Genomic DNA, 288,358 nt, shown 5'->3' with positions numbered 1-288,358 from the left:
AAACTATAATATTTTTTAGACTTCATTCAAGAAAATCAATCTTCATTTACCTCGTTTATAACTTTCACTAAGAATTTCCATTTTATTTGTTGCACTTGAACATTAGAATCGTATGGATATCTTTCACACTGTGAAAGACAAAGATTTCAAGGCAATTTTAAGAGTATAGAACATTTTTAGTTATTTTCTGTCGTACTGAACAATAATCACAATCTGCTGTATTGATCGATATCAAATGAAACGTCAAAACAATATCTACGATGGATGTGACTTGCATATGTATTCTATGTATGTCAAATGCATAAATCCGACAACAGATAAAAAGCAGTCGACATAAAATGATATGACTAAGAATAGACAAAATAGATAAGAATACGTAGAAGGCGGTCTATCGCAGGACAACGTCTGCCTAGGCCAACCAGAGATGTGCAAAATGGGTACCCAAAACCATTTGAAATGCAAAATGGAAATGGGTCAAAACTTTGCCATTTGAAAATGCAAAATGCAAAATGGATTTTAGAAAAGCATTTCAAATGCAAAATGCAAAATACCTATTTTCAAAATGCATTGAAAATGCAAAATGGTTTCTCAGGTCAAACAATTAAAATAATTATAGAATTTTTAAACAATTTTGTCATTTAATATTGAACATCAATGTAGAACATTACATTACATAATATTACATGATGGTAAATCCAAAAACACCACCACCATAAATATACCACTCTCACCACGACTACAGATTATGAAACCACAAAAAATTTGCGCGGGACTAATGTTGCCAACGTAAAAACATAGAAACTGCTATCTAACATTTAATATTACATCGTCATGGCCCCATGTTCAGTATTTAAATCAGTATTTTTTGTAATGGTATCACTCAATTGACAGGGCTCCTACCGGGGAGCAACTTGACAAATGTAAATTATCTCTCATAGCGAGGTTGAGGACCGACTGATATTTGGGGCTTATGAAAAAAAGATGAGTGGAGATAGTAGGAAGAATATTGCAAAAAAGCATTTAAAATGGAAAATGCATTGAGAAAAGCATTTAAAATGCAAAATGGTTTTTAGAAAAGCATTTAAAATGCAAAATGGAAAATACCCATTTTGCATTTTGCATTTCCATTTGAAATGGATTTATTTGAAATAAAGCACATCTCTGAGGCCAACTAATATATATATATATACACTAGTGAACCATCAACTACAAAACCATCTTTGTGGTTGATGGTTTTGCTATGTTATAAATGCGCAGATGATTGCATGGAGCGAGAAATATATTTTGTCATTGACGCTACTCGAGTGACTGGATGCAAAATATGTATGACTATCGCAGATAAGTGCATCATGTGGTTAATACTTACTACTGAGAATGCGTTCTTAAATTAAAGGATTTTTTTTCGAAAGATTGTCTTTATTTAACACACGAATTACATATTTATTTTATCAAAAGGTTTCGGAAAACGCGAGAGGTCGTAATGTAGGAATTGCTTGTAATTGGGTAATCTATTTTCTTCTTTTTCTTTGCAGCGGGGAGAGCGCGGTAAATGGTACGGCACCCAGCCCTTGCGCCTGCTGCAGTTGCTGCTGCAGGAGTTGGTGCAACTGGTGCAGCTCCGGCTCGGGCTCCATGTCCTCGCCAGGAGGTCCGTGGCACAGGAACACCTCGTACCAGTAGCGGGCTACGGTTAACAGCACTTCCGGGTATACTCCACCACCTACAAAACAGTTATTAGTGACATGTGTAACTGACTTTTTACTTTGGTTCTTCTACACTAAAACTCCCACATACGCACTTCTGTTAAATATGTCATAAATGATGCGTGTATCAAAAAGAGGAGTTACAATACATCACCCAAAAACAGTTAAATTTCAACCAATGGTTTCACCCATCTCTCTTGCATACATCACATACCAGACTTTGACTTATGAAATATTTGCAGCGTGTAGAGTTATTTACTTATTTATTGAAGTGGAGATGGTACGTGGATAGTTCCCGTGAGCAATCAGGCCGTGAGCAATCAAGTTTCCAGGTTTCGTAAGTGTCCCTGTTTCTCGCATATGGAACGTAAAGTAGAATGCAATGGTAGCGGTAAGAATTTTCCCATCGGAAATCCCCCAAGAGGAAGAGTCCTCCGAGGTGGCCCCAGCCCTCCTCTCTACTCCCCCTTGGTTCCCTGAAGGCCCAAAGAGGAAAGAGTCCACCGAGGTGGCCTCAGCTCTCCTCTCCACTCCCCCTTAGTTCTCTGAAGGCCCAATTTTTTTTTTGTTTGAATGGTCCATTTTTGGTCAGAGTCACGAGTATCCAGGAAAATTGAAGGTCAACGTAACTGGATAATCGAGACAGAATCCTAGAAATTGCCGGTGATGAATATTAATAGTTCATACCTTGCAATTTGCTATATCATTATAGGGAACTGGGTGAACCGTCAGAAGGGCGCTCGAATACACTATTAGTCATAACTGATTTTATTCTTTTTTTTCCCTTTTGACCGATTAATTTAATTATTCTTTTGGAATTTGGAGCGGCCTCATTGTTTCAATCAAAAATTGGTTTCATATTTAATATTTTTAATCAAAATTGTCGGGAACATAAGATTATATAATACGTCAACCATATTCAGGTTAACATATTCCCTCATTTTTCCAAAAAAGAAATTTCTTCACTTATTCGAATGAGGATCGGACATTGCTCCGTTCCTTCCCATCTTTTTAAAATTCACGTCCTTGACTTCCCAGATGTACATTCTGTGGTCTAGAAGTGGGAACTTTAGATCATATATTTTTTGGTTGTCCCTCTCTAAACAAATATCCTCTCTTCTATCAAGCCTTATCTAAAATTGCCTCCCCTCCATTCAACATCTCATCTCTTCTAAGTCTGAACTCGACTCCAATTTTCATTATAATTTTGAAATTTGCCTATTTAAATAAAATTAATATTTAAATTCACCTTTCATTTCTCAATAATTTTAAATGATGGCCAAGAACACCCTTGAAGGGTGAAAACCAGAAATAATGGAAAAAAAGCTCTAATATTTCATTACATTTCCCAATAATATAAGTTCTTACATTTCAGATTTTTTCCTTTCGGCACGTTATAAATTTTTACTAGGTTTTATCGATGAATTTCTCAATACTCATATTTAATATTATTAATGTACCTAACATTTAGACGATCTTGCCATCAGAATAATTCATAGAATCCAATCGAGCAACATTTTGCCGCTGTAAACTTTGATAAATTTCAATTAAATTAATCAATTAGGGTTGCGAAAGTTGGGGTAGGTATGTTTTGCTAAATTCATTTATTTACTAGTTGGTGAGGGCCACCGCAAGATGTTGGGCTAAAATATTTCCCGTGTCAGGCCAAGTTAGGGGATGTTTCGTAAATTAAATATTTTTGTCAACTTTGATAAGGGTTTGCGACTTTTGTGGACAGACATTACTGCTTTTTGGAGGGAGTGGGTGAGAGTAGGAAGCTAATTCGGATAGTTAACATCTAACTGGCACATTTATTGTATTTTTATTGAAACAAATGTTAGGGTTTGTTCTAACGGACGACGATTTATGAACGTACTATTTCTGTTTTCAAATTATTTTGTCACACTATTTCTGTGTGTTTCACAGTTAAAATTGAGTTAGTTAAAATTTAGTTTCTGTTAAGCAAAAATTACTAATTAATTTACCACTTAAATTTATCACTTCTACAACATAAAATGAGTAAAAATAAATCACGGGTTGGGAATCTGACCGGACATCAGAAGGTGCAGGTTGGATTCCCGTCTGCAGCATTTATTTTTACTCGGGAGATATTTAAAATTTGAATGGATATTTCAGACGAGTAATTAATGCTTATAACATTAGTTTATCATTATAAAATAATAAAATGGGTGAATGAGTAGTGTACCTAGTGGTACCCAGCAGCTGTAGGCAGACTGATAGAACCTAAACGCAAGCCAAATACTAAGTTTGGTGATCGCGGTTTCGGAGTATATGGGCCAAAGGCTTGGAATAAACTCCCTCTGGAACTAAGATCCATAACAAGTCCAACAGAATTTAAACTAAAAACTTACGTTTTTAAGCTGTCATACCCTTAAATTATACCATTACTTAGAGGAAGTGCAGTTATATCCAATTATGTCCTAAATCCTGTATCTAAATTTCGCTAATAAACAATTAGTTAATGTTAATTGAGTGTTAATCTCAAGTGACCTACCAGGTAAGTATTGTACTGTATATTATCTATATAGTTAGTAATAACATAGATCATTGTAGAAATGTATTATACATTTGTAAAGCGCCCTTGAGGTGATTTTGCACAAAAACGGCGCTATACAAATCATCCAAATATTATTATTATTATTACATAATCTCAATGCAGCCCGGTAAATTAAAACGTTGTAAAAAATACTTAATCAAGTAATAAAGGTTAAAGTATAAAAATATAAGTACAAAAAGTTAAAATAATATTGCGAATAATGACGTATTAATGAATTGAAAGAATTATTTGCCAACGATGCCAATCTGTACAAACCATAAATAACCTAAATGATTATCAAATCATATGTTACTTAAATAGTGTAGCTATCAGATGTTTTTCGTGGTTTAAGAAATGACAATAAAAAATTAAAAAATAATTGTAAGCCGATTATCCCTTTGATGAAACTATAGTAAGTAAAAATATAAATGTCACACTGATCAAATAATAAACAAATCAGCCGAAATGCTTTGATCAATAAAAAGAAATACAAAATAAGTCACGAACATTGTCATGTCAAACAACTATATTTTCTATAAGCATGTAGTCATTTAGCTTCGAGTACGTGAGAACTCAGCGTTAAACTACTCCATTAAATTCATTTCCTCAATCACCCTTAATTATCTGTTATTGTTTTTCTTAGTACTCTGTTTGAGAAATAAAAAATAAATGATTTGTATTAGACCGATTTGTTTAGTAGCGTTACTTGTTATACATATTATTAATAAGGTATGTATCATTGTATCATTTACGACACAGTAAAAAAACGTATTTTTAAGTAATTTATGTTGCCAATTTGTCCGCTGAAATTGTAGGAAGGAGGCAGTCTGATACGTGACTAACTGTACGATGTAAACGGGATAACGAATTAATTATTTACGTCTTCAACAAGTGAGTACAAAATTGTACTAATGTGAATGTCGTGTAGAATTTGTTAAATTTGTTACAGCATCTTTTGTACCGCAAACGTTCAAGTATTTATTTTATTTAACTATAAGAAAACTAGGAGTGACCTTTTTCTGAAGTAGACACGAGATTATCTACTATAAAATTCTGTAAATTTATTTTCTGTTCGTGCTATATTGTGGCTTAAAATTGTGAGTCAGCAAACATCTCAATATGAACATAATAAAATAATGACACATGTTCATAATACAAGATTAATTGCAAACGATGGACTTGTAGTTCCCAGATACCTGAATAAATACGGTCAAAGAACTCGAGAATACCTTGTTCCAATAATTTACAACATGTTACCAAACTCAATAAAAAGCTGTGAAATGATTTACAGAAGGAAATGTATGTTAAAAAATGGTTATTTGTAAGAATTTTTTTGTACTAATGTAATTATTTGTATATTTTATATCGATCGAAAAGGGACATTTTTTTTTTTTTTTTTTTTTTTTTTTTTTTTTTTTATTTTTTTTTTTTTTTTTTTTTTTTTTTTTTTTTTAATAAATTTAATTTAGATTAAATTTGATAATATTATTATTAAGTTCTGCAAGTGTTTTAGTTTTTTATTATTGTGACAGCTGTTTCGGCTTACAAGGCCATTTTCAAACTGTGGTTAGTCCACATTGAGACGACGTTTTATACGTATTCCACATTGAGACGACGTTTTTGACGTATATATATGAAAAGGGACATGTTTACTATACCAGTTTTCTTAACAGATTGGTAATGTAGTTATTCATACAAGAAAACCCGTGTAGTAAACATGTTCCTTTAATGCGTTTGATGCGAGTTTATTACGTAAGCTTGTGCAGAAAGCCATAATATCGATAGAAAAGGGACATGTTTACTATACCAGTTTTCTTAACAGACTGGTAATGTAGTTATTCATACAAGAAAACCCGTGTAGTAAACATGTTCCTTTAATGCGTTTGATGCGAGTTTATTATGTAAGCTTGTGCACAAAGCCATACTATCGATCGAAAAGACCAATGGTAAGTCAGAATAACCTTCCAGATCTTACTGTTAACCCCAATAGTTGTGTCAAAAATTGATTACAGTCCACAATAAAACCGCAAACTGATTCGTATACAATATTTGCGACTCATTATTATTTATAAGTTACTAACACTTACCTGCAAATACGTTGTATTTTTTCGAGTTCTTGAAAAAACACTTTTTTTTAAATATTTTCGAATTCCAAGGATTTCAATTCGTTCATTGAGATAACAGTCCAGTCAGTGGGGGATAAAAAAGGGCTCCACCTTGCAAAAGGTTAGGTAGTAGCGATTTTCACATATGTTGTTAAGATTGGGACTCTAAAGAAAAAAAAAAGTTTTCGACCTTGGGGGGGTTGAGCTCGACCCGCCATCTTGGATTGAAGGTGCCATAATTTGGTTTTTTCAAAATAATTATGAAGTGGTTGATTTTACAACCAAATTGTTGAAAACAAACTTAAAGAAAACTAAATTACCTACATTTTTTGTGAAATATTTTTTTTTATAAGTCTAATGGGTAACGAGTTACAGCGGTTGAAAGAAAAAAAATTTGACAAAAAATTGTAAAATTCCAGTTTTCTTGATAAATTTTGTACGAACATATTACAAAATATCATTTTAACGATTAATTGTCATTTATCCAGAGAAATAGGTACCGAGAGGATGTCGAACATGGTTACCACGTCTGAAAATTTTGAATCTATAAAATTTAAACGTAAGGACAAAGTTATTCCATTAGTAGCAGTCAACAGCAGCATCAAGGTCGGCGAAACAATTATTTCCATCAACCCGCTAATGTTGTTCCAGAGAATGTGTATTGTGAAGAAATCCGACGAAGCATTAAAGGATTTCCTTAAATTCGAACTCGCCTCATTTCCTTTGTCGCTTTTCACTGAAGAAGGAATGCGCAAAGGTACGAAATCATCATTTTATGGTGTTTTCGAACAACTTCCAGAAGACGTGCAACTTGAAGGTAGCAAAATTAATGTTGTGGATGGAGGATATCTTTTACATAAAGTTGTATGGAATCGGAATGATTATTTTGGGTCAATTTGCGAGAAGTACGTTCACTATGGATCACATGCAGTAATTGTTTTAGATGGATATCCGCTTGATGATGGTGAAAAAAATACGAAAACTGTAGAAAGACTTCGCCGATCGAAGAAGCACATGTCTGCAGATGTTCTTTTCGATGAAACAATGCCAGTTCAAGTTTCACAAGAACGATTTTTAGCCAGTAAAAATAACAAAGTACCTCTGATTTCGATGCTTACAAAGCAATTTATACAGGATGATTTTACAGTTAAGCAGGCTGAAGAAGATGCTGATGAGTTGATTGTCAATACTGCGATTTCCTTGTGTTCATCATATGACGCTGTTTTCATTATTGGCGAAGACGTTGATCTCCTAGTTTTGCTGACAGCATTAGCACCACCCAAAAGTAGTATATATCTTCGCAAACCCGGGAGAGGCAAAACTTTTGAAAGACTGTATTCCGCGAATAGTGTGAAATACAAAGAGGCGGCTGAGAATATTCTGTTTTTTCATGCCTTTAGCGGCTGCGATACAACATCGTCCTTCTTCAACCAAGGAAAAACAAAATTTTGTTCGCTTGTGCAAAACGACACAAGACTCAATGCCATGATAGGAATATTCAAACAACATGATGCAACACCAGAAGACATAGCAGATATTTTACTTAATAACCAAATTAATTTGTCCAATCAAAAAAATACACCCTATAGCCCAATCTTTAACTTGTTTACGGCTATTCATCTCAACCCATGATACTATATATTGTTGTTTTGAGATGTTTAATTAATACCCACTATTATTATTGTGTTTAATTTCTATGATAATGTAAAAAAATCCTTTATAATCTCTTACCATTGATTGTTTGTAAATTTACTTGTAATTACATGTATATTGTTGTCTCCCTTCCACTTATTGATTATCCTTTGTATTGCTTTCAAATAATGTTATCTTTGTCTAATTATATTCTTTCTCCCTCTGTCTGTCAACCTATATATAACCAACAACTCTATCTTAGTATTTAGTTATTATTATATCCTGATGAAGCTTGGTCTAAGCGAAACCGGTCGATGTGTAAAATAATAAATATTCGTGGTTAAATACAAAGTGTTTGTTTTATTTTAAAAAATATAACGTCTAACCAAAAAGTAATTGCTTCTTATGAAAAAAAAAATTATTATAATTATGTAATGAATAACCCGAAAAAATTACAAAGTTGGGGATTTCATCATTTTTTAGAAAAATATTCACATTTCCGCCACTGTAACTCGTTACCTATTAGATTTACAAAAAAAAACTTTCTTCAAAAAATGTAGGTAATTTAGTTGTCTTTAAGTTTGCGTTGAACAATTTGGTTGTGAAAACGACCACTTCACAATTATTTTGAAAAAAACAAATTTTGGCACCTTCAATCCAAGATGGCGGGTCGAGCTCGACCCTCCCAAGGTCGAAAACTTTTTTTTTTCCTTAGAGTCCCAATCTTAACAACATATATCAAAATCGCTACTACCTAACCTTTTGCAAGGTAAAACTCCCCACTGACTGGACAGACGTGGGTGCTAAAGTCAATGGGCAGGTGGTTGTTTTAATCTATGTTTTAACTTAAAGCTTGGAATAACCAAAAATCATAAGTTGTCTGGTCATCAAAATTACTAGGTATATGATTTACTGCCTACTATATTTAGTTATCAAACTCATGTAATAATACTTTTAGGAAATTTTACGCAAACAATACATTTATTTTTTTATTTAAAGCATGCATAATACGTAAATTCTAAAGAAGTTATAAAAGAGACGAGACCCGTTTTGCCTTTAGAAATTTAAAAGGGAATGTGCGAATGAAAGGGGACGTGGATTTTTTAAAACCAATTTTCCTCGTATTAAACTTTTTTTTGAAAAACGCATTATAAAAAGAGAGAGAAAATTAATGTAGTCCAACATTAATTTGCTACACTTATAATTTAATCATATTTGCTTTTGAAGCTGTTAAATCGTGAAACTTCATAGTTTTTTTTTTAAATTTGTGTATTACAGACTGTGTGTCCATTTACAATACACATGTAACATTAACTACACAATGTAAAGAATAATAAATAAATGATACGAAACAATGAAAGAAAAAGAATAGAAATAACAAGTTATCAATAGTGATTTTCTGCATTCATATGCCTTTTGAATTCTTCAAGGCTACTATTAAAAATATCGATAGTCTTGGAGGCGTTGTTTAACAGCGCCATACCTCGTGTCATGCTATGCCGAGCCAGTACGTCCGTTCTGCCACGTGGGATACATAGCAGATCATGGTGCCGTCCCTGGCTGTAGTTGTTCGGTACGTATAACTTATAGCATTCCAGAAGGTATGGGCTATCTATTAAATTATTAAGAATTTTGTACGCCGTTACTGCAAGGGCCCCACTCCTCCTCGAGTGGAGACTTTGGTAGCGTGTTTCGGCAAGCAATTTTTCGTGATGCATGAATCGCGGGTACTCTCCGTGCATTCTCAAATACATGTATCTCAAAAACTTTTTTTGAATCTGTTCTAATTTTTCAATGTATTTTTGTTGGTATGGGGCCCATACAGCGGAGGCGTATTCAATTTTAGACCTTATAATGCAGTTGTACAAAGTCATCATTGCCTCGGGATTGGAAAATTGTTTGCAGAGTCTTATGACAAATCCGAGAAGCTTGTAGCATGATGTCGTCAACTGCAATATATGGTCCGAAAACGTTAGTTTGGGATCAAAGACTACCCCAAGGTCCTTGATGGATTTTACTTTTAACAATATATCATTTTTGATGCAATAATCGAATTTGATAGGGTTTCTCGAACGTGTATACGACATAGCGACACATTTTTTTGTATTAAAAAATAATTTATTTTCATCTGCCCATGATGAAATTGAATCTAAATCAGTTTGCAATTTGACACAATCTTGACCATCACAAATTTTCTTAAGTAATTTTAGATCGTCAGCAAAAAGCAGGCAAGTGGAATGTTTGATGCATTCTTGAATGTCATCAATTAAGATTATAAATAGTAGAGGCCCTAAGTTTGACCCCTGTGGCACTCCAGAGAATGCAGAAAATTCTCTAGACCTGTATCCGTCGATGCAAACATATTGTTTCCTATTCCTTAAATACGTGACAAAAAAATTTAGGAGGGGTTTGTCGAAACCAATTCTATGTATTTTTCGTAGCAGTACGAGAGATGTAGTAGTAGATCATGATCTACTTGGTCGAACGCCTTGGCAAAATCCGTGTAGATCACATCAGTTTGATGTTGAGCATCTAATCCTCTTGCTACTCTCTGTGAGAGTTCTAGAAGATTAGAGACGGTGGACTTATTTGATAGAAATCCATGTTGGTTTCCCCAAAGAAACGGTTTAATTTGTTTGTTTAGCTTTTCGCAAATTATTGTTTCAAATATTTTTGGGAGTATTGACAGAACCGCTACTGGTCTATAGTTCTGGACTTCCGTTTTTGTTCCAGATTTATGTATCGGGCTAACCTTGGTAAGTTTCCAGGATTGAGGAAAAGTGGAAGTTGAAATGCTGAGGTTGAAGATAAAGCATATCGGGTTAAACAAATGTTCTTCCAACATGATAATGATATGAGGTGGGATTCCATCTGGCCCCGTGGCCTTGTTGGGCTTTTGTTCCCGAATACACGCTTTGACTTCCTCAGGCTTAATTTGTTCCAGAGATATTGAACCTGTGTTTCTAGGCACCTCAGCCCGGAGACTTTCTACATCTAGGTGAGGGCTCATATGGTTGTATACCGACTGGAAATAGTCCGCGAATCTCTCTGAAACTTGTTGGGGACATTGGATTATTTTATCGACATTCATAAGTCCAATAGGAGTACCCCTACCTGCTTTTTGTGATCTAATATATTGCCAGAAATTTTTGGGGTCTTCTTTGATCCCATTTTCAATATCGGATAAATATTTGTTCTTTTTTAGAGACATCTCTTTTTTGAGATCGGATCTCTTTGCAGAAAATAATAAATAGTCTGATTTATTATTAGTAGCTTTGTACTTCCTGCGAAGAGATTCCTTACATTTGATTTTTTCTATAATATTTTTATCGAACCAAACTGGGTAGCCAACATTTGCTTTCGATATTTTTTTTAAAGGTACACATAATTCAAATATACTAAATAATACAGAGTAAAAATATTCCACAGCTTCGTTGACAGATTTCATGCTGTATAAATATATCCAGTTGAAGTGTGAGAGATGAACATTACATCAATTCATAATAACTATGAAGTTTCACGATGAATTTATGTAATGTTCATAATAACTGTGAAGTTTATTATGAACATTATAATAATAATAATAATAATAAGTGTTTTACTATCTTTTTTTTGTGTAACAAATAGATATAATGATATCCTCACTGGGATCTCCCGTGCTGAGGATTTCATTTACATATTATGAATAATTTAATTATAAGAAAATTAAAATTACATCAAAGTTACAAATAAATTTAATTATGAACAAATATCATGAAATATAATTTTTTTTTTAATAATTTTAAAATAAGTAAGATGTGTTTTGATGTATATATATATGAAGTGTTTTTTGGTATAGTTAGTTTTAGTTATTAATTAACATTAACATCAATTACAATTCTCATCGTTCATAGCTACTGTTTTTTTGTGTGGTCGTTGAGTAATAGTCTGTAAAGAGACGTAATTAAAAAAATTAATTAAATTTAAATGATAATTTTAACCATAACCATATTGTGGTCCATCATCTGCCTAAGAGGAACTGCCCGATGTTTAGTTAGTTAGTCTGCAAGTAGAAAATTACTTTCTTCCTTAGAATTTCACATTGTATTTCATCGCTGTTGACAAACTGCTTTGGCAGTAAAGGCGGTGTTTATGTTGAAGAATAAAAAGGTATTTCTGTCTTTGTTTTTTACCTACATAGATAATAATTAATTATAAAAATTCTCCGACTTGCTTCAAATGTCCCATTTTTCTTCTCATTCAAAGAAATTTTATGCTCGTGAAACAAATTTAGTTTTCACAAGTTTGAGTTTTAACCATAAAATTCTCAGTTCGTCTTAATTACCCTTGCAGCTGAAGTGTGCAGAAGAGACAGTTTCCCGAGAACAGTTTCCTTGAAGAAACAGAACTTGGCACAATTTATCGCAGCCTTCCTTCTTCATTAATTACAGCCATTATCAAATCTTTTAAGGAATGAAATTAATTTTTTAAATGTTATTTTTTTAAAAGAAGTAAATTTCTCTTACAAAATTATTAATTTGAGGTTTTGTTAAACCCTCCAGTTTGTTTCAAATATTTACAATGAAATCCTAAAAATAGCCAAAATGAATCATCCGTATTTCACGCCACTATCGTAATAATAAATTAAACTTTAAATATTATTTTTTTTATTATATGAACGAGATAAAAGTGAAGGTACAGTTTTCTTACGAATTCCCCAAACAAAACAAACATGTTTTCTAAATGTCGAGTTCTCTAATTTTTTCTACTATTGGAGTAAAAATTTAAATAAAAATGTGTTCAGCTTTTTTAACAATATTATCAATTATGATAATATAATATATAATATTTAATATTATATTACCACGTTCAATATTAAAATTTTATTATTCAGAAACAGTCATGTATATTTTTAGTGGTGATCGGATAAATCAAATTCATCGCATCTTTAAAAAGTTAAATAAAGTCATGGAAAGTGATGAAACTTTACTAACTGGGTTAAGTAGATTAGGTTAGGTTAGGTTAGGTTTAAATTATTTTTTTTCATCGTTTTTAATGACTTTATATCACTGTTTAGATGTGTGTTGAATAATCACTGTGTTGAGTTATCATGGAACCATTTTTAGTATGTTCAACACTGAAACTGATTTGTCGAGAATTCAGACCATTCAGTAATTAATCTTTCACGGTGCTACCCTAGAATTATAATGTACCATGCTAAGTCACCAAACTTAGCGAATCACTTGATGTGACCTATGGCAGAGGTGTTGGTTTTGGGATAAATGGTTGCCGGTTCTGCGGTACCCATAACCGCATCCCAAATTAATTACCCTACCATCAGATTATTTCAAGAAATTAAAGTATCTTCACCACATCCATAAAAAATATCTCTTTTACAAATTCACAAAGATTGTTTCATTAATGTAAACATGGCACTTTTTTCGAATAGCAATAGACCAAAAATGTTCTTGGCTCTAAAACAATTCCGTGTTTTAACAAAACTACAGTCCAACAATTTTACAAATATATTGGAATGAAATTGTTTGACAAATTACCGGTTAATATTAGATTAGAAACAAATTATTAAAAATTCTAAAATAAAAATAATAAAAACACTTTTAATAGTTTTTTATTGTTATTAAGTTTAATTTGTAGAACTCCATTTTAATTTTTGTTTATTTATTCAATAATAATGTTATTGGGTTTATAAAAACAGTTTATTTTTAAACAAGTTCTATAATAATCAGTTTGATAATGCCTTCAGAGGGCGAAACAGCTGTCACGCGTAATAATAATTACACAGCAGAACTTGTTTAAAAATAAACTGTTTTTATAAACCCAATAACAATATTATTGAATATATAATAAAAAATAAAAAAAATAAAAAATTAAATAAAAACTTTTAATAGTATTTCTTATTAGTTGTATATTCTGTTCTTAAAATCCATGTAAAACCGGCTGGGCGTAAAACCAAATAATTATCAACAAATAATTATTGCTTAAAATAATGTGTTATCCTTTGTGCCATGCATAAAAACCTTGTATTATAAACATTCGTTTATAATTTAAAAAATATATATTATTTTTGTAATAAATTAGTGAGTAAAACCTCAAGTTGTAATATTTAATTATTGAACACGATATTAGCGATTCCTAAACGAAAATCTGAAACAGAAAAGATACTAGGACTAGGATCTAGGACTCAAACTAAGGACCCTTGCCTTGCCGAGGCACCGTAGAGCGGCGATTTTCGTTTAGGAATCGCTAATATTGTCTTCAATAATTAAATTAAAAAAAATTTCTTCTTGATAATAGTTTTAGATATATTTTTTTCTTTTTTTTAATTTTCTATTATTTTTATATCTCACATTTGTTATATTTTCTCTTTTTTTATTCAAGAGAACAAAAAAAGAGCAATTCTCTTTCTGAAAATTTTCTTGAAAAATGTATGTTAAAACGTTTTTTACTCATGTATCGTTTCGTTTTTCAACGCGAGCGTTTGCTCTAAAAAAAGGTGTACTCACAATTATTATAATATATTTTGATAGTTATTTATTTTATATTTTGTTTGTATCATTAAGAATTATTGAATTATAAATTATTTGTATTATAAAGAAATAAAAAATAAATAAAAACATGCCAAACGATTCTGAGACAGCAATGCTTTCGTCGGGATAGTTTCAGATAAATCCGTGTTTATTTTCAACGCCTCGTTTATACTTGAATTCCTTCGTACCGCCGTTTCTGTTTCTCTTAAGCCTGCTCGAATCCCGTTTTTATTTAATCTTATACTTATATATTGTGAAAAAACCGATGAGAAAATAAAGAAAACCGAAAATAAAGAAGAAGATCAGACAAATTTCCGATAATTTTTTTCATTCAAACCGTGATTCTCTTGTAGGTACTTAATATAGTTTTATTTACAGATTTTCACTTATTTAATTTTGCTTGAATATAAAAACGTGGTAAATTCTACAACATTATACATAAATGTATTCTAAAGGGCAGTTTTTTATGTTGTGCAAAACAACAAAAGGAATAACTAAAATCAAGTTCTACTTGAGGCTTCGCTGTGAGCGTCAAATGAAAGACAAAGGTGGTTTGAAAGGAAGAAATTTAAATACAAAAGGGCGCGCGCTAACATTAAAAAACGATAATAATTAGGCGATAATTGTGAAAAATTTTCGACAAAGAAATATTTAGCAAAAATCTCTCGACAGATTAGGTATTTTTATAAACCTATCAACATAAATAAACACGCAATTTTGTTAATGCCAACATGAAGACAATACCATTCTTAATAATGAACCATTTTGATATTTGTGTTTCAAACTCAGAAGAAGTAATATTCAAGGCAAAATGAATGTAGAAGGTCGATACTGCAATTGCAGCGTATCGTGACATGTGTGGGCACCACAATTATTCTTCAACACTGCAATTGCAGGGCTTCGGCTCGTAGGGGTTAAAGATACGCTGTGATTTTTTTCACACCTATAACATGTTAAATAATAAAATAAAATTGTTTTTTGATAATTTTCGTAGCATCCTTAGCGACTTCTTTCTATCGAGGGAATCTCATATAAATTTCTACAAATTAATGGACATTATCTTCTAAAACAACATATATTTTTGGGGAACTTAAAAACTTAAAGTGTTCAAGAGAAATATGTTACAAATCGTTAGAAATTCGCACTTAGCAAAGTGCCCATTACGTAATATTTCACCAGAATGGCACCATAGATTCATAAGTATGTATGTATGTATTATTATCATTATCTATGATGTATAAGTTATGGAGAAACTCATAATGTATGTTAGGATAAATTTATTATGTTACTGAAAAAGAAATCAGGAACATTTCTGCGCATTTGGTGATTTCCAAAAGGCACGCGCTATCGGTAGACGACTGTTGAAGTGGTTTACCGTGTTCGGAGCGAGCACAAAATGTAACACAGGCAATTACGTATTTGTACGAGGAAAACGATGCATGTGTTGGCGAATTGACGGGGCGGTTTATTTTCACAAAAGGCGTTCCGCAAGGCTTTGTAATGTTACCACAGTTGTTTGACGTGTACACCAATTTAAGAATATTGTGATGGTTAACAAGACGATTTTAGAGTAACTTCCATTCGTTTATGAAAAAAATAGAAGTGATTAGTATATTCATTTTATTTTCACAGTTTATTTAATAATCTCAAATGTATTTGGAGACAGATGGTGCTACCATGACTTTTCTAGAATGTTTACGCTTCGGAAATCTTTCTAATTAATTAGTGACAGCCGAAGCATACGAATGACTGCGAAGTGGAAAATTAACCATTAGCGTAAAGGCAGTCTGAGCAGTTTGTGTAACCGCCCTGGGTCCGTATCCCAAATTAAGCCATGACACGTTGTTTAATAACTGCATTGATAATAATCATCATGATATTTTATAATGAGCTTCGTTCATATCTATTCGTAATTTTACAAAGGCGGGCCTCATGTATTATGACCTCCAGGATCAAGGGGTAAGGCTTTCGACTAGCAATCCGGAGGTCACGGGTTCAAATCCCGACAAATTTTGTTAGATTTGTTTGCATTATTTCAGAATTTAATCATTTAAATTATTTAAGTTATATTTGAGACGGGTTCCAGATTGGAAGATACTTTCAGTATCGCCCTTTTCACCCGTTGTAAGACAACCATTAAAAACTGAAAGGTTGCTTGATATGGCTTTATCCGTGTTTGGTGACCAAATCTGAATAGCCAGGTTCTTCCCCCACCTTCCTCTCCAAAATCATTTACATATGTAGTCTTTTAGGCTTTATAAACCTTCGGAATGTGGTATTTACAAGACAAGCCATAGGTAGTTTGTATATTTGTTTGTCCCTATTTAAGAAGACGTAAATGGATTAATGCCTGGTTTATAAAGTTGCCATGGGACCCGAGATTAGTTGCTACGCCACTGGAATCATCCCTTATTTTCGCATGAAAAAGTCCAACGTTTAACCTCGTTCAGCATGACCGTTCCAACAACCGATTTGTAAATTCTTCAGTTAAGTTACAAAAGATCTTTAATCACGGACTTCTCCAGACTGTCTCCACCATTATGGCCCCCTCTACTGATATTTATTCCGACAAACTTTTTAGCGCACTGTCATCTGTTATCGAGCCGAGCAAACATTGAAATAAAGCTATCATTATTTAATGTTTTATTTTACAATCTAAAAATTTCATCAAAGGATAGGGTAAAGACTGGTAAAGGGTGTTATAATGTTTGGTACGTGTACCATGGAGGACTGAAGGCTAATAAAAAACAACTGTGCAAGAAGCGAAGCTAGCAGTCCACAATGGAGTGGTGGTACATACCCTGATGTATGGGAGTGAGGCATAGAACTGGCAGAGGAAAAATGAAAGTAGTCTGAATGCTGTAGAAATGAGATCCTTGAGACGTATGTGTGGTAAAACCATATGTAAACATGTGAGAGTAAGCGTAATGAGTAAGTTTAAGAAAGGGATGCTCAGATTGTTTGGGCATATAGAGCGACTGAACGAAGAAAGGAAATAAAAGTAAGCGAGAGTGTTTGACGGCCTCCGAGGTCGAGGGTTCAAATCCCGGCGCAGGCAAGTAAATTTTATTTGATTAATTTGTGTTATTTCACAATGTATTCATTTAAAATGATATATACTTTACTTGCGTCACGTTACACGTTACAGCGTGGAAGATACTTTAATATCACAGTGGTTTAAGAACACCATTCAGAATTGCTTTAAAAGCTTCACACAATCCAATCCTGAGATTAATATCCATAGCTTCTACTTCAAGTACATACACCATAATTCGTCTTATACATGGTGTCGGGGAACTCGTAGTACAAATGGAAAACCTGTAAGGAATCAAATAAGGAACCAAAAAATCTTTTCTTAAAGAGCATGCTCACAATTTTTTCCCATATAGTATAATAGCTGATATTAACCCACTAGCGATCAATTTTTTTCAAATTTCACCTATAAATTCCATTTTCGAACCCGATGTACTCAAAATCGACTCCAAAATTGAATTTAAAAAGGCATAATACTTTAATTACTGCAAATGTGATGTAGAACACAAAATATTTGGGCCTGATTGTAGATTCCCAGATATCGTGGGATCTCCACATAAATCATGCGAAGAAGAAAATTACCCAAATAACTGGTATTCTTTATAGGCTTCAAGGATTACCACCCATTCATATACTAACTTCGGTGTATTATTTCATGGTACATTCACACCTATCCTACCTCTGCTATATCCTGGGCTTTGCCTCAAAGAAAATGATAGCTGACCTGCAGGTGGTCCAAAACCGAGCTCTCGGAAATGTTCTTGGTCTTCCGTGGGACACACATGTCATCCTTCCAATCACAGTCCTTCCCAAACATGAAATCATGACCACCATCCTAGACCTTGTCTTATAAAAACTAGTTTATCATTAAAAAAATAATGATAAACTAATGTTTATAAGACTATAACAATAATTTGTTTCTTATCTCTTTTAAAAACTATTTATATAACAGCGTATATAGTTTTATATTTATCACATTGTTATATCTCTGTAGGTTTTACCTCTTATATCTACACATATTTTTATTATTGTTAGATATTGTCAGTGTTGATCTAGCTATTAGTTGGTATTAAAAAAATTATTTAACAGACTAATGTCCGTTCTTCTGTTGCCATTGACGTTTCTGAACTTCGGTATTTACAAATTTCTTGTAGTCATTCAAAATATTTCTCTTCGAGTGTTTGCGTCTGTTTAACACAACTTCTCTTGTAAACAGAATGCTCTCCTTGTTTATTGTTTCGAGGATATTGTTAAAGGTAAAACACTCAAAGGAAAGGTTAAAGACTTGTGACGCCGACGGAAGTGTAGCCAAAATATTGAATTCAATTAAAGGAAATTTTGGTCCCCGATGTAACCCTTTGAAATATTTGCTAGAAGCTCTGTTCAACCCGATTGTTTGCAATTCGTCTGACTTTAAATTTGTTTCTACGTTCCGTTTAACGTTTATTTTTTTTTTAAATATATAATCTTTGTTTATTTGGACTTTTTTAATGCGAATATTTTTTTAAATATTATGGTACCTACCTTCTTAAAGAAAATTTAAAAAATATATTTTCACTGAGATAGTGACGTTTCTTCGAAAACTTGTAAGTACTATTTAAATTAAACAAAAAATGTTATATTTGATATTTGGTTTATAATTCGTTAAGTAGGTGACAGTTGGTGACAATTAAAAATCTTATGAATTCAGAGGAATTTTTTTTGATGTATTAAACAAGAGAAAACTAGAAACATACGTTTTTTTGACGCGAGCTTTATAACAACTGTTCACAGAACTACGAGTTACAAATTAGTAATATTTTATTTGCGGGTGTATTATATTTATTTTTTAATTACATAATGGCTGAAACGCATAGAGTAATTAGCCCAAGAAAAACTGATGTTAATAAGAAAGAGGGTAAAATTTCGATCGCGCTGGCCTCGTTTATTATGAATATTTTTTAGATAAAACCTTTAGATTCACCTTAATTACTGTACGACACAACTTTTTGCATTCGGGGCGGTGGAAAATATTGCAATAAAAATTTCAATTACGTAAAATTAAAATTAGCTTTCGTTTTGTGAAACGAGACCGTCCATTTTCAAACTTTATTTGTTTATTCTCAAATGTCATTTTGTTTTGTTGGTATTTCTGTTACTGTAGGACGAAACGAACGGCTAGAAGTAGATAGAGACAATCGCGCGGGCGTTCTTTTTAATGTTAAAAAATTTCGTCAAATTAGTATTTACCTAATATCCTTTATATTACCTAGTATCACAAACCATGTTACACAAACCTAGCGTAGCCGCTAAACTAATTGAAAACTGGGATGTTTTTCTTGCCTTGACGCGAGCAGGCGGTATAAAGGGGGCATTTTCCTTTTCATCATAAACCATGTTACAAAAACTTAGCGTAGCCGCTCAACATCGCAGAAATAGTTAACTTAAATAAAATTTGAACGTAAAAAAATAAAATCCAGCTAGTAAAATTCAATCACAACGCACACAATGCATCTTTCTTTTGTATCACAAACCATGTTACACAAACCTAGCGTATCCGCTAAACTAATTGAAAACTGGGATGTTTTTCTTGCCTTGACGCGAGCAGGCGGTATAAAGGGGGCATTTTCTTTTTCATCATAAACCATGTTACAAAAACTTAGCGTAGCCGCTAAACTACTTGAAAACTGGGATGTTTTTCTTGCCTTGACGCGAGCAGGCGCTATAAAGGGGACACTTTTTTTTGTATTACAAACTTAGCGTAGCCGCTCAACATCGCAGAAATATTTAACTTAACCCTTAAATGCATGATTTATTTATTTTTCTGGAAAAAAAATATTTTGTAGATATTTACATGCATATGCAAGGAAATATAAAGAATTTTATTTTTTTGTAATTTTTTAATGATATTTGATTAAAAAAAAATTGTTGCAGGTTTACAACACCATGTATTTAATAAAAATTAATATGAACAATTTACGGATGAAAAAAAAATAAAAAACCTGAAAACATTTCTCAAAACTAATAAGTGTACCGGAAAAATATGAGTTATTACATATAAGTATTGTATTATTGTATCTACTTACCTAAGAAAATCAAAATAATAACAGCAAAACAAAACTGTAATTCTAACCTCCAACGAATTTTCGAGAATCTTCACTTTGTTAAGGAAAAAGTGACATTTGACATTCGCGAAAGAAAAAAAAGGTGATGCCACTCGATAAAATATATTACCGTGAACTTGATAATTCTAAAACGGCATGCATTAAGTATACACCAAAGAGTTAAAGGTGGTTTGAACGGTATGTTGCAGTTTTGCAACAGTATGCATTTAAGGGTTAAATAAAATTTGAACGTAAAAAAATAAAATCCAGCTAATAAATTTCAATCACAACGCACATAATGCACGCATATTAGGTAAATACTAATATGGCGAAATTTTTTAACATTAAAAAAAACGCCCACGCGATTGTCTCTATCTACTTCTAGCCGTTCGTTTCGTCCTATAGTAACATAAATACCAACAAAACAAAATGACATTTGAGAATAAACAAATAAAGTTTGAAAATGGACGGTCTCGTTTCACAAAATGAAAGCTAATTTTAATTTTACGTAATTGAAATTTTTATTGCAATATTTTCCACCGCTCCGAATGCAAAAAGTTGTGTCGTACAGTAATTAAGGTGAATCTAAAGGTTTTATCTAAAAAATATTCATAATAAGCGAGGCCAGCGCGATCGAAATTTTACCAGAAAAAAATATTTGTTTTTATAATCGTCTGAGTTCAAAAAATTTCAACACATTTTTTTAAAATGAAGAGTGGCATTTTTAATGGGAAACTTGAAATAATTGACAGCAAGGTCAATTAGCAAGATCGAAGACTTAAAACGGAGCTGTGAAGGAGATTGCTGGAGTTATATACATTGGATGCTAAGCAAACTTGATAAAGAAAGGGAGATGATGAAACGTATGAAAAAGGTTAATATAGGTTAACTTCATACGGTTAAAATAAGGGACTTTGAAAATGCAATGAACTAACAAAATTTAAGTTTTTGTAATGTGGTTGTATAGGAGATCGCAAAGTCAACACACGTCACAAACAAGATGCTTAGGGAATTAATATACCCTGAAGCCATAGACTAAATTAGACTAGACAAGGCATATTCATTTAAAAATAAGCCCAACACAATTTTGGTTTGGTTCACATGCACATTTATAAAAAGTCCCACGCACTGTGTCGCAATGCGAAATGGGCACTGTGCATTGCGTTTTACCTTTTGTTGGTCTAGAGTAAGCTATTTTGCTTCTCAGCTATGCTGGGCAGGTTCATTTTTTCAATCACAAAAATAACCCAGTTCCAAATATTTAAATTTGAATTATGTCCATATTACAATAACTCTGACAACAAATTCTCCGTGGTTTCGCTTACGAGTTTGAACGCTTGTACAAGGAGTTTAAACAGAGTTGGGTTGTTAAGTTCATCTCCATAATTGTGGCGTACGCTACGTGGCGTAATTTTTAAAATGAATTTAACTAGACAGGGCTAATCTAGTATAATACATCAATGCCTGAAGCCGTTTTTTTTTCAAATTTGACATTAAAAATTCTTACTTTGGTTTTGCTTTACTCGAACACGAAAGAACAAATTTAAAAAAGAGTCATTCTACCTAAATTACTACAAATGTGATGTTTAGTTTCCAACTTCTAGTTTCCAACTTGTACTACAACTTTTCAGACACCATGTAAAAAGAAGAGTGTTCTGATATGTATTTGTTTTTTTGTATAAATTTACAGCTTTAATCCGAAATTTTGCACACTTTACTTTTTAAACAAGAGTAAGGTGACTGTTTACATGAGGTTTAAAAAAAACATTCCCACAACATTCTTCCACTAATACAAAATTTGGTACTTCTTGATGAAATTTTGCACACCTCACTTTCAAAAATAAGAAGAATATTACTGTCTGATTTCTAAAAACTTTGCGTTAAGTCCGTGCGGCGCCGGGGGCTTCAGCTAGTTTAGTTTAAAAATGGTGCCCACGAGAACAGAGAAAATAATAAATGGAAAAGACAGATAATATATGTGCTACGGAATAATGATTGCTAAATATCAAAAAGAGGTCAATTGGTGTTTAAAATACCGAAGAGATATTCATGTTGATTTTAAGAAAAAGAAAATATCCTCTTTACTTTCATCAACATGGAAAAGCCTTTCGACTTATTTAAATTCAGCAGCATTTTAATTTATTCCAGTAGAAATACAACTCGGAGAAATAGGCTGAAACAATTTCAGATACTTAATATACTGGGTGTATCGGCACGTACCCGACAAACTTTAACCAGCTATTCCTTAGCATATTTGGAGTAAAAAATCTTATGTGCACTTTGCTGTCCGGTAACGTTTTTTTTTAATAAAAAATTTACTATTCATATTTTCACCATATGTCACCACTGTTTTATCCTTTGTCAAAGTTTGAAAACCCATCTGGCAATATTTTATTCGAATTCCGTTGAATAATGCACGTGTGTACCTATATTGGCGCACTTTTACAATCACAACGAAATGGCACGGCACCATTCGTCTCTTTTTTAACTATTATTATTTAGTGTGTGCGAAAGATCGAAGACGCTTTTCGACATACTTGCTTATAACAGCTGTTGAACACGAAAAGCAATGCCAATGACAGTGATGTAGTGTGGAAATTTTTATTTTTTTTGTTTTTAATTGAAAAAAATGCTACCGGACAGCAAAGTGCCCATAACATTTTTTACTCCAAATGTGCTAAGGAATAGCTGGTTAAAATTTGTCGGGTTAGTGCCGATACACCCTGTATAAAACCAATTATTATTTACAAGATTTTTTTTAAGTCTCTACGGAATAACGAGGGTATTGTGAATGTATAACATCGAATGTGGCCCTTTGCAAAGATACTGGTTTCTTTCGTAAAGTTATATTAATTTCAACGTTTTAAAAGGTAGGCATTTTAATTCGTTATTTGCCCGATATTCCCCCGCCTTCTTTTTACCTCTTCTTCTCCTCCCCACTACCTTCATCCTCACAGCATACCCCAATAGGCGATTCCATAGCCTCACTGGTTCCAGAAGGTTGGGAGTAGTTGGGACTCTTCAGTTCAATGGCAGGCAAGTTCAATGTACTGTAAACGTTAAATGTATCGGTGACAACGTTACAATTACAACGACGACGCCGCGACGCCACGACGATACGCTCGCGCTCCGCAGAGTAAAGCTGTCCAAATAAACGTCTTCAAAAGGGTTCGACGCATTGAGACAAAAACCTACACGTTTCTAGAAACTGCCTTCGGTAAAAAAAGAAAAGAAATATTTTTAAATTTACATGGAGTCAACAGCATTTTTTTATTAAAGCTAGTCTTGAGGACGCCCGGATTATACGAAGGAGGAAAAACAGATGCCGGTAGCTCGTTCCACACACGAGCCGTCTTACACAAAAATTAGTCACTCTTGTGTTGTGTTTATTTGTTTGATTGTATATTTGATTTACTGTATTTTAAGATTTAATCAATACCTTAAAAATATATGAACAGCGTTACTATTCAAACTTACAGACGGAAAATAAACGACCTAAACTTATTTATTAAAAATGTTAATCTCTTAATTCGGTTATTGTAAACTCCTGCATTTAATAAATCTACGTTTATCTTTATGTACAACTAGACCAGAGGCTCTCAAACTTTTTTGCCCCGTAGACGAATATTGTGTCCAACAACCGGGTGGCGGTATAGTTTCTCTGCCTTTAAATTGTGCAGACAGGGGCGCCCTTCTGAGGTATTACACCAAATGAAAATGAAGCAGGATAAGCAAGGGGAATTTCTTTCCATAGATAATTATTTGTTGGTTCTTTTTTCACATGATATCCGATTCTTCAACGTTCCATTTCCATAGTCAAAATGTCCTCAAACTTAGTTTTGTAGTCTCTGTGAAGTACATTTAAGTGTTTAACGTAGAGCGAAACATTAAAAAATTTTCAAAAACAAGTTGGGGAACTAGGAAAATTGAGCGGCTTCCAATATGCAATGTTTTGCGTCAATTTATTAATTCTGACAATAAAATGAACGTACACTCTATTTAAATACCTCAATAAACAATTTAACGAAATATAAATGTACAAATTTTAAGTAATTTCTCAGCCTATTATTAATATTACGTTACCTGTTTTTTGTGTTAGGTGTATTGTGTCATTTACGGAACTCCTAAACGTTGATGACTTGATGTAAGCGAGGGTCCGCTCATATATACCCCCATTTGAATTTCGTATACCCCCAATTTTTTTTCTCGCTGACATGGACCCTCAGCAAGCCCATATCGACCCCTGAGGGTCCATATAGACCACTTTGAGAATATCTAAACTAGACAGACATTAACATTTTATATTTACATACATCTCATTCCTACTATAATAGTTCGCATTCCCCAGTAAAATGTGCGAACTATTTTTAGCTAGTATCAACAAGTTGTTGAAAATAATTTTAAACGTTTTTTTAGGGGAAACTGGCAGATAATCTACTTTTATGTCACTTTCTATGTTTCATGTTACCCATATTTTGTTAACTCTAATTTAAGTAATTTTACAAATAAGATGTACTGTATTGTACTATGTAATAAATAGTACTGTACGCGTGTCATGTTTTAAAATTAATAGTAAATAATTTTAAATTAATATAATAACAATAATAATTAAACAATTTCAAATTAATTAAAAAAAATATGTCAGTTACAAATCTGAAGGGTGGATTATTTAATTAATAACCGTAACCTTTTGGTTGTGACAACGTCTCAGATCGGGGCAACCTGTTTTAAACAGAAGTAAAAAAAGACCTCTCACTCAATCTTGTCTTCATATTTCCTTCCAACAGTTTATAATGTTTTTTTGTATGTTTATATACGCCTTACTGAAATCACTCCATCCACTTTTAGCTTATAGTTTTTAGCCCAACGCGCAATGAGAGAGATCTCATTGAGAATTTATTTACACGGCCTTTCGTCACTCACAGGGCCGCTTTAGAACTTTAATGGCCCTGGGCGCTTTTATTTATAGAAAACTTCCTTCGAAAATTGTGAATTTCGTGTAAAATTTGTCAAACGTATGTGTACGTTTTCTGAATTATCACAAACTTGAACAGAATTTTCTGAGAAACTTGTATTTTTTTTTACTTATCCTTAAATAAATTAGAAAAGTTATGGGTTAGAGCTTTCATTCCCGGGATTCCCATCTGTTTTGGCACCGTAATCTCGGTGCTGGGCTTGTCTTAATCCCGGGATGATGGAATTTGTTTTTGTGGTTCTCATGACCTTGGTTCAATGGTGGAATTTTTTTTTCTTGGCAGCATATCGTTTATTTTACAATATTCTTGAGATCTTAAGATACAGGATAACGGTCATAAAGATTTTGGGTAGATTATGTTTTCGTGATGTTTTATAGAAGTAAGAATACTTTTATTGAAGCCTGAATTTAATCACGTGACAACACTACACATTATTCAGGCGGACGATTTTTTACTTCGCTATTTTAGCTAGTAGCGGAAGAGAATAATGACGACTAAAATAAGATCAACACTAAATGATAAAACCTTTAGACACTTTGATTTCATTGCGGTCGAGTTTTAAATTCCAAAGCATTGAATCAGTTTTATCACTTTATAACGTATTTTTTCCTAATTTCGATATTTGTTCTTTTGTACAGATACGTTTATATTACTGGAATTTAGTTAATATTCAAGATAACCTAATCTTTGTTTAATAACTAAAAAATAAAATATTTGCTATAACTCCTATTTTTTTTTTCAATAATTTAAATATCCCGGGATAGAAAAGTTTTAGCACCGTAATTCCGGTTCTGAAATAAATTCCCGGGATTGAAAGATTGTGGGTAAATCAAAATCATAAAATGGTTAGGTTATATTTATAATAAAGGTAGGTGGGTTGTTTATACCCACTGAATTAGGAAGAACACAAAAAACAGGAATGCAGTTCTATAATCTACAAGTGTACGTGAGACAGAGTGCTGGGATTTTGTATGGAAGGCACTTCTAGTTTTCTTCTGAAATCTATGTCAATACCCCTGCTGTTGCTATGGAGCCTTTTTTATTATTTACAAATGACGACGCATTGATATATTTCAATTCATTATTATTCTATAACTTTCTAGTCTAGATTTAATGACAGGATTGAATCCTTTATTTAACTTATAATTATTATTTTTACAGTTTGTACACTTTTTGTAAAACGGAATGTTTGATGCAAATACTGAATTGCCTTACCTACGCTACAAGCGCGTATATAATATACATAAAAGAAAGTATCTATGCGTTTGTCGTGGCCGCACGCCGGAGTTTTTTTGTTTTTGTTTTTTATGTTAGTTTTATTTCGAGATTGATGAAATTTATCACGCTTGACCTTCAAAACAAGAAGAAGGAGAGTTACGAAAAACTCTGTCTAAGGGCCGGGACTTCAGCTAGTATTTTATTTACGTTGAATTAATATTTTTGTATTAAATAAAGCTCTTCTAACAGATGAAAAGAATGACATCTCTTTAATTATTTTCAAATGAAAATGATGCTGTGACAAATGACATTGACAACAGAATTTCCAAATTTCCTAAAACTTAACGATTAATCATAAAACTGAAAGCGTTTCTTTTGAGTTTGTTTAAATGGGTTGGTATTTCACAATGAGAAACTACAGTCCATTTAAAATGTATATTTATATCAATGCAGATGTTATATTAAAATAATCACGGGCCCTGGGCACAGTACCTACTCGGTCTACAGGCCTGAAGCGGGCCTGTCCACTCGCTGCGAACTGAATTCTGCAGCAGATGTGAAGGTTACCACCCAGAATAGAACTTTCTATTTATAGGCCTTCTTTCACTTTCCGATGAAAGGCCTCTTTTAGTCTTCGTCAGAAAAGAAGCCTCCGTTATTCAAATGACGTGTGAATAACAGAGAAACTGCGACAGTTGCTCTCTGGGCATGAAAACCATTTGTCTTTTGGATTTCGAAAATACAATTTTATGCTGGCCACGCACTTACACACGTTATTGCAAAATGAACATCCTATCAAGTAGCCCAGCATACTGCATTTTTATTTAACTATTTATTAAAGCTGAGACTGTTAACGAATATTTTTTGTGAGCACTCCGACCATGGGCCTGTTGTCATTGTATCTCCCATTTCACCCCTCCTTTCAGATTATTATTGAAGTGAAACTTCTTTACGCGCGTCATGCAATTTCTAGGACCGGAGTAAAACCGACTCATGACCGAAACGAAAATGCGGGTACCCCCACCACCGATTAAAGTTCATTTGATCTAGTCAAAGTTTTGAAGTAACATATAAATGCTTCTTAGCTCATCTCGACAACTGGCGTTGGTGGTGTAATGGTCAGCATAGTTGACTTCCAAACAGTTGATCCGAGTTCGATTCTCGGCCATCGCACATTATTTTTTTGTTTTTAACGCCTTTTTCATTCAATATCTTATTTTTTAGTAGGTCAGAACATTTTTTAAAAGAAAATAATATTGCAAAATAATAAAAACACTTATCTCACTGTGATAAAACATTACTCCGCTAGAGCGCGCTTTGCGTTATTGTGTTGGATTAAAATTATTATCTAATCCGTATATTATGATAATTGTATTACATTTATTTAATTAATTTATTTATTTTGATAATATGTAATAATTTACAGAAAAAAAAATTAAAACTATCTCCCTCTGATAAAATATCCGTTCGCTAGAGCGCACTACGCGATCTTGTGTGGGATTCTATTTCTGTACATTGTACATTATTTTTAAAAATATATTATATTTTGGGTGTGATGTAGGTAACATTATAAAACATAACAAGCTCTCATATTTTCAGAACCTACATAATATAATCAATTTATGCGGCTTTGCTTACAGTTGGTGCTCAGCGTGGTTGGCTTTCAATCAGTTAAGCGAGGTTCGATTCTCGGCTGTGGCATTTTTGAAGTGAAACCTTGTTGAGGTGGGGGAGCCGCTCACGAACGTTCTCTCTCTTCTCTTCTTTCCTCTCTCTCAGACACCAGCGAACTGCGCCACGCCAAGCATCAGCTGAAACTAGAAGTTTCACTTCTGTCTTGCGTAGGCTTGACACACCCACTTTTTTTTTTTTATTAGGTACAATATTTTTTACAATTCAGGTTTTCCAGTAATGTAGGCCTCACTGGGTGGCTTGCCCGTGCTGAGGCCTTCATTTTATAATATGAAATATAAACTACATAATACATTTAATCAGAAAAATTATACATTTAAAATTAAAAATACATAATAATATATTTAAAATTAAAAAATTAGTACATTGAAAATAATCTTGTGTGTTTGTGAGCGATGTGTATTTATATTGGTTTTGTGTGTTACGGGAAGGTTTTATTTGTATTTTATGCTATGAAATTTTGGTAATATTGTCTTTTTTGTTCTTTAATCCATTTTGTAATTTTGTGTGTGAATTTATTTATATTTTCCTCAATTTTAATTTCAAGTTTTAAAATGTTGAAAGCTTTTATTGCATGGTATTGGTAGTGTCTTTGTCCAAAGCTTGAAATTACTGTCGGAGTTTTTATGTTTTCTTTGTACGTTTGTCTAACTGATCTGTTAGTGTTATTTTGTGTATGTTGAAATTTTTTTTGTTGTCAAAAATGTAGTTTAGTAGTGTTTTAACGTATAATTGGCGTATATCTAGTACGTCACAGCTGTTGAATATTTGGTCTGTATCAGTCAGTCTATGTTTTTTTAGTATTACCTTTAAGATCGTTTTCTGTGCGGTTTCTATGTAAATTGATAGCCGAGTTTGTTGCTCCTCCCCAAGCAATAATTCCATATACTATTATTGATTGGCAAAGTGCAAAATATATGGTTTTCAATTGTTTTATTTTATATATGTTTTTTTTTTCCAGGTCCGATGAGGGTCCCCGACTTCTCGGTGAAATCTTTCGTGGTTTAGGTTCACTGAAGGTCCCAGAGGGAAGAGTTCACTTAAAAGGCCGCTGTTCTCCCCCCCCATTAGTTCCCCGATGGCCTCAAAAGAGAAGACTTGTTTCCGACTTAACTTGCTTTTTTAAAATTAATAATGGAATTATAGACAGCCCTGATTTATTGGATCGATTCACCTTCAACACACCAACTAGAACTACTCGATTTGGAACAATAATTTTAGGACAGTCATTTAGATAGTAGTGTGTACCTAGAATGCATGCAGTTCACAATACTTTTGCGGAAATTGTAAATTGCACGGAATATAGTTACAAGAAGGCTATAATAACACATCTCAGTAATTCCATTGAATTATTATGTATATATTATCACATTTTTATAGGAGCCCATCCATATGCATAATATCATCCATGCGTATAATATAAAAATAATTAAATAATACTCGATTGTCGTTGAATTCTCTTTGGTATATATGGGGTTTTCCAATAAGAGGTGTTATGTGTATTTAATTCCGGCCATAAAATGATTTTTTATGGCCCGAATTGTATGTCTTAGTTCTACGTGCCACACAAGCAACGAAACCATTGATCTTTTACGGGAAAAGTTTCCGGACCGTATTATCTCTCGAAAAGATGATCACAATTGGCCACCGAGATCTTGTGATTTAACACCTTGCGACTTCTTATTTTGGGGCCACGTGAAAGAGAAGGTCTACGCTAACAGCTCAGGGTCGATTCAAGACCTCAAAGATGGAATTCGTGAGGCTATCGAGGACATAAGACAGCCACTTTGCGATTTGGTTATGGAAAATTTCATGAAAAGGATACGGTCCTGTAGGCGTGGTCGTGGTGGTCATTTGACTGATGTTATTTTTCACTATTAACGGCATACCTTCTTCTTTATAATAAAATAAACATTCAAAAATTATGTAATCTTCAAATAGATACCAAAATTGTAAGTTTCGCTGATGATCCAATTCTCCTCTTCAAATCAAGCAATTGGAATGATGTATACATAAAAGCTAACAGGGGCATAACTGTGGTTAAAAGATGGTTAAACAATAATACACTAACAATGTATGTGACCAAAACTAAATACATTGAATTTAGTATTAATCCTTCCTTAAGAAACCCAGAAAATCAAATTAAAATATGTGCTTGCAACCTGACAAATACGATAATATGTGATTGCCCTTATTTAGAACAGGTAACTAAAATTAAATACTTAGGTATTATTTTTGACAGCAATTTAAAGTGGAAACAACATATAACCACTACAGCAAACAAACTTAGAAAATTCATTTACTTTTTTAGACAAACTCGCAACTTTCTCAACCTAAGCCAGCTCAAAACAATCTACTATGCACTTTGTCAATCTTTAATAGAATATGGTATCATAGCATGGGGAGGAGCAAACGCTGCCGCCATTGATCCAATATCTAAAGCTCAGAAACTTAAAATAAAGATTATCCTCAAACTACCAATCACATGCAGTTCGGATGAAATCTTTAGGAAAATCTGTGTTATGGACATTAGGCAACTTTATGCTAAAAACATACTAACATACCTCTTCAAACACAAAACTACTTTTGACAATATCCAAACTGCTCGTGATACTAGAACCAAAGGACATAATTTCTTACAAATCCCTTTCGCTAAAACAACTTTTGGCCAGAGAAATTTTAGATATTTTGCAACAAGGCTATATAATGCTCTCCCACTAGCCATTAGACTGAACAAATTTTTTTTGAAATATAAAACAGACATCAAGTCTTGGATCATCAGCCAAGACAGATCCATGATCAAAAATTTTATAAAAATCCCTACATAAGTATGTACTCCAACTAGATGCTGATTAACAAATTTATCATTTATTATTATTATTTATTATTTTGTATCTTTTTCACAATGTCATTTAATGTAATGAAATATGTTATGTATCAAAAAATATGTAAACATTAATTCATGTATCAAATACGTCTGTCTCGACACAGGTTTATCCGAGTGAGACAGACTTCGAAAAAAAAACTGTAAAAAAACTTTATATTGATAATAAAAAAGTGGGTGTGTCAAGCCTACGCAAGACAGAAGTGAAACTTCTAGTTTCAGCTGATGCTTGGCGTGGCGCAGTTCGCTGGTGTCTGAGAGAGAGGAAAGAAGAGAAGAGAGAGAACGTTCGTGAGCGGCTCCCCCACCTCAACAAGGTTTCACTTCAAAAATGCCACAGCCGAGAATCGAACCTCGCTTAACTGATTGAAAGCCAACCACGCTGAGCACCAACTGTAAGCAAAGCCGCATAAATTGATTATATTATGTAGGTTCTGAAAATATGAGAGCTTGTTATGTTTTATAATGTTACCTACATCACACCCAAAATATAATATATTTTTAAAAATAATGTACAATGTACAGAAATAGAATCCCACACAAGATCGCGTAGTGCGCTCTAGCGAACGGATATTTTATCAGAGGGAGATAGTTTTAATTTTTTTTTCTGTAAATTATTACATATTATCAAAATAAATAAATTAATTAAATAAATGTAATACAATTATCATAATATACGGATTAGATAATAATTTTAATCCAACACAATAACGCAAAGCGCGCTCTAGCGGAGTAATGTTTTATCACAGTGAGATAAGTGTTTTTATTATTTTGCAATATTATTTTCTTTTAAAAAATGTTCTGACCTACTAAAAAATAAGATATTGAATGAAAAAGGCGTTAAAAACAAAAAAATAATGTGCGATGGCCGAGAATCGAACTCGGATCAACTGTTTGGAAGTCAACTATGCTGACCATTACACCACCAACGCCAGTTGTCGAGATGAGCTAAGAAGCATTTATATGTTACTTCAAAACTTTGACTAGATCAAATGAACTTTAATCGGTGGTGGGGGTACCCGCATTTTCGTTTCGGTCATGAGTCGGTTTTACTCCGGTCCTAGAAATTGCATGACGCGCGTAAAGAAGTTTCACTTCAAAAATAAAAAAAAATCATTTATATAAAAAAATGGCATTTTTCTTTGAATATCAAAATAACACCTCTTATTGGAAAACCCATATGTATAATAATCTAATATGTATAATAATCTATTGCGTTCAGTAGATACCTAGTTCCGGTCATAATCTTTTGACAAATTGACATTTGACGAATGTTTATGGTACGATAAACCACAGACAACCACGAAATGCGTGGAATACAACAAAGCAATGTCATACCCATCAAAACACGACAGCTTTCAAATAAAATATATGTTTTATTTATGTTTAGGGAAAATTACCGGTTCTGACGGCTACCGTATTATTCTTGAATTTGATAATATTATGTTTTGTGCTAACCTAGAAAGAAATAATAATAGTAATAAAATTATTGTTATGCTGATGCTGAAATATTTATTTCTTTATAATTGCTTTCCAGTGAAATTCTTTTGTGAGTTTTTGATAACAGAGATTAAAAAAAATTCTTTTCAGTTTAGTGATAGGAAGTTTAAACTTTCCAGATACACATAATAAATCTAATTTCCTATTTAAATACTCTCAGTATCGCCCTGGTGAAAAAGCACGATTCATAATGGAATCGTTGCTTTTTTTACGTTCTCCCCACAGTTACTCGTTACGTCCTTACTACGTAACTCCACACAGGATGCCATAGAATAATAATTTCCCTTTGGGTCTTTGTCATCTTTCGAGATGATGTGTGCTGTGTGAAGGGTATTTTTAAGGAGAGAAAGGAGTGAACATGAGTCTTAAAGAGATCCATATTGTAGGAGGGAGGTAACACAATCTTTCCGTAGCCAAACTGTTGAACTCAAGAAAGAGTCACAGAAACGATTCGCTCTCGCGTGGTAAGTGTCAACCGTATATAAAAGTTGAGCGCGCATTTGGCGCATTTACCTAATATTCATTGGTGCAAAAGGGATCAATGACGATAGTTCTTATATTATATCTCATCTTACGTTGAAATACCCGTAAAACAAGGAGACCATTTCCACCTGTCGCATGTGCTCTAAACATTTGAATCTATTTGTTAAGATTCATGGTTTTTATTTGTTAAGGCCATAGGACAAATTCAACAGTGGAACTTGCTATGATATGGCAATAGCCATGTTTGGTGATCAAACCTGAATAGCCAGGTACTTCTCACTCTTCTATTTCCCATCTCCTTCCCTTTAGCTTTATAACATTCCCCAATTGGGGATGCCATAGTTTCACTGGCTTCAAGTAGTTGGGAGTTTCACAAAAATAACACGTAAAAGTTCAAACATTTCACAACAAATAGAATACAGTCCCTTGTAACAGCAAAAAACCCATTTTGACTATAAAACTGGATTTTAAAGGAAATTTTAAGTCCATTAGAATAACATTATAGTTTTACCTAGACACGTGACGATATGACTCCACAATACAAAGGCAAGGTCAAGGGTAACAGGTAATAGGTAAACACACTTGTTTGCAGAACATCTTTTAGCTTTGTTTAACGAGTAGTGCTAACTTTAAACAAGCCAATAAAAATGTTATGTCTTCGCGTCACAGCCTTATTATTCATAAAATATTACACCAGTAACATCAAGTCTCACGTTTACGAGAAAAAAATTGTCCAAATGATCATTTTTTTTACTACGTTAAGTTTATATCATGCTATGCTTGTAGATCAAAGTAAAAATTCATTTAAAGTGATAAAACAGCAGTGAAATATTTAGTTTTTAAGATGTGGAAAACAGTTTTCTTCGTTTTTATTGTTTCGTTTGTAACTGGAAATGATGCAGAAGGTGTTTTAGAAGACTTTCCTTGTAATGGGTCAACGAAGATTTTAGAAACGTTCAACGAAATGGATCCCTCGTTTTATACTCTTGTGATAATTCCTAGTGAGTTTAGTGAGTTTCCTGAAAAGGTTGATATAAGATTGCAGTTTGATTCTTATGCTAATGTCACAATGGTAAGTATTAATAATATTGAAGAAAATATTAAGATCTCTAAAACAAAAAGTCTGAGGTCCTGGATTCGACTCCTAGAGTGAAAACCGAACTTAAACATAGAACCGAAACTTTTTCTGTTTCACATTTTTCGTTTAAGAATTGTTAATATTATCTTCAATGACTAAATATTACACTTTCAGGTTTTACTCAGTAAGTTATTACAATATATAATATATTTTCATTCAAATTATAAAGAAAAGTTACAAATTAATGTATGACACCTAACATTCTTAACTAACTAACTTAATTAGACATTTATTAGAGAAATCGTCTCGGATCTAACTGGGGAGATAGTACATTTACTTCTTAATACTTAAAACTAGTATGTAGCTATGTCAAATTACAAAAAATTTACAGTTATTATTATTTAAAATATTATAAACATTTGAAAGTAAATTTATTAGTGAAAATACAAAGAAAATGGCAAACAGAATAGAAAAATAAATAGCAAACAAAAATCGGCAAAATATCAATGATTTTTAAAAAACAATTTTTAATTAGCTTTTTTTAATTTGGTTTTCATTTAGCTTTTCTCACTTTTTATTATATAGGGTAAATCGTTAAAAAGGTTTGGGTCTGGTTATTCGTAGAGGTTCTGTGCAGTTATCGTGTTGTACATTCCCTGATGTTGTAGGTATGGTATTCCCTGATGTTTTGTGTAAAAACTTTAAAGATTGCTTTTTTTTTCAAAAAATATGACCTTAAATTGATCAAAAAGTTCACTGGTTGAAAATATCTTGCTTTTATAAGGGGACTTAAGACTCTAATAATGAGGGTTTGCATTTTTTTTGCCTAACGCACATGTTTTAATTATTTCTGATGAACATATTATTAAAATTTCAAATGTTTCTAGAGGGATCCCTACGGATGTACGTTATTTATATTTGAGACTATTTAAAACAGGACCTTAAGATTAAAATGCTTTATGTAAAATGGTTTGAAAATTTTATAAAACGTTTTTCAACTATAAAATTGGCTGTAAGCACCAGATATTATTTTTCTAGACTATGAATAAGTAACTTTACGAGAGATTTTTTTATTTTTTATTAGGTAATTTCAAGTTATGATGAAGTTCAAATATAACATTAAATTTACAATTACATGTTATTACATTACATTAAGTTTGTTTTCTTTTTAGTACATCTTGATACACCTTTTTTTAGAGCAAATGCTCGTGTTGAAAAGGCGGAGAAAACGCGTGTAAATAATAATTTAACAAATATATAACATAATTATATCAAATAGAAAAGAGAAAAGGATGTAAAAGAGATAAGAATAAGAAATAAGAAATAAGCATAAGAAATAAGAAAATAAGCATAAGAAATAAGAGAAAATGATTTCAATATAATAATAAAATGAGAGATTATATTGTGTTTAAGTATTAACGATTTTGGTATGCTATTGATATGGTGTTTTTATTGAGTTTTTGAATTTTTTATAATTCGTTTCCAATCTTAAGTTAAGAGGTAATTGGTTAAACCATTTGAGACCAAAATATTTATAAAATTGTTGGGCTGTGGTGGTGTTACAGCGTGGGATAGTTATAGAGCCAAGAATACTATGTCTATTGCTGTTCGAAAAAGTTATTAAGTTGTCATTGTTGAAAAAATCTTTATGTATTTGAAAAAGAGTTATTTTTTATAAATAATATGAAGTGAAGGGACTTTAAATTCTTGAAATAATCTAATTGTGGGGTAATCGTACGGTTTTTTCAAAATTATTTTTATTAATATTCTTTGGATGATTTCTAAAGGTAAGAGAGAAGTTTTGAATGCTCCACCCCAACCAACAATTCCATATTGTAATACAGATTGAATTAGTGAAAAATAGATGGTTCTTAATAATTTAAAATTTAGTATGTTTCGTATTCTAAGAAAAATGTAAAATAATTTTCTTAACCTTTCTACTATTGCATTGATTTGTAATTTCCACTTTATGTTACTATCTATAATTACACCAAGATATTTTACATTAGTTTTAACAGTAAGTACAGAGCAGTCAGGTTTACATAAATTTGAAATTCTATTACAATTATATGAGTGTATACTTATCTTTAAATTATCAGGGAATGAATTTTTATTAATGGTGAAAGGTATTATAAAAGTTTTTTCAGTATTGAGTGTTAACAAATTTTTATCGAACCATTTTTTTAGTATGTTTCATTCCAAGTTAATCCCTCAGTTAAAATTGTTGTGTCGTCAGCGTATGAAATAAGTTTAGACTTAATTGAGAGTTTAAACATATCGTTAACATAAATGATGAAAAGAATTGGACCTAGAACAGTTCCCTGCGGGATGCCAAAGTTTGTGTTCTGCGAATCACTCAGAGAGCCATTTAACTAAACATTTGTGATTTTAGTAATACGTTCATCAGAGATTAATTAAAATAAACCCCACGGAGAGATCGACTTTTTAGGCTTGCTAGAGCAAAGTCGACCGTGGGTCCGTCCATTACGCCGGGCCGCGTGCGGATGATTGTTTTTAAACTTACCACTGTGTCTTTGAGATTTGATAGGGAAAATTCAACCGCAGGTCTGTCCAATAAACCAGGGCCGCGCGTCGCATATTTTTGTGCACGGATGCTTCACTTACGTCATTAAGATTCTGGCTTTATTTTAGGGTATCGTCTCATCTTAGTACCTAATCATTTTATTGTGATATTACTATCGGATACAAGTAAGCCTTGTAAATGCTTCTCCAGGCAATTTCAAACTGACTGTACTAGAGCAAAGAAAAACCTTTTAATGTTTTTTTTTTTATTTATTTTTTTTTTATTAGGAATTTCACGTTTTAGGATTTTTCTTAATTGTATAAATAAATAAGTTAGTTTTCTAACTCTTTTAACACATGTATTTATATCATTATTAAATTTCATAATATTTTCTATTGTGATAAAGTAGATATATTTATCCATGACACTATTTAGATTGTACTTAAATTCGGGTAGAATTCGAAAGATAGCAGCCCGTTCTTTAGTTCAACAGCTCGGCTGTGGAACGATTTCTATGTGGAGTAAATGTAACAAAAATAATAAAAATTTAAGTCAAAGTTAGGACATTAAATAAGTATAATTATATTACAATCACCACGTATTTGAAAGTTTTTATGAAAATGTTTGCGCACCGACTTTATTGTCTCGTGCTCTGCACTATCGAGCTATCACAATATCATAACGATTGCAAAATGCATTCAAGTCAAGTGTTCTTGTTACATTCAAACTGAAATAGTAAAAATCTTTAATACTAGCAAAACTAGCGATTCCAATAGGAAAATGCCACTTAAATTACACATTTTTAACGTTCAGAGTATTCTATTATCCTGAAGTAGAGTGTATCGTTATTATCGGTGAATAGTGATTTATTTGATTAACATTCTCGCGACTGTTTACAGATTCTGACATTTTTTAAGATTTCAGAAACGATGAAAAAAGCATATTTAAATTTATAAATTTAAATTTTTTATGTTGTTTTGTTTCGTGAAATAATGTATTCCATCCATTCACAATTTATAAGTAAAAACTGTCTTAAAAACCACCCGTAAATGGTTTGTCCAACTGTCAACAATAGATTTTATGTGAAAAATCCATTGAAATTTCAGTAAAATAGACACAGCACGTCATGGTCTGATTACTAAAAAATTCAAAACCTACGTTATTTTTTTTTGAAGTGAAACTTCTTTAGGCGCGTAATGGATTTTCGATGGACGGAGTAAAACCGAGTCAGGATCGACACGAAAATGCGGGTACCCCCACCACCGCTCACCGTTCACTGTCCCTCTCTCACCATATGCGCTTGTTGAGGTGGGGGAGCCGCTCACGAACGTTCTCTCTCTTCTCTTCTTTCCTCTCTCTCAGACACCAGCGAACTGCGCCACGCCAAGCATCAGCTGCTTGGTTAGTATACTGCGTCGTGAGTGTAATACGAGTGAAATACGTAATTGATTGTGGTTCATACGGTTTAACAAAAGAAGTTTCACTTCTGTCTTGCGTAGGCTTGACACACCCACTTTTTTTATTTGGAAAACCAACAGTAATATTGAATGATGTATAGTAAGATATGTGTAATTACTCAAACAAAAAGAGGTTTTTACTGATGTATCTTAAGTAAATATAAAAGAGAAAATAATTACATTCGCTTTTGGGGATAGGATAATGGGAGAGAGGGAAAGAGAATGGATCTAGTCTATGTTAAGTAATATTACACACGTGTTGTGTGAATAATATTTATTGATTTTTGAGAATTTGAGGTGCTAGAATGCAGTGTGAAAAATATTATGAAGGGTAAATGAATTATGATTTTTTTTTGTTTTGGTTTACTGTTGTTCTTCTTGGTTTTTTCGTAACGAGAAAGGTTTTTAAGATAAAATAAATAAAAACATCAATTCAAACGAATTAACCATTGTGTACCATTTTTATTTAGTTCGTGTGAAATCGAGCACCCACCTAAATTATGTCACAAACAGGTTATAAGGTTTCGAAAAATTCACACAAAAAAAACGTACGTAAATATTTCGTATAAAACATTTGTAGATAAAAGCAAAATAAATATTCTGTATCAACCAAAGTAAGAATCAGGCACAAGAGCTCCTATTTTCTAATAAGATATGCATGACCTAAATGTCCCATCAATGTAATATTTTGTAAAGTAAATTATTTTAAAATTTAAAATTTGTATTTAACGATGTAGTTATATAAAGTAATTTTTATGTAACAAAATAGTGTATATACAGTAATTTGTATGTAACAAAGTTGTGTATATAAAGTAATTTGTATGTAATAAAGTAGTGTATATAAAGTAATTTGTATGTAACAAAGTAGTGTATATAAAATAATTTGTATGTAATAAAGTAATTTTTATGTAACAAATTAATGTATATAAAGGAATTTGTATGTAACAAAGTGGTGTATATAAAGTAATTTGTATGTAACAAAGTGGTGTATATAAAGTAATTTGTATGTAACAAAAGTATTTTTTATGTAATAAAGTAGTGTATATGAAGTAATTTGTATGTAACAAAATGGTGTGTATAAAGTAATTTGTATGTAATAAAGTAGTGTATATAAAGTAATTAGTATGTAATAAAATAATTTGTATGTAATAAAGTAGTGTATATAAAGTAATTTGTATGTATCAAAGTGGTGTATATAAAATAATTTGTATGTAATAAAGTAGTGTGTATATAAAGTAAATTGTATGTAACAAAGTAGTGTGTATAAAGTAATTTGCATTTGACAAAGTAATGTATATAAAGTATTTTTTTATGTAACAAAGTAGTGTATATAAAGTAATTTGACTTTAATTCACAATTTATAATGTCTTATGTTTTCTAGAATTTCCAATGGCTCTCACTGTACGATGACTCCCTGACGGTGCAGGCAGTGACTCTGAATGAGAACAAATCCAACATGAGTATGACGGTCCAACCGCGGAGTGGAAAACCTTTCCCTAACCTACTTGGCGCTAAAATCAACATGCAGGACGTCTGCAAACACGGAGTCCACAAGGTAGGCAAACCCACAAGGTGCTAAATTATTGTTCAAAGAAACCCTTCTTAACCATTGAGGTATATATATAGAGCCAGCTTTGGCGTTCAAAGTATTGACCACGTATATCGGTTCATTGTCCACTGTGAGATATCACGGGGATTAGTCGGTTACAAACGCTCGCCGGGCGCAGGTCTCCGGCGATAACTTCTAAATCCCTAAATGGGCACTGAGATATTGTACAAGTCGTACTAGATAATATGAAGAAAGCGATAGTATAACCTTTCATCGGTAATTAGGGTTTTACCATCATCAAAAAATTTGGCCGCCGGTCACCTTCGACTCGTTCGTTGGGTTGGTTCGCGGTCGGTAGGATTCGGGCAACATCGACAGTCGCCACACAAGCCGTTAAAATTTCACCTCAAAAATCCACGCGATTGAAAAATACGGTCAAAGAGCAAACAGATATTGTTGTTGAATCAGCACAAAATACTTCATAAAAAAACAACATAATGAATGTTTGATGCCACGTGACCTCCGGTGTTTGATGAGTGTTACCGGGACTTGGAGAGTCATCACCGCCCTTACCGGCAGTTGAACTTTGCACTACATTTTGTACTTTTTATTTTCTTGTTTTATTTGTAAATCTACTAATATGACCGAATTTAACTGTCTTAAGTCGCTAGTAATGCAATATTGTGTTGCGCTTTCTCTAGTTTGGTTTCGGCTTTCAACAAGAATGCAGTTGCATTTATTGATTTGTCGCAGTTATTATTGTTAGTTATACCTAATATTGTACAGTGACGAAATATAGTGTTGTTTACTTTAAAAAATAATAATAATGCGAGTTCGTGTGAAAAAGGGCTTGAAATTAAAAATGAAGGAACACCGTCAAATTTGTTGAAATAGGTATACAAATATAATATCGTCTGTTGATATTCTGAACTTTAAAAAAAGAGGAAAAAGACCACGAACCGCCACTGATTACAGCGGAAAAACAATATTTTTTATTGATTTTCATACTAAAATCACTTACGTAAGACAACACAAAAATATAGTGCTGTAGGCGTTTCACACGACGCTTTTTTTCATCCAGGTTCCACATGGGTCGTCTTTTCATATGGCTTCAGGATGAAAAAATCGACGTGTTCTATTATGGTACTGATTTTCGTATAGTTATAAATGGCGGACATTATTTGATTTGTCATCTGTCACTATTCTACGTAACTAGGTATATAATGTCGAAACATTGCTCGATTAGTTCGTTTTGTTTTTAATATTGATAAATAGACTGTGTTGTGAACATGTAATAAATAATATAACTGCATTTGGTTGATTTGTGTAGCGCGTTTTTTGTGAAAAATAACCTGAAGGGCGCTGAACAATTATATAATATATTCATAAAATGCCCTATCTCTATGTCTATCTCTATTTAACGAACTATAGACTATAAAAACTACTATTAACTTACGGCTAAGATTGCGACGAACTGGTGTACAATGCATTTGACCAATGAACGCAATGCTGCGTTAAAATGTACATATATAATTTTCTTATGTATATTCTGTATTTTCGCAAGAATTTTCGGTGATTTGTGGACGGCAACGGCAGAGGCAAATGACAGAAGCCTTCATGTAATATATTGTTTATGTTCAAGGTGTTTTGCCACTTTTTTATAATTTAGTACCGTCCCAAATTATTGTTTATTCTCTGTCAACAACTGTACGAAATATGTATTTAATAATTGTGTTTAGCAAAAATTTTTCATATGGGTCCCGATATTCTTTTCAAATGGGGATCGGTATGAAAAAAATAATCGTGTAAAACGCCCGTCAATCCCGAATTTTATTTTAACCACTCGGACTAATTTGTCCGATTTTGGGAACAAACTGCTATTTTCCGTAGACTTAATTTGTTCCCTTTCGAGGACAGCTTATAAAGTATCTTAAAAATCGCTATATCTCAAGTATTACCATGAATAGAAATATGATATAAATGCTGTAAGAAAGAAAAGACAGCGTTTAAAGAAATATATCGGTCAGTATGCCAGAGGCTTGAGGGGTTAATGTAAAACATTTGTTCAAGCATTATACTATTATTTTGGTAGTGTAGACAGCCTTGATTTAATTAACCTCATTGAATTTCATGTACCCATAAAAGCTACTCGTTCTAAAACCCTCTTTAATTGTAACAATTCTAAGACTGAACATTTCAAACACTCGCTTGTACCTAGATTACATGAAATTAGTAATAGGTACGCAGATGTAGCAGATCTGTTTAACTGCACAGAAGCTAGGTACAAAAAGCTGTAATATCATATCTTTTAAATCATGACCAATAAAATGTAAGTCTACTCATACTTACGTAAAAAGTCAAGTAAATATGTGTATAAAATGAACTGCCTGGGCAACTGAGGAAACTTGGGTCAGTAATAATATTCAATTCGGTGAACCAACAACTTGATTGGCACTAACCTACTTTCAACCAAAACCTGAAAATAAATGCATTCTTTTTAGCTATTGTAATATATAATATCATATATCTATACTATTATATATTTCAATCAATACTAATCTACCTATAAGTTTTGCATGTACTTGTATCTCTAGCTTTTTATATCCATCTAGAGTTTCTGTTAATTGTATATTTTCTGATGTCACTGTTTATAATTTACTGTAGGTATATGGTATATTTTATACCGTTGATATTTAAAAAAATAAATTAAGACTTTCTTTGTTGGTCTACATTTACATCTACTAAGCTTGCTTTATTTTATGGTGAAATGTCCCTTCAAGGGTGTTTTACAGCGTTATAAAATAGCTGAAAACGCGAAATAAATATTCGTAAGCCTTAATAGCAAGCGTTTGTGGACTTCTGCATTTCCACTACAATGAGTCTCTCAAAACAAAACTTTCGAGACATTACTAAAAATAGATTGAACGAAACAAAAACATAGCGTAGCTCAAACATCAAAATGTATTTAATCTTGTGGTTGAAACAACATATTATTTTACTCCAATTGGATTATCACAAAACCAAAAATAATTTCTACAAATTAAAATAACTAGTGATCTTCAACCAAACCAATTGAAAAACGTATAAGAATAATTTTGCTGGAACCATGTTCAACTGTTGTATTTGGATTCTTAAAATAATAACTCCTTCTTCAGTATAAAACTCTGTAACTTTATTTATACTAAAAACTCTTAAAATCAGGAATTAGTGTGTAGGGTGGCCAACGTCATCTCTATTACTCTCTCAAAATTTCTAGGTATCCAACATGGAGGTCCCACCCTACATACTACCGACATCTGTCGGATAACTCTATAAACTATACTATCTACATAATACTAGAGCCATCTATGTCTCGTAGCTCGAACTATCACACTACATCCCAAAAAGGAGTTCCTACCCACTTATGACAATTCTGAAAGTTCCGATAGAACACCGAAAGGCGAAATATTAAAAAACTTTCAAGTTTTCACTTGAAAAAACTTCATCCAATAAATATTTTGTTTAAGCTACAAAAAAATAATAATTGAATACTCCACTGCCCAACATAAATATTGAACCAGGGCAATTTGCCAAAATATACAGGTTTTTCCCAATTTACATAAATCTTTCAAACTAAGCAAAATTAAAATAAAAGAAAACACGACATAATGAATATTTCTAGAAAGATTTATTTAGGAATATGTTTTTAGGGAGTCTGGGACAGGTACAGGATCCTAGAGCCGCCAGTTCAACCTAACCTAACCGGCTATAACCCTACAGATCCGGATTCAGGTGGATGTGGGTTACGACAAGTGCGGCATGAGGGTCTGATAGTGTCAGGAGTTGGAGCCAGACCTGGGGACTGGCCTTGGCACGTGGCAGTCTATAGGCTGAGGAGCACTACTGCCGATCTAGTGTACACGTGTGGAGGTTCCCTGATCACCAAGACGAGGGTCCTGACCGGTAAATATTATCCTTATACCTACCAAATCCGGTTTAACCTAATCAAACCTTACTCTAATATTGCTGATCCTAACAAAAATATTTCCAAACCATTTTAATCATTTACCAATCTAAAGGCTAAATTGAGTTCCGTTGATATTTTCATTTATTCCGCGCTAAAATTTAAATCACAAATTTCTAACATTTAGTTTAGTTTTAATTTGTAACTTACTTTTTTATTTAACTATTTACAATATACATTACTTTTTCTTTTAATTTACTCTAGGCAGGTATCAATACATTTTTCTATCTTCTTTCTTATTTTTGTTTGCTGTATTACATTGATTCACTTTGTTCCTTTATCCATTGCTGCTATTGTGACAATATGGATAAATTGAATTGCAAGTCCCATTCGTGCAATTGGATATAAAAGTATTATTAATTTGGTAAGTTTTTAGATTTTCACGGCCAAAAGCATTTCCAAGTAAATAAGCACAAACTCGACAACCAACAATTACACATCTTCGGATCTACCGGATCTGCCCTGATGATGGACACTGCAACGCTGTCCGAAACGTCGGCTAAAGAAGGAGTTAGCGCACACGGCATAACACCCCAAAAACAAACAGCAAAAATGTTATTAATTTGAATACAATTTATTAATACTTGTTTCATGTAAAAACCCTTAGAGTAAATAAATATTTTAATTAATTTATAGTATTCAAGCGCAGTAACTAAGTAATTCGCCATGTTGCAATCATGATTTGCCATTTTCACGGCCAAAAATCGGAGTATCGTGATTTATTTGTGGAATGTTATACCGTGTTGCGTTACCTCCTGTGTATTAAATATCTGCCCTGATGATGGACACTTCCGACAGAGGACAGGTGTGTAATACACTACAATGCAATTTATGGCGATGCACTACGTTGTGTAATACACTACAATGCAATTTATGGCGATGCACTACGTTGTGTAATACACTACAATGCAATTTATGGCGATGCACTACGTTGTGTAATACACTACAATGCAATTTATGGCGATGCACTACGTTGTGTAATACACTACAATGCAATTTATGGCGATGCACTACGTTGTGTAATACACTACAATGCAATTTATGGCGATGCACTACGTTGTGTAATACACTACAATGCAATTTATGGCGATGCACTACGTTGTGTAATACACTACAATGCAATTTATGGCGATGCACTACGTTGTGTAATACACTACAATGCAATTTATGGCGATGCACTACGTTGTGTAATACACTACAATGCAATTTATGGCGATGCACTACGTTGTGTAATACACTACAATGCAATTTATGGCGATGCACTACGTTGTGTAATACACTACAATGCAATTTATGGCGATGCACTACGTTGTGTAATACACTACAATGCAATTTATGGCGATGCACTACGTTGTGTAATACACTACAATGCAATTTATGGCGACGCACTACGTTGTGTAATACACTACAATGCAATTTATGGCGATGCACTACGTTGTGTAATATTTTAAATTGAGCCGCTTTCAATAACAAACCTTACGTAGATGGCGATAAGGTTTAAATTCCTGCTTAACACCATTAGCCTTTTTTGATTTATGCAAGAAAAAAACATGGCCAAAAAGTGCCTTTTATTTTATTTTGTTGATGTTCAGGCATAAATATTTAGTTTTTTTTCGATCATTTTATAAATAACTTAATTTTCCACATTATACAATAAAATCATAACCGAAAATGGGTTCGTAAGTAGGAGATTTTGAACTTTAAAACAGTTTTCTTAAGCCTTTACATTATTTTTTTCTGGGCTTATAAAAAGACTTATCTAAAAAATACTCGATTATTTCAAAGGCCAAGATGTATTCTAATCGCAATATTTAATTAAAGCATCTGAAACATTTCTAGGCGACCAAATTTTCAAACCAAAAACACATGATTCTGCATTACTACGTATGGCATCGCCTTAATAATAATGACACGCTGTCCGAAATGTTGGCTAAAGAAGGAGGTAGCGTAACGCGGCATAATATCCCAAAAATAAATCACGATAATTTTACAAGCAATTCTGTCCATAATTTTGGGTGGAAGAACTTTATGATTCAATCAAGGAAATTAAGGTTTCTGCTTTTCCCGTGAGGCTGTTCAGTAAATATTCTAATTAATTGGAGATAAGTGTCATTTGTCCATATATTGTATCGTTTATCGTTTACAACTTGAGTTCACACCTCACTCGATTCTTCAATTATTATAAATTGATCGATCGATCAATTTATTTGTTGAGTTTTAAAACAGAAAATCCCAAAGCGTGAGACATCGCCCCTCTAAAGACGCTGGAAAGGTTTCGGGGGTGGTTTAAGGGCCAAAAGGGGTTGGTAAGGGAAATAACAGGGCAATAAAAAAACGTAATCGTACTTATAAAGTCATTATAAATCAACATAAAATAAATATACATAGTGAAAACCTATCTATTATAAAGAGTTTAAAGGCTGCATGTACACAATTATTTTTTAATCATTTATGCATGTGTTTCGTTTGTCATCAAACATATAACTATGGTTGTGAGCAGTGTTGCCAATTCAGCTCCTTTAGAGCTAGATCTGGCTCTAAATCGACGTCGTCAGCTCCAAAAAAGTCATTTAGCTTCTTAGCTCGTTTTTCAGATTTTTCAGCTCTTATTCACGTGAAATAATATTTAAAAAAATTATATTTGCAATAATATTCCAAAATAACGAGGACTTCCCAAAAAAAGAGATTCCCCGAACTCCTGCACAAGTAAACAGTTACTAAAAATAGCGCCGTTTACACGCACACTTCGGAGCGACCGAGTCCCGCGACACTTCAGGCCGCCGCGCAACTCTCACAGTGAACTGCGCTGTAAACCTATCGATCTTTACTTTTCTGCGCGGCGGGAAAAAGAATATTGATCCCTACACGTAAGATCAATATCTTTGAAACGGAAAACTTTCACGAATATTTGGATCCTCACCCCTACTTAGGTTACTTGGTAGAAAATAAAGTGAGGGGAATAAAAGAAACAGAAAGGTTCTCTGAAGAAAACGAGAGAGAATTCAGAAGCAGGTGCACTCACTTCATTGTTTCACTGATTAAGTAACTTAAGCAAAGACTACCGGAAAATTATGAAATTTTACGGAAAATAGATCAGTTGTCAGTTTCGAACACTTTAAAACAGCTGAAAGAAAGCATCGCACCTCTGATGAACGGAATGGGCATTTCTGCAGACATCATTGCAAAAGCCGAAGTCCAATGGTTCAAGATCTCTCTAATACCCTGGAGAAGCACATCAAGCACAGTCAAGTTTTGGGCTGAGGTTCTAAAGTATCGTGATGCCGCTGATGAAAATCCTTTCCACGAAATCAGCTCTTTCGCAGTTTCGGTACTTGCTCTGCCGTGGTCAAACGGAGAAGTGGAACGAGTTTTTAGCCAGTTAAATATAGTCAAAAATAAAACTAGAAATAGACTTGGCAATGACATGGTTAATTCGATTTTAACAATTCGATCGGGGCTCAGGCGACACAACAAATGTTGCGAGGATTATGAATTTCCCCCAGAAGTTCAAAAAAAAATTGGAACAATGGCTGTATATGAAAAAAATCCTGATGAAGCCGGTCCTAGCAGTGCGATGGTACAGGAACTGGAACCGGATGACTGCTTAGATTTTTAGAGGACTAGTCGCTGCCTAACAAAAAAAAAAATATAAAAAAAAAACAATAAAAATATCCTGAAGACTTCGATATTATCAAAAATAATTGTGTTTTGAAAATTATAAAAACAAACAAGTGTATTCTGGAGGAGGCCCACCACTTCCCCGCCCTGTTTTAGGTACTGATGGTACCCCTTCAGAGCTCTCGCAAGGACGCTAATTTTTTTTGATATAGCGAGTCTACATTTAAAATTTCAAAACAAGACCTCCAAAATGTCCATGCATACAATGTTATTCGCAGTATGCAAGTGCTGCGTATTAGTAACTTGTTAGTAAGATCTATTCTATTTTGTTAGTTTAAACAAATCATATGTACAAAGTATCAACAAATCAAATAATAATTCACAGCCACCTGCAACATTGGTAAAGTGTGCGCCTATTTGTGTGGTGGGGGGTGTCGTCGCCCGCTCACAGGCAGACCTAGGGAGAGAAAACAGGGCATTGGATAGGTTTCACGGGGACCAGGTTCCGCGCCCTTGAGCCAGGAAACCGGTTGTGCCTCGACGAAAAGTGTGAGTTGGGGTTGGGAAAAATCCCGAAGACCATGAGGAGAAAGCGTCGGAATACCTGGAAGCAGGGCGGAAGGTCACCAATCGACGTTCAGCCCATCCTCAGTCCAGTTCCTGTCCCCAGGGGAGGCGCAGCGAGCAGACGACGACACTAGTCCCTCATCGTGATTTGGTCATCCAAGATGTGTATACACGGACGAGGTCTTATGCCACCCCAGAGTTGGGGTAAACCGGGACAGAACAAAAAGAAAACAGTTCAGTACTGCTACCAGCAAGCACGTCACTCTGTGAAACATAGAAACAGAAAAAGAAAAGAAAGAAAATTGCAAAGAAATTTATAATAATCCGGTTTTGTACATGTCGACCTAGAAGAGAGATGGATCAATAAAGCATAGGAACAATAACTATATACATGAGAAAATTTACAACATCCAATAAAATACTACGCAAATATATACAGGAAGATTAAAACAATAACTATATACATGAAAAAGAAAGAAAAAAAATTACAGCCAGCGACATATAAAATGAGGTAATCTCGTCGTCCGTTAAGACCAGGAGCAACACCTGGCATTATAAAGCTATTGAGTTTAATCTAATTCTCGACTCTAAGATCAGACCATCTCTCAACCCAGATCTTTGTGTACTTCCTCAGACACTCGAAATTCACCTTATTCGAAACGAGATCCGAATTACAAACCGGTCTCGTTGGTACATTTAAACCAGCCAATAATTCATCTCTTGCATCCGTCATTATCTCACAGTGCCACAGAATGTGCTCGGCTGTTTGGTCAGAATTGCCACAAGCGCAGTTTGGATGTGGTGACAAGGAGAGTCTATGTAATCTCCCTCTGAACTCTCCGTGTCCTGAGAGTAGTTGTGTCATATGGTGATCCAAATTGATGTGAGCCCCTTCCATTCTGATCTTAACTGATGGGAAGAAGGAGAAAGTCCATCTTCCCATTTTCGATCTATCCCACCGAGTTTGCCACTCCTTGAGTGACAACTCACGCATTTGTTTAAGTAGACCAGGTAGAGTCCCGGCTCCACCCGGCGTAAGAGTTACACCAAGATGGGTGGCAGGAAGTCCCCTGGTCATCTTCTTTTTAGTTAAAACCTCCCTGATCTCTAGATCGATTGGCAATATGCCGGCCAAAACAGGCAAAGCGTCCGAAGCTACGGTTCAACAAACAAGTGTATTGTTGAGTGTTTGTTATGAGTTGTTCAAAAGCAGCCAACAAAAAGGACAAAAGGTAAGTTTTTTTTTGTCAAAAATTCTGCAGTCCGCCCCCGAATTTTTCTTCTCTGAAATTCTCTAATAACCCCCCCCCCCCCCCCATGCTTTATGTCACTTTCAAAATTTTGGCTCTTTTTTGGGTTTCGCCTAGCTCTACTTTAAAATTCGAGTTGGCAACACTGGTTGTGAGTCTATCTGTGAGTGATTGCAACTCTGATTCGTTGAACTTGGTTTTGTTTTGAATGGGTCATGTTCAAAATTGAAAAAGATTGTGCAAGATTTCAGACAAGCGATAAAGTACCTACCTGATAATATAATATTTTTAAAAAAAATTATTTTATTTGTCATTTTAAAAATTGGATCTATTGAGACAAGAACTCAAACAGGTAATAAAGTACCTACACATAATATAATGTATTTTTATCAGAAATTATGTTAATTCTATATTTGGTAAGTATATTTGTTTTGTTTAAATTTCTCAGTGTTAAATATTTACGAGTAATGACAGATTTCACGATTTTTCGAGGGTCTGTGATTTTTCCATTTTCAAGAAAGCGTTATTGACTAACTAACTAGATTTACTAACATAATATGCCTTGATTTTTCACGGGTCTGCGCTAGTACAATTTATAAATGTTTTTTTAATTCAAAAACGAAAGGACACAAATCTTTCGATAAAAATAAAACATATTGAAGGTATTGAAGAAAGTAAAAGTAAGTCACTTCGTTCCGGGTAATGGAAAAGTTGCTTGTAATTGGTTCAAACTGGTATTTCAAGTTTTCTCTTCCTATCATTCTTGTCCTATTCCTAACCTTCCCCTACACCAACTTTCATCCGCCCCACAACATATCCCAATTGGTGGTACCATAGTCCACCGGTTTCGGAAGTGTCTTGTTTGATGTTACATAAAAAAATTACTTAACCTTATTAGATCTCATTTGGACGATTTTCATATTAGAGACGGGCTAGTAAGTACTCACTTCACGTAACAAAGGCTTCACTTGACCAATTTGAATCCTTAAGATCGTGCCCTTGGAGCAATAAGGTTAAATGTGCCATTTGAATGAAACTAGGATATTGAAATCAAAGTTGGAATCCTAAATAAAACACACGGGTTGTTTCGGAGAATTTGAACAATTGTTCAAATTTCAACGTTTATTTGCGAGCTCTGTGAAAGATATTTTCTAGTTCTGTTATTATTTCAGTTTTGTCAAGAAATTAGCCTATAATTATATAATATCAGAACTTGAATAGGACTTTCACAGAACTCGCAAATTAACGTTGAAATTTGATGAACTGTTCAAATTCTCCGAAACAACCGGTCCTAACAGAGGAAATTTATGAAAAAGGGAATATGATGTTCGTATTGCAATAGAATTTTCAATTTGCATGGAGAAAACGTACTGATATTGCCAATTTATTAAAAATTCTGTTAAAATCGGGACTGCAGACGGTAAACTTTTAGTAAAAAAGGAATTATTAAAGCGATGTCGGAACACGTGTTAATAAAAATCAAACACAGGTGCATGAACACGTGTTCTAATATATATGGAAAGTTCAAACATTTTATTAGAAAACGGCAAGTTGTCCTTTTCGTAACAGGATTTTAATAAATCATTTTCTTCCTTGTGGGAGGCGGGTATAGGTACCGCCGCCCCGGAAACCATTAATTGGATAACCAACACCTCTCCCATAAGTCACCTAAAGTGGTTCGCTATTTTTGGTGTCTTAATGGGATGAGGTTCATGGGATGAGGATTGTCTCGGTATCTCTACCTCTTCAGCAGGACTCCCTCGACCCATCGCCTTGCATCGCAGTGGGAGGGATGAATTCAAACATCCGTCACTCCTGGACACACTGACACCACAGATTCCTACCCACCCCTCTTACCTGTTACATTCCCTGCTTACTTGCATACTTCCTCTCCTTTCTTTCCTTCAAAAGGCACTTAAGGAAATTATTTTTCCCAGTGTTAATGAAAAACAATATTTTTAAATTTTTTTCCTTCATTTTTAGTAAAGAACATCCCATGCAAAAACATGAGATTTAGTCAACAAACTAAATTTAAAAAAAAATAATATACCCATATAAATATATATTAAGAATTACTAATTATTTTCAAAAATTCTTATTATGCATAGAATGTTTTTGAACGATTGTAAGGAATGTTAATGTTATTTTTCATTTCTCTCAAAAAATATTTTATCTATAGCAGATAGAACTAAATTGCCCGTAAAATATTGCAAATTGAACCTTGTTTTTATAAAATAAAATTAAAGATTTCACAACAGAAGTGAGTTACTCTTGAACCTTATTGTTTTAAAAATAAAATTTTAGATTTAAAAATAATAAAATAATATTGGACAATTTTTATAGCGCCGCTTTTGTGAGTTATCACCTCAGGGGCGCTTTAAAACAGAAGTAAGTTACTCTGGAACTCATTAAATCTTATTGTTCTAAAAATAAAAATACATTTTTTTAAGTGAAAGTAAGTTACTCTGGAACCTTATTTTTATGAAAAAAAAATTAAAAAATTTAAATAGAAGTATGTTTTACCAATAAATAAATATAAAGTATAGTCCTTTTAACTGTACGAATGTACCTCAGATGCACAATTATAATTTCCACAAATCATTAACTGGAGTCACACAGTCCATCTTTTATAGCATAGTTCTTTTCTATTTTGTATAAAACTTTCTGAAATATTACTTCCACGGAGCTGAGACACTGTGCTAATGAATCCCCTGAGTTTATAACTGCAGCAGAAAAACTGCAGTCATTTATTTTGCTTGCATTTTTCTGTTTCAGCCGGTCACTGTGCCGTGGATAATGGGGCCGTCCTGATCCCTGAAAGGATGTTCGTCTCCTTGGGGAAGTATAATTACGTGGGGGGTGACCCCAGCTCGCAAGAGAAAGGTGTAAGTAAGAAATATTCATAAGAAAATAAATAATAAAAGTAAAAATAACACCTTAAAATGCGGTGACTTTGATCAATTTTCAACTTTGAAACTAAATAACTTTATTATTAAAAAATATGTTTTTAAAAAAAATTTTGAAAAATTTATATTGGATATTTATTATACAGATTTTCCAATAAGAGGTGTTATTTTGATATTCAATCGTAAAAGATCAATGATTTTGTTGCTTGTGTGGCACGTAGCGCTGTCTTGTTGTAAGTAAACGTTGTCCAAATCAATACCATTCAATTCCGGCCATAAAAAATCATTAATCATCTCTCGATAGCGCAATCCATTCACCGTAACTGTTGCTCCAGTCTCATTTTAGAAAAAGTAAGGTCCAATAACTTCGCCGGACCATAAACCGCACCAAACAGTCACACATTGATTATAAAGAAGTTTTTCAATAATAACTCTTTTTACGAGTGTTTTCCGAGCCCCAGATGCGACAATTTTGGTTGTTGACGAAGCCACCGAGGTGGAAATGGGCCTCATCACTCAAGATGATTTGCATTTGATTCACTAAAGTGAATTTTAATAATTTCAATGCGTTGTTGAAGCGTGTATTGTTCCATTTTTATAAATGGCGTAGTTTTTACTTGTCAAATGTCAAAAATGACAGCTTCAAAAGTAACATCTGCCGAAATAGCGGAATATTATTTTGTCCCATTAAGTATGCACATTGAACACCACATTATCCAAAAATGATTGGTGAAGTCTAAAACACTACTACCTAAGCATGAATTAAGTACGCATTGTTATATTAGAGACTACTGACGATTATAACATAGAAATATATTTTAGTCACCTTTTAAAATTGCTGCAAAATATTTTTTCAAATCATTTTTAGCTCTCTAAAACGCAATAACGTCCGACGCCAACATATCCTTAGCGCTGTAGTCGTGTCAGTCGCTCTGTTAAATGCTTGCGTCTAATGTTCATATCTGTAGGAATTTAAACATCTATTTTCTTGGTAAGCACCACCATGAGAAACGAAATATATTTATAGAATTACCCAATTGATTGATAATCCAAGGGAAGATAGTTGAAAGATGTAGTGAAGTGAGACGCCGCGCGTCGACTAGTACAAATGCCGTTCGGTGGATCAATTGGTTAGAAGGCTTCCACTACTGGAGAAAGCACCAGGAGATTGTGAAGAAGATATTGACATTAAAATTTGGGAGACAGTTATGGGTACCCCCGCCCCGGGAACCATTAACTGGATAACTAACACCCCTGTCGCAGATCACACAAGTAATTCGCTACTTTTGTGTGAGGATTGTTTAGGTCTTTGCGGCGGATGCATTTTCCTAACTACTGCGAGGCGGGTCGGATCGAGAGCGACTGGTTGAGGGAGAAGTTTCAACTTCTCCAGCTGGACTCTCCCTACCTATCGCCTTGCATCGCAGTGGGAGGGATGGATTCGTACGTCCATCAAATTGACCCCAAGATTACTACTCACCCCTCTTGCCTTTTTTTTTCTCAGTACTTCCTCTCAGAGGCGGTTCCTTGGTACGTGCATTTGTGCATTGGTCTGCTTGTCTTCAATCTCCACATAACAAATTACAACGACATCTGTGCCCCAGTGATCGATGTAAGAGATTCGTAATTCCCGTCAGGTCATTATTTGGTCCCGCGCAAGAGCAAGCGGTCGTGCATACCCCGATATGCACAGAACCAACTTTTAACATACTACTAAAACAGCATCGGGCGGTATCGAGACAGTGAAGTAGCCGAAACGGTGACATGAGCGAGACAGATTACACTCTTAACGTCTACGTGTTAGAGCAGTGCAGATACATAACCCATTCCGTGCATTATCGAAGTGCTTTGACGGCGAGTGAATTTTGCATCACTTTGATCATGTGTAATCCAATGCGTTTGGAATGGATTCGCTTAGAAATACTTATGTTCAATGTTAACGCAACAACAACGGTTTCGCTATATTTTCAACGATGAATTGAGTGTCCTTTATTTTCGAGATAATTTTGTATTATTTAATCAGTTATTTTACAAATATAACTTAGAAGATAGAATGAATTGCAGTAGGTGTTCCCATTCATTAATTTGCTCCACCTAAATTACAGACTAGGTACATTTTAAAATTGAAATGCACTGCTGGTAATTACAGTCACGGGTCGCGTCTGCTTCCTCTTCTTCTTTTCCTTAATAAGACCCTAAAAACGGCATCCCCAAAGATGACATAGGCACTGAAGAAACTTTTTTTTTCTCAGGGCTTCCTGTGAGGAGCTAATGTAATAAAAATAAATAAAAAAAATGGTGAAAACCGATTTACATAAGGTCACCGATTCGATTTAAAAGGCAAAGAAATCATTTCCGTTTCCTACTCCGGAAAACGTTTGCCAATACTACCTGTCAAGAAAATTCACAGATACTTCGTTTCCGCCAGCCAAAACTCGTTACGATTTATATTTATGGTTGATATACGTGTCAACTCTTATTTATCAAATACGAAAAATCACGAGACATTATTTTAGTATATCTTGTTACTTAACAAATAACGATTTCTTGAAAATATAAAAAGCACAGACCATTGAAAAATCACGAAATCTGACTTTACTCATTTGGACACCATTAAACTAAAAATTCTAATTTTATACTCATGATCCTTTGATTATATAAATGTCTCATGATCGTATGTGCCAGTCTATTCCTCCAGACCATTACAATATTTGTATTTCTTGAAGACATATTAAATATATAAATTTAGACATTACTAATTTGTGTGACAATAAATAATTATGAATCGCATAAAAATTTTGACATCTAATAATTATGAATATTTAATAAGCAATGACGTTACAATATATCTAGTTTTGTTATTGTCTCAGAAAATTAATATAAAATTTGGCACGTAGGAAATACTCTTTTTTTTTCCATTATTTCTGGCTTTCACCCTTCAAGGGTGTTCTTGGCCATCATTTAAAATTATTGAGAAAGGTGTATTGAAAGTTGAATTTAAATATTAATTTTATTTAAATAGGCAAATTTCAAAATTATAATGAAAATTGGAGTCGAGTTCAGACTTAAAAGAGATGAAATGTTGAATGGAGGGGAGGCAATTTTAGTTAAGGCTTGATAGAAGAGAGGATATTTGTTTAGAGAGGGACAACCAAAAAATATGTGATCTAAAGTTCCCACTTCTAGACCACAGAATGTACAATCTGGGGAGTCAAGGACGTGAATTTTAAAAAGATGGGAAGGAACGGAACAATGACCGATCCTCATTCGAATGAGTGAAGAAATTTCTTTTTTGGAAAAATGAGGGAATTGCTGAAACCACGGTTTTGATGGAATAGTCCTTTGTATTGAGGCATAGCAGGCTCCCTTGGATTGACTAGCAATGTGCCAATACTCTGACCAAACATTGCGGGATCTTTCTTTGATGATGGAAAAAATGTCAGATAAGGGAATGTGGTTTACGAGGGTAACAACAGGGTTGGACGCTCCTTGTTTTGCCAAGGCATCCGCAATATCATTACCCATGATACCAACATGTCCAGGAATCCAAATCAGAGTTACAGATTTACCAGAGCTTTGAATGGATGCTATCATCTCTCGAATAAGGCATACAAAATGATCATCAGGATGAAGAAGAGGACTGGATTTAAGTTTTTGGAGGGAACTGAGAGAGTCAGAGAGAACGAGGGAATGTTCAAAATTATTTTTGATTATATATTTGAGAGATTCTATTATTGCAATGCACTCAGCTGAAAATATTGAAAATTGATTTGAAATTGAATGAAATATTCTATCATTAGAATTATTGTGGTAAACGTTAATACCTATACCACAGTTAGGAGAGTCGGGAGATTTGGATCCATCAGTAAATAAAAGAGAAAAGTTGGGCCATTTAGATAAAATAATGTCATTGAACATATTATTGACAGTTCGGGCCGGGAGATTGGAATGACTTTTAAAGATTCCGATCCCTTCTATTATTGTTGGGGATAGGGTGACGTGACTATATTTTAGTTTGTATAAGGGAAGTAGATCATTTTGGATGATGTGGAGCTCTGAGAGAGACTTAAAATTTTTACAGATGTCAGGAATAGGTTTAGTTGAAGCTCTGATTGTAGATGAATGGGTTGAGTCAATGAACAACGAGACGCTGGGGATAACCTGATGACATTTAGAATTTAAACATTTAAGAACAAATTTGTCAGCAAATAGTTGACGCCTTAAATAAAGAGGAGGATCAGAACATTCTACTTGAAGGGAATTGATGGGTGACGATTGCATCGCTCCAGTTATTATTCGCAAAGATTTAGATTGAATTTTGTCTAATTTATTAAGTACATTTTTTGAGGCGGTACTAAAAAGTGGGCAGGCATAGTCGAGATGGCTTCGAATAAGTGCATTGTAAAGCAACTTAATGCAAGTAGGGTGAGCTCCCCACCAAACGCCAGATAATGATCTGATGATATTTAAATTTTTTTCGCATTTAGTAACTAAATTATTAATATGGGAAGACCATTTAAGTTTCCTATCAAATGTTACTCCCAAAAATTTTACTTCAGAAGCGTTGGAGATTGGAGAATTTTTAAATAAAATTTGAACGGGGGGGTTTTTATGGCGGTTTGAGAAGGTGACACACTGAGTCTTTTGGATTGAAAGTTCAAGACCATGTAACGTGAGCCATGTGCAAAGGGCATTCATGGCTTCGTTAAGATATTTGACGGCGAGAGGGATGATTTTGGATGATAAGAAGAAAGCTATGTCATCTGCGAACTCGATAATTTTTATTTGTGGGGGAATAGTGACATGCATATCATATGTGTATATATTATACAGTAAGGGGGACAATACATCGCCTTGTGGTAAACCCTTCCAAATAGACCTACTTTGAGGAGAAATATCTGGAAGTTCAATGAAAATTTTTCTATCTAGAAATAGATTAATAATTGATTGGACAAACATGGGGGGAAGGCCAAGGCCTAGAAGTTTTTTTTTCAGGATTGGGATGGAAACATTGTCAAAGGCGCCTTCTATATCTATAAAGACGGCAAGACAAACTTCCTGTTTAGAAATTGATAAATTAATATCAGTGCTGATGATGGCAAGGTTATCCTGAGTGGATTTTTTTTCCTAAATCCAAATTGAGATGGAGAGAGAAGCTGTTTACTCTCGACAAAAAATTCTAATCGGTTTTTAATTAATTTTTCATAAAGTTTACTGAGGGTGGATGAAAGAGCGATTGGCCTGTAGTTGGATCCAAAATTTGGAGATTTGTTTGTTTTTAAAATAGGGATGATTATTTGAGAACTCCAGTCATCAGGCATTATACCAGTCTGGAAGATTTTATTTAAGATGCTTAAGAAGTGGTTTAGAACATTATCATTACTATTTTTGATTATGCTGTAAGGTATACCATCTCTGCCTGGAGATGAGTCCATGACTGTTGATAAACAATTTTTTAGCTCAATTAAGGTGAATGGAGAGTCTAGCCAATGATTAGACATGGGAGTATTATAGATGAGCGTTATTTCATCTAAGTTAGGAACAGAAGGGGGGGCAATTTTGTCCAAGAATTCATCTATCCATTTAGAATGGGACGCTCGAGGAGATGGTGAACTGAAGGAGGATCGAAATCTTCGGATCATAGACCAAACTTCCGAAATTGGAGTGTTCGGAGATACTGAACTGCAAAAGTTGTACCACCCGGATCTTTTTTTTGACCTCAATACCCTTTTGGCATTGGATTCAGCGTTTTTGTATATAAGATAGTTCTCCATAGTCATATTGTAACGATAGGAAAGAGATTTAGCTTTCCGAATTCTTACTACTTTGGAACATTCCTCATCCCACCAGGGAGTTGGAGGGAGTTTTTTGAGAGATTTAGTTTTAGGGGGAGGATTTGATTTATTTATTGCAGTTATGAGCATTGATTTGAAGTTATTATAATCATCTTTGACGGAAAATATATCGGTGGCGGGTGAATTTAGTAGGAACTTGTCCATATGAGAGTTAAATTCATCCCATTTGGTGTGTTTCGTTTTAATCTTTGTCGAAATATGAGACTTGTCCGATTGGAAAGAAGTTTGATAAGTAATGATGATCGGGAAATGATCACTGGAGCAAGGGTGGGGGGACACCACCCACGAGGAGAGAGAAGCCAGACTAGTAGAACATATCGAGAGATCCACTGCACTGGGGTTTGTGCTGGGGCGTGAGATCCTAGTAGGAGATCCGTCATTCAAAAGGAAAAGGTTGGATTGATCTAGGAAATCCATCACACTTCGACCATCTCGGTCGGAGAAAGCAGAACCCCAGACGGGGGAATGGGCATTAAAATCGCCTAATATAAAGAAAGGAGGGCTTAGTTGACTTACAATTTGCAACCAAGTTTGTTTATTGAAGTGGGCTGTTGGGGGAAGATAGACTGAAATAAAGGATGTGTCCTTTATTTTAGCTGCAACCATTTGGAAGTCAGCATTGGGGGGTTTGATATTATTTATTGGGGAAAATGATATGGATTTTTTAATAAAAAGGGCAGCACCGCCGCCCGAACCTTCCGGGCGATCGTCGCGGAGACAGGAATACCCTCCCACATTAAAGTGGGTGGATGGAGTAAACCAAGTCTCCGAGATAGCAGCCAAAGAAATAAAGTTGGAATTTAATAGGTTAAGGAGATCAGATTTGTTAGAAATAGCACTTCGGCTATTCCACTGAAGTATTCTGACATCTTGAAGAGCCATTTTGAATAAATGATTTTAATGTGGAAATAATAGTAGCAGCGTTGGACGGTAGATTAGTTTGAGAAGAAATAAGGTCAATTAGAAGCATAATAAGAGTTTGGATAAATGAAGAATTGTCTTGGGAGAGTTTTTCAGAAAGTTTAAGAGAGTTCATTGAGGACGGATTATAATTATTTGCACACCCATTTGTGGCATTTGAAAGAGGTGAACCATTGGGATTTAAGAGCAGTGAGTTGTGTTGTTGCTGATCGTATCCAGGAGCCGGTTTAGAGATAGCGTTTTTGTATGTGAATTTAGTTGAACGAGAAGAAGTTGTTGTAGTGGAGGGAAGAGGGTTGGATGAGGAGTTGCTGGATAAAGCCTCAGCAAATGATTTTTTGACAGGCGGGAATAATTTAGAAGCCTGCAGAAAAGACAAGTTCTGAGAGGCCATTGAAATTTTAATATTTTTTTGGCGAGATTGTTCTGGGCAAGATGTGTTGATAGCTGTATGTGAGCCTGAGCAGTTAAAACATTTAGGTGAGGAGGAAGAAGGACATTGGTCAGCTGCGTGGTTTTCTCCACATTTAAAACATCTGGGTTGAGATCTGCATGCAGCTTTGGTATGACCAAAACGGCAGCAATTGAAACATTGAGTGGTGGGATATGTATACATTTCAACTGGTAATGAGTTGAAGAATAAATATATATGGGAGGGAAGAGATTGACCTTCAAAGGTGATAACAACAGATTGGGAGGGCTTCCAGGTAATTATACCCTCAGAGGAGTCCTTGTAATTTAGCCTCCTGGCTTTTATGGGATTGCCAATATGTTGGGGGGTTGAAAGTGAAGACAGAATTTCTTCGATGGACAGATCGGTCGAGATACCTCTGACCAGGCCCATGCGAGTGACATTCAAAGTAGGGATATATGCCTTGAACTTTGAATTAGATGAAATGAAGATATTTTTGATGAAACTGTTGGCAGCTGGCCCTGAGAGGAATTCGACGGAGATTCGGAAGCGACCCTCGGCTTTTACACCTCCAGGTTTGATTGAAAGATTCTTGCTATTTGATAGGAATTTGCCAAATTCAAGAGGGTGGATGGTTTTTCCTTGCTCAGTTTTTTGGGCGTATGCTATGAATGGGCCACGGGAATGAGGAGAATAAAAGTTTGTTGGAGGAAGTTGAGAAAGTGCTGGTGGGGACAGTGAAGTCGAAGGCAAGTCAAGTTTTATTGGGGAAGAAGGAGTAAATTTCCTTTTTTTGGTAGAAGTCAAGATGACAGAATCACTGTCAGAAATTTCTACATTTTCCCTGTCTGGGGGGTCTGGAGAGGGATCTGGGGGCTTTGTAGGGGCTCCAGGGGGGAAATCTTCCTCCATTATTCACAACAGTAAACAACTACAATAATAGTATGAAAAATGACAGAAGTAAAAAAGTTTATAAATATCTGGAAATCAGCAGCAAAAAGTGACTCCTGGAAGATCAGGAGGGAGAAGAAACCTCAAGGCACAACACACTACACTTTTTTTTTGCCAGAAAACAAAAAAGAATGGTAAAAAATTAATTTTAGATAGAGCAAAACAAAACAACTGATGACAGCCAAATGTTATTGTTGCAATCTGAGGAAATACTCTTATGTTTCAGGTAAATTCTTAATTCAAACGATGCTCATGTATGACATAGATAAATATTTTAAAAAATATTTGTGGATGAATGAAATAAAAGTAGGACCTGGCGGCATTTTCGTATTCAAAAGTTGCGTCGAAGGCTAGAGTAACAAACCCGGGTGCCTGGCGGATTTTGAGGTGTCAAGTGATTAAGTCAGTGCCATGTCATAATAAAGCAACGACAGTTTGCAAATGGTGGCGATTCTTATTGATGCTCTTTGTAACTGCTGATTTTATATTGTTTTACCGCAAGCACAAGCCTTGAATTTTATCTATGACGCATAAAATTTTTGGACTGGAAACAACCATATTATACTGTTAAAAAGTTATTCCTTGGCCTTTACTGGTGTTTGCCAAGTAATCAAAACAATTTCTCATCACACACGAGGCATTTTGGGTCTTTTTAAAGGCTTTTAAGGGTCTTTTAACTTAGAGGTAGCACACGACCTTACGTTATGCATGACAGTTTAGTACTGAAACTACGAAATCGAAATCACTACAATTGACGTACTTTTTTCTTGCCACTTTGAGATTTCTACAGCGCATCTATATATATATTGTAAAGTCATTGGTAAAAAGGTACAAGATAAACTTAATTTTTTTTTAAAGGTTTATGAAATAGTAATCCACCCTGACTTTGAATGGCGCACCCTATCAAACGATATTTCTCTACTGAAGCTTGCAACGGAGGCTGTGTTCACTGAATTTATTCAGCCCATCTGCCTTTGGAGTGACTCTGATACGAAAAGGAGCAGCTTAGTGGGGAAAAATGGATATGTAAGTAAAAATGAAGCCCTCAGGACTAAACAAAATAATATGATATTAAAAAAATATTTCTGGTTGATATTCAATTTCATAAAGATTCACTTCTGTAACGTATCCCAAAATGAGTAAGGTTTTGAAAGAAGACAAACGAATTTTAAAAAAATGTTGATTGATGTAATTAAAAATATAAAATTTTAAACGCAAACATGGCAAAATTTTTTTTTTGTAAACTGTATTTACAAAAACACATTTGAACATACAAAAGTTACTATCACTTAACATTTTTATCGTTTTAAGTAACTTTCCAGTTAACCGTTTGTATGTTTTCTGTTTTAAAGATTTTTTTCAAAATAAACAATAGTGTTTATTGTAAACTTTTGAATACAAAGACAAAGTTTTATGAGGACGTCATTTGGGCATAGGTATTATGGCACTAAGTATGTCTGAGAGGAGATTTTTGATACGTATACAATTCAGGTACATACATAGTAATATAGAATGAAAGAGTAACAAAAAAATCCCACAAAGGCGAAGCCTGAGCGTGGGTATTATAGTGTAAGGATAAAACAGTGGTGTTTAAAATAATAAGTCTAATATAATATAATATAATATAATATAATATAATATAATATAATATAATATAATATAATATAATATAATATAATATAATATAATATAATATAATATAATATAATATAATATAATATAATATAATATAATATAATATAATATAATATAATATAATATAATATAATATAATATAATATAATATAATATAATATAATATAATATAATATAATATAATATAATATAATATAATATAATATAATATAATATAATATAATATAATATAATATAATATAATATAATATAATATAATATAATATAATATAATATAATATAATATAATATAATATAATATAATATAATATAATATAATATAATATAATATAATATAATATAATATAATATAATATAATATAATATAATATAATATAATATAATATAATATAATATAATATAATATAATATAATATAATATAATATAATATAATATAATATAATATAATATAATATAATATAATATAATATAATATAATATAATATAATATAATATAATATAATATAATATAATATAATATAATATAATATAATATAATATAATATAATATATAATATAATATCTCCCTTAGACAATAAAGCTTATGTAAAAGAAAAGGAAACGATAAAAACGATCGCAATCAATAACGGCTATGAGGCAAATAACATTGAAAAAATAATAAAAAATAAGAAATATAAAAATAAAATCAATTTAATATATCCGGTAAATAACAAAAATATAGAAAAATTTGCATGTCTCGAATTCCTCGGCCCAATATCTGAAAAAATTGCAAAAGAAATTAAAAAATGTGGTTTAAATATAGCTTTTCGAACAAACAATAATTTAGGAACAAGCCTTAAAAACTCTAAAAGTAAAATCCCTATACTCAATAAGTATCTATACTCAATATATATCAGTGGCATATATGAATTAAAATGTGACCACGCCGATTGTAACGCCACTTACATCGGACAAACGGGGAGGGCATTCTCAACTAGATTCAAAGAACATATACGATGTTATAATAATAAAAACACATCCTCAAAATTCGCAGAACATCTCTTGGTGAATAATCATACCCCACTTAACAACAAGGGTCCTAAACCATTGCATATAGAAAAAAAGGGCATTAGATTAAATTTACTTGAACAATTAGAAATCAATAAACGAACGAATGACCCAAATTTAACACTAATTAATAAAGTACGGAAAATAATTTACTCACCACTTCTCAGTATTTTCACAAAACCCAAGCAGTATAAGGCACCCAAATAATTCATAGCAATAAAGTCATTAGTAAATAATTAAGAACTCATTACCATTTACTGAGGGGAAAACATAGATTGGTTTAACCAACAATAGATCATGTCATCGGTGTAACCAGTAATAAATCAATGTATGCACCTTTAAAATTTACATTTGAAATAATATAAATACGTCGTCTCAATGTGGACTAACCACAGTTTGAAAATGGCCTTGTAAGCCGAAACAGCTGTCACAATAATAAAAAACTAAAACACTTGCAGAACTTAATAATAATATTATCAAATTTAATCTAAATTAAATTTATAAAAAAAATTTAAATAGTGGTGTAGTTTAACGAATTTGCAGGAAAAAAAACTTTAAAACTTTGAAAACACAAATTTTTTTTTTTTTTTTAATAGCTTTGTACAATGTTTTTTTTTGTTGATTTCAAATAAAGGCAAAATATAACATTGATATAATGTTCTAAATTCATCTAAATCTAATTCTAGTTATAAATCCCAACATTTGTAAGCCCTTGTTAGAGATTTCCGTTATGTGGATGAAGAATTAATAAAATAATAAATGCTTATATGTTTTATTGTTTCAGGTTGTGGGGTGGGGTGCAACTCGTCGCTCAAAGTTCTCCTATCAACTGAAACAGGCCGCGATGCCCGTGAGATCGGACTTGGAATGCATCAAGAATGAACCTTCATTCTTCGCAAGGTATCTCACTGACTTCACCCTCTGTGCAGGATTTACAAATGGTAAATAATCACAGTTTGACGAAATTAATTTTGAACCCCTAAGCATATCTTAATAAAAAGTTAAGTTAAATAATCTATTGGGGCAACTGAAGAAAAATTCTGTTTATAAAAATCCGACATAATCTAATCAAATCAAATGATAATAGTTTGTTTTACTTCCTTATAACAAAACATATTTTTGTTACAAAACTGTCAATTTTTTTAATTAAGTAATACACTAATAATGGAATTATATCTTTTCTATCATCGTCATTGGTTTTTCAAAGTTTGTATGAAAAACTGTATCGGACTATCCACCTCCAGTTCGTGCCGTGTTTGCGGTAATCAATTTCTAATAAGTTTTTGTTAAACAACGCGACTTTTACAACCCTACATGAATTGACATGATTGTCTTACTTGTTCTAACTTGATCACAGGCTATTTATCCTATCCATATAATAATAATTGTTTAAAAAACATATTTGCAATATCTGTTAAGATACCCAACAGATGGTAATGTAAAAAGGTAAGTTAAAAAACATGGGAGCACTAGATTTTTTTATCTCAAATGGGACGGTGATCGAAATAAGTTTGAGAACCTTTGCCCTAAATGAGTAATAATAAGGGTTGAAAAAAATATATCATCGGAAATGACATTACACTACATCTAGACCCATTATGGTGAAATTAAATGTGGCAAGTAATACTTCTTGTAAATTCTTAATTTAAACGTTGTGCTCGTATGACAAAGATAGACATTCAAAGTCTTCTTATTTAAAAGTTGTGGAGAATACTACATTCTACATCACGGGTGTGATCGAGAAGACTAGATACGCTTACTCGCTTACACTAAAAAGAATACGGAAAGCTGTTTGAGACGACCTACTGCCAGTAGATTTTCTTATACCTACTTACGTATGTGTTGCTCCGTTCGCTATCTCGCTTTCTCTAATGGCGCTTAATATTCGAGAAACAATTTAAATAATTATAGTAAATGTTTGCAGTGTAATGAAAACACTTTGTTACCTTTTTACCATTGGCTTTTTAACTCTCAATTACGCAATTTCATTAGAGATAGCACACGACCTCAGCGGCGCGTGAGAGTTTACAACTAAAATCACATAGTACGACAATTGCCGTGTTTTTGGTTGTCACTTTTGAGATTTCTACAACATGTCCATAGTCAGTAATGTCTATGATATTTAACCGTTTGATTGCCAATCGTCGACTTTCGTCGATTCGTGTTTTAACGAAGCTTGCCGATCGTCCATTTCCGTCGATTGCGTCAGTCGTGTTCTGTGTTCTGATTCGCGCGTACGTCGGGTGTGGTGCTGCGGCGTTGGTAAATATTATTCTAATATTATCTTAATAGTTGTAAGATCGTAGTAAACCGTTTAAATTTCAGATTTATTTATTATTTTTTTTTAGTTAATTGAAAAAATATAACGTCGAGGGCGTCCTCTGAAATGTCTGACAGCGGGAGCGACGATTTCCACTCCTCTAATTCAAGTTAGAATAAGAGTAGCTCTGATGAGAGTGATGTCAGTGATGTCATACCTGTGTTTCCCAACCGCAGGATGCGAATTTCTAGTAATTCTTCGGATCGTGACCAAGAAATGGAGAGTAACACCGGAAACTACTCATTTTCAAATGTACCTCCCGGAACCAATTTTTCTACCGAAAATTCTCATTTTTTCGAAACGCCTGAACTTCGGGATCCTCCTCCGCGTGATTCTAAACCAATATCCTTTAATAAAACACCGAAAAAATCATCGAAATCCTTGAAAATTCTAAGAATTTATGGGGTTTTAAAAAATATATAGTTTCATAAAAAATAATGTTTTCTTGGTGGCATTTTACAAGCAACTGTATCAATTGTTTGGCACTCAAACGGATAATAATGTCATAGATCATCAAACAGCAAAATAACATATACATTTTTTACACCAAATATACTCAGGAATCGATGGTTAAAATCCTTCGGGTAAACCCTGTATAGATTGTAGTTTGTGGTTCATTCCTTTTCTTTCCTTCCTCAAAGTCACATTTTTGTCCAGGCACCGGGGCTTGTAATGGAGACAGCGGGGGAGGACTGTTCTTCCCATCCAGGGGCTCCAGGGGCTCCTCGGGGGCTGACGTGTGGCACCTGAGGGGCATTATCTCCCTCGGAGTCTCGCAGAGGGACCAGAGCCGCTGTGACCCGCACTATTTCACCATATTCACGGACATCGCCAAGTATCTGGACTTTATACAGATGAATATTTAATTAATCGCTTTTTTAATGAAAATCTTCGATAATTACCTGACAACTTCGCATAACAAAAGAGAACAGCCACAAAACAGAACATAAAGAAAAATGAATAAAACGAACGAATAACCAAACAACACGCTTAACCTTTAATTTTATTATGTTCAATTTTTACACTTTTCCATTTTATCCGTTTATCAATAATGTTAACCTAATGTGTATATAATTTTACAATAAAATTGAATATAATTTGAACCTTCTTTATTCTGAATAAAATACATGAAAGTCAAAAAGATTTGTTTTTGTATTGGTAGGTACCATGGGTTTTTTGAATTCCTTCAGCCAAAGATTCAGAAAATATACACTTGTTCTATCATATAGGCACATTTCTGGAAAAAAAATCATCTGACCGCTTCTAAGCTAGTGACGTAGCTCGAAGTCCAGTTGAAGTTCGAAGCGATTAGTCCCTTTCGCTTTTATCTAAATAATATTATTTTTTGTAAATCTAAGATAATTTCCTGGCAAACAGAAGTGAATGGTAGAAAAATTCGGGGATGCCTTAGGAAGACTTAAGGCGCTGTCTCTGCACTGGAATGTTGTAAGAAGTCGAATTAAAGTCATACGTAAATGGCCTATATTATCATAAATAAATTAGCACATATCCGTAGTAGATATTTGCTGTACCTTTGATGAAAAAATATTATTCAGACTGGTTGGGTATTTAAAATCAAATCTAATTTTTTTAAAGTAGTTTGATAAAGGCCGCTCAAAAATGAGCTTTAAGCTTCTTGCTTAAAGATATTAGCTTTAAGGGTAAACGGAATGTACGTTATAATTTATGCCTTCATAGATAGCGCTAATTAAATTGATTTAAAATATTAAGATGAATTATCTGTTTGCGCTTGTACATACGGAATATGAATAGTTTTGTCCGTATAAATACTCAATTCTTTCAAGAAAGGCGAACACATACAGTATGGATTGTTCACTGGTAGATACAATAATGAATTTGTTTGCCTCACTTGAAATAATTGAGTTTTTATACTGATAAACTATTTATTCATATTCCGTATGCACGGACGCTAACAAATAATTCATCGTGATATTTTAAAGCACAACTTGCAAACAGTGTGTTTCCCTAAACTTATTAGATTAGCGCCATCTATGAAAGAGCAAATTATGAATTGTTTTCAGTACTCCCCCTAAGCTTTAAGCTTCTTGATTTGTGTAGGGAGCTTTGAGCTTTATGCTTTGAGTTGCGAGAATTTTTATTTTTTTTACATATACGCCCCGCACAGGCGGCCCTGAGGAAAATGATTTACCTCGGGGGATGTTCGATTTCCTTATTTTTGGGGATGTTGTGTGGAGAATTTTAAGGAAAGGAAGGAGAATAAGTTCTGTAAAGGAAAATGTATGAGGGGTGGGTAGGAGTCTAGGATTCTATGTGTCTAGGAGTTCAGTATAAATATTACCCTCCCGCTGGGTCAAGAGACCAGTTGTAGAGGTCAAAGGGTCTCCCCAAACTAGCCTCTCCTGATCTGGCACGCTACGCAGCTGGTGAGCAAGCGGATCCTGGACAAACCTCCCCCGATGAACCCGGGCACCCATGCTAAATCATAACGTAGCTAACCACTTGAGGTGACCTATTGCAGAGGTGTTGATTATTCAATAAATGGTTCGGGGGTGGCGGTATCGAAACCCGCATCCCATATTAAAAATTTGGGCATGTAGCCCACTGCGGTGCAAGACGATAGATCTGATCATGCGAGAGTTCGGATATTACCCTTTATTGTATATCCCTCTGATTTTCTTGACGGAATGACGGAATGCTGGGGATAGAACGTCTAGACCAAGGCTGCCCAACCTTTTTAACAGTTGGGCGAAATTGACGATTTTGAATCACTGGCGGGCCACTGAATACCTAACGGTTCCTATTTCCATGGAGGGGGGGTGGGGTTGTCAGAAAACCGTGTGTATTTTTGTTTAAAAAGTAAGTTCAACAAGTTAGATTTTTTCGTTTGGTGACCGCGCCGCGCAAGCTGCATTGTTTGTTTTACCGCGGGCCCGCGACACTTTTTCAAATTGGCGGATTGGCGGGTTTTTTGAAAATGGTTCACGCGGGCCACTTATAATTCGTTCTGGGGTTGGGCAGCCTTGGTCTAGACGTTAGGAGAAATATTGCAATGGTGTTAGTGGCGCACAAGCTGCTAAATGGGCACATTTGCAATCCAGATATTCTGGAACGAATTTCTTTTTATGTCCCTGATAATTTCATTTTTTATTTTAAAGATTACGTTATTTTTTATTTTAAAGATTTTATTGTTTTTATTTTAATGATGTTATTGTTTTTTTAGTTTGATGATTTTATATTATTTTTATATTGTTTTTGTTGTTTATTAGTTAATGATTTTACTATTTTTTTTTTATTTTAGTGAATTTAGTTTTTTTTATTTTTATTTTAATGATCTTACTGTTTTTTTTTTATTTTAATGATTATATTGTTTTATTTTAATGATTTTATTTTTTTTTAGTTTAATGATTTTACTGTTTTTTTTTTTTTAATTTAATGATCTAATCTTATCATAGTTTTATTTGCAAAATAAATAATTGACTGCTAATATTTCCCTTTTTAATTAATCAGATACACGTCAAGGGCATAAAGTGCACAGAGAAAAATGTATTAAAATCTGGTTAATAACGAGATTGCAAGCCGATGCCTGTTATACATTTAGTACATTCATAATATATCGGAACACGTGTTCATGCACCTGCATATGCCTTTGTAATATATAATGACGAAATGCTAAAATATAATCATTTACTTTACTTTTATTACTAAATATTTAACAGGAAACCTATCACTAAGGGCCTGCAGTCCCGTTTTAACCGGATTACGAATAATTTGAAAGATTCTTAATAAATTTTCGTGATGATATATCAGCATACCGCACCTAAAGGGTTAAAGATACAAAAAAATACTGGGCATCTAAAGAAGTAACTAAATAAAAACAAAGGAATTCGTTTAAAACTTCATATAAATTTAAAAAAGGTTTTTAGAAACAGAGGGAACAGCGATAAATATCACATAAATAAATAGTTAATTAAAATACACTTATGTATGTATAAAAGATTTTTATTTATTTAAGGATTCATAAAAAATATATATTTCAAAATTGTGTAACAACCATAGATAATAGAAACAGGAAATATGGAACACAAAACATTATGGTTTATCAGTATGAAACCAAGCGGACAACAGTGTCGCTAGCATTGTCGCTGGAAATCGAATCTGCGCACAGCGGGGGGCCACGCCTCTTTTCTACCAACACATCAAACACATAGCTTTCATTGGCTCGCTTTGATACTCCGTGCAATTTGGTCGTAGAATGGCCTCCATGCGATATCTTACTATATTTCTCTTATATAATATGAAAACGTTAACCGGATAGAACAGAAGAGTGGCAAAACAGAAACAGATAAAATAATTGATTAGGTTAGGTTGCCAGGTTAGTTTAGATTAGTTGAGGTTAGGTGAATTTTGGTGAGTTTAGTGCGTAAACTTAAAAAGCCCTGAACAGAGTTAATCGATAGCAATTTGAAGGCGCGGGGTGGGGGAAGATGTATAAAAAATGTCAAAACCTACTTCATTTTTGTAATGACAATACATGCTCGTGTCTCATCAAATACCCAAAAAATCACAAGACGTTATAATTGCATTAAAAATACAAAAATAACATTAAAATACATAGTTCACTTTATTCCATTTTGCATACAAATCATTTCAAAAGTTTTTCATATAAGATGGCTGATAAGCGATTTCCTCTCACCCCAGATTTGGCTTCAACGTCAATCGTACAAAATCGCACCAATGCTCTGTCCGGGTCTTTTTAGGTTCATAGTTTAAGTTAGGTTATGTTGATCCTCTCACGATACTTGTCCTCATTTGGTAACATCTTCTCATTTGCGAATTAGAAACTAGCTCCGATAGATGGCAGTACTTTAGCTAAGTTATAGTTCATGTAGTGATGGGCATCTAACACATGGTTTACTTTATCTGATGGTATTATTATCTTAATGACTGTGCAGTTTAGGATTTTTGTAAACGGATGTGGCGCCAGCTGTTATTTTCAAAAAGAACTGTTGAAGTTTTCAAACCGTGCAACGGGTTTTTATCTGCTAGTTTTGTTATTATTAATTTAGTTTAACAATTGAAAAACCTTTTTGTTTTTGCATCCTTCATAATTCTTCTCTGAGAGAGTTAAATTAGGTTTGCGGTTTATGGTTTATTTGTTCTATTTCTTCACCCTCTTCTTCATGTCGCTGTTCTGTACTGTCGCGGAACCGGTGACAACTGATGGTGATTTAACAGTGGGTTTAGAGGTGGTGGTTAATGAAGTCCCTATACTGCGCAGCATCAGTGAAGATGGTGTACTCGGAAGGGTCGCAAAGGTTCTTGTCCTTGCGCGAAGCACTGAGAGAGACGATTCCCCGCACGGCCCAAGACTCCTGGCCGTCTGCGCCGCGCTGCTTGAAGTACATACCGCCGCCGCTGTCACCGTTACACACGCTGGTACCTGGACACAACAGACATCGTCATATGTTAAAAGAAACTGTTGATAGATCTGTGGTGAACTAATACCCCTTAGAAATAGAGGTTCTGAAAGATCTTTCAGTGCCGGAGCTTGCACAGCGGCGATATTTTGACGGCTTCCCGACTAGCAATCCAAAGTTCGCGGGTTCATATCCCGACGTTCGCAAGTAAATTGTATTTAATTAATTTGTAATTTTCACAATCTTGTAATTTAAAATATAATATAATATATTTGCGGCACGTTCCAGAGTGGAAAATAATCGAAGTATCGCCCTGGTGTAAGATCACCATTCAGAATTGAAACGATGCTTGAAATGGTTTTGGCTGTGTTTGGTGACCTGATCTGAATAGCCAGGTAATTACCCACCTTCCTTTTCCTTATCTTCTTCCCATCCCCACTACCTTCAGCCGCACAACATACTCCAATTTGGGATGCCATAATCTCACTGGCTCCAGAAGTTTGGAAGCAGTTGGAACTCTTATACGATTTCGCATTTAATAAAAATTTAAAAGATGAATCTGACGCATTGGCGTAGAAAGGCGGAAACAGCAAAAGGCGCTGAAATCAGTGATAATATAGGTATCTACATTACATTCTTATGAAACTAGACTGTTTCAATATTCTAATTAAGGGGGTGTTTCACAATCTCTGATTATGTTCTGACTAAGCACTAATCCGCGGATTAGTCATTTTTTCGTTTTCACTATATCTGAATAACGCTAACGCTCGGGTTAAAGTTCGATTTGACTAATCAGTGCTCGAACTTCACGTTAGGCGCTATTCCTCGAATCAAAGATGGCGTTAAAACATTCCGAGTTTGACAGCGGAGAAGTGAGTCGAATTTTGTTGCGAATTATTATGGATACCGAGGTTTTTGATTTACAGAAGCAGGTGAAAGGGCGGCGATGCGAAAGCCGCGAGTTTTTAGAGCTCGAATGAATTTGAACGCTTGTATGATCCATCCTGAATTATTTGATTGTGTTCAAAATAAGAAACAATGTATTAATTCGACACGAATCTATCTAAAATGACCTGATAATCAACATAACATAACCAAAAAAATGCACACTTTGCGGTGTGGCGGGAAACTTGTCAATTGGCGTTGACGTTAGCATTCCATAGACATTGCGGCAAAACATGACAGCCGTTGTAGTAGATTGGGTAACTGCAAACATTTTGCGATGTTGCCAGACTATTTCGAGTGTTATCTATCCGGAAGCTCGGCAACAATGGTGAAACGGTCGCCGTTGAATAACGAAGTTATTCTGATCTTTAAAGCCATCCAACGGCTAGCTAGTCAGATATTTAGCCCGACATAGTGAAATACCCCCTAACTCTCTCCGCAAAATTTTCGCCGTTAGCCACCTGATTTCTTTTTTAAATACCGTTTCTATAACCAGCGCAGAAGGTTCCATCGGTGATGAACTTGGAGTAGAAGACCGGGTTAGACTTGATGCAACTGAGGTCGTCTGTAACGGGCATGGTGGCTGAAGTTAGCTGGGTGGCCAGCGTGTCCTGCTCGGTGAATCCCCAGCCCACTACCTGCAAATATCACTCTCATTACTACTCGTACATACACATAAACACCACATATCTACAGTATTTATATACAATTTTTGGGATTTATCAGAGGTGGTAAACAATTGTATTAATCAGTACTGTATCGTAGTTTAATTATTAGCCTGAAACACCTATACAGGGTGTATCGGCACTAACCCGACAAACTTTAACCAGCTATTCCTTAGCACATTTGGAGTAAAAAATGTTATGGGCACTTTGCTGTCCGGTAGTTTTTACATCACTGTCATTGGTTTTGCTTTTCGTGCTCAACAGCTGTTATAAGCAAGTATGTCGAAAAGCGTCTTGGCTCTTTCGCACACACTAAATAATAATAGTTAAAAATGAGACGAATGGTGCCGTGCCATTTCGTTGTGATTGTAAAAGTGCGCCAATATAGGTACACACGTGCATTATTCAACGGAATTGGAATAAAATATTGCCAGATGGGTTTTCAAACTTTGACAAAGGATAAAACAGTGGTGACATGTGGTGAAAATATGAATAATATTTTTTTTATAAAAAAAAACGTTACCGGACAGCAAAGTGCACATAAGATTTTTTACTCCAAATATGTTAAGGAATAGCTGGTTAAAGTTTGTCGGGTACGTGCCGATACACCTTGTATAAATTGAAAAAATCTTCCGAGAATAAATACATCACGCCGACGGAAATTTAACCCGCAGTCTTCTGATTGCCGGTCACTTGTAATTCAATAATTATTTTGAATAATTCAATAAATATAATTAATAATTTAATTCAATAATAGGATTCAATTCCCGTCGGCGCGGCGCCATATTTTTTTTCTAGGAATATTTTTTCAATTTATAGATATATGTCGCGCGAGTAACATTTTCACGCCTGTTATCAAAACCAGTAGACGTGTTGTTAGCTGATCATTGTAATTAATAATATTCGGTTGTTTGTGTAGCGCCGTTTTTGTGATAATCTCAAGGGCGATGTTTTAGGACTGTTAGGAGTTGGGTATTATCAGCGCCTTGACAATTCGGCACCCGGAGCGGACTGCTCCAATTGCGCCAGCATAGGGCCGTCCCTGCAACTACTCCTATCACCTCCTCCACTGCAGATCATCCAAATCTTTTGCAACCCTGTGTGAAATCTTAATATTTTGTGTAACACATGTCATTTAGAGATTTTAGTAGAGTATTGTACTGCCCTGAAGTAACTACAGTTTTATCGAATCTAATCATAGGAAAAATCCCATCATAATCATCAAAGGTTGCCTGTAAGAATCAATAAATACCTATGCTTACACTCAATAACATTATGTTGATTGAAATTACCACTTAATGGAGGCTTATCCCGAAAGTTTAGACAATTAGTTGTTGGACAATTAGAGTCAGTTGGATAAAAATTACAATGCATTTAGCCAGTTATGGAACGGAAATAACATTATCCCATTAGAAATAATGCATTCGTATGGACTTTGCGTCTAATTGCGGACTAATTCAGCGCAAAATTTCAACTAGAATTTCCTGACAAATAATGCATCGAAGCGATCCGGGAAAGGAGTGAGTTGTTCAATGAGCTTTCTCAGTTAAATGCATACGTAATCACTATCACAAATTAGAGAGAATTATCAGGAACAATTAGATTAATTACTGCAATCGTACAGTATATTCACTCAGTTAAAGAACGGAAAGAAATATTACTATATTTGCGAGCGGAATTGTCAAGGAGCTGATAATAACACCAAACACTCTTAACACATCGCCCTTGAGATTAGTTTTCACGAAAAACGGCGCTACACAAACTTACAAATTGATTACAGTGATCACCTACTTAGGCGTCTACTTGTTTTAAAAAGGTGCATCAAAATTTAACTAGCGGCAGGCGCCATTAGGCTCAGGTCCGGCCCGTGTATACTGTATATACGTAATTAAGGACATTCTATTCTAGCTAGGACCCCGCCGCACAGTGGGCTGAAAATCGCCTTTTATAGACATAGAGACTTGAATTTTCAAGGGTATTTTTTTTTTGGCTAGAAATAGATTCTGCTGATCATTACTATGCTATAAAATTTCGTATGAAGCAATTGCGTGAACAAATGAAGGAGTTATCATTTTTTTTAAATTTGCATTGCACTGACATTAAAAATGAGGCTATCTCTAGAATCATAAGGTTGGCCATTCTATCCTTACACACAGATATACTACTATTTATTTGTATTTTTTGACATACTTCGTATTGTGGCGCAACTAGTGATTTTTTTTTAAATCCTCAAAGTTGAATAAAACACTTTTTAATGTTGATGATTCATTTTAATGCTTAAATGCTTTACATATAAGTAGGCTTTGTCTAGTTTACAATATTTTATTTACACTGCATATTTAAAGCATTTAAGAATTAAAATGAATCATTAACATTCAAAAGTTTTTTTTTTTTTTGAGGATTTTAAAAAAAAAATCGCATGTTGCGCCACAATACGAAGTATGTCAAAAAAATACAAATAAATAGTAGTGTATCTGTGTGTAAGGATAGAATGGCCAACCTTATGATTCCAGAGATAGCCTCATTTTTAATGTCAGTGCCATACAAATTTTTCTTAAAAAAATGATAACTTCTTCATTTGTACACGCAATTGCTTCGTACGAAATTTTATAGCATAGTAATGATCAACAAAATCCATTTCTAGCAAAAAAAACACTCTTGAAAATTCAAATCTCTATGTCTATGAAAGGCGATTTTCAGCCCACTGTGCGCCGTTAAGACCAGTGGAGGTTTTCCCGAATTAGCGGTTGAACAGTAAACCCCCAAATAAAAACTACGGCGAACAAACAATTAACATGTTACTATAGTTTGAACTAATTATTTAAGGGTTTACGAGTGGCTTAATAACGGTTTTGAAGGTTAATTCATAAATAAAAAATTATAAATTATTGGAAAAATAACTTAGTTTTTTTGATTCATGAGTATAATTAGTGAAAAAAATTAGTGTTTTAGAAGAACCGAGCAAGATATTAAGATTCTCTGTTATTTGAACATTATCTTCACTGCCTCAATAAGAAGCAATTTAGAATACAATTCCGCAATTTGGTACCCATACTATAAACACATCAATTACAAATTGAGAGAGTTCAACAAAAAATTTGTAAGCTTCGTCAATTTCAAACTATCATTTTTATTAATTTAGTTTATCACTTTATTAACGCATTTTTTAGGGGCTTTTACATATGAATAGTAAAAAATATATATTATTACAGTACGTATTTATTATAAATAACTCATCTGTCTCAGAAACAATATTTTTGTGATAAATTAAAGATGTCCCCTGACTCGGTATAATTTATTTACTTACTGCATTTCACTATACATAAATCACATTTTGAAGTGATTACGCGCGTTATGCATTTTCGAGGACCGGAGTAAAACTGACTCATGACCGTCACGAAAAACCGTGATCATTTCGCTATAGGAGCCTAGCTAATATTATATACCTAGTTTAGGTCACTCTCCAAACTCAGCTTCGCGGTCTAGAGGCATAACGCCCGACTCTCGTCGTGAAGAACCGAGTTTCGATCCCCGCTTTAACTATTTTTTTTTTCTTTTTGTGATTTTTTTAATACGAGGAAAAGTGAAAAAATGCTCTCGTGCTGCGACTTTTAGATATTTTGACTATATGATATTTTGGTCGAAATATAGCTTACAAATCGAGCCGGTAGAGTCGCTCGGTATTTTGATTAATTATTTTTATTTTGAATCATTAAAATTACTAATCAAGGCCGATAACGCGTCTAATTTAATTAAAAAAAAAAAATAATAATTGTACTAACCCTCGCAGACGTGCGTGACAAGTTTTTTTTAGTAAAAAACACAGCCGTAAGTGAGTTTTTCAAAATTTAGAAATGTTTTTCAAATTCAGACTCCATACGGGTATGAGACTGTTAAAACACGATAGATATTTTTCAAAACGGACAAATATACGAAAATATTTTGAAAAACGACAGATATGACTTTACACTGCCGATATATCTTCGATTCGACCCTATATAAAGCGTTAACGAGACGGTATGTGATAGGAGTACACGTTGTATACGCGGTTCTCGTCGCGCGAGATACCTCTCCTCGCGGTCTAGAGGCAGAGCGTTCGACACTCGTTATGCAGGACCCGGGTTCGAATCCCATATTTTTATAACTTTTAATTTTTTTTACCACATGCTACTTATAAATATGTCAATATTAGGAATCTAGTTAAGCGTTCATTTGTTAACAACACGCCTATAAATAAATTTATGCTTTTTAAAACTATAATTTACAGCATTCTGAATAATAATAAGATGAAATGAAAAGAGAGAGAGAAGAATACTAAAAGTTTTACTTCCGTCGTGCGTAGGCTTGCCACACACTTTTTTTTTTTCTCATAAAAATCAACCTCACTAGGACTAAGCCTGTATCGAGGTTATATTACACTCCATAAGTATTCTGAGCAATGAAGAATACATATCAGAATTTCTCTACTAAAACAAACACCGACTTCTATTATTACGTAGTGGAATCCGAAAGCTTATCAATGCAAGTAATTCTGGACTATCTAATGCATCATTTAGAATTTTCTATAGAAATACCAAGTCAGTGAAAATCCTTCTGTCAGACAAATCAAGCATATTAATTTAATTTTAAAAAAGTGTTGTTATTCAAAAAAAAATCTGGAATATTCATTTTGAATGTTAGAAAACATGAATTTATTTTTTATTCTTTCAATAGGTTGTACAAGAATATTGTAATGTGGGTTCCAGGCCGGAGAATTGTATTCAAGTTGATTTCTAACAAAGGCAAAATATGACAGTGTACACTTAGGACGGGTTGTTTCGGAGAATTTGAACAATTCATCAAATTTCAACGTTCATTTTCGGGTTCCGTGAAAGACTTATTCAAGTTCTGTTTTTATATAACTGTAGGCTAGTTGCTTGACAAGACTGAAATAAAAACAGAACTTGAAAAAATCTTTCACAGAACTTGAAAATGAACGTTGAAATTTGATGAATTGTTCAGATTCTCCGAAACAACCCGTCCTTAATATTGTTGAAATTTCTAGTTAACCTAGTTATAAATCTCAAAATTTGTAAGCCCTTGTTAGCGATTTCCGTTGGGTGGTTAAAAGGGAAATATTTTATCGAAAAGTGATGCCTAAGTCTTTAATTTGTGTTAATGTCTGAACAGTATTATTATCAATGTTGTAATTAAAGATCACTGATTTTTTAATCGCAAAGTCTGACTATTTGACATTTTGAGATATTTTAGTCAGTTTTCATTGCACCAAATTAACAATCTGTTGATATTATCTTGAATAACGATAAATATTTCAAACATTTCTAAAAATTTTGAGGTCATCAGCAAAATGTAATAAAAACATTATTATACAAGAAAAATATTGAAAAACAAGATAAATAATTTACTAATAAAATAATTTTAACAGTATACTTTTATTCTGTGGGGTATTTTGAAGCCTGTTTTCCCCACAACAATGTAATCTTAATTGTTTAATAATGACGTAATTGCGATTAACTTATTTGAATGTCTTATACTGTTTAGGTTTAGTGAACACGCTTAGAAGTGGGGAATAAATAATTTTCCTTACTTTATCAATAAATGTTATATGAGGGTCATTGATTAGTTTATTGATTTATCATTGTTGAAGTAAATTTAATCGAACGCCCTTTCTTTATATATTTAATTGGTTTAAGCTCATTGTTGTCAAGCGGGAAGTGATTATTCACTAAGAGATGTTCTGCGAATTTTGAATAAGTGCTTTTATTAGTGTAACATCTTATATGTTCTTTGAATCTAGTTGAGAAGGCCTTTCCCGTCTGTCAGATATAAATAGCGTCACATTTTAATTCATATATGCCACTATTAGGATTTCCACTTTTTGAGTTTTAAGGCTTGTTCCTATGTTACTATTGGTTCTAAAAGCTATATTTAGACTGCATTTTTAAATATATTTTGTGTTTTTAGGCATATGGGACCTATAAATTAAAAATATATTATTTCCCGGATAAATTAAAAAATATATATATATTTCTTTTTTTTTCAAAAAAAGCCAGCACATTGTGATTTTTAATACATTTGTGAAATTTTAATAAATGAAACGAAAATATTTGGTTTTAAGTCACTTTATTGATATATTTTCTAAGTAGTATGTAAGTTTCTAATAATGTTACCCCATTACTTCACTTATCCCCCACCTCTCTCCTGACAAATGAGTATTGCTGATTTATTAAAATTATCTATGAATTATTAGTAAACCGGTTAAAAACGGAACTGCAGGCCGCTTCCTGATAACTTTTAGTAATTCGTAATAATAACGGAACACGTGTTCTTGCACAAGCGTTGTCTTAATAAAATATATTGACAAAATGTTAAAGTGTTGGGCTTTTTATGAATACGTAATCCGACATCATGAAAATTCATTGGTATTTTACTAAAAGTTTATCAGGGAACCTATACATTCATTCGTTAAGAGCCTGCAATACAATGTTTAACCAGATAACGAATAATTTGAAGAGATTCTTAATAAATTATCAATAAGTTTTCTTAAAATTAAAATTGTGCGTAATTATGTGTTTTGGGTCATGCAATAAAAATGATAATTGAAAATCTGGTCAAGTAACACCACTAGGTTACAGGTACACCATTATTTGTAGTATTACCTTATTTAACGTACTTAAATACTCCACATAATTAATTCAATCTAATTAAAGGTTACAAGGAGTTATAAGGAAACGTCACTATGTGTACGTAAATACACAGTGACAATCTGATGCCACGTTCTTATAAATACGTTTGTATAAGAAAGAGATGATATAATGGAGCTCTGAACAGCAGGACCATAAGGATCCGGGTCCTTAGCTTCCTTTGGAATGGCACTACAATCATTCATGGCGTATCTGGCAGTGGTTTTAATGCCAATGCCCTATTTAGGGGGAGGAGATGGAAGGGCTGGGAGTAGGGCTTTTAAAGCGGTTTAAACCGAAACGGGCTAACCGGCTAATCAAAATCGGATAAACCACGGAAGAGAAGGCTGATAAGGATAAAAATTATTTCCAGTGGCTACTAAACAGTAAAGTTGTCAATTGATGGAGACTAGCAGTCCGCCACAGAGTTCTGTAACTATCCCTGATGTATGGAACTGATTGTGGTAGAGCAAGATTAAAATGAAAGCATTAGATTCCTGACAACTGACGCACTGTCCACATTTTAATTACTGCTCAACTATCCTTTTCCTGTGTAACGACCGAGAACAAAATAAATTTAAAATTCTACAAAATAGGGCAATGAGAACAATACTCAGACGAAATAGATATTCAAAAGTAAATAAAATGTTAAAGGAACTAAATTGGCTAACGGTGAAACAAATATTAACCTTGAATATGATGATATTTGTACACTAAATAGTAAACAACCTGCTACCTAAATATTTTTCAAATAGAATTGTATACAACAAGGACATACACAAACATAAAACAAGGACGTGCAATGAAATCAGGCTACCAAAAAAGGACAAGGCGAATACTCAGAATAGTATTCTATATAAAGGGATGAAATACTATAACGCGCTGCCGGAAAACCTTAAGTCTGCCCCAATTGGAAAGTTCAAGATGTTGTGTAGGAGCCACATCAAGCAAGAAAAAATATATTATATTTATATGTAACAAATTAATTAGTCATTTGTAAACTTAAATGTACAAATAACTAAAATAAAATTAATAAATAAAAAAATCCCACTCTAGTATACTGTCCCTTTCTTTATTGATAATATATATATATATATGTGTACCTACTTCTGTATTTGATAGTATTTTTTTATAACATCCTGGTGATGGTACGTAGGTACAGAAACCGATAGACAGTGAAAATATATCAATAAAGTGAATTAAAACAAAAGTATTTTCGTTTAATTTATTTATATTTCTTGTTTTCATAATTTTTCAATTTTATTTGCATAATATCCATTTTTAACCGCGATGGTTTTTATCGTTGTATTTTCTTTCTCATATACTTTATTATCCAAGGGAACGTTAATGAGTTGTACCATTGAGGTATGTTCCATTGAATGGTAAGCTGATAATTTATGAGACCAAGGATGGGTTGAGTATTCATTTTTGTGTCCGTAAAAGTTGGTTTTAGGTGGTGGAGCAGATTTTATTACTAATAGTGTTAGCCCAATTAGTGAAGATATCGAACTCGGTTGATCGGTTATCGGTTGATGCCTTTCCAACATATAAGGATATCATTTACATATCTGACATAGAATATTATATACTTAGCTAAGGCAGACTTAAGAATTATGTTTTCAATATGATCCATAAATATCTCCCCTAGAAGTGGGCTTAATGGTGACCCCATGAGAAGACCGTCTAATTGTTCATAAAAAGAAAATAATTTGTTTCTACGAACATTTTATGAGCTGGAATAACTATTTTCTTATTACCGGGTTGATTTTACACTCTTCCAAGAAATTTTCAATTATCATAAGGCATTATTTAATGGCGATGTTGTTAAATAAGGATTTTTCATCTAAAGAAATGAATTGACAGTAATGCGGAAAATAATTTTTTTAACTAGTTCCATTGAGTATTTGAGGCTGTAAATTATAATAATAATTATTATTATGTTAATAATAAAAATCAGTCATTTTAAATACATGTAGGATTACGAAAGATTTTTTAAATAATTATATTGAGGGATCAGTAGGATTTATAGGTCCAATTAGAAGTTCTACCGAGCCGAACCCTCTGATATGAAAATATCTGGAGTCGGTGAATTATTTTCCCACTTGATCTGATAAAGTCGGAAAATATACAATAAAATGCATTACTTGCGTTTATATTGTTTCTCTTACATATTTTGTACTATTTGTAATTTGAGTGATCTTTCATATAATTTTATAATGTTGTATTTTTATTTGATTTATTGACGTATGAAAATTAATATATCTTGTGTCTGCATTTGTGTATTAACTGTTAACCGTTTTTATAACTAGACGAATGTAAGCGTAATGAGTAAGATCAAAAAAGGGACGCTTAGATGGTTTGGGCATGTAGAGCGAATGAGCGAAGAAAGGAGTGTATGGAGAATATACGATGCAAATGTGAATGGTAGCAGAAGTCGGGGACCCCCGAGGAAAACATGGCACGACCAAGTGAATCAGATACTTGATTCGTGCCATGTCAAGAGTCAGAACAATAGAAGAGTATGTATGAGACGATGTATGAATTTGAATGAGGCAAGGAGTGTGTGCCAAGACCGGGTTGTTTGTCCGTCCTCTCTGTCTACCTCTGCGGGGAAACGGCGTGATGGTCAGTTAGTTTGTTAGACTATTCTCACGTAAGTGAGATCATCGGTATAAACCCAGCAGAAATAAATTAATAATACTTGTTTTATTTAAAAGCCCCGAGGACATAAAAAATAAATGTTTAAATCGCGGTGGTTGAAAAATTGCGAATTTTGGACAGATCCGGGATGTTTTGATGATAACAAATGAGAGTCAATGAAAATAGAACTGTTCATTATAAACAGCCAAGATAACACTCTCCGTGTAAAATGTAAATTCACAATATTATTGTATTCGTATTGTTAGATCGTGCCATGAATAAAGGAATTTTGGTTCAAGCATTTTTGTTAAAGGGAAAACTCGACTTTTATTTTTATCAAGACGATGTAAAATCAAAAAGGTAGAAATAAAAATAATCGACGAATCGCTTTGGAGTACTACATGTTTTAGGGGGGACCGTTATCATTATTATTTCCTTGAAGTTGACTTGATTAAATTTGTGTTTGGTATATAATATTTATGATGAAAGGGGAAATATTCTGTACATTTTCTTTAGAATACTTAAAAATATCTATTTTTGGGAAATTTCGTTTGCTAAAAATAATATTACGGTTCATCATTTAAACATTGACAACATGAAAAACATTTATGTTGGGCATGAAAGATAAATTATTGGGTTGGCTTGGTAATTATCTTAGCAATATGGTGATTAGCGTAAATATTAATTCTAAAAAATCTTGAATATTTGAGTCCACAAGTGGGGTTCCTCAGGGGTCCCACCTCGGCCCAATATTTTTTATTATTATTTATCTATGACATTGTTGACCAATTTAATGATGCAGAAATCCCACTATTTGCTGACGACTTAATATATAAAATAATACGATATATAAACGATTGACAAATTTTAAATAAAATTGAAATATTCGATGAAAACTTGACATTCATTGCACACATTAACTATACAGGGTGTATCGGCACGTACCCGACAAACTTTAACCAGCTATTCCTTAGCACATTTGGAGTAAAAAATGTTATGGGGACTTTGCTGTCCGGTAGCATTTTTTTCAATTAAAAACAAAAAAATTAAAAATTTCCACACTACATCTCTGTCGTTGGCATTGCTTTTCGTGTTCAACAGCTGTTATAAGCAAGTATGTCGAAAAGCGTCTTCGCTCTTTCGCACACACTAAATAATAATAGTTAAAAATGAGACGAATGGTGCCGTGCCATTTCGTTGTGATTGTAAAAGCGCGCCAATATAGGTACACACGTACATTATTCAACGGAATTCGAATAAAATATTGCCAGATGGGTTTTAAAACTTTGACAAAGGATAAAACAGTGGTGACATGTGGTGAAAATAAGAAAAATAATTTTTTTATTAAAAAAAACGTTACCGGACAGCAAAGTGCAAATAAGATTGTTTACTCCAAATATGCTAAGGAATAGCTGGTTAAAGTTTGTCGGGTACGTGCCGATACACCCTGTATAAATAGTAAGGTTCTAAAAATGCTTGGCTTAAAGGACTTAAAATCAGTTAAAGTCCTGCAATCCTTTGCAAGATTGTATGAGAACCCTCCATAAATCATTAATTGGAAGTCACGTGGAATATAATTCACCCATTTGTTCCCCTTTGTATAAAGTTCACTCTAACCAATTTCTTAGGTAAGTAAATGTTAAGCTAATTGACAACCCTGCCATCGTTGCCACTATTAAATTCCATGTGCCGACTAGGAATAAAAGACAAAATATAACAATATTCTGCAAAACATACACAACCAACTATCAGACACAATCACTGACCAATAGGATGCATGATCAGGGCAACAAGTTTGGGGGTACTATTGATATATTTACTGACTCTATTTATAGGACTAAGCGTAATCTATGGCAGCACTTTGTTGAATCCTACAATTTATAGTAGCGTTGGTAATGTAGTTTTAGTGAATTGCCTTATAGGGTAGACCGAGGCTATTCGGATCACTTTTTATGTTTTCTTGAATAAAATTAAAAGTAATGCATTTTCGAAAAAAAAATTTATTTTACATTAAGCATTTGACATTTTTATATGTTTTAATTTTAATGATCATAACATAAAGTAACTTAAAAAAAAACATATGACTATTACTGTAGACCTCTCCACTGATCCGAATAACCACATATATATGTGGTGATTCGGATCAGTGGTGGGGCTACTCGGATCAAACCCGAAAAAATAGTTAAGTATGAAAAAAAAACAAAAACCAAAAATAGGTTTTAGAACCCATAACTTTTATGAAAGTATCATGACACTTATTACACTCTTATTGGCTTACACACCGCACAACTAAAAACTTTATTAAAAACTTTCTTGTCGTAAAATTTTTCGTGGCACCATTCTTCGCAAGAAGAACATTGAATCCAATCTTCCTTTGGAGGATGTACAAAAGCTTCATTGCAATAAATGCAAAACCACTTTCTTGAAGCCCCAGCCGATGAAGAAGCTGAATTTACGGAAGATTTTTTAACTTTAAGTCCCGGGGTACCTTTTCCTTTGAACTGTAATTTTGGGCGGTTTTTGGCAAGAGATCTTTTGATTTCCTTTGCGTTCGAGGCTTTTATTTTTTCTTCAGTATCTTTACGCAATTTGGAAACGTTTACTGGAGATGTAATATGAAAAATTGGCACCTTTGCAACGCGGGAGTTCTTTTTAGATGGCACATCCTTTTCAGGAGGATGTGCCAACTATAATTGTCGTGTATGGGATTCCGTAGCTCACAGCAGCACTGCGTAATCCCATTTCACCGGATTTTACATTCCTAACGGTTTCATCCATTGCAATTTTCGACCATGATTGATTAGTCGTCTTTTTCACATAGTTGCGCACCATCTGTTTCAAATAAAAATATAAAACAATTAACGCATCGAATTTTAAAAGCATTAAAATATGATCCAAATAGCCCCCCCACCGTCGGTCCGTTTAACCTCACATTTATTAATTTGATATTTACTCAAAGTAAAGTACAAAAACATACAAAATGCAATTTATTGCGCTTATTCTGTTTACTGTGCATTTGATTGATAAATATATAACATATGAACATGACTGAATAGCTTACCTTTTCAGAAAAAACACTAAGAACGCCTAGAACAATATTACATCAGGCATTTATTTGAGACGTAACTTGTACGATCTTCACACATATCGATTTTTAGCAGTCAACCCACGCAATCTGTAATATCGGTAATTTTACTATTATGACATACGGTAGATGGGGATGCTATGTCTAAATTCTTTCATTGTCATTTGGTTACAATAGCCAAGATATATCCATATTGCTTAGCTTGATCCGAATAACTCACCCGATCCGAATAGCCTCGGTCTACCCTATGTAGCATTGGTCCAGTTTCTATATTATTTTATTTTCGATAGCTCACTAGGTTTATTCTAAAATCAATGTAAAAGCCCGGTTGGGAGTGAAACCAAAACCAAAAAACTCCAAAAATGTCTTTACTATAGAATCTCACCAGAGTCCAAACTCAAGCATCGCATCATACTGGAGAAAGTTGTTGGTCCCATCAATTTAATGCTTAACGTCTTTTTTTGTTCTCATTAAATATTGTAAAATTATTGTATTATTCTTGTATATATGCTTTATGGGTTGTGTGGAATCGCACAAATCTCCTCATATTCCGGAATAATAACTTTATTATTATTAACCCTAATTGAAGAATTATCACACTAAGCGGAAAATGTTATTTGTGACGTGATGGAGAACTTAGCCAACCTATAAAATGAACTCGAAACGCCTGGGTGACAACTAGGTGCGATGCCAACGGTGACAGGATAAATCATCACAATGATAATTCATCACATCTTTAAAAAGTTATATAATGAAAAGTGATGAAAATTTTATTAACTGGGTTAAGTAGGTTAGGTTAGGTTAGGTTAGGTTAGGTTAGGTTAAAAAAAAATTCATCGTTTCTAATGACTTTATATCACTTTTTAAAAGTGTGTTGAATTGTCACTGTGTTGAGTTATCATGGAACCGATGCCAACTAATCCACCGACAGGTCGTGAAATACGCTATCATCAGTATCATCCCTAATGTTTATATTATACTTACAGTTCCAATGGTGTTGAAGATGGCAGATTTGTCAAAATTGCTGTCGTCCCAAAGGCAGATGGGCTGCACGTAATTAGAATAAGCCACCCTTGCCGACAATTTGAGAATGGCGATATCGTGTGCCAGGGTGGACCTGTCGAAACCTGGGTGCACCAGGATGTCAAAAACCTGCAAATAAATATACAGTTAGAACCGTATGGTTTGCACTTCTATGTGGAATATAAATAATGCTTTCTATTTTTACATATTTTAAAAACACAGTAAATTGACGTTTTGATCGTAATCAAATGATTATACGCAAAAAGATCGTAATTATCATTTCCTCGTAAGCGCATTTGATTGTAAATTATAATTTGATCGTAAATATTTAAAGTTATTCTTCAGTATACTGTGTACTGTACATTATCTCTTAAAATAAATTTTTACAATTAAATCAGATTAAATATTTTTACTTTTACATGACACGCAGATACTATTACCTATTTGCTTACAATTATTTTGCTTACGATCATTTGATTACGATTATTTTACCTATAACCGTTTGAAATTAATCCTAACATTAATACATTTCTCTTTCGTTATCCATATTTTCAATACAAATTTAATTTCGGAAAATAACTTGTAGGTAATGGCAAATCGTTTAATTTCTCGTCGATTAAAATAAGGTATGTATTATTATAAGGTATTTAATAATTTAGCGAATATAGATTAGAAATTAAAACACGGAAATCGATGGACAAGAAATAAATAAGTACGTTTGCTGAGCTGTAATTTAGATGTTTTGCACTTTTATGACTATTCTGTAAAAGAATATGATCGCTATTGTGGTAGAGGTGGGTCCTATGAGTACTTTTCGTTACTGGGTACAATGAGTACAGGTACAGGAAAATACCTGGTAAAAATACCGGTGACAAAATACTCAGAAGTATTTAATCCCGACCTGGGGATTGATTCAGAATGAGTAATTCTAATCGCATAAATTCTGCCCACATATTCCCCACAAACATTCTACTTGAGCTTGATTCCCCCTTTCATTATTCGAAATCCGTGGGAGGGGGGGGGTTGTTAGAGAATTTCTGTAAAACATAATTCCCCACAAAAAAATTTCAGGATGAGTACTCCCCGTGAAATATTTGAAATCCATGGGGGGGGTTGTTACAGAACTTCGCTGGAAAAAAGATTCCGCACAGCCAAAAACATCATACGTGATTCCCCACAATAATTTTTCGAAATCCATCGGGGGGGGGGTAGCTACGGAATTCCATCATTTCGAAAAATTCCTCACATTTTTCCGGTCGCAAATACCCATGAAATATACCAATACCTGCTAAAGATACCCATCAAAATTACCCATCGAAAATGCCTATCAAAAATACCTACTGAAAATAACCGTCAAAAATACCTACTAAAAATACCCATCAAAAATACCCATCAAAAATACCTACTAAAAATACCCATTAAAAATACCTACTAAAAATACCCATCTAAAATACCCATCAAAAATACCTACTAAAAATATCCATCAAAAATACCTATCAAAAATACCTGGTAAAAGTACCTATTAAAAATATTTAGTCCCGGTATAAAATACTCATTAGTATTTTGGAACCTGGCCTGCGATTCTGGAGTTAAACGATCAATCATTTTCGTATGCGCCGTCTTCGAGTGAAAAACTACTAGTCGTCGCAACTAACTTTTTCGAATGTTTCAATTTTACGTATTCTTGAGCGTCGAACGGTCGAAGTTGGTAGAAGAGATTATTATATTGGCACCCCTGTGAATATTGTCTATGTTCCTGATGTTGTTGGGATTTCTATGGTGTGACTGTCAAACAGACAACAGTTATTCGTTATTCAAAACAGAAATGGCTGCGGGACATATTACAAATTGCCAAAAGCAACTCTTAATTGAGCTTGTAAGCTCCGATAAAGACTTAGTAAGTGGGAAATTTTCACCCACTTTTACATTTGCGGAATCCGCGCGGTAAAACGAAAATTGACAGCTAGACTAGATTTTGACAGCCAATTCCATAGAAACGCCAACAACCTACCACTCGCTGCCCTGTTTCTACTGGTTATACCCAGTAGTTGTTGTGTGGAATGACTTTTGACGTTTGGCGTAGAAGTATGTACCTTCGACCAATTTCGGGAATAGCAACGACGACCAACGTACGTACTTTCGACGGCGATTACGAGCGCCCTCGATTCAGGAATAGACCCCCAGGTATTTTGGAGATCTGTCACAAGTACAAAGTATCGCATGGAAATACCTGGTACTTTTACTGGGTACGATAAATACGCCTCACCTCTATATTGTGGTAGCACATAATCAGTAGGTGTGTTTAACCGACCCATTATGGCCATAATGCAATACGAATAACTTTATGGTATTTTTTGTATGTTATATTTATGCGATAACTTCATAAAATACTGGCGATAGTTCCAGATGGAAGGCCATGGTTAGCCGCCCCATTAAAATTGGGGAAAGGTTCTTCAAATGCTTTCTGAGGAGAAGCTGGAGTAACTAGTGACCGACTGAAATTACGATGTCGGTTTCGACCAATAAACAAGTTTCGGCCGCGGTTTCGGTTCCGGCCAAAAATTTGCCGAAACTTCGGCTCAGCCGAAACCACATTCACTTTATCACGTTCGGCTTTTTCCTGGAGCTTGTGTAATATAATATACATTATAAACAAACAACAAAAATGCTTTTGGCCGTGAAAATCTAAAAACTTACCTACATTATATGCCTTTAGAATAACTTATTATTATTTCATTATTAATTTTATTTTATAAACGGAACTTATAATATAAAACTTGTCACAAAGTTCATTTAAAGAGTTTGTAATTTGAAAATATTAAAAATGTTTTCAAAGTTTATCGTTTAAAGCATATTTAGTATAACTATTGTCCTAACTAAAGACATTAAATACTAGACTCATAAAGTGTTCACTATAGTTAAGAGTTCTAAGATATTTTGAATTTTTTACCTTTAGTTAAAGTAGGTACTGTGAAAAACTGTTACATAACAACTAACCAAAAAGCGCTAAATTTAAACCAGCTTATTCATTAAAATGATTTATTTTATTTCGTTGTTCATTATTTTATTTAAGACGACACAAGACTAATTAATTAACTTTGCTCGACGCTCACATTTTAATTATTTCTAATGAACGTGTTACTAAAATTTCAAATGTTTCTAGAGGGATCCCTATGGATGAAAGTTATTTATTTTTATGTAATCATTAAAATATTTTATGTAAAACGATTTGAAAATTTTATAAAGCGTTTTATAACTATAAAATTAGCGTTAAGCACCAGATTTTATTTTTCTATACGATGCATTAGCAACTTCCAGAGGGATCCCTCTAGAAATATTTGAGATTTTAGTAATACGTTCATCAGAAATAATTAAAATAAACCCCACGGAAAGATTGATTTTCTAGGCCTGCTGGGGCAAAGTCGATTGTAGGTCCATCTATTAAGAAGGGCTGTGCGCCGAATATTATTTTTACATGACCTAAACACATGTCACTTATATCGTTAAAATTCCCACTATTATTTTTAAAAATTGATGGGGCAAATTCAACTGCAGGTCTATCCAATGCTCCAAGGCCGCTCGTTGCATATTTTTATGCACGGCTGCTTCACTTACGTCGTTAACATTTTGGCTTTTAGGGTATTGTCTCGTCTTAACACTAAATTTACTGATCTCTCAAGTTCAACAATAAAACACCTAATTTCTGAGTAGGTACTTATAAAGGTTTTTTTAAAACTTATTAATAAGTTTCAGTTTGGGCCGAAACTAGAATAGAAATCGAAATTCGTTTTCGGCTGAAAATCTAGTTTCGGTTGGTCACTAGTAATTTATTAACGTGTGGGTATTACGTACACTTCTTTCCTGGGCATCCATATCTCCCCCAGCCAGGTTGTACTTCCCCAGTGTGACGAACATCCTCTCAGGCAGGATGACAGCATTGTTCTCGTGTACACAGTGGGCGGCTGAAACCAGTCAATCGGGTTCTTTTCCATTACACAATTATTACTGATGCTCCAAGAAATACAATCTTGCCTAACAATCTCCAATTAATAAATTATGTAGCCGTGATTACTGATAATCATTAATGTCAAATTTAAGTGCAGATACATGTCATGGTGTACAAAGGTATCACGATTCTAAACATAATTACACAGGGTGGGAAATAATAATAGATGCTGCAAATTAGGTAGTCAGATGAGGAGATGCATTAATTTATCAGATGTTTAGGTACCTGTTTAAAAATCAGGAATATTTCTAGAAGCCACTGACATCTACTGGTAATATTACATACTAACTATTACCGGTACTTACCCAAAATATAATTACAGAAATATTGGACTAGAAGGCTGATTGTAAAATGTAATCAGACCATTTCATTCATCTTTTAAATTATTTTCCTTTTATTTAATAAAGACAAAAATTCCCGAGTTATGCCACCATGTTATTAGCGGAATATTATGTTGCTATTTCAGTGGTGGAGAACTTAGCTGAGCAGAGGACTAAACCCATGATGCCTGGGTGGAAACCTAATGCTTTAGATGGTTTATTTATGACCAGTGCTCCGCAACCGGTGTGCCGTGGCACACTGGTGTGCCGTGAGCCGGTCACAGGTGTGCCGCGGTCAAATTCAATGTATTTGACATTTTACAATATTTCATTATGTATTTAATACACAATGACAAAATATTTTTCATAATATTGTCTATTTTTCATTGTCTGCAGATACTGTTAAAAGACGTATTCACAATAATATTAGAAACACTGATTAGAAAACTGCTATTGGCTGAAAAATTTGCGCTTCAGATCAACGAAACAACCGATATTAAAAATAAAGCACAGTTGATAGCTATTGTACTTTTCGTTGACGAGGACTTAAAGAACATTATTTATTTTGTAAGGAGGTTCCAGAGCGAACTACCGGTGAAGAATTTTTTCAAGTAACCGATGATTTCTTCAAAATATATAATATTAAATGGAGCAATTGCATTGCTGTTTGCACGGATGGCGCTGCGGCAATGACGGGTGGTAAAAAAGGTTTTGTCTTTTATGTAAAACAAAAAAATCCAACGTTACAATTTACACACTACTGCATACATCGAGAAGCATTGATGGTCAAAAATTTACCGGAGGAACTTTTGAACACGATGAATGAATGCATTAAAACCGTAAACATAATTAAATCAAGAGCCCTAAACTCGTGAATCTTTGGAATACCTACTTTGTGCAGAAATGGGAGCCGAATATGATTTTTTATTGTTTTATACTGAAATTCGTTGGCTATTCCGAGGCAAAGTTTTGGCTAGATTGTTTGAGCTTCGTTACGAGGTGTGTGAGTTTCGATTAAATCAAAATATGCCCAAACTATATCAGTACCGCGATGATAATTACTGGATAGCCAAACTTGCATACATGGCTGATATATTCGAGCATTTGAATAAACTTAATAACGAACTTCGGCAGAAAGTGTTGCAAAAAGGATGTTTGGAAATGTACCAAAGGATCAACCATAGTACAATTAAAAACAAACAATTAACTGTGGATCTGGCCCAACAACATTTAAGTACCTATGCTTCAGCAGAAATTTGGTCGATATTTTTATTCCATTAATACGGAACAATACGATTGGATTCGAAATCCTTTTGCAACCAATGCAATAAATTCTACGGAAGCAATGCTTCTGCAAATTCGAGTGGAATTTACAGATTTAAATAATGACATGACATTAAAACTTCACTTCTCCGAAGATCAATTAGATGTTTTCCGGATTTACGTTAAAAAAGAATATCCTCACATTTCCATCAAAGCATTCTTAACACTACTTCCATTTTCAACGATATATTTATGTAAGCAAAGTTTTTCAACGCTTGTATTGATTAAAAATGATAAGCGGTCATGCTAAAAGGTCTTGACCAAGAATTTCGGGTTGCGCTGTCAAAAATCGAGCCGAATATAAAACTTTTGTATTCATTGAAACAAGCGCAGGTTAATAAACAATCGCAGGTTAATTTAACAATTAATCGCTCATTAATTTATTATTATTTTATAATACTTACTAAGATTGCGTAAAAATAAATATGTCATAGTACCTATGTAATTTGCTAGTTGAAAACTTTTATAGTTATATGTATGTATGTATAGTTTTCAAATAAAAAAGAAATTATTGTAAAATTTGTGTATCAATTTTATATGTATATATTTTAGCTTTTGGTGTGCCGCGGAATTCTACGAAGAAATTTGGTGTGTCGTAGGTGAGAAAAGGTTGCGGAGCACTGCTTTAGACTACTTGACCTAACTAACTAACATTAACAATCACGCCGTTTCTCCGCAGGGATAGGCAAACGTATTGCCACATACTCCTTGCTTCATTCACATTAATACATACCCTTTTTGTTATTCTAATTTTCCATTCACATTTGTGTCATATATTCTCCTTACAAACCATCTAAACGTCCCTGTCTTTCTACAAGGAATCTTTCCACACACCACACATATCCCTCAGGGAAAACATTTCAGTCTACTTTAATCTTTCCTCTGCCAGGAATGGCTATGCCTAACTTCAATTCATCAGGGTAGGTATCAGGTACCAGCAACTGAACTATGTTATGGTAATTATATACACTATATAAAACTCCCAATAGAAGCAATCATTGCAAAGATTATGTTTTGTTCTTAACTATTCGTTATACAGTCTGCAAGAATGAGATTTTCTTACTCTCTATTGTAAACTATGTTTATAATATAAATTATTATATGTTAATAGAGAGGCATTCACTAGGATTGTAAATAACTCGTGCTAGATGAATTTATTCAATAATCTAATCATATGATTACAGTATTATTGATTTTTAATTGGTAGTTACACATTAAAAATTACAAGAAATCGCTGAACACCAATCATTTATTATTGGTGGAATAAAGTGGAAACAATATTACGTGACTTCCTTTAAGGAGAAGATACACCACATTATGTGGATTGCAATAAATTATAATAGTTTGGTATTCATTTGCATTCATTTATGATTACATCATTTTAAAATACATTTGTAATGAGATTACTGTAGTTCTTGTAATACAAGCAAAACAAGGGATAACGATCAATAATTTTTCACAAAACCCAAATTATGTCTATTTTTCAACAACCTATTAATTTAAATCATAATGAAAGAGAAAGGGGCCTTTTTGGCCCGGAGCTCTGTATGCCACTATTTAAAAAAAACAGGGATAACGATAGAATGGCGAAAGTAATAATTGTAACAAAACTCAAAACAGGATCTATGCAACTTTATTCCGAGTCTCATATCTTATACTATGTTGTAATAATAATCCAAACCTCTTTGGAATATATCTTGGTATTTATAACCATATATAAATTTTACTAGCTTTACCCGGCTTTCCTCGGGGACTTATGAATGATTTGGGGTAAAGTTTTGAGGTTGTGAATTCTAGTTTACCTGTCAACTGGGTGCATTTTAAAAGTGGAAATACTATTATTGTATTAAAAGTATTTGTTTCACTTGATCGTTCCATCGACTTATACAACCATTCACTTCCAAGTCATACATGGTCCTCAAATCTTTTCGTTCATCATTTTACCACAAATTTCCAGAGATGTGCTTTATTTCAAATAAATCCATTTCAAATGGAAATGCAAAATGCAAAATGGGTATTTTCCATTTTGCATTTTAAATGCTTTTTTAAAAACCATTTTGCATTTTGCATTTTAAATGCTTTTCTCAATGCATTTTCCATTTTAAATGCTTTTTTGCAACATTCTTCCTACTATCTCCACTCATCTTTTTTCATAAGCCCCGAATATCAGTCGGTCCTCAACCTCGCTATGAGAGATAATTTACATTTGTCAAGTTGCTCCCTGGTAGGAGCCCTGGCAATTGAGTGATACAATTACAAAAAATACTGCTTCAAATACTGAACATGGGGCTTTAGTATTAAATGTTAGATAACAGTTTCTATGTTTTTACGTTGGCAACATTATTCCCGCGCAAATTTTTTGTGGTTTCATAATCTGTAGTCGTGGTGTTTTTGGATTTACCATCATGTAATATGTTTGTTCTACATTGATGTCCATTATTTTTTTTTTTTTTTTTTTTTTTTTTTTTTTTCTTATTATTTCTGGCTTTCACCCTTCAAGGGTGTTCTTGGCCATCATTTAAAATTATTGAGAAATGAAAGGTGAATTTAAATATTAATTTTATTTAAATTGGCAAATTTCAAAATTATAATGAAAATTGGAGTCGAGTTCAGACTTAGAAGAGATGAGATGTTGAATGGAGGGGAGGCAATTTTAGATAAGGCTTGATAGAAGAGAGGATATTTGTTTAGAGAGGGACAACCAAAAAATATGTGATCTAAAGTTCCCACTTCTAGACCACAGAATGTACAATCTGGGGAGTCAACAACGTGAATTTTAAAAAGATGGGAAGGAACGGAACAATGTCCGATCCTCATTCGAATGAGTGAAGAAATTTCTTTTTTGGAAAAATGAGGGAATTGCTGAAACCACGGTTTTGATGGAATAGTCCTTTGTATTGAGGCATAGCAGGCTCCCTTGGATTGACTAGCAATGTGCCAATACTCCGACCAAACATTGCGGGATCTATCTTTGATGATGGAAAAAATGTCAGATAGGGGAATGTGGTTTACGAGGGTAACAACAGGGTTGGACGCTCCTTGTTTTGCCAAGGCATCCGCAATATCATTACCCATGACACCAACATGTCCAGGAATCCAAATCAGAGTTACAGTTTTACCAGAGCTTTGAATGGAGGCTATCATCTCTCGAATAAGGCATACAAAGTGATCATCAGGATGAAGAAGAGGACTGGATTTAAGTTTTTGGAGGGAACTGAGAGAGTCAGAGAGAACGAGGGAATGTTCAAAATTATTTTTGATTATATATTTGAGAGATTCTATTATTGCAATGCACTCGGCTGAAAATATTGAAAATTGATTTGAAATTGAATGAAATATTCTGTCATTAGAATTATTGTGGTAAACGTTAATACCTATACCACAGTTAGGAGAGTCGGGAGATTTGGATCCATCAGTAAATAAAAGAGAAAAGTTGGGCCATTTAGATGAAATAATGTCATTGAACATATTATTGACAGTTCGGGCCGGGAGATTGGAATGGCTTTTAAGGATTCCGATCCCTTCTATTATTGTTGGGGATAGGGTGACGTGACTATATTTTAATTTGTATAAGGGAAGTAGATCATTTTGGATAATGTGAAGCTCTGAGAGAGACTTAAAATTTTTACAGATGTCAGGAAGAGGTTTAGTTGAAGCTCTGATTGTAGATGAATGAGTTGAGTGAATGAACAACGAGACGCTGGGGATAACCTGATGACATTTAGAATTTAAACATTTAAGAACAAATTTGTCAGCAAATAGTTGACGCCTTAAATAAAGAGGAGGATCAGAACATTCTACTTGAAGGGAATTGATGGGTGACGATTGCATCGCTCCAGTTATAATTCGCAAAGATTTAGATTGAATTTTGTCTAATTTATCAAGTACATTTTTTGAGGCAGTACTAAAAAGTGGGCAGGCATAGTCAAGATGGCTTCGAATAAGTGCGTTGTAAAGCAACTTAATGCAAGTAGGGTGAGCACCCCACCAAACGCCAGATAATGATCTGATGATATTTAAATTTTTTTCGCATTTAGTAACTAAATTATTAATATGGGAAGACCATTTAAGTTTCCTATCAAATGTTACTCCCAAAAATTTTACTTCAGAAGCGTTGGGGATTGGAGAATTTTTAAATAAAATTTGAACGGGGGGGTTTTTATGGCGATTTGAAAAGGTGACACACTGAGTCTTTTGGATTGAAAGTTCAAGACCATTTAACGTGAGCCATGTGCAAAGGGCATTCATGGCTTCGTTAAGATATTTGACGGCGAGAGGGATGATTTTGGATGATAAGAAGAAAGCTATGTCATCTGCGAACTCAATAACTTTTACTTGTGGGGGAATAGCGACATGCATATCATATGTGTATATATTATACAGTAAGGGGGACAATACATCGCCCTGTGGTAAACCCTTCCAAATAGACCTACTTTGAGGAAAAATATCTGGAAGTTCAATGAAAATTTTTCTATCTAGAAATAGATTAATAATAGATTGAACAAACATGGGGGGAAGGCCAAGGCCTAGAAGTTTTTTTTTCAAGATTGGGATGGAAACATTGTCAAAGGCGCCTTCTATATCTATAAAGACGGCAAGACAAACTTCCTGTTTAGAAATTGATAAATTAATATCAGTACTGATGATGGCAAGGTTATCTTGAGTGGATTTTTTTTTCCTAAATCCAAATTGAGATGGAGAGAGAAGCTGTTTACTCTCGACAAAAAATTCTAATCGGTTTTTAATTAATTTTTCATAAAGTTTACTGAGGGTGGATGAAAGAGCGATTGGCCTGTAGTTGGATCCAGAATTTGGTGATTTGTTTGTTTTTAAAATAGGGATGATTATTTGACAACTCCAGTCATCAGGCATTATACCAGTCTGGAAGATTTTATTTAAGATGCTTAAGAAGTGGTTTAGAACATTATCATTACTATTTTTGATTATGCTGTAAGGTATACCATCTCTGCCTGGAGATGAGTCCTTGACTGTTGATAAACAATTTTTTAGCTCAATTAAGGTGAACGGAGAGTCTAGCCAATGATTAGACATAGGAGTATTATAGATGGGCGTTATTTCATCTAAGTTAGGTACAGAAGGGGGGGCAATTTTGTCCAAAAATTCATCGATCCATTTAGAATGAGACGCTCGAGGAGATGGTGAACTGAAGGAGGATCTAAATCTTCGGATCATAGACCAAACTTCCGAAATTGGAGTGTTCGGAGATACTGAACTGCAGAAGTTGTACCACCCAGATCTTTTTTTTGACCTCAATACCCTTTTGGCATTGGATTCAGCATTTTTGTATATAAGATAGTTCTCCATAGTCATATTGTAACGATAGGAAAGAGATTTAGCTTTCCGAATTCTTACTACTTTGGAACATTCCTCATCCCACCAGGGAGTTGGAGGGAGTTTTTTGAGAGATTTAGTTTTAGGGGGAGGATTTGATTTATTTATTGCAGTTATGATCATTGATTTGAAGTTATTATAATCATCTTTGACGGAAAATATATCGGTGGCGGGTGAATTTAATAGGAACTTGTCCATATGAGAGTTAAATTCATCCCATTTGGTGTGTTTCGTTTTAATTTTTGTCGAAATATGAGACTTGTCTGATTGGAAAGAAGTTTGATAAGTAATGGTGATTGGGAAATGATCACTGGAGCAAGGGTCGGGGGACACCACCCACGAGGAGAGAGAAGCCAGACTAGTAGAACATATCGATAGATCCAATGCACTGGGGTTTGTGCTGGGGCGTGAGATCCTAGTAGGAGATCCGTCATTCAAAAGGAAAAGGTTGGATTGATCTAGGAAATCCATCACACTTCGACCATCTCGGTCGGAGAAAGCAGAACCCCAGACGGGGGAATGGGCATTAAAATCGCCTAATATAAAGAAAGGAGGGCTTAGTTGACTTACAATTTGCAACCAAGTTTGTTTATTGAAGTGGGCTGTTGGGGGAAGATAGACTGAAATAAAGGATGTGTCCTTTATTTTAGCTGCAACCATTTGAAAGTCAGCATTGGGGGGTTTGATATTATTTATTGGGGAAAATGATATGGATTTTTTAATCAAAAGGGCAGCACCGCCGCCCGAACCTTCCGGGCGGTCGTCGCGGAGACAGGAATACCCTCCCACATTAAAGTGGGTGGATGGAGTAAACCAAGTCTCCGAGATAGCAGCCAAAGAAATAATGTTGGAATTTAATAGGTTAAGGAGATCAGATTTGTTAGAAATAGCACTTCGGCTATTCCACTGAAGTATTCTGACATCCTGAAGAGTCATTTTGAATAAATGATTTTAATGTGGAAATAATAGTAGCAGCGTTGGACGGTAGATTAGTTTGAGAAGAAATAAGGTCAATTAGAAGCATAATAAGAGTTTGGATAAATGAAGAATTGTCTTGGGAGAGTTTTTCAGAAAGTTTAAGAGAGTTCATTGAGGACGGATTATAATTATTTGCACACCCATTTGTGGCATTTGAAAGAGGTGAACCATTGGGATTTAAGAGCAGTGAGTTGTGTTGTGGCTGATCGTATCCAGGAGCCGGTTTAGAGATAGCGTTTTTGTATGTGAATTTAGTTGAACGAGAAGAAGTTGTTGTAGTGGAGGGAAGAGAGTTGGATGAGGAGTTGCTGGATAAAGCCTCAGCAAATGATTTTTTGACAGGCGGGAATAGTTTAGAAGCCTGCAGAAAAGACAAGTTCTGAGAGGCCATAGAAATTTTAATATTTTTTTGGCGAGATTGTTCTGGGCAAGATGTGTTGATAGCTGTATGTGAGCCTGAGCAGTTAAAACATTTAGGTGAGGAGGAAGAAGGACATTGGTCAGCTGCGTGGTTTTCTCCACATTTAAAACATCTGGGTTGAGATCTGCATGCAGCTTTGGTATGACCAAAACGGCAGCAATTGAAACATTGAGTGGTGGGATAAGTATACATTTCAACTGGTAATGAGTTGAAGAATAAATATATATGGGAGGGAAGAGATTGACCTTCAAAGGTGATAACGACAGATTGGGAGGGCTTCCAAGAAATTATACCCTCAGAGGAGTCCTTGTAATTTAGCCTCCTGGCTTTTATGGGATTGCCAATGTGTTGGGGGGTTGAAAGTGAAGACAGAATTTCTTGGATGGACAGATCGGTCGAGATACCTCTGACCAGGCCCATGCGAGTGACATTGAAAGTAGGGATATATGCCTTGAACTTTGAATTAGATGAAATGAAGATATTTTTGATGAAACTGTTGGCAGCTGGCCCTGAGAGGAATTCGACGGAGATTCGGAAGCGACCCTCGGCTTTTACACCTCCAGGTTTGATTGAAAGATTCTTGCTATTTGATAGGAATTTGCCAAATTCAAGAGGGTGGATGGTTTTTCCTTGCTCAGTTTTTTGGGCGTATGCTATGAATGGGCCACGGGAATGAGGAGAATAAAAGTTTATTGGAGGAAGTTGAGAAAGTGCTGGTGGGGACTGTGAAGTCGAAGGCGAGTCAAGTTTTATTGGGGAAGAAGGAGTAAATTTCCTTTTTTTGGTAGAAGTCAAAATGACAGAATCACTGTCAGAAATTTCTACATTTTCCCCGTCTGGGGGGTCCGGAGAGGGATCTGGGGGCTTTGTAGGGGGTCCAGGAGGGAAATCTCCCTCCATTATTCACAACAGTAAACAACTACAATAATAGTATGAAAAATGACAGAAGTAAAAAAGTTTATAAATATCTGGAAATCAGCAGCGAAAAGTGACTCCTGGAAGATCAGAAGGGAGAAGAAACCTCAAGGCACAACACACTACACTTTTTTTTTGGCCAGAAAACAAAATAGAATGGAAAAAAATTAATTTTAGATAGAGCAAAACAAAACAACTGATGACAGCCAAATGTTATTGTTGCAAAAAAGATGTCCATTATTAAATGACAAAATTGTTTAAAAATTCTATAATTATTTTAATTGTTTGACCTGAGAAACCATTTTGCATTTGCAATGCATTTTGAAAATAGGTATTTTGCATTTTGCATTTGAAATGCTTTTCTAGAAACCATTTTGCATTTTGCATTTTCAAATGGAAAAGTTTTGACCCATTTCCATTTTGCGTTTCAAATGGTTTTGGGTACCCATTTTGCACATCTCTGCAAATTTCCATCATTCATTTCATGTAATATGTATATCGACTATAATTCAATTCAATATCTCATTCCAGTGCAGAAATAAGAGGTAAGTCTTCCTCTGGTGTCCCCGACTTTTTTTTACCATTTACTACTGTATAACACACATTGTTACTTTAGAAAATCTACATTATTAATCTAGATTTATTGAATTCATTAATTAATGTAAATGTTCATTTGTTCAAAATCTTAAATCTACAAATTATTTCACCGATTGCTTTGAAACATTGACACAACATTGCATTCGAATACGCATGTGTTATGGAGATGTCACTTGTTACAGGTAAAAACATTTGAAATATTTAAAAACAGCCACATCTGTTGGATGTAGAAGCAACACGCACTATTGTTTCTCTATCTGCATAGACAGACTAAGCCAATGGGGTAGAAGCTAGTTCTAAATAAATTATATCGACTGTAATTCAACTCCGTATATCATCCTGTACAAAGATAATGCGTAAAGTCTTCCTCGGGTGTCCCGGACAACCTTCTACAATTCAACTAAATATAAACACTCCTGGCACTAACAAAAACAAACTTAGTAGTAGTTTGGAGTCTATATCTAAAGGGCACAAACAAAGAAAAATTCATTTTTATATATCGAGCCATAATCGGCAGAACAGCGTAAGCGACAATTTGCAAATTATACAGGAGAAGGTTTTTTTTAATTAACTCTCTTAATTGATTCCAAAAAGGATTTAGGTTAATCAAGATTAATAATCTTTGGTTACTGCCCGTATGAAATGAAAATACTTTTTATTTAAATGCCTCCAGTTGTCGAGATAGTGGCGGTAACGCTGTTTTGCCTGTAACCCTAACAGATTTTTTTCCCTCTGAAATGTCGCTTACGCTATTTGGAGTAGATTTTTAAAAAAAATTTATCATGCAATAGGCCATAAGTAACTACTAATAAAAAACATATATATTTTTTAAGTAATATCTTTTTAATTATCTTGCTTGTACTTTACAGGGAAAATTAAGAAAAAATATTATTTTCTAAAAACTATAAAAATAAAACAAAAATATTTTAACAAATAATAAACATAATAGATACATCGTAGGTATATATTTTTTTAATAATAGCACTTATATCGGCAATTTTTGAAAAAGTTTGTTGGTTTGAGCCACATTTTTCAAAACTATTCACATGTCTTCCTGGTCGGATTCAGGTAAGGTATCTTCCACTGTGGATCCATGTGGCAGTTCCAAAAATTCATGCCTCATCCTCTCAGGAATAATACCTTTCTCGCAGAGACCTTTAAGATCCCTATACTTGATCTCCGTATTTTCGACTATAATACAAATTTACGCTTTCTCCATGGGGAGTGGTTAGCACCTTCTCGAGGTCAAAACTTGCGCACAAAATATCATTATCATTTTTGCTTTTAGCCTGATCATTAATGAAGATCTCTTTGCATTTTTCCTTTTCGCTGAGGTGACTTTTGTAAATATCCATTTCAGTTTGCTGAAGCTTCTCGTCACCGGACAAATTTTTCACTTTCTCACATAAAGAACACTTGTCCTTTTTAGGTAAATGAAAACCCAAGTTGAAATTCGTATTAAATATTTTTCTAAAAATATTCAGACTCACAATGTTACTATGCCCAGATTCATCTAATGAATTAACATTTTCAATGTATATTTTATACACAGTTTTCACATTACGCAAATCGGCAGGAAGATATCTTTTCGAAGATTTATTTCGACAGTAGTGAGATGGAACAGCGGGCAATTGTGTAATAAACTTTATTACCATGTCCTTTTTTTCTTGGTCCGTTTTATTGGATGGTTCGTGCTTTCCTCTCATATCGGTTTTAGAAATATTATTTTCTAAAATATTATTGCATGCATGCCTGATAGTCATTTTCCCGATGTCAAGAGTTGTCAAAATAAATTGCTGACAGACTTGAACTCTTTTCTTGTTCCAATTTATGAAATTTTTATATGATGTGTTTCTTCTGCTATCATTTTTAGCCCTTTTTCTTTTGATTGGCTGTTTGTTTATACACAAAAGAAGCCAGTCCCTCTGCCGCTGGTTGCTGGCCATGCCCCAATAAAATGCATGTATGTTAAGGCGATCTTCTTCACTGAATTGAATGGCACAATTGTTGCCACATTTTTTATTTAGACACGGATTTGATTTAACACTTTTGTGCTGTCCATTACATTTTTCTCCTCTCCTTCGCACTCTCTTTGGGACTAATTTTGATTTCCTTAACCCAGCATATCCAACAGATAAATGTGGATCACTAACACTCCCAATAAGTAAGCTTTCATCGCTCATTTCTGCATCATCTGAATCAGGCTTCCAAGACTCTTCAGATGGTTCGAAATCTAAACATAATTCAGTATCGGAGAAATGAACAATTGGACTTAAATGTGCTGTTGCTGAAGTGTTCCCATCACAAACATCCATTTTCTGATTATGGGGCTCCTCGTCAATACATAAAATTGTTCTTAAATTATTATCGGGGGGTTCCAGAATGTCCATCGAATCACTTTCGCTATCAGTGTAATCTACTAGACGAACAGTAGTCAAAGGTTTCGGTAATGTAGGTGACTTTCTTGAATCACTATCTATCTTTGGCAGAATAATCGGTGAACCTGAAGAGGTATTGGCTATAGACTGTAATGCTATTTCTACCATCTTACGCGTTGGAGTTTGTGGAGCCATCTGCACAAGAAAAGTATTTTGTATTAGTTTACTTCATAACACAATGACATTTTACCCCTTAAACGCACAGTGCGTAGTAGGTAACAGTAATTATATTAATATTATATAACTAATTATGATAATATTTAAATACGTAACGTTAAATTAAACAGATTTACCGGTCATCCGATGGACGCTAACTGACAAAACTGGAACATTCTCTACCGTTCGGCGTAAGAACGTAACCGACCATATTGTCGCTTACGCTATCAAATGACGTCGGTTGCGCTGTTTTGCTCGTCTACAAGATTTGTAAGGAAGTTCATACGCTAAAAGGCACAGGTACCAAAAAAGCGTCAGGCGTAAGATAGAACTGTTATATTTTTGTAGCATACGTATTAGGTAAAATTGAACGGCTTTCGTTAAAAATCGTAATTTGACAAAAAACGTCGCTTACGCTGTTCTGCCGATTATGGCTCGATATGTGGATTTTCCATTTAAACCAAGAAACCATATTGGATAATACAAATGAGTGCAGAAACTAGATATACCCGTTGAAGGCATATATTTGATTGTGAATGACAGACATTATGTCCATTCGCACATACACTTCAGAGCGACGGTACGACCACGGGCCGCTACAGACCGCTGCGCAGAAAAGTCAGCCTGAAGTGGACGTATAATAGCGGTTATTTTTCCGTTTAAGCCCGTCGTCCCCTTTGCACAAAAATGTTCCACACTGAACTATGCTGCAGGACGTTACTATCTATAATGGCTCAGCACCACTATTCGTATTTAGGTGTGAGATGGTACAATATATTATTGTCCAAAAATAAAATTAGTGTAACCGAAACTGTGAATTATGAACAATTCAAAAAGTTAATTAAGTCCCTCAAATTGGATAATGATATATTGTACCCCTAATTTTCTTACACTTACTCAATCTGTAAAAAATATATATGTTAATTTGATTGTCTTTAAAAAAAACTATTTTTCTAAATTTTTCTTGATATATTGTACCCTTAATTTCCTCACGCTTACTTAATCTGTAAAAAGATGTATTATTTTAATTATCTTTAAAAACACAATTTTCTAATTTGTGTACCTATGTTAATATTATGTTTGTATTTATTTCAAAAGTTTTTGATTATTGTTTAAAAAATCATTAGAACTGAATGTAAATACTCCTCCCATAAACACGAGCTCCTGGAGCTCAACTTATGGAGAAATAGAATAATAACGAAAAAATTATATAAATAAGTCTGCATATTGTTATCATTTATAATGTTAAATAATAAAATAAAAATAAAAAAATAAAAATAAAATTTATATAAAGGAGAGTTTGATGAAATTTTGCACACTTGACCTTCCAAAACAAAAGAAAGGTCATTTTCTAAGTCTGATTTTGAAAGACTATGTGTAAAGCCTGTGGACAACGCCGGGCACTTCAGCGAGTTACTAATAAATTTGTAAAATAGCACACTCACTTAGAAAACTTTGTTCGCGTGGTATTAGGAAGAATTTACTGTACAAAGAATTTTCCCACGGGAAAGTAATGGTTTTCCGGGATGAAAAATAGCCTATGTCATTTCCCAGTCCTCACTATCCCTAAGCAAAAAAATATGTCGATTGGTCGCTCCGTTGCGACGTGAAAGAAGGATAAACAAACAAACAAAAAAATAAGATTCTCATTTAAAATATTACTTGGGATTTTTCCTAAAAGAAAACCAAAACATATAAAATTAAATAAACGATAGCTACATATTTGAATACTTTGCAAATGCAATCATTCTTTATCTTCTTTTGCCTTATTTTCCGCTACTATTTTATACACCACGCAATGCTCTTAAATTTAAGTTGCTTTAATAATGACGTTGTTACAACATATTCACAGTAGATTCCAATTCATTAGGAGTACAAACATTATGTCTATGTATAATTGTATCTATGATTATTATTGTAAATCGTGACATTTAAATAAATAAATAAAATACCTGGACGCATCTGAATAAAGCAAAATTATTGGTTTGTTGAGAAAAGATTGATTCCTTCTCAGTAATTATGGAGTACAAATAACATAAGTTGATTTAAATGGTATTTTAATTACCTGTTAGCACCCTCGTTGGAGAAATCAAACTGCCACCGCAAATGTACTGCTGCTGAGATCCTGTATTCTTCAAACGGTACAATGCCGCATGCCACGGCCAGTCTCCCGGCTTAGTAGACAGTCCATTGGTGATCAGCTCGGTATGCTGAACAACCTTCTGTCCGCATTTGGCCACTGCCGGAGTGAAAGTATACCTATTGCTTATCGAAGTCGGTTTACGTGACGTAGTCGAAGGCACCTCGGTGGTTGTCGACGTAGACGTGACAACTACTGGTCTGTTGTTATTTTGCCCCAAAAGATTCAGTAACGGATCCACGTTTACGCTCACATCAAGAAGATTGCCCGACCTCGGGACAGCATTCGTATTAGTATTAGCTGGCTTAGAATTTGAGAAAACATCAAAACTCACGTGTGCGTGAGAAATCGACACGCACAGAAAACTAACAAACACCAAGTCTTTTAAAAACATGTTTATGAGAAACACAATAAACTTAATGTTTTAAGATGTCGTTTCTTTGTACGGTACAGAGCACACTGTTCGACTCAAGGAAATTGTCTGACTGAGTTCATGATCAATATTCATTGCTTATAGCGAATTACTAATGTGTACAAAAGGTCAGGTACTGTTTTTCTCCTGTTTATCTCTGCCAATACGATAACCCCCATGAAAATAAAATAATTGTGTATACGTGAATGTAGTGTCATTAATTGTAATTTAATGATAGGAGTCATTTAATGACTGTGATTTTTGCATACAAAATAATTGAAACCAACTTAATTTGTTCATTTTAAATTATTATCAATACTAAAAATAAGTTTTGATATATTTGAATGTTGGGTTTTTTCAGTTTGATAATAATAATAATAATAAAATAATGTAGAATAGTGGTGTATGCTCTTTTTTTATTATTGTGCAACAGATTATTAATTAATTTACAGTACAATCATCTCATTCTGTCACTCTTTAACATCTGGGAAGATCATTATTTAAAGAGGAATTAAATACATCCACTTTTTCAGAAAGTTCATTTAACAGCATTCCTTATGCCATGCTACATTGTTCTCGAACTGAAAAAATAAGTCAAAAAAAATGGAGGGACTCATTCCGTCATTCATTGTTTTAATAAGGTACCTATTATGAATCTCAACATTATTGTAGTCCCATAGAGGTTGTATGTGCGTGATTTCATCGTTCTAGTATCTTCTGTCTTTACTGTTTTCATACAAGACATGCTAGAAGGAAGAGGACGATCGACGATGATGTTCGTACGACCTCACTCTGGGACTACTTTAATTCTGTTGCTGTATGTATGTCAGGATTTTGATACTTTTAGAGTGAATATTCATACATTTTTAAGTACTTTAGTAGTAAGTAAATCAATGTTTAAAAAATCAGCTTTGGTACTTTTAGAATTGGGCTAGAAAGTACATATTATATTATGGGCAATGTATATCCGAGTGTTGTGACGTTGATTCTATCTATACAGGATGTCAATGAACATTCTTGATTTACTTTATTTAACCAGTTTATTACTGACATTATTCGGAGCAAAAACTCGAAACGTAATTTTGGTCACAGTTGACATTTTGAATGTTTTTTTTTCCAACTAAAAACACAAAAAACAGTAGGTATTGGACAGTTAGTCGAGTTAATCGGTTGAACCGTTTGAAAGGGTTTTTTTTTTTTGAAAAAAACAAAAAATTCAACAACTGGTTAAAGTAAGTCAAGTATGTCCCTTAACACCCTGTATAGCTGCCATAATCATAAAAGAACAGAAAACAAAAATAAATAAATAACATTTAAACATTTTCATCAATTTATTGAGTTTAAAAACCTTAAAAGTTTCAGACAATTTTTTCGACTAAAAATAAACAAAATGCAAAAATCACATTGCAAAATATCACACATTGGTATGCGGCTAGTGGCGACCCTGCTGCCAGTACTAGACGCGCCAGCAGAGTCGGGCATGACCAAAATCCTAAACACTACTTTTACATTTATAATGAAAACACTGGGCGTTCCAAGAAATGTAACGCTACGTACTACATCGACCTATTGGTCATTCCTTAAATTAACCCTAAGTGCCAGTAGTATTAATAAGCAGTTGTGTTAACCATTTCAAGTAGAATAAAATAATTAAAATTAAAAATATAAATATGCACAAATATTTAAATCATTTTCTAAGAGCAATTTTTTCATCGTTTTTAAGTAGCAAATAAATTTATGAATAATAATTTAAAATTTTCAAGTCAAGGCTGCTTTATAAATTCTGTTACCAAATAATGAGAAATGGTCGATCTTTAGTTTGTTATTAAGCTGGGTGCAGTTACATAATGCAATGCACATATATTGCACATTAACAAAAAAACCAAGAGACGGCGTTTATATAAAATAACAAAGATTTGACCCAAGAGGGAATACAGTAAAGTCTGCACACAAGAATTCCACGTCCATACATTTTTTCACAATCAAGTTTTAAATATTTTTCGTTGCTTCATAAACTGAAATTAAAAAATGGCCTAGTTTGGAACATTCAAAATAAAGTTGTCCCTTTAAAAACATTGTAAGAGAGTTACTGCATACACATAAGACATTAAAAATATGTGAATTAATTTATTTAAAAAAAATCTTTTTACGATTTTGATAAATGTTTTTATATATTAATGTGACGCTTCACATGAGTCTGTAAAGTAAAAGGCAGGGGAACTATTTCGCTATCGAGCATCGTTGCGAGGTGGATTAAGGTAGGGGCTGTAGGAAGAGATTTATTAATGAGGGTCTTGAAGAAGCCCAAATTATATGAAGGAGGAAAAGCAAAGGCCGGTAGTCGTTCCAGATATGAGCCGACTTTAGTTAAACGGCCCATTCTCATAAAGCCAATATGAACTGGGAATGGATGTTTCGCTCATATCCGTCGATCAATGCTGCTAGCTCCTTAGAGCAGGCTTTATTAAAATACCTGTAGAACAGACTGCATGCCTACATTGTGTCTGTGCATTAGAGACGCCAATCAGTCCAGCAAATCAGATTGCCTTCCTTTGCACAGAATCAAGTAGGTTCATGTGATTTCGTAATGTACAAAATAACCCATAATAATAATATAAATGTTCATATTTGATTTGCATGCAAATAAATTATTTCAGTATGCAGCCATTTTGATTTTCAACATATTGAATAATTTTTTTTAACACGATAATACCTATGCATCTGCCATCAGCTTTAAAATCCAAAAAGATTGAAATGCTTTTAATTTATAACAATAATTTTATCAATATGTACCTAAAAAGTGTTGTAAAAATTGTACTTTTTCCTCTTCATCAAAATTAACATACTTATAATGTAAAACGCAGAAATATGTCATATTTGTACTATAGTGCAATACAATAGGTTACCCAAATACCATTCAGCGATATTGGGAACACAATAAATTTTGAAAATTTTGAACACATTTTAATAATACATAATTATATCAGAGATTCGTGAAATTTTAATGAAATTTAATGAATTTTAATGGATAACTTGAAATGACATGAATGAACAAGGAATGCGACTTTCTGATGAGGATTACATACATATTAAGAATGAAAAATTTGATGATATTCATGCATTATGTGAATTGCAAAATAATGCATAACTTTTTTGTATTACTAAAAATATATTTGGAAAGTCTATATGGACTGAAAAGGGGATTCACTTTACTTTAAATTCAAAATAAAATAGCTTATCGGAGAAGTTATCAGCCTTGTAAGACGTGAAGCATGTAACGTTTTATCGCAAATGTGAATTGGAAGATAACAAACAATTTCTTTTCCAACACGAATGTAAAAATGATAGCATTTAGTAAACGAGACACAATATTGAAATCCATTTCGGTTTAAAAATTAGAATAGAAGTAAAGTGCAAAAATGACTATTGGAAGTGGGTCAAACTGATAAAACGTTGTGGATTTAAATTTGATGCATAAGATTAGATTCAAAACATTTTTTAGGCATATCATAATGGCGAATCTATCATTTTGTAAGTTTTTTAGTAAAGACAAAAATACGCTTTTTAAATTAATCAAAAAAACATCATTGCAAATTTAAATGTCATTACAATAGAAAACCGGGTGAACACCACCACGATAGACAGCAATTTCATCATAGAATAAAAAAGAACAGGATGCGATGTGGGCGTGATTTGTAATCCAAAAGTCTGACAATTTTCTGCTTAAATTTGGCAATTTGGCAAATGGCAAATACGATGTCAGGCAGTATAAGAGAGACTGTTGATTGGCTGTCTCGATCTAATAGTCATAAGGTACAATGCCAGTAGCGACATTGGTTCCCATTCAAATCTAAATTTGTGTGTACTACATATCTAATAAGTTTCAAGCATTCAGAGCAAATTAGAGATTGTATTATTATTGTTATAAAATATTTCTAGTAGGTTAAAAACCTAAAAAAATTATTGTAGATATTAATAACAATTCAGGATGATAAATGCGTTGATTTGAAGAAATTTGTTGACATGAAAAATGAATTGACGTGACACAATGATGGATTCGCAGCAACGACGACGTGTAACTTAAATCTTAATTCATAAAAGGAGAAATTTTAAAATTCCTGTAACAATTACAACAAATTAATTAATGATTTATTCAGTAAAATAATTTAAGAACTGGGCATTTTCAGTTGAGAATAAAAATATCTATATCAACAGTCAGCACTCAAAAATGCACGCTTTGTAGTCTGCTAACGCAAGAAATACCACTGTATGAAATAATTTATTATAATAATGGGATAATTTGTATAGCGCTGGCGCACACATCTGCCCTGATGATGGACACTGTAACGCTGTCCGAAACGTTGGCTAAAGAAGGAGTTAGCGCAACACGGCATAACACCCCAAAAACAAATAACAAAAATACTTTTGGCCGTGAGAATCTTAAATCATATTTGACTCAAGATAATGTTCACTGACAAATGATTTATAGTATCGCTTCAGTTAGCAGACTAAAGAGTGACACATCAGGGCCATTTTTTAGTGACAAGCATTAAACGGAAAAAAAAAAGGTGATAAAAAAAAAAAGGTGATAAAAAAAGACAAAAATATTGTCTTTTTATAGCATAAAACCGTGAAAAAATACACAGCAATACCAATAAGTCTGGTAATGAATGAATGAATAATGAATTTAAATATCTATGTGCATAACATTATAATGAAGTTTGACGAAGCATGAATTAACATTAACATTATGAATTAATTATTTGTCGACGACGAACATGAGTGTATATTATTATAGTGAATACATCATGTTGTAAGAATTGATAAAAAATAGTTTTTTTTTTTTTTGTAAAATGACTAAATATTAACAAATTATCAATCAAAACTATACCTCTAAAAGTCCAAACAACATGTAGAAATTTTTTTATAATTAATATGTTTATGTATTACATGCCGGGCATCACATACTCAATATGCATATGCCACTTAACATAATTATAGATTTTGACATGCACCTTACGAAGTTGACGTGATCTAATCGTAAAACAATCGTTTTTGGCATGCAAATTATGGAGTTCACATACCTAAATCGAAAATAAGATCATTCTTGACATGTAAAATGCGTAATAACTTCATAATATTCAAATTGAAAATATCTTCACTTGAAACACACAACATTTTGACATATTCACCATACTCAAATCGAAAATACAATTGCTTAGTGTATATCCAAACTGAAAATACAATCACTTTTGACATGCAAATTACGGATTTCACATACTCAATTTGAAAATACGATTGCGACAAACATGCAAATTACAGAGTTCACATATCCAAATCAAAAATTAGATCGTTTTTAAACTTGATCTCTTGGTAGAGACCCTTGTCGGAGTTCTTAGCCGCGTACGGTGGCATCTTGAACTTCTCGCTAGACTTCTTCTTTTCGTGAGGCAGATCCTTCTCCGACTCTCCATCGTCCGAGTCCTCCGCTCGTTCTCGGTTCCTTCTGCTGGCGCTGTTGTCACCTCTATCATTTTCAGAGAATACATTCTGCAAACAAATAATGACCTCGATTAAAAATGGCATTTATAAATTTGAGATAGAATCTTGAAATATGAATCTTTTGATCTAGAGTGATAACAACATGAAGAATAGTACTTTTTTTTTTTTTTATATTAACTCCACACAGGAGGCCCTGAAGAAAATAATTTCCCTCAGGACCTATGTCATCTTTGGGGATGCTGTGTGGAGGGTCTTTTTGTGGAAGGAAGGAGTGAACATGGGTCTTGAAAGAGTCCCATGTTGTGGGAGGGAGGAAACACAGAGGCCGGCAGTTCGTTCCACAGCCGAGCTGTTGAACTTAAGAACGAATCGTAGAAGCGACCCGTTCTCATGTGACAAATGTCAACCGTGTACAAATGTTGGGCGCGCGTTTGGCGTGTATCCCGACTACGCACCGGTGCCAAAGGGATCAATGACGCTAGTTCCTCAGAGCATCTTCCATTGTAATACCGATAGAACAAGGACAGCATACCTACCTGACGCCTGTGCTCTAAAGATTGCAGTCCGTTTGTTAAGATTGGGGAATCTATCAAACGGACCGCCCGTTTTTGCACAGAGTCAAGGGTTTTTTTCAGGTATTTAGGGGCTCCGGACCAGAGATGGCTGCCAAATTCGACAGTAGGGCGCACTTGCGATTTGTACAGGGTCAGCAGTTGGGTACTATTAAAGTATCTGCGGGCCCTGTACAGTACGCCCAGCTTCTGAGGCCAACTTTACTTAGTTTGTATCCACATGTAATTCCATTAGCAAATTTGAAGTATAATAGTATAATGTAGTATAGTAGTCTCAGAAAGATGTTATACGTGACATCATCGTTATATTATCTTTTGTTTTTTTGTTTTCATGCAGGACGTGTGAGAAGAGGACGATCATCAATGACGTACGTACAACCTCTCTTTGGGAATACTATACATACAGTACTCAATTATAATTATCCAACAACTCCAATAATCTACCGTTATTTTTACTACATAGTTTAAAGCATAAAATCAAGCTCAATAAATCGCCGGTATTCATATGACAAATTCAGTAGTTTGCAGAGTGCGATTTTTGATTGTATAAGTTTACAAAAGGGAGTCTTCTCGCAGGTGTAAACATGACACCTTAAACACTTCCGGCGGGAAGGGTAGTTCTACCTTTTACGCTGGTCCTTCTTGAATGGGGGGGAAGGGCATTGCTGTCTGATAATTCCCAACTAGATGTATTTTAAAATGTGAATCAAGTCTTTCCCATCTTCAACTTCTTGTCTTTTGTTTGGAAGAATATTTTATCAAAAGGAAACTATATTTAGACACGTAGAATGGGCTATATATCCTTACACTTATCGCACTGGAGATGTGGAAGTTTTTGTTTTTTTTTAATTAATTGTCTAAAATAAAAATTTTAATGTAATAAAATATGTACATTTTTTGCACATAAAATATCACTACATAAATGGCCCAACACTGACTTTAACTTCAGTTTATGGAGCATCATGTATTATTTTCAAAAATATAGAAGCTGTTTACAATAAAATCCATTTTCTCGAATGGGACCCTTGTTTTCGACCGCATGAAGTGTTTGAATTAAAAACTTTGAATTAAAAAATTGGAAATTTTACGAAAGATCAAAGTTGTGTTTGTTTGTTTGTTTGTTTATATGAAATACCTGTTTAATTTTGAGCATAATTTTGTAGGTATGCACTATAATCCGCCGCTTTCACTGATTGGACACGTGCCCGGTTTTTGGAGTGGCAAATTGGTAAGAGATAACTGTATTCATAATGATAGTGCATGAAAAGGATATAGTGTTCAATTCACCCTAGACAACATGATGATTGTTAGTCGTACTGAACAAATGGGGCATAATTTAAAAAATGTGCAGTTCATGGCCAGTTAGTAGCAGAGTGGACAAGTGCGTTGGGTTCCCACCCAGACGTTGCAGGTTCAATTCTCTCTCTGCTAGCTAAACCTCCATCATTGCACAGTTAACATTTTTCGCGTACAGGAAATAATGATGAAAGGAATCATTTACTGGAGTAGCTTCAAGATACCTTCAGCTTCCACGATTCGCATTGACCAGAAGGATATAATACAATACATACTAAGATGTTTGTTGATGCTATCGGCATATTGGGTTTTGACATGACTACAGTCAAAGAGAGACATAAAAACTTTAAGCATAGTCTGACTTGCAGAACCCAACATGTCGAACAGCCGACTGAATTGTTATTATTCAGACAACCCGACAAAGGAATAATAATAATTCAGTCAGCAGTTTTGCCTACACACAATCCGATCCGACGGATGTCGGATTCTGCCTGTCTGATCGTGTAAAAGCCTTTCACCATCAAATTGACGATCGGGGCCATTTTAAATTTTTGAGATTTAAATGTTCCCTGTTAAATGGCAATTCTTGGCCTATCTCAGCATTTGGTCCGGAGAAAGAACAATAATATTATTTACCCTCACATAATTTTATTCAATTAATACCTTCTGTTTTAAAGCAAAAAAATTTTTTTTTAATTATTTGGGAAGCACGCATTTTACCAAGTTAAATGTTTATTTAATCATTAACAGTATGACGATGCACTCTTTTACTACGGCAAACACGGCGGCGTTGTCGCTAATCATGTCATTTATTTATAAAATTGTTGTGAAAAGACCTGCATAATCTGTACGTATGTACTACAAACCACTTTATCAAAAAGCTGTGACCTTCAGTGGTATAAAACAACACATCCAGCCAATCAAAATAAATAGATTTGACCTAAATACACATTATGTACATACATATTGTATAAGCGTGCTCTTTGCATTAGAGAAGAACAATATTTATATAGTAAAAATACAGAGTTACTAATAGGACTGTAATTCGTACATTCGCACATTGCAATGTTTCAATTATTGCACTTTCAGTAAAGTAGATAATACCACAATTATAACCAGCTTTCCTGTTTTCTTATCTCTGCTGCGTTGGCAACACCGAGATTGTACATTTGAGCCAATTTTTAACTAGCGTTTAGTGGCTTGACTGGAGGAAATGGCGGATAACCTCATAAACCAAGGAATATCGAGAGAAAGAGAGAGAGATTTGTTCATTTAGAAGAGTTTTATGACAGAGATTCTGATGAATTAGACTTGATTTAATAATGCTGGTTTTATGTATCTATATACACTGGACCGATTTTTGTAGTCTAGTCTATAATGGTAGAAATAGTCGAGGATGCCCAATGAAGACTTAACGCATTATCTCTGTACTGGAATGAGATACAGAGTCGAATTAAAGCTGACATAATGTAGTTTTTTAACAGTAGGTGAAGTTAATGGTGGAAAAAGTCGGGGATGCCCGAGAAAGACTTGAGACAATTATTTGTGATATAAAGAGGCGTATGTTATGAATGGAGAAAGAGGTATAAGGAGAATGTATGACTTGGAAGCGAACGTTTGAAGAAGTCGAGGATGCCAGAGGAAGACATGAGACAATCGAGTGAAACAAATACTTACTACTATACAATAACGTTATTTCCACTTTAAAAATGCACCCAGTTGTCAGGTACTCCAGAATTCACACCTTCAAAACATTACTCCAAACAATTTGTAAATCCCCGACCAACGTCGGGTATGCGTCAGCTAGTATTTATTGTAAGAAAATTGCTGCATACAATATGAATATATTCAAATCACAAGCTATATTTAATATTCTTCTGATGAAGGAAGGGTTTTTCCGAAACCGATAGTGTTTAATAAAATTAAAGTGGTCTGAAACAAATTTATGTTTCAGACCACTTTAATAGATATAGCTTGTGCAATATAAAACAAATTTATGTGTTTATATTGCACAAGAATATCTTTGTGCAATATAAGATATAGCTTGTGCAATATAAAAACAAATGTATGTGTTTATATTGCACAAGCTATATCTTTCTGCAATATAAGATATAGCTTGTGCAATATAAATACAAATTTAAGTGTTTATATTGCACAAGCTATATCTTTGAATTATGTTTATAACTTTTAGTGCTCGTTGGGTAATGTTAGTGATAGTGTAAAATGTGATTTCTGAAACGGAGTCCTAATTTATAAAATCAAATCAAATCAAATAAAATCATGTTAGTGATAGTGTAAAATGTGATTTCTGAAACGGAGTCCTAATTTCTAAAATCAAACCTATACAAACGATATAGGTCAAAAGAGCAAGTGTCAATCAACGACACTCTCCACTTTTCAGAACTGTTCCAAGGACCAGAAAAGGCCAGGGATCTGCTGTATTGATATAAGTCAGGGTTTATAAGAGTCAGAGAAAGTGGTAACAACCTCATCGCTAACGGTGTCGCACTCGAGAGAGCCACTGTCCTCTGGATCCCCTTCGCTGGACCTCCGCTCGTGGGCCCTTTTCTTGTTTCTTTTCTTCCTTTGGTTCTTGGACTTCTGCCCCAGGATGCTGCTGTTGGATCTGCAAACAAACAAACAAACACACTCCTTGTTATTCATCTTTCACTCAAGCGGCTAGCCAGGAAGGAAACTAAAATACACTTGGCCCATCCATTGGCAGCATGACAACTTTTTTTTATTATTATTCTAGGTCAGAAAACAAACTAAAGAAAGTGAGGAAAAAAATATTCTCAAAGAACACAATGCAATATTATTTAATAATAAAGAATCACGTTGGAACAAATTCTTACATCTGAATATATAATAGCATTCTTCTTGAATATATTTTGTACATCTCTGCAAGTTCATGAGTCTAATTTAAATTGTCCATAGATTATTGTTGTATGCTTTTGGAATTTTTTTTACTTCACTTATATCTTAATATGCACAAATTATTCAAATAAGCCGCCATATTTGATTTTGTTAATTTGAAGTGACATTTTCCGAATAGTTCCGCTTACATCTAAATATGTTCAAATTATTTAAATAACCCAAACTAAGAATGTAATAACCTAGTTTATGCTGTTTTTTTTTTGTTTTTCATCTCCCACAAAGTAAATAGTAATTTCTTGTACTAATAATGTTGAAACATAGTGTTATTATTTTAAAAAAATGCGTTTTTATGCATGTTCATCATATTGCGTTATGCGCTGAAATATGATTGGATACTTTTTGGTTCCTGAATGACAAGAATTATATTATGTTTTATTATCTGTCAGATTATCGCAGTGTGAGGCAGAAGATAAGAAACTCTAGATATTAACTGGTTATTATGACAAGTAATTACTATAACAATAAGTCATAAAGTATAAACCTGAATGTCTGCTTAGCGATGATATTGCTGAATCTAACAGTCTTCTTGAGACTGGAAGACTCTTCCGGAATGCAATCTTGGGAGCCAATGGAGAATGACGGGGAGCCGCAATAGTCCATGAAGTCTACACTCGACTCGGAGTAACTTCTCCCGATGCGCGACTTCAACTTTAGTATTCCTTTTGAACTTCCGTTGCTGGATGCTATGCCACTGTCGTAATGGTCTTCCACATTCTTAGGAATGGGGATCATCTTCACTTGCTTCTTCTTTTCTAACTCTTCCGCATCATCTAAAGTTAGGGAAATATTTATCTCATTGTTGCCTCTGGCAGAAACTTCCACTGTCGGTTGTATTGATTTTTCAACGCATTCAGGTTCATTACTTGAAATAATCATGCTATCGACTGGAACATCCAACTCATTGTTTTCTAGGGATTCAGAATCTAACCCGATGAAGTAGTTACTCGGTAAATGCGAATCTATAAACTCAACTTGCACAATTATATTGTTATCCCAAGTTTCGATGGTGGGTTTATGACACAAGTTATCAGCGGGGAATTTCAAATACAAAGCGTGGAAAATAGGGAAATATCCCGCACCGATGGAACTAAACTTCATCTGTATGGAATTAGTCTCCGGAATGACTTCGGAGACCACAGAATCGGGATCTACATTTTTAACATGCAGGGTAAAGGCTAACGTATCGTCTAAAGCGTGGCACGTATACGGGGGTGCCAAGTAAACATGTTCAGGGCTGAGGAACTTAATCACTTCATCTTTAGTCCGGTATGATTCACTTTCACTGAAACATTCTGAAGACTGAATTTCCGATATCTCCGTTATGAGACTGTTGGAGTTGTCTTCATCACTAGCGCAGGGGGAATTGCAATCACTGTCCACCCCGCTGTCTTCACGACTACGCCACGACAGTTTCATCTTGTCTGAGAGAACCGGTAAAGTTATGATCAGGAGCCTTTTGCTAAGATCAAACTTAGCTGATCCGGCTTCATCGTCCACTCTGTACGGGAGGGTCACCTCTAACTTGTAACGCGCCGGAGTCTCCGATATGAGAGACAGTTGCTTGTCTTTCACATCCAGTTTGGCTTCCGCCGACGATGACAGGAGCGGCAGTTTGACCTCAATGATGAGCGCTGTTGCGAGAGCCGTGTTTTGTTTGCAATCCTTCTCATATGTAAACTCTGAAATGTCCATATCCCTCTGCTGCTTCAACGTGTACTTGGGCACAGAGTATTCGCCATCTTCGCTGCGTTTGGCTTCCAATGTTTCCATCGTCTTGCTAGTGGCACTGACATTGACGTTGGAGTCTGTAGGGAAGCTCCGTTGCGGATAGAGCTTGTCAATCAGTTCTGCGTCCTCGGGTTTAGATTCGCCGGTAAAATTCGGATCTGATTTCCTGATAACGGAGGCCATAGCGTAACCTTTGTAGGGAAGTTTGGGATACTTTAGGTTTTTAAGATCGAGTTTGACATTGTGATTGGACTCCACCGCTTCGCATGCTGTATCATCTAACATTTTCTTAAATTGTACATTTTTCTCGGCCATGCGTAGAGTGTTCGGATGGAAAACAACATCGTACACAACGCAGCGGATTTTCATCTTATCGAGATCGTCGTGAGGGGGCGCCATTGTGTGTGGGATCTTCCAGTTGATTCCGCGCTTTCCGCCATTTTCTTGTATCGAGTACGAGGGTTTGTCTATATTTTCGTTGGAACACACATTAATAAAGGCCTTTTTATCCCCGCCGACACTTGTCTTAATTACATAACCGGGCGAGGGATTGATAAAAGTCACGTTCACACCACGTTGCTTTTCTAACTCGGTGATTTCTGACTCGTATAGAGCGCGATTAGCCGGGTCTTGAATTTCTTCACAATATTCGGAGAACAACTTCCTGAATTCTTTGTCTTTTAACGCGTCGGAGAACCGATCTATGTCTTCTTTAGTCAATTCAAAGTCTTCGTTGCGTTCCTGCGCTGCCATTTTTATTTCGGGTAGTTTTCCACTGAGAATAATCAGCTGGCATAACAAACTAGAAGTAAACACGTCGCCGGCTAGAACCTTCCATTGGGCGGGCCCCGGCCAATCAGAGTGCAGGCCCAACTCATGTGATCAAACTGATTATTTGGGTCTTGGGAGGGCTGTCAAAATTTATATATTTTGTCAATATTTTTGTTGTTTGTTTTTGGGGTGTTATGCCGTGGTGCACTAACTCCTTCTTTAGCCGACGTTTCGGACAGCTTTGCAGTGTCCATCATCAGGGCAGATCCGGTAGATACGAAGATAAAACAACAAAAATGCTTTTGGCCGTGAGAATCTAAAAACTTACCATTATGTCAATACTTCAAAATAAATAATATTATTGTTTTTGGAAAACGTTTTAAATACGCATAGATTTATTATATTTGTAAAATTTCTTACTTATGTTAAGTAAAACACTTTGAATTATTCACTATATTATTTATTTAATTTTTAAACAATTCAAAAATCCTCTAGTTTCGTCGCTATTATTACCTTATGTTTCATTCTGTTAAAATCTGGAGATTCATATACAATTTTGTTTTAAATATTATTAAGAACTGTATTTCTAGCGCCCTGAAGGCGTTATAACTGTTACGCAAATAAATATATATAAAAGTCAAAATAGATTAACAAATACAAAATGAATAGTCCAAAGAGATTAATTTACAACTCTATCAAAAAGTTGTATAAATTTCGTTTTTTTATATAAAGAATTCAATGTTTCGAATTTAAAAATACAAAAATTTAAATTTATTTTATCAATGCATCCTTACTTTAACTTAAAAGCTCATATTAATTTTTTTTATACAATTTTCAATGCACTGTTGTGTTTCTCGAAATAATCAATAAGAGCGGTGGTTATTATTTCATAAATGGTCAACCCTGCCCGGCCCTTGTATCGATTTTTTGCGGGAAATTTGAGTTCGTGTTCGCTTTTCGAATAAAAGTGATGCTACTTTAGCTCAATAATAATATTATGCAACAAGAAAAAATATTACTCGGTAACCTTGAAAATACTGGTTCGCAAACGGTACCTACTTCAAAGAAGATGCTAAATATTATCAAAGTAAAAACAGAAAATTCGTAGTTGAATGATAATATTATTTTGTATTGCTAAAAATACTTTTAGTGATAAGACAATATTGATTTGTACTCTTCGTGATAAAACCTATCTTCGATAGATTGAGTAATTCAATTTATTGCTCACACCAAAATATTTTCGTATTTTTTGTATGATTCGTTAGTTTCTTTGTTCAGTGTTGAAATTTTATCAGTTTGCAAATTAGTAATTTATTTGTCAATAGATACCAACTTATCACCCTTTTTACTAATAATTAATTGTGAGTGGGTAAGCACTCCCACGTACCTGTACGTTTATTATAATCTAGTCTACTTAATTTTGTATTAAATATTTTTAGTTCACGTAAATTGTGCAATAATAATAATATTGATTCCTGGAAAAATGGCACAAATCTAAGCATATACTTATTTATACATTTACATATATGCTCCATGATAACTCAACACAATTACAATTTAACACACCTTTTAAAAAGTGATATAGGGTCAAATACATTTAAAACATTATTTACGTAAATGTACGTAACCTATTTTTTTAACCACTTTTCATGACTTTATATCACTTTTCATGATAATACAATACAATAAAATGAAGTCAGCCCATCTTAACGACTGTGTATTGGACAGACCTGCACAAAAATAAATCTCTATAATATAGTGGGAATATTAACGACATAAGTTATGAAATCGTGCAAAAAGAATATTATGGTACGTATACATTCGCGAACCGAGCCACGAATTGCGGGAAAGGAACGGCGTATCGCGTCCTTTGTGGTTGCTTTGTTTCTTTCCCATAAGTTGAGGTTCAGTTCGGCTCGCATATGTATACGTAGCATTAGACGGCATACGGTCATAGATCAATTAATAGGGAAGACAGATTACTGAGACAACGCGCGTGGTTGCACTGAACTAGGTCCAGTGGACAAACTGGTGATTTAGTGCGTTTAGTATCGCACATAAGCCCGTCGGTCAGACAACGCAGAAACACATAGGAGTATGAAGGATAACCTAGCGACAGTACATCGCATTCTACTACTCTGCTCGCTTGTTTGTTAGCCAAGAATGAGGGCAAAGCGGCCCACTGACCATAAATCAAATCACTCACCACTCGCCCGTCAGTGGACACTTTGCTTTGAACTCGCAACTGGTGTCGTGAGGAGGTAAGAGGTAACGAGAGGCGTTCATAATAATATAGTCGTTTCTCCCGTACACATATTCTTTGAATGGCTTTCTCTTTCTAATGCGTTCCGTTCATTTGGCTATGTATGATGTTATTTGTAGCCATTTCATTCATTTACACAAATTCTTTCCATTCCGTTCTCGTGCGTATCATGTTTGGATTTAAATCTAGAAATAGGAACGTGCCAAATTTTTATTCGGTTAGTATGAAAATAACTCGTCTTTGTATTTATGTCAGTGCCTACGGTCGACTTTGCCCTAGCAGGCCTAGAAAATCGATCTATTCGTGGGGTTTATTTCAATTATTTCTGATTAACGTATTAATAAAATCTCAAATGTTTCTAGGAAAATTCCTAGGGACGTTACTAATTCATTCTCAAGAAAAATAAAATCTGGTGCTTAGCGCTAATTTTATAGTTGAAAAACGTTTTATAAAATTTTCTAACCGTTTTATACAAAATATTTTTATGGTAAGGTCATGTTTTTATTAATCTTAAATATAAATAACGTAATTCCGTAGGGATCCCTCTAGAAACATTTGAGATTTTAATAATACTTTCATCAGAAATGATTAAAATGTTACAGTCGAGCAAACTCTCGTTATTGGAGTATTATGTCGCCTTAACCCATTCATGACGAACTATTTTTTTTTCGAATTTCGCGCAGAAAATTCACAGAGTGGTTGGTTTTGAAAGTAGAATAAGAACGTTTTTTTCGGAATTTGAAAAAATCGTCTCCTCATCCCCCAGGAGCCTCGAGAAGGATGAGGTCCATATGGATCTTTCGGCAAATAACTAGTCAGAAATTTCATTTTTTCATCTTTATTGTTCAAAAAGTGTAATTTTCAACAACATTATTTAGTGTGATAGCCCTCGAAGCATTTCACGCATAGTCCGACCTTACATGTGATGCAACGGATGCGCTGCTTGCTTTTGCAAGATGCACAAGACAGTTTTCCTCCCTTATTAGTCTCAGTTATCGGTATTGGCCCAGGATAATGGGGGACGGAGGTATCATACTGCATCGCCGCTCGACCTATTTTAGTGAGTTTGTCGGGTGCCTTGAAGTATTTCTTGATAGAATACTTCTCGCAGTAATGCTTTGATATTTCTTCACGGAATTCTAACTGCCCCAATTTAAAATTGCCCATGGCTTTGCGCTTCAGAAGCCAGCAATTCTTAATGGTTACATCAATGACCCAGGTAAAAATGGACCACCACCATTTCTATTGGCGAACAGTAATGCGATAACATGCAACGTTTTGGTCCATTCTGTCAGTTCCGCCCATATTCGTGTTATATTGATGAATTGCATATGGCCTCTGTATACTGATCTTTTTTTGCTCCTTCCGTGAGTAACGGCTTGCTAGATCCAATGGATTCTTTCCGTATTTTGTTGAAGCTACAGAACAAACAGCGTTATCAACCCATTGAGTAACGTAGATGGGGGTCTTGCCAAATGATGTCTGCGCACTTTCAGTATGTCCTCGAGAAAGCACACCTTTGTTGTATTTTGACATTGTTGCCTTCTTCTTGGGGATAGGAGATGAACTGGGAATCCGATTGTCTCGAATTGTATCTGTGCCATTGTATCCATGAAAATGCAAATAGTACAGCAATGGCATACCCGTAAAAAGATTATCAAAGTAGAAGTGATATGGCAATTCGCACTTTTCCACTGGCAATTGATCGACCAACATAAGTAGTGGTGAAGCATTCAAGCCTACAACACCATACTCCTTTGGAATCTGGGGATTGCTGCCTTGGTAGATCTCAAAATTGATCAAGTAACAGGAGGGTGTATTTAGGCTCCACACTTTTTATCCGAATCGAATGGGTTTGCCTTTTATGTATTGCTTACATCCATGGCGGCCATAGTATGGAATCATCAATTCATCATAACTTAAATTTTCTTCTGGGTGGAAGTTTCGCATAAACCGTTCAATAAGCCTATCTGTAAATGGACGTAACTTCCACATCCGGTCTGCACTATTGAACTGATTTGGTGAAGCAAAGTGTATCATTTTGTGTATCTGTTCAAATCTATCACGAGACATGGTGGACGCAATCTGCTTACTGTAGAAAGGGCGAGAGCTGCTCCAGTACAATCGAGTTGATGGAATCGGGCATAATCCCGATGTTATAAGTATACCCATGTACGCTTTGATATCCCCGACAGTTAAAGGTGATACTTTATGACTATTTTCAGGGTCTTGCTTGGTCTGATATTTGTTGGATTCTGTAACGATGAATTCGTACATTTCGTTGTCAAAATTTAGTTCAAATAATTCCACCGGTGATAAAGCAGCTACGTCGGTATAATTTCCTTCGGGAAATATGCTAGAAACAATTGGCGTCACATCGTTAGACTTCCATTGAAACATAGTTTTCGGACCAGGCATACGTTTTGGAATGCGTTAAGGTGGTTCAGCGGGATCATTCACTCTGTCTCCAGTACTAACAAGGCATCGTTTCAAAGGAGGCTCGAAAGAAGTGCTTGCAGACGCTTGACCGTGTGATGCTGAAGCGTCGAATAAATTTATGTCGAAGTCACTGAAAGTTGAATCCAAACGCTCGTCTCCGAAATGCTCTAGATTAGGGTTCTCTTGATCTGAATCATAATCGGGCGTATCTTGTCCCTTTTTGTGTCGACGGCGATTTACGATTTGGCTATTAGAAAACAATTGCGCTCGAGAAATATTGGCAATTATTCCACCGTCATCTTCATCAGCTGAATCTGCTCCGGACAAATCACTCTCATTTGGCAGCTCCACATACACATCCACATCCACTACCTCATCATCCTCCAAATTCGTATCCGATTGTTCTTCAAGCAGTAACATCACTTCTTCAACAGTCTAAAAAACACGAAAAAACAATGAAATCTGCGAAAAATTACAATTTATGTATAGTGAGATCTGCCGAAAGGTCCATATGGAGCCAAAAATCAAAACCTTCAATTCAAAGTACTCTCTTTGATACAATAAGGATTATTTTTGTAACAATATGTCTATAAATAGTTAGTAAATTTCATTCTTTACGGATCATAAACGGTTTTGGAAAAAAAAATCAAATCTACACATAAGTTTATTGGAGTACTTACTTCACTCGCTTTGACATTTTGAAAAATTTGCACTTTTTTTCAAACTCCGTTTATACACGTCTGTCCACGCCGGCACATGCAAACGAACTGAGCGCCTCTAAGACAAACGTGTTTGTACATGCTTGTAGACTACATAAAACTGAATTTCGCATCGCCATTTTAATATATCGGCATGATGTGACTAATTGAGGTCCAATACTTTTTCGAGGTCCATATGGCACCTTCGTCATGAATGGGTTAAAGGTGTGTTGAATTGTCATTTTGACGAGTTATCCGGTCACCATTTTAATGGTAGGCTCAATTAACTTACCTATGAATTGATATTTTTATGATAATACCGCACAAGTTTTAACTGCCCGTACGCAGTGTGATTACCCCATCCCCAATTGGGATAGGTATGTTGTTAGGCTGAAAGAGTGGAAAGGGAAATGAGATGAGGAAGAGGAAGATGGAGACGTAACTAACTATTTAGAGATGGTCACCGAACACGGTTCAAGCCATTTTAAGCGACGGAAAGGTTTCCATTCTGAATGACAGTCTTTAACAAGGGCGATACTGAAATAATCTAAAAACTAACTAATTGACTAACCATCACGTATGTAAAGAGGACTTACCGCTAAGCAATTCGGTCTTGGCACACACTCCTTGCCTCATTCACATTCACACATCGTCTCTTACATACTCTTCTATTATTCTGAATCTTGACATGGGTATCTGGTTCACTTGATCACCCCCTACTTCTTCTACAATTCAAATTTGCGTCATATATTCTCCATACACTCCTTTCTTCGTTCATTCGCTATACATGCCCAAATCATGTGATCGTCCCTTTCTTAATCTTACTCATTACGCTTACGCCAGCCTTGTATTCTTTGCGGATCTCCACATTTCTCACACGGACATACACATAAGCCCCAGGGATTTCAATTCTATAATATTCAGTCTACAACTATCTCTACCACTATCTACTACTCTGGAAAAGTGAACAAGGTGGAAACTTGCTGTATTATGTTGTATGCGAGCAATTCATCTGTGTGAGAACTCTGTTCGGGTCAACTATACCTATCACAATACTTGTACGTACAAAAAACCACCTACTTCATCGACCAAGTAAATTTATATCGATGACCATAATATGTCATTTTAATTATGGTACCTACTTAATGTATTCAATAAAAGTAGGTAGGTGCTTAGTGAGAATAATGCCCATGGTATAATAAAAATTGTCTACAAGAGCAGATATTTGTATGCAAAATCACAATTCATTTGCATTCCATTCACCGTAGAGACATCGATGCAAGAAAAATCGGATTGAAATCCGGCTCTCTTGGTAAATGATTTGCGAAAGAGTGAGTTCACTCAGTTCACAGATGGTTCACAGATGGTTCACAGCCTTCGTCTCACAGAGGGAAGTAGGTAGTCATTTTAATCTAAATGATATTATGACTTCATTGGACGACCGGTGTAGCCGGTGCCGAGTCGTGCCCGCAGTTACTTGTATACATACTTATTTGACCTACTGACATTTTGAAAGTTTCGGATAAAACCTTCCTGGTGGAACGCGGCGTTGTCTTAAAAAATATTACAGCAGCAAACTAAATCCACATATCGTGTGTTTATCTACAAAGAACGAACGTGCGCGGACACACACCGTTGCAATCTATTGGACATAGTTTTAACATCATCCAAGAACGTCCAAGATGCAATTTTGAAAAGTATGCGGGCTTTTTGCCGAGGTCACGTGAAGATCGCCGTGTCGCTTTTGTGTTTTGCCGCGTTTTTGTGCATGTTTTTTCAAGATGAGAACGACGATGTCAAGTTTGCAAGTGTTCTCAAACCTACCGCGTTGCCAAATAAACAAGTTACAAAGAGTCTGTCGGAACTCAGGAGATTGACGGAACTGAATGGCCATGTTTTGATGTTGAACTCTGTTCCCGATGCCGGTAGCGAAATGTTTGTTTTGATTCTGCAGTGGCTACAGGGGGAAAATAACTTTCGACATGTGCGATTAGGCAGCGGAAAAGGCGGAACTCTGGGACTGAACGAACAGGTATAGATTACTTTTAGATTTAGTTTACTACGATCTTTGGCTTGGTGGTAAAAATGCAGTCAGTTTAATCTATTACTGGTGTTTTTTTACCATTTTATGCCGGTTTGCTTACATTTTACTTATTCCATGAGGATAGAAATTTATTTATAGGGTGACAAAACCATACAAATTTAAACCTACCTTCCTAAAAATATACTTCAATCGTGATCCTTTTTTTATTATTTTACTTTAGATAATAAATAAGCAAACTAAATAATCGTTTGAAACCTTTTTAAAGCCGTTTGCAATACTAAAAAATGATCCATGTAATTTAGTTTTGAAAACAAATGGTTACAATTAGAAATCCGAATAATCGATTTAATCGCTCGATACGATACGGCCGAAATATTTTATTAGAAGTCAAGCATTTTAGTCGTAAGACAGAATGATGAAAATTATAACTACGATATCGACTTTCTTTTCATCCCAATCTATGTACATACCTACCCAGGTACCATCGATTACAATAAAATATATTCCTAAACATTATTATCATATGTTTAATAATGCCTAGGAACTCAATGCCATCGATTTTCAAAACTTTAGGAAAGCAAATAATGTATTATTTTAATTTTATATTTCTATCTCAAATTGTAATATTTAATCACCAAAGACAACATTTGCAACTCTCACACGAAAATTTGAAACAGAAAAATTGTAAAAATATATCTTAAATAATTGCAAAATAACTTTGTGGCGCCATCAATTTTAATTTAATTAGAAATAATAACTTTGTAAACACCACTATTTAATCAAAAATGATCGACATGTTTTAAAACCAATGGTTTGTTCGCTAGGATTATTATTATTACCTGTACGTTTATCCCGAATTCTGACGAAGAAACCATTGGTTTTAAAACATGTCGATCAATTTGATTAAATAGTGGTGTTTACAAAGTTATTATTTTTATTTAAAACTCGCTGTACCCCGCCACGCTTGCTGTTGCTTAGTCTGTCTGTGCAGTTTGTGCGTTTTGCTTTTACGTCATGGCGCCTTTTACCTGTCACAGGTGACATCTAAATAATACAGGTATATAAAAATAAACATGTATTCGAATGCAACGTTTTGTCGACATTTCAAAGTGAAAAACTTCCGGAGATTTAAGATTTTGAACAAACGACCACTAACATTTTTATTTATATAGATATATAATAATATTATAGAAGAAAATATTAGCAGAGATATCCCCCTTGCCCAAATTTAGTCATTTGTTAATTCGAAAACATAAACATATTGAGCAACTCTGCTCATATTATTATTTTACAATATCTACAACAACATGATAAGTACCTAATACAAATATAATAATATAAATTCTACTATAATATATAACCTGGCCACGATGTATTGACTTTCTAATATGTAAATTATTGGTGAAAACATTTACAATAAATTAATCCAATGTAGGTCAAATAATTTACACTCCAAAAATATTCAATTATGATCTCATGAGATCAGTTTTTTATCTCTTTTATTTTGTAGTGTAGGTTCCTACCTGTTGATAATTTTATTATAGTAGTTGGTACACTAAGAAAGTAAAAGTAGGTAGGTACCGAAAAATCTGGTTACACCAATTATTTAATGATTGGCTACTTGGGTACTTGTGCTTATATAATTGAAATGCGATGTTTCGTAATTATTTTATTTCTGATGAGATCAAACATTACCTGCATTTTTATAAACACTTAAAATCAGGTACATAATGTAAATATTATTGAATAACTGAATTTATAAAAAATGTTTTTAGTATTTTAAATTAAAAAATGCTGCTAGCTCCTTAGAGCAGGTTCCATTAAAATACCTTTAGAACAGACTCAGAATGCCCAAATTGCGTCTGTGCATTAGAGGTGGCAATCAGTCTGTTAAAAGTGGATTGTCAATCAGACAAACTGCCTTCTTTTGCACATAATCAAGTATTGTGGGGCTCCAGCCTAGAGGTGGCTCCCAAATTCAACTGTTGAGCATACTTGAGATTTGTATAGGGTTAGCAGCTGTTTACTATTTAAGAATCTGCTAGCACTATACAAGATGCCCAGATTTTTGGAAGCCAGATTTACTTTACCCTTTAGTTGTTAAAAAAATAAGAATTTTTCGTTATATATAAACGGAAACGCTCCAGATAAAAAAGGTTTTTTTAGATTATATAATGGAAGTTTGTTAGCAATAAATTCAAAATTCTGCTAAAATGCACGAGTTTTTAAAACTTTACGTTCATTTTATCTTTTCTATCTCTCTCTCTCTGGTTTCAATCCTGGGATTGGTTTGCAGCAATTTCATTTAATCTCCTCTTCCATTCTTCCCTGTCTTGTGCGGCTCTTTTGACTTGTGCATATGATGAGCAGCGCACGTCCACCAGCAGGTCCTCCAGGTACTCTCGGCGTGGGCGTCCCATAGAGTTGGTCCCCTCGGTCATACCCTCCATTATGACATGCAAGAGGCCTTCTTGTCGTATAACATGGCCGATCCATCTTGCACGCCTTTCGGACAAGGTCCTGAGCAGGTGCCTTCCTCCTTCGATTCTTTGGAGAACCTCCTCATTTGTAATATGGTCTCTCCAGGAAATTCCTAACAGTCTTCTATAGGACCACATCTCAAAAGCCTCTAGTCTCCGTTTATCTATTTCGGATAGGCACCATGTTTCGCAGCCGTACATCAAGATACTCCATACATAGGTCTTGATGAGGAGTATTCTCAGTTTTAGGTCTATATTATTGGATTCTATTATTTTCGACCTTTTATTGAATGCAAGCCTAGCCTGATGTATACGGCTGTCGACCTCGCTCTTAGACCGACCGTCCCATGTTATTTTGCTCCCGATTTTCTATCTATCCTCCATATATATGAGGGTGGTGTGAAAAGTTTCCGGCCTCAACGCAAAGATGGCGGTACTCGTCAATAAAAGCTAGTGAATGTAGTTGTGCATCTTTTGACAATTACTCACCAAAGTTTCGGCAATTTTCGACGCACAGTTTTTAGTTGACAGTCGTTTGCGTGTCGTTTGAGTGAGTCGATGTGTATGTTTTTGTGAAAATGGAAAAAATTGAGTATCGAGCTGTTATTAAATTATTGTTTTTGAAAGGCAATACGCCTACGCAAATCAAAGATGAGTTGGACTCTGTGTATGGGGACTCTGCACCATCATTTACCACAGTGAATTTAAACTTGGCCATAAGAGCTTGGGAGACGATGAACGTTCGGGACGTCCTCTTAGTAAATAAATCACAACCATTGAAATTTGTCCATAACTCTGTCACATTTCTTATTTACTTTAGAGAGAGATTACGGAAAAGGTGTCGGCAGTAATACAGGACTTGGCGGTCCCTCTCAGTTTCGACTGTTCAACTTACTTCATCAACTTTACCAAATTCGACTGGAATTCACCAACATACTTCAGCATCATCAGAAATCCAGGAGACAGTTTGGCAGCCAAGTAAGTAGATCATTTATCTTTTTCCAGATGCCCAATCACATACATGACCCCGCTGAAAGACAGCCTAGGTTTTCACAGCTTCGTAAATTCATAATAAGAGTCAGCTCGCTGAGAATGCGACCACCGAACATGTGGTACAAGAATGCCCGCTCAGGTTAATGAGGTTCATAGGTCAACGCCTGAGGCCCGCAGACTTAGATGATGCCCTCTGACTATCCCACCATACGAAAGAAGAAGTACTTAAATATTTATAATAATTTATTTTTTCATTCACCGTTCATACAAAAAATAATGTACAAACTTATCAAATGCATTTGAGTGTCACTTTATACAGGGTGTCTGGGGTCAAAGTGCAGTAACTTCGGGAGGTGATTCTACATGATGGTAGGAGCAAAAAATAAATAACTTTTTCCGAAATTCCAACTTTTTTTCCATACAAAAATACATAACCTACTAAAAATCCTTAGTGGAGGTACACACTTACCCGATAAATTCGCTGTGTTCTTGTCGAGCGCGAGACTGTTAACGTTGTTTATTATTTGCCAGGGACGCGTAAACCGAGAGTTCGAAGTTATAACAATGCGCTTCAAAATCGTCTGTTTTATGATGTTTTAAACCATATTCGAAGAACAAAGAGAACTGAAGATAACAAAATATTAATAACTTATTAAACACAGTAAACAAATCACAGCTGTTCTGTGACCAGCTGTAAAGCACGGGAAGGGGGGGTAGCAGGTTTTAGTTCTAGGATCGGCCGGTCCATTTCAAATGATCCAAAAGCAATACATAATAAAAATGCAGTACGCACACGCCGGTGCAATTTTTCATTTGTAACTGAAAAGTACATCTAAAAGTTGAAATTTCAAAAAAAGTTATTTTTCTTTTTTACTTCTACTATCATGTAGAATCACCTCCCAAAGTTACTGCACTTTCACCCCGGACACCCTAATATATTTTATATTTATTGGTGAGTTCCTCGAGCGTCTTGCAGTAATAAGTATGTAAATCTGTAATATTTATTATGGACAACTTGAATATTTATAGTATTATTCATTAGCAATGGTCTATATTCCTGTCTCGGTAACATGGAATCGGTTCCTTCGCTGTTTCCAGAACCATTGATAACATTTCTTCCAGGAACAGGTTACTTGTGAAATATTTATAAAAAAGCTACAATTTGAATTTTTTGAGGAAAAAGTTCAATTTTTCCAAAAATTTCTCCCCCAATGTTTTTTTTTTCTTTTTGAGGAACTGGTTCCAAAAGTAATTGGATGAAGAACCGGTTTTCACATCGCTCTACAGTGGAACTGCAGTGACAACGCATTTTAGGAATCAATCTGCTGTCCTCTTTACTATTGTTTTTCTTTTCCAGGTTCAGTAGCAAGTTCAAGAATAAACAAAGTTATGATACAAATGAAACAGAATCTCATATGGAACAATTCGTATCAGAGATTTCTGGAGTAGATCTTACAATCCCTTATTTCTGTGGCCACGATCCGGAATGTTCCCAAATAAATAGTTCCTGGGCGCTATCCATGGCAAAGGAAAATGTGGAGAAGTTCTATCCAGTCGTTGGAGTTCTGGAATTCCTTGAGGAAACCTTACAAGTCCTGGAGAATAAGATGAAGTACTTCTTTAAAGGATCGCAGGAGATTTACGCGCAGAGATTTAAAGGTAAGGATTTGGTCTATTCAGGCTTTTGGATTAGTAGGTACTTAATTAGTGCACACCATAAATTGGTGCCGATCCCTGAAAATTGACGGTAGTCTGAATTCTTGACAAGTCAGTTTTGAAAATGGAACTTTATCGCTTGTCTGAATTCATCAGTTCCAATTTTGAAAATGAGATTTAAATTCAAAATTAATCTGAGTTCATTCAAATCAGATCGATACAACCGAAATGAGTATTTTTTAAGATACATCATATATTGTGAAGAATATAACACAACACAATAATTGATTTCAATATCATCACATACCCCTAGGGGGTGAGTCTGTATCGTCTGCGTTAGCTAACGCGGTATTAAGTGAGTTGCGTGGAACGTATATACAAATGAACTCCTCCCTGGAGGGTGTGTGTATATGTACTAGAATGTGACTAACGAATCTGATTCTGAAGACGTTCCACCGAGTTCAGTGAATCCAGCGGATTCGATGAGTCTGACGGAACGACACAGTGAGTTTGTTTCCACTGGATTTGATGAGTCCAGCGGAACGAGTCCATCTGGCTGAACTCGGAATCGGACTTGAGTCCATAAAATAAGTGGATGGCCAAAAGGAAATTGGCCTATCCTACAAATCTGGCATTCTTTCCATACGATCAACCAATCAGTGTTTGTGACCTACAGGATCTTGGAATGGTTTATTTCTATTTTAGATTCTTAAAGATAATGGTTCAATATTGTTTACATAATGCTTCAATGGTTCAGTTAATTCTAAAATATTGATTTATAGTACAATAAACAATGTAAATTTAAAATTGCAGAACGTCACAGCAAATGGAAACAGAGGAATTTATCAAAAACCAATACTGTGAAAAGTTACCTGAAAAATATCCTGATGACAGAATATGAGTTCTACGATTGGATCAAGGACAGACTTCTCTCGCAGGCACAAATTTACAAAACAGAAACACAGACTGATAAAATGGCTAGACACAAAAAATACAATTTTCAAATTGAACAACCGTGATATAATAGGGTTTATATTATTTATACATAAGTAAGTTCTGCAATACCCATGATTTTAAAGCATTTATAATTAAGTTAAAATAGATTGTTAATAAAAACCGTTTTTAATGTATAATATGTAATTGTTAGTTGTAAGTCATTGTAAGTTGTTAGTTATATGCTGCACTCGATTTTTAATTCTACCAGATGATTTGATTTATTGTAAAGCGCCCTTGAGTTGAAGTTTGATAGAAGCGATACTATAAAAATTATCCAGATAATCTTTTAATAGATTCATTATGAACATGTAAATACAATATTTCGAATAGGTACCTTCATATATACTCGCATAGTAATATAAAGCTTAGTTGTAAAGAGATTCTACAATTGCAAGAAAGGTTTGGTGTTAAAAACTTCTTATTGGGTCACATACTTTGTTCTAAATATTTCAGAATAAAAAGTGTTTGTAATGTATGCATTCATGCGACGCGTACAGAAATTAGTATGTATATATTATGCCATAATTTACGATGTTCATGCCTCTGTCTCTAAGATTTGTTGAAAAATTCCCTCAAGGGCGGCATATTTAAAAATATATATTCCTAACACGTAGTTCAATTCAAAGGTCCTGTAATGTTTCAACTTTTGAACCAGGAATGTCTTCCACTTGCCAAACTGTTACTTTTAAAATTACCATTCTCTTCATTGTGACCCTGTAATTTGATACCATCTGACCCTGTAGCAAACATAATGCCAAGGTTGCATCATATTGTTCTCACGTAAAATATGATTTCAATAAGATTCATTTTGGCCATTGTATTAAATAGTATTTAACTCAATATCAGTTACTTATTTATATAGATTATTGAGTCATAATGTAATGAATGATGTAATCAATGTTGCATTGGATTCAACGGATTGTGGAAGCTTGCAGGTATCATTTCAATATGCAATTTTGGCCTTTACAAAAATATTATTCTGCTAATTAATACATTGTTTGCTTTGTACACAGCACTTTATTCCATAGAGTTACTGTATTTTTCTTTAACTCATAAAACGTAGATGCATTGCAATGTTTATCACATATACGTCCAAAGTGGAAATTACCGTGAGACGACAAATTGCAAGCACCAACTTGAATGGTAAAATGAATTGAATTATGTATATATTACTTCGAAACAAACATCAAAATTGTAAGCATATCATGTTTTGTACATGTTGGCTGTTTGATGAACATACTATATTTTGGCTAAAATATTGCAAAGGAAATATGTAGTATTCTATGTAGTTGTTTATTGAGTCAATCTAAATAGATTTAAATCAAGATTACTTTATCATGGGAAAGATCTAAAACAGTTGCTACAAAAGTTGTCGCTCCAATTTACAAATTCTATAAAATCTTCTTCTTTCGTATGGCGGGGGGGGGGTCAGAGGGGGACATCTAGATTTTATAAAATGAGATTGACCAAATAGAGAAAACTGTACCCTTTAATAGAAAGAATGTAACGTAAAAATATGGGTTGAACCTCAATTATTATTCATTCCAAAACACTAAATATGTATGTGGTTTTTATAAGTTTCTCATGTACTAAAATACGGAAAATGAGATGTAGTTTCCATCAGTAAGCAGGCAGCCAACATTACAAAGTAAAAACCTAAGAAATGTTGTATTATCCAGTCATAATTACAGAACATCATAAGGTTGACGAAAGTCGTTCAAACAATCATGTATTCCTTTGATTATCATCAACAGTGGTGGACATTGGTATATCGCTAATAAGAATCAAACTTACCGCATAAAACCAAATTTTTTCATGTTTATCATTTAGCACCTATAAAATAAGTCATTAAAAAAATATTTAAAAAAGAAGAGAAGTAATAAATAAAATAAAAATGCACACTTTTGACATGTTTAATTTACTTACATAAATAAATCATCATTGAACATAAAAAAAAAGATTGTTTCGTGCCTCACAATAATTAAAAACAATTCTACTCGCGCAGCAAGTTGCAAGAACCTTAAATTATGGGGTGATTTTACATAAAATTAAAAAGGCAATACTCAACAAACACTCTGTGACTTGGTGCGCTTAAAAGCAGAATTTTCAAAAGACGAAAAATGAAAGATGTACATAAAACTATAGTATTACACAAGTTGAAGAATTTTCACACAACTATATTCTTCACATTATTATACACAAGCAGACAATTTACATTCAAAAGATATTTTAAATATCAAGCTCATTTTATGTAATATTATTTTCATTTTTTGTGTAATATTATTTTCAATAGAAGAATAAAATTCTATCAATTGAGCATTGCTTCATAATTATAGCAACAGATGGCAGTGTCAGGCTTAGTTTAGTATGAGCATTGAAAGACAGATGGCAGTCAACAAGCACACAAATTGAACAAAACTTTAGATTGTAGAACGCAATATTTTATCATAAATGAATAATAGGACAGGTTATGTTTCAATCATAAAAAAGCTAGGACTATAATATACTAGGGGATATATAATAATATTACAATATTACACACTGTAAGTTTAATAGAAAAATGATAATTATCGTTGGAAGATAATGGTGGAGTATTTAGAAGTAGTGTTTGTTTGTGGTTATGTTTATTTAGGGTATGGCATGCATGTAGAATAGAATCATGTTCAAGTAAAGCAAGTGCACTAGGAGAAGCGTCACTTTGTCACGTCATTTCTTCTTGGGATCCTTGAGCCCAGCTCCGGCGTTGAACTTGAAGAAGATTATGTCTCCATCTTCAACAGTGTAGTTACGCCCTGGAAAACAAACAGAATAATACTCTTAAAACCAAGTCCTGATAATCTGTTCAACCTACAATGTTCATAATTTACAAGAGAAAAATATTAAAGCTTCGTCATAAGAGGTTCAAAATTATAGATTCGCCCTCCAAGCAGTGAGTGAAGATTATTGGGGATGGTTTAACCCTTAAATGCATACTGTTGCAAAACTGCAACATACCGTTCAAACCACCTTTAACTCTTTGGTGTATACTTAATGCATGCCGTTTTAGAATTATCAAGTTCACGGTAATATATTTTATCGAGTGGCATCACCTTTTTTTTCTTTCGCGAATGTCAAATGTCACTTTTTCTTTAACAAAGTGAAGATTCTCGAAAATTGGTTGGAAGTTAGAATTACAGTTTTGTTTTGCTGTTATTATTTTGATTTTCTTAGGTAAGTAGATACAATAATACAATACTTATATGTAATAACTCGTATTTTTCCGGTACACTTATTAGTTATGAGAAATTTTTTTAGGGTTTTTATTTTTTTTTTCATACGTAAATTGTTCATATTAATTTTTATTAAATACAAGGTGTTTTAAACCTGCAATAATTTTTTTTTTCATCAAATATCATTAAAAAATTACAAAAAAATAAAATTCTTTATATTTCCTTGCATATGCATGTAAATACCTACAAAATATTTTTTTTTCCAGTAAAATAAATAAATCATGCATTTAAGGGTTGAGAGGAAAATATGTAAACAAGAATGACAGAGAGAGTGCGCTAATATTAAAAATGATGAATTAATAAGCGTAAACGACAATAACTAACACTTCTGTCATAGGTCACACCAAATAGTTTGCTATGTTTTGTGGCTTAGCAGGGGTGCATGGGGTGAGGTTGGTTTAGGTATTGGCAGAAGATGCTTCTGCCCACCAACTTCGTGGCGGGTTATATCAGGAGAGGCCAGTGGAGGGAAACCATACCTCTCTTGACTCAACAACTTAAACCACAGTAAGAGAGATGGATTCATATGTCTGTCTGTGTCCATTGTCCATGAGGACCTCCTAAATTTCTACCCAGCCTTTTTCTTGCCAGAACTTCCTCTGCTTAAAAATACCCTCCACACAGCATCACGAAAGATGACATACGCCCCGAAGAAAAAATCAAAAGCATTAAGAAATTTTGTAGGCTTAGTCTAAACATGAATCAAATTTTTGAGTTACAGTTGAATTTCTGCTTGTACATAAACTTGGACATGATCAGAATGCAAAACATCTCATTTTTAATTCTGTATAACTTAAGATTTTCTTAAATAATGTCGGCATTTAAACGACTTTAATATTTACTATTAACATAAGATATAAAGATTAAGAGTAAGATTTAAGATATAAGACATAAGATATAATAATGTTAATATTTTATTAATAGATTAATAACAGTGGACTTTAGTAGATGTAAAAATGCAAATAATTTCATGAGTCAACTGGCATTATCATAAAAGCAGTCATAACAACGAAGGTCAGTCATAAAAAGACGTACAAAGCAATAAAGATGATCAGTCCGTTGCATCGGAAAAGTGACGCCCACAGGGTCACCTAGCATTGAAATGTTATGGCGCGTATACTCTTGCGAGTCAAACCACAAACCATGTGAAAGGAACGAATCAACCGCAAATAGCGGTTAGCACCGTTTGTGATTGGTTCGTTCCTTTCACATAATTCTTGGTTCGGCTCGCAAGTTTATATGCGCCTTTACAGATTAAACAGTTAATGGTATTGTTTTACTCAGCGAAACAATGCGGTACTCTGTCGTAAACAAAGGATAAAATAAATAAATAAAATACTTGTGTAAAATAATATACATGGTGTAAGGAAATTACCGGTACAAGCGGGAAACTGGTGAATCTACATCACATTTTTTGAGTCGATTTTGTAGCATAACATTGTCCCAAGTTGAATTTTTTTAGGTCAAATTTGAAAAATATCAGTCACTAGAGGGTTAATTTCAGATAGTTATTGTCTTATAAATGCGTCGAGTGCAGACCTAACTCCTAAAGTAATTTTTAACCCTTCAGTTTGCAGAACAAAACATCTAAATTTCCAAAAACAATATTTTTTGGGGGTGCAGATTCTGCAGTTTCCCACTTGTAGCACTAGTTTACAGACACTGTGTACAGTAGGTAATACAAAAAAGGAAATTTAATATAATCGACGCTGGAAAGGCAAAAGGGTGTAAGCGACAGTTTAGTCAAAAAAGAGTTAATCGTACAATTTTTATTAGAATTTTTGTCTAATTAAAACAGCATATTTAACTCATTTTTGACTAAATTTTCACTTATGCTATTTTGCCTGTCCGGCGTCGATATGTTTACAATAAATTTAGCACTTGTATTATGGTGGCTTAAGAAAAACTCTTTGTATAAGATGAAGGGGCTCGCTGTGCCACTGGGCTACATCCTGGACGAGAGTGAATTAAATATAATGGTGCCTACCTTGCTGGCGGTATTTGCCGGCTGCTTTGGCTGCGGCCTCGCTGCCCTCCTCCTTGAAGTCCTTGAAGTGCATCACCTCCGCCATTATGAAGCCCTTCTCAAAGTCTGTGTGGATGCGACCCGCCGCCTGGGGGGCCTTTGTTCCTTTCTAAAAACAAACAATAAGCATACAGGAATATTACATGTTACCATAGATAATGGAAACAATGGGAGAAAAAGCATAGAAGCATGTGGAGTGACCTACGACCAAACTGCACGGATTGTAATAGCAGCGAAGCCAATGCAAGTTATACCTTTTGATTTACAGTAATAATAAATAGTTCATTGCAAATCTCCCCTTTTTATATTTTCTGTGAAAATAACACATTATAAAAAATAAAAAAATTATTCCACACATGGGGATTCGAACCTGCGACCTCTGGTTTCGTAGTCGAGGATTTTAAATGCTCAACGGCTCAAGCACAGAGGTCGTATTTATGGCTCTTCATAAATGCATTCATTCATTAATTTATGCTAAAATGTGCTAATTTCAAATCCAGTATTTATAATGCTTTTAATGCGAAGGTCACTATGATTGTATAACTATTCAGAGGGATTAAAGGGTAATACCATAATGTCTGATTAGGAGAGTTTGGTCATAAAAATGGTATGAAATAAATGTGTTAGTTTAAGTCACTATTTAAAGTCTAAGGCCATTCGTACATGGAGACACTTACCACAGGGCTAAACAAAACGGTGTTAGCAGTACCACATGCACCGAACCAAAAATACCAATATTTTCGGCTCACAAGCAACAGACTGTAGAAAGATCCGTGATTATAGCTAAGATTATCTGTGACAGTTTTATGATTCATAATATATAATATGATTCATAATATAGCCTATACCTCTCGTTTTAAAACTCCCTTATACCAAACACGTCAAATAAAATTTTACACGCAAAACACAAGTGACTAGAGTTTTGTGGAAGGCGTCGACTAAGGGTTTGATATCAGTTGCAACCCGAGTTGCATTCGCATCTATTACTCATTTGACGGAAATGAAGTCTGAACATATTTGTACGTTAAATTTGTTCTGGAGGTGGGAAAATATCCATGTTTATATGACTATAATTTACTGGAATAAGTTAGAAAGGATTTAGCGGAGAAGGCGTGGATAGGGTTGAAAAGAAAAGTCAATTTGATACCATTCTTATGTACAGGGTTTTCCAATAAGAGGTGTTATTTTGATATTAAATCGTAAAAGATCAATGGTTTCGTTGCTTGTGTGGCACGTAGCGCCGTCTTGTTGAAAGTAAACGTTGTCCAGATCAATACCATCCAGTTCCGGCCATAAAAAATCATTAATCATCTCTCGATAGCGCAATCCATTCACTGTAACTGTTTTAACTGTTTCTCCAGCCTCATTTTTGAAAAAGTAAGGTCCAATGACTCCGCCGGACCATAAACCGCACCAAACAGTCACACGTTGAGGATAGAGAGGCTTTTCAACAATAACTCTTGGGTTTTCCGAGCCCCAGATGCGACAATTTTGCTTGTTGACGAAGCCACCGAGGTGGAAATGGGCCTCATCACTCAAGATGATTTGCATTTGATTCACTCAAGTGAATTTTAATAATTTCAATGCGTTGTTGAAGCTTGTATCGTTCCATTTTTATGAATGGCGTAGTTTCTACTTGTAAAATGTCAAAAAATGACAGCTTCAAAAGAAACATCTACCGAAATAGCGGGCTATTCAAAATAACACCTCTTATTGGAAATCCTGTAGTTCCTTGGCGGCGACAAATGCCCTACAATTCACATTTACTTGTTGTATGGGTGAATCTTTTTTATGCTTGTGAATATATAGAAGAGCAATCTTCAAGTCTTCCTCACTAGAATCACTTGACATTGCATTAATTCCACGGCTGCACTTGAAAAAGTGAACAACTTAAGTATAATTTAAAAGCTTTAAAGAGTAGCGTATCAGTAGGCTACTTGTGGTTGCGTCACAGTCACGTAGCTTGTAAGTATCTTTGCGTACAAAGGGCCTTAGCAGTGTGTAACTGACGTCAAACCCATTGTCGCTGCATGGAGTTGTGTATGAACACTACCAATATAGTGTTACGGATACTCACGAGCGACGCGAATGCTATACGCACAAAACTCTAGTCGATTGTAAATATCTCCGTGTACGAATGACCTCAGTTGTGAGTCACTAGCTGTAAGTCACTATTTATAAGTCTCAGTACTTAATTCGTAGCTACAAGTCTTACTCGTAAGTCACTAGTAATAAATCTTCATAAGTCCCCGAGCAAAGCCGGGTACAAGTCACCTAGTTAGATATATGTAAGTCCAAGTTACAGATTAAATAAGTTAAGCTGTAAAGTGCCCTTGAGGTAATTTCTCCACGACAACGGAGCTATTTAAATGATCCAATAACAACAATAATTATTATTTGATAAAGAGTTGTATATTGTATTTTGTATAATTTACCTGAATGGTCCACGCCTTGACTTCATCAGCTCCAGCGGTGAAGAAGTACTCCAGCTGAAGAGCCTTGTATCCGTGGACGATTATCTTGTCCAGGGCACTGGAAATACATATAAAATATATAAATAAAACAGTTACATGATGACATGCCAGAATTACACATGGACGAAATTACATATGAATAGGTAACCCTTCTGGAATTACATAAGTCGAAAAAACCTAACCGAACGTTTATTTTTTTTTCAAATAATAAATTTATTTAGTACACCCTTTTTTCCCCAATGTTTCTAGTTTTCACCCTTCAGGGTATCGATTCTCCAATCCAGGCATCTCGCAATCGCCGACGAAAGTACATACATTGGTCGATGTTCTTATTCGTGAGTCTGGTCGAAGGTACATACTTACATACGCCAAATGTTATTCCATTCGAACAACGAGTGGTTCGAACCACTCGCTGTTAGAGTGGAATGACTTCATCGTGAATCGAGCCCCAGGGTTGCCCTAGGCAATAATTTTAAATTATGGAGAGAGGGAAGGCGAATTTATATATTAATTTAAATTATTTAACCCTAGATAACTGATCGCTCATCAAGGCAACGACGCACTACTCGGCGAAATTCGAAATCACCTACTTCCAAGCGCTCCCCGACCTTGACTCTTTCATAACCTTCCTAATTTGAGTAAACAGTGCAGCATGTGACGCGATTGCGACCACACGCATACTACGACATGCCCTATGACCATCTCGTCATCCGCTGGACGAAAGTTTAGTTATAACAAAACTATGTTAGTTATAACAAAATTACGTAATATAAGGGTCATGATTGAGGATATTCTTGGCGAATCTTTTACAATAGAAGCTCCGGTTCATTCTACTTCAAACGTGCGTAAAATTTGCTACCTGTGTCCATCCAAGGCCCGGAGGGTGACCAAACACCGTTACACCAGATGTAGAAAGGCTATTTGTGGTCCACACAATGTTGACATGTGTGGTCACTATGTAGACTGATATTTTGATATTAATTTGTTCATTATAAACCTTACTTTTGTGCCATAACACGCTCCTATCTTAATTAAATATTTATTTCTAGTGTTTTATTGCGTAGTCCACTCGACGAAAGTGTACTTACAATGAAACAATAAAAACAGTTTAGTTATCTTGGGTTAAATGGGCAAATTTCAAAATTATACACTTAATTTCAAAAACGGAAAACTTTGCTTTGTAGGCATATGGCAGACTTATGGGGATGGTAGATTACGCTATACGCATCACGGCTTGGCCTATTTCAGAATATCACTCGCTATACAATCCCAATGAGAAATGTATGGCGAGCGATATACTGAAAAAGGCCAAGCCACGAGAATATAGCGAGGTCTGTCGCAGGCTTTATGGGAAAGGAACGAAGCAAACACCGCTTGCGTTTTGCTTTGTTCCTTTCCCAGCATAAAACACATTTACTTGTTGGCAGATGAAAATAATCGAACATAAAAAATCATTGCATTGAATTAACGCAAAAAAAAACTAGAGATTTTTTATTGTGCAACAGATTACTTATTTTAATAATCTCAACATAAGGGAAAATAGGTATGCGAAAACGTTTTAAGGACATTTCGTCTATTTACAGTAAAAATGCAGGAATTAAACTTTAAACAGCTCTACTGCAAAACTACAAATTTGCACATATGACATTGTTGTTCGGGACCGTTGATTTATTAAATATTTCAATTTACTGTTTTAGAATTTCATTCAATAGCACCATTCCTCTTGGCATCATATGCTGTGCTAGACTATATGTTCTGCGGGGTGGTATCTTGTTTAAGTCAAGGCGGCCTGACGGCCGGCATAGTCCAGTGGTAACGCATTGGACTGCCATTCCGAAGGTCGCGGGTTCGAACCCGGCGTGCGCAAATAAATTTTATTTGATTAATTTGTGTTATTTCACAATTAATTAATTAAAATAATATATAGTATATTTGCGGCACGTTCCAGAGTGGAAGATACTACCAGTATTGCCCTGGTGTAAGACCACCATTCAGAATTGAAACGTTGCTCCAAATGGCTTTAGCCGTGTTTAGTGACTAGATCTGAATAGCCAGGTACTTCCCCACCTTCCTCTTTCCCTTCCCTACTTACCTTCAGCCTCAAAACATCCCCCAATTGGGGATGCCATAGTCTCACTGGCTCCAGACGGGAGCAGTTGGGACTCTTGTGAGGTATTCACTATAAAAAATAAAAAAAAAGACGACGACTAAATTGATTGGAAGAGACAAAAGACAGCGAAACGACAAAAAATATTTATTTTAATAGGTGTAACTATTTTCGCGATTATATGCCGATGTTAGATTTAATGATTTAATTCTCCTGATTTTTCAGAGTAAATTTGTTGTCGAAACAGCTCATATCGTCGGTGCATACATAATATGAACAATGTAAGCTTTAGTACATTCTGAGATAATCGATAAAAACTGTTTAAAAAAATTACGAAACGGAAAACGAAAGTTCTATTTATGAACAAAGTAGGAAATATACATTTTATTCAGTAAAATAAAATGTTATTTGCAAATATTAATTATTTTGTATCAGAAAATCACATTTTAATGCGATTTTGCTCACATGGTTCATATTCTGTGCACGGTTTTCGTCACATTGTTCATTTTCAATAGCAGCTGTCAAAATATTTCATTCAAGTCTTGTGTTTAAAGTAGAGATTTAAAATGGGAGACTATTATCACAAAATATATTATGTGAATGTAGTGGTGTGCAAAGGATATGACATTTTGTTTTATTATTTATATCAATTTTTGTATAATATTTTGGAAAAGTATAAATTATGTGAATGAAACTTTTTATTTTAAGATTCCCAAGTTTTAACGACACACATCTTTGTCATCACAACACCCATATTTACACAGAAGAAAATCCATCTCTAAAATATCTTAAAGATAACTAACTAACTAACCATCACGCCGTTTCTCCGCAGGGGTAGGCAGAGAGGACGGACCGCCAAACAACTCGGTCTTGGCACACATTCCTTGTCTCGTTCACATTAATACAACGTCTCATACATGCTCTTCTATTATTCTGACTCTTGACATGGTCCGACTCAAGTATCTGATTCACTTGGTCGTGCCATGTCTTTCTTGGGCGTCCTCGCCTTCTTCTACCATTCACATTCTTAGAGCTCTGCTAATTAAAACTAGTAACCTCCTGACAAGTTCAGTGAGTGGACCATTGCTCTCATTTTTCACACTAGTTTTAGTAAGTTTATTCTTTAAGAATAAATTTAATAACTCGATAATATTAATAGCATAAAATCATACTTCAATGAAATACATAATAGTAAAATAAACACAATATTATATTTTTTAATGATGTTTTTATTGGAATATAATTACTAAAAAAGAGGAAACATAATTCACACTTAAATTATTTGTTTTTTCTCCCACAATTCTACACATAAGTTAGAGAATCATAAAATGGGTGATGATCCTTATCTATTACCAGTTTTAACTCTTGCAAATGCCTGAATTTAGAATCTGATAAAGCAAGGGGTTTGGTGTATAGAGGCAATGGGGGAACATAGCCAGTCTTGCGGCGTTGGAGCAATTCCAGCCAATCCTTCGACTGGTCTAATTTATAGAGGATATCCCCCGACGATAAGTATTTAAGAGCCCTCAAATCTGTGACAACGGGATCCCCTACTTTCTTTCCCGGTCTCAAAGATGTTAGGTTTGTATTCAATGATTCGTAATTTAAAAAAAAGTCGAAGTGGACATTTTTTATATTGTATGGCTGTTTGGGTCGAGCCATTTGCATGCGAGATAAATAATCACTTGGAGAATATATTGGTGGCTTGAAGTAATGCTCCAGCACCGAATGGACATTGTCGGCTTCCATCATAGTATGGCCCACTGAATAAGTCACGTCACAAAACGTCACTGAATAAGTTTCTGTTGACTTTTGGCACATTATTTTCAGTGCACCAAATACTGAAGACTGAAAGCATGTGTTGCTTCGATAAAAAGAACGATTCCACATATCGTCTATTTGTTTGTGATCTGCAGTAGTGACTCGGAACAACTGGCAGAAGATTAAGCCATTTTTTAATACTATCCACTGCTTTAGTATGCTTGGCAACTTTTTTACTTACAGTGTTAGGGGATACGTTATCCTCGTCATTGACAACTTGATTATGATAGCTCCACCTCCTGAAAGTGCTTTTTGTAATGCTCAACGTATTCATAAACATTTTGTGACACACCTTATATTTATCCCCGTCCTTGGTAAACAGATATACATCACGTCCTTGTGTCTTTTTCGTGCAATCTGCGCTTTCACGACGACGCTGTCTTATAGCACGTACTGCTACAAAGCCCAGGAAATAAGCTCTCTTCTCCGACCAAGTTTTCAATTTCCAAAAACTGTTGAATGTGTGCAGGCGATCCTCTTCCGTTATTTTATGACAATAAAAAGAATTTTTAAGTGCAAATTTGGGTTGTTCGTGTTCACATCTTATTCCCATAGACTTTGCTGACTTCAATTGGCTTTGCTCATATTTCCCGCAATGCTTTTTATATCCGACATACTCTTTGCCCAAGACTCTACATCTCTTATTTTTTTTAATCTTCTGAACAAGTGAATCAGAATCTAATGGTAAAGAAACATTTGTATTATCATTTTCTGGGATCCACTCTCCAGTTAATTCACACAGACTTTTGTCTCCAGAGATAACATCGTTCCGTGTGGAGCCAATGTTATTCGACAGGTTTGGAATAAATTCTCCAGTCACAGGACATAACATCATGTTGTCATACATTTGATTGACTGGTTCAAGATCTTCAACATCCATTTGATTGACTGGTTCAAGATCTCCAACATCCATAACCTCTGATACAGAACTACGTATCGTACTTAAACGTACAATCTCCCTCGTGCGGTTTCGGTACATTCTGGAACAAAATCAAAATTAAATACATAATTCAACATCTTTCCTGCTACAGTACTAGTACAGTAATAAAAATATGAACTCACATAAAAATTTTTGAACTTGTCAGCAAACAACAGTGATTTCTCTACACGTTTCTCTTATTATAGTCAAAGATATATTTATCTGTAAAAGAAGATACACAGATTGAAATATACATTACATAGTACGCACAAATATGACAACAATATAGTAAAATATAGTTAAAAGACAGACAAATACTTACAGATGCCAGTCAGATGATAATGACATGTAATGCTTAGAATAATCATGTATTTCTCTTATTTTTGAGTTAAATTTTAGTATTAAACTTTCCCTGAAACATAAAAACAAAATAACTTTAATATTTTTCCACATTGTGTCAAAATTCGAAGTTTATCACAACACTGGACTCAAATTATTGACGCTTCAAAGGGCAGCCATTTTTCATAAATCCTCGGATGACATTTTGTTACTGTTTTTAGGAAAATACGTGAAATTTATAAAATAAAACATAATAACTTACCGCTACTTTATAAACCAAATGGCCACGAACCGTCAAACAATAATATTATGTCGGATTTATTTATTTATTCACTTCAAAAACAGCTAGAGCGTGTACAAGGTAGAAAATATGCGGGAACAACTTGACAACTGTCAGTGTAATCATAGATGTAGAATATGAACAATGTGACCATAGATGCGGAAAAAAGCGCACATTTAATATGAACCATGTAAAATAAGTTCACATGGTTCTTATTGAGATGCAAAATTTTGACTGCCTGCACATGATTCGTTTTCTATCTCCATAAATATTGGTTATTAGGACATGGTTCATATTGTAGAAGGTGGAGAAAAAAAAACTAAAAAAAACTGTATATTTAGTTCATTTTCGTCAAAAACGTTACATTGTTCATATTATGTATGCACCGACGATATGGTCTTATAGAAATAGTTGTGTCTCCCTTACTTTCATAGTAATAAATATGATATAAACGGTGTTAGAAAGAGAAAACACTACGCTTTATATTAAAATCTAGAAATTAATTACCGAAGCATTAAAATGTGCCACTCTACGAAACCAACTTTGTAAATTTTTATTCGAAACAAAAAAACAGTGAGGTGACAGTAATTGTTTATAATAGGTACATTTGTCTAATAAAATATGTGTTTTTTTTCTTTGTTATCAGTAATTTTAGTTCAGTGTGTTAAACGAAAAAACGACAGGCACGCATTTTTTAAATATTTTACGTTTGATTACAAAATTTTAATATTTAACAAAATTATATGTCTATTTCTAATAGTGAAATTTGAAAGCATATTTCATCACCTTTCTAAAACAATTTTTAGCTTTCGGACATATTCAGAAATATCCCATTTATTTGGATTCAATTAAGAAGTGGAAATACACAATAAATTCTCCGACTTTCTGACAGCGTTTTAAAAAATATAAAGGTCAATATGCCAGAGGCCTGAGGGTTAAAATATTTAGAAAAAATCAATCTAGCATTAAATTATTACAAAACGATTGCGAGAAAGCGCAAATTTCTATGCAAAATGCGAGTTTCAATTGAAGCATAATATTATATAGCGATCGCTAAAAATTAAAATCGCTTTTAAAATCCGAGAATTTGAATCGGTTTCGGTAGGGAAAATAGGCATACAAACGAAATAAAGCAATAGCTGTGAAGCAAACCGTTTTGGCAAAGATGAACTCAAAAAGGTAAAAAGCCTAGCCCTGTTAAAAAATGATGTTAATAAAGTGTTGAGTTCCGAAAATGATTGACCGTGGGAAATAAATCCAACCCAATCATTACACGATTTTGATGGCAAATTATCCGAGATTATCTGAGAATTATCTCTGAAACGAGATAAACAATACAAAACTCGAGTTTCAGATAAAATAGTATGCACAATTTAACACAAATAAACGCGAAAATTATGAACTCCGGTAAAATTTGCTGATAATTGCACTATTAAATTAACTGAGGATTCTTTTATATTGCTGTTAGTCATGACACTGTGGAGAGTTTCACTATAACTCAACATAATGATAACTGAACACATTGCCAACTCAACACAATGACAATGCAACACACCTTTAAAAAGTGTTATAAAGTCGTTAAAAGCGATGAAAATAAACTAAAACATAAGCCTTACCCACGTAACCTATTTTTGTGTTTCATCACTTTTCATGACTTTTTAAAATGTGAATACAGCACAAGAGTCCCAACTCCTCCCAACCTTCTGGAGACAGTGTTACTATGGCATCCCCGATTGGGGTATGTTGTAAGGCTGAAGGTAGTGGGGAAGGTGAAGAGATGGGCAAGAGGAAGGCGGAGAAGTACCTGGCTGTTCAGATCTGGTCACCAAACATGGCTAAAGCCATTTCAAGCACGTTTCAATTCTGAATGGTAGTCTTACACCAGGGCGATACTGAGAGTATCTTCCACACTGGAAAATGTTGCAAATATACCTTATATTATTTTATATGCTTAAATTGGGAAATAACACAATTCGGTCAAATAAAATGGACGAGCACACGCCGGGATTTGAACCCGCGACCTTCGGATTTCTAGTTGAGAGCTTTACCTTTGTCGTCAGTGTCAATTTAGCACTTTTTAAAGATGTTTTGAATTGTCATTTTGATGAGTTATCCGGTCACCAAACTTGAATCATTTTTTGTGAATTTTTATCGCGAAAATGTAATGCAATTAAAGTGCCAGCTAATTTTTATGTAATATTTAATATCGATTACTGAAAACGTATCACCCCACGAGCTAGTAAATCATTGCATTATTTGTTTCAAAGGCACCAAATCGTAGATTATCCGCGCACAATAACAATCAATCGGACCGACAACAAAAAACTTTGCATAATACTCCGTTTATAACCCGATGCCAATACTCTATTTTGTATGTGAAAATCGCGAGTAATAACTTTAATTTATCTAAGTGTATACTGGCGTATGTATACGTGAAAAATCTAGTTAAAAGACAACTTAACTACAAGCTTAAATACATAAAGCTAAAAAGATAACTTAAGGCGAAGCTTAATGCCAAATCACTATTTTGATTAATCTGTATAACGAATCGGTGTACATTATGGTGCTGCCAGACGCAAAGCTCACATCAAAAGTTAATGTACAGCGCATCATCTTTTCTACCGACACACGACGCTATCAAATATTTCTTCCTATGGTAGGAGAGGGGGTCAGTTGAATTCGAGAGCGGCCGAGGAACATAATTTCATCTGTCAAAGTGACAACTTTACTTACTGACAGCTTGAGCACGTTTTCGAAATGGATGATACTTGTCGCCTATTGCTGGATCTGTTGGACAGCTCATCCTCAGATGATGATGCCGCCAACTATATAATTATAAATGCTATTTATAAACTTTTTAGATTTTAAACAATCTGCGCGTAAATAGCGCATTTTCACATAACCTCTCCGTCGAATCAGGAAATTCGCAGTTCGCACGCCGATCGACGAAAGCGACATATAATAAATTATTGTAAAATAAGCTCAAGTCAAAGTCAAAGGGCGAAAATTTGTTTACTTCAAATTCAAATATTGATTATATTTATATTTTAAATATATGTTAAGTATGTTTGCCAAATAAAGTTTTTTTTTATGTTTCTAAATTTACTAGCACACATGACGATATGAGCTAACATAATAAATAAGAAATGCATTATTAGGCTGCTTATGTCATGGCTGTCAAAGGGAACACGGAACTTAGTCGGTAGCTCCGCAATTAAAATGACCCCCTCTCCTTTTTACGGCGGAGAGGGGGACGCATAACTTTTCAAATATCGCGTCGGGAGCGGTTACGTAAAATAAATTCGGTTAGCGAAGTTCAGAACCACACTTATAGCGCGTTATCTTTTTACGTGTGTCGGGTCTGTATGGGATTGTATGGCGAGCGCTATTGTGCTTTATATTATCTGTTGATGTGAGCTTTGCGTGTGGCAGCACCAATATGAATTCCAAAAAATATGCTTTAGATAAATTGAAGGTTTTCCTATCGTTTCGCTTGAGTAGAATACAAATAAAAAATAAATTACTCAATAAAAAATATAAATGTAAACTACTAAAAAATATATTTCTTCAATATAAATGTATGAACGCATAAAGGAAACAACTTTTAAAAAATACGGTTTTATAGCTAAGATTATCTGTGACAGTTTCACTTGATTAACTTTTTTGCTTTCTTATAAAATTATTTACGAAATAAGTAAAAACCAGTTTTGTGCTTGAAATAGAACGTTTCTAGACTTCGTTTGTCAAGCGATTTTAATGCCTATTACCTACGATATAAGGTATACCAAGAATATACACATTTTTGGCTTGTAGCGTACAATTTTCCCGTCTGGATCAAAGGTTACAATATTCACGCACGAGTAGGGAATGCAATCCCGGTATACCGGGATCCCGAAATACCGGGATCCCGCAGACATTTTGCGGGACTAATCTCGGTCGAAAATTTTGCGGGATCCCGCTGGACTGGCGGGATTACAGAGAAGTGCAGCTCATACGTGTTACTCTGACACTTCTCTCGCTAATCTGGAGACAAACGCAGCAGCAGCAGAAGCACCAATGTCACTTCAAGACGAACTCGAACTTACTTTGATTAGTATGAAGAGTTCGAGATCAACAGCCCATCAACAACCTAGATCTGGCAATATGAGCAACCTTGAGGTTTTGATAAAGGAAATGAATTACTTCGAGTCCGGTGGATTAAAAGGCACATACCTTCAATTCACTTACAATGCGCTAATGACTATTGTGCCAACCAGCGTGGAAGCTGAAAGACCTTTTTCAGCCGCTGGCTACCTTGTGTCCAGTATCAGAAGCCGTTTATCAGATGACACAATTAATACTTTAACTTTTTTACGAAGCTATTCCTTAAATAATGTTTAATTAAACTTATGATGCTCGTTGTACAAGAATATTGTTTATCGTGTGAACGTTATTATTTAAATTTAAGTTTCAGTTTCAGTGCCGGCAATCCGAGCGTTTATTTTATTTTCATTTGTGTACATAGATTTCTTTTACCCACCTCACTAGACAAAGTCTGTTCCGAGGCGGATATGTTTAAATAAATAACGTTTATGTCTAACTAAAGGTATACCAATTAATAAATCATTTAAAATGTCCCAAAAGAACTCGTTTTATTATAGGTATAAATTTAAAACTCTAAAAATAAGGTTGGTAGATCGAGGTCTTTATTATACGATTGATTAGATATCTAAGTCCACTCTGCTGGATCCCGCAAATACCTGGATCCAGCGGGACTAAGATTGTTCAGTCCCGCAAATACCTGGATTGACATTTTCTTGCGGGATTGCATTCCCTACGCACAAGCTATTGAAAGAACACAAAATAAATTCTTACGTTTTCTAATTACGTTTCCAGCAATTTGTTGATCTACAAAACTCCTTTAAATATTATGAATATGCCTAAATTGTCAGACAGAAAAATTTTCATTGACGTATTATACATAAAATGGTATTTATACATAAAATTCTAAATTATGCATTTGATAATCAATAACTGCTTGCATTGATAAACTTTCGATTCCACTACGTAATACTAAAAGTCGGGTTTTATTTCAGTGCAGAAATTCTGGGACTAACCACCATATTATGTATTCCTCATTGCATGGAATACTAATGGATGGAAATAATTATTGCTATATGTCGGGGGGCATCTAAACAAATACAAAAGATTGTTACCGAGGCAATTCGGTTATGTATAATACTGCATATTTTTTGTTCCTATTCACGCGGCCGAAATATCATTTAATACAAAGTGTTAAGGGACGTACTTTACTTCCTTTAACGAGTGATTCCTGACATTATTTGGGGTTAAAAATGTCAATGATATTTTGTTCTACGGTGACTTCTTTCACCGGAGATCAAAATTTCATTTACATTTCTTACACCAAATAATATCAGGAATCACTGGTTAAAGTAACACCCTGAATAAATAGAAGATGATGATTTGTCGTTTGTTAGTTTTATTAAAATGCACACGGTGTTTTTATTTCGGCGATCAACGAGCTATGGTAATGGTACCCTCATTTATATCTGGCCGAATTCTAAAACTCAGTTTTTTTTTAATATTTGCTCTATTGCTATTTGACTCCGACCACATTATTAAATTTCAACGTAATGTAGGTAACTGTAATTGTTGATGCACACACCCAGGCGTAGTGTGTTCAATTCCTCGGCTGGCTAAGTCCTCCATCACAACACAAGCAACATTTTCCGCTTACTGTGGTGGTAGTAGGAGATTTTCAAATATTGTCAGGTTATTCGTAACCCGGGAATGTTCGTCTTTCTTTTAAAAAAAATAAATAATAATAATTCCCTAGCGATTCCGTTCAACTACTCATGATAAAGTCAAAATGCTATAATGATATAATGAAACACCCCAATATTATAAAACTTCCTTCTTCTTCTGGCGCTAGTAAAATTAGAAAGAGTATTTATCGATGTATGTTTAAATGTAAGAATGTTAGTTGTAAGTTTCTACATATGTAAATATATATTTCATTAAAACAGTAGTTATAGGCCTTAGTTTTAATTCACTAGATATAAGTCTTTTATGTGAGTCACTAGTTTTTATGAATCCCAGCTGTATTTATTATTTAATGAATATATTTGTACAGGTCCCTTGGGGTGATTTTTCACGAAAACGGCGCTATATAAATTGGCCAAATAGTATTACTATTAGGTACCTCTAGTCCACTCGAGTAACGAAAGAAAGTATTTATTTTATTATTAGTATATTTTTTAATTTCACATAATATCATTGATTGAATAATCGTAATCACTAAAGTAACAATTAATTCATCACTAATCGACATTACAACTTTCAAAAATCTACTATTTGATTATGTACAGCAGTGGGTAGAATGATTGACAAAAAATTAAGATGCCGCGCAGTTTAAATTTGTAGGTGTACCCCGTTTGTTAATTATTTACAATCTATCTTACTCATAATAGATAAAACGGGGGGATAAGAACGGGTTGGTAGAAAACGTTACTAATAATCACGCGCATGCGTATTGCGAATACCAGCCGTAATACGCCCAGGAATAGGAACGAATTACGATCGTGGTAAGGAGATGACGGAATTGGCGGAATGCTAAAAAAACGGCCATTTTCGCATTTCCGGTTTAGTTGCTAACTTCATAATGACATCTTCAGATGACATTTGAGTCGTGTAATTTCTATACCCGCTAAATCAACTTTCATTGATTTGGAGAAAACCGCAAAAAACTGTCACATCTCTAGCGTACATAAGTAATTGCATTACAATTTTTTATATAATGAATTGGAGTAATAAATTTTCAAAAAGCATTTATTTTTCTATACATGTCTAGCAATAATTAAGTAATTTCGATAAATAAAATGGATAAAGCGGATTTTGATACTCACTTCGTGATATAGAGGCTTTTGAAAGTCAACTGAGCCGATATGGCGGGTTTAGAAACACACGCGTAGATCATTTTGACACACGAGCGTGGCGTCAGAGCGGCGGCCATATTGTATTTTGGCAAAATAACTGCTTGTGATTGGTTGAATCCGATATAGCGCGTTTTGATAGTAACTTTCTGTATGATATAGCGGATTTGGTTTCTCACTCGCAGTTTTAACATGTTTTTTGGTCGTGATAAGGAGGGTTTTGAAACTCAATTTTAGGCTCCTCTTGTTGCTCGCAAAAATGTGAACAAGATGTCATACTCAGATCATTTTGTCAAAAAATCGGATATAGCGGTAAGTATAGAAATTATAGGATTCATTTCTAATGTCATTGACTAGGTCTGTTATGAATTGCACCAACATCCGGCCAATTCGATTATGAGTTCCGTATTTGTTTTGGTAAATCTAAATTTTCGATTTCAAATATTCCTCTGATGGTGCTGCAAATGGGTATTACTCATAGACATATGAATATTAGTAGACCTGCCCTAAGTGATTAAAAGCGTATTATCCCCACTCCCCATACCGGTTCCATTGGAGCCGGCTGTGCTCGCGTATGGCCTCAAGTGAAATTTGAAAACGTGACGTCATCATTCTTGTGCGAACTATGGTCGAGGCATCATCGGTTCATTTTACGAAATAACACGGCAAAATGTTGACTTGTACTATGAAAACTTGTAAAAATAGATGTGAAAAAGAGAATAAACCCAATTGTCGTATTACATTCCATATATAAGCATTATTTTACTTTATTTTAAGCATATTCACATCGTATAATATAGATCAGTTTTAGAAACATATACTATCACACCGAGAAACGTCTGGACGCGAAACACAAAGCTGGTTGGTTGCTGGGAAGTAAATTATGAACATTTATAAAAGTGTCTTAACCAAATACTTAAACGAAATATTCGACTCTGAAAATAGAACCGATTTTTTTTGCCGAATTTGGACTTCGCAAATTTGTTCATAACGTGGTGAGTAATTTGCGCTCCCATGTAAAAATGTCTATTCATTCAAAAGCAGATTTTACCTTTAAGAAGTAAATGGTGATATTATAATGCGAGATGCCTATTTACTGTCAGATTGATTTATTGACGAATCACAGTCAGCCTTACTCCCTTCGTTCTTCAACAGTTGATTTTACCCCTCGCCATTATCTTCTCGTCTATTAATTCCTATGTCTGTGGTATTACTGCTTTTTTACATTTTAACTGTGCGACCCATCGATTTTTGTCAAATCAACTAGATTGTTAACAAAGTCCACCATCTCAGACTTACTTTCGTAAAACGTCGGGCGGTTTAAAAATCTGTCAACCAGTAATACTGCCGTATTGCGGCAGGTATACGCAGTACGTGATTATGAGTAACGTTTTCTACTAACCCCGCATTATATATTACGATCAAGACGAAACATATTTAAAAAAATGCAAATAAGGTATGACAAATGGATTTTATTCAGAAAGAGATGCGACCCTCGCACGGAACAGGGACGCCGCACTGAGCACTGGGTCGATTATCCCCGAATAAAATAATATATATCTAACAAAATAATAATAACGACCGAACAATTTGGATACGAGACAATAATGGTACGTCTGCCCGGGCGGCCATTTGATGGAAATATTCGGCCACGGAATTATTGTAATTAGGGTCCGCCGGGCCAGGCCAATGGCGCCACGGAAAAACATATTTGAATATTCGAAAAACGAATTTGAATATTCGAAAATCTAAATTTCAAAGAAAACGGCGATTGTGCGTCTCGAGTTCGGAGGAATTTTTAAATTGATGCAGAGGAGTTTAAAAATAAGCGATCGAATCAACATTTTCACTAGCCTCTAAATTCTACAACGTAGACTAGAAGCTGTTTCTTTTATAGTCTAAACATTACGTATTGACATATGAATATGATATATATTATGTAATAAGTTTCTGTGCATTTTTTCATGAACACGTGTTCGGACATCGTGGTAATACACTTGCAATTTAATAAAAGTTTATCAGGAAACCTGTTAATTCATCCGTTAAGGCCTGAAATCCCGATTACCAAAATTTGAAGAGATTCTTAATAAATTAGCAATACTTAGGACGGGTTGTTTCGGAGAACTTGAACAATTCTTCAAATTTCAAAGTTAATTTTCAAGTTCTGTGAAAGATATTTTTAAGTTCTGTTTTTATTTCAGTTCTGTCAAGCAACTAGCCTATAATGATAAAATAACAGGATTTGAATAGGACTTTCACAGAACCCGTAAATGAACGTTGAAATTTGATGAATTGTTCAAATTCTCCGAAACAACCCGTCCGCAGTTTTCACCATGTACGCACAAATTATTTAAATAACCCAAACAACTACCTAATAACCTATTTTGTGCAGGTTTTCCATCTCCCCCGACGCAAACAAATTTTCTTGTACTGATTAAGTTGAAACAAAGTATTATTTCAACAATTTATGTGCATTTAAAAAAAGTCAGAGTACGGGAATTTTACCAGATTTTTACTAAATATGAATTTAGGTGTACGTTTTTCACTCTCCCCAAAGTAAATAAATGATTGATTCTTGTACCTACAAATTAAGTTGAAATCATGTGATATCTCAATAATTTTGGGCGTATTTTAGGTGGAAATTTTACCATATATAATTTCAATTAAAGTAGACATTGAAGCTTTTTATTCGAAGTTTATTACAAAAAAAAACATTTAAAACATATATCGATGTTCAGTAGTTTTTCATTGAACTGCGCGCGATCCACTCGCTGGTCGAACAATCGGTTTGAATCAAAGATATTAATTAGTTCTAATATCTTTGGTTTGAATTGTCGACAAAAACTCGCGAACTGATTCGTCATTGGGCATCACTGACGAACCTCGAAATGACAATTTTCCATATTTTAATCTGAAATATCCAGGTTAACGCAACTATCTCCAGGTCAACGCAACTATTTCCAGGTCAATGCAACTATTTCCAGGTCAATGCAACTATTTCCAGATCAATGCAACTATTTCCAGGTCAACGAAACTATTTCCAGGTCAATGCAACTTTTTCCCTGTAAACGCAAATATTTTCACCTATAAACGTGGTTTAAATCAGGATATATGGGAGATTAGAAAAGTCACCCATTAAACTGTAAAAAAAATAAAGCAAGACGCCACATTATCGATTTTTTAATTGTTCAATCAGAGTGTTGAAATTCAGGTGAACGAGACGTGAAAAAATGTTTGATTATTGGGTAACCGACATTTTGATCAAAAGATCGTATGCAAATGGTCGTATGTAAAAATATCGTAAGTGGTTGTAGATTACCGTTTTATCGTATTATTTGCCTACGATCATCTTACCTATGGTAACCGACGTTTTGATCGTAAGCAAAAAGATTGTATGTGAAAAGATCGTAATAATCGTTTGGTGGCAAAAAGAACGTAAGAACAAATAGTAAAATATATGTTTTTTTAGTATTTCTACACCAATTAAGAGAACTAGCTCTTGAGTTGGTGAAAATACAGGATTTTCCAATAAGAGGTGTTATTTTGAATAGCCCGCTATTTCGGTAGATGTTACTTTCCACCTCGGTGGCTTCGTCAACAAGCAAAATTGTCGCATCTGGGGCTCGGAAAACCCAAGAGTTATTGTTGAAAAGCCTCTCTATCCTCAACGTGTGACTGTTTGGTGCGGTTTATGGTCCGGCGGAGTCATTGGACCTTACTTTTTCGAAAATGAGGCTGGAGCAACAGTTACGGTGAATGGATTGCGCTATCGAGAGATGATTAATGATTTTTTATGGCCGGAATTGGATGGAATTGATCTGGACAACGTTTACTTTCAACAAGACGGCGCTACGTGCCACACAAGCAACGAAACCATTGATCTTTTACGATTCAATATCAAAATAACACCTCTTATTGGAAAAACCTGTATAAGGGCATTTGATCGTATTATTTGCTTATTATTTGATTACGATAATTTTGCTTACGATCTTTTAAGAGACACGATCATTTTGTATACGATTATTTTACCTGTAACCGATTATTGTTATTTCAATGTTGTATTGAATAAAATAAATTAATTGCATGATTAGAAAGCTTGACTAATGTTTTCCGTCGCGCGCCCCTGGAGTAGCCGATAAGTGAAGCGTCCAAGGGGCAGTAAACAGGTCCACATAAACACAAACAGCCGCGTCCATCCAGCCTCCATTTCATCTTATCATTCGGCATCATTGTCATTATCGGCGGTCACTCACCATCACCAGTCATTACATCGATACCTTCATTCAATCGAACTATCCAACTGCGCGACCTATTACTAAGGACATCTCACTCCCTCGCCCATAACTCGTATTAGGGGAGGTGAGAAGGGGCGAAGAAAAAATCGAGAGTTGATTGTGGAATTATTATTGATGTGAACATCGTTATTTTTTTAATATTATAATGATGTTGTGAGATGATTCGAGGATCGATAAAAAGTTAATGCACTTCGGACATTTTATTGTTTTCTACAAGATGTTTTTTTTTGTGGCAGGTTTGTTTCTAGGTGGATTTTTTAGAGATCGCGTTAGGATCGTTGAGAGAACAGCGGTGAAAATAATAGGGAATCGACTTTGAATTTTTAGCATAAATAAATTGATGTTTAGAATTTATAGTGAAATACTCGAAGGTGAATTCGTCAGTTGGGTTGCTAACTTCGAGGGAATTTGTGTTATATTGAACTTTATGTAAACCGGGCAAAGATGTCAAATATTAACTCCTCAGGCTTATTTGTTTGGTTTTGGGAACAAACTATTACCCGTAGAGTGAATTTGTTCGCATTTCGGAACAGCTCATATGGTCTCATAGAAAGAAAAGAAAAGTTAGAAAGAAAAAAAAACACCAAGATTTATATTTGAATACAGAAAAAAGTTAACCACAGAACAATTCAAATATACACCTCTATGAAAACAAAGGTTCCGACCGCAATTTGAGAAAAATTTATGAAAAGTTGTGAATTTTTTTACTAATTATTTTTATATGAAACGATTAAAAAGTGAAGTGGTAGTAATGTTTATAATACATTTATCGAATAAAATATGTGTTATTTTTTCGTTTATCAATAATTTTAGATCCGTGTTTAGACGAAAAAATGTAAGGTGAGCTATTTTTTTAATTTTTCATGTTTGACTTTAAAAAAGTTAATAGTGAAAGATTGTTTCATCGCCTTTCAAAAACGGTTTTTAGTTTTCGAATACGTTCACAAATATACGACTTATTTCGATGTTATTGTGAAGCGGGCATACGCAGGAATTATCTAACTTTCTGACAGCACCTTTAACCACTCGAGCATTTTTTGCAATAAGTTTGCAATATGTTTTGAGCGATCGCTTGCCATAATGTGCCAATTTATATAACCTAAAAATATGGAACAAACAGTGAAATCTAGGTGGATTCATTGGCTTTAAACCACAGTAAGCAGTGTTCTGTGTTTCCATATTAATTAAATAATATGGTAAATGTACCGGAATGAGACCTGAAGGGTTAAAAGAACTTTGAATCTCTAACTGAATTAGTGTTAGGTTAGGTTAGGTTAGATTACACTGCCCACACGGTTAAACTACCAAAGCTTGTGGTAATGATAATAGGAATCATAAATCGAATATATTCAGTACTAACAAAAAACATCGGGTAAAGTTGCGTGGTACAGGGTGTCCGGGGTAAAGTGCGCTAACTTGGGGAGGGGATTCCACATGATGGTAGAAGTAAAAAAGAGAAATAACTTTTTTCGAAATGTGTAAAAAAAGTATTGGGAAAAAATAAAGGAAAAATAAAGTCCTTCGCCCACCCTTTAAAACAGAAATTTGACCAAATTCTGCACACTTCGTCTTCAAAATGAGAGGAAAATTATTCGTTTTTAACTACGATTTCGAAAAACGCAAAACCCGGGCAACACCAGCTACTATTAAATACAGAAATAGATATACATATATTATCTCCCCTCCTCTGCCGGTTCAATACCACACTGTTATAAGGGTTGTTATCAGAAATCCGCTGGGGACCGCAACCTCAGGCAACTTCATTTTAAAACGACTTTCAGAAGAACTCACCTGGTGATGTTGTTATCCTTCAGGTATTTGCTTCTCTCATCAGGCTCCATGTCAGCGATCTTGTTCTCGAAGATTCCAGAGAAAGGAATGAGCAGAGATCCGGGGTCGTTTTTGTCCACCCACTCCTTGAGCTTGGGCAGCCTGAGGAGCAAACATACGCATTAGAATTATATATCACTTTTTCTCCTTCCTTTCATTAAAAAAACCCTCCACACAGCATCCCCAAAGATGACATAGGCCCTGAGGGATATTATTTTCCAAAGGGTTTATGTCATCTTTGGGGATTAATGTAAAAAAAAGTTGATCCACGAACATTTGATCCCTCGGACACTTGATCCCCGGACACTTGATCCCTCGGACACTTGATCCCTCGGACACTTGATCCCTCGGACACTTGATCCCTCGGACACTTGATCCCTCGGACACTTGATCCCTCGGACACTTGATCCCTCGGACACTTGATCCCCCGGAGGATTATTTCTGGTGTGCTTCCTCCCTGATAATGTACCTTAATATAGTGTAGAGAATATACGGCCGTACAACAAAAAATATATTTAGTAGTAGATATACTTGTACCTGAAAGCATCTTGAGTTTTTTTTTTTTTTTTTTATATTTACTCCACACAGGAGGCCCTGAAGAAAATAAAATGAAAATAAAATTAGTGGAAATTCTAAAGCAATATTCTAATTCTAATTCTAATTCTCAAGACACGACATACTTGTAGGTAAGATGGCTTAGGGCTCCCTACATATAATATAACTAAGTATCCGCGAAGCGGTATTTACATATGATATACCGTTGGATATGAATATATGACTATAAGTGCAAAATAATATTTATTTGTGCAGTCAGCTTGGGGGAAATACGATAAAAGCCTTTGGGGGATCAAGTGCGCAAGGGATAAACCGTCAGGGGATCAAGCGTCATGGAATCCTGACCAACATTGTAACAATTTTTTCGTATTTACACATTAGGACCCAGAGTAAAACGGTGGCCGGATAACTCATCAAGATAACAATTCAACACACCTTTTAAAAGTAATATAAAGTTATGAAAAGTGATAAAAGAAAAACAAGGTTAAATAGGTTGCGTAGGTAAGGTTTGCAGGATAGTTTTTTTCATCGCTCAAGGAATTGAGTAAAACACGGGTATCTATTCTTTCGCATGTTTCGAAGCCGCCATGCTTCTTATTTCTCGATTTTAAAATAAAATAATAAAACCATATTGTACCATTTATTCTTTTTCCTAATGTAATCCTTCTCCGAGAGATTCACCAGATACATGGCAGGCTTCGATGTCAGGAACAGATTTTTATTCATAGCTTCAATCTGCAAGAAATAATAATTAGTCGATTAAAGTAAAATACTGACGAAATATCGACAAGTAAAGTATTAATTAAAGAGTAAATAAAGAGTATGGTCTTACCTCAGATGCGCTCCAGTCACCAAACCTTATGTGTTTCTTCTCTTCGACCAAAAGGGCCTTGATTCTGTGAAGGGCATCCTAAGAAATAAAGAAAAAACGAATAAGTAAAACTTACATAATTTATAATATATATGAACTTTTTCCCTGGAGGCCTATCATGACATGACATTACTAACTAACTAACTTTCGCTCTACATGCCCAAACCATCTAAGCGTCCCTTTCTTAATCTTACTCATTACGCTTACATCAGCCTTGCACTCTTAGCGGATCTCCACATTCCTCACACGATCAAACATGGTTTTACCACACATACGCCTCAGGGATCTCATTATTTATCTCATGACACTACCATATCGGTAAATAAGCAATATTGGTAGGATACGTCCCTGTGATTTTAAGGATCTAATGAGCGTTGAGCCAAAAGCAGCCTTGGGCGTCCCCAAAGATATTAGAAGAGCGAGATGTGCTATGCGCAGTTCGTACTGAGTGGAATTGTTTTGCCGAGTGTCGCCGGTTTTGTTCACCAATACTACTGCACACCTTCGCTTGCGCTAAGGTATCCGCACTAATACATAGAACAGATTTCTGTGCGTACACGTCCCGATACCGTTCAAAGTACCCTAATTAGGTAGTACTCCGGCTACGGTCCGGCGGCCAACATAGCATATCTCGTTCTTCTAATATCTTTGGGCGTCCCCGACTTCTTCCACCATTTAAACATCTCTAAACACTAATAACAACAAACTTATCCTTAGGAGATAGACATATACCATCGCGCCCAAAGATATTAGAAGAACGAGATATGCTATGTTGGCCGCCGGACCGTAGCCGGAGTACTAACTAATTAGGGTACTTTGAACGGTATCGGGACGTGTACGCACAGAAATCTGTTCTATGTATTAGTGCGGATACCTTAGCGATACCTTAGCGTAAGCGAAGGTGTGCAGTAGTATTGGTGAACAAAACCGGCGACACTCGGCAAAACAATTCCACTCAGTACGAACTGCGCATAGCACATCTCGTTCTTCTAATATCTTTGATCGCGCCTTTTTAAGATGTACAATTCTGTAGTACATTATTTTTATTGTATCTCGTAAGGTTTTGACAGCGTTAGCATTGTAGTGCTAAATATATTTTTACGGCCTGATTATAAAACATCGACTTTTTTCTACTTTCTATAAATATAATATGCATGTATTATATATGTAAACCTTCCGGAAGAAAATATCTAAATGATAGTGAAAACCCTATCAACCCCCGTTGCATAGTTTAGAAGAACTAAGCGCACAAACAGACAGACGTAACTTTGCTTTCTACTATTTAGAGATAAACACGACCACGAGCCACGAATGATGGGAAAAGAACGAAGCAACCGCAAACGGCGCGAAAAGCCGCTTTACACGATGCTATTCTTCATCCAGTTTCCATATGGGTCGTCATGTCATGTGAATTCGGGATGTAAAAAAAAGACACGTTCTATTTTGGTACCGATTTTCGTACATTATTATAAAGGTATGAAAAAAATAATTGTGTAAAACCGCCATAAAAGTATAGCAGTCGATGTCAACTTAAAATGTAACTATCGTGCTGGCTCATGTCGACTTATCATGTTGACGTTGCTTCCATGCTAGGTCCCCAGGATGTTTGATAATATTAAGGACTGAGGACTCACATATTCGGGCTTGAGTTTCTTGTCGTTGCCGCGGCCGGCCACCTTCTCGAGCTGCGCGATGCAGGTGGTCAGGAACTCCTCGTCCTTCAGCCGCAATTCCTCGCCGATCACCTCCAGGTCCTTGATGGGGTTCACCTCACCCTCGATGTGGATCACGTCCTCATCGTCGAAAGCACCTGATGGCAGGACAAACATCATAAATGAGGATCTTCTGTCCTTTAGTTTGCTTTTATCTTATTTTTGATATTCATATAGTGTTGAAATTGTTCCAATAATTAAGTACTCTTGCAACTTGCTCGATTTAATCAACCATCGCAACAATACAGGGAGTGATGCTGCGGATACAATGACACAATAAGAGAGGCAATGGGTAAGATTGCATACCCGGTTCTGTGAAAGGCAAGGGTACCTGTACGTTGCGCCATTCATTGCACCGTTGCAACAATATCGGGAATGGAGTTGCGGATACGATGACACAAAGAGAAGGGCCACAAGATTGCCTATCCCTTTTCCCCGGACACCCTGTATAGCACATATATGCACCTTATAGGAGCTCCATTCAATCCACAATTGCAACATTATCGGGAATGAAGTTGCAGATCCAATTACACAATGACAAAGGCAACAGGTAAGATTGCATTCTGTCTCTATTATTGCAAAGAATGGGAGAGATAAGACAATGGAATGAGACAATCCAAAGTACTCATAAAAGGACCAGACCCTAGACGAACCAAGAAACTACTCGATATGGACAGAAACTCGCTGAGGGAACTGGTAGGACTACTAACAGGACACTGCCATCTCAGGAGACACATGCAGATATTGGGAGTGGAAAACACCAATAGATGCAGGAAATGTGAAGAGGATGAAGAGACTCCAATTCACCTATGGTGCCAATGTCCTGCCCTGGTGGGAACTAGGCTCAGATACCTGGGGAGACATACAATAGAACCAGAAGACATAGCCACATACCCAAAACAACCCTGGTGAACTTTATTAAAGGGACTGGGTTGTTGTTAAAGGATTGAGGTAAAATGGGAGATAGCACAATGTACCTATGGCCTAAGTGCTCACGGGAACTACGTGTAAATCGTCTCCACCCTTTAAAAAAAGGTGCTCTATTCGATCCACCATTGCAACATTATTGGGAATGAAGTTGAGGCTACAATGACACGATAATATAAAGTCGATTAATAGGTAAGATTGCCTACTCGATTCTGTATAAGGTGTGAACACCTATAAGGTGCTCAATTCAACCCATAATTGCAACATTATCGAGAATGAGGCTGCTGCGGATATAAAGACGCAAAATGATAGAAAGGCATTAGGTAAGATTGCCTACTCGGTTTTGTGTAAAGTAAGGTGCTCCATTCATTCTACAATCGCAACATTATCGGGAATGAAGCTGCTGATACAATATCATAATGATAAAGGCAATAGGTAAGATTGCCTACCCGGTTCCGTGTAAAGTAAGGTTCTCCATTCATTCCACAATCGCAACATTACCGGGAAGCAGCGGATACATCATTAGGTAAGATTGCCTACCCGGTTCTGTGTAAAGCAAGGGCACCTGTAAGGTTCTCAATTCATTCCACAATCGCAACATTACCGGGAATGAAGCTGCGGATACAATGCCGCAATGGTAGAAAGGCAAGGGCACCTATAAGGTCGCGTGATAACAAATAGGTACAATTTGCGGTCTTTGCAGTCGTGCAACACTTTTATTGCTTCCGTACAATCCGCCTAGACTGCACTATGCTCACCAGGGACAATCAAATAGATTTAAAATTTACGATAGAAAAATAATTATTTCGTATTTTCCGAGTATGGCGGCGAAGTATATTCATACAAACTCAAACCGCGACCGGAATAACAAAAAAATCTTATTATAGCTATATGTGGCGATATAGCGCACGCAAAAATGAGTATTGCTAATTTATTAAAAATTTCTTGGATTGCAGACAGTTTTCTGATAAAATCTTAGTACATCGGAACACGTGTTTATGCACCCGCATTTGACTAGGGAATGAGGTTGAAAGATGATTTGAGGTCAAAAAATCTAACCAAACTGAATAATTCGTTTTATAATCGAAGGGTGTAGCAAAAATCTAGTACGGATATGTGCTACTTTATTAATTGGTGTTGAAAATTATAAAAATGGGCAATTAAGGCGATGCCATACGTAGTAATTCAAAATCATGTGTTTTTGGTTTGAAAATTTGGTCGCCTAGAAATGTTTCAGGTGCTTTAATTAAATATTGCGAGTAGAATACATCTTGGCCTTTGAAATAATCGAGTATTTTTTAGATAAGTCTTTTTATAAGCCCAGAAAAATATAATGTAAAGGCCTATGAAAACTGCTTTAAAGTTCAAAATCTCCTACTTATGCGGGAATTTAAATTTATTTTAAAATTTTTATCGCCATCTACGTAAGGGTTATTATTGATAGCGGCTCAATTTAAAATATTACACGACGTAGTGCATCGCCTTAACGCCCTTTTTCGGGGATTTTACATATGAATATTAAGAAATATAAATTATTTATTGTACATAACTGAATTGCTTAATTAACAACATTTTATATTTGTTTAAAGATAAATTGAAGATGTCCACTGACTTGGTATAATTGTTTCCCTCCATTAGTATTCTGGGCAAAGAGGAATACATATGGTAGTTAGTCCCAGAATTTCTGCACTAAAATAAATCCTGACTTCTAATATTACGTTGTGGAATCCGGAAGCTATATCAATTCTAGCAATACCGACGATCCACTAAATCATTTAGAGTTTTATACAGAAATACCAAGTAAGTGAAAATTATTCTGTCTGACGATTTGAGCATATTCATATAAATTAACATTGAGTGTTGTAGTTCAACAATAATCTGGTATTGTCCAAATTAAACCGTCTTGAGCAAACCTCATTAAAAAATAACGTGGAAATTATTGGCATACCGGAAAAAAGAAATGAAAATTTAATAGATATCATAAAATTGCTAGGAGCCAAGGCAGGTGTTGATGTTCTCCCAAATGATATTGATGGAATCTCTCGTACAAGGGTCAAGGAATTACCCAGAGAAAATCCTAAATTTACTCGTCCAATTGTAGTAAAGTTCACAGCCAGCCGCAGTAGAGATAACTTTCTTGCTGCTATAAGGAAGAAAGGCAGTCTTAACTCAAGTGATTTGAAGCTTCCCGGGGACTCCAGAATTTATGTCAACGAGCATCTGACTGCTGCAACCCGTGCGCTCTTCAAGACAGTGAGAGACTTAAGCAAGGATAAAAACTTTAAATTCAGATGGATCAAATACGGAAAAATTTTTATACGCAAAAATGAAACTAGTCCCATTATTCAGGTGACATTGGAATCTGACGTGACTCAGGTTTTTTGCTGATAATCTTCTTAGATTTAGCATCGTCTCGTGTGACTATAAGCTATTATCAATTTATTTTTCCTATCTACCTTATCTTTTTTCCTACTTTAAAATATCATCCTTTGTACTGGTTTTTCTTTATTTGTATAATATTAACAACTAACTCTTTTAAAACTACCAACTTTAATCCAAATTATCCTACAATTACTCTGCTTGCGTTACTACAACACCACTCTAATATTTATAATTTACTAGAACATGCTTACAACTATTTTATCAATCTTATATTTTATATATATTATCAACTAAATGTACTAAAATGTTGAATGTATATTATCAAAATGTGACTGGACTGCGTTCTAAGACTGATAGATTTTATTTTAATGTTACCAATAACAACTATGATATTATTATGATAACTGAAACTTGGCTTGTAGACAGTATTGCTAGTGAAGAGCTATTTGACAACCGTTACCTGGTATTTAGGCGCGATCGCAATGAGCAAAAAAGAGGAGGTGGAGTAATGATTGCGTTGAAGAAGCACCTCATAGCTCATGAACGTAAGGATTTTAACACGAATGCTGAAGACATCTGGGTGACTGTTAAGATTAATAATTTCATAAAAATTCATTTATGCTGTGTTTACATACCTCCAGGAGTCAATCACTCACAAAATATAAATGAATTCATGGATAAATTATGTGAACTTCGAGGACTACATCACGATGATCATTTTGTCATATCGGGTGATTTCAACTTACCTCAAATTAACTGGTCTTTAAGTAATGGTAATAGTATGCATATTACGAATGGCTCTAAATCTGAAATTATTTCCAAACTATCTGACACCCTTTCATTTACTGATCTATCACAGTACTGCACCTTTCCAAATAATAATCATACATACCTAGACCTTGTTTTTAGCTCGATCCCTGTAATTGTATCAAATACTGACCAGTATCTCATCCCTGAATGTAAACATCATAAAAGCATTCTTGTTGACATTAACATATCTCTGGAAACTCCTATGGTGGACAACAAACGAACAATCAATCTTTTTAGGAAAGCTAACTATGAAACAATAAATAACGTCCTTAGTAGTATTGATTGGGATGCAGAATTTTTAAACCTATCAACCAATACTGCTATTGACCGCTTTTATACAATTTTATATGAAATCATTCGATTAAACGTCCCGTCAAAGGAAGTTCATATTAATAATTCTTATCCCTATTGGTTTAGTCCAGCCCTAATAAAACTGACTAAGGAAAAATATAAAGTGTTTAAAATGTGGAAAAGGTGGTCCAATCCTTTAGACTACCATGAATTCTGTATCCTTAGATCAAGGCAAAAGAAATTGTCTAGAGAATGTCTTAAACAATTTATAACAAACGCTGAACTTAATATATCTCGTGACCCTAAAAACTTTTGGTCTTATGTTAAAGGAAAAAGAAATAATTCTGGTTTGCCTCATGTTATGAAACTGGGCGAAGTGACTGCTGAAAATCCTTTCGCAATATGTAACCTGTTCTCACAGCATTTCGTCTCCACCTTTAATTACAACACTATTTCCGATGTACACTCTACCAACTATCATTTTGACAATCAAGTTAATATCTCCTCGGTATCAGTTTCAAAACAAAAAATAGAAAAAATAATCGATACTATTTCTAGCTCACTGGGTGCGGGTAGTGATAAAATTCCGGCTTTCTTTATCAAAATGTGTAGCAAGGTAATCTCGAAGCCCCTATTATTGCTCTTTCAATCCTCATTGAAAGAAGGTATCTTTCCTGATCGTTGGAAGAGTGCTCTCATCACACCTGTTTTTAAGTCTGGGGCTAAAAATGATGTCCAGAACTATCGACCGATATCTAAATTACCAATCTTTAGTAAAATTTTTGAAAAAATTGTTCATGAACAACTATATAACTGCATCGAGTCTGTAATACTCGTGAACCAACATGGCTTTATGAAAAAAAGATCGGTTGTATCTAATCTTGCCATTTTCATTGAAAATATTACTAAATCAATGGATGATCAAATCCAAGTTGACGTAATCTATACAGACTTCTCAAAAGCGTTTGTTAAAATTGACCACAGTCTTCTTTTGTCCAAATTACTAGCTTTGGGAATTCATGGGGATTTATATAGATGGTTAGTCTCCTATCTTAATGGGCGCACTCAGGGAGTAACAATAAATGGCTTCATCTCTGAGATTGTAAATATACCCTCAGGTGTGCCCCAAGGATCTCACCTGGGACCGTTACTGTTTACAATTTTCATCAACGACATTATAAAATGCTTTAATTATGCAAATGTTCTACTTTTCGCTGATGATATGAAAATATTCCTGCCTATTAATTCTATAATTGACTGCTTTAAACTACAAGAAGATCTGTATAGGCTTAATGATTATTGTATCCGCAATCGTCTCAACATGAACACTTCTAAATGTTATGTAATTACCTTCACTAGAAATAAAATTAAGTTTGACCATAATTATCATATAGCTGGCCAACTACTCAAAAAAGTTACACAAATTCGTGATCTAGGTGTTATACTTGACAGTAAACTTACATTTGAGGCTCATATTGATATGATTGTTAAGAAAGCCCTTAGAATGCTAGGATTCTTATTCCGTATTGGAAAAGAATTTAATAATATCATAACACTTAAAATATTGTATTTTTCTTATGTTCGCAGTCATCTTGAATTCGCTTCTCCCATATGGAATCCTCAATATAATATTTACATAAATCGCATTGAAGCCATCCAAAGAAAATTTGTCCATCATTTAAATTTCAAACTAAATTCAAACCTTGACGTAAACAGCTCGATGGACCTTTATGGACTTAAGCCATTAAAAACTAGAAGAGACTCCGCAGATATAATATATCTCCATAAAATTATCAATGGCTTTATTGATTGTTCTCCCCTTCTGTCTGAAATTAATTTTAGAGTTCCGAGCGTTAGAACTAGAGAAAAATCACTTTTTCATCTCCATAAATGTTCTACTAATATAAGACAAAATGCGTTTATATTCAGAGCCTGTAGTATATTTAATAAGAATTTTAATGATATGGACATATTCTCAAGTAATTTAGGAACCTTTAAAAGATATGTAATAACTAACATTAAATAATTTTAAATATTCTACTTGAAGTTATCATGTTATTGCTTTGAATCCTTTCCAGTTACTTACCTTCCAATTTATACTCATGTGTTCAATTTAGTTGTAGGTATACATTTATTATATTGTTATTATTGCTATTGTGTAGTGTTATTGATTGCTGCTGTGTTGAAATTTTACAATACATTTTGTTTTGAATTTTAGTTGGTTATTAGTATATCAGTTAAATTTAAATTTTTGAAATTTAGCTGGTTATTAGTATATTATTTGTGTTCCTAGATCTGTTATTATTTTTTATTTATTATTTACAATTTTGTATTTTTTGTAAATTTCTCAGGCCACGGGTACAGAACCCTTAGTTTCTTGTTTTAATATTTTTTATTATTATTATAATTTTAAGTGAAAATCTGTTATTGGATTTTATCTATATTATTTAGTTTATTCTTATATATGTAAATAATCTGTTGATTTTCCCAAATAAATAAAATAAAAATAAAAAAACATACTTGCAGGAATAACCATTTCAAAATTTATAAAACGTAAGAATTTGTTTTGTATTCTTTCAACAGCTTGTACATCTGATATTATTAATACTCTAGCGTCTGGACGGTGTAGGCCCTCTCATTGGTCAAATTTAAATTGTCTGTTTCAGTTAAATTCCGCTAACTTGAAAATTAAGGCACGATTTGAAAATGACACGATGCTCATATAATTTTTGGATAATATCGAAGAAAATATGTTTTAGAAAGTTGACAATCCATTGGATTCATTACATTACAGTAAAAATTATCCACAATTACGTATTAAAATTTGACGTTTATCATTATTCACGCGAAAGACAGATTGTTCAGTGTTGCCAGCGTATATGGAAAAAATGTAAAAAACTTTTATAGCCAGTTAGTGTCAAGCAATGTACAATGTCAGTGTGATTATTTAATGTGAGATATATTATAATTATAAATAATTATAAATAATAAATATAATTTATAATTATAAATCCACCATCATAAATTAAATAAAAAATAACCAGTTCCACTCGATACTTAAATACGTAATTAATTATTTTTTTTGATATTACAACACCGACCCCATTCGCTGTCATCAGCTGTCATGTTTAATATGTGATAATTACAGAATTATTATTGACGTGATAACCGTAGATATTTCTTTTAAAAACTATCGCTGTGAATCGCTAAAAAGAAATGTTTGTTTTCAGATTATTATTTCAATTTAATTACTATGGCTAAAAGGTATGTGGGCAATATTTTACCAGAATTGGTCAAATTTCGGAATGTTCGAATGAGAGGGAAATTTACCAAGCGATTGAAGTGCCATATACTACAAATTTTAGCTTATCCTCCAGCACGAATGATTGACAGGAGATTGTAGTCAATCTAAAAACTTTAGGAATTTTGTTTGTCAATACAAATGCTACTTGATGTATACAGTGTTAATAGATTTGCCTCATTTGGAGCACAAATAGCTAATATCCCAGGTAATGGTCCATATTGTTTTAAAAAAATTGGTTAGGTTTATCATCTGACTTCCAGAAGTATACAAGTTGCAGGTAAAATACCTTCCTATGCTCAGCTTTATCTATATGATCCTGATGAGGCTGTTAGAGTGCGTATGAGTCATCCATGTTATGCCGATTGCTATAAAAATATAATGCAAATAATTGATGATTGAACTAAAAGAAGCTGTCGAGGAAGAAGAAATACGCATTGCGGCTGAGGGTGGGCAGGTGAGAGATATACGTCTATTATTTACACGTTCATCAGAGGTACAATGCTCCAACCAGTTCTCACGATATCGCTATGGTTTACGTAGCAGACAGACGGGAATTTGTCATCGGGTATAGATATCGCTGTTTAACCTAAAAATGTTGAAGGACCTCAAAGGATGGCAACTTTATCAAAGCATTTAGATCCCATGGTTTTCCCACTACTATTTCCATCAGGTAAATGTGGTTGGACTCCAGGCTTTCAGCATCATGCTGATTTCTGTACTGCTCAATGTCATACTGTAACTGCTATGTAGTTTTATGCAAGTAAATTAGCAGTGCGAAGAAACATATTTAATCCAATCCATTATGCGGGTAAACTTTTTCAACAGTATTTAATTCATGCTTACATTATTTACCAATCTGGTCGCCTAGATTACATTAGGAAAAACCAACGACACCTCAGAGTGGAATGCTATCAAGGTTTGCAAAACCATGTAAGAAATTTAGCCACTGATAGAGGAGTATGTGCAGGTAATACAGTCATTCTTCCATCTTCATTTACTGGTGGACCACGCCATGTGAATAAACTTTATCAAGTTTCAATGGCAATGGTACGTAAATTTGGTCGTCCTGTCGTCGTCATAACTTTTACATGCAATCCCAAATGGACAGAAATACCAACCGAATTGGAACATTATCAATCGGCCGCGGACAGGCCTGATATAGTAGCCAAGGTTTTCCATCTAAAAGTCAAGGAATTTATTCATGATATGACTGAGAAACATGTTTTTGGAAAGGTAATTTGTTGGGTGTATACTTCTGTAATTGATCAGCAAAAAAGAGGACTCCCTCATCTACATGGTGTGTTTACACTTTGCAGCCAAGATAAGTTGTATACAGCTTCTGATATTGATAATGCCGTATCTGCAGAACTACCCCATCCGAAGAACGGCTTTGTACCATATTATTTAAAAAAATAACATTCATGGACCATGTGGCGTACTTAATCCAAGGTCAGTCTGCATGGTATACGGTAAGTGCTCTAAAAAATTCCCCAAATCATTTAAAGATGCTACTGATAATAATTCCGCAGGTTACCCAGAGTACAGGATACGTGATAATTTTTCTGAAAATCACGTTGTTCGGGATATACGTATCGACAATCGATTTGTTGTTCCATATAATGCATTCCTTAGCAAAAAATATGATGCTCATATTAATGTTGAAATTTGTTCCTCTTTGGATAGTATTTATTTATTTATACTGGGTTTTTAGAGATTTTCTCACTTATCTATACATGATCAATCTCACTCAATTTTACTTCTGGCTTTACATTTACCCGACAGCCAATCTGTTTATTTTGTAGAGGGGCGGGAGGAACAGGCTCTTAGGGAAGCATCTACAAGGAACACCTCTTTAACAGCGTGGTTCCAATTAAATCTTAAAGATATTGAGGGACGCTCTATTCTGTATCAAGATGTACCAAATAACTATGTCTTTTCAGCTGGTAAAAAGTGGACGAGGCGACAGCGGGGAGGCGACAACATCATTGATGACATACGAGAATGGACGCAGTGCATGACGGAGGCTTCATTGTATTTGATGCCTAAAATTCTTAGACATCTATTTGTTTTAATTTTAATACAATGTATCCCTTCGATCTTCGGCTGAAGATTTTTTTCATCGTGGTGTTGCTGAAGAAACAGCTATTAATTAATCTTTGTCTTTTAAACATACAGGATATTCTTATGAAGGAGAATTCATCTTGCAGAATGCAGGGCTTACCTGAACCTGATGAAAGTTGCAGTTTTGGACAAGTATCTGATTTTAATGTAATTTCTGAAAACACTTTAGGTGAATTGATGGCTGCCAAACTCAATGACGAACAACTTCAAGCATATAATTCTATTTTGAATAAGTTTTTTCACATGAAAATGATGACAATGAATGTTTCTTCATTGATGGCCCAGGCGAAACATGGAAAACATACCTTTACTAAACTTTAATTCACACTCTAAGACGAAAAGGTAAAAGAGTTTTATCATACTGCTTTTAATTTACCCATCAATTTACAGGACAATACAACATGTAAGGTCACATCAAAGAATCGGAAAATTATAACGGAAGCAGATATTATAATATGGGATGAAGCACCAGGTGTAGCTTTAGAAGTTATTGAGCGTACTATACGTGATATCATGGGAAGTGATTCTGTCTTTGGTAACAAAGTTATTGTTTTGGGCGGAGACTTTCGTCAGATCCTTCCAGTGTGTCGACGTACTTCACGAGGACAATTAATTGCCGCTTGCATAAAAAGCAGCATACTTTGGTACCATTTGAAAACTTTTCAATTAAAAACAAATGTCAGAGCTTTAGAAAGTGAAAATATATTTTCTAAATGGCTTTTGGACTTGGAAGATGGCAAACTTCCTTCGGTAGAAGGAACATTAGAATCATCTGTGCTTATTCCCAATGTAAATATTTGTCAAGATATTATTCACTATATATACAGTGAGACACATACAACTCCTGATGCCTTAGTGATGAGTCAACGTACCATATTGTGCCCTAAAAATAGTCATGTTTATGCTATCAATGAGGATGTACTTCAACGGAAAGCGCCCCTGAGCTGATATCTCACAAAAGCGGTGCTATAAAAATTTCAGCTGTAACTTAATTCAAGCCAAAATCATTACGGGGAACAGAAAAGGTACAGTACATTTCATTCCTAGAATTTAAAACACTTTGTCGGATGTTACAATTAGTCAAATTAGCTTATGCAATGAACATCAATAAATCTCAAGGACAAACTTTTGAACGGGGTGGACTGTTACTTCCTGAACCAGTATTTTCTTATGGACAGTTTGAGCGCAGTCATCGTTATTTATACAAATTCTGACTGATTGGTATACGGATAATATTGTTTATAAAGAGATTTTTTCCTAATGAAAGTGTATAATATTATGTTGTAGATTGTAAAAAATAAAAGTATAATAAATTGTACTTGCTTAAAAAGTTTTGTTTTTTGACTCAATTTATCCCACCTGTAAGGTTTTCCAGCCTAAGAATTAAGAGAGTTTTGGTGTATTTACTTTGACAATCGTTAGGTAAGAGCGTAATATTATTTCACCCAAATATGTAGATTTTTAGGACTTATCCCAATAAAATAATTCTTCATATATTTTAAAAAAAATGTAATTACTTTGACAGTCTTTTGGTAAGAGTATATTATTTTACCAAAGTTATATGTAATATTGTAATATGTTGATATTTTTTTATTTTCAAATTACATATAAATATTTTGCAATTTAAGTTTCGATTTAAAAATTAAATCATTTCGGTGGTATGGAAGAGGAAACATTTTTCTCATTGACGAGATTTATTTTGGGGTGAGGGGTGTTTAATGGTTCAGAATGTCTTTCTATTATATATCTACCCATTGATCTAATATCTACCTATTAAATGTAACTGTTAGTATCACTCAAACTGGGCGAAGCCCAACGAAGTGCCGCCCGCAGGGCCTAGCAGCAAAAACCCGCGGAGCGGGTTTTTAACTGCTAGTGTATTATAATGTGGGTTTCAGACAGGATAATTGTACTCAAGTTGACTTCTTACATAGACAAAATGTAACAATTTAATACACTTTATATTGTTAAAATTTCTGGTTAGCCTAGTTATAAATCCCAACATTTTTAAGCCCTTATTAGAGATTTCTGTTATGTGGTCAACAAATGAAAGAATTGATTGAAAAGTGATGTCTAAGTCTTTGATTTGTGTTAATGTCTCAAGAGTATTATTACTTTTTATTAAATTATCATTGACTTACAAAAATTGTGAAAAATGAATACTTTTATATAATAGCCTATATTTACTAATTCAAAACACAAATACATAAAAAAACACATATCCGTACTAGATATTTGATATACTTTTTGATTTAAAAAATAATCCTTCAGTTGGGTATAGTATTTTGGCCTCAAATCAAATTGAAGTTTTGTATGAAGAAGATCGCATAGCCGTTCCTCTTAATATATAATGACGAAATGCTGGAATATTAGGATTTTTGTGAACATGTGTTCGGACATCGTGATAATACGTTCATATTTTACTAAGGACGGGTTGTTTCACAAATTTTGAATAAGTCATCAAATTTCAAAGTTGATTTTGAAGTTCTGTTATTATTTCAGCTTTGTAAAATAACTGGATAATAATGATATAATAACAGAACTTGTATAGAACCTTCAAACAACTTGAAAATCAACTGTGAAATTGGATGAATTGTTCAAATTCTGTGAAACAAACCATCCTGACAGTTTATTAGGAAACATATCAATTCATTCGTTAAGGGTCTGCAATCCCGTTTTTAACCGGATTATGAATCATTGGAAGATATTCTTAATAAATTGGTAATATTTTATAGCAGTAAGTGGTCGCAATGAAAAAATCGTTTGAAAAACTTCATTAGGTAATACTTTTCCTAAAGTAGGTGTCTTATTTATTCATTCATTTATTTAACGCCCAGAGGGCTTTTACATGTAGGTGGTACAATTTTAATGACAGTTTTGAAACATGAGAAAGAAATATTAAAAATAACAAGAACATAAATTAATAAATACAGCGATTTGACTGGCTTACAAAAATATAACTTCCATTTAGGAATAGTGATAAGTCTTTTACGTAATCCACAAAATTCGCAAAGTTAATATTAAATATATCGACATCACCTAAGTATCAGTCCTGGATTTGTCAATAGGCCTTATAGGCCGCGGCCTAGGGGCGGCAGTGTTCAGGGGGCGGCACTCGCTCGCTTTGGTAAGCCGTGTATGCGATTATAAACAAAAAAGTCCCTGTGGATAAACAGAGTTTTATAGCTATTAGACGATAAGTATCATTTTTTAAAGGTGCTAATTCCTAGTACTTTAGTTAGATAGTTAGTTATATTGATGCTACTGCCCGGGCGGCAAGGGTGGCGGGCGGCGGATCGGGGGCGACACATAATATACCGTATCACGCTCGCGCCGGGCCGGCCGGCACACGGTGGGCTGAAAATCGGCTCTCATAGACATAGAAACTTGAATCTTCAAGGGTATTTTTTTTGGCTAGAAATGGATTCTGCTGATCATTACTATGCTATAAAATGTCGTACGAAGCAATTGCGTGTACAAATGAAGGAGTTATAATTTTTTTAAGAAAAATTTGTATGGCGCTGACATTAAAAATGAGGCTATCTCTGGAATCATAAGGTTGGCCGTTCTATCCTTACACACAGATAATACTACTATTTATTTGTATTTTTTTGACATACTTCATATTGTGGCGCAAGGTGCGATTTTTTTTTTTTAAATCCTAAAGTGGAAAAAAAATCTTTTTTTGTTGATGATTCATTTTAATGCTTAAATGCTTTACATATGAGTATGCTTTGTCTAGTTTACAATATTTTATTTACACTCCAAGCCAAAAAACTGTGCACAGTGAGCTGAAAATCGCCTTTCATAGACATAGTGACTTGAATTTTCAAGTGTATTTTTTTGGCTAGAAATGGATTCTGCTGATCATTACTATGCTATAAAAATTTGTATGAAGCAATTGCGTGTACAAATGAAGGAGTCATCATTTTTTTAAGAAAAATTTGTATGGAACTGACATTAAAAATGAGGCTATCTCTGGAATCATAAGGTTGACCATTATATCCTTACACACAAATATACTACTATTTATTTGTATTTTTTTGACATACTTCGTATTGTGGCGAAACTTGTGATTTTTTTTTTTTAAATCCTCAAAGTTGAAAAAAAAACTTTTTTATGTTGAAGATTCATTTTAATGCTTAAATGCTTTACATATGAGTATGCTTTGTCTAGTTTACAATATTTTATTTACACTGCAAGCCCAAAAGCATTTAAGCATTAAAATGAATCATCAACATTAAAAAGGGTTTTTTCAACTTTGAGGATTTTTCAAAAAAAAATCGCACCTTGCGCCACAATATGAAGTATGTCAAAAAAATACAAATAAATAGTAGTATTATCTGTGTGTAAGGATAGAACGGCCAACTTTATGATTCCAGAGATAGCCTCATTTTTAATGTCAGCGCCATACAAATTTTTCTTAAAAAAATTATAACTCCTTCATTTGTACACGCAATTGCTTCGTACGACATTTTATAGCATAGTAATGATCAGCAGAATCCATTTCTAGCCAAAAAAAATACCCTTGAAAATTCAAGTCTCTATGTCTATGAAAGCCGATTTTCAGCCCACTGTGCGGCAGTGCAAAGCGGCAATGTCCATTGTCCATGTGTCCATTTCGGAAACATCGCACTTGTCGCAACTCGCAACGTTTTATTCGATTTGATATCCTACCAGATTGTAACGAGTCCGAATACATTTCACTTTTTTGTACAATGTTGGCGAATTTTAAGTTAAGTGGAAGTGCGTTCTTGATTACGCTCCAGTTTCTGTTCACAGGGGTGTGAAAGGTGAGTATGTTAACACAATAATAAATAATACTATTACATATTCTGGTTCTGCTGGGCTAGATAGATAACGCTAACTAAATGTTTTCGGCTCGCTAACAAAAAAAAAGATTACTCAAGTTTCAAAAACATTAAAATTCAGAGTGTCTATGACCTTTAATACAGCGTCATCTAGTCCAGAACCTTTAAAAGTCGGCGTTTTAGATATATTTTTTTTCTTTTAACAGATTTTTCTAAATACTTCATATTCATATACGGACGAAAAATGAGTGATGGAAGGAAGCGACTGAGTGGTGCTGAGTACCGAAAGATATCAAAATTAAAAAAGATAAACAACAACATGCTTTTCAGAAAATCAGGGAAATAGAAACTTTTTTTAAAAGTGAAAACAGCAACGATTCATTAAGTATTTCACAAGAGAACTCGGGGAGTGGGAGTAGTAGTAATAAGGAAGATCAAGGTACTGGTATTCCAATTGAGCTGACGAGTATGCATCATCTCAATCAGTCAGATCAGCCATGTTTAGTAAAACCTGTTCGTCCTTCTGATTCCGACATTTCTGACAGTGAAATACCATCAACAAGTGACAGGAATTTGAGGTCACGCTGTGAAAAAGTGTCTCTTGTCGCGAAAACTACTGAAATACAATCAACCACAAAACTGAACAAAGATCCAGCCTTATGGGAAATAAACGATTCGACGAGAGACATTATTGCAAGAAATGGATTCGAACAAAACAATTCCTGTGATTTCACTAAAAGTGCCCAACTAAATGAGGATATTGCTTATTGGAAGAAAATTTTAAAGAGGGTCTTTACTGTAATGAAAGGATTGGCATCAAGAGATCTCGCTTTCAGAGGAAGTAATGAAAAATTTGCTGACCCGCACAGTGAGAATTACATAATGCTACTTGAATTAATAGCAGAGTTTGATCCATTTTTAGCCAAGCATATTGAAAGACATGCAAACCAGGGATCTGGAACTACTAGCTACCTATCAAAAACTGTCTGCGACGAGTTCATTTGCTTAATGGCTGAGAAAGTACTGAAATGCATTGGTGATGAGATAAAAGAAGCGAAATACTTCTTTAATTGTAGACTCTACACCGGATGCAGCACACGTAGATCAACTGACACTTGTGATTAGATATGTAAATAATGGAGAGCCGATTTCTTAAATTCTTACCTTCTGTAGGACACAAGGCTCAAGATATGTTTGATGCCATTACTTTGGAGCTAGAAAAGTTGAACATAAATATAGAAGACTGCCGGAGTCAGTCATATGATAATGCCTCGAACATGTCAGGAATTTATAATGGTTTACAAGCCAAAATTCAAGAACAAGCACCACTTGCCATGTTCGTCCCTTATGCAGCTCATTCATTAAATTTGGTGGGAACCTCGGCCGCTGAGTCTTGTACAGAAGCCTGTCACTTCTTCATGTTGCTGGAAGAGGTATATACTTTCTTTTTGAAGTCAACCGATCGTTGGAAAACATTGGCTAATGAAATAGGAAAACGAAAGACGCTGAAGAGAGTAAACCTCACACGTTGGTCAGCAAGAGCAGATGCCTGTCAAAGTGTAAGAGATTCCTGGGATGAAGTACTTACGGTTTTAAAAATGATTGAAAATAACGCTACACAGAAACCCATCCCACGAATTGAAGCAAAGGGAATTCGCCTTAAATTGGAAAAACTGGAAACGGCATTTATTATCGTATTTTGGACAGATTAAATAAAGTGAGTGCTCAGATTCAGAACTCATCTGTTGATGTACTGACGGTATCTGATCGGATCTCTAATAATTTACGAATTTATCGAATTTACGATAGCAGAGCGAGAAAACTTTGATTTTTTAGAAAAAAGTGCAATTGAAATGAGCGCACTTAAGCAATATCAGGGCGACATTAAGAGTAAGAGGAACCCTAAGAGAAAAAAACTTCATAGACGAAGCATCAAATGAGGAAATTGAAACAACCTCCAGAGACTCTTTCAGAGTCAACACCTTTTTGGTAATTCTGGACAGACTGAGAGCTGAATTAGAGAGAAGACATGGTGCATATATAATCTTTAAAGAAAATTTTTCATTTTTAACAAGAATGAGTGAACTTTCAACACCTTTGTGTAATGAGACTTTGAGACTCTTTAGTCTCAGAAAAAGCTCAGTCTCTTGAGGAATATTACTGTAATGATTTAGAAGACGATCTAGTTCAGGAATGTGTACACTTTTGTAGTCACATTTCCTCTAATAAGACGGCAGAGAAACCTGAATCGACATCATTACTGAATCTTTTTAAGTTTTTGAGGAAACAATCTCTGTGTAATGTTTATCGAAACTTGGATATAGCTCTCCGCATCGCACTTTGCACCCCGGCAACAAATTGTTCTGGAGAAAGAAGTTTTTCCTGTTTAAAGCGTATGAAAAATTACCAAAGGTCTTCACTGTCGCAAGAAAAAGTTAACTATTTGGCTCTTCTGAGCATTGAAGCAGACTTAATGAATACTATAAGCTATGAGGTTATTTAAGATGATTTTGTCAATAAAAAAAAAACCGAAAAAAATTGTAATTCTTGTTATTAAATTTTACTATTTAAATTAAATTGTACTAATTCGTTTGTATATTTTATTTTAGAATACCTACTTCCTACATTTGAATATTTATTTTGAAAATTGTGTGTCACCTAATGGCAGCCTAAAAGTGAGTGATTATGTATTTTATTTTTTTTGTTTTTTATGATAGATATTATCGGTGGCAATTTCCAAGAAGGGGGTAGGGGGCGGCGCAAACGAAGTGGCCTATACTTGTGAAAAGTACAAATACGGCCCTGCTAAGTATTGGTTTCCCATAGTGTAAAACCGTTGTATTGGGGAGTTCGCAATGTAATTGCGCTTATGTGTGTTGCATTGGAATAGTGTATTTTGTCGTGTTGTTATTGTAGGTATTCGTAAGTTTATGAGTTGCAGAAGTTCGCAACAGTCAAATTTAGAGTTTAGAATCTTAAAAAGTTAAGTCGTTTATTTTACGCCTGTCTTCCAATATGTGTATTTTTAGAGTAATGAAATAATGTAAGTCTTCTAGTGGGATATTTAATTTAAAACGTAGAATTTTTTTTGTATTCGCTCAATGTTATTAATGTGAATTTTGTAAGAGGGAGACCAAACTACTGAGTTGTATTCAATTATGCTTCTAACTAGAAATGTAATGTAATGTCTCTTCTAATGTCTTGAATGAGAAATCTCCTGATGGGTTAGCGGTAAGTACGTACAACCCTGAAACACGGTGTACAATTTTAGTGTACATAATGCAAGTTTTTGTTGATTCTACGATGATGAATGGAAATACTGCACAAGGCATTGCCAAAATTGACACGTTGCCAGCACGCGCCGCCATCGGTCGGGACATTGGCAGACCACCGCGGAGAAGCAATTGCTACATCGTGATGAACATCGGATGAGGGAAAACATCATTATCAAGGACAAGGTTAACTCTTGCGGTTTCGAAACAATACAGACATCGCAATCATCATGGTTAAAAACATTAAATAATTTAATTGAAATTGGTATTCAAGTACCTACCTACCTCATCAACAAAACAAAAAGGTCAAGTTTTGGCGTGGTGCAAAAAGAAATTGTCAGGAGTGGATATCATTAAAACAAGGAATATTGTAAGTACCTACCTTGCAACGTGGAGGGAACACAATGCGTATTTTATGTGATTAATTTCCGGGTTATTTACGAACCCGTGGGACTATTACATCAGCAATTGGGGTACGTTGCGAGACTGAAGATGGTGGAGAGGGGAGGAATCGGGAAGAGGGAGGTGGGGGGGTACCCGCGTAGCTATTCAGATCTGGTCACCAAAACACGGCTAAAATCTTCTTCCTCTCCCCACTACCTTCAGCCTCACAATTTAGGATGCTGTAGTTCCACTGACTCCAGATGGTTTGGAGCAGTTGGGACTCTCGTGCGGCGTTTTCATAAAAAATGACACTTTTCAACCCCCATCAATAATATAAGGTGCTTCCACAGCCATTATACCCAGGTGACGTTTACGTGAGGCTTTTATTTATGTATTCAATGAATGCCCGCTTCGTTCATTCCCCGGCGGGATTTGTGAGGTCTACGGGGCTACTCCTGAAGCCCTAGACTGGCTCGCAGACCTAGATGCCCCCCCTTCGGTAGGAAATAAGTACGGTGAACCAAATAAAAAATAAAACACTATAATAAAACACTAAAAATAAAACACTATATATCTTTTAATTTTTATCTATCTAATCATTTATCTTTTCTATATATCTTTTTATTTATATCTGTGATTCTATATAAATTCGCATTATCTAAAATTAGATCAAACTCCCGCCACCTCGGAACAGGCTCAGCCTAGTGAGGTGGATTATACCAAAAAAAATGTATGTTAATTTATTGGTTAATAAATAATAAAAAATAAAAAAATTTAAAAAATGATAATTGTGATGTATGGTAATAAGTTGGGTATTCAAGCGATAGATGACACTAGTCATAAAGCTTACTCCAGAGTCCGACAGATGTCGCTAGAGTGTAGCTATTGCCTGTGGGGTATTATTGTCAGACTTCAAGCTTCTAGAAACAGAGAATTACCAACCCTCGGATAATGAACAGTGTAGCTAAATCCAGACTCATTTATTGTAACGCAAATAAACGCAATTATCGTAAAGAACCTTTTACTTTATCAAGAGTAAGCAGAGATATAACAATAATAAATCGATAAATAAAGTTAAAGCACACTGGGTCCACGTAAGCAACGTGTATATATTATTACGTTCGAATTCTAACGTGTACATTTGTCCTATGCACGCAATGCAAATAGGATTCATAGGATTTCTATATTCAATGAATTTTACTTATAAATCAATTCGTAATGTCTTACTAAATCCATTAATTGTTCTTCTACCATACATGAGCATTAACGCCAAAACAAACAACCTTAAACGTAAAATAATCTTGTTGGAAGGCCTTCACCAACGCCATCTTTATTTCACACGTCCCACGCAGATCTGGACAGCGCAGGTCGGCGTTGCGTGGGAAGCGTAGGATTGAGTTGCGTCTGACAAGTATGTTTTTTAAGCGTCTATTTTCGTAGAAAATGTATGGATTGAAAGTTGTCCAGATATCTTAATGCGTTTTGTACATTGCGTATGTGGGACCCAGTGTGTCCATACTTTAAAGGTGACAACTTACGGCAAAGATGGAAGATGGCGTCGCAGGCTCTGATGTGGGAGAGGAAGGCATTGCCCAGACCCTGGCCTTCCGAGGCTCCCTTCACCAGACCAGCGATGTCTACCACGTTCAGGAAAGCAGGCACTTTGCTGGGAACAAACAGAGAAGAACATTGTCAAGGGCTGTCTTTAGTCATGTCACATCCAATAAATCTTCTCATAGATTGACACCTAATTTAAGGCAAACAAATAAATTGTCGTAAGAATTTATTTTGTTTCCTAATAAAATATTCAAATCATTGAGCATTTCAAATGAACAGTAAAATAATAAGTAAGTTCCTAAAAAGACCGAAGAATACGGTCAAACAGCGACCCGATATTTCATGCTGTGTGTTATAGAATCAGCACAAAATACTTAATACAAAGAAAAACAAAACAAACCACTGACGGTGAAATCTTATAACCTACGCCAAAACAAGACGATCATTGTGCGCCGCGATACAGAATGTTTGAGGCCTCGTAAACTTCGGAATATGACGAGTGTCACCGAGATTGGCCGCACCATGCGCCGGGCTGATATTTGCACTACGTAGATGCAAGTTGAACATTTTTATTTTCTCCAACCGTATAGTTTTAATGGCATTTGTACTTGGAAAAACAAATTTTGGAAACAGATCGGCAGGCAATCGAAAAATATGAAAATACTTGTGATCAAAATATTTGAGTAAAATTCATCATAATTTACAAATAGAATTACTGAGGTTGTTGTTGTTGGTGTTTATCAAAGGGTCATGTTGTTACCGTACTTGTTATCTGATCGCAGTTTGTTCAAAAGCTAAAATCTTGCCGAGAAAAAGTGTTTCACGGCGACTGTTGAAACGTGTCATCAAATGTGGTGAGAGCTTGAAACACCCAACCTTAGTAGACCGGTTAGTAGATGGGCGAGTAGATGCGTCGGGTTCCCACCCAGGCATCCAAGTCCTTCATCACTGCGCGAGCAAAACTTTTTCAAATATTGTTATTCTTAACCAGGGAATGTTTGTTTTTCCGCAAATGAAAAAATGAAATCCGCAAACTCAATACTAAAATTCAGACGCGTAGTCTATTACCCTACGGAGCTAGTCTTACTATTCCATAATAATAACGAGGTTCTTTCACAAATTCGACTTCGGTTCCGACAAACGTCGAATTATTCCGAAATGCCTGAAATTAAAGTCACCGGAGCGGAAGTCAAAGACTAAATTTGCCTCCGAAGCAGCTTCGACAAAATAAGATCAAGGAGAACTTTGTTTCCGTCGTTTCCCCAACCCAACGAACCTCTTCCGTATGCAAACGTAGGAATTTTTCGACACGGAAATCTACGTGGAAAAAATGTAATTTCGACAGAGGCAGTTGACGTTTAGGTAAAGGGGTTGAAATCGTCTCGCAGGGGGTAGGTACCAACCACCAAAGGGAATACATTAGCAATTCAAATGGCAACTTTGCTCTACGTGGTTCTCTGCTCCGTGGTGCATGCTTTGCAAGGTGCAGGGGATATCAACTAAATATTTATTATACAAAATACTAACAGCCTTATTAAAAAAATCATCACAACCGTTAAACAGCGTTTTTGTTACACATTGTAAAAATGCTCTAAAAGTTTAGATTCTTTAACTCTGTTTTTAAATCCGGCAACATAGTTTTTTTTTCATGCGCGTTATGAGATTCTGTAACAGCCGAAGCAGAGGGTGACAGCTATTTACATGTATTATTGTAATAACTTCATTTAGCGTAGGGAGTGTGGAGAACCCATCGCTCAGGGAGTGGAAGCACGACCTGCAATAGCCATCCCAAGCTAAGGTGTGAGCTACCGTGCTCCAGCTAAATTACCCGGGGAACAGTGTCACGAACAGTGCCTCCGAGACACAGGGTCGCATCTCGGAGTATTTAGACCTTATTCCAGCACTCGGGGCTCTGCTGGAGCTGGAGTGACCTATTTACCTAAATACTCGTGGGACGAAAATTGGACCATTCGAAAACTCCCTCTTCCCTAGTGGGGCCTTCAGGGAACCAAGGGGGAGTGGACTCTTCCGTCATGGAGCCTTCAGGGAACCGAGGAGTGTAGAGTGGAGATGAGATCCTATACCCTCGTGGGGCCATCAGGGAACCAAGGGGGGGTGGACTCCTCCGTCGTGGGGCCTACACGGAACCAAGGCGAAGAGGATAGGAAAGACGAAGCCCTCTTCCCTCGTGGGGCCTTCAGGGAACCGAGACGGAATGGACTCTTCCATCGTGGGGCCTTTAGGGAACCGAGGAGTAGAGAGGAGAGCTGAGGCCACCTCCGTGAACTCTTCGGGGAACCGAGAGGGAGTGGACTCTTCCATCGTGGGGCCTTTAGAGAACCGAGGAGGAGTGGAGAGGAAAGCTGAGGCCACCTCCGTGAACTCATCCCTTCTGGGACCTTCAGGAAACCAAAAGGGAGTAGAGAGGAGAGATGAGGACCTCTTCCCTCGTGAGGCCTCCAGGGAACCAATGAGGAATGGAGAGGAGAGATGAGACTTGGGAAGACATATCGTGGAACCAGAAAACATACCCACATATACAATGACAACACCGGTGAACATTATAGAAGGGACCGGGTGACAGTTAAAGGAATGAGGTAAAATGAGAGATAGCACAATGTGCCTATGGCCTAAGTGCTCACGAGAACCATATGTAAACCGTCTCCGCCCTATAAATAAAAATATATATATCTTCATTTCAATATCGTTGGTTTTTTATCACGCTCTCTCTTACATGCGTATTTACATATCTTCATTTCATTACAATCGCTTTTTTTAAATATTAGCACGCTCCTTCTGACATTGGTATTTACATATCTCCATTTCAAACCGTCTTCTTCTTAATGAACTCTTACTACGGAGCCTTAACGAAACAAACAGGGTTCAAAATTGTAGCTAATTTTACAAAATTTTGAACAATCTGTTAAAAAGTCACAAATTATATATTTTTTTAAATCAATTCAGGATCGTCTTTTCAGGTTGAGCGCCAATGCAAGGGAGGCAATCATTTGCGTACCGCCGATGCGTGAATTGACATTATTGGAATCTTCATTACAAGGTTTACACAGACACTGTGCTGTGAATGGTCCGGGTCCGCGAGCCGGAGTCTAGGAGGCGAGGGGATTCACTTTTTTGGACAAATCGAGGGGACGGAAAACTGTCTTATGAATACAAACAGGTTTAGCATTACCGTATTCTTATTTCCATCTGAAATTAGACATTTCTGTCATAGGACCGGTTTATGCATATTTACTATGTTTATTTAGATGTACCCGGCTGTATTCGGGGACTTATTTAGGATAAAGGTTTGAGGTTGTGAATTCTAGTGTAGGTACCTGACAACTGGGTGCATTTTTAAGGTGAAAATAATACTATTGTAATAAGTATTTGTTTCACTTGATCGTGCCATGTCTTCCTCGGGGTCCTCGACTTCTTCAAACATTCACTTCCAAGCCATACATTGTCCTCACACCTCTTTCTTCGTTCATCACGCACGCCTAATTTTACCACAAATAATTGTTTGATACATGTCTTCCTCGGGCGTCCCCAACTTTTTCTACCAAAGACTTCACGTAGTATCATGAAATCCACATTGTTACTGTTAAAAACTACACAATGTCGACCTTAACGCAACTCCATGTCTAATTTCAGTCTCCGACCTTTTCTACAATTCACTACTGTATAACATATAGTGCAGAGATAATGCCTTAAGGGGGCATTTCACTATCTCTGATTATGTTCTGACTAAGCACTAATCCGCGGATTAGTCATTTTTTCGTTTTCATTATATCTGAATAACGCTAACGCTCGGGTTAAAGTTCGATTTGACTAATCAGTGCTCGAACCTCACGTTAGGCGCTATTCCTCGAATCAAAGATGGCGTCAAAACATTCCGAGTTTGACAGCGGAGAAGTGAGTCGAATTTTGTTGCGAATTATTATGGATACCGAGGTTTTTGATTTACAGAAGCAAGTGAAAGGGCGGCGACGCGAAGGCCGCGAGTTTTAAGAGCTCGAATGAATTTCAATGCTTGTATGATCCATCCTGAATTATTTGATTGTGTTCAAAATAAGAAACAATGTATTCATTCGACACGAATCTATCTAAAATGACCTGATAATCAACATAACATAACCAAAAAAATGCACACTTTGCGGTGTGCGGACTATGGCGGGAAACAGGATGACGGCGTTGACATAGACATTGCGGCAAAACATGACAGGCGTTGCAGTAGATGGGGTAACTGCAAACATTTTGCGATGTTGCCAGACTATTTCGAGTGTTATCTATCCGGAAGCTTGGCAACAATGGTGAAACGGTCGCCGTTGAATAACGAAGTTATTCTGATCTTTAAAGCCAGCCAACGGCTAGCTAGTCAGATATTTAGCCCGACATAGTGAAATACCCCCTAAGTCTTTCTCGGGAATCCCTGACTACCTTTCAAACCACTGTCTAAACACTCCTGGCACTAGTAAGAACAAACATTTAAATTTCAATAGAATGAATGGTATAGGAACGCGTAAGGGACAAATCAAGAAACATTTTATTCTCGCTGGGTTGCTATGACAAGCTTCGTAAGGCAAGGTCGTAAGCAGTGGCGGTTTCCTCTAATGAGGGGGCTAAAACTGCGGGCAGTGAACTCCTAAAGAAAAACTACGGCGAACAAGACACACTTAGATTATAATATCACTACAGTTTGAAAAACGCGCCACTACACTACTCCATAGTATTTGCTCGTACAAAATAAACGGTAGGTACAGAAAGACTCCATAGTAAAAAAAATCCCACCAATGGGAAAACGGTGCGCGGCTTCATATGTGCTGATCCAGGAACGCACACATATGAAGTGAAAAACCTACGGGATATTTATATACAACATAATTACGGTTTCGAACGGTGTCGGAACCTGCATCAGAACCAGAATTCGCTATGCGAAGCGGACGAAACAAACATTTTTCTACTTTCTGTATTTTCTGTTTCACTCTATCAATGCTGTTAATATTTTTCTAGTATTTAAAAGTTTTTGTTATTAAAAACATGCGACATGTGACATTTTATTTATTTATTTAGTTATATATACGCCTAAAAAGGCTTTTACATAGAAGTGATACATGATGCAGTACAATAAAAGAATATGTATTATACAGGAGATATTGACAGTAAATAGATGTAATCCATTTTAAAGAAGGTAAAAAATACACACTTGTAAAATTGCGATTACAAGTATATAATGAGAAAATGTTAAAAAATATGAAGCAATATTAGTAAAACGTAAGAGTAACATAAAGTAAAAAAGAAATTACAACAACACTACATATAAGACAAAACATTAAAACTAATTTACCAACGCTTCTCTAATTTGTAGGATTCAACAAAGTGTTGGTGTAGATTATGCTTAATTCTATATATGGAGTCAATAAATAAATCAATAGCACCCCCATACTTGTTGCCCAGATCATGCATCCTATTGGTCAGTGAGTGTGTCTGATAGTTGGTCGTGTATGTATTACAGAAGAATGTTATATTTTGTCTTGTATTCCTAGTCGGCACATGTAGTTTAATAGTGGCAAGGATGACAGGACTATCAATTAAGTTGTTAATGACTCTGTGTAACACAACCAGGTCTGAAATAATTCTCCTGTCAGACAGTGTTATTAGATGCAATTGATTCATCAAACTGACATTAATTATTGATCAATGTGTGAAATAAAAACATGTAATTACCTGAGTGGCTTGTGGAACTGGCACAGGAAATCGAACCTCTCGTCAGGGATGGGGACGCGACGTGCTGAAACAAAGGAACAGGTTAACACAAGGCGATCAATTGTGGCAGGGACACATTACGATATAAATAGTTTTAAACTAAATGAATAATAATAATATTTGGATGATATTTCTACAAACATTTATAAAATGAACAGATTGCATCCACCGGTTGGTCGATCACTAATACAAAACTATATGTACAATGTATTTTACGAATGAACTTGATGCGGCGATAGAATGTACATATAACAGTTCACACTCAGAGAACATAATCGGAATACACGTAATTGAAAATGCCATTATTAATTCTGGTATTTATTTTAAAAACATATATTTATGTGCTTTAATGAGCAAAGAGGGGAAAAGAAAATTTTATGTTGGGCGGTACAGCACTAGGTACATTGATCAGAATTTATCTTCCCAAATGTGGCACCCTGATCTATATATTTGATAATCAAAGTATAAAATGCTATTCAAAACGTTTTTTTTAAGCTACCAAAATTTTATTAGTGTAACAAAAGGGTCATATTTAAATAACATTTCAGAATAAGTATGGGTTCAAATTTAGATAGACATTTACTGTCAGGTACTTTATTGACTAACGTAAACTTAAATATATAGGTAATGTTTTAGTATAAAATAGGATGTTGTTTTTTTGTTTTTGTTGTTGTTTTTTGTGTTGTTGGTGAACAATTTACCCATATGGGTTGAAAATGATTTATTTTGGATGTAACTTTTTACTCCATTTGGTAAGCGGTTAAATATAAGCCGTTAATTTATTGGAATAACCTATGTCCTTTTATATTTTTGCCTGCGGCACTTTCTTTCTAAAACAACAATCTTTAGCTCTGTAAAATGCAACGGTTATAGGTTAAATGACCGTAAGCAAAAAGATCGTATAAATATCAAATCATAAATTACCATTTGATCATAAATTACCATTTGATCGTAAATAAGAAAATGATGATAAATACTCGATCTTATAATGATCGTAATTACAATTTGGTAGTAATTTTACTTAAAAAAGATCGTGAATAAGAAAATGATCGTCATCGCTCGAATCAAATTGTTCAGGAGCAGACAGATGCATGAACAAGGAGTTTTATTAGAATGTTGCCTCACTGAACAAGCAAAGTAACTTTGGCACATTTTTATAATAAAAAGGAAGAAGGAAGGCACATTGTCCTCGTAATCATAAGATATATTTATTGTTAGCTGTTATTTATTATTTGCATAACGTAAACTCTGTAAAACCAGCATTTAATATGATAACGAAGTATTGTTCAGCATGCAAGATACTGTACATTATCTCATAAAATAAATGATTATATCCAATCTTTTTACTTTAACATGTCACGCATGATCATTTTGATTATGATAATTTTGCTTACGATCATTTAACCCAGAGGTTCCCAAAGTAGTCTATATGGACCCCAGGGGTCGATATCAGCTTGCTGGGGGTCTATGTCAGCGAGAAAAAAATTTGGGGTCCACGAGATTCAAATGGGGGTACATACGAGCGGACCCCCATTTACCTCAACTCAATATTTAGGAGTTCCGTAAATGACACTATACACCTAACACAAATAACACAGTTTACGTATATAACTAATAATAGACTGAGAAATTACTTATTTGATATTTGTATGTTATTTATTTATATTTCGTAAAGTTTTTTATTGAGGTATATAAATAGAGTCTACGTTCCTTTTCTCGTCAGAATTAATATATAGAAGCAAAACTTTGCACATTGGAAGCCGCGATTTTTCCTAGTTCCCCAACTTGTTTTTGAAAAACGTCCAGGTTAATAATGACGTTCAACATTTAGATGTACTTCACACAGACTTCAAAACTAAGTTTGAGGACATTTTGACTGTGGAAATGGAATGTTGAAGAATCGGATATCATATGATAAGAATAACTGATCGGAATAAGCGCTAACAAAGAACTTAAGGGGCAGTTCTGTAGGGCCAGCTACAGAAAGAAATTCCCGTTGCTTATCTTGCTCCATTTTCATTTGGTGTAATACCTCAGAAGGGCGCCCCTGTCTGCACAATGCAAAAACATAGGAAATATATCGCCACCCGGTTGTAGGGCAGGCAAGGGAATCTTTTTACGAAAAAAATAAATGATTATCACATGGGACGATAATAGTTTTAGGAAAATTCAATATTCGGCAGGCAGGGGTTCTACGGAAAAAAATTATTTGGCAAATGGTCCGCGGAGCAAAAAAGTTTGGGAACCTCTGATTTAACCTATAACCGTTCCATTATACAGAGCTAAACGACCAAACGTCCGAAAACAGAAGTAACGGAAGTGAGTTTTCTTCCGTTACATCTGTTTTCGTGTAGCTCTGTAAAATGAAATTTTCTTATTTGCTTACTGCTTTTTCATTCTTGTTCTTTTAATATTAAAAGGATTTAATAATTATTCGATTAGTAAACAATTATTTTTTAGACTTAAATGTCGAGAATCTACGAGAGAATATTCATTATATCTTACGGAAAAAAACCAAGCAAACGGATTCTTCAGACTGAACTGAATATTACTTTTAAAAATAATGTAACCTTCAATAAAATAATATCATTGTACAGTGTGTTTTTAAATGTCACAAGAAAAAAACATTTAATTTTACTATTTTTTATTCTGGAAACAAGTTGGACATCATTCATACAATAATAATGGATAATCAATATACATATATATATTATAAAAGTAAGTGTACAATGTGCGTGCCGTTAAAACTCAGAAACGAGTCTCGGTACGATCAAGGGATTTATATGGTGTGGTAGCCTTCTATCCCCCATCTATGAAAAACGGTTCCCGTTTTTACGTGAAGGGCGTGCTTTTGAAGATATAAGGGCTGGAAGTTTCGCCCTCTAGAAATTTCTAGAACAGTCTAGAACATTCAAGAGTATCTGGCCTAAAGCAGGATCCATTCCTAGTTGGCTAGTAAAAGTTTCCGCATATGTTTTATTGTATAATTTTTTGAGAAATATATTATTTTTATTCGAGAACATTCCACAACATTCCAGAACATTCTAGAACTAGAATAGTCTGGAACGTTCGGGAACATCCAAAACCAAAATGAACTAAAAACGGGATTACAGGCCGTTTCCTGATAAAATTTTAGTAAAATCGTAATCGTGACAATACATTGGTATCTCTAAATAGTATAAAACAAAGTCACTATCCGCGTCTGTCTGTTGCGCTTAGTTCTTCTAAACTATGCAACGGAGTTTGTAGGGTTATCAATTTCATTTAGAGATTTTTTTCCGGAAGGTTTAGAATTATAATATGTACATGGATATTATATTGTTGAAAGTAGAGAAAAGTCGAACAACGCCGGGTCAGCTAATTATTATATAAATATTAGAAAGAAGACAAATAAAACTCGTATTTAATTTTCAGTCGTCCCCCATCATTTCTTCGCCCTCCTCGGAGTGATCAGAGCTTAACTGCCTGCTCGGCAGGGGAGAGCTCTCGACGGTAGTTTCAGAAAATAAGCTGTAGGTATCGGACTCAGCGCAACACACCTGCTCCTCTAAGAAAGGATTATTATTCAAATTCATGAAATCCAAATACTCCTTCGTCATCCTACAACTGCCTTCAAAGTCATCTTTGATCTTTTGAAATATCTCCAAACCTTCCGCGGTCATCTTGGGATTGTTGCATTTCAAGAATAAACCGACTAGTATGGCAGCAGATAAGGCGGGGGTTAGGCCAGGGTACTTCGGCCTAATTTTAGCTACGAATATCGTTGCCTTGATAATCATGTCACTCAAGCACTGCTCCAGATATCCTAATGCTGGTAGCTGGGACAAGTCGAGGAATGCCAACGGAGTTTCAGTTTCATAATGAATTGCTTTATCGAAGTATTTTTCAGGTTCTTCCATAAAGTTGGTCATGCATTTTGCATCAGCAAATAGGTAATATTTATCTTTGTAAGCAGCTGCAAATTCCATGGATCCCATCACGATTTTTCTTGTGGGGTAGTTATCGGAGAAACTGACAATACAGCGTCCATTTTCATAGAGCTGCTTTTGATGCAACTCGTAGGTTCTGGCCGGCAGGAAGTCGGGTAAGGATACATCGATAGAATAAGGAGATTTGAGGAAATCTTCGTAATGTTCTCGACAAAACCAATAAAAGAAAGAATTCCATTGAAGTAATCCAATTCTGTTGAATACTTCGCTTCTTCGCAATATGATATTGGATAGACAGGTGGGGCAATAGTCTTTTAGGTGGCTGGCTTTTATACTAAACTCGTGCGAGGTGATACACAATCTACCCAGAGGCACGACTGTTCCAGGGGAGTTAATGAGGAAGCGCACGACGTCAGCCGCATAGATTAAGAAATACTTCTTAGCTTCCCACCAAATACGCCATTTGGACCAAGATGATTCGATGGTCTCTAAATTCTGATAATGTTGGCGAACGGTTAGAAGGAATACCTGGTTTTTCTTAGCCCACACTTTAAACCAGTGCAAAAGAAGGGGTTCGGAATATCGTGGCATATAACCGTAGTAGTCAGGATTCGTTTGGAGGTACTCTTTAGATATATCTTCGGCAGATTCCAGTTTTATAATAATGTAGGGAAAGATTCCAGATTGGAACAGAAAGATACCTCCTCCAGTTTTTTGAGGAAACCCGTCCAAAACAAACCCTTGGGTGAGAGATGTTACATCCATAGTACAAAGTTTTACAGCTTGCATAATAAGTTCGCTTGTCAAAGTTTCTGCTTCAGACAAAACGAGGCGAATCTGTTGAGCCAAAACTGTCCAAGGAAAATGATCTAATACACAACGAATAGAATGACAAAGAGTTCGTACGCTGGTCCCAAATTCCTCTTGGAACCTTTTCGATAGAGTCGTTCTTCCTGATTTTGGTGGACCAGTGATAGCAAATCTAATGGGAAGATGCACGATGGTATCAATTTTGTCGGAGTATATAAAAATTAATGGATTTTTGCAGAATTTCAAACAGTTTTCATTTCCACTGCAGAAGTAAACATAAGACCTGTGTAAAATAGGATACACATTGTTGATGCTTTTATCCCGAAGAAACATCTGCACAAGCGATTCATTTTCAAACACTCTAACTGGGCAAGACACCCCAAACTTACTCAAAAAACAAAATCCCTTCGAAAGCAATAACTCTGCTAATTCCATATCAATCACGGTTGTTTGTTCAAAGAAGGACTCGTTTCTGGGTTTCATTTCCGATACATATCTTTCCATAATTTTCAGTGTTCTTTCGTTTCTTTTGACAGAATCGACCTGGAACCACGGAATCAATTCTTCTTCACAAAGCTCCTTAAGATTTGTCACCATTTCCATGTCAGATTCATACCATTCTTCTATGCGAGCTTTAATACGTTCAAATGCGCTTTCTTCGCTCTCCCATTCATTTCCAAACTCAGGTTCCGGTAAAGCGGTATCGACCCGTATAGTGACATATTCTATTTCGTCGTCGGGAATATCAAACAACGGCAATACCGTACTCTCTGACATATCAGAGAATTCAGACCGGGTTCCGATTGACAGGTTACTGTCTGTTCGTACATAGAAGGGCTCTGAAGATACCACTGCGGTCACGGTTTCATTTTGTGGACTACGAGTCCATATTTCTTCTCCTTCTGTACTCATTTCTTCATAGTTATCTCCAACCACTGAATTATTTTGTGAATTATTCAAAACAGTGTCAATATTAATAAATGCTGTGTTTTCAACTTCCAAATACACAAAATAGGCAATAAAAAGAGAATGTCGATGGGAATTCCATACATTCAGAGCACTTTGTTTTTCAATCTCATATTCTTCTTGCCTTGATTTTTGTTGTTTTTTCCATTGGAGGCAATTTAATTTGTATAACCTTTTATCGACTTCAGCATGAGTCGTGCGTATTTCAATGACTAGATCTGGAATATAGAAATACTCTTTGACGGTATCAATTTCAGACGGATGACACGGGAAACCGTCTAGAATAATTCCCGTGGTATTGAATGGTTCTGTAAACCAGAGCTTTGACAAAAGACCATTCAGGATATCAGTGGGTAGAGGTAAACCACCAACAAAATAATCTTTTAGTTGAGATACGGTTTCCAAATCTGTTTCAGATGCCGTTACATGCAATTCGTCAATTAGTATGGTAATGCCTGGTTCATCCAGCCAATTGAAAAAATCTCGGCTATTACCTAGATAAGACTGCAATAAGCTACTGAAGGCAAAATTGCAGAAATTTATGTAAAGTAAGCCCATTTTCTCGGCTAAAAGCTTTGCCATTGTAGTACGACCACTGCCTATGGGACCTGTGATACATATCCTCCAAGGAGGGATAACTTCCATGGGAGTTTCGGAGTTCATGAAATGCTCAGGGTCTGACATGAACTCTAATTGGTCCTCTATCGATGCCATGTAATATGTTTTTTGTTTATAGTTTTGTACAAAATCTTGTCTTCCTTTCCAAAGCACAGCATGCTTGTAGAATGTGACGGGGCAGTATGGTCCACAGATACCGTAAAATGTTTTAATACTTGGGTCTGGCGGATTATCTTCATCTTCTAGCATGGCCTCAACTTCTGAAATAAATGGTTTGCAGTTGACACCGTAGCGGTATCGAAGCAATTTCAAGGATTCAGCTATTAATTCCGACGGAGACCACGCTCGTGGTATGTTGATTTCTATTACGTCTATGAGACAAGCTTCTAATAAAGATTTCAAGTTTTTATATTCAACATTGAATTGCTCGGTCTCTTTAACAAATGTGTCAAACTCGGAGGCCTTCAAGGCATCATGCGACTCAGCGGTCATTTCAGATGGAATATGTCGCAACTTGTTGTCCTCAAAATAGTCGTGTTCTAAAATTTTAGTGACCATTCTTGATATTTCAGATATAATAGAAGATTTACTATGGATCTGGGCAGAACGTTGATGAAGGTCTAATAAGGGCTCTTCCATATTGTCAAAAATGCTATCAAGTAGCCTATCATTTCTCCTTCTTGATTTATGAGTTAGGAACGTTTCTAAATCGATATCCGTATTTTCAGTTAAACTAAACACGTCGTCGGGCAAACAGTCATGTTCGACCAGGGCATCCCAAAATTGAGCTTCGCAAGACATGCCATCAATAATCCATCCAAGTTTTTTCGTGTCTTTTTTGGGCATGCTTCTGATTTGATTGATTGCGATAATTTTCTCTACTAAAACATTAATAATATCATCATCTGTTGCGTTTACACCATCATATCTGTTTTCTTCATTAATCAATTCTTTGGCAAGTTTCATAATCTCCTCATCCGTAGGTTTTCCAGGAATACTAGCAAGCTTTATATCAGAGGGTGCATGATCCAAAAGGATATTCGGTTCTTTAATAGCATCCTGGCAGAAATCTATAAAAACAGCGTTGTTCGTAATTTCAGATAATATATTATTTACAATCCACTCGAGACTTCCAGAGAACGACGCTATGGTAGAAACCGAAGGTTTTTGTTGTTCACTGCCGGTTGAATCTCTTTTACTAGTGGACAGACTCACAGAAGCTGATTTGCTTTTAGTAGTCTTCGACAACGATTGTGCAGGAGGTAATATCGTAATATCCTCAGGGGACAAAAATTTTAAAAGTAAATCATGAAATTCCAACTCATTTAATTCAGCGTACCTTTCTATAATGTGAATTGTTTCTAGTTTCCATTGGTCTAGTAAGGCTAATCGTACATTTTCCTTTTCAAGGAAAATTTCTTCCTCTTCTTTCACCAAGATATCCAAAGCTTCGTCACATGCTTGTTTAAGAATAGAGTGTTCCTTTTCTGATATGACTTTTTGTCCGAGTCTTTTAAAATCAATAATGACACCATTGAAAAGCCAACTCAAACATTTTGCAAGGGTGCTTTTACCAGATTTTTTAGTACCTATAATGGCTATTCGGCAGGTCGGAGTCAAATATTTTGTATTAAGAAACGGTCGTGGATTTCTACAGAAAGTTTGCCGAGCATCTTCAGTAGATAACAAGAAAATGTGATCAAAAAGAATGATAGCATTTTTAGGTGTTCCGGTAACACACTTCCTTTCGGCTAAAGCAACGGGGCATTTAGTTCTCCACAAAGATTCAGAATACGGGAACCGGGGAGCTACCCTTTCTTTGCTTTCGAATTCATCCAAAAAATCGTTGCTAGAAAGATCATCGACATTTCCACCATCTTCTTCGCCTTCAGGATTTTTTGTTTTGAAATCTTGGAGGAGAGTAGGCAACAAAACACGATGTAGAGGTAATATCGATAGTTTGGCTTGAACAACTTCAAAGTTAATATCGCGACTACACCTACCATCTACATTAATCACGTATTGTGGATCATGAAGAGTAATGTACCGCTTTATTGCTGATGTAAGTCGCTTATTCATCTTTTTGAACTGTGATTCCACGAAATGGGAAAAATCAGATGGTCTCCAACACTGGTACATTGTAACGTTCGGGTTAATTTTTTGTTTTTCAGTTTGAATATTATAGTTTCCTTCTGTATTCCGTGTGCAAACTGTATCATACCCGAACGGCATTTGGAAATAGGAGCATTTTGGATAAATCAAGACATTCTGGCCTCGCAAGGCAACAATGTCACCTTTAGGGCATGAAATTTCGATAATCACAGTTGGTGGAGTTTTTAAACTATCAATGAAATCAATTTGGTCGTAGACAGATGTCCTTCTACAATAGTCACGCTCTTCATTCAGTGGAATGATTCCAGAAAATTTCGTGCTGTAATCTATTTTTATTTGCACGTTTTCGGTTTCATCTTCAGCAATTGATGCGATCAGTTCATCATCTTCTTCGACTTCTTCTCCGTTAACAGATTGTACATCTAGACTATCCAGGAATCGTTCGACTGTCGACATTAAACTTAACATAAACAGTTCAACCGTCAGAAAGGATTCCTCCGAAAAAAGCTCCCCACAGCAGTCATTGCTTTTGTATGTTTCGACGAGAGGAATGCCCGACAGCACGTAGCCTCTGTGCTGGACAACATCTGTCTTCAAAGATTCTTCTATAAGCTTCAGAATAACTTCGACAGTGATGACATTACCACATCGCAAATTGAATTCGATGCATCGGCCAGTATCACTCCTAAGGTCGATTTGTTCTTGAATGACATCGTCAGGATTAACGTGGACGCAGTTCCAATATTCGGCTAGTCTATCACCGAGAGCTTTCTCGCCTAAGCCAGGCTTGCTAAGTATGATGAAGCAAACGGGCGGACTTGACAGGTAATTGAGTTGAGCTTCTAGCTTGGACCAACAATTGTTACTATCTATGAGCAGTTTTCCTATTTCATTCTCAACTTTAAGTCCCAAAACGGATGTTTTGAAAGGAAATTTATTGGGTTCAGTTTCTTTTGAATGATCACCATCCATTTCAAAATCTACTATATTTCATATCATTTTAAGAACTGGAAAACATTGTAATGACAGATTCTTTGGGTTTATGCAAATTGTTTGTTTATTCTTTCAAGAACCTAATTGAAATTTTCAAATAATTAATCTGACAGGATAGGTAAGGTAGAATAAGAAGTACCTAACACTGTAAAAGCGATTAAAAATAAAGAAAATTTGTTACAAATGGTTAGTGCAGGCCAAAATGCAAATAAAAATATTATTGATTTCATATTTAGAAAACTAGATTACGGAAGGATATACAAATCGAAAGAGACAATGCTCACATAAAACACTTTAAAAAAATTGGCTGGGACTGTAAATTGATTAAATGAATTGAAGGCAATTAGATTAACAAATTGGTCAGACAAACCAGAATTTAAGTACAATCACTAGAAAGATCTAATTAAAAAATAGATAAATTGGAAAGCAACTGCAGATACGGCATTATTACTTTGCTGTGACAAAACGCAGGTACCTTTATGAAGCGATGCCGAAAAATTGAAAACACTGACCGGTCCAGATTTTTGTAAATCTGGACCGTAAAAGATAGAGATTTTTATTTCTTGCAACACCCTATCCACGCACTGCCTTTCTTCTTATTAAAATTACTGACACATGCAATAATCTTCTTATTTCAGACAAAAGTAAGCCACTATATGGACGTATTAGGTACCACAACTATGAAAATATAATATATTATCTGTGCTATGGTTGTAGGCTGTACCACTATTATTACAAGGTTCTGGGATTATTCATATTCATACTCCAAGATTGTTTACTTAGTTTATTGTTAACCGAGTACAGATAGTAACTGCGAGCTGGGATGTGAGAGGGAGATCAAACTAATACATGGGATTTTATCCTACTATAATATATCTGTCTCGCTCTATAAAGATGAGGTCAAACACCTGACTTTATTGTCCCACATTATCTACCTTAAAATTTGTAATAATATACTAAATTTAATACATACATTTTTAAAAGTATGTGACTTTTGGATTCTTTCAAAACAATTATATCGGTAATTAGGACCTCCGTGGCCGATCGGTTAAAATCCTCGTTTTCGAATACAAAGGACGAGGGTTCAAATTCCGGAGCGCACAAATAAACTTAATTAAATTTAACTGTGTAATCTCACACCAATAAGAATTCAAAAATTGCTTGAAAAAACTTTGTGTTTGGTGATCAGATGAATCGCCAGGTACTCCAACCTTTCTCCTTCTCATTTCCACTACCTCCTTCGCCTCCCCATTCCCTTTAGCCTTACAGCGTACCCAAATTGGGAACACCATAGTCCCAATGACTTTGAGCAGTTATAACTCTTATGCGGTGTCCACGCAGATCAAAAAAACTTTGGGCATGAAGCGCAAGCCGGAGAATAAAATTTGACGTTGGTGCTTTGAAGCTAAAGCGGAACATCAAAAGCGTTCGCCTGAGCCACATCCTTGAATAAATATGAATATGATGATTCATGAAGTTCTACTAAAATACATACATTTTGTCAAATCGGTTCGCAAGGTGCAAAGACATTACAGAACTTCTAGACTCGTTATAGAGATCTCAAAGTGGCAAGCAAAAGTAGTTAGTACCAAAATCGTGAAGTTGTATGTTAACTCTAACCAAATTGCGTAAATGAGTGACAAAATGCCCTCTTGTGTGTTGAGAAAATATTTCTACTACACGGCAAGCACCTGTAAAAGTAGGTAATAATCTCATTCGTATAAAATTATTTATATTCAGAGAAAGTGGGAGTAAGTATAAGAAGGAAAACCAAGTCATCTCATTCAGCGTTCCATATTCGTTTTAGGGCAAGCGTATTATCATCTCAATCAAGCCCTTGATGTACAATTCGTAGACACATTCTTAGAATGTCTATCTTTGTCGAACATGAACGAAGATCTGAATTAAGAATTTACTGGAAATGTAAGAGTTTTTGTTAAGGCGATGCACTACGTCGTGTAATATCTTCAATTGAGCCGCTATCAATAACAACCCTTACGTAGATGGCGATAAGGTTTAAATTCCCGCTTAATACCATCAGCCTGTTTTGATTTATGCAAGAAAAAAACATGGCCAAAAAGTGCCTTTTATTTTATTTTGTGGATGTTCAGGCATAAATATATTTTTTTTTTCAATCATTTTATGAATAACTTAATTTGCCACATTATACAATAAAATCATAACCGAAAATGGATTCGTAAGTAGGAGATTTTGAACTTTAAAGCAGTTTTCATAGGCCTCATACATTATTTTTTCTGGGCTTATAAAAAGACTTATCTAAAAAATACTCAATTATTTCAAAGGCCAAGATGTATTCTACTCGCAGTATTCAATTAAAGCATCTGAAACATTTCTAGGCGTGCAAATTTTCAAACCAAAAACACAAGATTCTGCATTACTACGTATGGCATCGCCATATTTTGTGAGACAATAACGAGCCTATATGTTTGTAATGTCATCGGCTTGGTGGGATAGATTGCGTCGAAAAAGTCAGCGCTGAAAAGATTAATAATGTTAGTGAATAATATTAAAAAACACTTATTCTCATTCGGGTCAATGGTGCAGAAGGGGAAGTTCTCAGCGGCAGCCATGCTCTTGGTTAGCACATTGAAGAAGGTGGACTTGCCCACATTGGGGACTCCAACGATTCCGACCTTCAGGTTGGTTCCCACGCGACCGATCAGCGGTTTCCTTTCCGGCTCTTCTAATTTTTTGGGGGGCATCCTGGGGAAAAAATGAAAACACTGGTTAAGTAATCAATCAAAATTAATTTATTTTGAACTTCCTGCAATCAGCTAATATGTTTAGTCGCTAGCTTGATTAAGCTTCCATCGAATACCAAAAGATGTCACTGATGTCCCTCTCGTGGAATATTCTAGAGAATGTTATGTATCGTGTAGTCTGCATTTGGGTGTTATTTTAAATTGTTTACTAAAAACTAAACATCTGTTTGCATGTTAAAAATTACATTTTTTAACGCCAGTGATTATAGATATTCCGAGTAGACCATAGACATCATACAGAAGTAGTAATATTCACTATTGCCCAAATAAGTATAAGTTAGTGTCATTACGGTAACTAACATACAGAATTTGCTCGCTTATAGATTTTACATTTTTTTTTTTTATAACCTAAAAATATGGGATAAATGTCGGATTCAATGTCTTTAAACCACAGTAAGCAGTTTACACATTTCTGTATTAATATTTGGAGGTTTTGATTATTGGAGTGAGTGTGGTTGAATCCAAAACCGAAATCTCTGTCGCTAGAGTGGGTAAAGGCTGAAAAGCTGTGACTACCCTAAGAAAAACGAACCACAATAGAAAAAAAAAATTGATTAAAATGTATTTTTTGCATGAATTTGATAAGAAACTTGAATGCTCATTTATTCACTTGTCAACAACAATCAACAGGAGATTTATAAAGTCCCAACTGTTCCCAACCGTCTGGAGCCAGTGAGACTATGGCATCCCCATTTGAGGTATGTTGTGAGGCTGAAGGTAGTGGGGAGGGGAAGGAGATGGGAAAAGGAAGGTGGGGAAGGACCCGGCTATTCAGATCTGGTCACAAAACATGATCAAAGTCATTTCAAGCAACATTTCAATTCTGAATGGTGGTCTTACACCAGGGCGATACTGGGAGTATCTTCCCCTCCGGAACGCGCTGCAAATATACTAAACAGGGTGTCCGGGGGTAAATTGCACAAACTTCGGAAGGTGATTGTACATGAATTTTAAACATTTTTAGATACAAAAGTTGAATCGTTTGCATGGAAAAAATAATACTCTTCTATGAAACAATATTTTGGTATGGTAAAAAAAAATAACAGAATTTTATTAAGTTATTTTTCTTTTTTACTTGTACTATCATGTAGAATCTTCCTGTAGTTCGTTACCCTCGGACACCTTGTATATTATTCTAAAAATTGTGAATTAACACAAATAAAATTTACTTGCGCAAGCTGGGATTTGAATGCGCAAATGATAATAAAATGGGTCATATTTGGTCATAGAGCAAATCCGCACCACTGATATCTAAACTGTAACGTCTTGCTCTTTCTCATAAAAAAATTAATGAAACATGATTGTTCATTTTTCATCAAAAATTAATGAAATATCTCAGTGGAAAGATTATAATTGTTTTCAGAATCCCTGTTTGAGAAAATATTTGCAATATATTCTATTTATATAAAGAAGAGATAACCTAACCTAACCTGTGGTGGTGGATTTGATTTGTACGCAAATCTACAGTTTTGTTCCAATATTGATGAAATTTTGCACACTTGATCTTCAAAACGAGAGGAACCACATTAGAATTCGAAAAACTCTGTATAGAGCCCGGGCAACGCTGGGGACTTCAGCTAATTGCAAATAACTAGCTTCAGTCTTACTAGAATGTTTTTAAAAAATATTTATATGTGACACCTCATAAGAGCGCCCCTGTCTGTACAGTGTACAGACAGGGGAGCTATGTCGCCACCCGGTTGGGCAGCGTTGTGAGGTGGTTTAAGGAAGGGGCTGTAGGAAGGGATGTATTAAGGGAGTTGAAGAAGCGGCCCGTTGAATCTAACATCAACTGTGAATGGGTATTCCGCTTGTGTGCGTCGATTTGAATAAGGAAAATTTACATTGTGTGAAAAGTCATTTGTAATATTAATCAATGATTGATATTTTTATGTGATACCACCATCCAGCATGATTCCTAACTGAGAATGTGTGACTACATTGCCAATTGGTTGTTGAATATGTGTAAACACATCTGCCCTGATGATGGAGACTGTAATGCTGTCTGAAACGTTGGCTAAAGAGAAGGTAGCGTAACATGGCATAGTACGCCAAACACATCTGCCCTGATGATGGACACTGTGATCACATCCGAAACGTTGGCTATTGAAGTAGGTAGCACAACACGGCATAATACCCCAAAAATAAATTACTATAATACTTTTGGAAGTGAAAATCTCAAATCATAACTAAATGAGAACCTGCTTAGAAAACTTACGGCCGTTGTTCCCAACATTTCGAATGATCAATCTCAGGGTCCAATCAGCCAAGTGATTTATTCAGTAACGTTCGATTCGCCTGTTTCCAAACATCTTTACTGTTGATTACCTTAAGTGGCCATGCCTACTATCATACACAATAAAAATACATCAAAGTTAAAACTTTCAATGCTAAATTAACATTGACCAATTAATTATTGTGTTTATTATTAATGCATATATTTTTTAAGTACTGTAATACGTAAACCGATATTTAATATTTAAGCGTGTGAAATATGTTAAAAATAAAGTATTAGCTTGACTTTAATGCCACCGTGACTTGGCCTCGCAAATATGTTTCACTCTGTTGACACTTTTTATAAGTAGTCATTTACTGAGGCAAGCTTAATCCAGTAGTTTGGCTTCCTTAAATTGGTTGATCACTCAGTTGTCACTTTTCCGTTGGAAAGAGCATAGTTGTGCGTTTGAGCAGTGTTGAGCAAAAATTTCGGCTCAGCAGTTGATCAGTAGGATTGGGAAGAACGGCCGTTACTGTCTGAAGATATCGATAAATCAATGGTAAAAAGGTTAAATGTAAAATAAAACAAAATTTTACAGTGCAGCGCAGGAGAGTTTAAAACACTCATTGTCGATGATGTATTGAATATTTACATCAAAATTACGTTGTAAGCTATAACACTAAGATGGTTTACGTTGTTTACACTTAGGGTATTGCACCATGGCTTGCAACATGTCTCAGCGCTCCTTTGTTTGACATTTATTCGCATGGCGAGATGTGGTGCAATAACTAAAGCGTTAACGAAACAACACTTCATTTTCAATGGTGTTTGCACATTCACAGATTTCTAAAGGCAGAAAGTATTACATAAACTAAACGATAAAAGAAATTGAACACATCTCACTTTCAGAAATTTTTGGCATCTATTTGAAAGCTTGTAAACTACAACAGAGGATTGAAATGAATGTCCTATCATGTAGATTTGTCTAAGCTTCAATGGAAAGATCCTAAGTAGTTCGGTTTGTTGTGGTTAGCTTATAAATGCATTATACAAATTAAAATAACTTTTATGGGCACCAAAGGAAAGTAGATACCTATCACCTAAATATAGATTAAAGTAACCAGGAATCGTTCTAGAATTAACTTATTGCACGGTATTTAGTGGTGACTTTGTGTTATCAAAACAGTTTACCATACGGTGGAAAAATAAACCTATGTAGGTATAATATTATGAAAGTCTGCCGGCAAAATCGTTAACGAAATGTCAAAATGGTAACCTCAAAAATAAATACGGACGAATTCACTATTTCTCGCGCCCGTAAGGCAAATCAAACAACAATTATTAGTTTCAGGAATGCAAACACTTACTTGGAATTAATTAGAACCGTCTACGAAGGCTATAAAAATATATTTCATGAAAATATGTCACTTGCTGTCACAGAATCTAACGTGGTCAAAAGAGAGAGACAGAAAAAACAAAGATGCCCGGTAGATTTGACTCGCTGCTTTACCGACGCGCATCAAAAATGACGGTAAAGTAGGAATTTGTGGGTTTCGCGCTAAATTCAAAGTGTGATACTGTGAATTCATTTTATTATGATTGTAAACCTTGATTGTAAAGAAGATTATTTCGATAAAATTGATGATATTCATTATGTATTTGCTTTTTTTTTCACAAAAACGGCGCTACACAAATCATCCAACTTTCATAATTATAGTAGGTAGGTACTATAAATATTAATGTTAAAATAAATAAAACATGTACGCATTGAGTTAATATAGGTATGTATTGAGTTAATATATTATAAAATTGTCTCATTATTCTATTTAATAATACTTTATAGGTACCTACTTACAGCATCTAAAAACTTTCTCATGGGATCTAATATATTTTTTAAAGCTGTACTATTTCTGTGAGCTGTAAGTTTCTGTGACCAAAAGTGCTTTTGGTCACAGAAATGTCCGATGCTTTTCTCAGTATATCCATTTATAGATACAATATTGAATGAATGGAATACATGTTACATTTTTTTTTAAACTGAGTAATAAATTAATTGAAAGGATGGGTAGGTACCATTTTAGATTTTAAAATCTTACCTATGACTGCGTTCAGGCTAGGGGTGGCTAGCCGGCGCCTGCCATCGATATTTTGGGTATGCTAATATCCTTTAAGCATCTTTAAATTAGGTATTTTGAGTGATAACCGATTCCGGGACGTATTATCCCCTCTAACATTCCAAACTACCACTAAATAGAGGCGGCAAAATCAACAACAGGCTCGATTCATAATGATTTGAAGTATTTTGGTTATTAGGTATATCTTCTCGGTCCGCCAGACACCAGACTGGCATATCAATAACGATAGGGAAAGTGAAAAGGTTTTTACCTTCATTATGTTTTACCCCTTTGGAAATCACAACGTCTTTGTAGATGAATAAGCTTCCAATACATTTATATTTGGTTTATTTGATTGATAAATTGAAAATAATAATAAATAAATAAAGCGATAAAAAATGTAATCTGTATTGTCTCAACCTCATACTTACTTATGGAGAACATCAAATTATTGTAACCCTTTTGTTTTTACTTACTAGGTTGGAATATTTTCTGCAAGGTTAGGATATCTATGGTTTGTATAAATCTTCTTATATCTATCTATCTTCTATGCAAATAAAAATGTTCGTTTGTTCAAAATCTTATATCTCCGAAAGTTCTTCATATTTGACCAACGTTGCATTCGAATGCGCCTAGGTTTTTATGTACATATATTATACAGATGTCACCTGTGAGAGGTGAAAAAATTTCTTTAAAACATGCTTTTTCTGAAAAACACCGCCATCTGTTGGACATAAATGCAACATGCTATATTGTTTCTTTATATGCACAGACAGATATTTAGTATCTCTAATCTCTAATTTTTATAAAATAAAGTCGCCATCCGCGTCTGTCCGTTTGTGCGCTTAGTTCTTCTAAACTAAGCAACAGATTTTGATAGGGTTTTCACTATCATTTACAGATATATTATACATGCATATTATATTTATAGAAAGTAGAAAAAAGTCTATGTTTTATAATAAAGATGAAAACAGGCAGTCTTCCCGGGAAAGCCCCGGCAAAGCTGAAGTGAGAGTCGCTAAGATTGCCTTCAATGATCAAATAATACAATTTGAGGTTTTACTCATTGTTATACCAAAAATTAAAAAAATATATAAATTTTAGAATTATGTAGACAATAGGATGTCAATTCACCGTTTCTATTAAATGAAACAATCAAAATAAGAAGATATGTAATTTATTTATCGTTATTTGCCCGAAATAAGAATAAATTTCGTTATTTGCCAGAAAATTGTGAATTTTGCGTATTCTTGTGAAAATGGAAATAATCGTGTTTTTCGCGAAATACTTGCAATATAAATTATTATCGGCTGAAAGGTCGACACACCATCTACAAGACATTTAATGATGAGGTAATCACTTCTGCCAGGGCTGGTGTTGCCAATTGCCACCCGTGACCACGTGCACAGGTAATGTCTTACCACGTGACACAATGCCGGCCACGCGGCAGCACGCAGCACGCTTGCTTCATGCCACGCACGTCCGCTCTCCGAAGAATCTCGCCCGTGCTCGGGGAGGACTTGTGGCGGTCAGCGGTCAGTGATAGTGGTCACCCCACGCTGCTCCGGTAACCCTGGAGACGTGATGTGATGCAGGAGTGCTGTGCTTATGAGTTTATACGTTGTGGAACGATTGCTTTAGTAATTCAAAATACAGGGTGTACTAGGGTGTCGGCACGTACCCGACAAACTTTAACCAGCTATGTCTTATCCTTTGTCAAAGTTTGAAAACCCATCTGGCAATATTTTGTTCGAGTTTCGTTGAATAATGTACGTACGTACCTAGGTTGGCGCGCTTTTACAATGACAACGAAATGGCACGGCACCATTCGTCTCATTTTTAACTATTATTATTATTTAGTGTGTACGAAAGAGCGAGGACCCTTTTTGACACACTTGCTAATAACAGCTGTTGAATACGAGAAACAATGCAAATGACAGTGACGGAGTGTGAATTTTTTATTTATTTTTTGTTTTTAATGGAAAAAAAATGTTACCGGACAGCAAAGCGCCCATAACATTTTTTACTCAAAATGTGCCGAGGAATAGCTGGTTAAAGTTTGTCGGGTACTTGCCGATACCGGGGAAAATAATATCCCACAGGACCTATGTCAACTTTGGGTATGCTGCGTGGAGGTTCTTTTTTAAGGAAAGGAAGAAGAGGAAGTTCTGGGATGGAAAAACATATGATGGGTGGGTAGGAATCTAGGGATCAGTGTGTCCAGGAGTGACAGACGTATGAATATGTCCCTTCCGCTGGAGCGCAAGGCGATGGGTCGAGAAACCAGTTGTAGAGATCAAAGGGTCTCCCTAAACCAGCCTCTCCCGATCTGGCCCGCCACGCAGCTCGTGGGCAGGTGCATCCTAAACAAACCTCAGCCGATGAACCTGTACACCTCTGCTAAGTCACCAAACGTAGCGAACCACTTGGGGTGACCTATGGAAGAGGTGATTGTGATACCCAAACCCGCCTTCCAAATTGAAATATGTATCATTATATTTATATTGTAAATTATTATTTGAACTAACCAACTAACCAGTTTCCCGCAGAGGTAGGCAGAGAGGACGGACCGCCAAACAACTCTGTATTGGCACACACTCCTTGCCTCATTCACATTCATACATCATATTATTACTCTGACTCTTGACATGGCCTGACTCGAGTATCTGATTCACTTGATCGTGCCATATTTTCCTCGGGTGACCCCGACTTCTTCGACTAACATTCACCTTTTTTTCTATATTCTCCTCAAATTTCTTGCTTCGTTCATTCGCTATACATGCCCAAACCATCTGTACGTCCATTTTCTAATCTTACTCATTACACTTAATTAGTCGTGCATTTTTGCGGATTCCCACATTTCTCATCCCAACATTCATGGTTTTACACACATACGCCTCAGGGATCTTAGATTTATAATACTATAGTAGATAATAACACAAAACACATAGGTAGTCTTGCAAAATGGCCAGTAAAATGATGATTTTTCCAAAAATGGTACTTTATGCATATTTTCTAATGAATTTCAAATCAGACCATCATTCTAAGTAGGATTAGACCAAAATTAGGACGTGCAATGAAATCAGGCTACCAAAAAGTACCTACCCATGTGTTTATACAGGGATGTGTTCTGCGTAGATATTTACCATGCATTGTGGGCAATTTGGGTCTATATTTCCTTACAAAACTGTATTTCACATGATTACAAAATTCAAATGTACGGCGATATACAATTCAGGCAAGTGTAAAAGAGACGGACCGCGTGCAAAATGGTCTACATCCAAAAGGTACTATCAGTGGCAAATTTGTTTCCATTAGTTTTTTTTACGGTAGGCACTTCAAGTTCTTATTTCTCATATGTTTAAGACTAATCTGTCAGGAGAATCTGGTGATAGAAAAATGATCTCTCAAACTAGCTGCCGAATAGTCTTTTGTAATGTAAACGGAATCTGATTGGACATGTTGAAAAATCACTTTATTCCTATGTAGTTGTTTGGCAATGCGTTGTAACAATATATTTATTATTAACGCCCTATTGGGCTTTTACCAAACATAAATAGGAAATCAAAAACAACAACAGTACAACATAAATCAAAAATATTTTAAAAATAAAGCATGAAACACAATATACTTGCTGTTAATAACACGCGAACTGAAGAACCCTCGAAATAAAAGTAAAAAATAAAATAAAATATTTTAAATACCGTTGCTTAGTCATGTCCATAAATTAATACTATTTAAATTCACTAAAAAGTGGTTTTGAATTATTTTGGCTCTAATGTATCAAAATTTAAAAAGAAATTATCAGTGACTATCTATTGATTCATTGCCAAGTCTATGATTCCTCTTCATGAGAGAATTGAATAAAAAATTATTATTGTGAAACAATAATATGTTCCATCTAGAATGCTTCTGAGGTACAAGTAATGACAATAAATCAATAACGTCAGCCCTGACTGCCCAGTCCATCTTTGAATTATCAATTTTATACAGTAAAATATGTTCAAATATTCACATTTCAGCTAATTTCGATAAATTGAGTTTACTTCGTATTTTTGAATATGTAGGTATATATTTTTATATTTGTATGTATCTACTATTTCCAATCTTCCAGAGGTGTTTTTTTGATAAATCATCGAAATTAAACTATATCATTCATTCCCCAGTCCTAAGGCAACACATGCTTAAATTCAAATTTAATTCCATTGATATTTTCGACATTAGACATTTCTTAATTTTTTTTCACCAAAATGTTATGTGATAATCTGAAACTTACTTTCAATGTTGATTTTGGTTTTTTACTGTCGGTAGGTACCTACTTGATAACTCGGTATTTTTTTTTTTTTCTCTAAAAAGTCGACACTTAGTTTTACGACAATTTAGGTTCGTGAGTTTGTATTTGAAAACATCCTGACAGAAGACAAAAATATAATGAAATTTAAGTAGTAGCATGCAAAAAAATCTCGCTCCACGGAGAACACTCGCTCATATAAAATAATGCAAATTTATTAAAAATCTGTTCAAATTATTCGTAATCCTGTTAAAAATGGAACTGAAGGCCTTTATGAAAGAATTGACAGATTTTCTAACAAAGTAACAGTAAAACGCGAATGTGTATGAGGGCGGCGGAACAGGTGTTCATTAAAATACGAATAGTGTCGCATTTCGTCAATATATACCGAATGAACTGATATTTTATCAGAAAATCGATTGCCATCATGTTTTTAACTGGATTTCTATAAATTACTCAATAGTACCTGTATACTCATTTTTCTCCGTGACGGATTTTACTTGTGTTTTGTATACCGTAAATGCCACAATCTTTTTACAAATCATAGAACACCTCTGCAAACCCTCAATATAACAAAAAATTGATAATGATTACTTATTAAAATACAATGCTTCTTTTTTAAGCAATGCTTGTGTAAAGAAACGGAAATAAATAAAAACTTGGGTAGGTACCTCCAATATTGTATAAAGTATTTTTTGTAGCCTGGTCACACCAGCCTAAGAAGAAAACTCCGGTCATCCCGAGCCGGTACCTCACAACACCAATTTGGAGTTCAACTGAAATTATAATAATTTCATACAAAATTGTTGGGCGCGCGCGTGGAGCGGGCCGCCATCTTGGAAGACTAATTTGAATATTAACATCTAATAAATCCAGAATTAAGCGCAATTTGATGCCAGTCATTACGTGACCTTTGATTTAATGATTTATAAGCTGTTCTCGAGAAGTAATTCCGTTGTATTTAGGTAAGGCATGAGCTGTGAAAAAAATATTAATTTGAGGTTAAACAACTCGTCCCTAATACAACTAGGTACTTACCTACCTACTTCTCAATGTCAGGTAAAATATAAAGACTCCGGCGAACTAGGCAAGGTATTTTCGTAAAGATTTCCATGATTTCAAGACTTCAAAGTTAAATAAATGAAACTAATGTACCTATTTATTGTTATGATTTCAGATTTTCGTTGGCTAAAGAAGGAGGTAGAGCAATACGGCATTATACCCCAAAAATAAATCACTATAATAATGTGTTTATGTATAATACCTACTACTAAGTACCTGTATCGGACCGGGTGAAGTATCTGAGCTCTATAGAAGCCCGAGTTAATCTGTCTTTCGAGAAACTGGACGTCTTGTATAGGGCTAGCAGGATCAACTGTTAACCCTGTTATACATATCTCAACACCTTGCTCTACCAACAGGCAATAATATGCAATTTATCTTGCTCGTTTGTAAGCACCGTCAATACTTATACTAGCAGATAAAAACCCGCTTCCGCACTCTCTTAGCTTCAACAGTTCGTTTTGAAAATAAGAGAGGGCACCACATTCGTTTACAACAATCCTTATCTGTACAGTCATGAAGATAATAACATTATCAGATATTACATGAAACAGCTTGACACTTTACACATAAAACTTTTCCGATGAGCAAAGAAGAAACTAACGAATAAAAAATATTTTTTTAAATATTTAATTTGTACTAACAAAATTTATAGCTAAAGTTATCCATCTGCCTAAATAATATGTAAAAATGACCTGTCTAAAGATGCGTACTTATCTACATTACTACGAAGTACATGCCAAAATATTATATTACAAACATAGATTCAATATTTTACCTACGCATAGGCAAAATTGATAACAATTAAATCTGCCCCTAAATACGCCCCACAAATCCGTTTATCTACTTGACGATTAACGTGAAAAAACCAAAGAGTGAGTGAGTTTTAGTTTGACGATGTTTTTTCTAAGTAATTTAATTAATAAAATAGATCAATATTACCTACTGATCTTGTCACAATTCTTGCAGTAAAGTTATGGCGTTATAGGTTATGGGTAGATAAATTATTTAAAAATACATACAACTGCTGTCCGCTGACGAATAAAGCCTTAGACACATTACTCTATATTATGAGCTCATAATTTGGGCGTGGCGTATAGGTACATATTATATATTGGGGTAACACACTACGCTATAATCTTACTCGGGAGAAAGGGTCGGATCAATTGAATGTATGAAAATCCAGCGAATATTTTTGATGAACTACCGATGCAATTACGCAAACAGCTCGTAATTCAATTACTGTCTTACGGGATCAGTTTTCAGATACGGCAATATTCACTGGCCTTCTCGCTTCGCGAATCAAAGCTTATGTGACTTATTTTTATGGGGATATCTCAAGTTCCGAGTATATATGTTGAAAAATCAGACAGCCTAGAAGATCTTAAGACGAAAATCCAAGGGGAAATGGACCGGCTATAATCATGCATGCATCCAAATGGCAAACATCTGAGCGACGGCGACTTGATCTTCGAAACATAAACTGCCAGCAAAAAAATCGCAACTTGCACTATGTATTGTCATAAATACAAATATGTTTTTAAGAAAAACTGATCGAGTAGATCTAATTTAAAAACAATGCGATTCCCATGACGGAACTTGAATACAAATCAAATTTTCATTCCACCCGCACGGTGTCCGTCACGCAGCCACAAACACTCTCGTTTATATAAATTCGGTTCCTAACCTATTTTAATGGTAATAACGCAAACAAATCGATTCGGGAGGTTGGTGTGGGTACCGCCGCCCCGGCAACCATTTATTAGATAACTAACACCCCTATCATGGTTCACCCCAAGTGATTATATACGTTTGGGGACTTAGCAGGGGTGACCGGGTTCATGGAGAGAGGTTTGTCTAGGATGCGTGACCGGCCGAATCGGGAAAGACTTTGGTTAAGGTTGAGGGGGACCTTTTGACCTCTCCAGCCGGACTCTCTGGACCCATTGCCTTGAACCGCAGTGGGAGGGATAGATTCCCAGACATTGACCCCCAGATTCCTACCCACCCTCCATACCTTTTTCCTTCTCAGAACTTCCTCTTCTTCATTTCCATAAAAAGACCCTCCACACAGCATCCCCAAATCCGTAGGCTTCAGGCCTCAGGGCCTCCCATGCGGAGATAATATAAAAAAATATAATTGTAATTATACAATTTATTGTGATTAATTAAGATTATTTGTATTTGCATGTGTTGTTTTCTTCGATAAAATTTTAAAGTGTGGAGGGGGAAATCAGTTTCCCTTACAGATCATAGGGTGAAAATACTAAAAAGTTTATATAATTAGATGTAAAGATATCTGACCTTATTTAATAGACAAGTAGATGGAACGAACTTCACGAAAGCATGTCATTTGATGACAGATATAGTGTACATAAAATAACCTAGCCAGATTGCAGATTTGCATGTGGGATGTTCCACGGACCAAGTAAACCGAGCGCCCGAGCGGGTAGCTCCGAGATATAATAACAATAATAAATAAGATGACGATCATCGGGCGTCCTCTGACACGGGCGAGGGACTTACGACCAAACGTATAATCTTATATTATTATAATATTATCCAATTTAAATAGGATATCTGTGGCATTAGTGCGATCTGTGCGCAATCATTGCCTTAGCTTTGTGTCTTGTATCGCTCGGAGGCAAATCTAGGATAAAAGTAATGCCACGTTATTCAGTAATCTGTCAGTCCCAGGGGTGTAGAAACGTTCAAATAATTATACCTACAGGTCTACCTACCTATCAAGTTCTTGCACGATAATTCTGTATTTTATATAAATTAGTATATTATTACCTATTATGGAAGTAAAGGTATTTATCCCCTATATTATCCGACTGCTATTGCTTGCGCTATTTCTCTGTAGGTATACAGAAAAGACAGGGTACCTCATTATTTTCATTTTATTTATAATGTATACCTACATCTTACACAACGGACATAGAGTAAACATAAATAAATAATAATAATACTAAACCCTTCTGTCCCTTATTAATTTAACATACCTTTGAGACGTACCTACACGACATATAGTGATATTCCACACGCTTAATTATAAAACAAATGCATCATCTAATTCGCCAATTAACCGAGCTCTTCATACTCTAAATAATATTTTTCTAAACTCTACCTACATTGCCCTTTTTTCGGATTCACTGCCCAAATTCAAACGTGGCATCATGTCAATAATATAAACTGTTCAATGCGCATATATACAGACACACAAACACTCACACATATATTACATACAATCCTACATTACACACACACCTGCATACTACACACGTCACCTGGTAATTAAGGAATAAACATACCACAGACATTACAAGGAAACATATCATAGGTACCCAACAAGAAGTATCTAATTCCTATATATTGTTTCATCACTGTAAATCATGTACTCTTTGTTTCTATAATTTAAATAAAAAAATAAAATAAAATACGTCCAATAATGTCGTACAACAATATAAAAACATTAGCCCCCTTGCTAATAAACGTAATTTAAATGGTGCACCACACAAACAGACATTAATGGTTGTTTATCAGTTGTGTAAAATTTAAACACATTTATTAGAAATACCTTAAGTATGTCAAACAACAACGATGACAAAAAAACAACAGACGATAATATTGGATTGGGTCAAGTAAAACATAGGAGCTAAATATGTCCGAAATCTTACCACTGTATGGTAAATGTTACGCATGGTCGACGCACCCAGAGGATGGGAAAACGTAATTTTTTTTTGTTTATGGTTTTTGTGTACTCATTTTTTTAAATTTAATTAAAATCAAATTTAATAAGTTCTGTACCTGAGTACTTTTTGGTTTTTGTTATTGTTATAGCTGTTTCGGCTTTAAAAGCCATTTTCAAACTGTGGTTTTAGCCACGTTTAGACGACTTATGAATATGATTCTATTTTACCCCCTCCCAATTTAAAATGATTTATTACCGGTTAAACCGATTTACTGATAAAATAATTGTGACAATAGATTTCATATTCTGTGGGGGTATATTGAAGTATGTTTTCCCCACATTAATCTTATCTTAATTGTTAATGATGTATCAGTTATTAATTTATTTAAATGTGTTAACTTGTTTAGGTTTTGTGGACATACTTAGAAGCTGGGAATAAATAATTTTCCTTACTTTATTAATTAATGTCATATTAAGTATACGTAATTACATTCTATTAGAATTGTCTCCTTTGTAAATCAATTGTACCTACTTTTACAACACACATATCAGGGAACTCATTTTAATGTGCACTAAACTCACAGTTGAATCCAGTCGACTATCGGCCTTAGATACTCTAGCAATTACACGCCTTACCCACTAAACTTACAACTTAATTCAGTCGACTATCGGCCTTAGATACTCTATCAATTCCACGCCTTACTCACTAAACTTACAACTGAATTCAGTCGACTATCGGCCTTAGATACTCTAGCAATTCCATGCCTTACCCACTAAACTTACAACTGAATTCAGTCGACTATCGGCCTTAGATACCATAATACGGGCATTAGGCTAGTATGGTAGTTGAGAAAACATCAACATGATAATTTTCTTAAATTTATAAAATAAAAATAAAATAAATCTCTCAACTGCACTAAAAAACACCACGTAATAAATTTATAATTATTTCAGACAAAAACTCTACTTATATATTTATAATTACTTCATTTTATTGAGATCCCAGTGATGATATCATTATCTCTATTTGAAACAAAAAAGAAAGATAATAAAATACTTATTATTATAATTTGTAGAATTCACCAAAGTGCTGGTATTGATAATATTCGGCAAAGCGCTGGTATTGATAATATTCGGCAAGGTGCTGCTATTGATAATATTCAGCAAAGCGTTGGTGTTGATAATATTCAGAAAGTGCTAGGATTGATATTATTCAGCAAAGTGCTGGTATTGATAATATTCAGCAAAACGCTGGTGTTGATAACATTCACCAATGTGCTGGTATTGATAATATTACGCTAAAGCTTAAATATACCTATTCGTTGCCTCAATAAGATCATTTGGTGCATGAACCTCGGATAAGTTAGGTTAGGCTAGGTAATAGAAATTACCTGGATACTACGCGGTAGGTACACATCTAGCAGATAGAACATAATTTAAATATTTTCAGATACCCTCGCCCATTCCTTTCTGGTTAGATTAACCATTGGACAATTGCAGTGCGGCAAATTGAGCAAATTGCAAGTAATGCAGCCGCTGATGTTTTATTGCGAGATCGCGTGCCGCCGCAGTCGCCGCCAATTCGTGGTTCTGGCGAAAAACTAAAACAAAATAATTCCGCATTAACGTATTTGTAATTGCAAATTCCCGGAATTGAAACCCGACCCCGCCAGGGACACGATGCACTTCAAATCTCACGCTAATTGGAGTCACACAAATGTAGACGTACGAGATGATCTGAAGCGATATTGGGTAGGTACTGTGATGACTAGTCATCGCATTATATGCACTTTCAAATTGACGAAATATGCACTAAATTAGTATCACTTGTGAATAACGAAATTTAAACACGGCTATATGTAGGTAGGTACTACAAATCTCATGTTCTCATTCCAAAAGGAACCGGTTCTAAATGATCCGTTTCCTCAGGAAATACCATTTAATTTTTCTTAAGGATGACAGTAGGTACCTAAAAGAGGCAAGTATGGACTAACGGTCATAAAAGCGTAAATATGCACTAACGACCAAAAAGGGTCAAATAAGCACTAACCACCAAAAATTCTCAAATAAGCACTAACCACCAAAAAGGCTCAAATATGCACCAATGAACAAAAAGGCCCAAATAAGCACTAATGATCAAACAGGCTTAAATATGCACTAACTACAAAAATACACTAACGACCAAAAAGGATAGAATACGCACTAACGACCAAACAAGGCTCAAATAAGCACTAAAAACCCAAAAAGGCTCAAATATGCACTAATGAACAAAAAGGGTCAAATAAGCACTAATGACCAAACAGGCTTAAATATGCACTAACGACCAAACAGGCTCAAATATACACTAACGACCAAAAAGGATAGAATACGCACTAACGACCAACAAGGCTCAAATATGTATATTATGTTAGGTTAATGCGTAACTAACCAAAATATACCTAACTAGAAAAAAAAACTTCACAAAAATTTACACAAAAAAATATATCTTTTTCCGCCATCACACCGATAATTGTATTTTTCATTGTTATTTCTTTAATTTTTTTATTTAAATTTTTAACCCAGGTTGTACCGGATGGATGGTGAAATTCCATTGTGCCATAAATATTAGTCAGCACTCATTCGAATGTCACGAGTTGTCACTGATGTAATGCAACATAATAATAACAATTGAGGTTAAAAAATCACTTCAAGGGCGCTGTACTAATATGGAACCTTAGAACAAAACAAATTTTATATTGTTCTAAGGTTCCATCCTACTACTAATCAAAACGAAACGAAAATTTACTATAACAACACATAACCTAATAACATAAGGCAAACAGATTGCATCTACAAGCTCATCAGTCAATAACACAAACACTATATATGTAGATAATATATCACTAATGAGAATATTATTATTTGTTTGTGTACAGGTAGGGAGATAATAATATCATACAGGACTATATCTGACAGGTCACATCAGCATTTATTATGAAGAGAGAAGTGGTGTTTAATAGAAAGAAAGCGACAATCAAGATGTTTTAATTATATATAGATAAATATATCATATAAATATTATAATGTAACGAAGAGCGAGAGATAAACAGTCTAGTACCTATAGTAAAACTAAGTACTCGAAAACCATAAATATAGAGAATAGAAAGAGATAACTAAGACACTATTATAAAATATATAGGAAGAGACCGTAGAGATAATCAGAATATAGAAATACATGTTTTTGCTATAAACTACCTTACCAGGCTGAGCTTGTTCCGAGGTGGCAGAAATTTTTAATATCTTAAGCGAAATGAAAAGCAAAAATAAAATAAGAAATAAATGGAAAAAAGAGCAGAAAAAAATCAATAAGTGAAAAGAAACAAACAGAAATTAGAAGAAAAGAGAAAAATACATGTCATTGTGCATAATTTTCGAGAAAGAGACCATAATGTAATGCAGAGAAAAAAATAACCGTGAAATATAGAAAAAATACCATAGACATACTAAGAATAATATATCAAGACTGAGTCATTTAGATACTTACTTGTACCTAGATTGCATGCAGTTGGCAATACTTTCGCAGAAATGGTAGATGTTTTCAACTTTACTGCACGGAATATAGTTACAAGAAGGCTATAATAGCATAATGCTTTGATAATTCCTGATGTAAAATTTTTATTATTCTTCTGTATCACTCATAGGTTCTATGTATTTATATTAGCTAAGCTTTAATTTTCTCCATGAAGCTGCTGCCACACGCAAAGCTCACATCAAAAGTTAATGTATAGCGCATCATCTTTTCTACCGACACACGACGCTATCAAATATTTCTTCGTATGGTAGGAGAGGGGGTCAGTTGAATTCGAGAGCGGCCGAGGAACATAATTTCATCTGTCAAAGTGACAACTTTACTTACTGACAGCTTTAGCACGTTTTCGAAATGGATGATACTTGTCGCCTATTGCTGGATCTGTTGGACAGCTCATCCTCAGATGATGATGCCGCCAACTATATACTTAATTATAAATGCTATTTATAAACTTTTTAGATTTTAAACAATCTGCGCGTAAATAGCGCATTTTCACATAACCTGACATAACCTCTCCGTCGAATCAGGAAATTCGCAGTTCGCACGCCGATCGACGAAAGCGACATATAATAAATTATTGTAAAATAAGCTCACGTCGATTTCCAAAAATGTCGAAGGCAAAGGCGGCAAGGACCAACACCAGGGTAGGGAACGAGAAGAGAGCACGAGAGCTGACGAGAGCAAACCAGATTACCCAGGAAAACAATTGAAAACAATCAACAAACGAACAAACTAGAAGCTTCTCTATGTAGATATCAGGCCGTCCAACTTTATCAAAAAACCGAATGATATTACCATATAAATATACTGAGATTAAAAATATGATTAATTTTGAAAGGGCGAAAATTTGTTTACTTCAAATTCAAATATTGATTATATTTATTTTTTAAATATATGTTAAGTATGTTTGCCAAATAAAGTTTTTTATGTTTCAAAATTTACTAGCACACATGACGATATGAGCTAACATAATAAATAAGAAATGCATTATTAGGCTGCTTATGTCATGGCTGTCAAAGGGAACACGGAACTTAGTTGGTAGCTCCGTAATTAAAATGACCCCCTCTCCTTTTTACGGCGGAGAGGGGGACGCATAACTTTTCAAATATCGCGTCGGGAGCGGTTACGTAAAATAAATTCGGTTAGCGAAGTTCAGAACCACACTTATAGCGCGTTATCTTTTTACGTGTGTCGGGTCTGTATGGGATTGTATGGCGAACGCTATTGTGCTTTATATTATCTTTTGATGTGAGCTTTGCGTGTGGCAGCAGCTTGATTACTTTGGCATTATATTATTATAATTATCACAAGGTTGAAAAAGCGCTTATGGTCGTAAAATATTGCAAATTAATAAATAACGTAATGCAGAGGAAAATACAACAAAGAACTTTAATATAATACCTATATATTTTAATACATTTTTATTTATTTATATTGGGTTTTTACAGATTTTCTCACTTATGTGAGAACAATCCAGCTATAAAAACAACAGCAAATACACATACAATTAAAAAATCTACTCAGCCATAGGGATAGATTAATTTGCATATATCTAAATAAAGATTTAAAAATATGAAAAACAGCTTACTCAAATGATACAAAAAGAGGCAAGAGACAAAAGAGAAACAAGTAATACAAAATTTTTAGCAACAGCTGTATATTTTTTTTGAATCCGTAAAAAATACCGACGAAAATGTCTACTTCAGCACACTCACATTTTGATTAAAGGGCTAAAATAGGCGATATTCTTTTTAAATGTATTCAGGTGAAACATTCTATAGCGTCTTAAACAATGGGAATTGAGAACATTTATTTCAATACTAGCTGTACTGTAAGCTCAGATTGTGAACAATAGCGCGTCTTGCTTTTACGTCCAAGAGATAACGCTGTTTAAAACAAAAACATGTTGGTCCAACAGATGACGCTGTTTTTCAAAATAGCCTGCCTTACCTGTCACTCTGTCACATTTATATAATATAGGTATATAAAAACAAACGAGTATTCGAATGCAAAGTTGTGTCAAAATTTCAAAGCAATCTGTGAAGAACTTTCGGGGATTTAGGTAATATTTTGAACAAATTAATATCAACATTTTTATTTATATAGATAGACCATAGACTAAATTAGACTAGACAAGGCATATTCATTTAAAAATAACCCCAACACAATTTTGGTTTGGTTCACATGCACATTTATGAAAAAGCCCACGCATTATGTCGCAATGCGAAATGGACACTGTGCATTGCGTTTTACCTTTTGTTGGTCTATTTTGCTTCTCAGCTATGCTGGGCAAGTTCATTTTTTCAATCACAAAAATAACCGAGTTCCAAATATTTAAATTTGAATTATGTCCATATTACAACACCTCTGACAACAAATTCTCCGTGGTTTTGCTTACGAGTTTGAACGCTTGTACAAGGAGTTTAAAGAGAGTTGGGTTGTTAAGTTCATCTCCATATTTGTGACCCTACGCTACGTGGCGTTATTTTTAAAATGAATTTAACTAGACAGGGCTAATGTAGTATAATACATCAATGAGATAGACATAATGTAATATCAAGATGACTGTGAATTATTTCGAGTTAACATATTATATCAGTCAATTACCTTCCAATTTCAAGTGAATTAATCTTGACGTATTCAAGACGTACGTCGTACGATCTAAGATGGTAACGTAGACCACATTTGAAAGATAATAGTAATTCTACCATATTTTCATTTTCGAAATAATGTAGATTCCATATAGTGCTACCACATTCATGTTTACTTCTAATTAAGGCACTGTAAAGGGTTTGAATTGATTGAGGGTCTTTGTGTGTGATGTACAAATGAAAACCAAAATGTAGGTAAAAGTATTACGTACCCTCCCAACAAATTATTGTAAATTAAACTTCCTAACCAAGCAACATAATAGATTTAATAATAACAAAGTTGTTTAAGTTTTGCGACGATTTACTAAATATAGGTTTCAATCCCAGCGATAAACGTTCTTTTTACAACTACTTTTGTCGGCCATCTTTCCCGAGGGATATTTTCTTCCCGCCAAAAGGCCTCCGTTGTTTCATTCCGAATTTGAATATCATAAAGTACCACAAATTGGGCTCGCCGCCCCCCTGGCGGTAGGGAAGTACAACACTGTTATTTGGTTATTTGGCGGAGTAGATGGAATGTCTAGCCAGGTAAAGGTAATTCCGTAATACCAATAATCCACGAGGATCATAACGGCTAGCGGCCAGTCACGTAGGTACTAATTATTTATGTAGAAGTTTGTGGTAAATATAAAATATTCTAGTTTGAAATGTTCCATATTAGTGATGACAGATAAAGATGGCGGCGGACAGAATAATTAATTTAAATGTACAGGTGACAGTCTTTTGTTATTGTGAAAATCTTAACCACTAAATTTAGTGCATAACTTATATTATATTATACAGTACAATCTTGACGTATTAACCAATCTCTGCAGTCGGGTATGTCGCTGGTGTGGAATTTTAGTAAAAATTTTGAACATAATAAAATATTCATTCTAGATTTCGATACATCGATTAGAAAAGTCAATAGATGTCGCAAATAAAAATAATAATGGATATATTTATCGAAGACACTATCTTGGTTGCATTTTGTTGAGAAAACTTACTGATATTAAAATATTGCTAATACATTAAAAATGTCTTCAAATTAAACGTATTCCTGTTAAAAGCAGGACTGTGGGCCTTTAACGTATGAATTGACAGATTTTATATTAAACTATCAGTAAAACACGAATTTGCTGTGGAGAATTTTAGAATATTTTCACATTCGTCATTATATATATTTATCTTTGATTATATAAATGTCTAGATTGAGCGTTCGAGCGACGAAACGCCAAAAAAAATATCGGCCAACTGTTGGCTGATAAGCTCGTTCAGTCCGCTCAGTTGTGAAACTATCGCTGTGCGGTAAACACGTGTTGTGTGACATTTGAAAATGACGATTTGCGCTATAACAGTGTGCAGAAATTACAAAGGACGATTGAAAATAACTAAAAATATTACCTATCATAGGTAAATTACCTTTTCAAAGCCATATAATAACCATTTGGTTAAAGAAACAATTCAGTTTTATTAGTGTAATTTAGTCTTGACAACGCCATATTTTGACGCATTGTTTACAGGGTTGCCTGTTCTTCAAATTAAAATACCCACATAAGGTAAACATTGCAAGGCGTAAATGACGCCGTTCTATTTATAAAGAACATTAACTTTAAATTCAGTAAATTTAAATGATTCATCTCTTTAAGAAATATGAGTATTTCTCAAAATAAATGTACGTAACGAAAATGTAGTTACGAAATAGTGTTACGAAATAGTCATAAGACGTAACTAAATAGTAAACATAAGGCTTGTTTACACAATGGCAAATTTTATTTTACTTTTTTTATTATTTATTAAATTTAATTTGTTGTCGTCTTTTTTAAATGTAAGTAATTATCCTTTACTTTTTTATTTATTGTACATACTACAAACATACATAAACTCACGACCCAAATACTTGTATTTTGTTATACCCGTTGTAAGGGGCTTAAAAAAAACAAGGGAGTACAAATATTTTTTTTTTAATCAAATTATCAGCTCCCAAATTTAAGTACCTAACACGATATTCAACAAATCTTAAGAAGTTAAAGAACAGGCACTGTTTAAACTATTAAAAATTTAATAACATACAATTATTTAGTTTGAATCACTATCCATTAGCGTTTTATAAATTTCTTCCTCATCTTTATAATAATTGAAATCTTTCCAAGACACATTTGGTTTCACAGTCAGTTTTTCAGTCTTTGGTTTATCACTCCGCTTTGGCGCATGAATATAGTCATTTAGTGATAGAGATTTAGAGATAAGGCCCTTACGAACCACTTTCTTTTTTGTATGGATATTTTCCAGTTTTTCGTTTTTAAGAATAGTCACTCCACATGGTTTATCTTTGATTTTGTGAGAATCTTCAATTTCATTTTCATTATTCATATTTTCAATATCAGTGTTATTTTCTATGGCATTATTATTTCCTATTATAACATCTCCGATGTTGTCATCAAAATTATTGAAATTAAATTCTGCTTCATTAAATGTTATTGCATCCGACAAATATTTATCAACTGTAATTATAACTTCGTCAGTTACTAAATCGTCGAAAAAAATTATTGGCATTGAATTTAAATCAGTGGTTAACCCTTCTATCATATGACTTTTTATTTCTTTACTTTGTTTTTCTGTGTCATCTGTTTGTATTATATCAATGGGATATTTTTGTTCTTCTATAACTTGTTGGTGTTTTACTGTTGTTTTTCCTTTTCCTTTTCCTTTATTTTTTATTTTTTCTTCATCGTGTTGTGTAGAATATGTTTCGTCTTCAGTTATTAATCCTTCTTCTTTGAGGCATTTTATTTCAGTATCATAGAAAGTACGGTTTGCAGATATAAGTTTTGATGAAGATGACATTGTTGCTTTTTCTTTTTCTGTGGGTTTTCGTTTCTTGCCTTTTTCCTTATTTGATGAGTCCTAAAAATTAAAAAAATAATCATTGAAGTGTATTTTATTAATAATCCCATTGATACTATTCGAAATTTCAGAATTCTAAGGGGTATTATTAGATTTTTACCTGCGTTTCCTTGTCTTTGATCCTAAAATGCGTTTTCTCTTTAATATCTAATCTCAAATCAACTTTCACTCCTATGTTTTTAAAACTCTCTCCGTCATCTGTTATCTTTAAATGACCTTCATTCTCAAATTCCATATCTATTAGATTTGAATCACTACGTAAAATTAAACTGATATCACTTTCGGTCGTAGTAGAACTATTTGTTCTTTTGAATCTTTTAGCTGGTGGGTATTGTTTTTTCAAGGCTTGACGTATGTAACTACATTGTGCTTTTGGTTCTGATAGGGTGTTGGATAGAAGTTCGTGTTCTTTTGTGTAGTAACAATTGCAACAGATATTTTTATTGCAATCAAAGCAGCTCAGCAATTTATATTTAATTGACGTGTTGCCATCCGTTGAAATTTGATGCAGCTTCATTGTACCTTTTATAGGAACAATGTTTTCAGGTATCATTTTGGTCATCTTTTGAATGTCGTTTTCATTTATATAAAACATTTTTACTTTGCTATTAACCATTAAATAGTCATATGCTTCTTTTGCGTTGGTTATATCATTGCCGTGTGAAATATGATTGTCAAGTTGTCGTTTCAATGCTCCACCAACCCCATCAGCTGGGCCTTTTCCATGAGAGGCTTCAAAGAAATTCCAAGTTGCATATTTAAATCCGTAATCTTTTATATTTTTTTGGAACAAAAAGAAATTATGTTTTTGGCGGTACTGAGTTGCAGGACTATCAGAAAAGATATGAATCTTTTTAATGTTAAAGTATTTGCATAGTTTCATTATTGGATCCAAATGAGCCCAGATTGCTCCAGGACCATGTTCATTATTTGGGGATATGGAGCATATGGATTTGGGATTCACATTTTTTCTGTAAAGTACGCAAGTGTGCAATGTGACCTGATTCCTGGATCCTCCGAAGTGTACAGCCTGAATTTCTTCCGACTGCTTGCATGAAAAGTTTTCTGAAAAATCACAAATCAATGCAGCTTCGTCTTCATCAAGGTTTTCAATACACTTTTTCCATGCTAGGTACTGATGCAAAACATTGAAGTAATGAGTTTTAAATTTTTGTACATCATCTTGAAATTCTTTAACTAATGTAATCACAGTTCCTTTCACTACTTGTTTTGAATACTTCTTTGTCTGCTTTTCTTCAGATTTCTTTATTCCAATTTTAGTATAGATATGTATTCCCATTTTCCATTGAAGCCACTGCACGGGACTATCTTCATTTATGGTCAAATCAATATCTGGTTTCTTATCTTTGCATTCAGAACACTCGGAGTACATGCATTTGAAACATTTGCTGCAAGTGACATTTTTCATAAGTTCATCAATGTCAGATGTTTGAAGCAAACCTAGCTTCTTCAACGATTTTGCTTTGAAAGATAAATTGCAATGCTTTATGCAAGCACAAGTATTCCTATCTTGAAGTCTTGGTTTCACAACGGAGAACGGTCGGAACCGATAAAAAGTTTGTATAGATGCTTTACCACCTTCTGTCCTGTATTTTCTGTAGAGCTTGTATATTGGTTCAATTAAATATCGCTTTTGTACTTTTTCTTTGTTTCTCGTTATGCACTCGTTTTTTCCCGCGCTAGATCTACTTACATCTTCTCTTTCAAAGAAATCTTTGATTTCTTTCTGGTATTTCTTTTTAATTTGGTTACTTGATTTCGTCATTCTAATTCTTCCTTTCAGCCCAAGAACATTAGAAATAGCTGTTTTTAATTTGTGTTTATTTACTATTTGGTTTGTAGCTACTTTTTTTAGTACTTTCTTTTCTCTGGGATCTGCTTTATTGAACTCTGTCTTTAAAGAATCTGTAATTGTATTTAGCAAAATTAGCTTTCTTTTCACCTTATCTTTTTCTGGCGTGGACACATTTGGTAAAGTTTCTTCTAAAAAACTATTTGATTTCGTTAATGGTGTATCGTCACACCGTGGAGTTTCAGTAGTTTCAATGGAAATAGCATCATTATTAGTTTTAGTTTGTTTATGCAATAATATTTTCAGAATGTTCACTTGCCTTTTCATCCGATTACAGCACTGTCTTAAATTCTTATTTCGACTTTTTAATCGAGTATTTTCTTCAGTCAGCTTTTGTAGTCTTTCCTTTAGGATTTTTTTATCATTTTTTCTATCTTCAAATGTATTATTGTCTTGTGTCATAGGATTAGCCATTTTCTTTCTTTCAGCTCTTTTATCATTGGCTTGTCTCCACTTTGCTCGTAGCTCTTCTTTTTCTTCTTCTGTAAGAATTTCTTTTTTCTTTTTGATATTTTCTTTAACTTTTGTTAAATGCTTAATTCGGATTTCCTCATATTTATTTGGCTTTTCCTTTTTCAGTCTTTCTCTGTAAGCTTTTTGCCTTTCGGCATTCGTTTTTGGGGGCATTCCTAAAAAAAAGTTATGCTGTAGTTATGGTTTTATCAGAGTAAATAAAAATAAATTTATATTTAAATAAGCTTTTATAAAAAACTTAAGGCACTTATAAATATTGTATAGAGCGCCTGTAGAACGGATAGTGTGTATGAGTGCCTAAAGCTTATTTAAAATAAAACCAGTATTGGACGGCTCAGCTTGATCTTCAAGTACTTGTCATTATGTATAATGCCATATAATCGCGATGATAAAACATACAAGTCCGACGAAACCTGCTCTGCCATTGACCATCAGGAATTTCCAGCGCATCCTATGTATTACAACCTACCTACTTTCCAGCGCCATCAACAGATCTGCTCTATGGTATAATAAATTTTATTTTTTTCCTATTATATCTAAATACATATGTATATTTGTGCATTGTGCATAATATATTACATTATTACCAAACTTAGATAAGACTTTCATAAAAATGCTAGACACACTAACAATATACTTACGTTTTCTTAATCACGTTGTAACTGTGTACACTCAGCTTTACATTGAACTTTTTCGTTACGTTACGAAATTCATAACAAACGTTACGAAATTGTAATAAGAATTTATGTTATAAAAAGTCAATGGTTTGATAAAATTTAAAAGTGTTAATATGTAAGCTTAGCAATGTTCGTTCCGCACATATTACAAAAAGATGAGTAGAAAAAGACTTACCGTTTTGTGAAAAAAGGCTATAATATTTCCTGTTACGAAATAGTGGTCCCACTAAAGAAACACGTTGTTACTGATTTTAACAATTAATGTTATGGCGGAGAAGTCAGACCAACAACTAATCAGAAAGAGGCTAGTGTTGCCCATGTTAAATTTTACAAATGGGTTCAAAAATTACGGTGGAAGTACTAATAAAACGTAACTAAAGAGTAGTTACTAAAAAGTAAATGACTATGTCTCATTTTGTTTTTTGTGCATAAATTATTAATTTATTATGAAACCCCATAGAAAATTACTTTGTACAGAAACTACATTTAATTAAGACCCTAAAACTTACAAAAAATCACAAATTATAACGTTATTATCGCATTTTATGAAGTATAAACAAATGAGGTGGGTAGGGTGGCAATTTTATTTTGTATGGAAGGTAAAAATCGATATTTTTTAAAAAATTAAAATATTTGCGAATTAATACGATTGTAATGTTTATTCTTCGATATGTTAAAGTGTAATATTTATTCTACAAAATGGTGCATATTTTTTTTGTATGATTAATTAAAAACATGTGTAATTTTTGAACTGTTTCTAGGCACACTTTATTTTTCCAAAATGTACACTTTTTTTGAGAAATACTCATATAAGAATCGTGAATCATGAGTGCGTTTTTAATTTTAAAATAGGTTTTAATAATTACCCAAAGTACACTATACAGGGTGTATCGGCACGTACCCGACAAACTTTAACCACCTATTCCTTAGCACATTTGGAGTAAAAAATGTTATGGGCACTTTGCTGTCCGGTAACATTTTTTTTTAATAAAAAATTTATTATTCATATTTTCATCACATGTCACCAATGTTTTATCCTTTGTCAAAGTTTGAGAACCCGTCTGGCAATATTTTTTTCGAGTTTCGTTGAATAATGTATGCACGTACCTACGTTGGCGCGCATTTACAATCACAACGAAATGGCACGGCACCATTCGTCTCATTTTTAACTATTATTATTTAGTGTGTACGAAAGAGCGAGGACACTTTTTGACACACTTGCTAATAACAGCTGTTGAACACGAGAAACAATGCAAATGACAGTGACGGAGTGTGGATTTTTAATTTATTTTTTGTTTTTAATGGAAAAAAAATGTTACCGGACAGCAAAGCGCCCATAACATTTTTTACTCCAAATGTGCTGAGGAATAGCTGGTTAAAGTTTGTCGGGTACTTGCCGATACACCCTGTATATAATAATATTATAATTGTGAAAGTTTGTCTTTGTGTTTAAGTGTTTGTAAATTCTTCGGGTTGACACTATATTTAAAAAAGTTATGAATTCTAAATTTGTTTATCTATTAAAATTACAAAAAAATGTGACAGGTTTGTTTGGTGAAGTATCAAGTAAACTTTTAATTTTATTCATGCATATTTTACAGAATGCCTAATGATCCTATATATTTTTAGGTAGGTATAGATTTACCTGGTTGTGGGCCACCTTCTTTAATTGATGATGATAAAAATTTAAATTTAGACACAGCGATACCTGCCGGCCATTTGGCAGCGTATAGGAATGTATCTTTCTTATTTTCCGTATTTCTTGTTTATTTGTTAAAAATAATCAAATAAAAATAAATCTCTTTTAACAATGATTTTCTTTTCATTTATATCATTATATTTATGTAGAAAACTATCTTACTTAAATGAATTCAAAATTAAACGAATTATAGGTCCCGAAAAATCGAAACATATTTTTTCCCAACTTTTTTGGGAAATACTAGGGAGCTGGTATCACTCAATACGCCTACAGTGACGTTAAGCGCTTACGTCAACGATATAGGTTGCGTATACTTGTGTGCGTGACACGCACACAAGTATTTCAAATCTGGCCTGTTCTTTCTGTTGGAATAACAGTGCGACACTCTATCTAGACATTTATATAATCAAAGATATTTATATAATAGGTTAAACGCAGCTGCGTGAACAAGTGTTATATTATGAAAGTATTAATAGTTTATTAGGAAATGACCTGCTATATCATCTTTTTAACAGGTTTTAAAAAAAATCAGCAATACTCATTTTTCTCCGTGTACATAAAGATAGCAGCCAGTAAAAATGTGAGTTAAGAAAATCAAGATGTTGACAGTTATCAGTCGAAGTATACAGTTATACATAGCCGAAGGGGATAGGGTCGAATTAGATCAGTGGTAAAGCAAATCTCCGGCAAGACTGAGGTCCTGGGCTCAATTCCTAGATGCGACAAAACCTTTTCTGATGTTTCTGTTTCAAATTTTCATTTAAGAGTCGCCAATATTGTTTTTAATTATTACTAATTAAAATATTTAAAAATTAGTTGGTTTTTGGATCCTTTTTCGGACGTCTGCAAAATTAAGTACATCAATCTTTATAACTGTTTACTGTTTGATAACGAACAAGATTAGAAAAGCGACCCTTAGATGTTTTGAGAATGTAGAGAGGATGAAAATCACGATAATTTCCTTATTTTGGGCGGTTTGTATAGGTACCGCCGTCTTCTATCTTTTTCTTTCTCAGAGCCTCCTCTTCGTCCTTTCCTTAAAAGCCTCTTCACACAGCATCCCCCAAGATGTCAAAGCATCATGTGTGGAGTTAGTGTAAACAAAATCAAATGGAGGGAGACCAGGAAGAGTGAAGGCCTTTCCTAAAGACTGTCGGAATTCTCCAAGGATTCTAGGTATGCATATTCATTTTAAATCGTATTATAAACAAATTTCCTTGAGGTAACCTTTAACGCAATAATTACGTCTATTAAAACCTTTAAAAATGGTTCATTCACAACCATTTAAATTACACAAAACGATGTCGTTAAATTAAAGAACAAAAAAACACACACACAAGACAATTCGCAACAGTTCTCAGAAACTTAATAAAGATCAAAGACAATATTATTATCTAAGCTTGCAAGTCTCAAGTCCGGTCTGAAACCTTTTCACGAAACAGTATAATCAAATAATTTAAAATGAATCGGTACAAAAATTGTAGTTTTCTGTGAATATCCCAGATAATTCTTGAATGATTATAGCTCTGTATCTGTTGTTCCCGCAAAGCGACCTCCATTATCGTATTAAGTTGGATGTCGTCGGAGACCGTTCAGACCATGATCCCGTGCTATTATCTCCTACATTTTATTTAAATGGATTAGTTCTTTAAATGTGAAACCGTTCCGTGAATAATAAAATGTCTTTTAATGCCCGTCATTATCCGTTCTGTTGCTGGGTTTTAGATTTTATGGTTAACATTAAAAAAATCGTTGAAGACGCGAGATTATAGGTAAGTACCTACCTACAATCTCGTGTCTACATACTCTACCTAAACCAACCTAACCTAACTACCCACACCCAATTTATGCAAATTGTTAATCTTCGCTAAGCAGAAAATCTGTGTAGGTAGGTAGGTACAAAGGCAATAAAAACCCAAAATAGCGAACTCTCTATTCACGAAATGTACACAAATTTTTTATACCGACCCAGTTATTTACATCATGAGCTTTGAAGCATAAAATATTGATATATAGTCTAAGGCGTATTGCTGATAAACAAATACAAAACTTACGCAAGGTCGTTGTACGCCTAGCAAACACTATTAATAAAAGGACACTTAGATGGTTTTGAAAAGTAGAGTAAGCCCGTAGTCCCACGGGTTGGTAAGCAATCGACATAAACCGAATGCTGCAAGACCTGCGCAGAAAATTAAGTTCGCTGCAGTAAGAAAACGCTCCGCAGCGCACTTCAGTGTGGAACTTTTCTGCGCAGGGTCTTACAGCATTTGGATTATTTATTTATTTATTTAAACGCCATAAAATGGCTTTTACAATAGAGTGATACAATAGAGTGATTACAGAACAAGTAATGTGTACACAAAAATATTGTTGCAAGTGATACAGTTGTTAATAGAAGTGCAGTTAAACAATACATAATTAAAAGAAATATCCACTAGTGTAGAAATAGTTGAATGAATACTAGGTTTGTATAAAACCTGACATAAATCGAGGTATGAGGTTTTTATGATAATGAATAGTTATTAATATAAAGTAAATTATATTAAAGCCTAGAATGTTATAATAACAGAGAATATTTTATTTAAACAGAATATTAATATGTATGAAAAAGGGACTTTTTCACATGTATAATCTAGCAAAATATTATAACAGAGTAATAATAATTATGTCGATAAAGGAGTGCCAACATGTGATAATAAATGATAATAAACGTTGGACAAGTTGACAAAAGAGGATGTTCCTGGGAGACAAAATCAGGTTAACAAAGGAAAAATAACCTCAAAAGCGCTTTATAAGTTAATTTATTTAACCTAAAACTTACTGTATAAGCATTAACGCTCCACTTCTAGTCTATTCCTATTCCAAAATCAAAGCCCACTTCTCTACATTGAAGCTAAAATTCTTTAAAAAATGTTTTTTATAATATTTTGTAACGCCATTATTTGTTTATTATTGTAGTAATACTATAATTATTACTACAATATTATAACAATTTACAAAATATCAAGTGGACTTTTTATCGCATTTACGCATTATGTATTACATAGGTACACAGACAAAAATGAGTTTTGCTAATTTATTACGAATCTCTTTGAATACTTGGTAATCCGGTTAAAAGCGTGTTAAAGGCAAATGCACGTGATAATATATTAGTCATTTAATAAAAGTTTATCAGGAAACCTGTGAATTCATTCTTAAGACATGCAATCCCGTGTTTAATTATTACCAATAATTTAAAGAGATTCTTAATAAATTAGCAATACCTACTAATTTCTCTACGTACGATATTACGTGTCGATGTATGTCAATGAAAACCAAAGGCATAACCACCACACCTACTCGAAAAACGGTAAAATGTACATACATAAAATATAATAAGTTAATAGGTCTACATAAAATCGATTTATTTATTTATTAATTTTAGGGAAATCGACAGTTTACTCGTACATTTATTTCAGTTTGTACATAAGTATTATATAGCCAACATAAAACCAATTATGGATTTCCTCCTTGTGACTGAGACAGCATAATAAGGAATAAGTAAATTAAATTTGTAAGAAAGGAATATGCATTCAAAAATTTATATAAACAAAAGATTATATAAAATGAAAAATTTACAAAACAAAACATTTATCAATACATTAATAGCCACAGAGAGAGGTTGTAGATATAAATCAAATCATAATAGAAATATAAAAATAGAGACATAACATTATTCACAAACCATCAGAGAAATATTCTTTTATGGACCTCTTGTATTTGGTAAGTTCGCAACTGAAAATATCAACCTTGGATAATACGCTATTGTAATTATTGCATAGCCTGTTCAGGCAAGAATTCTGCTTAGAGTTCGTTTTGCATTGATCCACCTTGAACAGGACAGAAGAGCGTGTTGAACGTGTTAAATCATATATATTTTTTAATTTATTTTTTATTGCGTTATCAATATCGGTATGGCTATCAAGAGAGACTGCGAGACCGTGTTCATAGGTAAAATAAAAAAAAAAGAATTTTCGAAAACAAATTAACAAATCTTTCTGGGTTATTATCAATAATGTCGAATTTTTCGAACATGGCACTCTATCACACTCAAAAAATTTGTTTACACATCGCCTTTTAAGAATTATTTTATTTTTCATACTATATACCTATGATAAACGCGAGCTCCTGGAGCTCACATTATATGAGTAGTAGAATAATCAGGAAAATATGTATTTATTTAAAATATGTGTAAAGAAAAATATTATTTTTTTTTAATTCAAGGCAATGCCGAGCTTGTCTCGTCATTGTGGCTGTGTGTCGTGGACTGTCACTGGCTGGATGTGCGCCACAGTACCTACCTACAAAGTCGACTCGATATTTCGTAATCTATGGTTTAAGTCTTAAGACATAGTAAAAATAATCTATGGGTATAATTTCAATAATTGATAATTGCTCTCGTGATTGTGATTAAGGAATTGACATAACAATTAATAACATTAAATGTCGTTTCTTTCCTTACTGGTAATGTTTTGTTACTGAATGCTTTTCTTTGTGTAAATCTTGTGAGATTAACAAAATAAATCTCTTCTTTCCTTACAGAGAAACTCCATTGTGTTTTAATTGACTGTGTCGTTCAAATCACAAGGAAAATATCATTATATATTTACCTACTGTTATAATTTGAAATCTTGTATTATTTTGTAATAAATAAAACGATGTACATACTTATGTAATAAAGTTGGTACATACCCACTTAAATATAGATCTCAGACGTGTTATTTACATCCTTAAAAACGATTATATTAACGTACATAAGTAGTAAGTATCTACACATATAGCTACCAAAAAACGCTTCATGTATTCGTCTACTAACTTCTTCCAGGTATTAAAATACAGACACACACACAGCACGTAGTTGGTTGGTTGGTTCCCGTCCAAAGCTCTTCAATATTCAGAAGGTTTTTTTTCTGCTTAGCATATTCATGAGCCTTATAACGTATGCAGAGACTTAACTTCGATAACTTCACCGCAGTCCCAGTTCCCAGCCTGGTTCTACCAACATTGCCTTCTACTAGGTTACACATTCGTCACGCAACTTGGGCACACTAAACTTTAAGCATAAGTTAACTAAACTTTTAGCATGAGTTAACCAAACTTTATTTTTGCTGAAAAAGTTAGATAAGTTAACTCAACTAAAATGGAAGATAATTCGAAAGAACCTTTTAGTCGATTATAGTCGATTATAGTCGATTATAATCGATTTTAGTCGATTATAATGAATATTTGTTTCAAATATATACAAAGTTTCAAAGGGTGGTGAACCCAAGCAAACATCTTTTAACTAATGCCGAAAACGTAGATATTATGTTCTGGCCTCCGTGGTAGAAGGGTAAGGCTCTCGACTAGCAATTCTATAATGACTAGATCTGAATTTCCAGATACGTACCCACCTCCCTCTTCCTCATCTCCTTCCCCTCCCTTCAGCCACATCCATACCCCAATTCGGAGATACCATATTATCACTGGCTCAAGACCGTTGGGAGGGAAAATGAACTTTCAAATCCGGTTAAAAACGGGATTGCAGGCCATTAAAGAATAAATCGATTTTCAAAAAAAAACTTTAAGTAAAATACGAACGTTTTGTCACGATGTCGAAACACGTGTTCATAAAAATCCTAACATTATAGCATTTCGTCATTATATACTACCAAGATAAACGCAGGTGAGTGAACAAGTGTGATGACATTATTACAAATTTACTAAAAGTTTTTCAGAAAACAGCCTGCAATCCAGTTTTTAACCGGATTACTTATAATTTGAAAAAAAAAAGTGTTAATAAATTAGCAATTCTCATATTTTCTCCTCGTAACCACCTAATTTATCCCACTCTTCGTTACTTTATCCATTTTTATATAGTTATATTAAATTGAATAGTTTTCACGTATATTTTGTTGGTTGGTGTCCCTAATAACACATACGCTCTCGTAACTGCTCGCTAGTTTGCGTGACCGTTCGCACAGTAGCTCGCCATTGGTTCGCTCATAGCCAACTATCCCCACCTTACACCTACTCAAGTATAATACTACACATCTATACACTACACAGCTACTCACATACACACTCACCAACACACCCACTATACCAGTTACCACCATTTATTATAACTGCGGGAAGGCATTAAGATTCTCAATAAATTTATGCTGCAAGCTATCATACAATCTTGTATCACGTATTTTAAGATACTCCTACACTAGGTTTTACAGTAACATCATATTGCTTTTGATCAACAACGCAAGTTTATGAGATAGATCGCCATCTGCTTTCGAAACAAAATTGGAGTTTTTCTTGAAAAATAAAGAAAATCTTTAGGTATGTGAGAACTGAACACAGCAAAATGTCAAGAATGCTGTGTTTTCAACGGTATTTAGCATTGTCAAAATATGTCATTTTTAACCTCTCAAATAAATTATAATCTTTTACGCAGGAAATTATAGGTTTTTAGACGCCTGTATATTATAGGTCAGGAATATTAATTCCTTACATGAATTGTCTCAAAATGAAAACATTTGTTCTGACCCATAAATTCCAGTCAGAAAAGCTGTGGAATTTTAGAAAACATACGGAATTTAAGAAAAGCTGTGCATTTTTTATGAATGGATACCGTTCAATACAATTTGGATACCGTTCGAGAGTTTGATGAACTTGTCAAATTCCGCTTCACGCTTAGTACGCAAAAATGAATATGAATAACACTTGTTTTCAACTTAATTAAAGAAAGGATGAAAGTAGACTGAATGCTGTAGAAATGAGATCCCTGAGGCGTATGTGCAGAAAAGCCATGTATGATCGTGTGAGAAATGTGGAGATCCGCAATGAGTGCAAGGCTGATGTAATGAGTAATATCAAGAAAGGGGCGCTTAGATGTGGCATGTAGATCGAATGAGCGAAGAAAGGAGAATATAATAATTTTATTATACCGAATCCATTAAATTTCATAATTTTAACTCCCTCCAAACACGACGTCTAATTTTTGATTAAATCCTATTATTTAAAATCCTAAATAATGGTCTGGACTCACCAGAACTTACCAATTTAATAAATTTTCATATTCCGTCTAGATCAACCCGACAATCTGATTTATTTTATCTACCCTCGTGTAGAACAAACATTCGAAAAAATTCCCCAATTCCTCGGATATGTGCACAATATAATAAAAATTTTTACAGCATTGACATTTTTGCTAATAACCTAAAGAAATATCGATATGAAGTACTGCGTACGATCGATTATTAATATGAGAGTATGGAATGTATCGGAAGCATCTCCTATCCTCTTCCTATTTTCCTCTTCCTCTCCCCTTCCTTTAACACCAAATTAATTTTAAGAAACTAAAACTTCATTTCTAATGCACTTTAACATAAGAAACTTCTGTGCCTTGACTACAATTAATTTGTATATTTATATCTATCATTGCATATTATATAAAAGCTGTCTGTTTCTTACAAAATAAATAAATAAATAAATAATGATGCAAATGTAAATGGTAGCAGAAGTCGGGGACGCCCTAGGAAGACATGGCACGACCAAGTGAATCAGATACTTGAGTCGGGTCATGTCAAGAGTCAGAATAATAGAAGAGTATGTATGAGACGATGTAAGACGATGAGACTCTCTGCCTACCCCTGCGGGGAAACGGCGTGGTGGTTGGTTAGTTAGTTAGTGTTGATGACCGCTTTCATCAAATAAACTAAGGGAATATTTATATTTCATTAAAGCAGATGAGTACAAACAAACATTTTTTAAATTGTTAGGTTAGGTTAGGTTTTTTTTTAAATCTCATTTGTTAATATAATCCTCACAGGGTGCTTTATCTGTGCTGAGGCACCCATTTTACAATTTTATGTGACCAATTATGTATGTGAAGAAAATTAATTGTGTTTAAATTATGTCAATTAAACGAATTTAAATTAAAAATATTAAGAAATAAAATTAAAAAAAAACTAAAATGACTCTTCGATTTTTTATGAACATCTGTTCCGACATCGTGATAATACATTCGGTTTGGGTCCCATCCAGGCGTAGTGTGTTTAAGTCATCCATCACAACACAAGCAAACATTTCCCGCTTACTGTGGTAGTACAGGTTTTTCATAAGCCGGGAATGTTTGGCTTGCTTTTAAAAAAAAATAATTCATTCGTTACGATCTTGAAATCTATTTTTAACCGGATTGCGAATAATTTGAAGAGATTCTTAATAAATTAGCAATATTCAATTTTAGTCACTCCGTGTAGCATTCCATTTTCATATCGAGCACTGAAATAACTTTAGTAGGTTAATAAATATTACAAATTTTATTTTTCTACTCCTGCTAAACCACTAAACTATTGAAGAAGAAGAGGAAAATTATGTTTCCGGTTACGCCTCCAGTCATGGCCGCAGTGACCGGATATGACAAATGTACGGGAAGTATTATATTAAGACATCTTTTATTAGCATTTGTTTACTGCTCAGTAAATATCTGGACATAACTTCAGGGGAAAAGTTTTCACTTGCTATTGTTATGGAATGATTTAATATTGGGTCATAAATCTTAGAAAACATGTTTTAACGCAAAACTTTATAAAAGTTATTGTAGTGTGTAGGTAGGAAGGGGTACGAAGCAATTTTTGTGGTCAAGCGGCCTGATTATATCCTCTAGATGACGAAGAAATTTGTTTTATTTTCTCTTCCTATATTATAAACGATTAAATATTATACTAAGAAAATGGTTGTTTTAACTTGACCGTTTTGCATTTTGTCTGTCTGTAAATTTGTTTGTTCCGTTTCCGTTTAAAGATGGTGGCCGGTAATGATTCTATTTTCAAATGTGAAATCGTATTGTTTATTTACACTTTTTTATTCGCATTTTTAATTTTACGGTTGCATACCTGCATGAAGAATGTTTTAAAAAATAATTGTCATTGAGGTTGTGAAGTTTTTTTGGACAAGTTGTTACAATAATTCCTTATTTAAAGTTTTAAAAAAATACATGAATATATTGTTTTATAATTAAGTAGGTAGTTATTTAAGAACCTTACAAATCTTTCACATTTGTCTCTAATGATCTTCACTTATAAATCTTAGATTTTATACTAAAACGAAAAATCTTCTTTTCTCGAATCTGTACAATTTTTTGTTGATAACAGTTTAAGTTTCACTGCCGATAAATCGGTGCTTAAAAAAAAAATATAATATTTGGATGATTTGTACAGCGCCGGTTTAGTGCACAATCACCTCAAGGGCGCTGTACAAGTATATAGTAAATATCTACAATGATCTTTCTTATTACCAAGTTTAGACAGTCAAACTACGAGTATTATCATATTTTTGCATCTACCAGTTCGTTGATCAATAATACAAAACAATACGTTCAATGCATTTGATCAATGAACGTGATGTTGCGTTAGAATGTACATATATTATTATTATTTTATTATATTTTGTACTGACAGATAATATACAAGACAGTACTTACCTAAGCGGTCACTTGAGAATAACAGTGTTTGTTGTTTATTAAAGAAACTTAGATACAGTTTGCAACTAGGACATAATTGGAACGCATGTAATTGAAAATGTGTTTGATATTGTACTGGCCAAACCTACGCCCGTGACATCGACTGTAAAATTCCGGATTCCTCTTGGGGGTACCTTGGGGAAGGATTTGCAATTGAAACACAAGTTTTTAACAGTTTCATAAAATGTAACATAGGAATCTGTGGTAATTTAATTTCTCTCACTAGAAGGAATCTCTTCTGAGATATTTTCATTTTCTTGAATTTTCTTCTTGCTACGCTAGTTTGCGCCGTGCAATTAGTCTACGATTTCATTTAGAGTATGATTAAAATAAAATAAAAAATCAAATTAACAGCTGAAAAAATCAAAACAATATAGGTAAATAAAATAAAGACAAGTAAAAATTTAATTTATGCTTTAGCTAGTGATTCACTGTCTATCAAAATATATAGATTATGTTTTTAATTTAGGAGGCGGGTGTGGGTACCGCCGCCCCGGGAACCATTTATTGGATAACCAACACCCTTGCCATAAGTCAGCCTAAGTGGTTCGCTAAGTTTGGTGACTTAGCAGGAGTGCGCGGGTTCATGAGAGACTGGTTGAGGGAGACTTTTTGACCTCTCCAGCCGGACTCTCTATCGCTTTGCACTCGCCTTGATTCATACATCCGTCACTCTTGGACACCCAGATTCCTACTCACCCTTAATACCTTTTTCCTTCCCAGAACTTCTTATCCTTCCTTTCTATAAAAAGAATCGCAACACAGCATCCCCAAAGATGACATAGGCTCTGAGAGATACTTTTTTCTCAGGGCCTCCAGTAAAGCTTACCCGAAAATTATTCAACTTCTTTGCGTAATTTTAGTTTAAAAAATTTCCTTAAAAAAAGCATATTTCCAAATTCTGTTGCAATTTTTCCCCTTGGATGTTAATTTAACATACTAGTTCTTAAGGTCCAAGTTTTGATTGTCCTCTGAACTACCCCTTACACATTTCGTCTAAAAAACATCTTAGGAGGGTTAGGAGAAAGAATTAACCCAACAATGAGTGTCAATATTACTTGGCTGGTGTGTAATTTACCCCATTCTACCGCCGCCGTTTGGAGGTGTTGCCATTTTGATCTTACAAAGACACTTTGTCACGTGATTTCCGGACAATGGCGTCCTTCCGGTGCCACGAGGTGACTTCCTGTGGCGCTAATCATCGGCCGCACGCGCTATTTCCGGCGGCAAATACAGTGCCAAGAAACGCGCTGTTATTCGAATCGCGAATTCTATGATCCGCTAAATAAATATATGGAACTATTTCAAAGAGTAATAATGCTGGTGTTTTGTAGAAAGGAATAAATGGATCCTCACATGGGAAGATTAATATTACCTAACACAAGGCAGAAAACCAGTTTGATAATCTCAAAAATCAACCCGTTCAAACAAAGTATTTTTTACTACAACACATCTATTTTTAAATGCCTTTAATTTTTTTTAAGAAATAATTTGTTTGACTAAGAATTGAACCATCCTTCACACGAACTGGAGTCGACTTCTCCAAATGCCGATCTGGTAGGATCGACATTTATTTCGTATATTAACTGCTGTAATATCATCCAATTTTAGAGAAATGCTTAAATTTCCGCTTGTGCGTACGTGATTGCAACCGAATGCATTTTCTACGACAACGAGCCCATCTGCCGAGTTTCAGATCGATCGGATGTCGACAAGTGGGTTTATTTCTGCTTCAAAGATTTGCAGTCATTCATTGCCAAAAACAAACGTGAAATTCAAACAGAAGAAATAAAATTGAATACGACGTACTTTTTAAATAAAATTTTGTACTTAGTAAAGCTAGTTGTGCAATAGTAAATAAAATAAGGTAGGTACCTATTAAAACAGTAGGTACCTATTTACAGTGGTAAAGATGATAATTTGTAGTAAGGATATTTTTTGACCAAAATATATAATACAACAATGATGTACCTACCTTTTATAGAACTCCGATAACAATAGTAAGGACAGTGGTAAGGATGATAGTTTGTAGTAAGGATAATTTTTGACACAAATATACAATACAACAATGATATACAACCTTTTATAGAACTCCGATAACAATAGCAAGGACAGTGGTAAGGATGATAGTTTGTAGTAAGGATAATTTTTGACACAAATATACAATACAACAATGATTTACAACCTTTTATAGAACTCCGATAACAATAGTAAGGACAGTGGTAAAGATGATAATTTGTAATGAGGATAATTTTTTACAAAAATATATAATACAACAATGATATACAACCTTTTTATAGAACTCCGATAACAATAGTAAGAACAGTGGTAAAGATGATAATTTGTACTAAGGATAATTTTCGACAAAACCACGAAAAAATTGCTCCTCATTTTGCCACTGTAAAAGTGCAGTTTATAAATGAGAATAACATAGTTAGTTTGATTAGGAAAGATGTCGAATTGCATTGCCATTAAACGCAAAGAAATGTGTTATAAATCTCTTGTGAAAGTCCATTTTTTCAAAATTACATCTTCAAAAAATGGCTTTTCATGTTCACCCTTTCTACAAAATACCTTTGATTCGTCCTAAGAACGTCACCCGAGACGGTGGACATTGTACCGTTAAATGTAATACAATGTACGCGACTTAAAGGATAATGTATTATTTTTAAAGAATGGATTGGAACAATAATTTAAAGCATATTGTCCTGCTGTCAAATTAACAGCATGTAGTCCGCGACGCGTGATGGTGAAATTACTATGATTAAGAAAAAAGGGGAACTTTTATAATATAATAAGTGTTGGGACTACTCGTGTTTCATAAAGTAACGGGGTTTCGTTTTTCCAATGAGAAAATTGGATCGGTTCTTAAAAAAATATTCAACATTAAATTTAGTACCTACCTACTTTTTATTTTTAAAATTAAACGGTTTTTGACAATACTAGGGCAGAAGGTCAAACTTAATTTGAAGATAAATTATTTACCAAAAAAATTTACGTAATGCCTTATACATAAGACATGAGTAAAAACTCTCAGGGGGACATATGAATCTATTACTCCCACTGCGGTGCAAGGTTGTGAGTCAATAGTCATGTTAAAGAGGTCAAAAGGTATCCCTCAATCATTTTTTTCCGATCCTAGACAAACCTCAATTCGTTAACCCGGGCATTACTAAGTCACCAAACGTAGCGAAATACTTGAGGTGACAAATGGTAAAATAAATAGTACCCATGGCGACGGTACCTACAACCTACACCCCCTTTCAAATTGTGCACGATGTCCATTAGGACATGAACATTTTTGTATTATCTTGATTTATTTTTAGAGTATTTGCCGTGTTGCGTTTCCTCCTTCTGTAGCCAACGTTTCGTACAGCGATGCGGTGTCCAACATCATGGTAGATGTGTAGATTCAGATTGTGGTGAATGTGTGTTTATGTATGTAGAAGTAATGCCATCTTTCGCAAGTTGATCCTCTTAGAACACGGCGTAATACCCCATAAAAAAATTACGATAACTTAGAGGAATGTTCCCTTCATTAGTTTCTCGGAGACACTAATCTGTGTTGAACTAGGTGCCTCCCGATCTAATCGACTGGCCGCATGAACTCATCATAACACTTTGACCTTCACCTATCAACTACACCTATCCACTATAAGGAGAAAAAGAAACATTGATTCATGTTCAGCTTTCTGAAAATTAAATACCAATAGCCTAAAGAATAGCAAAACAAATGCGATGTAGGCGTGTTTCATTTTCAAAAAGTCTGACCACTATTTGCTTAATTTTCAAATGTAGGACTGTGTTTTATCATGAAATTCTCATTTCGATAAAATGGGATGGATTACGATGTCAGGCTAGTACAAGAGAGTAAAGGGTCAGAGTGTGTGCTAAATGTGCTAGAACCAAAAGGTACCGAGATTTGTTTCCAGTCAAATCTATATTGAAAACATTTTTTCTAGTGTGTGTTGTCTATTCAGTGGTTTATACCAATTTTAAAGAGCGTAATTATTTCATCGTTCATGTTATTCAAATTTTTTGTCTCGCAACATGAAAATATTGATAGGCAGATTGTATGTACCTATTGTGTGTGTGTATGTTCCGACATTTAGAGGCAAGAATCTTCCCATAAACCTAAATGGCCGAGTGATGTTGCAGTCAAAGTGTATAATCATTTGTATCATTAAACTGGCCAATAATTATTTAATCGTTCGCGAGAAAACTTGGGCAATCTTCTGAAGCAGGGGTAGACAATTTTTCCTCGATTGTTTTTCAATTTCATCATCTTGTTCTGCCACTATCGGTCAACACCATTTCATCTTGGCATTGTGCTGTGTCCATACCGCTCCAGCTCTCTCCTAATGAAGTGATTCACAAAGAAATCCTCTCAGCCTAACAAATGACCGAACAAACTGTTATTCTTTCTTCAATGGCTCCACACTCCACAGCGATGACTTGATAGTTAATGCGAAGCACTACGAAGTTATACAAAATCATGTGTTTTCGGTTTGAAAATTCGATCGCTTATTTATTATTATTCTTTTCATAAGCCTAGATTTTTTGTATCATTTATATGAAAGCTTCTTTTAAGTTTTAAATCTCCTACTTACGAACCACCATTCCGGTTAAAGTTTTAATTTATTATGTAGGAAATTAAGTCCTCCAGAACAGGCGGCTAAACCTTATTTCTGTCTACATATGGAGTGTTATTTTTCGCGCCCGAATCTAACTATGTATTCATATTCATAATATGTATGTGCGGGCGCATAGCAATAATGCCATCGAAGAACACGTAGATTATAACATAGTACTTACTAATATAGACGAAATAAATGACAAAATTCGTGAACTTGATCATACATCATAAATATAGCAGAACAAATGATGATCTGCCGAGTCCTAAAACAGATGGTGGAAAACACTTTTCGGAGAGCGAGATAGATATTTTTTTTATGTTTTTTTTTATTTCCAACTGGGGTCGGTTCAAGGAATGGTTTATTAAATTTTCATTGGTGCTGGAATGAAACCACTCCCAAGTCCATTTCATCAATATTTGTTGGGATATAAGGTGGACTCTGCAGAGTTTCATTTATATTGCCAAGATGAATATATGATGAAAGTTACATGAATGCAAGATTTTGGTCATTTATCAAACCCTCTTTTACCTTTAGATACTAGTTAGGTTAGGTTAGGTTAGGTTAGATGGTGTATCCAAAATACAACTGGTAAAAAAAAGTTTTTTAATAATACATCTATTCTCAAAAGTCTTTTAAAACTTATTTAAAAAATATATTGATTTGACCAAGGATTGAACCTTCATAAACTCTACCAACCGAGCCAAATCCCGATTGGATAAGACCCACATTTATTGCGTATATAAACTGCTGTAATGTCATTGAATTTCAGAGAAATACATATTTGTCTGTTTGTGTGTGCGTGATTGCTACCCAAAGCTAATAGAATTCATTGTCATCGACGAGTCTATTTGCTGAGTTCATTGTGTATTCATTCAAGAAAACAAGTGTTTGAGTTAACTTTTATAAAAATATTTTAAATAATTCTTGTAATATCACTTTTTGATCTACCACCTGTTAGTTATATTAATGCCCTATTTAATATCTGAGGGAAAAACCAATACGAAAGACCAATCCAACGAATTTAATTTTGGAAATCTATGATAGATCGGAAACATCCAGGAAACTACCGCTGCTACTGGTGCAAGGTTCGTAGAATGTTAAATACATTTTCTACGAACCTTCTATCAAAAATGTGGATAGATATTATACAGAATTACATTTTATTATGATTAATTTAAAATATTTTTAAATCTTTACACCGTTGCACGAGCCCTGCTCTTTGATTAATCAAATTGGAGTAATCTATAGACCAGTATGGATATTTCTTATAAATTTATTCATATTTTTCGAAAAGAAATAAACGCACCTTAAAAATAGGGGGCCGCCCCGCCCGGGGGGCACTGGGCCGGGGGCGGAGCACCGCCGCCCGAGACTCCGAGGAGAATTATGGCGTGTACCAGTTACTCACATAGTTACTTGAATAAATCTTTACAAAAACGCTTTAATATTAACGGTTTCCATTCTTGCAACCTTAAGATTTTTACTGGCAGAGTTATTCTAGGTAGTCACTTATACACAACCTAGATACAGGATTTTCACACATCTTAGATACACAGGTAGATAGGTACCTACTTTTACGCACAAATTATATAATAATTAGGTAGTTATATACGTATTTACATAGATTTCTATATTGGCATGCAGGCAGGAACATAGAAAGTACACGCAGAAAATTGAGTATGGCTGATGTATTAAAATTCTGTTAAAACGTGATTCTTCCAAAGCCGTTTCCTAGTAAAATATTAGTACATTCAAAATATATCGGAATAGGTTTTCATGCTGCTGCGTTTGTCCTTATAAACATAATGACAAAATGCTACAATTATAGAATTTTAATAAATTAGCAATATTTTTTATCAGTAAGTGTTCAGCGTGTACAAAAGTTAACTAAAGTAATTTTCCTGACGTCTAGAAGATAAAATGAATTTAAGTCCTTCAACGAAATTAATTTCATGTTATTTACAAATGAATAGTATAATAGTGCATGCTGAGGACAAAACAAATAACGAACATTAAGTACTATAGATTGACGGATTACCTATGCTGACATTTGGGGACGGCTGAAAAGTCACGTTACATCGCGGACTGCCATTCGAATTATGAAATTGTTCTACGTGTTTCGATGTCGGAACACGTGCATTTATTTGGCTTGATAATATTATACAATGACGAAATGCGAAAATATTCGGATTGTCATGACATCGTGATGATATAAATATTCGTAATTTACTAAAAGTTTACCAGGTGACCTGTTAATTTTTCCAACAATTTGAAGTGATTCTTAATGAATTAGCAATATCTACTATTTTTTTCCGTGTATATTTGATCGTCCTTATGAACACACACCTTCAAGTATACTTGAGCTGAAGACTTGCGCAAGTAGACTTGATCGACCTTATGACCACACACCTTCAATTATGATTGAACTGAAGACTTGCGCATGTACACTTGTACGGCCTTATGACCACACACCTTCAAGTATACTTGAGCTGAAGACTTGCGCAAGTAGACTTGATCGACCTTATGACCACACACCTTCAAGTATGATTGAACTGAAGACTTGCGCATGTACACTTATACGACCTTATGACCACACACTTTCAAGTATACTTGAACTGAAGACTTGCGCATGTACACTTGTACGGCCTTATGACCACACACCTTTAAGTATACTTGTTATTTGCGGTTCCATCAATAAAATGTTGTCCACTGACCACCTTTTCCCTTCAACTTGACGTCTATACATACACCTTCAAGTATACTTGTGTGGGCCTTAAAGTTATTGATTTGACCTTAAAGTTAGAGAAATAACTGTCTTAGAAAAGTCCTTGTAGCTGGAGGGTTCTAAGTAGATATGCGCAAAATTCAATAATGGGACGTATCTCCAAACTTCCAAAATCCTACGAGATGTAGAATTTTTTAACTGTATACCGAGATTAATGAGTATTGCTAATTTATTAAGAATCTCTTCACATTATTGGTAATCCGGTTAAAACCGGGATTTCAGGTGTATGTGCTTCTGATCCCATCAATAAAATTTTGTTCATGGCGTCTACTGACGACGCATTTCCTGCAACTAGTATACTTGAAGGTTTGTGGCTGGCTTTATAGTTTTTGATTTAACCTTAAAGTTCGAGAAATAACGATCTTATAAAAGTCCTTATAGCTGGAGGGTTCTAATCACGATGTTTTGTCGGACAACATTAAATAAAACAGACAGACGAAGCAGCTCTGAGAATTAGAGTATACTAAGATGAATAGCGATTATTGCAAATCGCTTAGATACCAGAAGGGTATAATTTTATAATTTATTGCATGTGAGTATAATTTGAAATACTGATCAATGGAGCAGGAATACTGGTATTGTTATTTGAGCTTCTGAAACATTCAGCAAGCCTAATTGCAAGACTATAAATGAAGGGTATTTAGTGAGCCCCTTTACTTTGGGTGCAGATTGAGGCGGATGGCTAGAGGGGTAGAGGGTGGAAAGGAGTACAGGAGGAAGTACCTAGACAGTGGGGCGGTTAGGTGGGCGTCTGCTCCACGTGATGCAGCAAATGTATGCAAATTGTCTGCTTCATTATGCTCAATCTGCTTTCAGGCCGACGAGGACCGTCATTATGGCAAATCATTGTAAATTGCAATGTTCTGAGGGGCCGCCGCTGCAACCAACGTACCCCCTGCCCGCTACCAGGATACCTACGTTATACACTATTCACCATACCCAATACACTATACACTATTCGGGATGCGCTATACACTGAATTATAAACTGTTATGTTGGAAGATTGCGACTGCTCAATCAAAAGTATTGCAGCTTTTCTCAATGTTGTGAAGTCCAAACATTAGTACCTACGTAGGTAATAGAATATGATAGTAGTTTGAGAATAGGTTTATACTATAGATATAAAATATTATAGTTACGTTAAATCAATTTATATTATAAAAGTAAGTGTACAAATGTGCGGGCCGCTAAAACTCAGAAAAGAGTCCCGGTACAATCAAGGGAGAAATATGGTGTGGTAGCCCTCTATCCCCTATTCACGAAGAAGGTTCCCGTTTTTACCTGAAGGGCGTGCTTTTGAAGATATAAGGGCTGGATGTTTCGCCCTCTAGAGTATTCGAGAGCATTCCACAATATCCCAGAACATCCCGGAACATTCTCAAATGTTGTGGAATATTTGGGAATAGTCTGGAACGTTCGGGAACATCTTAATATTTAAAAATTCAGCCTGATTATGTTTGTGCTCACAAAACTCGAAAATTGGTGGATCGACATCGGTGAAAATTTAAAAAATTGTTGTTATTAGTGCAAATTGAATTAATGCAAAGCTTGGAAATGGAAACTAACCCACTTCCTGAAATCCGAACGAGCTGCAACTCGGCAAATAGACTCGCTGTCAATGACAGTAAATTCTATTAAATTTTGGTGGCAATCACGAATACAAACGCGAACATATATGCATTTCTTTCGAAAATTTATAGCAGTAATAAATAATATGAAATAAATCTCGGTGTCATCCAATTGGGATTTGGCTTGAGTGAATCACGATTCACTCAATTTATGCACTACGTGGGGAGGAAAATTTAATCGGCAGTCAAACGATTTTCAAATTTATTTGTATTTTTAAAAGACATTTCAAAAGTTCACAGCTGTTAAAATCCAGTCCCTGGGGAGGAATGTTCAATTCTCCGTATATCTATTAGTGAATATAGAGAAATTATTATCGTAAAAATATTGTTTTTACGGGTCAATTTCTCATTTTATTACGTTGTTTATAAGATAATTTCACTGAAAATTAATATGTTATGATAGACCAAATAAGTTCCATTAATAATCTATATATATATGAACAAGTTATACAAGAGCCCCTGAGGTGATAACTCACAAAAGCGGCGCTATAAAAATTGTCCAATATTATTATTATTATAGGTACCTACTCATCGATGTTTAGTCGACTATGTACTGAAATTTAGACAAAAACAAACAAATTTAAATTATTAAAATGTTAACTAATTGAATTACAAGTAATGAGTTATAGAGAGATGTTTTTGGGGTATAGTGCCGTGTTGAGCTGCCTCCTTCTTTAGCCAACGTTTCGGACAGCATTGCAGTGTCCATTACACATCTGCCCTGATGATGGACACTGCAATGGTTTCCGAAACGTTGGCTAAAGAAGGAGGTAGCGTAACACGGCATAATACCCCAAAAACAAATCACTATAATACTTTTCGCCGTGAAAATCTCAAATCATACCTGACAAGTAATGAGGTTCTGCAAATCATACCTGACAAGTAATGAGGTTCTGCAAATCATACCTGACAAGTAATGAGGTTCTGCAAATCATACCTGACAAGTAATGAGGTTCTGCAAATCATACCTGACAAGTAATGAGGTTCTGAAAATCATACCTGACAAGTAATGAGGTTCTGCAAATCATACCTGACAAGTAATGAGGTTCTGCAAATCATACCTGACAAGTAATGAGGTTCTGCAAATCATACCTGACAAGTAATGAGGTTCTGCAAAATTAAACATCCAATATTTTTGAACACGAAACTATTAGTACTGTTTTGTATGTGAAATTTATAGTTTTGATATCAAAATATCGATGTAAAATTGTACCTATTAACTCCCACCTATGTATTGTAAGTTCTTCCCGTCTTACAATGAGTTTTGTAACCGATGCTTTTAGCAAGAAATAGATTAAAAAAATAATTAAATTAGTCATCGTTTAATGTTGACATAATGTATGTAGTTGAAATAATTGGCAATATTTTTTTATAAAAAACTCATTTTTGTATCTCATATAACTTCTATCGCAATCAGGGCTATGAAAATGTTGAGTTTTATAGTAATAGGCCAGTGCAATTAGCGCCAAAAAGGGGGTCGCGATCGAAGTAATTCCGGTAGTCCCAATTTTTTTATATGTTATATAAACTGATCCCCTGATGTAAAATCTTAGTTTCCGACCTTGGCGCACCTGTGCTCGCGCCGCCATTTTGAAAAAAACTGGCTGAAATCGGGCAAAAATCTAGTTTTTCATTTCCAATGCAAATTTCGGCTAAAATATTTTTTCAATTATAATAGAACATAAAATAACCTACAACATTTGGAAATACAAATTTCTTCTATCTCCAATAGGTACCGAGGTCAAAAGTCGTAAAGGTGCGTATATTTTTGAAAAAACAAGTTTTTTGCGCGACTAGGTTTGGTTTTTTATAAATACCTCGTTTCCAGTGGAATTTCATGCAAATTTTACTGATACCAATTATGTAGAACATAAATTTAAAAAAAAAACTGTGCAGTTTTTATGTTTATACAGTTTTTTTTACCGATATAAAGAATAAACAAATCTAGGTAGGTACGCACAGAAAATCTATCACGGTGTATTATCACGTTATTAGATTTTTGCTTGCATTTTTAAATACATACATAAATATAAATTTACTAGAGGGCACTTCGGTATGGAGGGAACTACCCCCCACCCTTCTACTCTTCCCCTCCGGTTCCCTTCACAGACAGTTCCATCCTTCGTTGGACTGCTGGATTCGTTTATCTGCATAACATTTGTGAGGGTATCGAGTCATTCTGTGGGATTGAATCAGGAACGTCAGAGCAACATATAGAGATGAGGCTTACAAGAATTAAGAGGGATGATCGAGACGTTCAAACTCTCATTGATTGGTTTGCTTGCCATGAACCATTTTCTAAAACAAACGTGATAATTTCAATTAGCAGTGGCACAATCGGGGATAGCAAAGTCACTTGTCACATGGCTGAAAAGATGCGGAAATTAGCTATGTCTAAAGTTATCAACCAGAACTTTGGAAACCTACACTTAAAACGTAATGATGCGATAGTTTCTCTTGCGGCGGTGACCAGCAGTGTCAAAAATTAGGGTGTGACTATGGCAATAGATCCATTAATGCTATTCAATATGAACTCTCTCCTGTACCATTGTCTCTTTTCTCAGAGGAAGGCATGCGCAAAGGAACGAAGTCTATATTTTATTCATCATTCAACCCTCTACCAAATAATACAGAACTGGGAAGCAGTATAATACACGTAATTGATGGAGGATATTTACTGCACAAAGTTGTATGGGGTCGTGCTCAACCTTTTTCAGTAATTTTCCAGCAATATGTCAGGTATGTACAAAATCATTATGGATCCAATGCAGTAGTGGTATTCGATGGATACCCAGATTCTATGGAAAAGAAAAGCACTAAAGGGGTGGAAAGAGCACGGCGTGCCAGAGTCACAACTTCTGCTGAAGTTTTGTTTTTTGTAAGCATGCACCCACAAGTGCCACAGAAAAAGTTTGTAGGAAATGAGAAGAACAAGTCTCGTTTTATTTCCCTACTCAGAACCTCATTTGCACGATCCCACATAACGACAGTACAAGCTGAAGAGGATGCTGACGTTCTCATAGTGAACACAGCAAATTCGTTGTCATCTCAACATGATGTAGTCATAATCGTAGGTCAGGATATTGATCTGCTGGTACTCCTCACAGCTCTCTCACCTCCCAACGTATATTACCAAAAAGTTGGAAAAGGTAAATCACCTAACGCTTTGTACTCGAACAAATGTTTTAAATACATTGAAATAGTTGAAAACATTTTATTCCTTCATGCCATAAGTGGTTGCGATACAACTGGAGCTCCGTTCGGTCAAGGCAAACACAAATTTTGTAATATTCTTCTCAAGAACCACTCAGTGAATGAACTTGTTCGTGTATTTCAAGACCCAAAAGCAAAGACAGAAACAGTCACTTTGGCTGACGAGAAGTCGAATTTGGAAAATTTAAGGTACCTACATCATTTTTGTCAAAGGAGTAAAAAAGAACAAATTCAATTTATCCAGGCTACCACCCACCAAAGATGCAGTCCAGCAACACGCTTCAAGAACATACTTGCAAGTGCAGACTTGGCTTGGTCACGATAAAGATCCGACTGAATGGGGGTGGAAAAAGGATGCTGTTGGGTTACTTACTCCAGTAACAATGTTGAAGGAAGCTGCACCTCAGGCCTTGCTGAACTTCATATAATGTCAATGCAAAAAAGGTTGCGCTGGAAAGTGCACCTGCAGAAAGTCGGGTTTGAAATGTTCCCTACTCTGCATTCATTGTAATGGCAACTCCTGCGAGAATGCTGTAGAAGCCTTCGTTAATGACGACGACGAGGAATATGATGACCCAGTCGCCACAAATTTGGGTGATGAGACAGATGAAGAAGCTATTCAGGGCCAGACGTAAGAAACTATAGTCAAGGGCTCGTACTTCTGTCTAAACTGATCTACCATTAATTTTATTTTTTGTTATGCTGACAACTTAACTAATAAAGAAAAGAATGTCAATAAATGTTAATTTTACGAAAATACCAATTTTTTAAATCTTTTTTATGTACCTTATCATCTTAATTGTATTAATAATCTTAAGTGTATGTTGTGATTACGTTGATAGGCATGTCAGACCAAGCTGCGAGCACAAATGTAGTGGCTTGGCCAATTTTAGTGGTCTTCCCATTGGGAACGTATGGCGACCGATATGCTGAAATAGTTTATTTACTATATTTATAGCTAGGTCTGACACAGGCATGACGATTTTTGTCAACGTATATGTTCTTAGAACAATAATTGTTAAAGAAAAATAAAATCAAGGAATGCCAAGTTTAAAACACCTAACCTCTGTTTCAATTTTTGGCCTGGTTTTGGTGGATTAGAGTTTGAATACGTAATAGAGATAAAAAATATTAATTATATAACTATTTCTTTAACAAAATTTTATTTTCTACAAAATTATTATCAATAAATTTTTCACAAAATTGTACTGGAAATGAGGTATTTATAAAAAACCAAACCTAGTCGCGCAAAAAACTTGTTTTTTCAAAAATATACGCACCTTTACGACTTTCTACCTCGGTATCTATTAGAGATAGAAGAAATTTGTTTTAACAAAAGTTGTAGGTTATTTTATGTTCTATTATACTTGTCCAAATACTTTAATCAAAATTTGCATTGGAAATGAGATATTTGAGAAAAACTAGATTTTGGCCCGATTTCGGCCAGTTTTTTCAAAATGGCGGCGCGAGCACAGGTGCCTCAAGGTCGGAAACTCAGATTTTACATCAAGGGATCAGTTTATATAACATATAAAAAAATTGGGACTACCGGAATTACTTCGATCGCGAATCGCTAATTGCACTGGCCTATAAGGATTTCCAGGATTTTTAAGATATTCAGAGAATAAAAATTCTGTTCACTTCTCTCATTAGAAGCATTCTAGAATATATGTGTATTTATTTTATACGTGGATTACCTTTAAATCAATAGATTATGATTTTTTTTAAATTTATTGAAGATAAGAGACAGAAATTTTTGATCTTATATTTTGATGTAAAATTGTAAATTTTCAGTTTGCATAACCCTGATATATTAATGCAGATTCATTTTCATGTGATACCATTAGATCAAGGTTCTCTAGTAGTTATCATTGTGAAAATTATACTGAGCTTTCAGGCTACAATTCTGTTATAAATAGATAACACACCATTGTTAACTCTTATGCTGTGTTAGCTGATGTTTTTAATATGCCTCTATTGATGTATAAAGCTGTACTATTAATCATTTTAGCAGTGCAAATTTTAACCAGATCACTAAAATGATCAAGTTTTTTTGTTTTTGTTTCATCATTTCTTTCATTAATTTTTTAATAATGTACCTATCTATATTATTTTTTCCATTGTCTTGTTTACTTATATAATCTTATAATGTTTCTTTTCTGTCTTCTTTCTATATTGTACCTACTGTAAATGTTGATAACTATCATGCATTTTAATGGCACTTGTGCTGTTAATTCTAAATACATAACTAAGACTTGTGGCTCCCAGGTTTACAAGAGACCAATGTAATGTATTTTTATTATACTGCTTGATCAGTTTTTCTGGAAGTAAGAAAAAATTATCTTACTTAAGAAGCTGATAGGTAGGTACCAATTAATTTATATTTAGGTACCTACCTACTTTATGTTGTACGGAAGCTTTAACAGGGACTGTAACAAGCATTTTATGGGCTATGAGCGCACTGAGCACATGTGCGGTCTCCACGCTCCATGTGACAATATGACTCGATCATGGTACAAAACGACTGCAATTCTATTCCCTAATAACGTAATTACTGCTCAAATTGCAGTGCATCATGACAAAGCTACAATCGGGAAGTTACCTACCTACCCGTCTCTTCAAAAGAAAAACAATTTTGCTACCCACGTAAGTACTGGAAATTATAAAGAACGATTGAGAATGATAGATGCTTAATGCTCAACAAAGGAAATATTGTGAATGCTGGGAAATGTTGATTGTGGCTTCTCTGTTTTTATTGGGGTCGCGTAAGTACTTTTAGGTACGCAGTTCTGCTAAGAACGCCTCTCCACTTAATATTATATCTCATTACCTACTTACTATATCTATGCTAGTAGTGATTTATTTATTTATTTATTTATTTAACGCCCAGAGGGCTTTTACATTGTTGGTAGTATAATTTTAATTTGACAAATACTTTCAAACATAAAAAATAAGAATAAAATTACATTGATGTAACGGCTTCGATTGCAATGCATCGTAAATGCACGAAAAAACTCGATTATCTTCGTATAGTGGAGGAAAATCGGTGGAGGTCAAAGTGGGATGCTGAGCTTATTCAGAGCCATTCGATGGCAGATGTCACTTGGTTCAGCACAAATGTCATGCCTATAATAAAGTTTTTTTAACGCAATTTATATATTTATCAAAACAAAAAAGTTGTATTTGCAATTTACGAGTAAATTAGTTCTGTAAAAAAATTATATTTATTTTTTAGAACAACAAGGTCTCACTGGAAAAAATACGGACAACTTAGTTCTATCTGCAATTGATAATTTTGAATAAACATGGCTTCATTTGATCGCCCTCCTTTTCACATAATCAACTAGGTTTCACAAAGTATGTTGGGGCTCCAGCCCAGAGGTGGCTTCTAAATTCAATTCGTAAAGATCTAAGCACTGAGGATGCCATATATGAATTGACAAAAAATATTTATACATCTATCGATAAAAAAAAGAAATGTCTTGCCATATTCCTAGATTTAAGAAAAGCTTTCGACACCGTTAATCATAATTTACTCATTAAAAAAATAACTCAACTGGGCTTCAAAAAACACACACTAAAATTACTATCAAACTATCTTAAAGACAGAACACAAAAAACAAAAATTGGGAATAATTATAGTTCAGAAACACAGATAAAAAACGGAGTTCCGCAGGGAACTGTTCTTGGCCCGATTTTATTCTTAATTTATATTAATGATTTATGTAATTTTGTAATCCCTGGTAAAATTGTTTCTTACGCCGATGACACGGCAATAATAGTGGATGGTAATAATTGGACAGAAACTTTTTCGAATGCAACTGTATGTATTTCACTTGTTTCAAAATGGTTAAAATACAACAAACTTGTCTTAAACTACAGCAAAACATTTTACTTACCTTTTTATAAAAACATCAAAAACAAACCAAAAGACAACCTTAAAATTAGAATCCATAATACAACTTGCAATCAAGAAATGTGCTTCCTGTGCAACGAACTCGCTAATGTCAAAAATATAAAATATTTAGGAGTATCAATAGATATTAATCTTAATTGGAAATCTCATATTAATCAAACCACTTCAAAACTAAGATATCTAACCTACATATTTTATAGACTCAAGGAAATTTTAAACGATGAAAAATTGAAAATGATCTACTTCTCCCTGGTGCAATCTGCAATCACTTATGGCATAATAGGATGGGGTGGTGCACCTGATACATTTATTAAGTCTCTACAAATAATTCAGAAGCACATAATTAAAGTCATATATAACAAAAATAAAACATTTTCGACCGACCTATTATACAAGGAATCTAAATTATTTAACATTCGTAAATTATTTATATTACAAACTATGAAATATCTATTTAAAAACAAAAACAATTTCAAAATAAATGAAAACAGAATGAGCAAAAGAACAAATAATATATTTTACACCCCCCAAACCAATACTAAATTAATGCAGACGCATAGCAGTTTCATTGGTCCTCGTACATTTAACCTTCTACCACTACAAACTCAAATGATAAATAAAAAGATAGAATATATTAAAGAGGTAAAATTATGGCTGATTGACGCAGATATTGAAACGCTTTTACTATAAATTTATTTATCCTTTCTACAACTCACTTGCTGAAACTTTATAAATTATTGTACATAATGTTTTTCTCTTTACTTTTCTCTTTACTTTTTATAATAACTATAAACAAAAAAAACTTTTTCTACTAATGTATATTATACTTTAGGTACTTGAAATATAGTAATCGTTTTATATTACCCACACTCAGGCAGTCAGTGCCTTAGTGGGTTTTCATTTCTTTTGTAAACTATTTGGTATTATATATTATGTTATTTTATACTATCTATTAATATGTATAATATGTGTAAAGAAATGAAAATAAATAAAGTAAAAAAAAAAAAAAAAAAAAAAATTGTTGGTCGTATTAGGATTGCAGCCCTAAACGAAGCGTCCAGTTTTTTAGAAGCCAGATACTTGAGTCCATTCACATATATTACAAGTCCAAGGAAACAAACCACAATGCAAAATTGAAATAAAACTGTTATATCTCTGCTTATTAGCAGATTTAGTGTGTTGGGAACTCTTGTGAAGAAGTAAAAGGTTCTTTACTATAATTTCGTGTATTTACGTTTCAATAAATATAAGCCTGGTTTTATCTGCACTGGTCATTACCCGAGGGTTGGTAATTCTCAGTTTCTGGAAGCTTGAAGTCTGACAAGGATACCCCACAGGCAATTGCTACACTCTAGCGACATCTGTCGGACTCTGGAGTAAGCTTTCTGACTGGCGCCATCTATCGCTTGAATACCCAAATTTTTACCATACCTACATCACAAAAACCTAATAAAAATAGTATAATTTGTTCGGGTATGATCGTTTGACAAGTCATTTGAGGAATTAACAACTTACCTCTTTATAAAGTACCTATCTAGCTGCATCTGGTACTGTCGCTAAACATAATACCTACTAAAATTATTAATGTTCAAGTAGACGAAACGACATCTCAATTTAAAACACATTTAATGATTAAAACAAGTTGTGTAGCAATTATTGTGATCAGATGGTGCAGATAAGTACACATCGTCGCAGAAAATATCCTTTATCGATAACCCGCATTCAAATTTCACCGCGAAACTCGTAAATTTACCTGCTTGTGTGAAATAATTAATCGAAATTAAAAAAGCCTAATTGCAGTAATAAATGCTGCAATTTGGTTTAATGACTCATCGGAAGATAAACGGGACGGAATCGAGGGATGATTGCTTCGGGTAATTACAAGGATTCCTGAATAAAAAATCAATAAGTTGACAGGAGACACTTACAAATTAAGTACCTACCTATCTACCAACTTCATTTTGAATTATTTTTTTGAAGGTAAGTTTAAATTGCATTGTGCGCGTTTCTATTTTATTTGTATAATGTTTGGTAATGTCACAGTCTTACTACACAAGACACAGCAGTTAAAATTCGATTTTTACGTTTTGAAGATCTCTACATTTTTGATTCCTTATATTCTTCTTTATGTGCCGTATCAGGTCCCCCCGACGTTGGCGATCACTCTAGAAAATGTCTCTTTGTCTTGCGCTGCCCGGAATAGCTCCTCCACACTTCTAATACCGGTCCACTCTCGTATATTTCGCAGCCAAGACATTTGTCTCCTACCAGGCCCTCTGCGACCCTCTATCTTGCCTTTCAATATTAACTGGAGCAAGTGATACTTCTCCCCTCGAAGTATCACTTATATGGTAGCTTATAGTTAGCTTATAGCTTATACTTACTTACCTTATTAGCTTACTTATCCTTATATGGTAGCATTTATTCAAAATAAACGATTCTAATCTGTTACGATTCGAATTACTCAAATCTATTGAACGTGTAGTTGACTAGCTTAAATCCCCGGCGTTGCACGAGATTTGCGCAGAGTTTTCTAAATCAGATCTAGAGACAGTAATTTTCTTCTTAATTTATTAAAATTCTTCATTTATATTGCCATTTTTTTGTGAGAATAATATAAACATTTATTAAAAACCTGGTCAAATTATTAAGTATTCCTATTAAAAATGGGACTCCAGGCCTAACAAATGAATGACAGATTTCCATCAAATTATTATCAGTAAAACACGAATGTGTTTTGAGTATGTTGGAATACGTTTCTAATAGGTACCTACTGTCGCATTTCGTCATTATATTTATCAGAAAAATCGCAACTGCACTAACACGTTCTGATATATTCTGAATGCACTAATATTTTATCAGGAAATGGCTTGCCATCACGTTTTTATCAGGATTTTAATAAATCACAAACTTTCTCCGGGCAGTAGCAAGAAAAAGAGTTAACAAATAGTAGGTTATCCAGGCTTCCACTGGTTTTGAGATAGTACCTACCTACCTATGCCGTCAGGTAGTTGGTAGGTTGGTTGGGCGGGGAATATCACGATACGAGGCTATCTGCGTTTAACAGCCTCTCCCAGCAGGCTTCTCTCAGCCATCATCACGGCGCATCTCCACATGGAAGCTGCGCTTAATCTCACGTGAAAAACGATAACTTCAGAAGCGGAATTATTTATGTATGGATAATAGAGAATTTGCTCTGAAACAGTGGTGCATCGGGAATAATATATAAACATTTTATAAATTGAACAAATATTTTGTATTATATGACGGAGGTAGGTACCTAGTACCTACCTATGTACAGAGGGATTCCGTTCTGGTACAAACTCCTTGCTTCATTCGCAAGTAAGTACCTACCTACACGGAAAAAAATGTGTATTGCTAATTTATTAAGTATCTCTTCAAATTATTGGAAATCCGGTTAAAAACAGGATTGCAGGCCTTTAAAAAAAAGTTACCAGGTTTCCTGATAAACTTTTAGTAAAATACAATTATATTTTAACGATGTTCATAAAAATCCTAATATTTTGAAATTTTGTCATTGTATATTATCAAGGCATATTTGGCAGTGGGTAGGTACCTACGTATGAATACGTAGATACAAACGTTATTTAAGTTGTTGATGTCACTGTTCAAAGCGTACAACTTCAAAAACCCGTGATGGCCGAAAAAACAGCTTAATTTTCCCTCTCATGCTAATTGACAATAAAAAGCCGAAAATTAAAAAATAAATAAACCCACTCACACATGAAAATTCCATTTGAAACGTAATAGAACGCCTCGCGATTGGCCGCCCCCCTCGCCCACGCGGGCCCTGATTGGCGGAGACGCCCGCGGACACGCCCCCTGAACCAGTGAGGGGGTGTTCCCAATCGACCGCCCGAGGAATAGTGATGTTTTTGATTTATCGACATTTATCATGCGTGATCGCCATTGCGCTAGGCCAGCGATTAAAATCTGACCATTCCGAGGCGGCGCTCGTAAAAGTCCTGTGAAACGAACAAGCGATATTAATATGCCCACTGAACGTAAAATTAACACCGCTTTGGTGTTAATTTATTTAATCTTATTTCTAATAAAGTGACTATTAGAAACATGAAACAGTTTTCAAAGACTGCCTACATTTTGATTGTAAAATCGTTTTTATTGGTCATAATCTACATATTTATGTTTGAATTGCTTTGCGTTCTGTTTATATCTTAAGGGTGGAAATCTTTAGAGAATGCTGTGAGAAGTAGGTTTCATTTAAATAAATAAGCTAGAGAAGCTGGTAAACGAGTCTATTATTGCCTATTGCCGAGCAATAATAGTCTTGCCAGGCAATATTGCCATATCGCATCAAAAGGCCGTAATCACGGAGGAAGGAAGAGAGCGTAATATATGTATAGCTACCTAAGACAAATTCACGTCCTAAAATACGGCCTCCTACAATAACTCTAAATAATATAAACTTGAGGTGTAGATTTGGAGCAAAATAGCGGAAATTATTTGTTAATATTAATAGATTAATCACATTTGAAATAATGATAGTTTTCGATGGGTAGGTTCCGAACAGAAACACACATAATAATATGTAACAGTGAGAAGGAATTAGATTTGGTCCGGCAATATTGACGTAATATTCAAATAATGGCAAAGCGAACACACCGGAAAAACGTCGACAAGAATAGGAAATAGGTAAGTAAACGAGAATCTTGCCCGAAAATACGGAAATCTTGACGGCAAGGAATTGCCGTCAAAACTTCCTGGTTTACCAGAGACAAAAGACAAAAGAAAGCAGACACTAAAGTACTTACCTATATTTTATATAATATTATGCTTATTTTCGTTGTATACATTAATTTAAATTTAGAAAATGTTGCAGAGTGTTAGATATTCCCAGTCCCAGAAGGTATCACTCGGGAAGAGACGAGCACTATTCGCAAAATATTGATAATCGAGACCTACAGAAGGATTCCATGATAACTAAATACAATGACAATCCAACACACCTTTAAAAAGTGATATAAAGTCATTATAAACGATGAAAAAACTAATCTATAAACCTACCTTTAACCTAGTTTTTCTTTCGTAATTTTTCATGACTTTATATGACTTTTTAAAGGTGTGTTAAATTGAAATTTTGATGAGTTATCCGGTCACCCACAAATGTTGGGAACCTACCACCTCCCGGTGAAAAAAACCTAGTTAAATGATATAAACTAACTTTTATTTGCCTCCAAATCCACAAATTTACGGACCCAAACCGAAGTAATTTACTCGTTTTGCTGTATTATGGGTATTGAAGCAGGTAGGTTATTATTTTAATATAGCTTACTATTACTCAATTATGGATTGCTAGTACTTTCCTTGACGTATCATAGTTGGCAGTGAGACATAAAAAATTACGGTGACCGGACAACTCATCAAAATGACAACTCAACACACCAATAAAAAATGTTATAAAGTTACGAAAAATGATAAAACAAAAACTAGGTTAAATAGATTACATTTGTAAAAGCGAAATTAATGATAATGCCACACAAGCAACAAAACCATTGATCTTTTACGATTGAATATCAAAATACACATCTTATTGGAAAACCCTGTATATGAAGAGATTTTTAATAAATTAGCAATTCTCATTTTTCTCCATAGAAATTTTAATGGTAGAAGTAGTCGTGAATGATTGAGGAAGACATGGCACGATCAAGTGAACCAAATACTTGACTCAGTCCATGTCAAGCGTCAGAATAACAGAATGGTATGTTATGAAACGAAATATGAATATGAAAGAAGCTAGGAGTGTGTGCCAAGACAGTGTCGTTTGGCGGTCTGTAGTTAGTTAGTTAGAAATTAAAATGAATTTCGACATGTCAATCAAAGGACATGGACATGATGGACAGATAAGTATGTAAATCTATTCTGTTATCCATCTAACCTACTTTATAAGGAATATAACGTTATGTGTATAAAATAGCTGTATATCACTGAAATACTTTGTCGATTTTTTATCAATATTAAATATGGGGAAAGACCACAACAAACGCGTGCAACTAGAATTGGCTCTAAATTGAACTTTGTGGCAGTATATAGGTACTAATACTTCTTATGGTCAAAGAAACTAATTATGTTTAATATTCTTCAAAATCGTATTGATCTACCAATTCCTTAGTTAAATTTAAAAAGTTAGTTAGGATGTTTGTATTGACAGACGATTGTCTTAGGTAATATTTTTTCATCCTTGTCCTTTCTTAAATAATAAGATTTTATGTATCATGTCCCATTTGCTAAATACTGAAAGTCACCTTAGCTGTCTTTATTATCTACTTTGTATCTTCTTGGGAATAATGATTATTGATTAGTTACAATTTTGTTCAAATATTGTTACAATATACCTACCTACTGTCAAATTACCCACTATGGTAATACAACTAATCCATTTTTTCTTTCTTTTTGAAATATTTTGTGTGTTGTATGTAGTATTACTTTAGGTTTGTGATTACTCTATGTTTGCTTCACTCAAATGTAAATTGTTAACCTCGATACAGGCTTAGTCCTAGCGAGGTTGAGTTTTATGAGAAAAAAGATGATTTAAAAATAAATAAATAATTTATGCGGGTAAATATTATTAATTTGTTTGATCAATATCCTGAGTATCTAGAAATATTATATTACTTCTTCGTGGACTTGAAGACATCTTTGTAATAAAATATCCAACACGCACCTTGGCTTGCGCCATCTGGCGTTATATTAAAAAGGCGTTGGACAAAGAGCGCAACAAAAAGATTTTTTGAAAAAAGGACTTTAATAATAAGCTGCTAAACCTACTTCCGTTATGGGGACACAAAGGGTTGTGTACCTACTTAATTAATATGTAAGACCCTCTCAACTTCTCAACATTCTCCAAACATATACAGGGTGTTAAGGACGTACTTGACTTACAAAAAATATGTAAATGAAATTTTGGTTTCCGGTAACCTATTCGATGTTTTTTTTTAAATTTATTTTTTTTGCAAAAAAAGCTTCTACATCGTCACTGGTCACTCAGCAAAGTAACTACCCTAATATTGACACTAGCTGTCCTATACCTGTTGATTTTATATGTTGTAATTGTGATTTAGTAAACATACAAAATGTCACCGGAGACCAAAATGTAATTAACAGTTTTTACTCTAAATAATGTCAGGAATCACAGGTTAAAGTGAGTCAAGTACGTCCTTTGGCACCTGTATATTGATTTTCTTTTATGAACCACTACTTAATATTATTTTAAATACGGGAATGTTCCAGGAAATATTTTAAAATAGGAAGGTAGGTACCGATTATTTTTGTGCTTCGTTTCTAAATGAATGATTGATTACTAGTGGTACCACACTAAGAACGGGTTGTTTCACAGAATTTGAACAGTTCAGGAAATTTCACACTTGATTTTCAAGTTCTGTCTAGGTTTTATTCAAGTTTTGTTATTATTTCAGTTTTGCGAAACGACTGGCCAATAATGACATAATAACTGAACATAAATAGAACCTTTACATGACTTGAAAATCATGTTTGAAACTTGATGAATTGTTCAAATTCTGTGAAACAACCCGTCCTAAGTTTTTCTCTGGTTCTGTGAAATGACTTTATCTATAATGTACTCATAGTTATTAGACTTGAATCAAAAATGAGCTTTTTTATAATACATATAATTTATTTATATGAAAAAAGCCAGGGTTATTTCATTATAATAATGTATATACTGTATTTATATCACCACGTTTTTAATTTACATATAATTTGTGAGCGTTCTGATCAGAGGTTTGTTTGATTTTTTTACAATCCATTATAATTATATATTTTTACATTTTCGTTCACAATTTAGAACTAGGGGGACCCTGCGTTTATAGCTAAGAGTGAATTAATTTTTTAGGTTGGCAGTACCTACCCACGAATTTCTCTTCGATTTGCTTCCACAATTTTATGTTAAATACGAACATAGATAATATTAAATATCACTATTTTCAATAATCGATTATAAAGTCCTTCATTATTTTCATTAGGTTGTATCAAAAGTTTATTTTATTTGGGTATTAATTATATGGTCTCTGAATGAAAACTTTAAAAGTCAAAACCCTCCGAGATTTATGACAATTTTAGTACTAGAGTCACGTGGGGTAACCGTGCGCAATTTTTACATTGGGATTTTTGTATTAAAAAGCTTTAGGTATTTTACTCAATTTTTTTGTTTATTAATATGATCGATTATTAAGGCATCTCAAACAACCATAAAAACCTCATATGGTTCATAAATCAAACAGTTATATAAAAAAGTTTACATGCATGTCGATTGCGTACACTTACCCCGTGTGTGGGGTAAGTATACGCATACCGTAGGGTAAGTGTTCGCACCGCGAAGAGTTACCCCCCATTGCAATTATCACACTTAAATTGCCCCTTATCGTAGTCTGTGCAGTTCTCATGCCACCATGCTTTACACACAATACATTCTATCCAATCTTCTGTTGGTGGATCTCGATATTTCTCCTTGCATTGTGGGCAAAAATAGTCCTTAGAAGCCTGTTTTTGTGCTCTATTTAAACAGTTATGCACGCTGGAATCTTCCGCCTTACGTTTTGTGGTGTGACTTTCTTGAAAAGAGATGGTCGTCCGATTTCCATGGTTTTAACTATTGGTTTTCGGACAATTTTTGCATCTGCATCTCTCTGCTTCTGCTAAAGTTTTTTTTTATAAGGACTTGATTTTTCAGTTTGCGTAAAACCGCCGAACTTGAACAACGTTAAACCCAATAGCTCTCGCAATACTTGTGGGAGTAGTCTGTCTTAAATCTAAAACAGGGTTACGTTTTAGAAATCCATACACCCAATCCTTGCCAGCCGTTTTTGTAATGTTGTCAAATCTGTTCTCGATCTTGTTGATTTCAGCATACTCGTAAACAATTTTTCTCATTGTCTGCATAGTCAGGCCGTAGAACATTTCGTCAGTTTTTTTAAAATGATCAACGATTTCGACCTGAAAATAAATTAATAATTATCAGATCAATAGTTTCACAAAAAAATGACATCTGCACGATAAATTAAGTACCTTTTTATCTAAAAATCTACCTCTTTATCTGGTGTAAAAGTCGGACGACATCTCCCCATTGAAGTTGCTATTAATTTTAGTTTTAGGCGTTTACGCAGAGTGGCTTCAGTGATCCCAACAATATCTGCAGCAGCCCGCTGACTCTTCCCCTCTTTCACAAGCCTTTTTGCAGTTTCAATCTGCTCTTGAGGGCAAACTGACCTCTCTGGATGCTTTCTCACGTACACACGCGGCATATTTCACTGTAAAAATATAACGAGAGTTGAAATATTATGCTATAAAATCAATTTTATCTATCGGGGTAAGTGTTCGCACTCATCCAACTGCGAACGCTTACCCCAGCACACTTACCCCATCACACCAAAATTCAATAAACTTTAAAAATCAGATTAGTGGTTATCTTTATTAGAATTATCACTTTGCACCCGTCTAACTAAGAATATTTCACTAAAAATTATCATAGACCACGTCGCTCTGACACAGCTGGTTACACAATAGCACACATCGGTAACGGAGATGAAAAATTTAAGAAAAGCACGAAAAAAAGTAATTTACCTACCAGTTTTTATGGACAAATCAGCATCCACTGTACACATTTCCCTCTTCGGCGCGATCCAGAACGCTACTGAATTAAGGAACGCGCGGGCGCTTAACAGGCACAATCTTGTCGGAAACATCACTGCGAACACTTACACTCCGCGTACGGTTACCCCACGTGACTCTATAGATAGACAATCCGAAAACCCTCTCCACACTAGGCTCATGCCCGTATTGTGTAAAATTAGTAGGTATTTATTTTTATAATTTTTAAAATTATTGTAAATCAAACGAAATAATATTAAGATTAAGTTCTGCAAGTATTTTAGCGTTTTATTATTGTGACAGCTGTTTCGGCGTTCAAGCCCATTTTCAAACTGTGGTTAGGCCACGTTCAGACGACTTTTTTATTTTAGTTTATTTATATGATTCTATTAACCCCCACCAAATAAAAATTTTATCATGTATAAAATGATTTATTACCGATTAAACCGATTTACTGAGAAAATAATTGTGTCAATAGATTCTCTATTCTAATTCTGTTCATTCACATTAATAATAACCTGACTGCTATTAGCTTATTTCAATGTGTTATATCTTGTGAACAAACTGAGAAGTAAGGAATAAATAATTTACCCTACATTATTAATTAGTAATGTTATATTAGGATCGGAATTAAGTGTCATATAATAATTAGAACTAGATATAAAACGCATTCTCAAGTTGTTTACAAGCTCCAACTCGTTCTTAGGTAAGTAATAAGTTGTATAGTGATTTATTTGTCGGGTATCATGCCGTGTTGCGTTACAGTGTTCATCATCAGGGCAGATGTGTAAAAATTGTGGTGAAGTGTGAGCTTATGTATGTAGATGTAACACCGTGTCGCCAACTCCAATCCTCTGAGAGCTGGTAACACTTTATATTTATGATGTTTTTTTGCGTTTAGTTTTGGTGTAGCCGTCAATTATCTGATAGACTTTATTATAGGTCGGTGGCTGAGCTGACATCGTGTTCAAATCCTCGGCTAAGTCCTCCATCACAGCACAACAACATTTTCCGCTTACTATGGTGGTAGTAGGAGATTTTCAAATATTGTCAGGTTATTTGTAACCAGGAAATTTTTTTCTTTCTTTTAAAAAAAGAAGATATTTATGGAATTTTTGTTAAATTTTATTGCATCCGTAATAAGGCGTGCTCTATGTATTTTGGATCTTCCCAGAATTTCAGGAACAAATCCAAAGTAATGGCCGATAACCCAAGTAATAAGTTGAATATTTGTTTTAAATTAATTTCGGTTAGGTTATGATACAAAAAGATAAAACCATGTGCATTGCAATCTCCTCTTATCACAATGGTTCACAGTATTATATCTTGAATCTCCATAAATTAACCTTTACACTTCCCTCATTATGTGTTATTTATTGTGTGCAAATTGTCCGCCTGCACCATCTAATTACGTGAACCATTTCCTTATATGAAAATATGTAAGTAGAAAAATGATGGTTTCCTTCCAGAGTGGGTATATCCTTCGTGATGTCGATCTCCGCTGGCGCTGATGTCATCGATATTAGGCATAGACTAAATACAACTAGACTAGGTGTAACCAGTGAAAAATAACACCAACTCAATTTTGTTTTGGTTCACGTGCACATTTATGAAAAGGCGCACGCATTGTGTCGCAATGCGAAATTGCAACTGTGCATTGCGTTTTACCTTTTGTTGGTCTAGAGTTAAGCTATTTTGCGTGTCAGCTATGCTGGGCAAGTTCATTTTTTCAATCACAAAAATAACCCAGTTCCAAATATTTTAGATTGCACCCATCGCGGACTTTATTTTAGCAAATGTAATCAGCTATCTGAATACAAAAAAATATCAGTACCTTACAGATCGATTGAGGGCAGCGTATTAACAAATGTGAAAAATTCAACGAGATTAGATTTATTTCCGGCAAATTTGTGACGTCACATGCATAACACACCTCCAAGTGATTCGACCAATAGGGTGATTCAAGTTAATTATTATCACATGGTGAGCATACGAAAATCACGCAACCAACGCGTGATACTTATGGATGTATTAGTCGTCTAGCGTTGACACGCATTGAGAGGCGCGACAACTCATGTGTATGTGTGATTTATTTGGTCCGTACATTTTGCTAATCAGGGTTGTATTAAGTCGTCATTGCCTTTCGGGCTTCGCCTTTTCGATTTTTTGCAGAAGAATTGATAGAAATAAAATTGCGTCATTTAATAACTTCATTTATTTTTTGTGTATTTTCGCTTAGGTTTCCACATAAACCGGAAAAAAATGGAGAAATGGTTAGAAGCAATCCGCATTCAATTACGTGACAATAACTGGGTACCATCAGCAGGAAACCGCGTTTGCTCAATAATTTTCACGCCAAACATATTTATTCAACTGCAAGCGGCTTCCGACGTGTAGACTGAAAAGCTTTGCCTGTTATTCCGGTAATTATTTGGTTTGATTTTCGTGTGAAAACTTAAGCAAGTTTATTATGTATTGATTGGTTTTAATTTTTAAGTTTTTTTTTAAACAGGTTTTAATTGATAATGTCGTTGTTTATTGGACAGTTGCTGTCCACCATGGCCACAGGTCCTGCGAAAGGAGATACCGTCATTGTTTCTTCTCGAACAGGACTGGTTCTGGATCCTGCTGAAACTTCTTCTGTAATCGACAAGCCGGTTGTTCCTCTACCAGAATCGCAACAACCGATGTGCGTGAATGCCGTAAATAACACGTAAAATTCTATTTAACGGGCGTAAATAAATAAATAAGTATGTATTGTAATCATGTAACCTCCACCCCCTCCCCCCTTACCCCTCTCCCATACGATCCCTGAAGCTCTGTCCTCATCATTGCTGCTTATTCATTTGCGAACCGGAACGCGAGCCGAAGTACGAATTATGGGAAAGGAACGAAGCAATCTTATATTTCTTAATAAGTCGTGGTTCAGCTCGCTTGTGAACACGCAACATTATATGACTTATCTCTCTCTTTATGTTAATCTTACATTATGTTTAATGAAAAGTCGTTTAGTACTTAGGTTAGTTTTCAATAATGCTATCTTGAAGAAGGTTGATAAACTATTTGACACAATGTCTCAATTCTAACAAAGTGGTTGAAGACAAAATAACTTTAATTGAATGATAGTGGTATAATTATTTAATGCTACATAGTGTTGTTCTAGTCTCTATAATTTTTATGTTACTGTTAAACGTTTTACTAATATTATTTTATATTCATCAGCTTTAATTATTTTGTATAATTTTCGATAGCTTACTAGATATATTCTGTATTAAAATGCATGCAAAAGCCCGACTGGGAATAAAACCAAAGAAAATAAAATGATGTCAAGTCACAAAGTGATTGCTTTCTTCAATATTTATATACCATTCTATATAAAAACTATGGTAAATTAAAAAAAAAACCTATGCACAGTAATAAAAATATAAACGTTTTTGGTTCTATAGGACCTGTATAAAATTCAAAAACACAAATAAAATAAATTAAAATCATGTTGTGTTTTTTATCAATTCTTTTCCTGATTCAGCCCTTATTCAGCACATAAAATTTGCTGTAAGTGTAAGTTTCTTTTTGGTTTTATGTCCATATTACAGCACCTCTGACAACAAATTCTCCGTGGTTTCGCTTACGAGTTTGAACGGTTGTACAAAGAGTTTAAACAGAGTTGGGTTGTTAAGTTCATCTCCATATTTGTGACGTACGCGCTATGTGGGGTCATTTTTAAAATGGATTTAATATAGACAGGGCCAATCTAGTATAATACATCAATGATATTAGGTATTTAAAGATCGTAAAATTATTTATTGCTAATAATATTAAGTGTGCTTTTCCGATAATATATAATTTATGTCACCCGCGATCACTTAATAGATAATTCAAGCTAGACATGCTTTTCATATTATCGATTTGAATGAAAACCTCAGTTTTAACTTCTTTTATTCAATTTGAAAAATATAAATACAACTTTTTTTTTTACTAAAATACATCTATTTTTATAAATAGATTCATATAATTTTAGTTTGTCTGAGGATTGAATCTACCTCCCCGGGACTGGAGTCAGCCGCGCTAACAACTGAGCTAAATCATTAGAAATTTATTTCGTAATTTAATATCTCTTAATATTTTCGTCTTTTTTCTATCTCTATTTTCTATCTCTATTATTTAGTCTATTTTCAGTTTTACATTTATTTTTATTTCTTATTTGGTTTCTACAAATATAATAATATTTTTTTATTTTAGTTTTGCCTTAACATGTCCTTTTCACTTTTGTTTTACAAAATATTATTTTGTTATTCTTACAAAAATCATGTACTACTACCTTAATACAGGCATCAGCCTAGTATGGTAGTTGAGAAAATCAATAAGATTGTAATTTAAAAAAATTAAAATCAAAAAATGTCACCAATTGTCAATTGCAGAGAAATGCGAATATGTCAGTGAGTAAGTGCGTGATTGCCATCAAAACATGGTACAAAGAGTCTTAGGGTTAGTTTCCATTTCCAAGATTTAAATTCATTCATTGACGAAAACAAAATCGAAATTCAAATAAATGTATCTACCTATGTAAAAACGGTTTATTTTTAAAGTAAAGTAAACCTTATGAATTTTGGTTCCAGGCCATTTAGCACACGTTCTGTCTCTCTTACACTTGCCTGACATAGTATATCGCCATCGCATTTGAATTTCAGTTTAGTACTGGAAACTAGAGGCCAGATTTGCCTGACTTTTGGATCACGAAACACGCTCATATTCTTATTTATTCTATGGCCAATGCGTTGGTAGTCCTATTTATTATGTAATAGTAGAGAGTTTTTCAAACTATCTCATACATTTCTGTTAGCTTTAGTGAATTAGGTACTTCACGATTTTTTGCACTTTGGTTCAATACAATAACATTAGTGTGAGATGCTAACATTTAACCTACTGTTCTTCAACGTTAAAAGCGGGTAATCTTAAGAATAAAAAAAGGCCTTCACTCCCTAGTGACTGTTGACGTCACGGGTCACATCCGTAGATTTGATGCGTTTTCGTGAGACCTTGAAAACCTTAAAAATTATTTAACTCCTAAAACTAACCACAACTTAAATGTTATTTAAGTTAGAAGTTCATTATTCAGAAAAAATGGACTGGAGTTCTTCTGCAAGTTCCAAGTATGTAGGTACCCTCGCTTTCACATACTGAAATACCGTACGCTGTGCTGCTGTCACAGGGATTGCTAGCCCTTTTATGTGTAGCGTATGTTCCATGGTTTACCTGCAAACGGCTATTCCCATACATAATAATAGATATCTTCTCAACCACCGCGTGTCTCTCCCTCGCTTGTCATTCCTGCAACTAATACCATACATTAACCGGAATATAATAAGTAGACAAAGTAGGGCTAATGAAAAACCAACATTGTTAGGTTGGTAGAGACGAGATACATACATGGATCCATAGGTATCAAATACATTAGTCAGGTATGACATACATTATGTTATGTCATAATATAGAGATACCTACATGGATCCACGGGTATCAAATACATTAGACAGGTAGGACATACATTATATTAGTCATAATATAGAGATACCTACATGTGTCCATGGGTATCGAATACATTAGACAGGTAGGACATACAGTATATTATGTCATAATATAGAGATACCTTCATGGATACATAGGTATCAAATACATTAGACAGGTAGAACACACATTATATTATGTCATAATATTGAGATACCTACATGGATCCATGGGTATCAAATACATTAGATAGGTAGGTATCTCAATATTATGTCATAATATTGAGATACCTACATGGATTCATGGGTATCAAATACATTAGACAGGTAGGACATACATTATATTATGTCATAATATTGAGATACCTACATGGATCCATGGGTATCAAATACATTAGACAGGTAGGACATACATTATATTTTGTTATAATATAGAGATACCTACATGGATCCATGGGTATCAAATACATTAGACAGGTAGGACATACATTATATTATGTCATAATATAGAGATACCTACATAGATCCACGGGTATCAAATACATTAGACAGGTAGGAAATACAGTATATTATGTCGTAATATAGAGATACCTACATAAATCCATGGGTATTAAATACATTATATAGGTAGGACATACATTATATTACGTTATAATATAGCGATACCTACAAGGATCCATGGGTATTAAATACATTAGACAGGTAGGACATACATTATATTTTGTTATAATATAGAGATACCTACATGGATCCATGGGTATCAAATACATTAGACAGGTAGGACATACATTATATTTTGTTATAATATAGAGATACCTACATGGATCCATGGGTATCAAATACATTAGACAGGTAGGACATACATTATTTATTTATCATTCTTTATTTTGGCTTTCACCCATTGCCATACACAAAATACATCAACATTTTTCTTAAATTAAAGAATATAATTGATTACACATCATAAACATAACATAACGTAACATAAATAAACCAAAAATAACATAAACATAACATATATTATGTCATAATATAGAGATACCTACATAAATCCATGGGTATAAAATACATTAGACAGGTAGGACATACATTATATTATGTCATAATATGACTTTTTATAGACTAATCCACCTCTTTTCCACTACCAGAAAAAATATCAAAAATGGAATTCCATTATAAATTAAAGGTTACAAATATTGAAAATCACGGGATATTTCACAGAGTGGAAGATACTCTCAGTATCGCCCTGGTGTAAGACCACCATCAGAATTGAAATGGCTTTGGACATGTTTGGTTATCAGATCTTACAGACAATAGCCAGGTAAATCCCCACCTTTCTCCTTCCAATCTTCTTCCCCTACTGACTACCTTCAGCCTCACAACATACTCCAATTAGGACTGCCACATTCTTACTGGTTTCAGACTGTTGAGAGCAGTTGGGACTCTTGAGCGGTTTCGAAAAAACAAATTATAATTGCGGGACTGATAATTGCATGTTAGCTTTAAAGCACAAACCATTGAAAAATACACATATCAAATAAGATATTAAAATAGTTTTTTTGGGAAAAAAATATTATATTATAGGTAGGTTTTTATCCCATGTCTCAATTCTTGATATATCAGTTTTAATTTTTGAAAAGAAATTTTTTTCTGTTAAAATATTATATTATTGATAGTAGGTACTAATGACACTAAAATTTAAAAAAAATCGGAGTTCATTGAACCAGGGTTACAATCACAGACAGACCCACAAACGAAATGAGTATTTGTTGATAATTAGATATATTATACCTACATTAGATGGGACATACATTACCAACATGACACTATAGATACTTATGGCATAAATCAGATAGGTCTTACATTCGATAGGTCCATAGCATAGACTAAATTACATCAATGGTCCATAATAATAATAATAATAATATTGGACAATTTGCATAGCGCCGCTTTTGTGAGATATCACTTCAGGGGCGCTTTACAGTTGATACAGTTTTTGCTGCTGCTGCAGCGAGAGAGTCCACCAACAGTGCCAGCGCGAGGTTCGTCAATTTAGGGTGGAGTGACGTTGTATGGGACTTTTTTTTTAAAGATGCCAATACTGTAATAGCAAAAAAAAGTTGCCTTCATATAACACCTCTTTCGTCTAAAAAAATCAACTCGATCGAAACATTCCTTTATTCAACATCCAGCACATTTATATTTAGAAAAAAATTGTATGAAAAAAGTCGCTGAAAACTCTGCCAAGCATTATAAACAAGCGATATTCATAGCAAAAATACAATTTTACTAGGGGTTTTATAGCTAATAAGGTGCATAACACATGTGAAAATAAAAATAAAATTACAATAGTTTCAAGGCGGGGTCTATTTTTGGTTTTTTGAAGAGGATTATTGATTTTTTATTGTTTTTTTCGTGTTTTTGAGAAACATGTTTTTTTATTAAATAAAATACTTTAACAAAGAGAATTTTTTTAAACATTATCGAAGTTTTATAATATTTATCGTGTTTTGAAATGAGATTTGGTGTGAAATTCGGGCATTATATGCCTAGATTTTATTGTCGCCCGAATGAATCCATCTATAATAGATATATAATCCATCTAGAATCCTATAATTTCTATACCCGCTATATCCGATTTTTTGACAAAATGATCTGAGTATGACATCTTGTTCACATTTTTGCGAGCAACAAGAGGAGCCTAAAATTGAGTTTCAAAACCCTCCTTATCATGACCAAAAACCATGTTAAAACTGCGAGTGAGAAACCAAATCCGCTATATCATACAGAAAGTCACTATCAAAACCCGCTATATCGGATTCAACGAATCACAAGCAGTTATTTTGCCAAAATACAATATGGCCGCCGCTCTGACGCCACGCTCGTATGTCAAAATGATCTACGCGTGAGTTTCTAAACCCGCCATGTCGCCTCAGTTGACTTTCAAAATCACGAAGTGAGTATCAAAATCCGCTATATCCATTTGATTTATCGAAATTACTTAATTATTGCTAGACATATATAGAAAAATAAATGCTTTTCGAAATTTTATTACTCCAATTCATTATATAAAAAATTTTTATGCATTTACTTATGTACGCTAGAGATGTGACAGTTTTTTGCGGTTTTCTCCAAATCAATGAAAGTTGATATAGCGGGTATAGAAATTACACGACTCTAATTGCTTCAGGCCCAACTGTAGACAACGATGCCTGGGTAACTAATTTGATGCACCTCTCGACTGCTTGAGTGTGGCAGGAAAATCTGGGAAATTCAATATTGTCCTTTTCTTCACCGAAATTATTTATCATTTTGACTAGGTCGTCATTACTGATTTCGGATAGTATCGGTGGCGGTGTTACTTCGCATTCCTGCCAGTTGATAATATCGTAATATTTACTTGCTGAAAAGTTTATTGTTGGAATAATAAAGTCTCTAACAACAGATGGACTCGGACATCTATCTCGCGCCTTTAATATTCGTCTCAAACCCAATTCTCTTACAATAAGGTTGTCATCCATTATCATGGATAGTAGCAGATTTTCCGGGTGGCAAAAATAGGCGTTTCTTTGAATTACTGGATTAATTATATCTCGTAGATCGGTGCTCAAATATCGGGTGAGTTTTATTATAGTAAAAACATGTAATGCCCCATCTTTACACGACGGGTGTCTCTTTATCTCAAACCATGTCGGAGCATATGCTTTAACAAGATATTCAGCAAGAATTTTTAGGTTCACTGAAGGGTTAGTTGTTCCTATATATAATCGAAGTATTGAGTTTGCTGTCGTCAACCAGCGTGAGTGACAAATACTACCTGGATGACGGTTTGCTAAATTTGGTGGGCAGTGACCTGTTGTAACTGCAAAACATATTTCGTACAAGTATTTTTGGTCCGTGCTCAAATTTTTCAATTCCTCTGCGTTGAGTTTGTGCATCTCAAAGTGTATTGGTGAATAATTTATAACGGTGTTTTTAGAGCTGCTTGAAAGAAGTTTTCCAATAGGTCCTGAAAACCCTTTAGGTTCTGTTGTAGCACCATCTAAGTGTTGAAACAAGTGGCGAAGGGGAAGTTCGTTTGCATGCAGCTGACAGATAAACCATTGTAACGGATGACCTAATTCAAATTCCATGAATCTAATAGTTCCATTTTTTTGCCTGTATTGACAGCAGTGCCATCACATCCAATCGCTGATAAATCATTCAAATTAAAACCGTTTATTTTTAAATGGTGTAACATGCTCTTTGCAATGTTTTTGCCAGTTCCTGATGATGGTGTAACATGTCCAACATATTGAGACCCCGGCTCAGATAAAATGGAATAATGTTCTTCTGAAATCGTTCTCCGATGATATCTATCCCCTATTTTTTCCTGAGACAGTGTTTTATCCTTCCTTCCATCGAAATATAGACCTCGAATTTTTGTTGACTCCGACGACATCTGCCATGTTTTTATTAAAGGAGTGCGACACGTTTGTCTAGCTCGTCTGAGTTTGTTCCTATCAATCACCATTTTAGAGTCGTCTTCGGTTACTATGCCAAAATCTTGTAATGTAGCACTTGCAACAGCTGATGCCGACCTGTCTGACAAACCATACTGATCGCAGATTCTGGCCAAAGTGGGGAGTTTTTACATCATACGGGAATTTTCTGGAGGTTGCGAAGAATGTGAAGAAAATGATTGGTTTTCATCAAAAAAGGGTTGACGTGGTTTTGTCGCTGATGCTGTAGATGAGCTGACCTTCGAAGCAAGTTCAGATAAACGAGCTTGCATCCTCATTTTCCGATGTAATTTATTTGTTGTGTCGGTGTCTATTGCTCCCAGCATCATTTTTCTCGAGGATCTTTGGTCTTCAAGGAATGCTTGTTCTTTGGTGGGTACCTTGCGCGTCTTTTCGCAGGAACACATATTCAGATTGTTACATTTGCACGAAGCAATATCGAAAAGTTTATTCATTTTGATTTTATAAGAATTTAACTTAACATAATAATGCACACTTTTTTTGGCCAATTTTTAAGTTTTAATTATTCGTTATAATGATCTTGGATCAGTTTCATCACTCGATTGTGTGAAACAATGGGAATAGAAGCGCGCTTCCAAATTCCTTCAACAATTGCAGATATAACACTTTTTATTTCGATTACTGACGGTTTTTTTTGTAGAGTTAAGATTACGCTCATATCGTAAGAACAAATAATGTTTCATCACTTCTGAGACAGTAGGTAACACTTGAGAGTTCATTTCAGTTGGTGCCCCGAATATTGGACATAAAACTTTTCTTCTCGTGTAATTTGCATTCATTTTCACAACAATTATATGTGTCAAAATTTAATCGGACAAAGATTCTGACACGTCTACGGTCAGCGGTAGCCGAAACGAAACTAGATGCAAGTCGCATCTAGTTTCTGCGACGAAACAATAGGAGCGAAATTATCCCCCCCACCTCCACAGCGCTCACAAACTCACTTGTTTAACAGCAATTTATGCAGTGTTTTTTTTTATAAAACATGTAATGTTCAATAAAGTAATGGATATTATTTTATATTTTTGAGACTGTACTCAGATTTTTGGAAAAAAGGCTAAATTTACGTTTTTTACGTTACGAAATCGCTAGGTTGTTGAATGAAGACATAAGTTTAGATTTTTTTAAGTATTTTTACGAGAATATGAATGACATGAAGCATCTTTTGGCAGCTATTACAATACCGAGATTTGATTTTTGCAATGTCGCTCCATGCTATTCGTCATACGTCCAAGTATGTGTCTGCTGCTAATAAAGCGCTGACACAATATCCTCACATAGATAACAGACCTTGGCAGCACCGCTGTGACGTTCGACGAAGATAGAAGATGGAGACTCTGCAGCAAGAATCCTAGGTGGTGAAGGAACTGGACCAGCTGCTGCAGCGAGAGAGTCAACCTGCGTCCACCAACAGTGCCAAAATTTACTTGCGCACGCCGGGACTTGAGCCCACAACCTCTGGATTCGTAGACAATGATCGTAATCACTCAATCACGGTAGCCGTTGGCATTATTAGGAACGTAGATACTGTAAAAGATCTGATGGCTTTATAGAATGTGGTTGAATTTATAAAAAACACACACAACCGTTTTATACATCACAAAAATTAATATTCTAAACAATTCTACTAAAACCAAACATCTACAGTTATTATTATTATTTCTTGGATAATTTGTATAGCGCCGCTTTTGTGAGATATCACCTCAGGGGCGCATTACAATTGATGCAGGTATTACAAAAAATATTAATATTACAAAACTAAGTTAAGTTAAGTTAAGTAAAATGAAGTATTGGAACAGGTTACACGAAGATAGAAGATGGAGACTCTGCAGCAAGAATCCTAGATGGTGAAGAAACTGGACCAGCTGCTGCAGCGAAAGAGTCCACCGCGTCCACCATCAGTGCCAGCACGAGGTTCGTCATCCGTCCAGGTATGTGTCTGCTGCTAATAAAGTGCTGACACACTATCCTCTCATAGATACTAGACCTTGGCAGCACCGCTGTGACGTTCGACGAAGATAGAAGATGGAGACTCTGCAGCAAGAATCCTAGGTGATGAAGAAACTGGACTAGCTGCTGCAGCGAGAGAGTCTTTATAGAATGTGGTGGAATTTATAAAAAACACACACAACCGCTTTATACATTACAAAAATTAATATTCTAAACAATTCTACTAAAACCAAACATCTACAGTTGACGATGATTTGAAACTAAAAAATATTATTCAATCTCTTCGTGTTCAATAAGTATTACAATTTGTCGATTGCACATAGACATGATATGTCATATTATACCTACCTACAAAATGCATAGTACATAGGCTATGCATTATTGGTAATAAATCGCGTAAATAACCAATAGGCCTTTGTTTAAATATTTATACTAGAGGCTAAGCCAGGTACATAGGTAACTTACAATTTTCAGGTTATATATATATATAATATCAATGTCTCTCAACAGATATCGTGTCAATAATATATAGTTTTATGTGGTTTTAAGGTGTCTCCATAGGTGTCAGTAGTAATATCACATGATAGATAACTGTCGGACGTTTCAATCTAATACCTGAACAGTTACGAAGATAGTCGACGTCAGCCGATCTACAGGCGAGCATCTTCAGTGAGAAATTCAGCCGCTCCAGAATAACTTCGGGCATCATATAAAGCGGACGCGAGTCCAGTTAGATATTTATTGTAAATACGACACGATAATAAACAGAACCTTCATCTCAGAGCAAGCCGAAGTATTATTGAAAACTCTCGGTCACGCAAGTGTATTGCTAATCAAATAAATATAATAGAACACCTCAATAAGGAAACTATCGTCTTTGAAATCAATAGATAACTGGACTTGTAAAAAAAAAAATTATTCGAAGTATGTTTCACCAAAAACTCTAATTTTTATCAATTGCGACATCTAGATATATTTAATGCATTTGTGGCTTACCTACAAATACGCCCCCAAAAGCCAATCTAGCGTATCCTATGTCGGTGGTGGAAAAACACAAATTGCCGGACATTTACAGTGGCAGGAAGTGCGTAGTTCGGTTTAAAGCACTTGGTAATATGAATTTAATTAGAAAATGTCAGGTTTGGTTCAATGACAATGAATAGAGCGATTTGTAAACGGTTGTGGGCTGAATGTGTGCCTGACGAGTGCCGCCCATCTCTGCTGCTGCCTCGGCAACTCAGGAAACTCTGGTCACGCTGGAAACTCCATAAACTCTGGTAACTCTGACCACTCTTGAAATTCCATAAACTCCATAAACTCTGGCAACTCTGACCACTCTTGAAACTCCATAAACTCTGGCAACTCTGACTACTCATGAAACTCCATAAACTCTGACCACTCTTGAAACTCCATAAACTCTAGCAACTCTGACCACTCTTGAAACACAGGCTGATGTCTCGATTATGGATACTAATTTTGCCGGTGCGATGCCTACTGGGAGTATCTACAACTCATTTCACAAATATATATAGTGAAATAACACAACGCCGTAGATATTAGAGAAGACTCATACTCTTATGTCACAGTTGGGGATCTTGACCACTAGACTTCAATTCAAAGGCCAAAAGTGAACATATAAGTAACACCTTTTTTTGTAACTTTGTAGCTCTAATTCGACTAAAATGTTGGATTTAGGATTCGATTGTCAAAAATCGTAGGCCATTTTCACTGTCATTTTGGCAAGAATTCGACATGAAGGCATTTGGCCCATTTTGTCGATTTGAACAGGATTTTCATGAAAAACCGCAAAAAATAACATTTGCACAAAATCGTCTGTTTTAAGGCGATGCCATACGTAGTAATTCAAAATCATGTTTTTTTGGTTTGAAAATTTGGTCGCCCAGAAATGTTAAAGATGCTTTAATTAAATACTGCGAGTAGAATAAATCTTGGCATTTTAAATAATCGAGTATTTTTTTATATGAGTCTTTTTATAAGCCTAGAAAAAAATAATGTAAAGGCATATGAAAACTACTTTAAAGTTCAAAATCTCCTACTTACGAACCCATTTTCGGTTATGATTTTAATGTGTAATGTGGTAAATTAAGTTATTTATAAAATGATCCAAAAAAAAATAGATTTATGCCTGAACATTCACAAAATAAAATAAAAGGCACTTTTTGGCCATGTTTTTTTCTTGCATATATCAAAACAGGCGGATGGTGTTAAGCGGGAATTTAAACCTTATCGCCATCTACGTAAGGGTTGTTATTGATGGCGGCTCAATTTAAAATATTACACGACGTAGTGCATCGCCTTAAGGGCAAAACAAGAGGCTTGAGGTGGGAAAACAAACGCCGTTTTCTCTGGCTCTATGGCAACGATTTGACTAAAAATTTGAATTTTGGCTAATTTCAAACTCTGAGAGAGTTTCATGAGATATTCCTGAAAAAGTAAAATTTTGGAAAAAATCTTTAAACGCGAGTCCTCGTTTCGGATATTTGAAGCTGTTTGGTGGCAAACGGTTCTACTTAATTACCTTAAAAATATTGATAGCTTGAAGAGAAATTATTTAAAAAAGGTGCTTGGAAAATTTTGATGAAAAAACTGTTAAATTTAAGGGCAAATGTCAACTTAAAGAAAAGAAACTGAAGACGAAAAATAAACATCACAACCGCTTATCGACGTTATTATTAACTCCTCGTTGTATTCGTCTTTCAACCTTAAAAAAATAACCCCACACAGGAGTCCTAGAGGAAAATAATTTTTCACAGGGAACTTTGTCTTCTTTGGGGATGCTGTGCGGAGGGGTGCTCTTTAAGGAAAGGAAGAAGAGGAAGTTCTGAGAAGAAAAAAGGTATTAGAGGTTGGTAGGAATCTAGAGGTCAGTGTGTACAGGAGTGTCGGACATATGTATCCATTCCGCCGACAGCGGTGCAAGACGATGGATCTAGAGAGACCAACTGGAGAGGTCAAAGGGTTTGCCCAAACCGGCCTCTACCGATCTGGGCCGCCTGGCTTCCGCCAGCTGAACACAGATCATCTGATGAACCCGTGCACCCCTGCTAAGTCACCAAACGTAGCAAACCCATTGAGGTGATATATGGCAGAGGTGTTGGTTATCAAGGTACAATGAATTGTATTTATAAGTAAATACCGGATAACTAAATAAATGCTAACCGGAGCTAGTGAGGTTATGTCATCCCCAATTATTAGGGTACGTTGTGAGGCTGAAGGGTTTGGGAAAGGGAAGGAGATGTGTAAGAGGAAAGCGGGGAAATTTCAGGATTTCTAGGCCTAGTCACCAAACATGACTAAAGCCATTTCAAGTAACGTTTCATTTCTAAATGGTGATATTTCACCTGGGCAATACTGAGAGTAGGTATCTATTACTGTGAAATGTGCCGAAAGTGTACAATACATATTATTTTGCATGAATTAAACAAATAGTAATAGTGAAATATCATTATTATTATTTTTATATGAACGCCGCCCAAGAGTCCCAACTGTTCCCTACCGTCTAGAGCCAGTGAGACTATGGTATCATCAATGGGGATATATTATGCTGGAGTTAGCGGCAAGGGGGAGGAGATGTAGAAGAGTTCTGGTTACCAAACATTTCTTTTTTGAAAGGTCTTACACCAACCAGGGTGTAGAGACCATTACCCCTCGACCACGGAGGCCGCTAGAATAAACAAAAAATAACAAAAATTTTAAAATAAAATTTACTCGGAATTTGTAGCCGCAACCTTCGGATTCTTAGTCGAGGACCTTACCACGAAGGCTGACTTCCACGGCATTGTCAATCGTCGTGGCCAGTAATACGGTGATGCAAAGTGCGGCATTATCAGGGATCGATTGGCATGCATTATGTTGATGAAACCAAACGGGCCGATGATAGGCCGGGCTAATGGCTAATGTTCGCCCAATAGACTCACACTTAATGCCTCGGACGTGCCGGGACGACTCACGACACGGGGCGGAATGGGAGGAATCCGTGAGAAGCTGGTGAGAGAATTCATCTGCCATCGTGACTACCTGCCTGATTGATCTAAGGGCAAAGCATATTAACTATTCAAATTGATTGACAATTTGAAGAAAATGCAGCAAACCACTGAAATGATTCATCGCATTACTCTCAAACCACAGTTTAATAAAAAATATTTTTCCTGTTAGGATAAATTAAACAAATCCACACATCCTCATTTTATTCTATTGTCGTTCAGTTTCTGAAAAATCCTTCGATGAAACTAACATAAAGCCATTTTCCAAATTTTAATTAACTCTTGAATGCCGAGATGCCAAACAAAACCTCTGAAACCGAGTGGGTCTTCCGACGACCCCATGCATTTTTTTGTCACATGTTCTTTTAAACTATAGGAATCCCAATTATTAATAATAACTTGTGTATTTGCGCAAGAATACGTAAAATACTACATTATATGTCAAGTATTTAAGCTAATATAAGGAGGATAGTAATTTTGGGTACTACCTACTCCCCCACTTGGCTGCGGGATAGTTAATAAATGCTAAAGCTTTAAATGAGATTCTTTGTTCAAACGCAAATTATTTTACAATTCTTAAAATCACTGATTAAATTTATATGATTACACCAAACACTAAGCTGTTTTCTGCCCTTACGACTTTTTAAGCCCCCGCATTCCCAATTTCAACTGATTTATAACAAGTTTCTCTTTAACTCTTTAAGTTTTTAAGTTCCAAAAAAAATGATATTTTTGCAGATAATATCTGTACATTTATTATGCCGAAACGTAAATTATATGAAATTTACTCTGCAGAAAAAAATGGCAAAGTAAGCTCCGAAAATTATTAAAAAAACAGGTTTTGTTCCGTTATTTAATAAGTTAGAGGCATGAAAAAAATCACAGTGTATCTCTAAATATAATAAAAGCATTTGTCGAAAAATTTTCGCAGTAGGTATTTCAAACGAGTCATGTTTTATTAAATATTTTCACCATTTTCGCTTAATTATTACCGTTTTTTAATATAAGCAAGCTCCCTCTAACACTCGTATTTACATAACTCTCTTTCAAACCATCTTTGAACGCTTACTACGGGGCCTTAAACAGTTGACCAATGACCGTCAAAGCGTCGTCAGTGGACACCATGGATACAATTGATGGTATTCCATAACACTCACAGCAAACACTTTCGTTTGTTGTTCGCCAAAAGTGAAATCGCACAAGTATTCTTGATTGATTGATACCTGTTTTAGCCCAGAACCAGCCATTTTTCTCCTTCGTGTATATTTATACTTCGTTTAGTATATTTTTTCGTCACTTTGCTTGATCCTTTTCAATAAAACCAATCCTTTTTATATACCAATTCAATTAACCATCTTACTCATAATAGATAATGCGTGGGGATAAGAAACGGGGATAAAAAGTTACTCATAATCACGTGCATGCTTCCTGCGTATACCGGCCGTCATACGACAGTATTAGTAGTTGACAGATCTAATGAAAATCGCAATGAAAATGTAAAACAGCAGTAATACCCACTTGCGCACTCTCAGAGGAATATTTAAATCAAAATATCGATTTACCAAAACAAATACAGACCGGATCAATGACACCACAAAGAAATGTGAAGTTAGCAAAAAAACGCGAAATGTGAAAATGACCGTGATTTTGAGGGTCACAACAAAGTGGTGCCAGTCTAATGTCCTCTTCACCGTACAGCTATAAGAACGCCGCAGCGGCGTATTAGGGAATCTTTATAAGAAAGACTGCTACTGTTTATTCATGATATATTCCCGAAATCCCTACACTTTGAGATCTGTACTCTCTACATACAATATGCGATGGTCCAATATTAGCATCTTCCTCAACGTGTTGGCGACTTGTAGGTACTTAGCAGTTATGTTTATTTACTTTGACTTGTAATATAGTTACAAATATCTTAATACAATCCTTATACATATTTAATTTTTAAAAACATTTTTTAGTATGAATCAAACACATTTTAAACTTAAATTTGTTTATGTTTATATTTTCTTCTAATTTTATTTCCTTTGGTAATTCGCTAAATATCTTAATTGCTCCGTACATCAGAGACTTTTGACTATGTTTTATATGTGTTTGTGCTGTAGGGTTTAAATTTGTGTCAGAAATTCAATTGACGTGTAGATTAAATAACATAGCAATATTTTATCTTCAAAGAATTTAACAAGTCCTCTATATTTCATCATCCTTGGTCACCAACATGACGAAGACGTGCCCACGGCCCCGGTGACTGTTCTTGCCGACTGTTGACTGTCAATACGTTTAAAGGTCAGCCGTGATGAGTTCATCAGGACTGATTGAGTGGGAGGCGACAGTTAAATGCTACCAACTACAGCCAGAGGTCTGGCTAGCAATTTAAATAATTATTTAGGAGATGATCTTTTAATCGATCTTGATCTTCATGATCGAGTTGAAATAATATTTATTTATTTATTTAACGCCCAGAGGGCTTTTACAAAGTTGGTAGTATACATAATTTTAATTTGACAGATACTTTGAAACATAAAAAAAAGAATATTACATTTGATAAAAGCTATGCAACAAGTCATACAAACACAAGAAACAAAAACAGAAAATTACAGCTATTTGTAGGTTTACATGATGTGTTTAGGAGTATTGTTGAAATAAATGTTTTAAATGATCCACAAAACTTGCCAAGTTGGTATTGGATATGTCAACATCACCCAAGTAATGATTTCCCATGGTGTGAAGTCGTTGTATTGGAGAGTGGGCAATGTAGTTACGCTTATGTGTGCTGCTGTAGAATATTGTATTCTGTCGTGTTGTTACTGTGGGTGTATGTATGTTTATAAGTTGCAGGAGTTCACAACAGTCGAATTTAGAGTTAAGTATTTTGAATAAGAACGTTAAATCGTTTATTTTACGTCTATCTTCTAATGTATGTATTTTTAGAGTATTTAATAAGAAATTGTATTTTAAGTCTTCGACAGGGATATTTAATTAAAAATTTATAAAACGTAGAATTTTTTTTTGTATTCGCTCAATGTTGTTAATGTGAATTTTGTAAGATGGAGACCAAACTACTGAGTTATATTCAATTAGACTTATTATATGACCCAATGATGAGCTTACCTACCTACATACGTTATAAACTTCTTTTTGACGCACCGACAAAAATTACTAATCCATTCAAATTATTTCTAATCTGTTTAAAAGCGGTATTGCAGGCCCTTATCAAACATTAATGATTTTTTGTATCAAGATTTTTCAGTTAATTAATGCTAAAAATTCTTCACAAAAATAAAATTAACAAAAAAAAATCAATAATGTAGTTGTGCCGTGACTGCCTTTCAGTGGCATCCTCTATGGGTGACCTGTGTCACTTCAGAGGCTTCATTTAATTGCCAGTCTTTCTTCGCACAGCTTCTGGAGTTACTTTCCTTTTATCTTTATGTGAGATGGCCAACTGGATAATGTCTTCTCTCTGGAAAGTCCGCCAGTATTGTATCTATGCGATAGTGGGTCTTCCGGGGGATTAACACTGTGAACTCGATACAATATAGATTCGATAGGCGTAACTATCGACAATTTTATAACTATTTTCCGAGCACAGTCGCGATGATTGATATCTCTATGATTTAAAATTCCTAAACATCAGACATGTAAAAGTTAAAAAATACTTCTAAATTGACAATGTCGAATTTAAATATCAACTTCAATATACATTGGCACTCTGCGTGTACTTTTCCATACTAAAAGGGAGTACAATAGTTGATTATTCATAACACTCGTAACAAATTTCTTTTCTGGGTAAGTACTAGAACGGAATCGTGTATACGATTTCTTTCAGTTCTAAGACCTTAGTTACTTCTTCGCCATTCATTAATAAGCCAGTAATTTTGCATAACGAACGACGAAGAAGCCCGACCTAAAGCAACAATTTCTCGGGATGACAACATCGCTAGCGTAAATCACGGGGGTATCGTGATTTTAGGTCGCCAGGGCTTGCGTTTAACAAGGGTGTCAATTGGTGCATACCGAACCTTTGAGCACTTGGGATGCCGAGTTTCGTCTGCAGGAGCATCATTCATTTTCATAACAGGCTAATATTTTCATAACAGGCGACATTAACATTCACTTAGAGGGTCTAGAATCACCAAATACTCTTAAATTCACTGATTTATTAGACTGCTTCGGATGCCGTCAATGGGTTAATTCCCCAACTCACGATGCTGGCGAAACTTTGGACATTTTTATATCAAAGTCAAGCGGTCCGTTTCTGGTAGCGGATAGTGTGGATGTAGGACTATCAGACCATCGACTTATTCGCTCAGAAATCGATTTTAACCCACCGAAAATTCCTTACGTTACTATCACATCAAGAGCATGGCGCGGTTTTAACTTTGACGACTTCCTGTCAGAACTAAAAGCTTCTCCGCTCTGTACACATAGCGCATGGGAAACAGAGTCGCCAACCAAACTAGCAGCAGATTATAACACCATCCTTTCAACCCTTTTAAATACATATGCTCCAATTTCTTCAAAAACTCGGCGTCTACGAAAATCTGATGCCTGGTTTGACGAAGAATGTCGGAGCCAGAAGAGATTGATGCGTAAATTGGAGAGGTCCTACAGACACTCGGGGGTTACATCACGGAACGATTGGATACAGGCTCAAAAAGAGTACATGATCTTAATCCGTTCAAAAAGGTCTGAATATTGGACAAATAGGATCACTTCAGAGCGTCAAAATCCACGTAGTCTTTGGAACTCGGTTAAGACAGTCATTGCTGATGTCCATGCACCAAATACAATCGACATAGCTCCGGAAATCTTCTCCAAGTTTTTCCTTGACAAAATTGAGTCAATACGAGCCCTAACAACCTACGCTCCACCACCGTATTTTAATAAATGCAATAAAGAAAACCTTTCTGCCTTCAAACCTACATCCCTAGAAGAAGTAAGGAAATTAATTCTTACTTCACCGAACAAGCAGTGTTTGCTCGACCCTATTCCAACGTGGCTACTGAAAAAGTGTTGCAATGAAATTGCTCCCTTTTTAGTTCATCTTTTCAATAAGTCACTTAGCACGGGTGACTTTCCAAAATCCCTTAAATCAGCTATCGTAACTCCATTATTAAAAAAACCACAACTGGACGCTGAAGATCTTTCAAATTACCGACCCGTTTCAAATCTGCCTTTTATATCAAAAATATTAGAAAAAATCGCTGCCTCACAGGTCATATGTCACTTAAATTCAAATGAATTATTAACTAAATACCAATCTGCATATAGACGGTTCCACTCCACAGAAACCGGGTTACTACGTGTTTTGTCGGACATAACTACTGCCATTGAGTCGGGTAAACTGGCACTTCTTTCAGTCTTGGATATGAGTGCTGCATTTGACACGATTGACCATGACTTTCTTATTAAACGATTAGATGAATCATTTGGTTTAAACTGTGATGTTAAGACCTGGCTGACATCGTACCTGGCCAACCGTTTACAAGCCGTAAAAGTAGGAAAAAACCAATCAAATTATGCAACCCTTTCATCTGGAGTACCCCAAGGGTCCGTTCTGGGCCCACTACTCTTCATCCTCTTCACAAATGATGTCGCTAAAATAATAGAATCATTTGGCCTTCTATCTCACTGCTACGCTGATGACCAGCAAGTTTATTTTTACTGCTTACCAGAAGAAATAAACAGTCTAAAAATTCGTATAACTGAGTGTATAGAAGCAATTACTCGCTGGATGACCTCAAATAGATTGAAACTGAATCCCACAAAGACTGAGTTTCTGTGGACTGCTACAAGCAGACGTCAGCATAACATTGAAAACTCCCCAATAACCATTTCCGGAAGTGACATCACTCCAAAAACGTGCATCAAATTACTGGGTGTCAATCTGGACGCTAATTTTTCCCTTAAAACTCAGGTGAACAGAACTGTAAGCACGGGGTTCTTTCAATTAAGGCAAATTAAAGCAGTGCGGAGAAACCTGCCAACAGAGGCGACTAAATTGCTAGTCAATTCCTATGTTGTTTCACGTCTAGATTATTGCAACAGAATATATGCAAGTCTCCCTAAATGTCAAATCAACAAATTACAATCCGTTTTCAACGCCGCGGCAAGGCTTATCACCGGAGTATCTAAATACTCCCACATTTCAGAGCATCTCAAAAATCTGCACTGGCTCAAATGTCCTGAAAGAATCCAGTTCAAGGTATGTTGGATGGTATTTAAGTCACTTAACGGAATGGCTCCGGCTTATTTATCAGAATTGTGTATTCCAGAAGATTCCAATTCCCGACAGTCAACCCTTAGGTCAGCAACGTCATCAGCTATCGGAAGGTTGAAGGAACCAAAGCGCACACCAGATACTAAGTTCGGTGAGCGTGCTTTTGCCGTGTCAGGACCTAAAGCCTGGAATGGACTGCCACATGATTTGAGAATGATCGCAGACTCGGCAGAATTTAGGTCTAAACTTAAAACGCACCTTTTCAGACAGTCGTATCCATAATTTCAGAAACCTCCACTTTCACAGTTGACGGCAATTTAAATTTAAATTAACAAAATGTAAAAAATACTAAAAATAAAATAAAATAAATAAAAATAATAATTAAAAATAAATAAATAAAAATGATAACAACTAACAATTTGTAGGCTTTTAAGACAGTTAAAATACATTTAAATTAAAATAAAAACTATAGCAGACTTAAGATCATGCGACGACCAGTGTTTTTTGATATAGTGTCCTCTGCGTGCAGTTCTATCTTTAAGCATAAACTTTTTAATATAAGTGTGTTTGTTGGAAGTGACTTGCCAGGTAAGTATGTTTTGATATCTTTTCTAAATAACAAATGTAGATCCTAGGAAATAAATTTTACAGCGCCCTTGAGGTGATTTTTCACAAAAACGGCGCTCTACAAATTATCCAATTATTATTATTATTATCCAAAGAAGTCTTTCATATTGACAGCTTGTCCGATATAAAAGTAGCGGCTTTTGTCTACTGACTGTCATATTCTGACAGTGGTAACAAATATAGCTTACTGACCAAAGATAACGGATTTCGTCAATATCGTAATCGTATTGACACCCCCCCCCAACCACCAAATATTATTATATTTCTATAAATTTTATTTTATTATGTATTTTTTCATCATGTATTTATCTACTAATCCTATTCACAAAAATTTTAAAGGAATAATAATTTGGTCTCAACTGCTTCCAACCCGGTAATTTTATTTTTTATTTATTCATTACTCTTAGAATAGATCCACTTCATGTGGTCTAATACAAACTTAAGTGCAAGTGTCATTTTAACTTACGCGTCTAATACTTATAACATTCATAACTAATACACTTTTCTTTGAATTTTCTTAAATTAGATAAATTTTTATTTTCACTGTGAACTAAGCTATTCATTTGAATTACTTTGTACAGTGAAAAATTCTGTATTTTTGTTAATTTTTTGTGATGTTTTGTTTTTGTCTCGTATGGTTGTATTGTATTTTATGTCTAAAGTAAGTTGTAAGTAAATTGTTAAAAACTTAGCCTGGTATTATTCTGGTAGCCATTTTGTTTTGCTTCGGAAAAAATTATATTTGTCACCGTTGAGCGCGCACAAGCTATTTTTATCCTCGATAATTTTAAGTTTTGCAAAGGAAGTGGATAAAGTGTTTTTAGAATATAACCATTCCCAGTCAGATACGGTGTACCGCAAGGAAGTGTCTTAGGACCTTTATTTTTTATAATATATTTCAATGTTATCTGTAACTTAAACACCAAATAAATAAAAAAATAGTTTTTACTTAATTGTAATAAAAATAGCCAGTGAGAGTAAATTATTGAGAGAAACATAATTTTTCATAAATTTAGAGGAAAAATGAGGGTGGAACATAATAAATGGAAGACTGTACCTATATATTCAAGCTCAAATCTAAGGCTAATCTTTTGCTTGAAGAATGGCAAAGTTTTGTTGTTTTGCACCTTTTCTGGAGCTGGGCAATCTTTATATTTCAGTTATGTATAGAATTTTAGTAATTTTAGCCATAAGAATTCTAGGACTGCACAAAACCAATCACGCTTTTAATTCTCCTTCTTGCCAACAGGCACCTACCTGATGCCAGCAACGAGCAATCGTCTGCAGTAAAACCGACAAACATTGATCCAAACAGTTCCTCGGAATTACTGTAATTACTCAACTGACCCCGGGAGAGGTCCCGTGAGGGGTAGGTACTAGTGCTGGTACCCGGTTGCCAGAAGACCGTACTGCCTGCCCCGCCGGAGAGCTAATGATAGGCTCCGCGCGGAGCCCCGCATAGAGTAGCATTCAATTAATAATAACACAGGCATATGCTGCATCGATCGATCCGAGGAAAACGTACACATATTTTTGTATAATTCGATGGAAATGATGTTAGTGGCCGTGTTAAACAGCTCGGCGAATCGTGGAGAATCTTCTTACGTTATTTTATATGCTTTGCGATGCCTTCGAGATGTAATCGCAACGACTTACCATACAAATTTGCCGACGCAGTGTTGACTTAACGTAATATTAAATTTAATTATTTTATTTTTTTATTTTATTTTTACATACCTTACCATCCTCTTAAGTGTTTATTATTATTATTATTCATTGAGTACTCATAAATCGGAACATGTGTTCATGCACCTGAATTTGCCCAAATAACATATGACGAAATGACGAAATTCGACAGTACAATGATTTTTATGAACACGTGATAGTAGGTACATTTACCTTTTTTACTAAAAGTTTAACAAGAAACATAAGATTTCGTCATTTTATATTATCAAGACAAACGCAGGTGCATGAGCACGTGTTCCGATATTATTACGAATTTACTTAAAGTTTATCAGGAAACGGCCTGCAATCCAGTTTTTAACCGGATTACCAATAATTTGAAGTGATTCTAAATAAATCAGCAACACTCATTTTCCTTCTTGTATCAATTTAAATATAACGCGCACACAGATTGTAATAAAGCAAAATAATAAATATGAACTGCTCCCAGCTGCTGGGCGGCGCGCGTGTAACTCCAATCATTTTACTTGTCATTTTTGGGGATGCTTTGTGGTTTTTTTTAACTGTACCTCACAGGAGGTTATTTGAGGTAACTGAGGAAATGAATATGTACTGTTATCACACATTTTACGACGCCGACTCCTTTGAGGCTTATCTCGCAGGATGATAAGATTTTTAATCACCCCACACGTGTCATATCGCCAGTTCAAAGATGAATTACTTGCACGACAAAACTGTGGGACCTTAGTAATTAATTCTCGGCGCTATGACGTCTTTTAATATTTCTGTTTAGATATAAGAATAATTGCTCCACATTAACACGTGTAGAAATTGTTAAATTCGAACCCAATAAATACGCTAACAACTGGCCCAACCAGTCAGTTGTTCGACGACATTCGCAAGTTGTGTTTCATTGCTAATCCTTAACCAAGGTACCCCCGAGAGGAAACCGGCATTTACAGTCGATGTCACTAGCGTAGATGTCCAGTACATTAACCAAGCATCATATCCACAGTTCATTTAAAACTAGCATTTAATAAATTGTTCTCGAATCCATCCCTGCATTCTGCACTTGTCACTTGTCACCATTCATGCGTGCTCGCCTCGTTCCGCTGCATTCGTGCCCGTACCTACTTGCAACTGCAACTGTTAACCGTTCATATTCAAATGACATCTGGAAAAAGCCTCCGCGGCTATATTTATAATAAACCATTAATTGAATCAATTGCAATAATAGAAAGAGCTCGGGAACAATGAGGTAATGCTAGTGCAGAGTATGAAAGCGGCACGCACTTCGTGTAATGACTGCTTTCCACCGCCTGCCCAGGCTAATTTCAAAGAACACGGTCTTTACGAGACGGGGGCGGGGGGTGGTATAGTGGTCAGGGGCGGTTTGAAAAGTGCGTTTGTAACTGCCATGAAAAGGACTAAAAATAAAACAAACTCTTATAATATTAATACACTTTACAGCACGCTGTTCAATACCCGTACTAAAAAAACACCATGCGTTCGTATAAGGCGAAGCTTAATGCTAAATCACTATTTTCGATTAATCTTTATAACGAATTGGTTTACATTATAAATACCAAAAAATATGCTTTTGATAAATTGAAGGTATTCCTATCGTTTCCCTTTAGTAGAATACAAATAAAAAAATATTTCTGAATAAAAAATAAAAATTTAAACATACATTTTTTATACATCACGTAAAAAAAACATCTTTTAAAGATTCAATAAAATAGTTTAGATTATCTGTGACAATTTCCCTTGATTGACTTTTTGATTTCTTACAAAATTATTAACAATATAAATAAAAACCACTTTTGTGCTTCAAATCGAGCATTTATGGACTCCGTTTGTCAATCCATTTTGATGCCTATTACCTATATTCGTGACGATTAAAATAGGATAAATAGATAATTATTATGTAAAGGGAATTATTTCTCCCTCTTTTTATATCCGATCGAAGTCCCACGAAACGTCACCGTCAGTGATATCTTTACCTTTTCAGAAATAGGCACACGGTGTCACATCCAGTGTAAATTTGTCACATGTCTCGAGACAGAGAAATTGAAGAATCTGTACGTCGATGTATTGATTTGGGAGGCGGGTTTGCTTACCGCCACCCCTGTAATAATTTATTAGATAACCAACACCTCTGCCATAGATCACCCCAAGTGTTTATTATTTATTTATTTATTTATTTGGTACAATATTTTTTACATTTTAAATTTTCCAGTAATGTAGGCCTCACTGGGTGGCTTGCCCGTGCTGAGGCCTTCATTTTATAATATGAAAATATAATCTACATAATAAATTTAAAGAGAAAATAATACATTTAAAATTAAAAATACAAAATAACATATTTAAAATTAAAAAATAATACATTGAAAATAATCTTGTGTGTTTGTGAGTGATGTGTGTTTATATTGGTTTTGTGTGTTACGTGTAGGTTTTGTTTTTATTTTATGCTATGACATTTTGATAATATTGTCTTTTTTGTTCTTTAAGCTATTTTGTGGGTGAATTTATTTTTACTTTCCCCAATTTTAATTTAAAATTTTACACTGTTGAAAGCTTTTATAGCATGGTATTGGTAGTGACTTTGTCCAAGGCTTTGTCGGAGTTTTTATGTTTTCTTTGTACGCTAGT

The 288,358-nt window shown here is 34.6% G+C and overlaps 7 protein-coding genes and 1 long non-coding RNA gene across 10 annotated transcripts; 1 reads left to right on the top strand and 7 right to left on the bottom strand.

The window, feature by feature from the left end:
• Positions 1 to 69,393: 69,393 nt before the first annotated feature.
• LOC149421409 (chymotrypsinogen B-like) lies at positions 69,394 to 105,076 on the bottom strand. The gene is made up of 5 exons (XM_089634748.1): positions 104,499 to 105,076; positions 89,780 to 89,889; positions 85,889 to 86,056; positions 72,313 to 72,469; positions 69,394 to 70,909 (listed from the first exon to the last, which is right to left on the bottom strand). Exons 1-5 carry the CDS (start codon positions 104,965 to 104,967, stop codon positions 70,710 to 70,712), a joined length of 1,104 nt encoding a protein of 367 aa, XP_089490874.1. The 5' UTR covers positions 104,968 to 105,076; the 3' UTR covers positions 69,394 to 70,709.
• A 4,491-nt stretch (positions 105,077 to 109,567) lies between these two features.
• On the bottom strand, positions 109,568 to 117,802 carry Nop17l (PIH1 domain-containing protein Nop17-like). Its single transcript, XM_089634747.1, has 3 exons — positions 115,774 to 117,802; positions 114,843 to 114,981; positions 109,568 to 110,535 (listed from the first exon to the last, which is right to left on the bottom strand). The coding sequence occupies exons 1-3, from the start codon at positions 117,771 to 117,773 to the stop codon at positions 110,311 to 110,313; spliced, it is 2,364 nt and encodes a 787-aa protein (XP_089490873.1). The 5' UTR covers positions 117,774 to 117,802; the 3' UTR covers positions 109,568 to 110,310.
• A 6,834-nt stretch (positions 117,803 to 124,636) lies between these two features.
• Positions 124,637 to 133,254, top strand: LOC149421407 (uronyl 2-sulfotransferase-like). Its single transcript, XM_089634746.1, has 4 exons — positions 124,637 to 125,223; positions 128,536 to 128,693; positions 130,066 to 130,367; positions 131,178 to 133,254. Exons 1-4 carry the CDS (start codon positions 124,891 to 124,893, stop codon positions 131,381 to 131,383), a joined length of 999 nt encoding a protein of 332 aa, XP_089490872.1. The 5' UTR covers positions 124,637 to 124,890; the 3' UTR covers positions 131,384 to 133,254.
• Positions 133,255 to 133,257: 3 nt separating this feature from the next.
• On the bottom strand, positions 133,258 to 202,320 carry LOC149421403 (obg-like ATPase 1). Its single transcript, XM_089634745.1, has 11 exons — positions 202,209 to 202,320; positions 198,383 to 198,564; positions 186,374 to 186,434; positions 180,631 to 180,758; positions 160,713 to 160,888; positions 159,040 to 159,117; positions 158,845 to 158,942; positions 157,614 to 157,754; positions 139,091 to 139,187; positions 136,617 to 136,764; positions 133,258 to 134,152 (listed from the first exon to the last, which is right to left on the bottom strand). The coding sequence occupies exons 2-11, from the start codon at positions 198,561 to 198,563 to the stop codon at positions 134,067 to 134,069; spliced, it is 1,194 nt and encodes a 397-aa protein (XP_089490871.1). The 5' UTR covers position 198,564; positions 202,209 to 202,320; the 3' UTR covers positions 133,258 to 134,066.
• Positions 143,031 to 144,976, bottom strand: LOC149421406 (uncharacterized). Its single transcript, XR_016302499.1, has 3 exons — positions 144,299 to 144,976; positions 144,120 to 144,198; positions 143,031 to 144,037 (listed from the first exon to the last, which is right to left on the bottom strand). It is a non-coding gene; the product is annotated as an uncharacterized LOC149421406 (long non-coding RNA).
• On the bottom strand, positions 189,823 to 191,928 carry LOC149421405 (adenylate kinase 9-like). The gene has a single exon (XM_089634678.1). It carries the CDS (start codon positions 191,926 to 191,928, stop codon positions 189,823 to 189,825), a length of 2,106 nt encoding a protein of 701 aa, XP_089490804.1.
• On the bottom strand, positions 192,330 to 195,819 carry LOC149421404 (uncharacterized). The gene is made up of 2 exons (XM_089634677.1): positions 195,190 to 195,819; positions 192,330 to 192,335 (listed from the first exon to the last, which is right to left on the bottom strand). Exons 1-2 carry the CDS (start codon positions 195,817 to 195,819, stop codon positions 192,330 to 192,332), a joined length of 636 nt encoding a protein of 211 aa, XP_089490803.1.
• A 17,616-nt stretch (positions 202,321 to 219,936) lies between the features above and the next one.
• LOC149421402 (uncharacterized) lies at positions 219,937 to 224,890 on the bottom strand. 3 transcript variants are annotated; one of them, XM_089634380.1, is made up of 3 exons: positions 224,096 to 224,890; positions 221,208 to 223,609; positions 219,937 to 221,107 (listed from the first exon to the last, which is right to left on the bottom strand). In XM_089634380.1, the coding sequence occupies exons 2-3, from the start codon at positions 223,605 to 223,607 to the stop codon at positions 220,280 to 220,282; spliced, it is 3,228 nt and encodes a 1,075-aa protein (XP_089490506.1). In that variant the 5' UTR covers positions 223,608 to 223,609; positions 224,096 to 224,890; the 3' UTR covers positions 219,937 to 220,279. The 3 variants fall into 3 exon arrangements, with proteins under 3 accessions (XP_089490506.1, XP_089490507.1, XP_089490505.1); XM_089634381.1 differs by having other exon boundaries at positions 224,307 to 224,890; XM_089634379.1 differs by having other exon boundaries at positions 221,208 to 224,890.
• Between the last annotated feature and the right edge of the window lie 63,468 nt (positions 224,891 to 288,358).

Source organism: Hesperophylax consimilis, chromosome 8 (assembly GCF_061612785.1).
Source record: "Hesperophylax consimilis isolate HC1 chromosome 8, BYU_Hcon_1.0, whole genome shotgun sequence".
Classification (NCBI taxonomy): Eukaryota; Metazoa; Arthropoda; class Insecta; order Trichoptera; family Limnephilidae; genus Hesperophylax; species Hesperophylax consimilis.
Note: the sequence above shows the minus strand (reverse complement) of the source record. Positions and strands in the feature narration are given on the sequence as shown.

Bases quoted from the DNA above. Each gene is read 5' to 3' on its own strand.
- LOC149421405 (XM_089634678.1), bottom strand. From the start codon at position 191,928: ATGTCAGAGAGTACGGTATTGCCGTTGTTTGATATTCCCGACGACGAA.
- LOC149421407 (XM_089634746.1), top strand. From the start codon at position 124,891: ATGCGGGCTTTTTGCCGAGGTCACGTGAAGATCGCCGTGTCGCTTTTG. The intron at 125,224-128,535 runs GTATAGATTACT...TATTTACTTTAG, and splicing joins CTCTGGGACTGAACGAACAG to AGAGAGATTACGGAAAAGGT. The intron at 130,368-131,177 runs GTAAGGATTTGG...TTAAAATTGCAG, and splicing joins TTACGCGCAGAGATTTAAAG to AACGTCACAGCAAATGGAAA.
- LOC149421402 (XM_089634379.1), bottom strand. From the start codon at position 223,607: ATGCCCCCAAAAACGAATGCCGAAAGGCAAAAAGCTTACAGAGAAAGA. The intron at 221,108-221,207 runs GTAAAAATCTAA...TTTAATTTTTAG, and splicing joins TCAAAGACAAGGAAACGCAG to GACTCATCAAATAAGGAAAA.
- LOC149421404 (XM_089634677.1), bottom strand. From the start codon at position 195,819: ATGGATGGTGATCATTCAAAAGAAACTGAACCCAATAAATTTCCTTTC.
- LOC149421403 (XM_089634745.1), bottom strand. From the start codon at position 198,563: ATGCCCCCCAAAAAATTAGAAGAGCCGGAAAGGAAACCGCTGATCGGT. The intron at 157,755-158,844 runs GTACAATATGGT...TTTGCTCCTCAG, and splicing joins ATTAGGAAAAAGAATAAATG to GCTGCCCAAGCTCAAGGAGT. The intron at 139,188-157,613 runs GTGAGTTCTTCT...ATGTATTTCCAG, and splicing joins AAGGATAACAACATCACCAG to TGCCCTGGACAAGATAATCG.
- LOC149421409 (XM_089634748.1), bottom strand. From the start codon at position 104,967: ATGTTTTTAAAAGACTTGGTGTTTGTTAGTTTTCTGTGCGTGTCGATT. The intron at 89,890-104,498 runs GTAATTAAAATA...GACTGGTTTCAG, and splicing joins TCCAACGAGGGTGCTAACAG to CCGCCCACTGTGTACACGAG. The intron at 72,470-85,888 runs GTAAGTATAATA...TGATATTTGCAG, and splicing joins TCTTCAACACCATTGGAACT to GTAGTGGGCTGGGGATTCAC.
- Nop17l (XM_089634747.1), bottom strand. From the start codon at position 117,773: ATGGCAGCGCAGGAACGCAACGAAGACTTTGAATTGACTAAAGAAGAC. The intron at 114,982-115,773 runs GTTTATACTTTA...GTTTGTTTGCAG, and splicing joins ATCGCTAAGCAGACATTCAG to ATCCAACAGCAGCATCCTGG. The intron at 110,536-114,842 runs GTTGTTACCACT...ATTTGTTTGCAG, and splicing joins GCGACACCGTTAGCGATGAG to AATGTATTCTCTGAAAATGA.